The sequence below is a fragment of the Episyrphus balteatus genome, chromosome 2 (assembly GCF_945859705.1).
Source record: "Episyrphus balteatus chromosome 2, idEpiBalt1.1, whole genome shotgun sequence".
Taxonomy (NCBI): Eukaryota; Metazoa; Arthropoda; class Insecta; order Diptera; family Syrphidae; genus Episyrphus; species Episyrphus balteatus.
Window position 1 is genome coordinate 24,337,420 of NC_079135.1, and position 288,358 is coordinate 24,625,777.

The 288,358-nt window shown below is 32.1% G+C and overlaps 14 protein-coding genes and 1 long non-coding RNA gene across 22 annotated transcripts; 7 read left to right on the forward strand and 8 right to left on the reverse strand.

Annotated features, from left to right (window-relative positions):
• The first annotated feature begins 488 nt into the window (after positions 1-488).
• LOC129910362 (kxDL motif-containing protein CG10681) lies at positions 489-1,303 on the forward strand. The gene is made up of 2 exons (XM_055987712.1): positions 489-679; positions 734-1,303. The coding sequence occupies exons 1-2, from the start codon at positions 489-491 to the stop codon at positions 1,188-1,190; spliced, it is 648 nt and encodes a 215-aa protein (XP_055843687.1). The 3' UTR covers positions 1,191-1,303.
• Positions 1,304-4,432: 3,129 nt separating this feature from the next.
• Positions 4,433-5,221, reverse strand: LOC129911571 (ubiquitin-conjugating enzyme E2 T-like). Its single transcript, XM_055989403.1, has 3 exons — positions 5,045-5,221; positions 4,803-4,988; positions 4,433-4,750 (listed from the first exon to the last, which is right to left on the reverse strand). The coding sequence occupies exons 1-3, from the start codon at positions 5,115-5,117 to the stop codon at positions 4,485-4,487; spliced, it is 525 nt and encodes a 174-aa protein (XP_055845378.1). The 5' UTR covers positions 5,118-5,221; the 3' UTR covers positions 4,433-4,484.
• Positions 5,222-7,516: 2,295 nt separating this feature from the next.
• On the forward strand, positions 7,517-14,418 carry LOC129911705 (transmembrane protein 267). Its single transcript, XM_055989578.1, has 2 exons — positions 7,517-8,307; positions 13,491-14,418. Exons 1-2 carry the CDS (start codon positions 8,008-8,010, stop codon positions 13,869-13,871), a joined length of 681 nt encoding a protein of 226 aa, XP_055845553.1. The 5' UTR covers positions 7,517-8,007; the 3' UTR covers positions 13,872-14,418.
• A 17,196-nt stretch (positions 14,419-31,614) lies between these two features.
• Positions 31,615-154,791, forward strand: LOC129910288 (calcium-binding protein E63-1). Of its 5 annotated transcripts, none has more exons than XM_055987616.1 (7): positions 31,615-31,729; positions 52,210-52,248; positions 52,365-52,404; positions 111,746-111,889; positions 142,998-143,133; positions 147,926-148,074; positions 154,627-154,791. In XM_055987616.1, the coding sequence occupies exons 1-7, from the start codon at positions 31,694-31,696 to the stop codon at positions 154,647-154,649; spliced, it is 567 nt and encodes a 188-aa protein (XP_055843591.1). In that variant the 5' UTR covers positions 31,615-31,693; the 3' UTR covers positions 154,650-154,791. The 5 variants fall into 5 exon arrangements, with proteins under 5 accessions (XP_055843591.1, XP_055843592.1, XP_055843590.1 ...); XM_055987617.1 differs by lacking the exon at positions 31,615-31,729 and adding an exon at positions 36,656-36,659 and having other exon boundaries at positions 52,208-52,248; XM_055987619.1 differs by lacking the exons at positions 31,615-31,729; positions 52,210-52,248; positions 52,365-52,404 and adding exons at positions 90,531-90,598; positions 95,970-96,029.
• Positions 154,792-160,419: 5,628 nt separating this feature from the next.
• LOC129910289 (mitochondrial import receptor subunit TOM22 homolog) lies at positions 160,420-166,660 on the forward strand. Its single transcript, XM_055987620.1, has 3 exons — positions 160,420-161,118; positions 161,379-161,417; positions 165,680-166,660. Exons 1-3 carry the CDS (start codon positions 161,011-161,013, stop codon positions 165,989-165,991), a joined length of 459 nt encoding a protein of 152 aa, XP_055843595.1. The 5' UTR covers positions 160,420-161,010; the 3' UTR covers positions 165,992-166,660.
• Positions 166,661-169,988: 3,328 nt separating this feature from the next.
• On the reverse strand, positions 169,989-172,098 carry LOC129910283 (esterase-5B-like). The gene is made up of 3 exons (XM_055987609.1): positions 170,425-172,098; positions 170,243-170,366; positions 169,989-170,171 (listed from the first exon to the last, which is right to left on the reverse strand). The coding sequence occupies exons 1-3, from the start codon at positions 171,803-171,805 to the stop codon at positions 170,054-170,056; spliced, it is 1,623 nt and encodes a 540-aa protein (XP_055843584.1). The 5' UTR covers positions 171,806-172,098; the 3' UTR covers positions 169,989-170,053.
• Positions 172,099-188,231: 16,133 nt separating this feature from the next.
• LOC129910284 (esterase-5B-like) lies at positions 188,232-189,967 on the reverse strand. The gene is made up of 3 exons (XM_055987610.1): positions 188,800-189,967; positions 188,606-188,735; positions 188,232-188,474 (listed from the first exon to the last, which is right to left on the reverse strand). The coding sequence occupies exons 1-3, from the start codon at positions 189,932-189,934 to the stop codon at positions 188,357-188,359; spliced, it is 1,383 nt and encodes a 460-aa protein (XP_055843585.1). The 5' UTR covers positions 189,935-189,967; the 3' UTR covers positions 188,232-188,356.
• A 2,079-nt stretch (positions 189,968-192,046) lies between these two features.
• LOC129910290 (uncharacterized) lies at positions 192,047-192,998 on the forward strand. The gene is made up of 4 exons (XR_008771494.1): positions 192,047-192,407; positions 192,466-192,730; positions 192,792-192,845; positions 192,907-192,998. It is a non-coding gene; the product is annotated as an uncharacterized LOC129910290 (long non-coding RNA).
• On the reverse strand, positions 192,497-194,409 carry LOC129910280 (esterase-5B-like). Its single transcript, XM_055987606.1, has 3 exons — positions 192,915-194,409; positions 192,728-192,854; positions 192,497-192,611 (listed from the first exon to the last, which is right to left on the reverse strand). Exons 1-3 carry the CDS (start codon positions 194,305-194,307, stop codon positions 192,497-192,499), a joined length of 1,635 nt encoding a protein of 544 aa, XP_055843581.1. The 5' UTR covers positions 194,308-194,409.
• A 2,922-nt stretch (positions 194,410-197,331) lies between these two features.
• Positions 197,332-199,121, reverse strand: LOC129909322 (esterase-5B-like). Its single transcript, XM_055986409.1, has 3 exons — positions 197,711-199,121; positions 197,529-197,655; positions 197,332-197,449 (listed from the first exon to the last, which is right to left on the reverse strand). Exons 1-3 carry the CDS (start codon positions 199,086-199,088, stop codon positions 197,332-197,334), a joined length of 1,623 nt encoding a protein of 540 aa, XP_055842384.1. The 5' UTR covers positions 199,089-199,121.
• Positions 199,122-200,884: 1,763 nt separating this feature from the next.
• Positions 200,885-203,433, reverse strand: LOC129910281 (esterase-5B-like). 2 transcript variants are annotated; one of them, XM_055987608.1, is made up of 4 exons: positions 202,280-203,433; positions 201,287-202,228; positions 201,095-201,221; positions 200,885-201,037 (listed from the first exon to the last, which is right to left on the reverse strand). In XM_055987608.1, the coding sequence occupies exons 1-4, from the start codon at positions 202,665-202,667 to the stop codon at positions 200,920-200,922; spliced, it is 1,575 nt and encodes a 524-aa protein (XP_055843583.1). In that variant the 5' UTR covers positions 202,668-203,433; the 3' UTR covers positions 200,885-200,919. The 2 variants fall into 2 exon arrangements, with proteins under 2 accessions (XP_055843583.1, XP_055843582.1); XM_055987607.1 differs by having other exon boundaries at positions 201,287-203,433.
• A 24-nt stretch (positions 203,434-203,457) lies between these two features.
• Positions 203,458-210,686, reverse strand: LOC129910286 (selenocysteine insertion sequence-binding protein 2). Its single transcript, XM_055987613.1, has 3 exons — positions 210,139-210,686; positions 203,755-203,975; positions 203,458-203,699 (listed from the first exon to the last, which is right to left on the reverse strand). Exons 1-3 carry the CDS (start codon positions 210,558-210,560, stop codon positions 203,476-203,478), a joined length of 867 nt encoding a protein of 288 aa, XP_055843588.1. The 5' UTR covers positions 210,561-210,686; the 3' UTR covers positions 203,458-203,475.
• A 1,210-nt stretch (positions 210,687-211,896) lies between these two features.
• Positions 211,897-229,575, forward strand: LOC129910277 (serine/threonine-protein kinase PRP4 homolog). Of its 2 annotated transcripts, none has more exons than XM_055987599.1 (12): positions 211,897-212,081; positions 212,201-212,635; positions 219,545-220,640; positions 220,702-221,049; positions 221,139-221,371; positions 221,438-221,546; positions 221,624-222,056; positions 227,883-227,986; positions 228,071-228,325; positions 228,904-229,052; positions 229,301-229,366; positions 229,495-229,575. In XM_055987599.1, exons 1-9 carry the CDS (start codon positions 212,062-212,064, stop codon positions 228,272-228,274), a joined length of 2,982 nt encoding a protein of 993 aa, XP_055843574.1. In that variant the 5' UTR covers positions 211,897-212,061; the 3' UTR covers positions 228,275-228,325; positions 228,904-229,052; positions 229,301-229,366; positions 229,495-229,575. The 2 variants fall into 2 exon arrangements, with proteins under 2 accessions (XP_055843574.1, XP_055843576.1); XM_055987601.1 differs by having other exon boundaries at positions 228,908-229,052.
• Positions 229,576-233,912: 4,337 nt separating this feature from the next.
• LOC129910285 (uncharacterized protein C3orf38 homolog) lies at positions 233,913-235,163 on the reverse strand. The gene is made up of 2 exons (XM_055987611.1): positions 234,889-235,163; positions 233,913-234,829 (listed from the first exon to the last, which is right to left on the reverse strand). The coding sequence occupies exons 1-2, from the start codon at positions 235,016-235,018 to the stop codon at positions 234,066-234,068; spliced, it is 894 nt and encodes a 297-aa protein (XP_055843586.1). The 5' UTR covers positions 235,019-235,163; the 3' UTR covers positions 233,913-234,065.
• Positions 235,164-238,574: 3,411 nt separating this feature from the next.
• Positions 238,575-247,856, forward strand: LOC129910279 (AFG3-like protein 2). 2 transcript variants are annotated; one of them, XM_055987604.1, is made up of 4 exons: positions 238,575-238,978; positions 242,448-242,887; positions 242,952-243,350; positions 246,052-247,856. In XM_055987604.1, the coding sequence occupies exons 1-4, from the start codon at positions 238,892-238,894 to the stop codon at positions 247,532-247,534; spliced, it is 2,409 nt and encodes an 802-aa protein (XP_055843579.1). In that variant the 5' UTR covers positions 238,575-238,891; the 3' UTR covers positions 247,535-247,856. The 2 variants fall into 2 exon arrangements, with proteins under 2 accessions (XP_055843579.1, XP_055843580.1); XM_055987605.1 differs by lacking the exon at positions 238,575-238,978 and adding an exon at positions 241,451-241,577.
• The last annotated feature ends 40,502 nt before the right edge of the window (positions 247,857-288,358 follow it).

The following is a 288,358-nucleotide window of genomic DNA, read 5'->3' on the forward strand; positions in this document are numbered from 1 at the left end:
GCGATTAAACCACGAAAGTGCAACTAGAGCTTGAAATATCAAATTTATGGCCCTCCAAAGGAATACATCTTATAGCCTTTTTTTCCATTACAGACAAAATGAGATAATTTTGCAAATAAGGTCAGTTCGAATTACAAATTGAAATTCTGTTTTTCTATACGATTTGACATTATTTGAAATTAAATAATTTGCAAAATTATCTCATTTGGGCTCTAGTGAAAACAAACTATTATATTTGTATGTAATAGATGTAAAGTTGGCTTAACATAGAATTTGTACCCCTCATCAAAGCTTTCCACTGGAAATTAAAATTCCATTAATTCCAAATGTCACTTTGACATTTGTGCTGACAAGAAAAACTACACCTTCATTTATCGAATTTGTTTTCTTTTCCGTGTTGTTATTTTTCATAAACAAAAGAAGTCATTTGCAAAAACTTGATAAAATAAGTCGAAGATCCAATAAAAAATTAAAAAACAAACACCATCATGAATTCCGAAATGAGTAGTTCGATGCAATCAAGACGTATTGGTGGCCCCGGACCCCATGGCACTCCCGAAAGTGAATTTAGCATCGAATGTTTTCAAAATTACACTGCCTCTGAAGTCTTTGTTCAAGGTCTGGCTGGTTTGGTAAATCAAGGAGATGTCGAAAGTATGATAAGAGCTCAAAAACAAATGTAAGTTTAGAACACATTTTCATGAGTATTTAATAATTAATTTCCACATTCAAGGCTACAACGCTTTGAAAAAACCAACGAAATGCTACTCAATTGCAATGCCCTTAGTCAAAGTCGCTTAAAATTAGCTGGCGATGATTTTAAGAAACATGTCAAACTTTTAAATGAAATGAAAAAAGATTTAGATTATATTTTCAAAAAGATTCGAATTATTAAAACAAAATTGAGTACTCAATATCCAACAGCTTATGTTGAGGCACAACCTCAAAGGAATAGTTTAGCCGAAGAGGCAGAAGATGATGAGGATGCGTCGAGTGTTGTTGAAATACCGAAACAGACGAAACCAGTGTCGGAAAAGAAATCCAAAGACACGACTGTTGAATACGTTCAAATGGAGGAAGCCGTAGAAAATGGTAAACCTGTTGAAAATGATCTCATTAAGCGAGTGTGTTCGATTGAGTCGGCAAATCCTAATGATTCTTCCGATTGTACTTCTGAGGATACTGGCTAAGGAAGAGGGAGGTAGTCTATAGTTCTAATTGCTTATTTATTTTGTTGTTTGTTTTAAGTTAGTTATTTAAGAAGGTTCATTTGAATTCCATCGCAATAAATCGGATAGATAAATTGTTGACTTTATTTCTTTTCGAGAGTACTTAAGGGGGGAAATCCCTCTGGACGACACCTTTTTCAATATTTTTTTATGAAAAACTGAAAGCACTTATTGAAATTTGGAAAAAGACAAGATATTACTGACATTATTAAGTATTGAAAAAAATTTTTTTGAATTGAAAAAATAACAAAATGGCGGCTCTGGAGCCTTTCAAAGTTGACGCCTCTAGTTTACGCCGTGCAATGCACAGGTCCAGGAAATCATCTTAATTCAAAAAGGAAATTTTTTTCCGTTAGATGATATTAGTACGCATTGCATGAATCTAAATTTATTTTTTTTTAATGAAAAATAAAAATTAGAAATCAAAAAACCGAAAAAAAAACATGTTTTTTTTTTACAAAGAAGTAGTTAAAAAAAAATATTTACTGTACAAATTTTATTCAACTTTTAGGTTCATGTTGTGGTTAGTTAAAGAGTAATTTGCTTCAAATTTCAAGTCGATAGCTTCATTAGTTTTTGAGTTACATTGCACGGCGCGGAAAAAAACTAGTTTCGAAAAAAATGCGTTTAAAGTTTTCGTTTTCGTACTATGGTAGGTTCGGAGCGCATTGGTTTCGGGACTATCTAGGCACTTTTGAAGCTTTATTTAAGGCTAAGACCACTGAAAATAGTTTCTTCGGTTGATAAATAAATTTATTACGCAAAAAAAAAAAAAATAATGCAAAAATAAAAAATTCCCCCCTTAAATAATTACCTGAAAGATCCTAAAATTGAAGTAGATCACTTTTGAGAAGTTTTGAGTATTATTTTCGTTCTTCTTTCATCTTTAAACAATGATTTCATTCTTGAGGTCCAGATGGAATCACCTTAATAGTTTTTCTTAAGCTCCAGTTCTTGTTTGATCTATCTAATAGATTTGGTAAATTTTATTGCTTATGGAAGAAGGCTCTTTTAACTTCAATCTCTTAAAAGGGTACAAAACATAAAAAATAATTATCTTGTATTCCTTACTTATTTAAACAAGTTTTTTGCGAAAGTGTAGCATTTCATTCCAAAACCTTGATTTGGGCGCAACAGAAAAGGAGATCTTAGATTACAAATTTTCTTTCCTTTTTGCATAGATGCTTTAGCAAAAAAAAAAGGAATCACCAACTCATCAATGTCCAAATTGATGCCCCAGATTTGTTATTCAGCATCGGCATGAATTACCGCTGACGATACCAACACCTGCGAGAACTTGAACCTTTTACACGTTAGTTTTCATAGAACTAACTATGGCATAAATGAGCCCATAAATCTAATGTGCAAGCTTTTTAATTTAAATAAATCTTCTCTTGATTTTAAAGCGATAGTTAATAGTTTAAGAAGATACTCCCATTGATTTTTAATAACATAAAATAATGATTACAACATCTTGAATTGAGTACATAATGAAAGAAATTTCATTGAATTAAATTTCAACTTCTATTTGAATGCATTTCGACAATTTTGTAATTTAATTACATTAAATTTCTTTAAATTGTGAATGTTTTTATAAAAGAGCTAACAAAGCAAAAAATCAGTCTTATTAATTTTTTGTCTATTTCTCATGATTTTTTTTTAAATTTTGTTTAATGCATGTATTTTGTCAAAAAACAGGATTTTCGGGATTTGACGGGGTTTTAAAATGTGGGATTATAATTGATCGGGATTTTGAATTAGCGGGATTTCAGAATACGGGATTTAAAAAAAAGTCCGTACTTTAGAAGACGAGACGGGATTATAAAACTTTTTTTCGGGATTTTCGAAAAGCGGGATTCCGAAACGCTCGTTTTTAGCCCTAATTTAGATTTGTATTGTACTTATTATTGTTTAAACTTGTTTAAATACATCGCACTAGTATTACAAGACTTTTGTAACTCAAATAAATAAATAAATAGTTTTTCGTTGATTCAGAGAGAAATTTTTTTTGAGTTACCACAGTCTTGTAATACTAGTGCGACAGCAGGGTAAGATTGGGCATATAACTGACTGGAGATTGACACCCCGGCCCTCAGCTATCCCATAGTTACAAAATAAAAATACATAAAGAGCATGTAAAAAACAAGTACAAATACAAATTTCAAACAAAGAAAAGGGGCTTATTTAACAAATGCAGGTCCTTACTCTAACAATTTGAAAGTTATATTTACAATTTTATAAGAAGTGAAAATGTTTGGGGCGCCAGTGGTGTACAATTGTGCATTCCCCTTTGCCGGGGCAGTGCCCCGGGGAGCCCACGTACATATGCCAGGGCCCCACGCAAGATTGTATTTAAGGAAGAAACAGAATGTAAGAAATAAACAACGAAACAAACATGATGTGCACTCCGTTTCCTTATTTTCACTTGAATCAACAGAAACCGAATAATTACAAATTAGAGGGTTTTTCGCGTACCTTACTTGTCCTCGAGTCCTGCTTGTACCTAACATTATTGGACCCCTGTACAAATTAAATGGGTTTTGTAAATTCCAAATATAAATTATTTTAATTCCAAAATCACAGGCGATCTTTTGTGAGCTTTTTCACACAGGGACCCCAAAATAAATAAAAGGGTATCCTTTTGGATATCTTCAACAATGATTTTTTTTTCACCAAATATACTAATAAGGAAAATGAGAGCGAATATTTTCAGTTTCAAAAAAAACTCTGAATTTCTAAATGAATGCAAACAATCTGAAAAGTTTTTAAAAGGAAAGAACAAGGTACATTTTCTTAGAAGGAAAAATAAAGACACCAAAGGCCCTCAAAAGTCTTGGCCCGGGGCCCCAGCAGCTCAACTTACGCCTCTTGGGGCTCTGTTCCCAAACTCTATTTATTTAGTTTTAAAATTAGAAACGTTAAAAGAAAGATGTGAAGCACCAAAAATCTTGATAAAAGTATACTTTCCTTTTACAGCCAAAACAAAAATTAAAATATTTTTGGTATCTATTGTAGGTAATTTTTTTTTAGTTCCGTGGAGGAAGCAGCCGCGGCACTGGGCCCTTTTATCATTTTGCCACCCGGGCCCCTTTGCCCCAGTCCGACCCTGTGCGACATACTTGCGAACTCTTACTTAATAATTAACCTCTGATTGTATATCGCAGCTTATTTGTAGCTCCCTACAACTAAGAATTTGTAGTGTAAATAGAAACTTTAATGAAAAATAAATAAATGAACAAAAAACCAAGACAAAAATTACTGTGACAACTTTTGCTTCTTAGATGGGACTTCTTCCTCTGAGTCCTTTTTAACTGCATGCAAATATGTATAGTCCCGAGCTTTTTGATTAAACATTTCAAGATTACTTTTGTACAAATCAGCAGCATCGCCTTGCAATGGATCATCTGGATTTGGATTGGCTAGGAGGAGCTGAATAGACAACAAGATTGATTCTAATCTTATTGCAGGATTATAAGTACCAACTGGAGGCATTTTTAACAAATCAAGACATATTTGACCACCTACGAATAAGAACTTAAATTAAGACAAAAATAAAAGGAAGAATTAACATACTGCTATCAATATTTGGATGAAAAACTGGTGTAATGAACTTAAAAGTCGGTGGTCTAAATGGATATTGGTCACCAACTATAATGCTTAATTCAAACATTCCACTGGCATAAGGAGAGTCTTTGGGTCCTGGGATTGTGGCTATTAAACTGGAAAAATCGGAATCAGTTTTGGGAATGCAAGATATACCTGTAAGATGGAAGTAAGCTTTGAATGGTGAGAAAAGAGGGAAGGAATTAAGTTACCGTGGGCATCTTGTGTCTTTTCGATTTGCTGTAGTTCAACAGGTATTCTATTTGATTTGATTTTGGAATACATATTTTACTGGGAGTGCAAATTGTGCTTTAGTCCTTTAATACTTTGTCATTTGTTTACTTTTTGATTTTAAATTTAGCGCCATCCCATAACAACAAATACGGAATTTTTGACAATTACAGTAGAGGGTAGAGATAATAATGTGGTTTTCCAAAATTATGGGAGTGAATCACTCCTTTTTCGTGCAATTTTGGAATTTGTTCACGAAGAATTTGACAAGTGGAGTGATTTGACGTTTGCTTTGCATGTGTTTGTAATACGAAATAATGAATAAAATAATAACACAATCTTTTAAATTCACTTTTAGTGATTTTTTACAATACTTTATTGAATTTTTTTTGTAAATAAGTATAATTTCCCTCAAAAAAAAGTTAAAACAACCACCCAACAATTTGACAGTCAGTCCATGAAGTCAAATGTATAAGAATTGGTAATCACTCCGTCACTCCTTCAAAATTTTGGGAGTGAAGAATTCACTCCAAAAATTCACTCCTTTTTCAATTTTGGAATTTGAAATCACTCCTTTCGGAGTGATTATATAGCTAGGAGTGTCACTCCTTGAATTTTGGAAAACGACATAACCCAAATATTTTTGGTATGAAATTATTAGATGTGTTCATGCTATTGAAGTCTTTTGGAGGATTTCTATTAAATAAAATGAATACAAATCGGGGTGATAAATGGAAAGTTGATTCTCTCGGGGCTTCCCAAGTCCGCACTTTTATATGAAAAAATGTGAGATAAAGTACCTACTCAAATTGAGATAAGTTTTAGCTCCCACACAAAACTCTCTCCAAATTATGTGTAAGAATTAAGCCTGTACGCAGATATGAAGTGGTCAAAGACAAAATAAAAAAATCCCAAATTAAAATAAAAAAAAACAAGAAAAAAAAAATCGGAAATTAAGTTTTTAAACAAGGAATAAATGAAAACAACAACTGCTAGTTGAATAAAGAAACTAATGTCTAGGACTGAATATCAACGAAATTTTTACTAAGCTGTATAGTAGCCCTGTTCCATTGGAGGTGGTAGTTTACTCGTGAGTAGAAATCTACTACAACAACTACACTTTCGTATCTCCCCGAGTAGAAGATTGTGTGTTATTTGTAGTACTAGATCTACTCATGAGTAATAAACTACCACCTCCAATGGAAAAGGGCTAGTGAAAAATTCCAAATTGTGTGGAGACTTCTTACTCATTTCTCACTTACTTTTTACGGTTTAGATAAATTAAAGCCTTACGAATAGGTATTGAGATACATTTTATCTGACATTTTTTATCTTCGATATTCTTCTTTTTTTTTCTGCGCGATAAATTGTGACACATAAGTGGTATTCACGATCCGGTGCAACAAAAAGGTGTAAATTTGCTAAATTTTTGTTTCTACTACTACAACAGACAAATTTTGCACCATTGTATTTTATTTTTGCAATAGGGTTAGGGTATATAGCAAAAGTGTAAAAAAAATTGTAGTCTGTATATTTGGTTGTTTTATTTTAAGAAAATGTTACACTTTTACAACGATACAAGACCATTTGCATCGAATCGTGAATACCCTTATAAAGAATGTTCAGTTGCAAACGAATGTTTGATCTTCTAGCTTAATCTGCGCACGACTCGGTTCGGTTAAATTTTTGAGTGAATTTTGTATGGGAGCATAAAATTTTGCTAGGACGCAGGCTCAAAGTGCTAGTACGCAGGCTCAAGTGATAAATGAGTAAAAAAAGCTCTCACCACAATCTAGAATTTTTACTAAACCTGCTTACTGAAAAACGAAAAACATATCGAAATTTTTCGTTTTGCTATCTCTACTAACAATTTTGCTTCTATAATCCTTTACAGAAGCAACAATTGCATCTGTAAAGCTTTATAGAACCAAAATTGTTTGTCGAGATTTTTGATATGGAAAATTTCGTTTCACTTCAGCTAAAAAATAATATTATTTTCGTTTTCAACTTATATGAATCAACCAAGATTTTTATTGAACAAAAAAAATAATTATTTTGCTCTCATTTTTCTATTTTTATGTTTTTTTTTTTGGTGGTCAAGAAATTACATAATTAAAAGCCTCAAAAAATATCCAGGATTCAAATAAGTTAAAAAACACTTATTAATATTATTAAATATGCTGAAAATCTTCTTATTTTATGTTTTATAGTGAGGTTTATCAATTTTATACACATGTTTGTGTTCATTGCTATATCAACGAATAACTAGTTACAAGTTAAAACAAACTAACGAGACAACATTTTTTTCCCATCACTATAATCATTCTTCTACTACATTTTAGTCAAATGTCAAACTGAAAACCAAAGTACTAGACCATTTGTTTACATAAAATTTATTGTTTGTTATGTAAAACAGCTGTTTCCTTTACTTATTTTTACAAAAGAAAAGAAAAACTAACCACGTAAGTTCCAACAATTGATTTCACAATAATTTTAACCTTTGTATAATCAATTAAATCTCCCTCTTTCCTTGTATTTTATTGTAAAATCAATAAAAATTTGAATTCGGCTTTTTACATTCACATTGCATTTTGTCCTATATGTCGTTCTATTTATTATACTCTACTACAAAAATAATGCCGTAAAAACCGTCAACTGACGACGACGAATATTATTTCCTACTAGGCTGCCGCATTTCTTGGTTCAATTTATTTATTTTCCGTATTTTTCTTGTGGCCTTTCTCGTGTTTTGTGTTCTTCTTTTACTTGGTCTTGGGTTCAAAAAATTCAAATTAAATTAAAGTGCCTTTTTTGTTGTATAAATTATGTGTTAATTCGACAACACAACACAAAACACACAACAAATCTCCACCCTCGAGAGTGACTCTCAATTAAAATTTGTTTAATTAACCCCACAAAACTCTTCTTCTTCTATCCTTTCTGTATGTCACAAATGTTTTGTCATCTAATGGTTTACATGCGAATAGTTTTGTCGACTTTGGTCATAATCACTTGCCTTTTGGGCGACAACTTTGTCGAATTGACCCAGCATCCGTTGTTGCGTGCTTTGCTGGACAATGCCACTCACGCTGTCATTGGAGCGCTGTCGGGTATTGCTTTTGTGGTGCAATTCTATGACCGAACGAGTAATCTATTTGGCTGGTTGTTGATATTTATTTGTTTTTCGGTGTCGGCTTTAATTGATGTGGATCATTTTGTTGAAGCTAGGTCATGGAATTTGGAGGTGAGTCTTAGTTTTCTATTATTTCATAATCTTTTTTTCATTTTCATTCATAAAAAAAAATACATCTTAAATCGATTTTTTTATGGGAATTTTTACATTTTTTAAAGATGATGAACTATGTATAAGCACTTGCACCAAAAAGGGGAGGGGTGGGGAATGAAAAAAAAAGAAGAAGAGAAAAAGAAGGATTTCCGCAAAAGTGACACACTTGCATAACCCCAACCTGTTGCTACTTTTGAACTGATTAGTGTGAAAATTCATTGAGGTTAATTGGCCATTGATTGATTGTAGATGATTACTTTCTTTTTCTTTCAATTGAGTTTATAAGAAGGCACAAGGTCACGAGGGACTTGTCACGAAATGTGTGAAGTAAGATTGTTGAGGGGGGAAAGGAATTCTGATTGAATTTATTTATTAATGCTCAATTAGGAAAGAACTGGGTTGTGATTACAAATTCAGTTGTTTCATATTTTGAACTTAAAATAGACAAATAATCGCTAACTTAATAGCTACTTTTCACAAATTACTTCATTTCAGTTGAAAAGATTCAAATTGGTGCAAGGTTTTCGTATGTTTTCCCAAGTGTTTGCTGTTAAATGTTTTATTTAAAGTAGTTGGGTCAAGTAAACGAAAAATTATTCATAAATAATCATTACTTTCAGAGGCGGCGCTAGACCAAAATGAGGCGTGTGCTAGAGTAACTTTTCGGGGCCCCTGAGAAAATGAATTTGGACTATCATTTTGAAAAAAGTATCAAATCTTCCGTCCAAGTTCAAAATTCTAATAACAAACTTAAGACAAAACGTTTCATTTCAATGTAAGCCTTGTTCCTTTGGGAGGTGGCAAAGTACTACTAGTAGTTTACTAGCGATTTCCAAGACAGTAGATGATAGTACTAAATTAACCAAAACATCTACTATTAGAAGACTACCACTTCCAATGGAACATGGCTGTAGATGAGAAACAAAATGCACGACTCGATCTCACGAACTTTTTCTTAAGTTTCAGATTGCTTATTTTTAAAACTTTTTATCAAACTTCTTAAAACTTAAAATCAAACAAAATAACAACATCTAGAATGAATTTCAGCAATTTGATTTCTTTTATTAGGGCGCGTTTTTAGAAAAAATCAAAATCGTTAGAAATCGCTATAAACATTTTTCGAAAAAAAAAACTATTTTAAGTAAAATTGATATGAAATTTTGCAGAAATTTTTTATCTTCATTCCAAATTTCAGAAAAGTTAAATGCAAAATTTTCTAAAATTTGACTATTCAAATAAAAAATAAAAATCAAACTTTCTACATCAAAATATAGAAACTAATAAAAACTAACACTAGATTGCTTTTTTTCATAAAATTGTTAAAGTCATTTTTGAGTAAATTGTACTTTTCTAAAATTGGTATAATATAATATAGCTATTTATTTTAATGTAGAAATTCTTGTTTTCGTCAGTTTCTCGGTTTCTTTTTTAGAATATAAAAATATCAATTGAATTACCAATTGGAAAAAGGGAATAAATCCATCTCATCTTATTGTTGGCAAAACGCAAATAACTGCACAACTTCTTTATATGATGGTTCTATGAATGTGGTTAGGCTAGTCTCAAAATTTGAAAATTTACACTTTTCAAACAACCTGTAATATAGCTGAGTGCCATTGCTATATTAAAATAAAAAATTAAAATTTATCAGTAGGAAGAAGGAAATAAGGTCGGGATTTGTTTCCTCCTTCAAACTATTGTTGTTTAAAATCACTTGTATACTCGTATATGATTTCTATTAGAAAATCGAAAATCGAAAAAAGATTTACATCAAAATGTAATTTTAGGAATATTGAGGAATTATTGCTTCTTTTAATTGGTGATTCAATTTTGTTTTTGAGTTGAAGAAGAAGAGACGGGAAAAAACCAAGGGGCTCTCCCTGCTAAATACAGGAAGATATATAAAAAATTGAAATTGTTTTTGTTGATGTTTGAACAGCGAAAATTCGAAAATTCCACTGAATAAAATGGTCCTTTTTAATCATTAAATTGGCGGCGGAAAACAGAAATGTTCTTAAGTAATAAGTAACAAAGTGTTTAAATTGGTACAAAGTGTGAAAAATCAGTTTATATAAATTGCGAGCGTAAGCGAGCAAAGAATTTTTTTTAAGGGAAATAAAGTTTACCCATTCTTAACCTTTACAAAAAATTATTTCATACAATTTTAAATACCTAAACAAAATTGAAAAATAGAAAAATGAAAAAAAAAAAACTGTTTTTATCACTGAGATTTTGTAACAAAAAATGTATTAATTTCATTGAGTTTTAAATTTAATTGAGAATTTTAAAAGCAAAATTTTAGATAATTCAAGTTGCTTGGCAAACTAAATATCTGCTTCACTTGAGAAAAAAAAAAAAAAAAACAAACAATAATCTTAAATTGTTAAATTTATTTTTTCTTTCCTACTTTTGCAAAAAGTGGCCAATGTATGCTTCGACTCATCTCAATGCAATTATGGAAATCGAGTGGAAACAAGCCAATTTTAAGCCCCCGCGGGGCCCCTCTAAGCGCGGGGCCGTGTGCGGGGGCACACTCCGCACACCCCTTCCGACGCCTCTGATTACTTTTAAAGTACCTACATTCCATATTAAACAACTCAGTATTTTTCCTACGAAAGAGGTACGTCCAAAAGATCTCTCTGGAGCATTAATGAACTCAGCCAATGCTACTTTTTTTTATCTGGCGTCGAACTATGCTTACCATGTTTAATTTTTTCGCTTACTTGACCAAATTAAATATATTGAAAGAATTTTTGAATACTGGGAGTGATATTAAAAGTAGTTTTTTTTTTTTTTTTAATATTTATTGTGTGGCAAATAAAACATTATTTTCTTAAGCAAAACCAAACAAATTCAGCCCTATTCTGAAATTCCCAAGAAAATGTGTTCGGGATATTGAAAAAAGAACAGAAAGCAACGTTTTTGGAAGCTTTTTCTTTGGGAGCCTTGTTCCCGAACTTATTTTCGTAGGATTTTCATTCTGAATAGGGCTTATTACACTGGGCAACAAGAATTTTGTTTTAAATTTGATGATTTTTTCCGAAGGTTTTTCGGGTGCCGAACTCGAATCCAAAATCAAAAATTTTCTATCAACTCGCGTTTTCGAAATATACCCGTCATAAAATCTCAATAATCGATTATTTGCTACTTTCTAAGCATTTCCAAAGTATTTCTATCACTCAAATCAGAGAAGCTAGAAAAAAAACTGAGGCCAGATTAGTAAAAAAAGAGTTAAAAAACTTCATTAAACCAGTCTTATAACTAAGATTTTGAAAACTGAAATCAATTTGCTTAATGTGGAAAATTTAAATATAAAAAAAAATGGAAACTTTCTTCATAGAAGTTAAATTCCATATAAATTACCTACTTAAAAACTTAACCGAGCAACTTCAAGATACAGAAAGTAACAGACAGGTTTTGATCTCATAAATCGAAATGCTTTATATTATAAATTCTTCTAACTATACACATCAACGAAATTCATTCATGTTAAATTATGTCTTTTTCTTTCACTGCACTTAAACAAATTTCAAACCAAAAGATATCGGATTTTGGCGACAACGTTACGAAATTTTTTTAAACCATTCACAATGCACGTTAAGTATAATTTGTTTGATATTTTCCATTTCATCAACGTTAAAAGAACTTTTCGACAAAAATACAACGGAACGAAATTTATTTTTTTTAACTTTTTTTTTGCACTTATAAAAGCCACAATACTACATTTAAACTCTTTTTCTATTTTTTGACTACGCGTCCTTTAACTGTTGCAAAAAAGTTTTTTTAAATGGTTCTTATAACTTTACAAGAAAAAAAAAGTGTTTAACATAGTTTATTTCACTCTTTCATTGCTTCATGATGTTAGACAAATGTCGAAATTAAGCCACTGGATACAATATTTAAGAGCTTCTTAAAAATGTCTAATATCCGCGAAGAGAAAAGTCTTAAACCTAAAGCTCTAGAGGCGTTTATATTTGACGTCTGTATCTGTATTCACCTCAGTTATGTAAAAATATATTCATAGAATCAAATTTACCCAACATTTAACAGATACATATCAAAATCTGATGGAATTTTTTATACTTTTGAGGTCGATATTGAGATGTAAATTTTTTCACTATCGGTTTTATCAAAATCAAAAAGTAAAAACCCATATGACACCAATTACCCTCTGGCATGAATTTAGAGCACACGTACTTTTCAAAACTGAGAAGAATTAAAGGGTAACATTGTTTTCTATTAAATAAAGAAAACGTATGAACAGTCCAACTTAATAAGTTTGTTGTCGCATCACTGGAAAATATAATTGAAGTGGTTATCACCCTTTTGGTTCATATTGTAATTGTTGCTTAAAAGTTCCTAAAATAGTAAAATAAAACGCACATTCTTTTAATTTCTTTTTTTTTTCAACGGATATTCTGTTGCTTTTAATCCAATTTAATCTAACTTTATCCAATACATATCAGATATGTATGCTAGACATTTTTTGTAATTCTTTAATTGATTTCTTTTAGACGCAATTTATTGACCTTAAAGACGTGCGAAAAAAAAAGATATTTTGCGAGCAAACGTTTCGCCCTAAAGTTTTCTTTATTGGCCGTAAAGGTTAAGCAAATTTTCACATAGTTTCAAGGTATCCAAGAAACAGATTATTATCTATTTTCACCCATCTTGAGAAAAAATCAATATCCGTGTTTTCGTTAGACTTTGAATTCCAGTCAGTCAAAATTTTAGGCAGAATCCAAAAACAAAAACTTACTGGGAAATATTTACATTTTTTTCTCCCAGTAAAAAAACGAAAACAGTGCTGACTATACAATTTGCTAAGAGTCGTTACATTTGACAAATGTATTTTAATCGTGAATATATATGTATGTACATTCATATTTTGGTAGTTAATTAGAGGTAGTAGAAATTCTGGTTCAATATTTTTCGAAAATAAAATGTTCCACATACGCCGTAGTGACTAGTTGAAAATTAAAAAATTATACAAATAGGTATTTCCTAAACAAAAATAAATCCGTTAGTTGATAAATATTTCTGTTTATCTGATCTTTGCATTTCATACTTAAATCATGCCTCTTATAATTTTTATAAATAAATTTCTATTATGAATTTATAATAATTTTGAATCATTACAGGATGCCACGAATCTTCTGCGTCGACCGTTTCTTCATTGCACTACAATTCCTATGATGCTCTTAGTGCTATTTGTTTGCACAGCTTCACTTAACTACTTCAAAACGAGTCTAATCCTTGGAGTTCTCATTTGCGCCTTTGTAACACACCACACTAGAGATGCAGTGCGTCGTGGCTATTGGATGTGTCCGTTCGGTCAAACCGATCCCATTCCACATCTATTTTATATCTTAACAACGATTCTAACACCATACCTGATGTATTATCTGCACTGCTTTTGTCGCAGCAGTATTGCTCAACAAATATTGGGCAATTATGTAAAGCTAAGCGACCACCATCATCACCATCATCATCATCGACAATATCGTTATTCGATAGTTTAATCAACTTTAAGCGCGCAATACAAACTTTTTTTAGTGTACCTTTTTAATAAATCAATTTTAAATGCAATTTTCGTAGACAAATAATAAAATAAAATCAAAGCAATATAAAATAAAATTATATCTTCCAGAAACAAAACGCATATGATGAAAAAAATAAACTTAAAAAATAATGAAATTATTTTAGAATTTAAGCGAAAAAATCTTGTTATGTGATATTTAGACATAAATTGAGATCAACAATAATAAATAAATAAATATTTAAGCACTCTCACACTCTTCCCTTCAAATTGGCCTTTTAGACTTTAGAATGCGGATTAAAAAAATAATAATAAATGAAAAAAAAAAAGAAATTAAAAACAATTTGATTATTTTTTAGATTCTAAGCTTGTTAACTATTTTTAGAACTTACTCTAATTTAGTCGAAAAATATAGAAATAAAAAAAAAATAAAATAAAGAGATTTGTAAAAATTGCCCTAGACTTAGGGTGCATGCAATAATAATTATGAAATACTTGCCCCCGTTTCTTTTGTATTAGAAAATAATTAAAAATAAAACAAAAATTAGAAACAAAACAAACGTAAACACTTTTTCTTTTTTTCTTTTGTTTTAATATTTAAATCACACGTAAGACTATTGATTTGATTTAGCGCTATTTGTGAATGGCTTGTTGGTTAGTTCTTAGTTAGTATTTTTTTTGCTTTGTTCATTTGCCCTTAATGTTGTATATAAATCGTTTTTTTTTTTAATGTTTTTGTTTATGACTGGGATTTTGCTTTTAAGTGAGTGGTTTGAATTTAGTTTTAGTATAAACTTGCGTGTGCTAAGGTCGTTTAAAGTGCTACAATTAAAGAAATATTTTTTTTTTTTGTATTCGTGGTTGTTGGTCAAGTAAGAGGCCATAGCTTTGATTTTTTTATATACTTACTTATGTCCGGAAATAATAAAGTGAGGTTATAAATTATAGTTAACTTAATAGAACAGCTTGGAATGCTTTAAATTCACTAAAAATCAGTTCAACTTAAATTCTCCATTCTTAATATAACATAACTTTCAAATTGCATATCTCATGCGAAAACATATTTATTAAATTCTTTTCAAAAATTCAACGTTCAATTCAATAATTACATAAAGTGGGCAATTTAAAAATATTAAAATTAACTACTGCTACTGGGGCTGAAATAATGACCTTTACTTGAATTATCTCATTTAAAAAAAACGTCAATAACTATAAGCTATGTATATTAAAGCATAAATTACTTAATTTTTCAAAAATATTTCAAATCTAATACTTAAAGTATACAGATAGTTAAGTTTGTGTTGTTAGTTAAACAGAACAAAGGTAATTTCGTTCGTTTAATCAACGATGTTGTGGTGCTTTTGGACAGGTTGACACTTTTTTCATAAGGTCTATAGGTTTTTTTTTTATATAATATTCATTGAATGAAACGGTATTTTCACACATGAGTTGTGGTGATGATTGGTTAGAAAAAGGTGAAAAGTCAACAGTGGGCAACAGACCAATTTCGAAGTTCCGAAGTAAGTGGTATTTTTATTTCATGCTTTGCAAAGCACCATCACCACTTTTGAGCGTTTGGCTGACTGGCTATATAAAATAGTGTAGCTGTAGCTGTAAATGTAATTCAGTCTGTATTGCAAAAGCTTTTACAATGTTTTCGAAATTTATTTTTTTTTAATGAGAAATTATACCAGAGAAAAATATGAAATCAAACACGTTACTTCGATATGTCGTTCCGTTTTAAAAATGTGAATAGACATAAAGTCCTTTTATTTCCATTCAAATTTTGAAATGTAAATGTGAAAATTTGTCAATATCTATTATTCGAACCTTTTAGAACTCTTTTTAGAAAGCAATATAAATGTCCAAGAAATTGTTAAATTTTTGTAAACTACCCCCATAATTTTAATTAGACTGTAAGAAAAGATACATTTTAAGAAAATCTAAAACGCTTAAATCCTTAAAAAACAACAGTTTTGCATACGTAAGGAATTTCAACCATTTTTCAAAATGTAATGTTATGTTATATGTTGATACCTTCCCGTAGGAATTTATTAAGCGACATTTCTGTCTACATAGTTTCATTTGCATACATTATAAAACAACCAAAATGGTACCAAAACGTGGCGCTTAACTCATAGTATATTTCCACATCAAAAAGTCATTTTCGAAAAAAAATGTTGCTTAATAGTACATTCTTACGGGAAGGTATCGACGTATTTACATAATTATTTATTACTATTTAAAAGAAAAACATATACAATGGTCGGAAAAAGTATGTTGACAAAATGAACATTTTTCTAAATGATACGAATAATCTGTAACGGTTAAAACTAAAATAAGGAAGTTGACGGTTATTTAATAAGTATATTATGGTGAATCTCATGATGGTCAATGTCAGTCATACAAAAATCGAAAAAAAAATTGAATTCTCAAAGGGACATGTTGTTGTGCTTTTCGCTTCTGGAACAAACTTGACGAAATTTTTATGGAGCTTTAACAGTTCCTTTTCGTTTCTCGGATCATTGAGATAGAAATTTGTGGGAATGTGGACCATAAAACTTTCTTTTTGAATGAAAGAAGCGTACCAATATGTTCCTTTGGAATTCAGTTTTTTTCGATTTTTGTGTTATGACATAAATAATACTGTATTATCTTCCCATAAACATGGCAAAATTGTCTTCTTCGAGCTCAACGCAAAGGGTACTTTAGCTAACAAAGTTTTTAATGAAAGAATGGCATTTCCAAATCCAGACTTTTTGGAGTCAATCCGTGATTGAAAGTGAATTCTTCAAAATGCGTCTATTTTTTTAGTGCAGTTTTTTCATTTTTTATCCATTCGTGGTAAATTTTGGAGAGTATAATTATATTTTTGTGTTTTCATATTTGGTAATTTATAGTTTCCCGCGATAAATTCAGTTCTCCACAGATTTTTTTACAGACACACCGAAATTATGACTTGCAACAGAAGATGTACAATTTCAATGTTAAGTTCCGCCGTTTTGTCCAATTTTTTGGACAAAATGCATTACCTTACCTTACCAACGTTGAAAAAGAACGTTTGTCAAAATATTTTTTTCCCTACAAAATTAATATTTTTTATACCAAAAATGCAGTCTCGAAGCATAATACCAACTATATGGCTGACATCATGAGATTCACCATAATATACTTATTAAATAACCGTCAACTTCCTTATTTTATGTTTAACCGTTACAGATTATTCTCATCAGTTAGAAAAATGTTCATTTTGTCAAAATACTTCTTCCGACCATTGTAAATAAAAAAACATGAAATGGTATTCAGTTTGGCTAGTAAAAGTTATTTAAATTGCGCGGATCTGTCGAGTTCAAAATTTCAAAATATGTATCTGAAAAATTTATAAGTCCCTTAACCATAGATCCAAAAAGAAATTTTAAAACTTATTTTTTTGATAGTTTTTTATGATGCGGAAAGCTTAGGTTTAAAAAAGTATTGTATAGCTAGTTTTATTTATAAACAAAATGCTCTAAAAATTTTGCAAAAAGGGGCCTATGTAGTTAAGGCTTGAGACTCTTTTTAAGAAAAAACAAAAAAATGTTGCCTTCTGATCGCAAAATGCTCTTGTGAAAACGCATAGTTTAAGTGCATATTGTGGTTAGATAAATTCATAAAAGCTTTAAAAAACCATACAATTTGGTATAATCGAAAGTAATGTACATATTATATGTTTTTGGTGTTTAAGATAACGCTTATTTAAAATGAAGTTTTTATGTATGATTGAGCCAGTTTTTTTTTATTTTATTGGCAATATTAATTGATAGAGGTTTTGCAAAATGATTTACCAGATCCAGTCCGAATATTCCATTGATTCAACTATACCTATATCATCAGCGTTACTCTCATGTAACATTTTTTTAAAAATTCGTAAAAAATATTAAATTAAACAATTTTTTAGGTTTCCATGGCTTAATTGAAAGATAATAATGCCTAGTTACTAGAAATTTTTTTTTTTATATATGGTCATAATTTTGAAAAAAAGATATAAAAAATGTTAATGTAGAAAGTGTTTTGTTTTTTGCTTAGAAGAAGTAGCGTATACAGTATAGTTTCATAAAAAGTTATTTTCTCAGTTCTCCGACTTTTTTTTGGTGGTCATAGGCAGTGCATATTACTTACATGTAATATGAGAATAACACATTAGTTTTGCTATTTATTATTTTGGAAAATAACTTTTTGCTATTCATATTTCTTAGTTGTGACATTTTTGACCCGATAATACCGAAAAAACATTTTTTAATATTGATTTTCATAGCTTGGGTTCGAAAGGGTTAAACGGACAGGAATTTAAAAATCGGCTGATCTATGGAAATGAAATTACTATAAGCCTTTCAGGGCTAAAGCAAAGGGCTAAAACAGAGATATATCCAATCTAAAAAGTCCTTGCTAATTTTCTGTCCGACCAATCGTTCTCGAGATATTGAGACAAATGCGTTTTTCAAAATGGCGGACGCCCCACTAAACCAATCAACACGCAAACTGAGATATATACTCAGAATCATGGTATAAAAAGACAAGGTATGATCATTAGAGCCGCCATCTTACAAAATGGGGTAATAAGGTTTTGACGTTTGGCATTTAGCAAAGTCAAAAGCAACAACAATTTCCAAGACAAATTTGTTTACAACAACAATTTCAATGGGCTGGGCTGTCAAAACCTTAAGTAGTTTTGTAAGTTTTGACAGTTCTCGAAACTGAGTTTTTTCTAATGATCATACCTTCTCTTTTTATACCATGACTCAGAATTAACCACTCTTCAATACTGCATCCGAACTTAGCTGACGTCACAACTTTTTTTTCGGATTTTTCCCCATTGACTGAACTAAAAACTTATCTCTGTATACACGGGGGGCCGAAAATGGGCCTTCCCTTTCAATATTCAATATTTTTACAAATATGGTTTCTTTTATATTTTTCTTTAGCACGAGTGAAATACTTTTTGTAACGTATTCTTTCAATGTGTCCCTAATTTCAATATTGCAGTTCTTAAAAAAGTGCTCTTTTAAGGAAATGGAAAACAGCGTTTTTTATACTTTTGTACGAAGAATTATGTCAGTCAGTGCTTATACAAAGTTACTAGATTCTAAGCGTTAATGAAAAAAGTTTTGAATTTTGTAAATTTTGTACTATGACTTTTCATATTTTTGGAATTTAATATTATTTTTGGAATTTTCAGTCAAAAATAAGAAAATTCTTAGAATCCATGTGATTTTTACAGCTAATTATCCTAACAATACATTTCATCTAACTATGACTCTCGCGCCATTCCCAACGAATACATCTGAACATTAATTTATTGCTTTGTATTGAACACACTCCCACTCAATTTTAATAACACTGGTTAACAAAATTTAACTTTTTTTTTGCCACAAGAACCAAAATATACTTTTCTAGTAGTTTTTGGAGTGCTGAATCCGAATCTGAAGTCAGAAAAATTTGATTGGCCTCCGTTTTTTAAATATTACCGTTATAAAATGCTAAAAAATTGTTGTTTTCGAGATTCTGTTTTTATGTGGGGTAATGCATTATAAACAAATTTGTAACGGTTATTATAACAACATATATTCTTCTTTCAAAAACTGTTTAAATATTCCCGATATCTCTTTTATTGCTCGAGATATCTTAAGTTTCATTTAATAAGCCAAAGAGAAACTAAACTTAATCTAAAGTATAAGTCACTGGTCACAGAATTTTTGCCACAAGAATTAAAATATACTTTTCTGAAGGTTTTCGAGTTGCTGAATTCAAATCCGCAATCGGAAAAATTCTATTAGCCTCCGTTCTTGAAATATAACCGTTATAAAAAAAACCCTTTTTTTCTTATTTTATAACGGTAATATTTCAAGAATGAAGGCTAATAGAATTTTTCTGATTGTGGATTCGAGTTCAGCAACCCAAAAACCTTTAGAAAAGTATATTTTGATTCTTGTGGCAAAAAAGTTTAATTTGGTTGGCCAGTGTTGTTTCTGATTCAAAGACCGCTACTTAAATTTTAAATATCTCGGGCAATAAAAGAGATATCAGAAAGATTTAAACATTTTTTGAAAGAATAAAACTAGCTCTTATAGGCAACGTTACAAATTTATTCATAATGAATTACTCCACATAAAAACATAACCTCGAAAACAGCCAAATTACGTTTTTTGACATTTTCTAACGGTAATATTTCAAAAACGAAGGCCAATCAAACTTTTCTGTCTTCAGATTCAGCACCCCAAAAACTACTAGAAAAGTATATTTTGGTTCTTGTGGCAAAAACCTTGTTGACCAGTGTAATCTTTCATAATAATTTTATTTTAATCAACCGTTTCTCTCCTTCGTCGAAATATTATTAAACGGTCAACAGCAAAAAAAAAAAAAAAAAAACAAAAGAGATCAGCGTCCTCATCATCATCATAATCATCAACGCTATTAGCACAAACACAACTCAAAATAATATTTCGTTGGTTCAAAAATAAAAAATCACAGACTAGAGCTAGAGCTTGTGCACCATCACTTCTAGCCAACTAGCCACCAATATAATAAACCAGAAACCACCCCCGAACTGAGTGCGAGAATAAATATCTCACTCACAGTGTGCTCCTCGTTAGGCTCTGCGTTATAAGACAATTAATTTGGATTTCTAATATTTGCCATACGAATAGATTATTTTTATTCCTTCCTCCGAATCCGCATCCACATCATCATCGTCCATCGAATTGAATCGAGTATTTTATGTAGAATATTTCGAACTATAACGTCCCTCTTCCTTGTGTCACGTCGCGTTCTTGGGGTAAAAAAAAATTATACAACTTTCATACAAAACGTATCAGAACTTTAAGCAGAAGCCGCATAGCTGCTGCTGTAATAGTTTTTCGTTTTCGCTCTCGATCGCGGTCTCTAGTCTTGTTCATATCACGGATAATTAGTTAGCAGGCTTGCATATAACTAGATACGCGATTTCTAATGCTCAGTGACAAGCGTTGAGGCAATTTTTGTTTGATAGTTTCTTTTTTTTTTTCGCAAGACCTATAAATTTGATTTGTCACGCGGGGTGTATGCACTTTTGGCAGATTGATTGTTAAGGCTTTTCCCGTCTATTTAATTAATGGTCAAGCTTTGATAGTTGGGGACTGTCTATAGATTTCTAGAATTCTACTGAGAATTTTGTAAATTTTTATTTTTATAAAAAGAAGTGGAATTAAGTCTCTCTGTGGTCGAGACACGAGAAGTGTGAAGTGATCTACATTATTTTGTTTTATTTGCTTGTGATTTGTGGTTAAATCGGTTTTCAAAATTTCCGACCAGGAGAAACAGCCAAACCCCCTGGGAGTAAGTCCAAAAAGTTGTGACAAGTTTAATTTGAGATTTTTGTTATTTTTGAAATTTATTTTCGTTTGTTTTTTTTTTTTTTGTGCGAAAATTTGCAGAGAGTGTGTTAAAGAATTTTGAGATGTTTTTTTGACTTTTATTTTTTTTTGTTAAACAAAAACAAAAAAATATACTTAACTTTTTTTTATTTAAGTGGAATTTTAAAAGCACAAAAAATGTTTATTTTTTTTGTTATTTTATATAAAAAAAAATTGTTGATTTATTTTTAAGAAAATATATTTTTTTAATTAGCTTCTTTATTAGTGGTTTAATAAATTAATTCAATGTCGTGATAAAATCAAAAAAAGAGAGAAAGAAAGAAAAAATTAAAACAAAATATTATAAGTATAAACAAATCTTAATGGAAATTGACGTTTTGCTTGAATAAGCGCCAATGTCATGCTGGATAACGATATAAATTTCCACATATAAATCTATAAGTATACGTTTTTGTTTGGACTCTGTTCATTTTGTGTGTTGTTAGAATGGAAATGGAAATATAGCTAAAGGTAAAACATTTCTAGAGGTTCATTGCGAACAACAACAACAACAATAAATACAAAATGTATTTTCAATTAGATTGCGTTTTCATTCTTTTAAACAATAAATGAGTAGAGTGCTCTAAAAAATCAGTTGGGGGTGCAATTTAGTTTTTATATTAAAATTTATTTTTGAGAGGGAGAAAGTTGAAAACGTTATTAGTATAAGTACACATAAATTTTTTTTATTTCAAAATATCATGAAGCTAAGTTCAAGTTAAATTTTTTTTTGTTACAAATGACAGCGATCAAAACCATTTTTTGGGGACCTTTGATCCTAGTTATAGTGACTCATGCAATTTATTGTTGATAAAAGCTTACAATATTACGAGGAGCAATTACGTGTCGTTAATTATGTGTTTTGCAAGGGAAAGTATCGATCAATTTTGTTTGCTAAAAGCAGGGGTGGACTTATTGCTTTCAGACTTCCACATGTGGAGGCCAAGAACCGGCATCAAATTTTTGGTCTCCAGTACCTTGAAAAGGGATATTTTTCATTTGGGAGGGGTCGAAAATTCGAGTGGACTTAATTCACTTAAATTTACATTCTAAATTTAAAAACTGATGATAAGGCTGACGATATCAATCTTAGATAGAACAAACAGATCTGATACTAAAGAATTTCGAGTAATACATATTTCCAAAAAAAAAAAATCCTGGACTCGCTCGAGTCCAGTAAAATAATGATCATATAACATTAGTTCTATTATTTGATTAGTGATAGAAATTGTATATTAATTATTTTCTAAAAAAAAAAAGTTGCGCATACGCCCCAGTGACCCATCTTTTTAAATGATTGCTTCTGCTGTATTTTCAATAAAAATTATAATAAATTTGTGTACTTTAGTATAAAATATAATATATTAGGAGGCAGAGTTAGCAAATTATGGCAGTTAAGTTATATCACAATAGTATGTGTATGTTGAGATATGCGCCATATATAATTGATTTTTTTTTCATCTTTAGGAGGTTTGATTTTTTTGTACTAGCTCTTACAATTTCAGTTTAAATATAAATAATAGGTATATAATTCTGCACTAATTTTGAAAGCCTCTGTCAGACATCTATAGTTGAAAAATTAGCTTTTGGTTTCAGTGGTATAAACACTTTAATGACACATCAAAATGTCAGATTAATTCATAAACGAGCACTTAAAGTATCCTGAATTAAAGTTTTCTACTAAAAATTAAAAAGAACTAGTGTAATAGTTCTTGGTGGCTAACACAAAATTTCTCACGGCTACCATGAGAAATTACTGAAAAAAAAAAAATACAATAAAAAGCAGTTTCATATAATTATTATTTACTTATAACTTACTTGACAAAGGATCAAGGGGAACATAGGTTCTCAGCCAAGTTCTGTAGCATTTTTGTACTACACTCTTATTTATATAGGAAACAACACTAGATATTTATAACCCCCTCTAACTTCTATACTAAAGATGCCAGAAATTTAAAACTCATTTCGTTGAGCTAGCCAAAAACAAGTTCCTCAGAAAATTTCAGCTTGAAAGCAATCGTGCAACTGCAAAACAAAACTGTGAAAAAGAAGTCAAGTATGCCTGCAAGTAAACAAACCAAATTTAATTTATACAAATTTAAAGCATAGAATTTGGTACACTTTATTTTATCTCAGAGCTTTTTGTGCCAGACTTAATTTCAACATAGAAGAACTTGACTTCTGTTTTTTTTTTTAGATAATATTAGGGCTCGGATTTATATGCAAATACATGTTTTTTTTAGGAATACCTTAAAAGCCTGGCACCAAATTATGTATACGAATCAGAAGATTTCCTTTAAAATGGCATTCAATCGTTAGTGCATATTTTTGCATATTTTACTATAAATGCATATTTTGCATTTATTTGCATATTTTGGTATATTTTTTAAATAAATGCATGTTTTTCGTGCATATTTTCCAAAAATAGGCAAAAAGAACGAAATTACACGCTTCACATTTTTTACCAAAAGTGACTAAACGTCAATTGGAAAAAAGTCAAAAACGTAAGCAAATACTGTGCAAAACTGAGAGATCAACCGTTGTCCAAACTCATGAAAAAATTAACTCCAACACGATCAAATGATAATTTAGTAGTAAATTTTGGGCAATTTTTTTTATTTTTTTTTATAAGCAAACCTCATTCATTCCAAAAAGTTACATCTTTGAACTCAGAAATGTTTTTGCATAAAAATTTTCATAAAAGTAACGTAAAATGTTTTTATAATTTTAAAGAAAGATTGATAATTTTATAAAATTATATGGTTTTAAATGCATATTTAAAGTTCATATTTCTTATTTTTAAAAGCATATTTTAAGCGCATATTTTTCGTTTTTAAGTGAATGAAAATCCTATCCCTAGATATTATATAACAAAAACAATAGTGGTATTCAAGAAACGGTGTAGGCTCTGGGTGAATCTGTTAAATGTGGTAAATTGGTAAATGTGTCAAAATTTTGTATGGATTTGACAGTTGGTTTACCACTTAACAAGGTTTACCCAGAGTTTACACCGTTATATAAATACCCTTAATTGACTTTCACAGAAAAGATCGTTAAAAAATCCATTTCGATGGTCTCAGATAATTTAAATTTATTTACTTGTGTATTATCAAAACCAAGTATTTTTAAATCATTATCGTTTAAAATATTTACCCAGAAAATCAATACCTCATCGTTATTTCTCAAAATTCTTGAAAAATCAATATTTTATATGTTTCAATATTTATTTACAAAAATGTCCGCCCCTTAAAGAAGTGTTGTCCTAATAAAGAACCTGGTTAGTCCAACCTTGATGTACAATTTATGATTTGTAATAAGTGTTTTAGGTATATAAATTTTTATTTATAAAAAAAGAAGATGACCAATTTCGTGTATAAACTGACAGCGTGTAATGTGCATATCATATGCAAATGTACAACAATAATTTTAAATTTATGAAATTTTGACATCGACATTAGTTTTGAATAAAATGAAAAATTACACGTCTGAGATGCACCTATGAAAATATTTTACGTATTTGATTTTATTATACATAACATTTATTAAATATATTATGTATAATTAATGTTACACATTCTTTAACAAGAGTGTTACACCATGATGTTAAATGATTGATTGAATTTTATTTCAATGAAAATATTTCTAAATCAATTACGAAACAGCAATTAAAATTATCTTTTAGAAAAAACACTTCTGAAATGAATTTAAAAAAGGGGCCTTATTGAATTAAGTAGGCAAATAAAAATTTGATTCAAAATTTTGGTACATAATAAAAAAAAAACAATCTTATTCTTTTTTTTCTTGGTTTTTTCGTTTATAATAATAATAACATTCTCTACACTTAACTCGAAACAAAACAAAAAATGCTTTCAAAATAGAGCTATGCGTTCACACATGAAAAACTTAAATAAAACACATGCAACTAAATGCATATGTGTATAAAAACTGCGTAGCATTGTCAACTCTTTTTACTTTCCCTTAAAACTATCTTAAAATATCACTCGTATCGTCTACTTTCGATTTAAGGATCCCAGAAATAACATTTGCAGATGTTTCGCACTTTGTTAAATTTAAACAAGAACACACATAATGCTTGAAATAGATTTTGTCTGAGTACAAAAAGAAAACAAAAAACAAGAAAAGTGGTGCATTAAAAATTTATTTTAAGCTTAAACTCAATTACAACAGAGCACAAAGACCTTTTTCGAAATGTATAAATTTAGAATACAGCTGCTTATTTTTCAAAGTGGATTTAAAGTGTCAAATAGTTTTAAAAGTAGTGAACTTTCGAGAAAAGTACATACTTTGTTTTCAATCTTTCAACTTTAACATTTATATCTATGTATTTGAAGAATTTTTTGCTCTTATATTTTAACTCTTTCTGTCTAGGAGGAAAGTTAACAAAACCACTCTTTCAAAAATACTGATGTTAATTCCATGACAGATTTTTTATATATCCCATAAATTAGTTATCCGACTTAGTTCATGTTAATTTTTTTTTTCTATAAGATTTCGTGTATAAACTGTAGATCGCACTATCATATAGTTATAATCAGGAAGTCTTTATAGTTTAAAATTTTGCATAAAGGTATAGAACACATGTAAAATTTTAAACTATAAAGACTGGAAAGATTTTAATTTTTTCTTTAAGTAAGAAATTTTTTTAGCAAAAATTTCCTTTAAAAAACCGATTTCTTTAAAATGCTTTGATACATTGCACTTATAAATCTTGAGTGACACCTAAAAGTTGTTCTAGTGTTTCTTGCTTATCTTATTCAGCTTTCAGGTGCCATATGACAAAAACTTTGAAAAATCATATCTCGAAAACCTATCCATAAACATTTTTTTAGATATTATTTTCAACTCAAATCTATACGAAAAGTATAACGGCACTTGGCTTCCAAAAATATTTATAAATTTGTAAACTAGTGTCATTGTTATAAAAAAGTGCATCGGTGGTAAATTATTTCCTCGCAATTTAGTGCATAGTATGTCGAGATATTGTAAGAATTGATAAAAATCTATTTTAGTTCAAACACCAATTTTACATCCTCTATATTTTCAAATAATGAAGAATTTATTTAAAATAAAATAAAGAAAACAAACAATGCTTAATTTAAACAACTTTTTCAAAAAAGCAAACCATTTGACCACTTATGTTCGTCACTATATGTAGTATAGTATACATGACTCAAAAGAAAATTAAATTTTACTCCTTACTTCGAAATGACAATTTTCTCAGGAAGATATAGTTCTGGACTGTTTCCAAAAAAATACGTAATTCGAAAATTGTATCTAGGTGTTCATTTTTATCCAGACCATTTACCATTATAACTATTTTCTACATGTTAACATTAATAAATAAAAAAAAAAAACTTAAGCGAAAGTCCATAAATGCTCTGAACAGAAAAATAGGTTATTTAGTAAAAACATCAAAAATATCCTTTTTTCTTTTTTATTGTATAAGGTCCAATTTATTCACACTCCATTAAATTTAAAGTCGCCATTAAAAAAGGGAAATTTTAAAATTTGTATGCGATTTGACAGTTTTATAATTTTTAATGGAGCCTTTAAAAATAATGGAGAGTGAATAAATTGGGCTTAAATGTTTTGTTAAGTTTTTTACATTATTTTATTTTTATATAAAATTTTGTACATTCATTTATTTCAATAATTTTTAAAAAGATGAATTCAAATTTCTAGAAAAAGTTACTTAAGCAAAGTTTTCAAATTCGGCTTGAGCTTCAAGTTACAGACAAAAACTCGAAAAGTGACAAAGGAGTCGAAATTGCTTATCTTCACAAAAACGCTCATATCTCATAACTCAAAGGACTTTGAACTTTTTTTTGAGTAAAAAAAAAACCTGTTTTTAAAAAATTAAGATAGGAGGTGTCCCAAAAATGTAATTCTAGTATTTTTACTTATTTATTCAGCCCGATTATGAAGTATGCTTGAAAAAAAAAACTACAAACAAATTTAAAAATGATATCTCGGAAATCTTTTTATAAAAAAATGTACTTGATTTCGTCTTAAATAAATATTTGTACAGTTGTAATCAAAAACAACATTACACTGAGGAAAAAAACAACTTAAAATCAACGAAAACCACCTTGATTCAACTATTTTTCGGAATGATTTTGCGTTGAAGACGAAAATTTTAAAATAGTTCGTTTAAAGTAGAAAATAGTTCGTTTAAAGTCGTTTGCCGTTATAAAACATCTTTAAGTCAAAGTTGTTTCAACTTTGAAAAAATGCATCAATTTATTAAAAAAAAAAGAAAAAATTGGCAGCCGCTGGGGATCGAACCTAAAACTCTTGGGTCTCAAGGCGAATGCTTTACCAACGTGCTATCTCACTGTTGGAAACTTGTGTGATAAAATGCAACAAAAGCTGAAGTCCGACAAAAATAAAAAAAATTTCTTACGTTGTTTCAATTTTATTTTAAAAGTGTTTCATGTTAGTTTTTTCAACATTAAATCAAAGTTGAACATATAACATTTTACGTTGCGGTTTTTCACTCAGTGAACGATGATAGAAAAATCCTAAAAAGGTGGTTTTCGTCATGCCATGCATTGGTTTTGTCTGTACTACAATTACACTGACTGAATTTTATTTTATTTTGACATGATAATTGAAAAACGCCTGTTGCGATGTGGTGTATATTGCAAGTTCATCTTAATGTTAAGACCCCTGCTTTACAGACGACCAAATTTCTTTTTTTCTCGGTTAGAACAAAATTTTTGAAATTGAAATTTTCTCGAAAACATATCCAAAATCTACAGCGCTTATAATCTACAAGTTAACTAATATATAAGTGCTTTGAACTGCAAGAGCATTTTTATTTTAAACAATGCATCATATTTTAAATATGATTTTCGTGTTGTATCCGTTGAAATGTATACGAGCAATAAAACGACACTTGGTGTTTTCTAGGTTTTTATTAGAAAATTCGTAAATGCTTATTAGACTTTGATCCTGAATTTTCAAGAGAAATATTGCAAAAAGTCATTTAATCGAGATACTTAATCGATGTTATTCGGTTCAGCATTGAAAACTAATTTTTAAATCATGCCTCAAACCGCTATATATGGTAGCTTTTCATAAAGATAGTTTTATATTTTCAAATATTCCAAATTCAATCAATAACCTTGAATTTGTTTTCCAACACAACAAACAAACAGTGAAAGTATAAAACTAGCTTATAACATAATAAATCTAATTTTTGAATGATGTTAAAAACATCATTCAAAAATTCTGTTTCCGATTTTATTTACCGCAAAGTTATTTTTTGTTTGTTTCAAAGTCAATGGACTTTTCTTTATAATAACCTACCCACTATAGTTAAAAGCTACCTATTAGAAAAAAAAAAACTATTTCCAAAACACCATGTTAATGATTTTCAATTTAGTACCAAAAAAAAAAAAAAAAAACACAAATAAAAAAACTAAAATTCTAAAAAAAAAACACATTTTCCTTCAAATAAAATTGACTAATGCTTTTAGAAAAAATAAACAAAATTTTCAAAGTTCTACCAAAAATACTTGCTGCTAAAAAAATGCGAAAAAAAGATCGAAGGAAAAAATAAAAAAAAAATGAACACATGTTTTTATTTATGAGACACACAAAAAAAAACGATCATTACGCCAATATTCTAACATTAAGGGAGGTCTTAATAATTTCAAAATCTTTTCTTAATTTCCAAAATAAAATCTATCTTTCTTCTCCAAATTCAATATTTAAACAGATATTACCCAGTTCACACGCAAAATACACTGCCGCTCATCTGAATAGGTTCACATTTTATTTCATCTTACTTTTAGCCTGTCTTGGTATTTATTGCAATGGGACATCTTTGTTATGTATGTAACGAGAGAACGTTTTTATGCGCTTAGTTTAGGAGAAAAAAATTGTCTTAGGGCCTACCGTTCTTCTCACACGGTAGCTAGACCAAATCTATTCATAAAAACAAGCATATTTTTTGGCTCATCTGAATAGGTTCAAAAGCAAAAATGTTAATAAATAATGAGTTGCATGGGTCAGTTGGACTACAAATTGTGTCTGTCAATAAATCTGATTGTGTTTAACCTGTAAGGACAAAAACGGGCCGGGAAAAATCTTTAAGCACGGAATAAATGGGGAAAAAAAAATAAATCTTTGAATTAGGCCGAAATCAACGATGCATTGGGACGAAAACAAACCACAAGTTAAAATTTAGTATGCAGTTATTTGCGCAACATCAAAGGGTATAGAAACAACATTAAAAGTTGAAGTTGCTCAGCCACAACATGGGCCGATAGATGTGCAATGATCAGAACAGCATGACTTCGCGCTAAAAATTAAGCTGAAAACCGGTATGAAATGCAGTTTAACGACGACAAAACGGGTTGTCAGCAGTGGTAAACATTTGAGAAGAACAAAACTTCGCAAAAATTACCACTTTACAAACCACGAAAAGAAACTCGCCTCCAATATTAAAATCAAAATGTGTTTAAAATTGCAGATCGAAAGTTTTTTAGAAGGAAATAGCTTCGGACTTAATAACACTGCCTTCACAGTTATGAAGACACCTTAAAATAATGCTTCTCTCTACGAAGGTCATAAAAATAGGAATTTAGCCCTCCAGGGCCCACTTAATTCATTTTTTTCCTTTGAAAAATCACCGGTTGCAAATCCGACTTTCACGACAGGTGTTTATTTTTTTAATTGTAGGCGAGTTTCATTTCGTGGTTTGTAAAGTGGAAATTTTTACGAAGTTTTGTTTTTCTCAAATGTTTACCACTGCTGACAACCCGTTTTGCCGTCGTTAAACTGCATTTCATACCGGTTTTCAGCTTAATTTTTAGCGCGAAGTCATGCTGTTCTGATCATTGCACATCTATCGGCCCATGTTGTGGCTGAGCAACTTCAACTTTTAATGTTGTTTCTATACCCTTTGATGTTGCGCAAATAACTGCATACTAAATTTTAACTTGTGGTTTGTTTTCGTCCCAATGCATCGTTGATTTCGGCCTAATTCAAAGATTTATTTTTTTTTCCCCATTTATTCCGTGCTTAAAGATTTTTCCCGGCCCGTTTTTGTCCTTACAGGTTAAACACAATCAGATTTATTGACAGACACAATTTGTAGTCCAACTGACCCATGCAACTCATTATTTATTAACATTTTTGCTTTTGAACCTATTCAGATGAGCCAAAAAATATGCTTGTTTTTATGAATAGATTTGGTCTAGCTACCGTGTGAGAAGAACGGTAGGCCCTAAGACAATTTTTTTTCTCCTAAACTAAGCGCATAAAAACGTTCTCTCGTTACATACATAACAAAGATGTCCCATTGCAATAAATACCAAGACAGGCTAAAAGTAAGATGAACTAAAATGTGAACCTATTCAGATGAGCGGCAGTGTACAAACAAAATATAAAATGATCGATTGTTTTGTATAGAAAAATGCTGCTGCCGCTGTTCGTTCGTTTGCATAGCGATCATCCGCATAGTTTGGCGCTGTGTTCGCGCTTGTGGCATTATTTCTCTGCTGCCCGCAGTTTTGTGGCATTTGATGACTTTTTTGTTGTTGTTGTTTTGAATCGCTTGCGCTCCTAATACTACTGCTTTCAGTGCTTCTGTAAATATCTCCCAGCTGTATCGGCACACCATACTTTCTATAATAGTATACAGCGAGTCAGGAAAGAGACACACAACAGAACACTTTTATATTCGGTTTTTTTGGGTCTCTAAAAGCCGGTACGGGCAAAGGCATTATGCACATTTAGCCGAAGTGATCAGTTCGTCTTTGATTCAGTCGTAGCTCGTAGATCAAAATTAACTATATAAAACGGAACTAGAAATTGTATCTATGTACCTATCTATAATTTTTTAAGTAAACATTGTTTTTTTTTTTTTTTTTTAATAGAATTGTGTATAGATACTTTGATAGTAAACTTTGAATTATTTTTGGAGAAGATATACTTTAATTTCGGTTTGATGAGTTATGTCGGGGGGTTGGCGCATCTTGGGGGTGTGACTGGAAATCTACAAATTGTTTAGTGATTTTTTTTGGTTTTATTTTTCTTTCGTATTTTCAAAAATTTGGAAAAAATATATATTTTTTGAATAAAATTTGAAAAAAATAAATCAACAAAAATTATCTTGTAAATAGAAAATTCTGAATTTATAATCTCACAAAAAAGTGCAGTGGTGATGATTTTTTAGAAGACAAAGAAAAAAAAGGAAAGAAAATAGTGTGATTTTTTTTTTCAAGCTTTTTTGAAAACTCAAAGAAGCCTTTGGCTTGATAACTTTTTCGCTTGGAGTGGTGTTTTTTTTTTTTTTTTTTTTTTTGAAAAAAAATAATTTCTTCTTCTCAGAACGGATTAATTTTGAATGAGCCCAATGAGTGGATTACGCCATCAACTTAAGGTAAGTTTTTGTTTATTTTTTTTGTTCTATATTTGAAATGTGCTACACAACATACCTACCCTTTTTTTTAAGGCTTCAACAAAGCAAACAAAAATTATGACCTCAATAAGGTTTTATTTTTTTTATTAAATAATTTTCGTCACACAATAATATTCGACGTCAATAATTTATTTTTTTCTTCTTTGCTTTTTTATTGTTGATTGTTGTTATTATTTTGTTGTGAATGATTAACCCTGAATGCGTACGCGGAGTGCATATATGTAGTTAATAAGGGAATAAAGCAAATTGAAAATGATGATGGTGTACTAAGGGCATTTTGTAGAGAGACATAGATGTTTTGTGTATCAACTTATTTATGGCTTCCGGAAGGAGAGTCACGTATGTAAATATTGTATACAAACAAAGATAATCTTTGACAGGTTGAAGAGCAAATAAATATAAATTTTATACATATTGTTTTGAATAGAACATAATGTATATTATTAAATTCAATATAGAGAAAATAAAAAGCTTTTACTTTTTAAGTTATTGTTTTTTTTTTATAAACATTTATGATCTTAAAATTATAGAGTTGAGTTAAAATATGAGTTTCATGTTTATAAATGTCAATGTTCATTATTTGACACTTGAAAAAATTAATTGGTTTGGTTACCTATACCAATCTCTTTTTCGCATTTTACGCAAAACTTCGTGAAAGAAACCATTTTTCATATTAAAATAGAAACATACAGCAGTTTTGTATTTTAATATAAACCTTTCCTTAAACATTTTAGTACTCTGACAGCTTCAAAACTTTTAAATACGGCTTAAATTTTGATTCTCAAATGACCAATGCTCAAAGAATTTTGAATTTTTTTTCTGCGGATGAAAATTTTCAAAAAGAGGCACTTGGCAGTATTTGGTAATATGTAGGTAAATAATTTCTAATGGCTTTAGTTTCGTTATAGACCAGTGCCGATGCCTTCAAAAACATTAAAAAGTACAAAAAAATCATAGTAGGATGAAACCCATTGGAAAAGGAGGTGAATATGATAAAAATGAAAGGAAAAATATATTACGGGTAAACCAAGTTCGGGAAGTGGGTGGGTTGAGTTTTTAATGGTAAAAAATGGTATATCTCGATTTCCGGCAAAACTACAAATCCTATAGAATAGAGTTGTATGGCAAAGTTGTAGGTAATAAAAAGATCTACAACTTTTGTATCAGCAATTTTTTCACATAACCTCAAAATTTATGTGAAAAACTCAAAAAACCGAGTTTTTGGTTTTTTATTTTTATCTTTTTCAAAAACAAAAATTTTTCTACGAAATTTAGTGAAAACTTACCTTATTATGTCCCAAATACACTGTAATTTATTTGATTTAAAATACTAATTTGTTTACCTTATTTTGATTTAATACCGAAAAAACACCCTAATTTTCAATCGAAAATTTACGTGTCAAAATATCAGCTTTTTTCAAAAAGTCGGTGGGCATTTCGTTCGTTAAAATGTCTATTTTCTTCTTCTTCTTCTTCTTCTTCCTTTTTCTCGGCGCTGTTATGATCTCGATGTCGAGGGGATCATAACTTTCCCACGTTACTGCTTCACACTAGTGATCCGCCTGTGGGGTTCGCCGGGTTGACCTCAGAAATCGGCGGCAAGCCTCCCGGTTTTGTATTGTTCCGTTTCTCAGGCCAACTGAATGCTGGTGTTTTTGCATTTGCTTGTACCAGGAGTTTTTAGGCCTACCTTTCTTTTTATTTCGTTTTTTTATTTTTTATTTTTTTATTTCGTCTATTTTCTGATGGTGTAAAAAAAAATTTACATTAGTATACTATAGAACATGTTCTAGTAAAATTCAAAAAATGAAAAAGCTTGAATTCGAAAAAAAATTTGTATCATTGTTTACAATTTTGGCCTATTTATTCAAATTTACACTTTAATTACTCAAAAAACATAAGATTTCATGTAACATTGATAAATCTTACGTTTTTTGAGTAATTAAAGAGTAAATTTGAATAAATAGGCCAAAATTGTAAACAATGATACAATAATATTTTTTCGAATTCAAGCTTTTTTCATTTTTTGAATTTTACAACATTTTAATCTGGCAACTTCTTTGGTTTTTTTTTGCAGAACAAGATGTAATTAGTTATTTCTTAAATATCAATGAAAATTCATTTTTTTCTAGGAAAGATTTTTACTTGAGAATTTTTTATTCTTTTCCAAGGTTTCCATCGTATTGTTGAAAGTAATAAGACAACGAAGAAAATATCTTAGTTCTTGCAGTACCTACTCGTACATATGGTCAGTGCTGCCATTTCGAAATTTAAAAAAACATGATAAAAAACATGATTTCAGTTCAAAAAACATGATTTATAAAAAAAAGCAAAATTTGAAAGAAAATGAACAACCACATCGTGACTAGGGGGGAATAAAACAAATTATTTCGAGTTCATTTTAGAAAATAGTAAAAAGTATCAGAAGTATAACTACACAGCGTACTTTTTGCAAAGATTTCTCTTTTTCCTTTTATAATAAAAAAAAACTTAATATTGGATTTATTGACGAAAATATGTTTTTAAAGTTCCATGAAGAATTTTAAGTTTTCATAAAAAAAATGTAAATGTTGCAGCACTTTTAAGAATTATGTTCACAAAATTTACGTTTTATTTTGTGTCATTCGTTTAAATACACTTTGAAAAACGATTTTATGCAAAAAGCCAAATAATAAATAGTTAAAATTTTTCACCGATTTAACAATGTATGTTCCTAAATATGCTCAATTATGTATTGAACCTCAGGTCCCCAAATCGCGAATCAAAGACAGAAAAATGGTGAATAGTTCAATTTTAAATATACACGAACTACAAACATTTAATTAAAATTGATGAAATACGAGTAAATAAAGAAAATAAAACTTCTTGAATAACTCTTTATCCAACTTGTTTGTTCTTAAAAGAAGTTAATTATGAAAGGAAAGCTTAAACTATTTAAATAACAGAAGTTAATGTCGACAGAAGTTATTGGTGCATATTTAAATAATGACAAAAAAACTTCGGCAACTTCTTCAACTGTTATACGGATTCCTCTTCAGTAGACAATGCTAATAGTAAACTTGATTCAAGTGGTAAAATATGTATATTTTTGCTGTTTTTGATATTATCTACCAGGAACTCATATAGCTTCATTTAAGAAAACAAAGCCAGTTCTTAATGCTTGAGGTCCAAGAATAACAGAAAGGGTCTCCTAGCTGTACCGACTTTTTTAACAATGTCCTTTACCTTATCACGTAATAACTGTTTGTGGCCGAAGTTTTTGTTCAGATTCCATATCCATAAAAACACTGGTCTGCAAAATTTAACTTTTTTTTTCTCCTTCAAATAATTTTTTAATATTATGAAAGATTAGACTTTCCTGAATCTAAATCTGGCTTCAGAAAAATTCTATTTTTGTAAAAATGATTTTTGAAAAATGTGGGTAATTGCTAAAAAATCAACCTTTTAGATTTATTTGAACTCGTGCAAAATTAAAACTATTTGTAGCATTGAGCTCAAATTTGGAGGACTTATTCCTCGTAATATGGCCTATCGATTGACACAAATATGTCCTTTAACATTAATGTTTACTCATATTTTAAAATACTGACTTATAAAAAAAGCAGAAATATCGAAATCCTTTACTTTTTAGTAAATCCAACATGAACAAAAACACCTTAATTAAGAACAATGTAAAAAATCAACGCCCACTTTTCTTATAGTTTTTGATCTGCTGAGTTAGAATCCGAAGTCAAAAATCACGTCAGGATTTTAAGATATTCGCATTAAAGTATCACAAAATCAAGTTTTTTCTTAGAAAATCTCAATAAAAACTACTATATTTCACAAACCAGAGCTGACCGAAATTTTTTGAGTTCGGATTCAAAATCAGCACACTAAAGTCCATTAGAAAAGTATATTTTTGTTCTAGGGAGAAAGATATATTAATTTTTAGAGATCAGTTTTTTTTATGATAAGATATGCCAAACCTACTAAACTTACTTAAATTAAGATATCTCGGAGAAGAAAAGAGATATTGGGAAGATTGAAACTGAATTTGAAAGAAAAAATAAGTTCTTTTATAAACCGTAACAATTTTAATTTAAAAATATTACATTATGCCAAAATATTTCTTCGAAAACAGCAAAAAAATGGGTTTTTAAGATTTTCTAACGGGAAAATCTAAAAAACGTGACGTGCTAGATCAATTCTGACTTCGGATTCGGAATTAATATACAAAAATCCTTTAGAAAAGTATAGTTTTATTTAAAGAAGGATTTCCTTGCAGACCAGTGAAATCAAACGATTTGTTTAAAAATTCCGATGAAAATCATTGTAAGACCTTCCAGTATTCTTCAGAACAATTAAAACTCTGAATTGTTGATGGGGTTTCCTATAAGTACATAGGACACACGGCAATTAAAAAATCAAATTGAATATTGGATGTTTGCAGTTCAAAAATTATATATTTCAACTTGGATTGTAAGTTAATTTTCGAAGCTGGTTACTAAGAACTAACATTTTTGAATATATAATGATTCAGAGCAGCTTCTTGTCATGATTTTACCCGTGTAAACTTCCTATAAAACTCTAAAGAGCCAAAAAGACTTTACTGCGCACTTTAAAGAAGTACACTTTAATACTCCGATAAATTAATAAAGAAAAAATATGTGTTTATGTCAGGCAAGCTGCATTTTACTTCTTTTGGGCTTGAAATATTTAAACCCACCGTAAAAATGTTTGATTGCAGTAAAAATACCTGTTTAGTTTATCCAGAAAATAAGAATTTCTGACATAATGTACTTGTACAATTTTATTGATATATATTATCAATATCTATCATCTTATTGACATTAATTCAATATCTTTACTTTAGCTACATTAACTAATTAAGTCTGATTTCATCAACTTATTTCATTACACCAAGATTGAAATTGAAGCATAAAGCATAAGATAAGAAAGATAAGAAACACAAAATTGTGTTATGAATTACAATGAACTTATAACAATGATGATGAAAAATATTTTTTTCCAATCAAAATATCAATTCCAATAAAGGTATTAAATCGCTTATTTGGATTTTTCTTTTCGAGGGGGAAGAATACCAATTGAAAAGATAAGTCACAAATAAAAAATGACGATATCATTTAATAAATTATTTAACTAGCACAGCACGTAGCTGTTATGTTATGAATTGAAAATGATCCGGAACTATACATTTAAAGATAATAATTATGGTATTTATAAAGCTTAAAGGTACATATATTTAAGTCAATTTTGTTTGAAAATAATAAAAAAAATTGTGTTGGTAGCGTATTAAATTGAGGATGTACATTGTTCACCAGAAAAAAAAAACTTAATTCTGTTTAACCTTCTTAGTAAAGGCTAGACAATTCATACATTGTAATAGACCGACATTGAATGAATTAATCTATTTCTTTACTTGTAGGGCATATCAAACCAATAGAAAACTTTTGAGGAATTTTACAAGAATCGGTTGTTCTCTTTGTGATGTGACCAATAATATTGTTACACACACAGATACATAATTTGATCTCCGTGAACTGCGACCTCAAAATGTTTGATCCAAACTTGTCTAGTTACTTTGTCTATGTTTGTCCAGTTTCCACCCAATTTTTTCATTTGTCCACCCTTTAAAACAATTTTGGAGCAATTTTTTTTTATAGGAAGTCTAAAAAAGAGCCAAATTTTGAGATAGACGTATAAAACCAACTGCAATCGTTTGTTCTATGTACTTATCAAATATTATCGTTTAAAAAAAAACAAATTTTGCAGTGAGAAAAAAAGTTGAAATTCCCATAAAATCCCCAAATATCAACTCTTTTCAACGAAATTTTAATTTTTGAAAAAAAAAAAAAATATAATTTTTGGGAATTTTAGGGGACCTTGAATTTTTTAGTACAAATTTTTTTTTGAATATCTTCTAAACGGAGGGTGAACAAACGACGATTTTTGGTATACATAAAGAAAAAAATGATTTTTGGGGATTTTCAATTTTTCAGTGCCAAATTTATTTTTGAATATCATAGAGTGGAAAATTATAAAATTTAATATGTATATATGTAAAATTCAAGGTGGACAAACTATTGCAGTTAGTTTTATACGTCTTTCCCAAAATTTGAGCGTTTTAGACGTTTTTCATTTTTCAGACTTCCCATAAAAAAAAAAGAATTTGCTCTAAAATTTTGTTTTAAGGATGGACAAACGAACATTTTTGGAGGACAACAATGGACAAACATTTTTATTTCTAAAAATAATATGCTATCAAGTTATTTAGAAACCAAAGATTTTGTATGAAAGTTTCGAAATGAAAAAACAAATCGATTTAAAAAATGAGCGTTTTGGTTAGTATGATGTACCGTCACGCCAGAAGTTCTGGGTTCAAATCCAGCCAAAACGAATGGTTGAAAGTCAGTAGTTCCTATTTCCTTGGGGTCATCGCGTACTTTTTTTAGGAGCTAATTTTAAAGTAGCATAGAAAATTATCTTCAAAATTAAGCTGCGTAACTCTTTAAAGGTAAAATCTTATTTTTTAAAATTCAAAGTAAACTATAAATGAAAATATTTTAATTTTTAATAAATAGTTATCATTAAAATTGTCTTGACATTAGAAACGAGAATTTGTCGAATGATCTAAAAATATTTTGCGTAACATTTATATCTCAATATTTGGACCTTGAAGTTTGAATGAAAAATTATTTGACCCCTCCTCGACGAAAAAAACAACAAACAATGTAGTTTGTTGACAAAAATGTCATCTTCACCTTTTGGGTTAATAATTCAGTTTAAGAGACGTCTTAATTTATTTGTTTTTCATTTCAACATACTGTGAATATTTTTTCCCACTTATACATACCTTTTGCATGTATTTCTGCCTATTAACAAAATATTTTGCCAACATTATTTTATTCTAAGAAAAACTGCCACACTGTGAGTTATTTTCGATCGCAAAAAGAAAGAAAAAAAAACATAAAAACATTTCATTCGCCACCAACTGCCACCCGCCATCGAATACGGCGGGCGTCCGTCCGTCCGTGTCGCTTGGTCGTCGTCATTTGCATAAACTTTTGACATTAACAATCGAAACATCAGTTTTTTTTTTATATATTTTCATTTTGGTGCACTTTGAAGGAAAAGCAAAACAATCGATTTATTTTTGGCGTGATTTTTATTTACCGTGAAAAAAAATCTCTCCGACACGCGAGAGAGTGAGATCTATTTGCTTTTATATGACTTTTTGACTTTTTTTTTTAATTCGTTTTTTTTTTTCTTCTATACATAATCTGTATAATGTTTTGCTAAATATTTGTTTTTGTTAAAAATACATTTTTTTTTGTTTTGATATAAAATAAATGCGCGTTGGCTAAGAACAATGTAAACAAACTTTTTTTTTTCTTCTTAAAAATTTGTTAATTTGCAAAATGATTGTCATTAATGGCGAGTATTGCAAGAAATTCTTTTACACGAATTGAACAAAATTTTTTGTTAAATGCCAAATGGTTATGATGAATTTTTGGGGAAATAATAAATAAAACAGATAAATTTTTTGAAGCCATCAATATCAAAAATAATTTTTTTCAAACTAAAAGTCGGACTTATTTTTCTGACTTCGCCTTGCCTAAAAATTTTAATCGTATAAACTTGCGATCCCATTCATAAATTTTTATTAAATTAACAAAAGACTATAGTAATTTTGTATAATACACATACACATACATTTAGTAATCAACACCTTTCTATCATTAAAAAGTCTTGTGTTTATAAAATTTCATGATTAACCCATTAATTTTATTACTAATTGTCAAAAATTAAGAACGTGTGTTTTATTTATTCAAATTATAATGTATTTTTTTGACACCTATCAAAAAAAGTAAAATAAAAAACTTCAAAAGATTTGGTTAACACATTTGATGTGCAAATTAATTTATTTGCAAATACTTTCGTTTGTGCGCTTTGTTTGTAATTATTTATAAATCTTTGAGTTATTTTTGTTTAATAATATTTCAAATATTAATAATTTTGATTTTATGGGATCATTGGAGTGTAAAAAAAAAGTATTTTTTTAAAATATGTTAAGTATCTTACGAGTGTTTTAAAATGTAGTTATATATATAATGGTAATGGTTTTAAACAATTTAATTTAACTGAAACGGCTTCGTTGATTTTAACACATTTTGTTTTTAACACACCGAAAAAAGCTCTTGGTTGGTGCTTGGTAGCTAAATAAAAAAATCATTAATTTTGTGATAAAAGCTAGCTCGAATCAAAAGGACACTAGGAATTTTTTTATAGGTAAAAAAGTTACTTTGAAAATAGTACCAAGATGCCATTATGAAAAATATATGATTTAATTACATTACAATAAAGAATAAAACGAATGGAAAATTTCCTTTTACAAAATTCTGGCGTCAAAATACTGATTCCAAATTCTGCTTTTTGAAGTGAACACTTCTTTAGTATCGAAGTGATTTGAAACAAGATGAAACGAAAACGCGACACGACTTCAACTTGTTATAACTTTTTTGTTTTAAAAGATAGATGAATGAAATTTATACTGTAGATAGATAATTGAATAAGTTATAATTGTACAAAATTTCAATTAATTTCATATTCAAAATTCGGAGATAACGGTAAAAAGATGTTCTTTTCCAACACACCTTATATCTTTTGATCTAGTGCACATACAAATTTGATTTAACTTTAAAACGATAACATAACCTTACGTGCTCTACAAGTTACACAATCTTAAATTGAAAAAAAAAAATTAAAAATACCTCTGTTGGCGATGACCAGCTACCAGTGTAGGAAGTACCGTAATCTCAGTCTGGAAATTCGACATGGTTGACTTTAAAAAATTCTAACTTCTCTTGTAGACATCTTTGAAATAAGAATAAATATACATCATCAAGGTGAAACAATAAGCTTTCACATGGTATACAATTTTGTATAGGTTGTCAAACAAAAAAATTGATTTAATAGCATGAGAACATAAAAATAAATGTTTTTTTTTTGCTTTTTGGATGAAATTTCATCGAGTTTAAAAAATTCTAGCTCTTTTTGTAGATGTCTCATACACCTGATGGATATATATATTTTGAGCTAAGACAATAAGCTTTCAGATGATATAAAATTTATATAGGTTGTGATATAAAAAAACATTAATTTGAAGGTGATAGAATAAAAATAGGTAGATTTTTTCTATTTTTTTTTTTTTGCAAGAAAAATGATTTTTTAAGGTTTCACTTCTACCACGTTTGAATTGCACACTTGTTTTTTTTTTGAATTAGGTATGTTTTTCTAAATTCTGTTTTATAAAATTCTGCAAAAAAAAATAAAAAAAAATATTTCAAAAATTTAAAAAATCGCTTTTTAATATTTTCAAAACCTTTTTTGTTTTTTGCTCATTATATTTACAGAATAGCAAAATATGACGTTTTAGTAACTTTTCTATTCCTTGTTAAATTCTTTTACTTTTTTGATTACTTCTTATATTTTCAATTTTTCGAATATTCATTTTTATTTGATAAATTAATTAATTTAAAAATATGTACATATTAAGAAAAATGTTTTAATGCTAAATATTTTTCAAGAATAATTAAAAACTTATTTATGTATAAATCAAAAGTTGAACTAGATTACTGAGGTTTTATTTTTTGTATGAAAAAGAAAACAAAAGAGATTATTTATTTTTGTTCAAATATTATGCTGTGAATTTTGAAAGACAGATTATTCGTTTTAAAAGCTATATTTTGAAGTCAGAATTATGATCCCATTTTTTTTTCAATTCAAATTCAAAGAGTTTAGTTTTTTTATAATTCAATTTTCGTACTTTTTGTTTTGAAATACAAAAATATATTTGCATTAAAAAATTTGGATTTTTGAAAACGGGCGAATACATTTTTGGAAACTTTGATAAATATTTTTTGGGAGATGATATTTTTACCTCGTATCTTCGTACTTCTAATTCGATCAAGCTTTGCACAAGGGGCGTACAGATATTAAGAGTGTAGAAATGTCATTTTGAAATATGTTTATGATTTTATTGTAACTAACTTGCTAATAACAAACTTGAAGTTTTTTTTGTGTACCACCTTTCTTTCAACTTAAAAAAATAAAATAGAAAAAATCTCTTTTTTCCAGCACCTACATTGGGCTTACTAAAGTTATATTTTTGCACTTTAGCTTCCAAATGCCACTACTAGAAACGGGAAAACTTATTGTACATTTATGAGCACCTCATGCATAAAGTTAAAATTCCTTTGATCGTTTAAAAATACAACAAATACATACATAAATTGTTTCGAGCTAAAGTCGCCAATAAAAATTGAAAATCTGTCAAATTGCATATGAATTTTAAAATTTCCGATTTTAAATGGCGACTTAATAGAGTGTGAATAAATTGGGCCTCAGTCAATAATGTTCTTAATGTGTTTGATTTCGTTATAAAAAAATTAAATAAAATATTAACAAAGACTTTCAGTGTCATCAACCACAAAACAATTAAAAAAACTCCAAAAAAGCCAATAACTCAATAACTCCACTCAACAATAAAATTTCATTTTTAATGTTTTTGCAATTATGATAAACATTTTAACATTTTAATTGCATCACAATAACAACAATTAATTTAATATTCTTATTTCGAAAAAGATTATTTGATTTCGTCTGAATTGTTTTTGTAATTTTATTCAACGTCTGCTCTGAGACTTCACATTTAGTACATGAGAAAAAAAAATATTATATTTTTTGTCAAAAATATTTTGAATGTCTTCTCCTACATTTAATTCATAAATGGGGAATTTCGTTCTACATAGGGAAAGGTAAAGAAATTCCAATTTTTTGTTCTTGTTTTTTTTTTTTTTTTCAAAACCAACCTTTTCGGAGGCAATACCTCTTGCAACAAGTTTACAAGCCTTCAGAGTATCACTTTCATAAATAACTGCATCTCATCTTATCTGTTCGGACTCAGCAGAAAATTGTATGCCACCTCCATTCTTTTAAACAAATTACAAAGCTTGCCACACATAAAGTTTGTATACAGGGTGTCCCACGGTCACCGCCCCAAATGAAAACCATGAATTCCTGAGGTCATTTTAAGTCGAAAAACTTAAGAGGTAATTTTCTCGTTTTCGTCCCGTTTTCGAGTTACCACGGTTTTTATGATTTTTGCTCTCTTGTCCTTTAACTGGCCTTATCTTTGCCAAACTACGTTTAATTCGAAATATTTTTTTTACAACCAATCAAGAATTTATTACAGTTTTAGTTTGTCTCAAAACCTTTTTTTCTGCGGACAACCGTTTCTCCACAATTTTGCATCAAACTCGATTTTCTTCGTTTTTTAAGTTGTTTTTACACTTTCATATCATTTTAGTCAAAAAACACGTTAATGAGTATTAATTTTGTGTGCTTTTTATTAAAGCCCAGTTTATTTTCATAAAAAAAGTAAGTTTTATTTCATAAAAAAGGCTACTGAAAGTAATTTAAAAAAAATAAACAAACTGAGTGAATTCAAAAAAAAAATAATTTTTAAATAAAAAATTAATTTAAATGAATTAAAAACTTTTTCTGAGCTATGGTGGTTAAGAAAAGAACAAATAGATAAAGCTCAGAAAAAGTTTTAATTCATTTAAATTAATTTTTTATTTAAAAATTATTTTTTTTTGAATTCACTCAGTTTGTTTATTTTTTTTAAATTACTTTCAGTAGCCTTTTTTATGAAATAAAACTTTTTTTTTTATGAAAATAAACTGGGCTTTAATAAAAAGCACAAATATTAATACTCATTAACGTGTTTTTTTTACTAAAATGATATGAAAGTGTAAAAACAACTTAAAAAACGAAGAAAATTGAGTTTGATGCAAAATTGTGGAGAAACGGTTGTCCGCAGAAAAAAAGTTTTGAGACAAACTTAAACTTTAATAAATTCTTGATTGGTTGTAAAAAAAATCTTTCAAATCAAACGTAGTTTGGCAAAGATAAGGCCAGTTAAAGAACAAGAGAGCAAAAATCATAAAAACCGTGGTAACTCGAAAACGGGACGAAAACGAGAAAATTACCTCTTAAGTTTTTCGACTTAAAATGACCTCAGGAATTCATGGTTTTCATTTGGGGCGGTGACTGTGGGACACCCTGTATACACAGATTTAAAAAAATTGATCTTTCAAAAAAAAAAAAAAAAAAACACAACAAAATAGGATAATTTTTTTTTAAAATTTGCATTAATTCTTCTTAACAAGTGCTGTTTAATTTTTCATTATTTTCAGATATGTTTTAATATATTTTGTCGTCTTGAATTTTTGTAGCCAACCATTGTTGTTTTAGACCAGTGCCAATAATTTTTGGAAATAAAAAAATTATTTGCAGCATATGGGTGGTGGGAAAATTTAGGATAAATTGTATATGAAAGGGGAAAAATAAATTGCCCACAAAAAAATTGGTGGAAAGGGGGTGGGTTGGCGAAAAAGTGGGGTGGGTGTCAAAAATCATGGTTTTTTTTACGATTTCTGTCAAAATTAGACGTCCTATCGAAAAAAAGTCAAATGCAAAAGTTGTAGGTAGTATAAATGTCTACAACTTTTACTCAAATAATTTTTTTCTATAACCTCAGAAATATTGAAAAAAATGCAAAAATTCGATTTTTTAATTTTTTATTTTGATCTTTTACAAAAATTGTTGGATTTTAACAAAACTTGGTTAAAAATTACTTTGTTATGTTTTCAAGGCATTCGATTTTTTCTGCCCTGTTCGATTTCACTAGTCAAAAAGTTTTTTTTATAGAAATCAAAGTATATTTTTCTAATGGTTTTTTGTACGCTGAGCTCGATTTTGAAGTCAGAAAAATTCTATCACATAACGTTTTTGACATATTACCATGCCAAAAATCAGAAAAATAGTGTTTGGGACGTTCAAAATTCAATATCTCAAAAACTTTGCACGTTAGAGCAAAGTACTTGATTCAAATTAAAAAGGTCAATGACCATTAGAAAAGTATAATTTGGTTTCTATGGAAAATTATTTCTCGCCAAAATTACTGTCATTTACGGAAAAATCAATCTTAAAAATCGTTTTTTTGTTTTTTTCAATTTTTCTCAATATTTTCTAAAACAAATGTATAGTTTTTCCACACAATCTTTAAAAACCGGTCTTAAGCTAAAAAATTGCATTCCAAACTTTTCAAAAATCAAAAATTTTTTTGGTAACTTTTTTGATTGAAAAATAAGCTATTTTTTCAAATTAAATTCGCCAAAAATCCAAAAAATAACTTTTTCCTCAAAAAACATTTTTGATAGATAGAAAACATAACAAAGTAATTTTTAATTAAGTTTTGTTGAAATCCAACAATTTTTGTAAAAGATAAAAATAAAAAATTAAAAAATCGTATTTTTGCATTTTTTCAATATTTTTGAGGTTATAGAAAAAAATTATTTGAGTAAAAGTTGTAGACATTTATTCTACCTACAACTTTTGCATTTGACTTTTTTTCGATAGGACGTCTAATTTTGACAGAAATCGTAAAAAAACCATGATTTTTGACACCCACCCCACTTTTTCGCCAACCCACCCCCTTTCCCCCAATTTTTTTGTGGGCAATTTATTTTTGCCCTTTCATATACCATTTATCCTAAATTTTCCCACCACCCTTATGCTGCTAATAACTTGTTCAACTTTTGCCTTCTGAAAACCGGATTGGCACTGGTCTATTTTTCAAGTTTCCTGTAATATTCCAAATAAGTAAAAAATACTTTTGCATAATTCCAATGTTTAATAAAAAACAAATAATTATCTATTTGCTAACAACTACTTCTTCCGATCCCACAAAAAATTAAAAATGTTCCATTAATTTATTAAAACTTACAACTCGTAAATTTCATTAATTAAAATGCTTTAAAGATCAAATGGTCGATTGTCTCTTTTCGACAAAACGATCATTTGTTAAACTGAATTAAAAAAAAAAAATACACTCCAATGTATTGCATCATCCATCATGATATGATGTTAATTGTAATTTGATTGAAGTCCATATTCCTTCTATTTTTTTCACACACTGACAATATTAAATAATAATAATCAAATTATTTTTTATCGCAGAAAAAAGAAACAATGTAGTCAATTTTGTATCTTAAAAAATGTACACAGACGTCAAAGATAAATGCGACACTAAAACATCAATTATCGCATTAAATTTAATTTTTTTAAGTGAATTTTGAAAACACAAATTGCATGCAATTTAGTTTTTCTCAGAAACTTAAAATCTCATAAACCTTAATTTAATTTGGACATGCAATCGAATTTTGCAGTTACGCAGAAAATATTTATGTAAGTTGGTAGACTTTGAGCCTAAATTTGCACTGAACTCTTCAACTCAATGTGCTTAATTTTCAATATAACGAATTGCAATGAAAAAAATAATGTTCTAAAAAACGAAGACATGCATTAAATACTTCTATGAATTATTTTTTTTTTTGTTCATTACTCAGAAATTTAAGGTTATTAGCTACGTCAACCATTTAAGCAAGATAAACGATTATGCCGGTACTTTTGTTGTGCTAAATAAATCTACATAGCTTCTGTTACCTATCTACAAATAAAATCTTCACAGAATAAACATAAAAACAAAAAAAAAATTCTAATTTTAAAAATCATTTTACATGTGTCAAGCAGTCTTTATCTTCTTTTAAAATAAGACCACAACAACAACTTATAACTTAACATTAAAGTTGTCATCACAAACGTTTATTTTCGACCGTTTTTATATCTAACATTCATCATTCTCTGCTCTGTGCAAGAGAAGAAATTATATAAAGAAAATTTACGTTTTGTTTAGATATTTTGTGAGACAAGTATCTAACAGATGTATCTTTATCTATTATGTTTATGGTATGGATGCAATACGAAATAGATATAGAAAAAAATTCTAATATTACAATAAAACAAATCACTTCTGTCTGAAAAAATCAATTTTATTTTAGTTTTATGACTTAATTGTCAAATTCATCTTATTTTGCAATATGTATTTGTATTTGGCCTGTCTGTTGTTGGCGTTAAGTAATACAAAGACGGAAATAGACTGCGACCGCGACGCATCATTCAAGAAATAACAGCCTCGAAAATAATAATAAATTATTATGGTCAGGTTGGAAGGGTTGTATTTTTTCGAATCGACTTTTGTTTGTCGAAAAGAACCATTAGGTTGCAATCCATGTGACGTGTTTTAAAAATGTGGTACCTAAATCTTATAACTGGGGTAATTTTTTTTTTAACGAAACGTATTTCTGCGGATAAGTACAAAAGCCTAAAAAATGGGTCAATTAATGTTCTTAGTACTTTGCATCTAAAGAAGAATATTTTTTTTTTTTGTAATTTACTGTCGCTGTAGGGAGAGAACTCACAAGTTACTAACATTCTTGATTAAAAAAAAACATATCCATTAAAATTTTCATTACTACAACCCAAATTTTTTTAGTTAGAGTAATGTTGGCGAGGTTGTAAAAAATAAAAACAATTATTCATGCAAATAAAAAATTTTCTGCATTAAAAACAAAAATTTATTTATTTAATTTTTTTTCTAATATTCGTCTAATTTCTTATAATTTTGACTATTTTCCCTGATAAATTAAAAAAAAAAAAATGTTTATTGCCTACAGTTTGCATTGAATTTTTTAATTGTTTAATTTTTTTTTATTTGCAATATCATCACATTTTTTTAGCTTTTAATCGAATGCTTTGAAAAAAAATTATTTTTTTATAACCCTATTGCTGATTAAATGTCTGAATCGGATTTACTTATTCTCATGGGGTTTTATTAGATTCTCATCGAGATTCTTAGCTTCTTGGTACCTATACAACGAAATTTCTAAAATCTGAGTATTCATCAGTTTATTGCTATACACGGAGAAAAAGACTACCTAAAAACAAGCGGGTTTCAGCATAATTTTTATGCCAAGATGACTTCGATCTTAAATTAAACAGAAATCCACTTAATTTAAAATGGAAATCATCTTATTTATCAATTACACTGGTTAACAATAACACTGGTCAGAAAAAATTGATCGGCTCCCGTTTTTGAAATATTACCGTTAGAAAATCCTACTTCGGACTACTTCGGACCTTATTCTTTTATATAAGGAAATTTGTTAGAACATATTTAGTAACGGTTTCTATAAGAACTGTTTTCCTTCTTTGAAGACCTGTTTAAATATTTCCGGGCAGTAGCCCGAGATATCTTCAGTTGTTTAGCATATTATATCTACCATAGAAATTATAACGTCATTATCTCCTTTATGATATATGAAGCCAAAGCCACTAACTTCATTTTAAGATATCTCGTGCAATAACAAAGATATCCGATAGATTTAAAAAGTTCTTAAAAGAGGGAAAATAGATCTTATAGAAACCGTTACTAAATATCTTCTAACAATTTTTCTTATATTAAATTTCTAACGGTAATATTTCAAAAACGGGAGCTGATCAATTTTTTCTGACTTCGGATTCGAGTTCAGCACACCGAAAACCTTCAGAAAATTATATTTTTGTTTCGGCAACAGAACCCTTGTTAACCAGTGTTATCATAAAAGTAAGTGGATTTCCACTAAACTTAAGACGGAAGTCATCTTGACAAAAAACCATGCAGAAATCCGCTTATTTAGGTGGTCTTTTTCTCTGCATTAAGTTTGTTGTTAATTTATTCCTATAGTCTTGAATTTGTTGCTCCAACTCTTCCCCTTCAAAAATAGTAAAACTTGACTTCAAGACAAATTTAAAACACAAATTAAAACCCCTACTTCCAAAAAAAATTAGTACCTAAACAGAAGTTTGGCAATTTATTACTCCAATCTTGAAATAGAAGCTTCACGTTTTGAAATTCAACTGCACTTTAACAATTTTGTCAAAATTTCTTTAAATTGACCACATTGCAAAATTGTCGCTTTTCCGAGTAAAAATAAAATTCCATCAAATAACTAAGACACGACTGCATGGCATTTAGAGCACCTAACCACTGCAGATACTCGACCATAGAAGTAGTTGTGAAGTAGTTGCTTCACAATCAAGATACAAAATTTTATCTCAATTCATAATGACGCCAAGTCTAACTTAAGACAAAATCTACTATAGCTTATTTGAAAGTTTACATATATCCTGAAAGTGACACTAAGAATGGATTGTATTTAAAACTCAGTCATCAAATAGGGTAAAAAATTAAAAAAAAAAATGAATACTGAGCTATGAATGGTTTTTTTTTTAAAACAATGCAAGATGTGACCTTTGACAAAGTGGTTACTATAGGTAGGGGAATTTTTTTTTACCGAAATTTGAGTTGTACCAATGGAAAAATTATGTGTCTTATACGGAGTTTTTTGTAAGCTCCTGATTCATAGATATATTCAGCAAGCAGGTGGCCGCGAGCACTGCTATAAGACTCCAAGCCATCTCTCAATATACCAATAACTCCATTGGTCACACAAATATTCTGAATTCATTCGGATCAATCCATAGTCACTCCGACTACACCACCCCACAGTTGGTTTTTGGCAATAATTATGAAGTCACCATCCCAAATAGATCAGAATGGGACAATGCCGAGTTTCTGAGAGATGATTCAATTCATTTCTACACAGATGGTTCTAAAACCAATGACGGAGTGGGTGGCGGGGATTACTCAGATAGACTTAATGTTAGTCTCTCCTTCCGTCTCCCTAATCACTGCAGCGTGTTCCAAGCGGAAATAATGGTGATTAAAGAAGTACTGACTTGGCTCAAAGAAAACGTGATATCTCCATCGGATATCCGCATCTTCTCTGATAGCCAGGCCGCCCTTAAATCGTTAGCTTCGGTTTCCACAAACTCCGTAACTGCCCGCGACTGTCGATCATCTCTCATAGAGATGTCACAACAGTTTAACATTCACCTCTTTTGGGTGCCGGGTCACAGAGATATTCTGGGAAACTGTGAAGCAGACGAACTCGCCAGAAATGGAACTCTAATACCAATTTTACCCAATAAGGCAAATATTGGTATACCAATCGCAACGTACAAACTCATGCTGAAGCAAGAAGCTATAGAGGCAACAAACATACGATGGTCAAACATTATAACTTGCCAAACGACCAAGCAGATCTGGCCTAGGCTAGATCCAAAACGTTCAAAAAATTTATTGTCTCTAAGTAGATTGCATATCAGCTCTGTAATAGGTGTCTTAACAGGACACTGTCTCATAGGCAGACACGCCATAAGACTTGGCGTAATCTCTAACGACTTCTGTAGAAGTTGCCTTGATGAGGAAGAAGAAGAAACAATCCAACATCTTCTCTGCTCATGTCATGCCCTTTTCAGTAGACGTAAAAAATACTTGGAAAAATATTTCTTAGAAGATACTAGTGAACTAATCAATACTGACATCTTCAACCTTCACCGCTTCATTATTATTATTATTCTGATATATTTATAGATAAAATAATCATAATAAGAAACTATTGTATGCGAAGTTTAAAACTTTTGGTGTGAATAGTTTCGCTAGAATTTAAAATTTACTGTTCAAGGACTAAAATCCCATGCTATTCCCAAAAGAAACTTCAGTGAACGTGTTACAATTCAGTTAGGTACTGGGTAATTCCATGAAAAAGTGGACACGAATTTTGAACAAATTATGCAGTTTTTTTTACTTTTTGTAATAGCAAATTACTATTTACAAACGGTAACACTTTATGCAAGTTGCAAGAAAAGATTCTTTGTTGTATTCCCTTATGGATAGAAATTAAATTCAAGGAGAATAAATAATCTTAAAGCATTTTTAAAGCATAAGCTGCCAACTACAGAAGAATTTCACATGAAAATGACGGAAAAACAAGCCCACAGAAAATTGGATGAATCTAATAGTGACCATGACAATATGCCCTCGTGATTGCTAAAATAAATTAACATTTAAGCAAGCTTCGTTACACAATATTCGATTTAAAAAAAACTTGAGTGAAAATGCATCTTTTCTTTACTTTTGGAACCACAAATCGCAGGTAACATGAGTTACCAAAATAATGTAGCGTGAGTTACCTAAACATTTTAAAATTTTTCCTCGAAATATCAAATAAATGTTTGGTTTTGTCACTAATATTAAAAGTTCGTAATTTTTTATGTATGGAATCTTCATTTAAAACCAATTAAGATTCTTAATTTCGCAGAAAAACTTCATACAGTGGGACTCTTAAATCTCGTGTCCGATTTTTGTAACGTGAGTTACCATCATACTTTTATTTATCCCAAGCAAATACTAAAATTAAAGAAACATTTTTTTGTTAATTATGAAAGTAATGGTTATGCTCCGTTCATGGATAGTTAATTCGTATCAATTTATATTAAAATTAACAAAAAAAAATTATTTATGTATCGGAAATTTTTGTGAATGTAACGTGAGTTACCATGGAATTGCCCTAAATTAAATATATTTTTTTATTTTTTCAACCATACATACATATTTTTAAAAATAAGGACCTGCATTAAAAAGTTAGCCTTTTAAAATTACCTGAGGAGGTACTTTAAAAAAACAAAAACAATAAATGGTTCACATATGAGCACCGGTTCTTTTTAGATTTCCACCGATAAGTCAAGGCACCTAAAAAATACTAAAATCACGATGTGTGAAAATTAACTTTAAGCTAAGGCATTAAGAAAATAACTAAATTTGCACTTAATAATTTTAAAGCACTCCACTTTTGATACAAAATAGAGCAAAATAATTTATTGATTTTAAATTTTTTATGAAAATAATAAACTACACACCCAACGTTTTTAATTCCATTGGAATATAATTATAACGGAAACTAAACTAACAAAAAACACTCGTTTAGTTTTTGAAATTAATTCCAACACTGCCAAGAGATTATTCTTTAAAAATTCTGTTATTCCTCAGGAGTGAAAAGATGTGCTTTCTTAACAGAATAACTGGCTGAATTGTCTTCATGGTAAACTTGTTTAATTGCTATTTGCAAAAGAAGTACGATTTTCATTGATTTGCTATTTTGAAAACGATTGTGGTCATAATATTTTTTTTTTTTTTAAACAGCTATTCAAGCAGCTCAAGTTATTTTTTTTTTTTTTTTTTTTTTGTGAACCAAATACATAAAATTGCAACACTACCTCCTGGTCTATCACATAGTTTTACAAAAATAGTTTTTGCAAAAATAAAAATTTGTTTTGTTTTGTTAATTGCTAAAAGAATTTATGATTGACAAATATGTCCTTCACGAGTTCATAATTTAGTTACTGTTTCTTAGCTTTTATACTTATAAATATGCATATTGTATATATATTTATAATATTTAATTTTAATATTTGACCTTTTAAAGAAAGAAAAGAAATTTAAAAGAAATTCTTCTTTTTAAATTAAATAAAAAAAAAAAAAAAAATGAAAAGAACACAATTTAACAATTATTTTTTAATTTATTTTCCAGATGCTGGGAACAGCGTTGCTGGGGAAACGTGCCCCTAAAGTAAGTAGACTGGAAAATGCACTTGTCCTAGATTATTTCAAAATTAATGCTGTTTGGTATTTTTTTTTACTGTTGTTTTTGTATTTCATTTTGTTTTTTATTTATTTTCATTTCAGTCTGTGAAAAAGAAACCATTCACCGAAGTGGAACTTAAAGGTGAGTGATGTTTATATATTTTCGTTGTTTTTTTTTTGTTCTCAGTTTTCTCCACTTCAAAGTTATAAAATTGCGTTGTTTTTAAAATAAAATAAAAATGAAATAAAATGAAACATTATTTTACTCAGCTGTACGTTATTGTTGTGGGGAATAGGAAAAGAGTGTTTTTTTTTCTTTTTCATTTTGTTTTGCAAATTGATTGCAATATATTTTTGCTCAGTTTTGTTAAGGAAAGTTCACTTCGTCGACATGAAAAATCAACAAATGAACAAAAAATAAAGTTTGCCACGTTGCCAAGATGGGTGATAAATTAATTTTTATTATAAAATTAAACCTGTCGGTTGGCCGGATCAAGTTTTAATTTTTTTCTTTACTGGAATAAATTAATTAATTTTGGTTGTTTCTCTTAATTTATATACAAGTTTTATGATCCCTTCGAAAAGAACCCCATTATTAAAAATGCTGCTATCAGACAAAATACTCATCAATTTCTCTTCATCAAGTTGCATCTTTATATTTGCTTTTAAAAAAGGGGATTCAAAACAAACTAATAAATAAAACTCACACTGGTTCACTGTGGCGTATACGTGTTTTTTTTTTTTTATTTTCAATTGTGTAAGCATTTTTATTGATTATGTTCACCCTGTCAGATTTTTATGTTCGAAAGTAAAATGTAAGGTATGTGTTTGTTGCGACAACCTATCCTCAGACTGAGGTATAACTTTATGAAGGGTTACATTCGTTTACTATAAAATTTGCGAAAACTGCAAATGTTTGAAAAAATTTAGTTTTCATGCAAAGTGAATAACAGCCCTATTCTGCTATTCGATTCAAGTGAATCGAAGGATTTCCTTACTTAATCATGTAAATTGACTTTGAAAAATTTCTAACTTTCAATAGCAAAGTGTTGTTCCCGTCTGTTTTAGAAAATCTAAAGAAAAAAGAACTGTCTAAATTTAATTTAAACCACCTTTTAAACGCTTGTTATTTTTAAGACTTTCACGTGAATCGAATAGCAGTATAGGGATGTAAGTTTTGAAAAGAAAATCAAGTTTATTGTTGCCCTTTTAAAAAAAAATGAAACTCGATTTATTATAGATTGTTTTAATTATTATGGATTAAAAAATTTTTTTTTAAAAAGGAGGTAAAAGAATGAAAAATGAATGAAAAACAATATTAATTAAAAATCTTAAAGTTGTTATCAATCTTGAATTTATTAACACAATGAATTGATATGTATTCCAAAAAAAAAAAACATTCGAGCAATTAGAATTTATTTCCCAAGTGAAATGTTTTTTTATTTTTTCATTTTGGCCACAAAACATTCCAATCAACTGAATTGTCTGTGTGTCTATCCTTTTATTTTTTGTTGGTATAAATATCTCATAAGCAAAATACCATGTTGACATATTTTCATTTTCATATTGTCTCTCTGTTTTGTGTATGTCATTGTCGAAGTTTTTGTTCCAAAAGGATTAATAAACCAACCATACACACCTATGACAAATAAGACAAAAAAAAAACAGAGGAAAATTGTTTTGTCGAAATATTGGACTTTGCACAGAAAAAATATTTTGCAATGAAATTCCAAAGAATTTCATTCAAAGTAAAAAAAAACTTTAAGAGAGCAGATATATGTATGTTGATTCTCAGGAAAATCAATTGAATTTTAATAAAAAAAAAATTTGATTTCCAATGAAACCTCGATATGAATTTTGTACTCACAATATTGATGCATCAAAGCATCCTTTGTATCGATTAATTAGCCTGTTCATGCTAGACTTATAGCACATGTTCAGTAAAAACAAAAAAATACACACCTGTCATATAGTGTCCAATAGAATTTATAGACTACTCCTCACATGAATTCCAACAGTTCTCTGAATAATTAATAAACAGTAGTATCAATTCGGAAGAAGGTATCATATTGTTCCTAGAATTGAGAATATTTCGTGATATTTAAGGAAAAGGTGCTTATGAATAGACAGCACGCCTGTCAAATATGTATGAAGTCAAGATTTAAAACTGAAAAAAATTTGCATTAAAACACATATTTAAAAAGTTTTGCATTAAAAAAATGCTATTGCAACTGAAAAATATTTGCATTGAAAATTAAATTTCTATTTTTTATTGCAAATAAAAATATTTTGCATTAAAAAAAAATTATTGCAAATAAAAAATTTTCTGCATTGACAAAAAAAAAATTCAATGCAAAATGTGTGCATTAAATATTTTTTTTTTAAATTCGTCGAATTTCTTATAACTTTTACTATTTGGTCATAATTTAGGTTCAATATTTATATTATAATGTAGTTGAAATAGCTAATGTATGGATGGTCAAATAGCCAAAAGTGTAAGAAATTCGACATTTATTAAAAAAAAAATAATTATGTAATGCATTAACACATTTTTTTAATTTGCAATAAATTTGTTTTTTTTTTTTTTAATACAAACTTATTTTCAGTTGCAGTTAATATTTTTTTTAATGCAATTTTTTTTTTTCAGTTGCAATAAATATTTTTTTTTAACGCAATTTTTTTTATTTGCAATAATTTTTTTTTTTTTTAATTTCAAACGTATTTTTTTTATTCAATTGATATTTTTACAACCCTGATTTAAATAAACCCCAACTATTTTCAACACCTCATCTTTCGACATTATTTACTTTCCAAAGCTACACAAAAATTACCTCCTTGGCTTCACATTTATATTTTCATTTAAGAAAAAACTTAAAAAAATAAATGAAAACAAAAGCCTTCAGGTCAACAGTGTTGTCATATCATGTGTGCAAATATTAGAAAAACTCAAGGGGGTAATGTGCTGAAAGTATTACAAAAATGTGAAAAAAATAAAAAAAAAAAAAACAAAACAAAAACGAGATGATTAAGGTTGCGTACTTCCTGGAAGCATAATAGAAATAACTCAACAGCAACATACTCGTATTTTTATTTTTTTTTTCTATCGTAGGTACATGTAGATTATAATGAAGAGGAAAATGAGACTTTTGTGTAATATATGTAAATGAGTATAGGGCACAAGGCTACAAGTTGCTGTTACGAAATAAAATATCTGAGTGAAAAAAAATCGATAAATTGTTTACTTTAAAGGAATTTTCCTTTTTTTTTATTATTTTAAGTATTTAAACGGCTCAATGTTTTTTTTTTTAATTTGTTGGAGAATGAGAAAATAAATGGAATTTAATTGACATTGACAAAAATGACAACCTCTTTGAGAATTTCCTTATTTTATACAAAAAATGTAGAGAACAGTAAATAGTTATTGTATAGTCTAAGAGCTAGCAACGAAAATTCAATGTCATAAGTTACACATATAATTTAAACATAAATTGATAGTCCCTTTTGTAATAGTAACCTTAACTTGCAGGATTCAATATGAGAACAACAGGTTTGAAATCTAAAAAAAAAAGTAAAAAAAAAAAAAATGGAGAAGGTTGAAAGTATTTATGGATTTGAGGTTCCAGGCAGATTTGTTTGAATTTTTGATATGTTGAACTTTCAAAATTGTGAATTATTGACTTAAAGCCCGGAAATGGACAGTTTTAGACATATCAAGGACAGAAATTCGGGGAAATGGTATATTTTCATGAATTTTATAATAAAAAAACAAAATGGTCTAAAAAGAGGTCTCACTAAAATTTTTCTTTTGATGATTATTTGAATAATAGATGAGGGTATATTTTCTCTAAACACCTATCCATTAAAACAATGCTCATCCCTTTTAAATAATTTTATTTTTAAACATTGTACAATAAATGTGCCAGCAGTACCTAACAGATAAATTGACAAGATCATTTGTCTTAATAGTTTAATCAAGTTATGTCCATTAAACAGGACAAACGTCTTGTGCTATCAGAAAGACAAACTGAGCTGCTTCAGCAGTTTAAAAGTGAATATCAGAGTATTACATCTGGTTAAATCAAGTTTTTAATTCTGAGTAGAGTTATAAAAATATCAATTGAAAAACAATGCATTTGAAAAAAATTTGCAAAAAAAAAATATTTATTGCAACTGAAAAACATTTGAATTAAAAAAAAAATAATTTATTTCAACTGAAAAATATTTGTAGGTATTAATAAAAAAATATTTAATGCAGATTCAAAAAATTAACATTAAAAAAATGTTATTGAAAATAAAAAACTTTCTGCATTCAAAACAAAAAAATCAATGCAAAATGTGTACCTACTACATTCAATATTTTTTTTTCAATATTCGTCGAATTTCTTACAATTTTAACTATTTGGCCTTACAGTAGGTTCAATATTAGTTGAAATAGCGATCAAATAGCCAAAATTGTAAGAAATTCAACGAATATTAAAATAATATTTAATGCCCAAATTTTGCATTGAATTTTTTTTTCAATGCAGAAAATTTTGTATTTGCAATAAATTTGTTTTTTTTTTTTTTTTAATGCAAAATATTTTTATTTGCAATTGAAAATTTTATTTTCAATGCAATTTTTTTTCAGTTGCAATTACATTTTTTTTAATGCAAAATTTTTTTATTTGCAATAAATATTTATTTTTTAAATGCAAAAATTTTTTAGTTGCAACAAATATTTTTTGTTTTAATTTGTAATGGAAAACAGATGCAAAATGATTTTTTACAAACCTGGTTCGTGCAGGTCTAGTGCACAATTTCTTTGTGTGTGGTCTCACCTACCACCAAAATGTTGAACGTAGAAAATTAAAGACTCTCTCTTAGCTGAAACGAGAATCTTTCTTTACAACTTTAAGGATTTACGAGAAAGGATAATTTGGTAAACCTTTTTCAATTTTTTATTTAATGAATGCAAAATCAACAGACAATTTAATGGACAAATGTTTTCGATGGAAAATTCAAAAAATCAATTATATTTAACTAAAAATACTGAATGAAATGAATGTTGATTTCAAATTTTCTATTTAGGGTAAAACTATACAATACGCCCCACTTTTTTTGAATCTTCAATAAAACAAAAAAAATAAAGGAAAATAATAGTTTTTTTGGTAAATATAAAAAGTATAGTCTTTTTTCTTACTTTTGGCATATTCATATGTACTAAAATATGTCAGCATATATTTTATATAAATCGTTTAAAAAAAGTTCAAGTGGGGCGTTTTGTAACTCATTTGCTGGGTAAAACGCCCCACACCAGTGACAAAACGCCCTTAAGGAAAAAGTAGGTAGAAATGCATTAAATTAGAAAAAATAAATTATTTGATTTTGGAATATAGAATTTTGCGATGCTTTGCGGCCGCAAATGTTGCAATCTAGTATGTATACATGGTAAAAAAAACTCGTTCAACGCCATATGGCAAGATATGCGCTGGATACTAAACTTCTTTTAAACGGTCCTGTAATAATTTTCGTTTTTGACCATAATGGCCGCAGTGTCGTCCTTTTGTAATTTAATGCAATTCTAAAGCATATAGCAAATAAAAAAAAATATTGATCACTATTTTACTTCATAATCTACTGGGGCGTATTATACTCACTGTACTGGGGCGTTTTGTAAATTTCGAAGTGCAATACGCGCATTCAAAAATATAGCAACCCAAACTGATTTCAAGGAATTACCAAAAAAGAACTAAGAAGCCCATATTTTGAACTTTCTAAATATATATACCAATTTGATATGTTCTTTATACTTTCTGAAAAAACGAAAATTTGTCTGCGCTCTCCGCAATATGTTTTGGTGCCAAATTTTTGTTTTGCAGTTTTTTTCTTTTCATTGTACACAGAATACTACAACTCAATAACACAATTGACGAGCAACTTAAATTAGTTTGAACAGTTTTCGTTTTGTTTGCTTAAAAACACCTGTTTGCGTACGAGACTGGTGGGGCGTTTTGTAAACTGGGGCGTATTGTATGGTTTTACCCTATGCTAAAACTTCAGAATTCTTGCCGTTTGACTATAAAGTTCTTTCGGTCAACCACAATTTGTTGGACTTCTTTCAACAAGAATTGGTTAAATCTTCTGACCTACTTCCTTTTATTGATGACATATATTTCAAACATTTTAATGAATTTCGGAAACTTAAAAACAAAAATGTAAGAAAAAAAATGATTATTACCTTGAATAATACCATCCTACACTAATTATTATCATATATTGCATACACATTGCATCACATTCAAGGTACCTATAACTCTTGCAACAAAAATGTTGTATCTGTATCATCCATTATTCATTATATTTCACTCCTCGTGTATTTGCTTTAAAATTAAAAAAAAAAAAAAAATATATGAATTAATTCTACGAAAAATCTACAAAGTAGGTAGGTATATTACCTCTCTCTCTCTTTAAGTTCCAAAATCAAGATTTATCAACGACAATCTTGAAAGCTTTAATCACTCAAAAAAAATAAAATACATGAAAAAAGCCAATCCACAGAAACTCATATGTACCCACATTATTATCCATATGATGTTTTTGGAAGGTTTGGTTTCTTCCATCATAAAATGATAACGAGGATCTCGTGAAAAGATATCAAATACACAGTTATAATTCTGCTGATACCTTTGGTTGTTTTGTATTTTTCTTTTTTTTTTTTTACAAAACAAATAAAAAAAAAACTGAACAATTCATCGCTCGAAAATAATTATAATTGTTAAAAACGAAAACAAAACCGAATTGTGCGAGTACCCGACCACAGTACTTTATCTATACTTAGCGAGATAAGTTATTAGTGCGGGTACGGTACGGTGATTGTCGTCGTATTACTCTCGTAATACTGATATCAGTTTGTTTTTTGTATTTATTTTTTGTTTAATATTGAACAACAATCGATTTAATACTTTTGTTTTGAAATAAAGAAGAAAAGAAATAATTTTCCAAAAAAAAAAAGTGAATGAGAGTCGTTAAAAGAGATACCATCAACAGAACTGGATACTGTTTTGGAAAACATAGTTTTTGGAGCTTATTCAGGAGCTTCATTATTAATAAAATTCTTTTCCTGAATGCTACCATTCGAATGGAAGAGAAAAAAGAAGATGAGGAATTTTGTAAGTTTTGTTTTGTTTTTTTCAAAATTTTTGATTAAGGATTTAAAAGGCTTTCTGCAATAAAAAGACTAGAACCCTTTCAAAATCAATGAACCCTTTAATTATTTCTCCAAATATTTCTTAAATTTCTTCAAACTTACGAAATAGATTAGCTTTCCTACATTTATTAAAAAAGCTTAATGAGGTGTCAAACTCTTATTTCTCCAAAAGATAAGTGATGTCTATTAGTTAATCTACTAATACTTTGATTGGAATTATTTTTTTTTGTTTTTTTAAATTAAACAGCTGAGAGCTTTCGATACAATTACCTGCTAAGAATTTAGCACGTTTCCAAATACGATGGCATTTCCCTTATGTGTTCGTGTATCAAAAGAAGATAAACTAATCATATCGACCACTATTAAATAAGTATACAACAACAATAACTGATATTGTTTACAATCGAAAAGAATCAGATAAAAATAATAGAAATACTATTTATAAACATAAATTAACTAAATAAAAATATAGCACATCAAGGAAATGTTTAGATATCTTGGAAGAAATCAATGAGTTCAAGTATTTTTTTTTATTGAAATTGAAATCATAAGGGAATCAGTTTCATTGTCATTGTTAGTAAGTAGGTATATTGTAAAAATACCTTTTTTTTTCCAAATCTTGATCTAAGATTAAAATTACTAATTTGATGGTTTGAGGCTCGTTGTCAAGGTTTTATTTTTACAATTTGATTATGATATTAATAGATCATATAAGAAGACATTAAACGAAAAGAATGATACTGGTATCACCGATTTATAATAATTTGGAGAAGACATTGACTTGTCCGTTGACATTACAATATCTTAGGTATAAAACGTGTGAAAACTGGCGTGAAATAATTAAAATAATTAATAAATTATTAGTAGAGTAACTAAAGCAAATTATTAGGGAACCCGGCCGAACAGCTCTGATTTTGACGATTTTTTTTTTCAAACTCACTTCAAACACAAAAAAAAAAATTTTAAACACAACGGCAACACCTACAATATTTACAGACACGTTTTTTAAAATCCAGAATATTGTTTCTATCTGTAAAATTTGAATCCATAAAATTTATTCAAATGTTTTTGAAAGAATAGTCCTCAACTCAAAATTTTGAAAAAAAAAACATTATTAAAAAATTTTAAATGGGTTTTTTTCAAACTTTTTCGTAGCAAAATATGAATTTATTTAAAAAAAAAAATCTGGCCATAAATATTAACAGTTAAATTCCGAAGAGGACAAGGTAATTTATATTACAGTTTTGAAAAGAAAAATAAATATAAACATTACTTCAATTTCATCAGATTTTCTTGATAAAAACTGAATTTTTGCATTGAAATAACTGATTTTCTCAAAGACTTTGACAAATAAGAACTTTAAACTTTTGCTATTTAACTTTCAACAGTAAGGGGTATTGAATAAATAAAAAATAACTTTATATTTAAATGTTGAACTTTAAAAAACAAATAAGTTAATTTTTTTAAAAAGAATTCTTCGAAAATGAAATACTTTTTAAATTTTTTCATAAACCGTAATACATATTGACATTTCCTTTTATAATTTCAAATCATAATAAATGTGGCCGAAAAAAAAAATTGAAAATAAATGCATTTTATATTAAATTTTTAAAAACGACATTTTGTCAATAATTTTTTGTTTTCAAAAATCTGAGTTCATTTACCATTCTTTCAAAAGCCCTTCATTCAATTAACTTAATTTTAATTTTACAAATGTGACTAAGCTTCTAGCTTTTTAAAAATGTATATTTAAATATTGTAGGTGTTGCCGTTGTGTTCAAATATTTTTTTTTGTGTTTGAAGTAAATTAATAAGAAAATTGCATCTATCGCTTGACCGATGAAAGATTGTATATATATTTTTATTCCTTGAATTTAATAGACAATCTTTTGGCATCAATAAATTTATGAAATTTAAGAAAAATTTTTGTTCACAAAAATCTTTAATTAAATTTAAAAAATCAAAACGGCAACACCGGCAGTTTTTAATCTATAGACTTTAAAGTATTTTTAATTACCAACGTTTGAAAAAAAAGATTATCAAAATCCAAGCTGTTCGGCCGGGTTCCCTAATATTGCCAATTTTTGAGCTTTAGTTACCCCACTATTACTACAGATATTAATTGGATACGAGTTGTCAGGGTATAAAGCGAGTTTGAAGAAAAAGTTATTAAATTATTTCAAACTTCCTGGGTGAAAAATCGGTAACTACCCGGTTTCAGAAAATGTTCCTTAGAAGCGCCATTAAAGTGCGAGCAGTGTTGTACGCGGAAGCTTCACGCTGGCCTCAAAAAATTTTCATACCTCTTACCATCTATGGTTACTATTTTGCTGGCATCACGGCATCGATTTCATTGTTATCTGAAGTTACATCCCACCAAAAAGTTCATCTAAGTTCTAAGTGAATGCAATTTCTGAGTATGGATCAACATTGGGTTTGACTTTTGAAACTAAAGTCTCTACTGCCCGGGAAACTTGTGTTCAAAACAATTTTGTAAAAAATTATTCCCTTAGACTTAAAATAATCAAACACTAAACAATTCGGATATTTTTAGGCATTTAGGACTAATTTATTCATTCTCAATTATATTTAAAGGCTCCATTAAAAATTAGAAAACTGTCAAATCGCATACAAATTTTAATATTTCCCTTTTTTAAAGGCGACTTTAAATTAAATAGAGTGTTTATTCACATATTGGGCCTTAAAAGTGATTCGTTCTACATTTTTGTCCAAAAACTTAGGGGCTATAATTATAAAGAACTATGCCAAAAATCAGAACTATCAGGTTTAACCCTCTGTCGGCACACTGGTGCGAATTTGCCAGGACAAAAATATAAAAAATTAAGATTTTTCAAAAAAGTAGTCTTCGCAATAAAGTCTATTTATAATGGTGAAATGGCATATACCCAAAAAAAACATTAAAGCGAAGAATATTTAAATGACATTTTTTTAGTTTTTTAACCCTAAGATGTCTTATTAAAAATGCATGCATTCTTTATCGACGAATCTCCTCTTTTTGATTAAAAATTACCTTTTGAATTGTTCAATACAAATTGTATTGTAATTGATAGATTGAATTCTAAAACTTACAAAAAAAAAAAAACTCTAGTGTGTCACAGGTTACCTTCTGTTTCTTTTTATTTGTATGCTCTTAAAAATGTCTCACTGTTTTCCTGTTAATAGAAACCCTCAACTTTTCATGTTTTGTAAATTACAGCTTCCACGACAAAATATTTTTCCGATCTCAACAGCGAAATCCAAAATGGGAAAATTGCGTCAAATGTAATTATTCAAAAACTCAAGCCTGCCTAATTCTCAAAATTTCAACTAACAAATTCTCGATCGGGTTGTCGAAAAAGCTATGTAATTTTGTCTTTTACAAAATTGTACATATACTTTTAATTTCAATAGTGAACAGGAATTTATTAGAAAAGATAAGAGCTTTTCAGCGAAAAACCCTTAACCAAACAAATCTTTTTATCTAACAACTTGCTGAACTTGTTGTTGTTCATTTTCATTCAGTTTAAGTATTTAAACTTCTAAATTTTGATTTGTTTACTCTAAAAAAAAATTGAAGTCAAAGCCAGCGTTACCACTTGCAGAAAAAAAGTCGAAGTAGATTTGAAGAAAAAATGGAAGCAGATTGAGAAAAATCGAAGTAGATTTCAAAGTATCCTTTTTTTAATAAAAATCCATCTAAAAAAAAATTATTTTCTTAAATTTATTTAAGTAAAATAATTTAATTAGTAAAAACAACTAAAACCAAAAATTTGAATTCTTTCAAACTCCATATTTTCGGTATAAATATATTTCAATACATTATTTTATAACAAGTTTTATAGTACAGGAAAGATAGACTTTTTCGTGGAACGAAATACAGGACGGCTGAATTTTTCAATTCTGAAAGAGGGGTATTAGAAAAGCTTAAGTCCTGGTTTTCGGGACGCTACCCCCCTGGCGAAATCCGCCATTTTGAAAAACGCGAATCGCTCTATATCTCCAAAACTATGTATCCTATAGAAATGGTTGTCAGACCAAAGTTCTTGAAAATTTAAAAATTTTTTTCTTTGTAATACATTATTTTTCTCAGCGGGCAATAGTTTTGAGGTTATGTTGTTTTAATTTATTTTTTTCGGTTTTTTTAAGATTATATCATTCTCAGTGTTAGTTACATAGTTTTTTAAAAAGTAAAAGTTATGGACCATCAAATTTCCAATAATTTTTTATATTTTTTAAAGTCATGCGATGTATGAGTCGAAAGTTATTGATCTGAAAACTATAGTCTAAGTACAGGAAAGTTAGTAAAAAAAACAGGCATTTTGTGGAACGAAATATTGGGAGGCTGATTTTTTCAAATCTGAAAGAAGGGTATTAAAAAAGCTTATGTCCTGATTTTCGGGACGCCAACCACCTGGCGAAATCCGCCATTTTGAAAAATGCGAATTGGCGTATATCTACTAAACTATTGTCTTGACCGAATCGGTAACTGAACCAAAGTTGTAGGTAATATAAATATCTTTTCTTGTGCATTCACTGTTTTTCAGCGAGGACAACACTTTTGAGGTTGTTGTTTTATTTTTTATTTTTTTGGTTTTTTAATTTTTCCCAGTCTCTACGATAGAAATATAATTTTTTAGCATCATAAAGTTGGAAGCTTAACTTAAAACAAATTTTGTGTACCTCAATTTTATAAGTTTTACCATTACATACCTTAATAACTCCTCTCATATCATATTTTTCTTGTTTTTATATTACGTACACGATTAAGCCTTTTTTTCATACCTTATGCAAAAACATATTTTTATATTTTTTTGGAAATATAGAGAGGGATTGCTCTTAAAGTTCCGTATCTTTTGTTTGAAAAGTCATATATGTAATCTTTAAAAGTATACCAAAAATTAATTTAAATTTGATGTTCTACAACTTTAATGATGCAACAAAATTATGTTTCTATCATAGAGACTGAGAAAAATTAAAAATAAAATAACATAACCTCAAAAGTGTTGTCCTCGCTGAAAAACAGTGAATGCACAAGAAAAGATAAATATCTTTTCAATTAAAAAGTTAATAACTTTTTATTATTAAAAAGTTAAAGTGACCTCAACTCCATACGCGTTTCGCCCAGGTATGACAGTGGGCTCATCAGTTAGATGCTGTCATACCCTTACTAAGACGCAAAATTTTGGTCCATGAATACAGACACTTATAAAAATCACAACCTGAATAGACTGTGAATTTTAATATTTTAGGGGAACATGGTTACATTCTTGCACCTAAAAACAATTGAATTATATTCAATCACTCCGCTTAAAAATAAAAATAATTTTCATTATTTTTTTCACTTTGTTTACTTATTAGCCTGACCACGGGCAATTGTTTTTAGGTGCAAGAATGTAACCATGTTCCCCTAAAATATTAAAATTCACAGTCTATTCAGGTTGTGATTTTTATAAGTGTCTGTATTCATGGACCAAAATTTTGCGTCTTAGTAAGGGTATGACAGCATCTAACTGATGAGCCCACTGTCATACCTGGGCGAAACGCGTATGGAGTTGAGGTCACTTTAACTTTTTAATAATAAAAAGTTATTAACTTTTTAATTGAAAAGATATTTATCTTTTCTTGTGCATTCACTGTTTTTCAGCGAGGACAACACTTTTGAGGTTATGTTATTTTATTTTTAATTTTTCTCAGTCTCTATGATAGAAACATAATTTTGTTGCATCATTAAAGTTGTAGAACATCAAATTTAAATTAATTTTTGGTATACTTTTAAAGATTACATATATGACTTTTCAAACAAAAGATACGGAACTTTAAGAGCAATCCCTCTCTATATTTCCAAAAAAATATAAAAATATGTTTTTGCATAAGGTATGAAAAAAAGGCTTAATCGTGTACGTAATATAAAAACAAGAAAAATATGATATGAGAGGAGTTATTAAGGTATGTAATGGTAAAACTTATAAAATTGAGGTACACAAAATTTGTTTTAAGTTAAGCTTCCAACTTTTATGATGCTAAAAAATTATATTTCTATCGTAGAGACTGGGAAAAATTAAAAAACCAAAAAAATAAAAAATAAAACAACAACCTCAAAAGTGTTGTCCTCGCTGAAAAACAGTGAATGCACAAGAAAAGATATTTATATTACCTACAACTTTGGTTCAGTTACCGATTCGGTCAAGACAATAGTTTAGTAGATATACGCCAATTCGCATTTTTCAAAATGGCGGATTTCGCCAGGTGGTTGGCGTCCCGAAAATCAGGACATAAGCTTTTTTAATACCCTTCTTTCAGATTTGAAAAAATCAGCCTCCCAATATTTCGTTCCACAAAATGCCTGTTTTTTTTACTAACTTTCCTGTACTTAGACTATAGTTTTCAGATCAATAACTTTCGACTCATACATCGCATGACTTTAAAAAATATACCAAATTATTGGAAATTTGATGGTCTATAACTTTTACTTTTTAAAAAACTATGTAACTAACACTGAGAATGATATAATCTTAAAAAAACCGAAAAAAATAAATTAAAACAACATAACCTCAAAACTATTGCCCGCTGAGAAAAATAATGTATTACAAAGAAAACGATTATTAAATTTTCAAGAACTTTGGTCTGACAACCATTTCTATAGGATGCATAGTTTTGGAGATATAGAGCGATTCGCGTTTTTCAAAATGGCGGATTTCGCCAGGGGGGTAGCGTCCCGAAAACCAGGACTTAAGCTTTTCTAATACCCCTCTTTCAGATTTGAAAAATTCAGCCGTCCTGTATTTCGTTCCACAAAATGCCTGTTTTTTACTAACTTTCCTGTACTATTAGTCAAATATTTGGTTTTCTGCGAAAAGAAGTAGAATTGGCTTATATTTTGATAATTTGAATAGATTGTAACAGAGATTTTTAAATGAAGTAGATTTCGTTATTTTCGTGATGGTGTGAAGTAGGAAGTTTTTTTTTGAAAAAAAAAAGAAGTAAATCTATTCAATTGAAGTAAAGTGGTACCACTGGTCAAAGCTCTTAGACTATCTGACATTTGACTTTGTAATTTAGGTAATACTTACATTCTTCTTCTTTATGTGTCATCACAAAAACTAATAACACCCTTGAGAAATTAGTTTAATTTTAAAGAAAACCACGTAAATAAGAACAATAAAATTGAAAGTTTCAACCTACATTTTCGTCTTTATTAGAAATTATGTTTTTCATAAATTGTAAGCCATTCATGTTTAGAGATGAATATTAAAACTTTATACTATCTGAAAAGTTTAAATGAAATTGCAACAACTTAAGTGTTGGAAGCCAATCAATGGGTTGAATTGGAGCTATTTTACAATAAAAACCAACCAATATCATCAGACAGCTTTTAACACTTATTTTTCGAGACTGATTTGTTCATAATAAAATAAGCTGCCTTACAGTGTCTGTGATTTTTACCTGGGGTTAAATTAAGATCCTGACAGTTTTCTTAGGTTTTTTTTTGACAAAGCAATAAGAAATCTTTCCAAGAAGGAGCCAATTCAACTTAAATTAGGTGCACGATCAATTTAATCTACTTTTTTCAATGTCAAACCTCATTTTCTTAAATCCTCTTAGGTATATCTTTCTTAGTAAAAATAACTAAATCCATAAAAACATATACATCAACTGAACCACAATCTCTAGATCCTTTTATTCAGAAAAATGCTATAGAATTAAGTTACATAACTTCCTCATCATCTTGTCTTTTATTTGTTGTGTTCTTTTTGTGAACTTTTTTAAGACTTTTCGTACCCAAACAAAACAAAAATTAATCCAAAACAAAAATGAGGTAGGAAGTAAACTCGTATACAAGCAAAGCTTGATGTTTAAATTTTATTTTAAAGAATTAAAACATTATTTCATATGTGTTAGTTTATGTGTGTGTGTGTTTTTTAAGTTTAAGGTTGTAAGGATTCATGTAACGATGTAAACTACCTCTCCTACGTATATTTTGTCAACACAATTGGATGTGCATCTTTATGTGGAGAGAAAACATTATACGAAGACACAGAATTTGCATAAAACAGTGACAAGGACGAAACAAAGACAAAAAACCTCCATATATTTCAGTAGCAACAAAATAAAGTATAGGTTAGGTAGTCTTGTATAGTTTGCTCTGATGCTCATCTACTCTTCAAAAGAAAATTTCAATATTTCACGATGATGAGGAGGGGTTAGCATCAACTATACATAAAAAGGGACGAATAGCGTGTGCACCTTTAAAAGAAAAATTGAACAAAATACCATAGGTATCCTTTTGTCTCTTCAACAATAAGAAGCAGATGAGTGCGAGCTTGAGAACAAAACAAACGTAGGATGTAAAATAAAATGATACAACATGTCACACGTTAATTGTGATGAAAATTGTATTCGTATTTTTTTTATTGTCTTCAGCTCTCGAATCCTCAATAATATTATCAAAGAAAACTAAGGGAGGAAATTCGAATACAAAAGTGTACTAAGAACACTAGCTCTTCATCTTCAATCAAAGACACGAAACTCTTAACTGTCTTTTGTTTTTTTTTTTTTGATTTTTTTTCCTTTAATTTGACCTTTTTTTGGTTGAGTTTTCTGCATGGTATAAAATTGCAATGTTATTTTTTTTTTTGGTTCAAAGTTTGAATTGTTAAGAAAAAGTTTTTGATTTAAAAGGACGTGGAAGCACGACTTTATGGTGGAATGTTTACTACTTAAATGCTGAAAAGTTTTATAAACTTCAAGGTTATAAAGAGTTGACATTGTGATCCATGTCTATTTCTTTTTTTTCTTGGGTTTTCAACCTTCAAACTTTAAGTTGACAATTTTTAAACTGAATCAGCAATTTTCTTTTTAAGTTAAAGGTACAATTTTAAAGCAAAAAAAAAAAAGTATTACAAAAAGTTGTGGGATTTGTTAATGTTGCAAATTTAGATTTTAGGTTTATTCATTCAGGGTTTCATTTTGTATTGTATGTATATCATATAAATTAGAATTACAAAAAAAAATTCTTTAGTTTTCAGCATTGATGTGGTGTAGGTACATTTGTGCATATTCAACCTCCGAAAACCGTCAAGATTACGGAAATCAATCAAAAATAGACTAGTTTTTTTTCGATATACTCCGGTTTTTTCCAATTCTTCAATATTTAGTACAGGCAAAATGAGTAAACTAAAAAAAATGTTAAACTCACGAAATTTTGCAAAACTGCTATATAGAAATGCACTTTTTTATGACAGAAATACTCTTGGAGGTTTTGTCAATTCCTCGCAAGAGGCAGTAGGTACCCCCTTTTTATTGAAGTTATACTTCTTATGGGAGGGTGGGTATGAAAATTTACTTTTTGACAAGAATGTCAAAGGGATTATGACGCGATCACCCTGGGTAGCAGGTTGTCGTTTCACCTTTAGAGTAGGCAGTACTTTAGTATTTAAAAATGCAGTACGCCGCAGTACGGCAAACATAAAACACGCAGTACGGCAAACATAAAACACGTTGCAAGTTACATGTGGCAAGTTGTATGTGGCAAGTTGCATGTGGTAAGTTGCATGTGGCAAGTTGTATGTGCCAAGTTGCATGTGGCAAGTTGCATGTGGTAATTTCCATGTGGCAAGTTGCCAGGATTGCAAAAAGCTCACATTTCAGCTCAGCTCAAATTTCTCACTTTTGAGCTAGGTACCATAGCTCAGCTCATTTGAGCTGAGCTGAAAGTGAGCGCCCCCAACTTCCAACTATCACTCCCAAAAATTGCTCTCAAGCGGTTTGGCTTCCAGAAGCGTTCAAAGATTCGGGCATTTTTCGAAAAAAAATTTTACCCCAACTTTCAAACGCGATTTTCTCGGAATTTTGAAAAAAAATCGAAAAACCGGATTATACCACTATCGGGTAGCTGAGAATATATAAGCTTTCATATGGCACCACTCCCCTGTCTCTAGATCAAAGCGTTCAGCTCCCTGAAGTTTTTTCGCGCCCCCAACATCCAACGCCTATATCGCGGAATTTTGAAGAAAATGAAAAAAAAATTTGTGATGCCAAAAGGTAGCGGGGACTCTCACCTAAATTTGGGTATAACTCCCATCCCTGTAGGTCCACGCGTTCTCAAACTGGGAAAACTTAAAAGTAAAAAAAAAATAGGCACGATTCTGAAAAAATAGGCATGATGTGGCGGTTTAACATGGAAGGCGATTTTTTAAAAATCTGATAATGTGCAAAGCGTAGGCCCATGACACAAGCTATCATTTGGCATCACTCCCAAAAATTGCTCTCAAGCGGTTTAGCTTCCAAGAGCGTTCAAAGATTTGGGGATTTTTCGAAAAAAAAAATTTACCCCAACTTTCAAACGCGATTTTCTCGGAATTTTGAAAAAGTCGAAAAACCGGAATTTTTTTATATGATAAAAAATAGAAATATATTTACTATTATCTGTTTTATTTATAAAAATATCCATGTGTTAAAATAATTCCATCAATAACTAGAACAAAACATCTTAAGCTATGGTGTTTTATAAAAGTTTAAAATATCTTCATATTTCATTATACTTTCCAAATAAAAATCAATGTATCCTCTCACCCATCACAGCTCAGCTCAGCTCACTTTACCTTAGCTCACCCAACAGCTCAGCTCACCGACAGCTCAGCTCAAATGAGCTGAGCTATGGTACATACCTCAAAAGTAAGCTAGCTCAAAATTTGAGCTGAGCTGTGAGCTGAGCTCAGCTCAGTTTTGAGCTTTGTAGCAACCCTGCAAGTTCCCTATTGCTACTACTAGTGAAGCACGCACAATTCTCATAAAATTACCATATCGCATATTTTATGCGCAATTCATTTACTTTCGTTAAGCATATACCGTACGTTCTGAACCGCACAACATGAGTAAATTTCACAGAATAAATTTAAAACTACATGGACGCAAGGAGGATGAAAGAATTAATTTATTGTTCACTTGATAAAAATGTAAAAAACGAAGTGTGAATTAATTAATTTAATAATAGAAATTAAAAATATCAAATGAAATTCATTTACATATACTGAATGAGAAGTATAACTTCAGTCGCGTGTACATGTGTACACACACTCTTTTTTTTTAAGTCGTGGAAACTAGGAATTGAACCCAGACCTCTGGCGTTATAGTCCATCGCACTAACCGTCGTCGCTACTAAAAAAAAAATTGATTTCGAATAAAATTTTCGTCCAAAATCTCTACATTTCTCTTGCCTCAAAAAGCACTTTTTTATTCATAATAATTTTATGACATTCATAGATTCTTGGACAACATTACTATTTTTATATAGGGCACCATTTTTTTAACTTATTTTGGGCATTAATTATTATGTTTCCTTCACACAAAAAAAAAACACAATTTCATACGAAGGTTCATTTTGTTTTTGGTGCCGATGAAAAATTTAAGGGCTTTTTGGAACTAATTACAGAATTCACTCTCTACTCTGAAAAAACACCCTTTTACATAACAATATTGTATAATGTCTATTTATTCTTGCTTCTTATTTCAAATGCAACATTATTACCAAATTTCATTAAGGTAACCCATCAATTTATTTTTCAATAAAAAAAAAAACCCACACATTTTTAACCCTGACATTCTTATAGAAACTTCAGATTATTTTATTTCGAATTTAATATGGTTACTGAATTTCAATTGGGTACCATTAATATTGCTTAGTTTTAGCAATAAAACTTCCATTTCTGTATACCTTCACAAAAAACACCCTTTCACATGAAAAAAAGAATGATAGGTTAGTCTCATGGCCAGGGGCGTACACTCCCTTGGGGCAAGCGGGGCGGTGCCCCGGGGCCTCCGAACGACCTCAAGGCCCCCACTGGAGATAATGCAGAGAAGGAAACTGTTAGCATAAATTGAGTTACGAAGTAAATTAAAATGTATTTGAATCACTTCGGATACAAGGGACACAAATTATGACATTCAGTGTAATGTATAATGCATTGGTAGCCACAATATATATTGATTTAATAAAAAGGTTACCCCAGGGGCCTCAAAAAAATAAATTGCTTTTTTAAAAATATTATAATTTTATCTTAGGTCCCCAAAAAATATTACTTGAAAAATCTTTGCAACCACAAAATAAAACATTAGGGGCCCCAAAAAAGCAAAAAACAACTTCAGGCCAGGGACTCCAAAAGCCTTTACTTCAGGGCGTCAAAAAAAAAATTAAATTAAAAAAAAATTTATTTTTAATTAAATTACATTTGTTGATGGATTACTGAATATTACTTTAGGAGCCCCAAAAAAAGTTGTCAAAAGTGGCAATGTAACTTCTACTGGAGTTTTAAATATTAAAAATGGTCTTCAACAGGGAGCGGTGAACTCACCGATTCTCTTTAGTATTTACACCAGCGATCTGATAGGAAGTCTAACTCAGGCAATTGCGTATGTCGACGATCTAATTGCGTACAGAACAGCTCCAAAAGTTGAGGTCATCAGAATTCTCTTGCAACGTGACTTTGACAAAATTCAGCGATATTGTGATGACTGGAAGTTGAAAATTAACTTTCAGAAATCAGAAACGATTCTATTTAGGACTCCCTTGGCTAAAGCCTCAGGGGATACGCGAAGGAACTGGCGGAAGCTGGCGATCGCTGGACCACACGGACATCCACTGCCGAGTAAAAGTGTAGTAAAGTACCTTGGCATCTGGCTAGATCAATATCTATATTTCAATAGACATATGGATGCTGCTCTGGCCAGGGCTAGGGGAGCTTTTGCCCTGACGAAACGGCTGTTTTATAGCAGTCGGCTTGACACCAGGGTTAAGGTGATTTGCTACATGGCCCTCATCCGGCCGATGATTGTCTATGGATGCCCTGTGTGGTTCAACGTTGCTCCATCTCAAATGGAAGAGTTTCGGGTGTTTGAGAGGCAGTTTCTTAGACGTTGCCTTGGTCTGCACAGAACACCCGAATCTGATTACACGCATTACTATTCCAATGAGGTTTTATACAATAGGGCCAACATAAATAGAATTGATAACTTTATGCTGAAGCTTGTTCGTGGCCACGTTTCAAGAGCGATGGCCTCTTCAAATAGCTACATTTTTGGGGCTTACTACAATAACGACGAATACTTCAAGAGTGTGTGTTTAAGCGGCTATATTCCGCCTGAGGCATTCCTCTATTTAGATAGTCGGGGGCTTGTACAGGATAGATTGGCAGTTCCGCTAATCTACCACGTCGGGCGAAGAACCGTGGACAGGCGACTGCTGTATGACAGGGACATCCTCGCATTAGGCGGAGAAGGGCGTCTTCGGTTCAGTAGGACTATGTCCGATCGGGACCGAAGAGATAGGGTCAGGCAGGAGAACCAGTTTTGGTGGCTTCATAATAGTGTAAATAGTTAAAGTGGTCTTTGTTTTTATGCCTTGGTCGGCTTACATAGTTTTAGGTGTTTAGTTTTAAGTAGGGACAGTTGGGGTGGCACAAAAAAAAAAAAAAAAAAAAATACAAAAAAATACAAAAAAATACAAAAAAAACTAAAAAAAAAAAAAAAAAAAAAAAAAAAAAAAAAAAAAAATTGCTTGCTGTGGCTGTTCTAGTTTTTAAGTAGTTTTAATTAGTTTGTAAGTAGTTTTAATTAGTTTGTAAGTTTTTAAAATAAGAAAAAAAAATTATAAGATTCCAAGTTTTTTTTTTAAATTATTTCTTGGTGAAAAATAAAAACCATTGAAATATTAGTATAAAAATAGTTATAAGGCCGAAAGGCATTATTATTAAGAAAATTGAATTATAACTTAGAGTGCCCGTAAAGGGCCAGTAAGTTAGTTGTAAGTAATTGATAAGTAGGCTAGTTTTTATGAATTTTTGTCTAGCTTTAAGATAGTTTTAAGTTGATGAAAAATAAAAATGAATTGAAAAGAAAAGAGCCCCAAAAAATATGATTTCGGGGCTCCTGAAATATTATATGAAGGGTCCCAAAAAATAATTTTTCAGGAACCCCGTTAGTTCAGAGGCAATCAAATATTAATTTTTGGGCCCCAAAATCTATTACTAATGAGCCCAAAAATATTCATCAAATTTTCTGATGGCATGACAAATATTATTTGGAGATCCTCAAAAGCTATTACTTCAAGGGTTCAAAACAATCAAATGGAAAATTAAATACCAATTCTGGGGCCCCAACATAAATACATCAGGGCCCAAAATAAAAACATTACGTTATTGGTGGCATTCCGAATATTACTTCAGAACAGAGGCACCAATATTAATTCTTGGCTCCAAAAAAATTATATTATATTTTAGGGGCCTCTGAGCACTTAATTTTTAGACCCCAAAAATAATTTTTCAGAAAATCAAATGTGTACATATTACTTCAGAAAAGAGGCCCCAAGAACTATCAATTCCAAGCTAAAAAAATTTTGTTTAAGGGGTCCCTAAATATTTAATTTTGGGGGCCCCTAGTACAAGTAAGTATAGCAAAGTGCATTACAAACATATTAAAACATTAAAATAAACCTAAAAATAAATAAGCCATACAAAAAAATGTATGGCGTACCTATACGCACTTTTTTTTATATCTAAGGGGCCCCCAAATATCAAAGGGGCCCTAAGATTTAGTCTTGGCCCGGGGCCCCGGCGACTCAACGTACGCCACTGCTCATGGCAAATAACACATTTTTGATAAAGTTCGTAAGGGTACAATTATCATACCATTGATTTTATCGAACTTATCAATAACTTTCCTTGTTTCTCAAAAAAGCACACTTTCATCAAAAATACGTGTATAAATAAATGAAAAATTTTGTTTACCAATTTTCACTGAAGTATCATTTTGGTTTTTTTTTTGTACTAATTCTAAATTTCATTTTATCTTTAAAATTTATATTCAAGTTAATTTTGTACACTCTTTATATTCTCAATTCTCATAAGAAACGAAACTTTTTCACCAAGTTTGAAAAACAAAATTTATTTCAGCTGTTACGAAACCTTTCCCAAACATAACTCAACGCTACAAAAAAAAAAAAAACACCCTTAAACTTAAAACATCGCAGCGATCATGACCAATTTAAAATACCTTGTTTTGATAAAGATCTATTGGTTTTTAAAAAAATACTTAACCTATAATCCCATTTATCTTCCAAAATACAGGTCCCTTGCATTTTAAACAAGTACCTATTTAAATTGCCTACACCAAAATTGTTCGAGATCAACATTTGGTTAATCTCAAAAGAAATTAAAATGCCTATCATATAGGCACCCCAAACCTTCTAAACTTAACTCTAATAAATGTGCCATTGTAAATAAAGTCAAAATACAAAATAACTAGACAAACACAAAGCTTGCACAGCTCAGAGTGTGTGGCGGGATTGAAAGGATGGAAACAAAACCACATAATATAGATAACTGCACTGCCAACACATTTCAGCTATTCAAAGCTCTTTCTGCTAATTCGGTTCAAGGCAATAGATCGTAAATTATTAAGCCCTCTCCTCCTCTTTCTCCATGTAAGTAATAGAAAGATGGTGTAAACGTTAAAGCACCATAAACGTTACTACTCGCAAAAGCCAACAAGCACCATAGATGTCACAGAATTAATTGTGACAAAAAGTAATTAATGTTTATTTGACTTAACTACTCCTAGGGAATTAGTGCTCTAAGGCAGAAATGTTATTGCTTTAAAACAAAAAAAAGATTCAGGAAAGTCTAGAATATTTATATGAAAGGGGGGGATGACAAACAAAAATTTTACGCTTTGTAAACTCTCGACTAATGACTGTAATCATTTTTCTTTTCTTTTTTTTTTCAAAAAATACACCAACATACACCAACGTGTATTAGTTAAAGTCATACAAAATTGATAACAACAAAATAACAAAGTTTTGAGGGTTAGACAATGTTTTGTTGAGGGTAAGAGAGGGTGTAAAACTCTGACAAACGATAGTTTCAATTAGTGACAAATACATTTTCATTAATTTAGAACTTTGAATCGAAAAGGGGGTGTGTTTTATTCCAATCTAACATTTATTTTTCTTTTTTTATTATAAAACATTTAGTGACTTTTGATATTTCAATTGGCTTGCAATCTCTATGCAACTCTAAGAATTGAATAGATATTTCAAATGAAAATGTTGTGATTGCAAATTGAATCAGAAAGTGCACCATTGCAAGGTTCAATGATGCTTCATTGTTGCTCTAAGTGCAATTTCATTTTACATCATCAATGAGGCAAGTATATACGAATAATTTTATGCATGGGTGATGACTGATGATGTATCTCGTAGGTGGGTTTGGGTACTACCTCAATGTATTGCAGTTAGCTTTTTTTTCTTTTTTTTTTTATATAATCTCATCACAGTTTTATATAAAAAATAAATTGGTAAATAAAACTAAACACTTTGCACCAAAAATAAAAAAATTAACCTAAAAAAAAACCTTAAAATTAAATTTAAAATTAAAATTTTAAAATTAAAGTTAAATAAAATGCACGACCTGGTCGCACGTACTTGATTTCTTATAGTATTTATAAACAAAAATTTTAATTTAATTTTTTCATTAATTTTATAAGAAACTAGCTGACCCGGCGGACTTCGTTCCGCATTTTTCTAGTATTTATTTCCAATTTTTGGCTTTGTAATGTGTTAACCTTTTCCAATACAAAAAAAAATCGGGCCACAACTTGATATATGGAGCACAAACATACAATTGTATAAAGTATTAAAAAACGCAAACCATTTGTTTGACAGCTATTATAATTTTAATTGGAATGTGTACCTACTAAGTTTCATTAATATTATTATTAAAGTATAACAACATAAATCTTCAGCGGAAAGCAAAATAGTGCTATGTCCTTAACAGATTCTATGGAGTTATTATAATTTTGCTTTCCAGGTGATATGTATGTTGTATGCATGCCACTGTTTTTTTCTGGTATTGGCACGGGTTTTTTGCGTCAAATAGTAAAAAAATGTTTTTTAAAACAAAATCTTATGTGTCTCGAACTCCTTTCAATCACTTGCAATCGCTACTTAAATTTGATATTTTTTGGCTATTTAGGAAATTCAAAAAGTAGGGATCTTTTTTTGTGAATTGTAAAAAAACCGACTTAAAATGAAAAGATTCCGTCTTAATTATATGCATACGTCTAAATATTAAAATATTTTCTTAAAAAGATTAAATCATTTTTAATTAATGTGGAAATTGCATTAATAAATTGGTAGTTGAAACAACTTAAACAAATTTTAAGTTTCAGTTTATCATACCAATTTTCAATAGCTTAGTTATTTCCTCAATTTTAATTGAGGAAATAACATTTTAAAGAATTAAATCATGTTTGTTTTTATTAGCCTTGAATATGAGCTCTTTGAACCCCAAATATTGAATTTGTTCATAAGTTGACAGCAGCGCTACGTACCAGGTTCAACTAAAAAACAGAACCTGTCTCGAATGAACCTTATCAAACGCAAAAAATTTCATAAAAGTCTATACAGCCGTTCGGACTCCAAATATGGAATTTAATTATAACTTGAAAACAGCGCCACTTACCGGATAAAATTATAAAACAACACCTGTAACGGATAGACCTTATCACATACACAAAATTTCACAAAAATCTGTCCAGTTATTCGACCCCAAATATGGAATTTGCCTATAACTTGACAGCAACGCCACCTACAGGGTCCAATTATAAAACAAAACCTGTTTCGGATGGACCTTTTCACATACATTTCACACAAAATTTCAGAAAAATCTGTCTAGTCGTTTAGGAATAGGGTCACAAATATATATATTACATACAAACGATAACTCTGATTGATGACACCTTGCATAACGGTGTCATACACATACTTTTGTTGATCGTTTAACATCAGGACATTGGTTTGCACAAATATTTTTAATTTATTCAATGTAATTGTATTGCCTTTCGCGTAGTATTTCTGATCAAGAACATCTTGGTCTGCACGATTTGGAACAACCAATCCTAACTGTGCCAATGCTTTACTCGCAATAATCAAACACGTGTCCTCAATGAAGATCAGAGATTGAATATACATTTTATTTGTGCAGTCCATATCGTCGGTCTCATAAGGAAACCTCGTAACTCCACTTTTTTTCAAAAATGACTTTTGAATGCCATTCTTTAGAAAATATGTCAGCGGAGCAACCCAGAAAATTTGGGGTCATTCCAAAAACTCTAAATAGACTTAAATTCAAATTTTGCACAGCGCGTTTCTTCCCACTCTGTTGTTTGTTTACTCTTTCGTCTCTCCTGTAAAATTTTGATTTTGGGAGTTACGAGGTTTCCTTATGAGGCCGACGATATGTGGATTTAATGTCACAAGACGAATAATTATTTGTTTCACTCAAAATCAGGCTTTTATAATTATTTTGAAAGCTTTACAAATTAAGCTTAGTTAAAATTTTTAAAAAGCGAGAGTGTTTTTTTACTCGTACAAATTGACAGCTATGTAAAGATGCGAGAAAAGGTATTATTTTTTTTGATACAAACCATCTACATTTTAATACCTTTCCAACAAAAAAAAAATTACCAAAATCGGACCAGCCAAACGCGAGTTTATCGGCCACACACACTAAACGAACTCATTTTTATATATAAGATGTAAAGAAGGATTAAATTTTTTTTAAGAACGAAAACATCCTTTTCTATGATTTTAGTTTTCAAACTGAGTATGTCAATAAAATTTTTTTTTTGAAAATTGTAGGAACCGTTTATTTAAATAGTTTTTTCTTAATAAAAATTTTCAAAAAAGACGGATATGCTATTCTAAAAAAATAATTGTTCGACAGGATAAAAACTAAATTTAAAAAAATTGATTTTTCAAAAAAAAAAAAGAGTTGTGTAAAATTTTTAAAAAATGTAAAACTGATAGTTTTGAAATTTTTTAGACATTTTAAAATTACATCTACTTGGACGCTATTTCGCTATTTCGTTCGTTAATGAGAAAGTCAGAAATCAAGTCATTTTTTTTGAGAAAAATAGCCATTTTCCATTTTTGTCGTTATCAATAGGTTTTTCCACTATTTTCATTCATAAACCTGTGCTAAAACGTAGTCTACAAGTACCCATTACTTTTTGAGTACACGCAGAAAAATGATCAGTTAAAAACAACGTAAAACTTGTGTAAAATTAACAGAGGGAATTTGGTAATATAGCACCTGCAAATTAACCTGGGTTAAAATTACACTAGTCGACTTGGTTATTTTAAATTGTTTAATCTTTAATCTTGGTTAAATTGTACCAAAATCTCAAATTTTAACCGAGTTTCTTGGTGGGTTAAAATAGGGAGCGGGTCATAATTCTGCTTGTCAAAATTCTGTACGACAAAATTCTGTAGGGTCAAAATTCTGTAAGACCATAATTCTGTACGTCATTATACTGTAAATACAAAATTCTGTACGTCAAAATACTGTATGAACAAAATACTGACTTGCAAAATTCTGTTTTGCAAAATTCTGTACTGCAAAATACTGTATTTTCAATACAGTATTTTTAAAGAAATTTCCTTTGATAAAAAAACACGAAATAGTAGCTTTAAATATAATTATTGACAGTAAAGTTGTAATTTTATACAAACATAATTATTAAAGTAAAAAAGTAAATCAATTCTAGGAACACAAATCAAACTCTTCTTAAACATACAAAATCAAATAAATTTAATTTTTTTGTCAATCCGTTTCAGGTATGCAACGTGGTTTAATTCAGATTGTTTTTTTTTAAATAAGTGTAGTTTTGTTTTCTCTCTCTTTTTTCCGTAGCTCCTAATAAAGTACCTAGATTAATCAGCATTAGAAGCTTGCCTCTTTATTAAGTTGATCTCTTAGAAATTCATAGTAAACCCTCTTTTAAATATATCTGTATTTCAAAACTCTGTAAAAATGCTGTAAAAAAAATCGTTTTGATAATGTAAAAAAGTGCGCGCGCACTTTTTACATTATCAAAACGATATTTTTTACAGCATTTTTACAGAATTTTGAAATACAGAATTTTGATGTACAGAATTTTGAAATACAGTATTTTGACCAACCAGAATTTTGCTGTACAGAATTTTGACTTTCAGAATTTTGCTCATACAGCATTTTGCACTTACAGAATTTTGACATACAGTATTTTGGCATACAGTATTTTGAATACAGAATTTTGCAACATACAGAATTTCGACCCCAACCCGTTAAAATAACCTTCTTAAATGGTAATTTTAAACAATTTAACTATAGCAACGAGAACTACGTAGTTTTTAACACATTTTTTTTTAGCCCACCGGAAAAAACTCTCGGTATTTTATTTTTCTGCGTGTATTCATTAAGCTTCTTTTATTTTTTAAAAGATCAGCACTTTACTATTACAAAAGGGAGCAAACATTAAATAAAATGAAAAAAATAGCTAATACAAAAAAGTCGGGTTTTTTAAAGAAAAATGAAATTTAAATTTATTCAATATTCTCAACCATTTTGAAAAGAGAATTAAACACACCAACTTTCAAGGTAACTTATATTGTAGTGCATTTTTTTTTACACTACGGTTCATTGAATTAGATTCATGTAAAATTTTTGAGTATTTAGGAACTTATTTGGGCAAAAAAGTGATATTTTCTTTAAAATTGATGCAGCTGAGTATAAATTTTTGAATGCATTTGTTAATAGTATTATTCAAGGTTCCGTAGCAAAAGAAAAAGAAAACTTAAGATTTGCAGTCAGAGCACATGAAAGACCGTCACAGGGTGAACATTTTTTCGACTATTTTTTCGAATGCCAATAACTCACAGAAAAGGCTACGATTTTTAAAAATTATTTTTCTGATAACTGTCACTTACTTACTATTGATTTCGTTTTGACATTGACTTTTGGGACACCCTGTTTATTGATCAATATTTCCTTTTTATTGGCATACCAATTTTTTCCTTAAAACGCTTTTATTTTATTCGGGGGTCAATTCAACTAAAACAGATGTTTTTGTAATTTAAAATTCAAGTTGTAATTAAATTTCTTATAAAATTAAATTAAAAGAACTCTTATATTTTTAAAAATCTTTAGTATTGACTTAAGAGCAAGTATGTGCAAACCTTTGTGTTTCAACTGTGGGTTTGTGTGAATTGCTTATCATCGAAATTTTAAAAGTTTTGTTCAAAATTTAAATAAATTAAAGTGACTTAAATGACTTTAAAAACACTTTCAAGTACGATTCCATTTTGAAAAAAAATCTTATACTTAAAATATTTTTTAAGCACACGTAGTTATTATACTTAACCTTTCTGGCAGCCAATACCTACATTTATTTTTTATATCAATACTTTCTCCTTGATTTTGTCCATTAGCTTTAGTATTACAAACACAAAAAATTGGCTTCAATTCAATTACTGAGGTTATATCCACTGATTTCACATAACCCTCCAAGATGCAGTTTTTATCGACCGAAGGATTTTTTTCTGTGCTGACTTTGAATTTCTTCATGAAGCAAAAAAAAAAAAAGGATTTTTTGTTCAAATTTAAAATTTAGAAGTCATCATAAATATAAATCAGTTTTTTTCACATTTCTTTGGTCAATTTGGCAGCTTTTTGGCCCAAACTTATTACTATGCAAAAAAAAATTCAAATAAAATAATTCAAATAATATCCTTTTTCAAATGAATAAGATAACAATGAACTCTATAGTAATTAGTCAACAATTCGTGTCAAAATCATAAAAACCAATATCATCTAATATTTATAACTACAATAATTTTGATTGACATAGACAAGACAAAGTTCCTTGAACTTCCAGAGATTCTATTAGTTAGCTTTATTCATGTCATCTGCCTCTCGAATTTTATTCGCTCTCTATAATGATTTCATTGATAGTGTTGGTGGTTGTTCGACCCGGGTTCTAATTTGTTTTATTTATTCATTTGACAGCACCATCCCATTCAACCAACCCTTAACATTGATTAAATGTCACTACTTGATACTCCTTCCAAAAGATGTCTTAATACCTATACAAATACAAACCAACAACACAAAAATCACTGTCAACATCGACCACGATATAACAATAAGAAATAATGACAACTGGAGTATAGTAAGGTGTCAAGGATCTCTGAAGGGTTATTTGGTATTATGATTTTCTTTTTTGTCTTTGTGCAAGTTGTATGAGTTTTAAAGTAGTGCATACTTCAGTTTTATGAATCACTTTACAGGGTGATTCGCATTTCATTTAAAAGATTTTTTTCTGTAAATTTAAAATTTTTTTGTCACCCCATCTTGTAGGTATGTAAATATTCCATAACCAATTAATAAATTTTCAATATCAATTATTTATTGATGATCAATAAAAGCCAACTATTAATTTCGTTATGTTTTCAACAAAAACAAAGTTCTTAATAATGTTAACAGATTTGACCACGGTCACGGTGGCGTATGAGTAATATTAAGTAATATTAATAGTAATTACAAGATAATATCTCGGTGTGAGGCAACCTTTTGAAACCTACCTTAATCATATTAAAAATGCTAGAAAACTAGTCATATTTGTATTATCAAAGACAATAATCTTTGGTAGCCGGTAAGTAGAGAATTTTCACGTCAGTCTGATGGTTTCGTCATAAAATAGAAAAAAAAATATGCTTCACACTAAATTGGAATTTTCGAATGCTTATTATGATCTTTATGAATATTCAAAATAAAAAAAAAATAATAGCCTGTTTAAACTAGAACCAGAGAGAAGATTTTGATGAAATTAAACAAATGAGATTCGTAGTGAGATAATTTTCCACACATATTTGAAATGAAATAATTACCGTTCAAGTTGTTTAAATTAAAAAAAAATTATATTTATGTAGGTATTTGAAAAAAAAAAAAAACATAAATGAAAATAAAGACAAATTTTAAATTAATTTGAGCTCCAAAAACTGTATACAATTTGATTTTTTAAGATGCATTTAAAAAAAAATTAAATCTTTTTTATAAAAAATAGTATTTAATAAATAAATATTTTATTCATACTTTGCATTCCATTTTGTAGCAATTTTTTCTACATCAAAAACAAAAATTAAAAAAAAATTACTGTCCCGTTTCCGAAAATTTGATTTAAAAAAAAAAAAAAAAAAAAAAAATTAAAAATTTATTCTAAAATCCAAAGAAATATTTTGTCAACATTTTAAAGAGATAGCCTTATGGTAAAGCACTTGCTTAGTAACCCAAAAGTTGAAGGGTCGATACCCAGGTGGTGTCAATTTTTTCTTTTTTTTTTAAATTAAAATTGGTTTCTATTTTTCAAAGTTAAAAGAACTTTGTAAAAAGTTCATGCTTTATTATTAGCAAAGAGTAAAATAAACAATTTTTTATTTTGAAATCTCATATTTTAAAGTTTTTTTTTTTGCTTAAAACCAGTATGGGATTTCAATAATACTGGTAATAAATAATAGTGTTTATTTTTTAAATATGTAAAGTTTTTTAATACTTTTGGTGGATCTCTAAGTTCAAGGTCACTTTCAATAAATTAGTTTGAAATTTGTATTTTAGTAAAAATTTTGTTATATTATCGCTCCCGATCCGGCAGTTGTTTTGTTTGAACAGTTAACTATACATATATTTGGTAAGATAATGACATTTTGAGTTGCTGAGGAAAGCTGCGGACGATCGATTTTTTGAGTTTTGAAAAGTCTGAAAAAATTGTTTCTCACCTACCTATTTGCTTGTTCGATTTATGGTTTTCACTAAAAATGTCAAAAAATTTGAGAAAATCTATAAAATCAGTACCAAAAAAAATTAAACTCAAAAAGTGCTGATTTTTCAACGAACTTTATTAGACGGGCATAAGACGTATTCCATATACATTTTTGTATGTTGTATAAGAGAATACAACATACACAAAAAAAAATCACTTTTCAAGTAACACTACACAAAAAATATGTTTTTTTTTCTTTTACTTTTTTTGATATTTCTTAGTGTTTTCTTGAGAAATTTCGATTTAAAACTTCTGATTTGTTATTTTGCAGAACTTTCCAATTTTATTTGAGTCTAAGTACAATTTTAATGGGAGTAAATACAATTTTTTAAATTAAAATTATTAGTACCTATTTTTTTCAAATCTTTCCTTTCAACTTTTTCACGTTTTGGTTAATAATACATTTAAACTCACTTAAGTGAAACACAAAAAACTTTGGTTCTTTTCTTAAGCAGGTTTTTCAGATAAGCTAATTTTTCAATGAACAAATTAAATATTTGAAGGAATAACATTTAATAACTGGGTTTTTCTGTTATACTAGTTAAATCCAGCAAGTTCTACTGTATATGTTTTTTTTTTTTTTAAGAAGTGGACTTTTTTCCATTAACGTATAAAACAAAATACAACATAATATAATTTTGTCCGCCTTAATCTTGCAAATCTACCTAGCTTAGAAATATATGTAAAGGTCGAACAAATTTCAAGGTAAGTATTCTTTCTTTCTTAAAAAAAAAAAAAATTAAAACCCAAAATATTATAAATATTATTATTAATTTATTATTTTTGTCTATGTAATATGAAAATTTGATACCAAATTCGAAGAGTATAGGTAATATGTGTAAAGACTGTTCATTAAAAGGCCAATTACTATATACATGATTGTCAAATTATTTTGATTTTAGTTTAATTATGAACGGTGTTAAATAGTAACTGAAAGCATGTATCATATGAATAAATATGTTTTATTTGGTATAACATGGAATGCAACAAAATATGTGCAACACAGAAAAACTCTTGTATCCACCCTTCCGTATGGAATCCTATTACTTGTACTCGTATATCGAGCTCTCACTATTAAATTAGTAATTTTTAGGTGAAAACTTACACCAGATTTTTGTTGACCTAATTTTCCTCTTACTGTTAATGATCAGGGTCATTTAATTTATTTTTGCTTAAAATCTCGTTTTATCTCGTGGTTATACTATGATCCGAAACATATCAATTGCAGTTAATTTATAAACATCTTTTAAAATTATCTATTTTAATAAGTTTTTTTGTCTCTTCTAATGCGAATCACCCTGTCAAAATTGTGAATAATAAGAAACACAAAACTTTTCTCTGATTCTGCAGTTGGACTAAATGTGATGCATCCCTGAGAGGACACTACAGTGAGATGAAGAAAAATAATAATTCTTCAACCATCTGTCATTCGGGTGAATTGTCAATAATTTCAAAATTTATTCATCTCGTTCCATTATACTTTTCGCCAAATGCCACATGTTGTATCCTCTTCTGCGCATGCTTCCAAAAATCATAAGTTGTACAGGAGAAACATTATTCCAATTGTTTTTCTTTTTCTGCTATAGAATCTAGGGAATTTGCGTTTATTTTGAAAAGAGATGACCGGGTAGAAATCATCATTTAAATCTGAGATGGGGACAAGGAGTAGTTGTTTTTTTCTCCTGGAATGAATTGGAAAAAAAATAAACAATTAACTAGACATTGTTTAACCTCAAAGTTGGAGAGAGAGAAAAAGAGACAATTTTCCATTTTCCAAGGCCACTGGAATTACATTATCGTTATTATATTTTGCTGTTGAAAATCTAAAATTAAAAAAAAAAAAAAAAAAAAAAAAATAGAAAAACAAAAGAGATTTGTAATAAAAATTTTGTGGATTTGTATTCGTAAGATACGAACTTTGCATAGTACTTGTGAGGCATTAGCACATTTAAGGGTTATTGTAAGTTTTACGAGAGTTTTGTCTATTTTGTTTTGTTTTGGATGTATTCGTTGTATTACATTGTGTTGCAAGTCATTTAAATTTTTTGGTATTTATTAGAATGAAAGATATTTTGACGACTTTGTTCAATATTGTTTTGAATAAAGTGTCGTTTTCATTTGATTTTTTTTAGAGGTATTTTTATGAGTTTGAGTTCAAAAATGTTTATGAAGTATTCAAAGTTATTGTCACAAGATGTTTATTGACTGAACTACCAGATGTTTAAATAAGTTTAAAAGCTGTAAAAATACCACACTTAAATCAGAAAAGTTTTATCTTTAGTTATTTAAATTATAGTCTTCGCTTTTGTTATGCAGTTGAATCAAAAAATTAAATGGTTTGCATCACAGATTACTTTATAGTTTTCACACTTAGTTTACTGAAAAATGTATCTTTTAGTAGAGTAATTAAATCAAATAATTTGAGAATGAGATTTTTTTTTTTTCAAACGTGCGTCGGTAATTAAAAGTATTTTAACCTCTTAAGGTTAAAAAAATTGCCGCTCTTGGCGTATAATTTTTTTAAAATTAAAATATTTTTATTTAAAGTTTGTTACAATATTCCATTGTCGCCGTAGAAGCAATTTTTTCACTTGACTTTAAAAATAAAAATTAAATATTTGAACACAACGGCAACATCTACAATATTACATAATCATTTTTATAAAAAAAAAAACAAAACCGACTTCCATGGATCAAAATTGCGTTTTATGGTTTTTCTCATAGTTTCTATAGGAATAACTGGACGAAATTGAAATGGGACCACACTGCAGGCACCAGCTTTCCAATACAAAAAGAATTGTCAAAATTGGTTCACTTAGTCCAAAGTTATAAGGTAACAAACACAAACACAAACAAAAATACAGACGAATTGAATACCTCCTCTTTTTTTGAAGTCGGTAAAAATACATTTTTCGTAAAATAATAACACTTTTTAGGCACGAAATCGTTTTACCATTTTCATCAGCGTATAAAACAAAGGAGAAACATTATTTTCTTTTGGAGTTAAACTAATTAAGTTTATCAATAGGTAACAGAATAGGCTAATGTGAATTTTTTCAATGATAAAATGGCGGCGTAGTTTAGGATGATCGCAAACTACTTTTTTTTCCATCGGGCGACCACCTTACTACTACGTAGGCTTAAAAAACAGGTCTTGGAAATCACGCGTATATATTATCTGTTCGAAGTTTCAAGCCAATCCATTCATTCTCTTAGACTCTAGTTCGATGTACAGATGGACGCACAGACACATAAACATAAATTATAAGTTGGTTTTGTATTTCTTTATTTTTTCCGTTCTTCCACTTTAAATTTCGAAGAAGGTTTTCTGTGATCCCACTCTTACACTCGGTTTTTCTCACTGAAGAACTATTCCTATGTCAGGAGGTCTCGTGTGTAAAGGCCACTATTGTGTTTTTTTTTTGTAGGGAATTTTTTATTTGTTTTTTGAAATCCTGCTCAAACTCAAAACTTTTTTGTTTTATGTTTTTTAGGTCACTTTAATTACTATTAACAAAATAAAAATTCTTTATGAAAAAAATGTTACGCATACACCACAGTGACCCTTAATATTAAACCAACTGTTTTGAAAACACAAAAAATCAGAATTAGAATTTATAGGTAAAATACAAAATATGAGGATTTGAGTGCTTTTTTTGCTATTAGCGGGTTCTATTAGCCCTTATTACTCTTAAAAATAATTTTATTACTCTACATACAAATTTTAATTAATACTAGGTCTGTATTAGGGTGCTTCTTAAAAATCAATTTTCGAAATTTTAATGGGACACCCTTTCATTTTGTTCTTCCTGTCTTAAATATAAATTGGGTAAAATTTGGTCCAGTTTAAACACATTCTAGGGGTCGCTACCACAATTCAAAGTTTTAAAAATACACCAAATGTTGTTTTTTTTCTCAGAAAATTTTTTAATTTGTAATCAGAATTAAGTACTTTATATTAAATCTTTAACTGTTTTGAAAGAAATTTTTATAAAAATACAGCGGAATAAAAATGAAGTTTAATTTTGAATATTTTTGAATTTGACATTTTTTTTTTTGTGTTGTTCTGTAGAATAGCTAACTGAGTGATATTTTTTTAATTGAAAAATTCAATGATTTTATCTGATTTTGTATGAGCTTAATATCTTTATTCGACAGACAGTTAACTGACTGTTTATTAGAAGATTGAAAAATCGTACTTTTTATTGTAACAAACAAATTTTGTTGAAATGGATCTTTTTTTTTAGCGACCCCTAAATTTTAATATTAAAATCGGAAAAAAATACAATATACTATGCTTATATGGTAGAACATAATGCAGGGGTGTCTCATTAAAAAATCGAAAAAAAGATTTTTTCGACCATATAAGAAGCACCCTAGTCTGTATCTGAATTAACCGTATAGATTTGTAAAAAAAAAGGTTACACATACACCCCCGTGAACCAATATGTCTTTGCTTTGTGTATTCGTACAAAAAAAAGTTTAGATAACAATCAACCATGACAAACTTACGATCAACATCAAACTTAGTACCTATGAAGTGCTTTTTTGGTGACTCTTTGAAATTATTTTTTTGGGCCAAAAATAACAGAGTACCTGTCATTCTCGAAAATGACTACAACGATTTTGTTAAAAAAATCATATGTTAGTTTCTAAACAAGCGCTATCTTTAAATGAAGTTTTTTTTTTTTAAATCAATATTAACGGTATACCTGTCATAGAACTTTTTTTTTTTTCAATCTGATTTTCTCCCAAACTACTAATTTTCTCCCAAAATACTAATTTTCAACAATTTTTTATGCAAAAGCATTTATACATTTTTTTACTACTAATTCAAAATAAAATTTGAAAAAAAAAACAATTTTGAATTTTCGAAAACGCGATATTGAATATTTTTGAAATATTGGTTTTAGGTGTTGATTAATAATTGCTGCAAAAAACGGTTGTAACGATTTTAAAAATAATTTAAAACAAAAAATTGCACAATAATGAAAAAAAAAATTGAATTGCATTTGGAGCTTTGCAAATTGAATTTTATGTTTTATTTTATATAATTTTTTTTCGTATACATTAACCGCAAAAATAAACAAAATTAAAGAAATTGATCGACGAATAAATAAAAGAAATATATTGGATCATAAGGTGTAATAAAGGAGTAAAAATAAATTTGCCAATTTTTAAAACGCAAACAACTGAACAGCTGCAAGTAAAACGTATGTAACTCATGTGAATTTTAGTAAAATAATATTTTTTTTTTGTTCTTAGCGGGTTCTAGTTGCACCAACTGTCATATTTAAGTACAAGAGCAAAACAGTGCTTGCTGTTTGGCAAATTAGGATTGAAATTTTAAAAAAAAAACTATAGAGAGGTTAAAAAAATATTTCTCTGTTTTTGCAGTTTTGCTGAGGTAAACCATTTGTTAAGCAAAAATTAAAGGGAAAAACAACTTTTTCTTTACTTTTTTACCTGTCGTGGCAAAAATTCAGTACATACCTATTTTAGATGCCTTAAGATCGATCAGAAATAATAAAAAAAAAAAAAAATACCATCCATAGATGAACATTATTTTTCTTAGTTTCAAATACCTAAAACATTTTTTATAAACTCTTTTGGTTTTTCATTCGAGTTAGTGAAAATTTATATATTTTCTATTCAAAAAATTTAACAATATTTTTGTTTCAACACAAATCTGCTTGAAAAATAAAACTACATAATATTATTATTATTTTGTTCAGCAGAATGTAGTTCTTTTTTTATGACAGACAACACCATAAAAGACAATCAAATGTTCATCCCTATATCAACTATTCCCAAAAACTTCATATCTTGTAACCATTGTCTCGTCAAAAACCATTCTTTACGATCAACTCTATAAATATTTATCACCCTGTATATAACAGTATAAAAACATAAAAAATTCCATCCAATCTTCCAAATTCCAATATTTCCCCAACACATGTTGCACATAATATCCAATATAGTCCACACAAACACACACCCCACTCTATTTGTCTCTCAAACTGTCACTGGAATAATCCAGAATGTAAATAAAAAAACAAATTCCTTCCAGTCATAGTCAACGTCTATGTCGTCGTCTGTGGCGCCGCGCCGCCACTACGCATCACCATTAAGCACATGGACGACATGGTTAAGCATGGAAATCTACCCCAATTTTTAAAACCAAGGAAAACCAACCACAACATGGAACACAAACAACGACTTCGACTACGGACGACGATAAGCTCCAAAAAGAATGTCAGCAGCAGGCATCCCTTAGTTTTGTACCGACTCCCGGCCGGATAGAACACAATACTAGCTCTAAAAGCCAAGTCCTGCGTCGTTGTGCGGCGTCGTACTTTCTTTGAACTTTTTTCAAACTTCCCTTCACATTAATCCTTGTCTTTAAACTTACTACCACACCATCACAACACACTTTATCTTCGTTCTTTTCGAAGAAAACAAAAAAAAAAAAATATCAAAAAACTCTCGTCAAAAAACGGATACGGAAACGTGCGTGACTTGCATTCCTTATAAAGTGAAACTTTTGCTACCCCCAAATCATCGTTGTATAGTGCATTGCAACACTTCTGCAGCTTTACATAATTTATCAACTTGTCTTCTTTGCTCTTTGGAATTTGTTACTTCCTTTTTTTTGTGTCTTCTTTTACTATTTGCATTCAAAAAGGTCACTGACTGGAGCACAAAAGTGCATTAGGTGAAGAAATCAACAAAAGGGTAAGGCTAACCCCTTTTTTTTTGTTAAAAGAAAATCGAAGCTTATTTCGTCGTAGAAATTTATTCGTAAAGTTATCTTATCTTTTGGATACGATTTTTGTATCGTTGTCTGATAGTTTGACGATTTGTCAATCTGTCTGGAAGAAATTCCTCGACAAACTGCGATTCTAGTCAACGATAGTTTGTAGTGACACAAATACCCTATTAAAGTGAGGGTGGTTGGTGTTTTTTTTTTTTTTTCTACATCGAACTACTATAAAACTATATACGAATATCGGTTGGCGGTGATGTAATAGCTGCTGGAAACATAGTTCGCTTCGGTTGTTTTTTTTTTTTCGGTACCAATTAAACGAATACGTAGTATATTAAAATCGTGAGTCCAATTGACCCCGTATCCGAACTTTAATTCCAGAAGTTTGTCTGTTTCGAACGAATTAAGGAGGGTAAATTTAATTCTCCGTGTGCACATTTTGAACAAAGAATTTTTTATTTATCTTATGTGTCATTTGGTGATAGTCGAGACAAAGCTTAGTTTAGTGAGAATTGAATAAAAAAAAAAAACAAAACAAAAAACAAGTGTAAATGTGGTGAAAAATTGGGTGTTTTAGTGAATAACCCTTTTCTCTTGATTACAATCATTCACCCTCCAAAAAAAAAAAGGGTTTAACTTTTCACCAAATTTGAAGCTTTAAAATGAGCAACAGATCCATAGCTAGTGAAATAAGAGGTGAGAATCTTATTTTATCTGTATTTCACTGTAAAATTTGTAATATTGTTTTGTATTTTTATATGCATTTTTGATTTGATTTAATTTTTATCTGTTAAATTGGAGTGAATAAAAATTTTGATTGTTATCAGTTTATCAGAGATATTTATTAAAGTAATCTTTTTTTTTGAAGAATTAAGTTGATAAGATATCAGTTTTGAGTTGGTTGATGAAATATAGTTAAACAAAATGAATTCAAACATTCAAAGGTACTTGTTTATATTTGTTTAACGCATTCATCATTGTGTAAACAAATTATTAAGTTCAGACATTTTTTTTTTTGAATAAAAAAAGACAATGTTACAAGAAGATTTTTAAAGACTTTCAAGTTTTAGAGAATATAAAAATAAAAAGAAGAAAAAACACAATATCGTCGGTGAAACCAGAAAAGTGTGTAACTAGATTTTAGCAAATTTTATAGGAGAGCATTAAAACCTCATCGTTTTGAAGGCATTTGTATGAGTTTTCATTTTCTAATTTGTTAATAAAATAAAAACTATTAACTTAAAGGGGATTCCCAGTTTAAGGAACGGTATAGATATCAATTTTGACTAACAGATGGCATTCAAATCTAATTTTTAGAAAATTTGGAGTTACACACTTTTCTGGATTCACCGATGATATGTGTTCTTATTGCACGTGTATTTTTGTTTAATTTATAATTTAAATAATAATTTTTGTTGTTTTGTTCTAATTCTTATTTGCAACCCTATCTGCATTATGCTTCAAGTCTGTTATTCAGTTAAATGAACCTTTTTTCTCTTATATAGCTATTCGCTGATGTTTGACTTATTGATTTTATCAGATTATTTTAAGTCTAGTAGTAGGTAGTAGATAATAATCAAACCCTCAAACGAGACATAACAATGATTCAGAAAACGAAAACATTGGTTTTGCAATTCTGCTTGTCTGTTATAATGACTTGAAATCTTATCATCTGTATCGATTAATAGTTTTCTGGGTAGACAATACACAACGACAGACAAGACAATAAAGTGAATAAGTATTCGTTATTTTAAAATTGACCAATTGTGGTTAATCGCTTTAAATATTGAAATGTTAGAAAAACAGCAGAAAAAGCAGTAGTCAACGATCTTTTATTCAAAACTTTTTATTCTATTCAATTGTTTACTCATGACATAGTTCGTAGATATTTTCTAATTGATGTTATCAAATTCGTCTACTCTGGAACGATAACTTGAGCATATTGTGAGCATATAGTAAGTTTCCCTAATTCCGATCTTAACTACACACAAACATAATGTAGTTCAATAAGGAAGGAATCATGAACCGCTTGTAATTTAATGCTTTCAAAAACAAATATTCCCTTCTATCATTACTTTTGTTAATGTTTGAAAAAGATCCGTCTTTTTTTTCGAAAATCATTATTTACCTATTTCATAATAAAGTATGGACAAATAAAATTCAGTTTCATATAATACGTTTTCGGACTAATATATTCTTAGATTTATCAGGGGAATTATTAGTGAAAAATTAAAATATTATTATTAACTATCCCAAACAATATAAATATGGGTAAAAGTTTTCATTATTTGCAAAGTCTTATACAAAAGCAAGTTTACTTTGAACCAAAAACGAAATAAAAAAAATTCTTTGAATTTTTCTTTTTTTTTTTTTGAAAATTATTTGTTTTTTTTAATCTAAAAAATAGATTTTTGATTTTTATGAATAGGTCTCTTCACCATAAACTCATATTTTTGAACCAAAACTTTTTTGGAAAAATAACACTGGTCTACAAAATTTAATTTTTTTTTTTGTGCCGAGACTATGATACACTTTTCTATAGGTTTTTGATGTGCTGAACTCGAATCTGAAGTCAGAAATATCCTATCAGCTCCCGTTTTTGAAATATTACCGTTAGAAAGTTCGAAAAAAATCGTTTTTTTTGACTTTTTTGGAGTTAACAAGATCTTCCCCACATGAACCAAAATATACTTTTCTGAAGGTTTTGGGTGTGTTGAACTCGAATCTGAAGTCAAAAATATCCTATCAGCTCCCGTTTTGGAAATATTACCCTTAGAAAATGCAAAAAAAAACCTTTTTTTACCACTTTTGATGTTATGCCTTAATTTGAAGAATTTTTTTTAAATACAATTCATAACGGTTTCTATTAGAAGTATTTTCCTTCTTTCAAGACCTGTTTAAATCTTTGCAATATCTCGTTTACTGCCGGAGATATCTTAAAATGAAGTAAGTTTGTTTTTATCAAAAAGGAGATGAAAACGTGATATCTGTTTGATACATTACAATAACCCAAACAACTGACGATATCTCGAACAATAAAAAAGATATCGAATAGATTTAAAAAGATCTTGAAAGAAGGAATATAGTTCTTATAGAAACCGTTATAATTTATATTTAAAAAAAAAATGTCTTCACATTAAAGCATAATCTCAAAAGTAGTTTTTTTACATCTTCTAACGGTAATATTTCAAAAACGGGAGCTGATAGGATATTTCTGACTTCAGATTAAAATTCAGCACCAAAAACCTTGTAGACTTGTGTAATTTAACTTTTTTTTTAATGCAAAGTAGAAAAAAAATATTTGTTTGCTAATTTGCTAATAACCAGTTTAAAAGATAAAATAAGAAGTGGCTCGCAATATTAACTGTAAATTAAATTGCATCTAACAAATATTGGATGTTTTTCGTAGCCCAATAAGATTGGGAATTGAACACAAACTCGAAAACATTGCAACATTTTTGATGAGGTTGCATTGGGCCAACGGGACCGAAAATCTCAATTTTTCTTTAAAACGAGATCATTAAGAAGTCAAAGCTCAAAACAAGCTGTCCCGATGCACAATTGTATGCCCATGCTTAAACTGAGCAAGCAAATATTTTTTTTTTTACTTTGCATTAAAAAAAAGTTAAATTATTTTTTTATAGCCATTGTTCAACGGTTATAACGCATTTTAAATAGTTATGTGTAAGAAGAATTATTGTTAAATATGACTGATTAAAAAAACTGATGCATTTTTGACAGCAATGTGAAAAACTTAGATTTTACAATTAAAGAATTTATTAAATTAATAGGCTATTTTTGCACTTTGGTACCAATAACTTCCTAGAAACTCTAGATTTGATTAAAACTTTTACCATTCTGCAATCCCGTTTAGACTCGCATATTTTTAAAAAAGTTGGCTACCTATGAATTTTTTTATACCACAGGTGTTTGAAAATTTTCATAAAATTTGCAACAGTTGTAAGAACTTTTAACTTCTTATGTAGTAAGCCAATTACCTATTGTAGAAAATTATAAAAATAAGAAATTTATTAAATTCATTCATTCGTGGTTGTGGTTAAAGAAAACGTAAGATGATGAAATTTTAAGTACACTGAACGAAAAAAAGCTAATATTTTCTAAACTGGTTGCGATAGAAACTTTTTCTATTGGGTTTCAGAACAGTCAAAAGTGCACCCATCAGCCATTTTAGGCTTATCCATTTTCTACCGGACACCCTGTTTAATAAAAATTGTTTGGATTTCAAATAACTCTGCAACAAGAGGTCAAAGAGGCCTTCGTAAGCCGAAGGTGACTAAAGTACCAATCCCTATAGAAGAATCCAAGTCAACTTTAGCCTTGCGACATATTGTGCCGTTAAAATCGACTTGTGAAAAGTCGGAATGTTTTTTCCTTTGAAGAATTAATTTTTTTTTAAACTTTATTTAAATTTACCAATTTTTAAATTTAAAGTTTTGCAAATTTAAGAAATTTAAACTTTTAGGAGCACGTTCGAGCATATATCATATTATAGATTGCAGCACTGACTGAAAAAAAAAACAAAAATTAAATTTTTTAAAATTGGTGTTTTCTAAAAAAGTCTTTTAAAGTAACATGAAAATCAAAGTATTTTTTGTACAACATTGAAAATATTTTTGAACCAATAGGTACCTGACCAAATAAGCGGAAATTAAAACTTTAGTATAATTTTAATTTTTCTCTGAGAGTTGAAATTTTATGCCATGCTTGCAAAGTATGAAAAAATTTGGTACTTGTTTAAAATTTTACCAAATAAAGGCTTCTAATTGTATTTAATCATTTTAATTTAACTTTTTCAATAATATGCACCCTTTAGATTTTAGAAGCTTAAAACAGAAAAAGTCCGAAAATTTTCGTTTTCTACGCGCACAACACAGCAAGCACAGATCTTTTAAAGCTACATACTTAGTTGTATACAAATGGTATACATCCTTACAACATTCAAAAATACAGCTTGATACAATTTTGTATGACCTAAAGCGATTTGTATCTAAGGTGACTGGCCTAAATTATATTTTTTTCTAAATACTGACAAAATAGTGAGAGTTGAAACTTTTAATTTCTAGCTTGTTTTCATTTTATTTATGACCTTGATCAAATTGTCTTTTACAGTCACCAAATTACACGGAGTTTTCATAAGCGACCAGTCTGTTGAATCCTTGTGAATGCTGTTTTTTTATTTTATGTGTGCTTATGGTAAGAATATCTCATTAGCAAACTATTTTAAGGAGTTCAAACAATTGATTGTTGTACATGAGGTGTTTTTTAATTTTTGATACAACTATTCAGTCAATAAACCACTGTTGAGCTTCCATTCTGATAACTTAAGCATAATTAAATATTTGTTTTAACATAAACATGTTCATTTGCCTATTATTTAAATAATGTGTGACGCAAATGGCAATACTCAATATTTATAATATGACGAGTTTTCACATAAATATTTGCATATATGATATTATGTAGGTTAAGGTAAATATTGTTAGATATATTATTTAATTGTCTGCTTTAAATTTCTTTTTTTTTTTTTTGTTGGTCTATATTAATAAATACTTAAATTAAATAAAAACACGAGCCTTTTTTTTTTAATACGTCAAATAATTTAATGATAAAAATGGCGAAAAATAAGATATACTTATCTGAACAGTTTTTTACTTAAAAGTTGTAACAAAAACCGAGCTATGATTTCGATAAATAAAAATTATGACCTGAATAAGAACTCCACATTAAACTTATTCGAACTTTTAAGGACCTAAGAAAAATTTTGTATGACAATGATTTATATTTTTCATTAAATACAGCTCAATCTTTAGAATTTTTTTATGTTTATATATCTTGGTTCAAAATTCTTAAAAAAAGCATTTTTAACTATAAGTTCACAGTTTACTTAATATTTTCAAATACTTACACTTGTTTTACTTTTGCAATTAATATTTAATGAAATTATAAACTTGCAATGCTTGCTAATATTTCTTCTATTCACTAATCCTTCTACCTTCTGAATCTCTTTTTTTCTCCATTTCTCTTTTCTTTTATTATTCTCACAAAGCTAACATAAAGAATCTTCAAGTTTAAATATCTTGGATAACTATGCAAATGTCAGAACAAGGTAAGAATTTTAATATTAAATACAAAATATTTAAACAAAAAAGCGTAAAGTAAACAGAACTGGCCAAAGATCGCTTCCTTGTGGAACTTCAGTATTTATTTCATGAAATTACAATCAACTTTAAAACAAAGTAATTTTCCCACTCAGTTCTATTAAATTGAAAAGGTCATTCATGGATCCTTTTTTGAAATATTGTTTCGGTTTTAAGTTTTCTGATGTTCAGGACGAATTTCACCCGAATCAGTCGTGCACGAATTTCTGTTTGCAAACCTGTTGCGAATGTAATAATATTTCTTGATTATATTTTCTTTTCATGTTTCACGTACACTCTTGTATACAGCCAATTCTTATTTACATATTTTGTATTGCCGACATTTTATCAGCCATCAATCAAACTGAATGTTAAATCAATTTTATATTGCGTGTCGGTAATTGTAGTTTCATTGACTGTATATCGACAAAGAAAGAGTATTCCTTTGGTAATTCATGAAAATGTTTGTCAGCCTACGTTAAATAAAAAATATATATATATATACATAATAGCATACTTGAAACATTCTATTGAGCAGCCAAGAGCTCTATAAAGAGTTCGCGATGGGAGTGAAAAAAGGGGGAGAAAGTTGACACTGAGGGCGTGACACTTAACACCTTGTGCAAGTGGCAGCTTTAGTTAGGTTGTTTTCCATTATAGCCGAGAGTTGGTGTTAAGTTTTATTGAATTTTTTTCTACTTTTCTTTTAGGTATATTTTTTTTACAAAATCTGGGATCTAAAAACTTTTTTATCCATTTTTATCATTCCCTCTTTGTATTCAAATTCATACTCACTTTCAAGCAAAATAACGATGAACACGATATCCACACTTGTATAGCTAACTAAACGACGAATAAAAAAAAAATATATTACAAAAAAGGAAATCAGAAAAAAGAAAAAATTTCCATAATAAGCTTGAAATAAGGGAAAATTCCCTACATTTTGTGTCCCCGCGCATGCATCCTGTGCACCCGGCGCACCGCTCTCCCAAATCAGTTTAGTATGATGATGATTTATCTTCCATCATCTCATAGATCCTTCTAACTTTTTGCAATTTAAATTTACTTTGCCTGCCTTAAATGTGTTCAATTTGTGTATGATTATCCTTCAGCGAAAGGAGCGTATACTACACACTGTGTGGAGCTTCTTGGTTTAAATCGCAGTAATGGGTTCTTGTGTTTGTTGGTGGAAAATAACAATACAAATTCCTAGTGTTACATTGTTTTTCTTTTTTTTTTTTTTTTTTTAATAATTTCTGTCATCTTGTGGATTCGCTCATTAAGTGGGTTATCTATTTCATCTTGTATCCAATTTGATTTTGTGGTTTAATTTTACTTTCGAGTAAGAGGATATACGAATATTTTTTTTTTATGTTACGTATACACCCCAGTGTACGACGACGGTATTCTTGTATTTCTCTTTGTTTTTAGTTAAAGTGTTTTGTTTCAACTTGATTTATTTTTGTAAAATTTCATCAAATACTTTGGGAGTTGAATTTATTCAATTAATTTACAAGCTGTTGCCTTTTTTTTTTTGTTCTCAAGAGAATCAGGTTACCCTCTGTAAACGACACGAAGAAGGCAGAAGAATTATTATATTTAGGTAATTTTATTTATCCGATTTATTTATTAATATTAATTGACGTCTTAGGAGGTTTTTTTTCTTGGCCTGATTGAATATTTGAAAAGGTGAAATATTAGTTTTACTAATACCCTGATAAACTGTGAAGTAATTGATGGTAATTAATCAGTCGTATTTGATTTGGAAGATTTCTAAACTCAAAGCTGTAAAAATAATGAAATTTAAACGGTAATTCTGTTTGCTTCAAAAGATTATAAAAAATTCTGAAACATACGAGTATGAATTTAAACGATTTCGACTTTTTTTTAATAAGTTTTAATATTTAGCAATTTGTTACGTTTTCCGAATAAATTTGGCTTTCTCATTTTTTTGTCATATCGGTTCAAATTACCTGGTTGCTTCGTTACATTCAATGTTATATTTAACTTCTATTCATCAAAAATTGTTTCCAGTATGAGTAAAACTACTGACTCTTAAGAATTTTGAGCGCCTCGTCTCGTACCTCAATTAAAATTTTGCGCAGACTTTAATCGAAAATTTGGTACAATTAATCTGTTTCCAAGGTTTTTTGTTCATTTTGATGAACTCAAAATGAATATCACAATGTTCAATTAAACCTTCATTTCGATTCGGGAAGTGGGATAGAAGTCCACTGGCCAGCAAAAGTCGTTGAATTCAGTGCCAACTGGAAACATCGACCATATCCCTGACTGGCAAAAAAAAACGCCAATATGTCAAATTTGCGTACTGAAGACGTACACAATGTGTAGAAAATGGAATGTGTTCTTCTGCTACAATGATATAAGAAAGAGTTTGAATAAATATCATGAATAAGAAAAGTCCATTGTAGTTAAAACCTACTTTACAAAACAAACCTTGAATGCATACTAAACCATATATGGGTTATTAATTTTTTGCTGGAAATCACCTAGCTGCATACTAACCCATATATGGTTTATGTTTCCAAAAATTTATATATATGTAAAAAAAATAAAAATTTGTATGTAATACCTTTTTTCAAATCTAAAAAATTGTAAAAAAAATTTTTATATCACTTCGATCATAATTCATGCAGTAGAGGGTTAAAGAACTCGATATTCCATATTGAGATAACCACTTTATTTAATTTTGACAAACCTATATAAAATTAATATTTCTTACATTTTTTTAAATTCCTGAAGATAAATTATTTTCCTATCAACAAAAATGACAATCATCGGGATTTCGCTTTTAAGAGAGAAAGTCTCAATAAAATTACAAAATAAAATTACCGTAACATATTGAAGAGGAGTCGCCTGTAGGTACTTGACTTGAATTGTAAGAGCACTTCACAGAAAAGAACATAATAAAAACAACGAACAAACAAACACGATAGATTTTTTTTGTTGTTATAGTTTCATGCTCTGTGAATCCTTAGGAAGAAGAAGAAAATGAACATTTGATCATCATCATCATCATCATCATCATGAGGCAGAGCGCAGAGGTTCTCTGTCCACAAAAGAAAATGTATTTCAAAATCTAATTACCCTTACCTATTTTACTATTAATTGTATAATTTCATTAATTTCATTCGTACACATCTAAAACACAGCCCAGAAGTCCCTGAAGTGAAGTGATGTCTGTATAATAAACATCATGGACGAATTAGCTAAAGAGAGAGAGAGAGAGTATGAACTTAATTAAAATATCATTATCTTGATAATGAGTGCTTTGCGCTAATTGCCAAGGTGCAAAATGATTATATTTACATCTTTCTTGCAATTACATCATTTTTTTTTTTTTTTGATACCTACACGAATTTTTATTATATTTTTATTTCATAGAACTTTATTCTTTCAAGCCTTCTTTTGGTTATGTAATTAAAAGGATTTAATAGAAAAGTATCCTTGTCAACTTCTGTTATAAGTCCACACCTCAAAACTTGTTACTTATATAACTTTGATTAGTTCAAAACTCAATAACTGTCTCAGGATACTACTTCCAAAAGAAGTCCTTTTTTTTCGTTTCTCGTTTGATTATTGTAATTATGTATATTTCTATGGGTGAGAATATCCTCGAAAAAAAGTTTTGTGAAATGTGAAAAGGTCAAAATCATTTTGTCTTTCCGTGATTTGAGTGTTTTAAGGGCAAAGGTGAAATAAGTTATACGAGAATGTGTATTTCTACAAAAATGCTGATGCCAGAAAACATTTTTACTTTTACTTGTGTGTGCACGCATAAAACAAAATTATACGTTCTTAGCAATTATTCAATTAACTGAAGATGAAAAGAAAAATCTTTATGGGGAGCAAGTGAGTAAGGTTATATGTATCATCAACTTAAGGAAAAATATATATGAATCTTAATGGGGCTTAATTTTCAAGAAAAAAAAATGGGAAAGAAAATAAAACGCATTTCATCTTTTATTCTTGAAGAAGATAAGATATTTAGTGATCTTTAAAGTATCAAACATTAAGTGATTTACGTTGCAACATGAAAATTGTTTTTAGGTATAACTTCTATGACCATGGTTCGAGCTGTCGCACAGTGGTGCCATTCTTCGTTTTTGCCGACAAAATTCATTTGCACGGCCATTTCTGGACGAAAAGTCATGAAATTTGGTACACTGAATGATTTTAGTATGGAAAATACGAAAAGGCTGCCAACTTTTTTTTATTCAAAATGGCGGCTCCAAAATGGCGGAAAGAATGAGCGTTAAAATAGAATTTTCATTTTCAAACAGTATATAAGCTAGAAATTGGGCTAAATTCATGTCAAAAAGTTGTTAGATTTAAGACTTAAGACTCATAGATTAATATTCATTACAAAAAAATCAAAAAATTTGAAAACAAAGTCCAGAAAATGCCAATTTAGTAAAACACATTTTAAGACCTCTAATTACGCTATTTCATGGATTTTTTTTTAATTTATCACAATTTTGAGATCTCTTCTATTTATGTTTCATAAGAAAATTGAAAATATTGGGGTTATATGGTTGCCAACTATGTTTTTAAGTAAATATAAGAAAACATGATATAATGAAAAGTTTCAATGTTCAATAAAACTGAGAATTTAATTTTTCCGTAAACCAAAATATACTTTTCTAATAGATTTTAGCGTTTTAAATTCAAATCCGGAGTCAAAAAAAATCTATGACGTCACGTTTTTGAGATATAAGCAGATCAAAATTCATTTATATCTTCGAAACTTTTAGAGATCAGTTTCTTTATGGTAAGATATGCCAAATCTTACCATAAAGAAACTGATCTCTAAAAATTAATATATCTTTCTCCCTAGAACAAAAGTATACTTTTTTAATGGACTTTAGTGTGCTGATTTTGAATCCGAACTCAAAAAATTACGGTCAGCTCTGGTTTTTGAGATATAGTAGTTTTTTTGAGATTTTCTAAAAAAAAAACTTGATTTTGTTATACATTAATGCAAATATCTCAAAATTCTGACGTGATAGAATTTTTTTGACTTCGGATTCTAACTTCGCACATCAAAAACTATAAGAAAAGTATACTTTTGTTTCTAGGAGAAGCTTAACAAGGCAGTTTATCGATAGGTTTATTACAAATAAGATATTTTTAAATAGAAAAGTAGTATATAAAATTACAAAACACGTAAAAATTTTGTTTAATGTATTTTATTATGGGTTTTTTTTTACATATTTGACTTTTTAATATAATGAGCGTTTATATTTTACAATTTCCTTAATTAAGGTGTTTTTGTTCATGTAGGATTTACTAAAACGTAAAGGATTTCGATATTTCTACTTTTTTTGTCATTTAGTATTTTAAAATATGAGTAAACATTAATGTAGAAGGACATATTTGGTGTCAATTGATAGGTCATATTATGAGGAAGTCCTCCAAATTTGAGCTTGAGTGCGACAAATAGTTTTAATTTTATACAAGATCAAATGAATCTAAAAGGGTGATTTTTTAAAAACTACCCACATTTTTCAAAAATCATTTTTACAAAAATGGTACCTGATAGAATTTTTCTGAAACCAGATTTAGGTTCAGGAAAGTCTAATCTTTCATAATATCAAAAAATTATTTGAAGGAGAAAAAAAAGTTACATTTTGCAGGCCAGTGAGTGTGATTAAGGGCGAAATTCAAAATCGTCACTCAATTAAAATATTTTTTCAAGAACAAGTCTGACAAGAGTTTTCTGATTGTTTGCTCAAGCATTTACTTCAAAATTTCCTCAGTTGGTATTTACTAAAATCAAAGTAACCCTTATGTTTTCTTAACGTAACGATTAGCTTTAGTTGGCCAAACGCAAAAGCAAATGTTCACTTGAGTAAAATTTTTACTTGAGTGTCGACTCTGAATTCCGTTCTAAATTGACTACAAAAATTGACTACATACAATTAGTAGAGGTTGGTTATACGTCATTGAAAATCGTGTTTTTTTTAAGTTTCCTATCTGAGCGAAGAATTTTCTGTATAAGAAAAATATCTTTTTTAATAAAAATGAAAGGTGGTCAAGTCGTTGCAGTTGATAAAGGCATGGTAAGAGTTGCTGTTAACTCCATGTCTGGATCATGAAAGAATGATAGCGAATCACGATTAGTCGATGACTTTTGGAAGGAATTTGGAAATTTCATCAAGTGGAAAATTGGCCATGATATTTGCTATCTATTTATGAGTCACTTAAAAGTTAAAACCATACTATACTTCTCAAGCAAGAATTTTTTTACCTAAGTTGACAAACTACCACACTGAAAATAAAAAAATTTCGTAAAATTACGAAAATCGTTTCATACACTACATTTTCGTTGGCCCAACGAAACTTTCGTTGGCTCAACGAAAATATGTAATTTTTCGTAATATGAAAACCTTTATCAATTAATGAAAACGTTTCATACACTTTTTCTCCCTTTTTAGTGCCAAAAAATCCAATTCAATGAAAAGATTCATCAATTAACGAAAAATTTCATACTCATTTTAAAGAACAAAAATAAGAATTTTTTCCTTACTTTATCAAAGTTTTAATTAAGTAATGAAAAAATTCATTAACTTATGAAATTCAACATTAACTTATGAAAATCTTCATAAGCTTACGAAAATTCTTCATATACCTACTAATGAAATATTACATCGGCTTATGAAAAAATACATCAGTTAAAGAAAAAAAATCGTTGCCTTACAAAAAAAAAAAAACAACGTGGACTTGGGTGCAAATTTAATCTTGCTGGATATAATTCACATTAGGTTTTTGTTTAAAAATCTATGTAAGTTGAGCTGAATATAAAAATATTTGCGTATTGACAAGGTGTCTCACCGATAAGTCAACTGATGAGTCCAAGTGAGCTCCACCTGGTCGAAACGCCAATTTTTTGTTTGGACTGTATTAAATTAATTATAATTTAACAAGTCCAATAAATATATATGTACTATAATCTACAACGAAAAGTTTCGTTAGCTAACGAATACTTTTTCGTAATTTTATTAAAATATTCCTAAAATTTACGAAAAAATTCGTTAGCTAACGAAAGTTCTTTTATAAATTAATCAAAAAATACATTGGCTAGCGAAAAATATCACCGTGGTTAATTAAATTTTACGTTAAACGATGAAAAAATTTCGTAAAGTGATGTAAAAATTCATTAATTCTCGATCAAAAATTTTTATGAAAAATTTTATTAAAATACTACAGTTTTCGTTGATTAATGAAGTTCTTCATTAACATATGAAAGCTATTTCGTTGAGCTAATTAAATTTTTTATCGGCTGAAAATTAATTAAATTTTCGTTGGCTGAACTAATTTTTTCGTTGTATTTACGTAAGGATTTGGTTCAGTGCACTATAAAAATAAAAAAACTTAGAATTGCCGAAGCCATAAAATTACTACAAATTGGTTGTTTTGCAACTGCCGGTAATTTTCCGGTAAAAACTAACCCCAACATCAATCCCAAGATCATTTTAAGTATTTTCGAAACCTAGATTTGAAATTAAATTGGGCTTTTTGTAACCTTAAATTTAGAAATTCTTTGTATTTTTATGCACATTTTTTTAACTTTTTATTTAGCAAAAGAAACTACATTTAATTGCATGTCGTTCAGCGTGAAACTGTTATTTAGTAGGTAATTCTATTACAATTTTAAAACTGGAAAGCTTATTTTATAATTAAATTATTTTACAATTAAATTTTGTTTTCAAATAACTTGTTTTTCTGGTTAGGATTATTTTAATTTCAATTGAAATGTAAAATTGTCAGTCCAAGCTGAGTACTCAAAGCAACTGTCGAAGCTGTTTAACACTCAGTTTCCTCAGCCGTTGTCTATACATAATTTTTGCACAGTGCACTCAGAGAAAAAATAGTAAAATCGGGATATCTATTTTAAATAGTCGTTAATTGATTATTTTAATAGTCACAAAATAACTATTTATATTTAACTCTTAAAAATAGCTATCCCGATTAGGGTGGGTCAAAAAAATTGAAATTCTTTTTCTTTTTTGATTTGGTACTCCGAAAAATCGATTGCTGGACACCTCTAGAATATACACACCAAATATGAGCTCTTAATATTAATGGGAAGGTCCTCCGCTTCGCAATTTTCCATTTTTACATCAAGCTTCTACTTAAAAAAAATAATTTTTTTAAATCGATTTTTCTTTACAAAATCTTGTAGGAAATTGAGCGCTCTACAAAAAGGCCTTGTACACTTTTTTCATTTATCTAACCGTTTAATAGATATTTGAGGTCCAAAAATCGAGAAAATCTTTAAAAATTCATTTTTTGTTCTTAATTTTGTAACAAATTGAAAAATTATAATAACCAAACGCGCAAGATATATTCTTGTAGGAAATAGATTGGTCCACAAAAAATGTCTTATTAACTTTTTTCATTAATCTAACCATTCTAAAGATATTCGAGCTCAAAGTTAAAAAAAATTATAAAAACATTTTTTTTTTTTTACTGTTCAAAATTTTTTCTAATTCACTGAAAATTCATTAGTTTCAAATTAGCAAAGTATATTCTTGTAGAGGCTTAAACGTTCTATAAAAAATTCCTTGGAATCAAATTGATTGCTTTAACCGTTTAGAAGATAATTTTAATTTAGTTTTAATTATTATAATTTTTCAAGTTGTTACAAAATTAAGAACAAAAAACGAAATTTTTAAAGATTTTCTCGATTTTTATACCTCAAATATCTATTAAACGGTTAAATTTACAAAAAAAAGGGTACAAGACCTTTTTTGTAGAGCGTTCAATTTCCTACAAGAATATGTAAAAAAAATTTGCTAAAAAATCGATTTAAAAAAAAAATGATTTTTTTTTAGTAGAAGCTTGATGTAAAAATGGACAACTGCGAAGCGGAGAACCTTCCCATTAATATTAAGAGCTCATATTTGGTGTGTATATTCTAGAGGTGTCTAGCAATCGATTTTTCGGAGTACTAAAGCAAAAAAAATAATTTCGATTTTTTTGACCCACCCAAATTCCGATATTTACTATTTTTCCTCTGAGTGTAGATTTCACCATTCTGGAGATTCTTGAAAAATTATTATTATTGACAAAAAGTCGCACTGCTTCGTGTTTCAAAGTATAAAGGATGTAGTGTGCACGGTTGCCGGAGTGGGTAGGATCCTACCAAACTGGGTAGGTTTTTTTACCTTGGGTAGGTTGGTAGGTTTGAAGTCAATTTGGTAGGTTTTTCCAAGTTCTTTCTCTAAAATAATTTTATTTTTAATAATTGACAAAAAAAAATTTAATTATGTCAAATCTACCCAAAATATTTGTGCCAAACAAATGTGCCCATCTAAACCGAGAGTAATAATATTAAGTACTGTATGTAAACGGAGTATCCTCATTGTTGGTGTCTGCACTCATCCATTTTCATGTTTTGTGTTGACACTAATTTCACATTCTTGATTAGTGATTTCTACAAAATGGGATTACAATTTTATTTTAAAACTTTTTTTCCAAAAAATTATTTATAAAAAATTATTTTTTTAAAAAACGGCTCTAACGATTTTGAAATTTTTTTTCTAAAAATGCACGTTAATATATCAATCAAAACTGCATACTTGTTTTGGAGGGCAATTTAATTTCAGATTTTATTTTATTTTTTTTAAACGAATTTTATTTCTATATAAAAAGTCTTAAAAATTTAAGCAACTTTAACTCCAAGAGCAAGTTCGTGCGACCCAGTCGTGGATTTTATTTTTTTAAACAAGAATTTATTCTCTTAAAATCGAAAATTTTCGTTGGGTAGGTTTTTCTTTGAATTGGTAGGTTTTTTTGAAAAATTTGGTAGGAAATTTTTTATGCGAGTGGCAACCGTGGTAGTGTGGTGTTTTTCTCAACAAATAATTACAAGTACAAAATTAAATAGGTATAAATTGAATAAAAATATCCAGATTTGCCTCGGAACTGAGTGTGAACTATAATTACCCCAGAATAAACAGTGATTAATTTTCTCCATCACATGTTTTTTCCAGTATTTTTTTTTAATCTGTGCAAAATGTTTCTTTATCATTTGCTTTGAAAGTAGTTTTGTCGCAAAAACGAAACTTAGAAAGTTCAAGTTCTAAATGAGACATGTTTTCTAATGTCTGGTTGCTGAAAAATGTGTCCACAAAAGTTAAACAATTCTAAAAGTGCTTGAGTTTTATAGCAATGTTAATTTTTTCCATTTTTGTCTAATGCCAAACAAAGTTTCAAAATAGCTTTCATTAGAAAGGACAAAAAAAATCGTTTTTATTTTTACCAACAAAGATTGAAATCTAAACTAAGCTTAAAACTTTTTGACCTGAATCGGTCATTGTTTACCACAACAATATATTTTGATAAATCTGTCTGAGGTTTATACCCAACTTGATGGCATATCAAATTGACGTTTTATTTGATTTTTCAAGTGGTAATTAAAAAACATTTTGTAGATGTTGTAAGGCAAAAAAAACACAAAAACAGATATAACCCAAATTGCCTAAGGATATATAAATTGTATTCTCTTATGCTGCCCAACCCCACAATAACAATATAATCATCAAATCAATTTCAAAGCATCTCCTTTTCATGAAAGAAGAAAAGCATCAGAAATCCAAATTTAATGTGAACACATCATCCAATCTTGTCTCGTACACAATATCTAAACATCTGCGCAGTAGTGGATTGCGGGGTGATTCCTAAAAGGGCGGGGATTTTCTTTAGGGCCCATGAGTTTTTTTCTATAAGTTTCCTGAGAAAGATGGTTTCCAACAGAGATTATGAAGAGTTTTCTTATAATTTCACATTAATGCTAAGGTGGTACATATTCTTGACTGGAAAACGAGACATCTCAAATAATAAAATCTATGCGCCTTGTTCCTCCACAAAACTTGAATCAGCCCTGAACATTTCTACAATCAAACCAACCCACATCTTCACGAAAAAAAAAAAAAAAAAATAGTCCTAGCAAAAACCATATGATGTTGCCTTGTTCTCATTTCCTTTTGACCTTTTTCCCCAATTTTAATAGCATACACACATACACACTCACAAGTAGGTACACATTTATATCCTTAAAAGTCCAACCATTAAACATGTTCTTCCCGAAAAATCATGACGAAAGTTCTCGTTAATTGCTATTCCTTTTTTTTTTTGTTTAATTTTTTTTTTGGTATAGTATAAGTCCTTTGCTCAATTTTGGTTGATTTATGTCTTTCAACAAAAGAAAATAAAAAGACGACGACGAAAAAGACTACGACCGACGACGACAACGATGATGATAATGATGATAACTTTCCATCTTCACACATAACGAAACGACCATCAACGACGACGAAACAAAAACGGATGCTTGGGTTTTGTTTCTTGTTATTTTTTGCATTTGGGGGGCTCTGGTTAATTGGATTCACTTCCGTTCTGTTTCATGTCCTCTCTGATGGGGACGGTAAAGTTTTTTTTTTTTTACAAAACAAAAAACAAAACTTGTTACCATTTCGTTTCACCCTCGAAAGTTGCTGTCAGTTTATTTTGTCTGCCAGCTTTTGTGAATGGAAAACTTACGTTAGCATGTAGAATGAATATACAAAAAAAAAAAAAAAAATCAGAAAATTCGAGGAAGTAGCGAAAACTAATACAGTGCTGTGATAAAATTTGTTTCTTGTTCACAGAATATAAAAAAAAAACTTTCTAAGGTTTAACAAGAGCTAATAAAAAAATATATTTCTAGCGCAAGGGGTTTCCGAGATATTTGAACTTCAACATAAAAAACTGCTAGGAGCAAGTAAGGGCGAAAACATTATTAATTTGATAACTTCTAAATTACTTATGGTAATTTACAAATGAGATACCTTAAGAAGCATCTTGTTAGTCCATGAAGCTACACTGAGACATAAAAGAAAGAACTCTCTAACATCTATTCATAACTGAAAACCAAAAGTATCTTGGAGGTTCTGGGTGCTGAGTTATTGCAAACAAAATATTGTTTTGTTTTTTTCTTACAATTTTTTTTTTCAGATTTAAGTCTCGAAACAAGTTTTCTTTTACAGATATGAGTTCACACTGAATAGACTTAAAAAAATTACAAATCTACTTTTTCAGATTTTCAAAAAAAAAAAAAATCCAAGGGGTACCCCTTGCTTTAAAACAACATTCAACATTTTCTCCAAATCCATAGAGTAAGAGTAAGATAGGCCTTTTTAAGCTTTATTCAAGAAATTCTTTGAGAACTGGTTGCTGAGTTATACTTTATTTATATTAATATTTATTTATAAGCAGGGTTTTTCACTAAATAACATCCGTTGGGGACCCAATTAAAAATTGAGGGATTTTTCTTGACATTTTTTTTCAGTTTTGACATTTTGCGTTTAAACTTAAGGCCGAAAACTTAAGATGTTAATTGAACAAGTTATTGGAAAATTTAATAGCACACATGCGACAGGTGACAATTTTGTAAATGACAACGAGACAACTGTCTTAGTTCTATCCCCCAATTTTGTAGAATTGTCATGACAATGATTTGTTAGAGATTTTTTTTAAAATTGTCACGAGTTTTGCGATAAATTTATCTTGATAAGTTCTGTATGGAACAAAAAAAAAATATAAATTAAGTACAACATTATTGAAGATTTAAAAAAAATGCCTGAATTCTTCAAGTTCTGAGAGTATTAGACTGATCTCGATGAAAATTCGATTATATACCGCTTAGGCGGCATAGAAATTAAAGTCAAGCTGCTTACACCAATTAACGCTCCTGCTACATGAAGAACATCCACTTTGTTAACATTTGCATTTAATGTCTAGAAATATAGGTTGATCACTGATCACAAAATACATAAATCTATTTTAGCACAAATGGTATGAATTCCATTTTTCTAAGTTATGTTTTAAATGATTTTTTCTTGTTCTTCTCTTCAACTAATAAATGCGATAACTATAGTTTAAATTTAAAGGTTTTTTTCTGAGTTTTTATTATTTTTTGGTTCCTTGAATATGATTTAAAAATCAATTTTGAGTTTGTGTATGTTCTTATTAAAAAAAACTCATAAAAAGTTGAGTGTTATTTATTCATTACAACGAAACTAATACTGCTGTTCAAAAATGCCCTTCCAGCCTGTATTGGTTAAACATCAAAACGTAATATAAATATTTCCTCTAACTAACCAAATGTTATTTGAAATCGAAGTTCAATGTTAGTAAACTTTACAGATCAAGAAAACGAACATATTTCTTTCAAGCAGTGTTCAAATGTGCCCCACTCTCCCCTACATATTTCCATTTTTTCTTTAATTTTGCCCACAATTGCTTGTTTCATTTTTCTTGTTATAAGAACATTACGATTTATTAAATGAAACACATTCAAGTTTCCTTAAAATGTCTGATATAAACTGTTCGGGGGCGGTTTTTAATATGTTCAAAAGTGCCCCAACACACTTGTTCAAAATTGCCCCAACTGTGACAATGGCATAAAATGTTGAATAAATATTTAACATTCACATATTCAAAAATTTACCGTGATTTAGTTTAAAATTTATTAAACATTAACAAAAATTGTATTGCATTTTGAAATCACCCACTAAATTTGTTTTAAACTCTTACAACTAAAAAACTGAAACAATGAAAAACCACCATAAAAATCACCTTCCACCTATAAATCTGAAAGCCGGCTGAAATGACCAAGATAAGTCAATGACGTTTATGGATATGGTGTTGACGGTTTCAAATATCGAATTACTTCCAAAAAAAATTGATTAACTAAAATTTTATATGCAGTGTTCAAAAGTGCCCCACCCTCCCCTACAATTTTGTCAGAATGTAATTGACAATTCTTTGGCGCAGATACAAAGGTGTTAAGTCAGAAAAGGTAGCTAGTTTTGAGGAAAATGAAATTGAAGTTTCAATTTTTGTTTGTAAATCTGAATATGATTATTTTGAAAAAGTAATGATGCAGAATCATCATTTATAAGATCTTTTTTAATATCCATATGCTGTTGACCAGAAAATGACCGTTCTTAAAAAAAAAATTGTTGTTGACTTAACACTTTAGAGCCATTCAGTCATCAAAAATAAACTTGGTCCAAAGGTGTTAAGTCAAGAAAAATCTTTGTTTAGATTGATAACAAAGTTTAATTTATAAAAGAAAGTTGGAAATATCAATGTGATCCATTACCAAATGTGAGAATTCTTTTTGAGCTAATATAATACTGTAGAAATATGGCTTTTCGTTTTCTGTCTTTCTCTTGACCTTATGATCAATTTTTGTATTTAGAAATTAAAATTTAATGCAAAACAAAGGAGTTAAGTCAACTTACGCCATAAGTACCACACAATTAAAAAAAAATTGACCTTTATACCAAATCATTTCTAACGGAAGGAGATACGCTAGAGCTATGGCGATAGGACCAAACGAAAGAGAAAAAAAAAACTGACTAAAGTTCAATAAAAAACCGAAAATCGAATCAAAGAATTATGACAGCTAATTGAGTTAATATATGTGCGCTAAAAAAAAAATAAAAATTTCCAAAGACAAAATTATCACGAAAAATTTTCATAATCTGACAGTGACAATAACGTCAGGATAATATTGTCGTTGTATTTAATTGACAATTATGTCACCTGTCAATATTTTGTAAAAATTGGTATTAGTCCGACAAATAGCGACAAATTTTTATATAATTGTCACCTGTCAGTGTTTATGAAATAGTACCCACGTCTTTAACACTTAAATCTGTCAAGACCTACTTTAAGACTTAAAATTACCAAAAACTTAAAAATTGGGATATACTTTTTTGACATATGTGTTTTTAAAATGTTGGTAATGTTGTCTTCAGAGCCTGATGGAAGTTCTGTTAGAAAGCCACATCCCGCTGGGGTTAAAAAAAAACTGATAGATACCTAAATAGATTTTTATGTTGTTTTCGCTGAAGCAAGTTTACAGTTTTCGGAGTAGAAGTTCTTCAATACATTTTTTGCAAGTTTACATTTGTAAGGATGTTATTGTAGAAAATAGTCAGAAAAATCATCTCTGGCTAAGGTAGTTTATTCTGGATAACATCACATATGTACATATCTTATATGAACTAGTTCTGAACTAGTTTTGAAAAAAAAAACCTTGAAATCCATGGAAATATATTTTGTACACTCTTTTTATTTGTACGCACGATAACTTCTGTTAGAATGCCCATAGTCGAAACTAGTAAATGTTAAAAATTAAGCTTAAATTAAGCTTTTGAAATAGGAATTTTTGAAAATATGAATATCCTTTTGCACCTTTCTGTATCGAAGAGTGTATTTTATTTTAATTTATCCATAGAACACGGAAGGAAACTCATCTTCTTAATAATGAAACAACCCACGCGACGACAAACGATGTTGGTATGGTACCTACTCTCTCGTATACCTAGTATTTTGTCTTCTTGATGAAAAGAACAGAAAATTTTATTTAATTTATTTCAAAACTTATAATTCATTGCACACTCTCATGAATGTGTTGAGAGTCGGTAGCACAAGAAAAAGGATATATACCTACTATAAAAAAAAAAAAAAAAAAAATGAATATGAAATTCTTCCACATTCTCATTGTGTTGCTACTCTACACAAAACACATTTCCAACATTGAGTGAAAGGATAATTAAATAACGTTGACATTCATATGCATTTTGTGTGATTCTTTTAATTGCAGATCTCCGGACGGCATTCGATTTGTTGGACAGAAATCGAGATGGACGTGTGACAGCGAATGAACTTCAATTTATGTTAAAAAATCTCGGCATCAATGTGAGAGATGAACTCATCGATGACTTAATTAAGGAAGCTAGTCACACAGGTGAGTTTGTTTTATTTTTTTTTAATTTTTTTTGGAGAAATTTCAGAAATTTTTAGAAAAATAAAATATCGCCGGAGATTGTTTAAATAAAAATTTCACACGTTCCACATTTTAATCAAATGAAAATCCAATTATGCCTCGTGTTTATTCATAACCTCCAAACCAAGGACGAACAAAATTAAGGTCTATCGAGTAAAAAAATTTCAAAGCCTGTTGATTTTCCACAAAAAAAAAAAAAAAGAAATTGACATGAAAATTGTGTAATTACAAACAAGATAAGATTACATTATGTATATTTGATATCAAAAGCGTGCGAAATATCTAAATTGCCTGGAATATAAAGATGAAATTCTTAAATCCATAATTTTTTTGTTCCATACCACACGACGACGCATATTTTCTCTATCTCAAGGACGACGCAATTTTTTTTTTCTCATAGCTTCTTCTATTTATCCTTCGCCTAATACCTATCCAATTTTTATGCAGGAAAATATCGTTTAAATGGGATATTTTTTTTTTCTTACGAAACAGATAAACATTTTACCCCCAAAGGACAACCTATATATTTTTTGGCAAGGCTATGGAATATGTATCAAAAGAAATCAAGGTTAGTCAATTGGATATAGAAAAATTAAGGGATGGGCAAATGGCTTTGTGCCATATAGATCCTGATGTAAAAGGGCACCACAAAATAATAAACAAAAAAAGAGAATGGAGGAAGACGACAAAAAGATGTTCCACATTGAAATTCAAGGAAACTATTTGTAATCTGGGCTTTAACAAAAGTATACAATAGCCGATACTTCTTTATACAGTACACCTCAATTAAATAGGTTCTTCTTTAATTTGGGAATGTTTTTATATATTATTTAAAAAGCTCCGCAAATATCTTATATTTGTGGATAATTTATATTCAATACTTTTAGAACTGGCATGAGATCCAGATAATGTGATTTTTTTCAAAATATCTGTGTAATTGCGTTACCCTGATATTTTGCATTTTCCGCAAAATAATTATACCTAGGATTAGATTGATTTTTGGATAATTTAAATATCTCCGAATATAACATTTACCTATACAGTTTTTGCTACCCTATAAAAGGCTTGGATAAGATTGTGGTCGAATTGTTCCACTTAATTTTGGAAACCCGATTTTTGGAGGTATCTAAATTTTCAAAACTTTTTAGGATAATTGTGTGGATATCGAAAAATCACATCGCTAATATCCGTATAGTTTAATAGCTCTAGATCTTCTTGATTCAGACATTTAAAATTTTCTTGAAAATTGTGATCATTTCACTAGTATTGAAATATTAATAATATCCGAATATTTTCAAGATAACGATTATCCGGATACTTGGAATTTTGCAGAGAATTGCGTGTGTTTCTTAAATTCGCTTCTTGGAAATCTTTTACCAATTGATAAAAAATAATATACGGATAATTTATCAGAAATGTCCGGATAATTCAGAGCAAATTAGAATATAAAATTAAATTCAGAAATTTACCGCTTTTAGTTTTCAGAAGACTAAATGTCTGCGGAAAAATTAAAGATTCTGAAAACCGTTTATCTGGATATCCAAAGTTTCCTTATAAGTCGTTAAATTTTGAAAAGAAATCAAGTATACTGCAAAGATATGACTGATTTCTGAATGGAAAAGAATGGAATAAATATCCGGATAATTTGATGATCTATTTTTCATATATTCGGATATTCAAATTTTTCAGAAAGTTATAAGTAAATCAAAAGGTTAAGGTTACTGCAACAAAATATGGGATTTGTTTCATCATGATTCTCTTCCAACACAGAAATCAATTTCAACAAACTCATTTTATGAACCTATGCCTTCGATGTCGAGTGTATGATGGGATTGCCTTCGCCCTAGTCTAAGATAACATTTTCGTAGACCATTTTCTTATGCCAAAGTTTATATTTTTTTTTTTTTTTTTAATATGGATGCAAAACATAATCAACATTCTTATTTAAAAGAAGTATTTTGATTCTATGGTTTTTGATTAGATAAAACCATTATTTGGTTGTTTGGGGAAAAATTGAAGGATGAAATGGAAGGCGACACTAGTCTGAAGGGTGAGCTATGTATACATAGATAGTAAGATAGTAACGCATCAAAGTGTTTGTAGACTTTTGTAGTTATTCAATGAATTTCAGAAAATATGTAGTTACTGCCTGTTAGTTGTTTTCCATTTAAAGTGTAGGTAATTTAAACCAATACAATTTTGTGTTTTTTGATCCAAAAAATGTATGTAATTTAGAATCTAATTTCTTTTCTTAAGATGCATTTTTAGTAAAAAAAAAAATTACAAAATCGTTAGAGTCGTTTTTTGAAAAAGTAATTTTTTAAAAATAGTTTTTTGAAAAACAATTGAAAAATAAATTTGGTATGCCATTTCGTAGAACACACCTAAAACCAAAATTTCAAAAATATTAAATGTCTCGTTTTCAAAAATTTCATTTTTCCAAAAAATTGAAAATTTTGATTTTGGTTTATATTTAGACAGTGTGAATGCCTTTGCATATAAAGTTCTTTAAAATTAATATCAAAATTAAGAAAAATTTTCAGAAAAATCTTTTTTTATTTTTTTTTTTAAATCAATTTTTTGAAAACAAACTAATAAATGTTTTTGAAGCTTCGTTTTTATGTGTCGATCAATATTTTCTTTTCAATGGCATACTATTTTTTTTTTATTTTTGGAAATTTCTATATGTATGAAAAAATATTTAAAGATTTAATATTCTAAGAAGCTTTTAAAATAACGGCAAGTACGGGCCATTCAGTCGTGCATTTTACGGGCCATTCAGTCGTGCATTTTTTTTAAAGGAATCATATGAGTTTTAAACGCTTATTGAACTACTTTTGTAGTCAAAGTTATATACAGATCATTGACGGTGACGGGAGACAAAACTGTTCTAAGTCCTTAACAAATCTTATGTACTTAAAACAATTTTGCTTTCCGCAGACGATATTTATGAAAAAACGAATTTTTCGATATTTAAGATTTAACCTTAAATAATTTTGAACGCAGACATGCGGTTGATGTGGACTTTTCGCAATCTGTTTTTAATGACAAGTCAGATACCTGCACCAATTTTCATCATGGTGCCAATTTTGTCCAGGTTTTCCCTTTTTAATGACTATTTTGACTGGACCATTGGCCAGATGGTAAACTACATCGGCCATTACTCAAGGAAAGCAAGTTTTATTCTCAATAATTTTAGAATGACATTGTTGCTGTTCTTCTTTTTCTTTGATTTTTTATTCCCAACAAAAAACCAACACGTGTTCAATTTTATTTACCTACAAGTACAAACCTTGATGAAAAAAAAAATAAAATCAAGTTCATTCTATTTTTTTTATTTTTTTTTTTCTTCCAAAAAACGGATGTAGGAAAATTGAAACAGCCAATTTCCCGAGGAAAATGTATATTTTATCCTTAGTCATAAATTTCCCGTTGTGTTGTGTTTGGAGGAACTGCCTATATTCTTGCACAATTTCAAGGATAATAAATAAATACTGCACACGAAAAACTGCTCAATGTATAAGGAAATTATGTAGACCTCAAGATTGTGGTTGTGTTTTGAACAAAAGGCCCAAAAAGCAGCAAGCTATAGTTATCAGTAAAAACTACAAGTCTTCAGATATCTGTTGAAGTAGCAGACTTAAAATAAAGCTATCTTTCTACTAAATCTTCAACTTGTGTCGTAAATTGTTGTGATGCAATTTTTAAAAAACTAACTTTCGAGGTATAAAAAGCCATTTTACTCTCTATGGTTTGGTAGGAGACGAGGATATATTCAAAAACTTATCCGTTTGGCTTTTCGTCTTGTTTCATGTTTGGCAGCCATTAAAAATAAAATTGCAAACTAAAACAATAGTTAAAGTTTACAAACCATAGCCTTGGCAAGACACAGTAAAGACTCGAAAGCATTCTTTTATAGGCACAAACACAATCATCTTCATCACCATAATAAAGCTTGCTATTTTATATAGAAGAATCAACAAGAGCGCTGCGCTGCGGTGGGCGGTAGAAGAAACAAAAAAGAAGAAGTGAATTCCCTCTCATACTATTTCCGGTAGCATTGAGATACCGAACGCGCCGCGCCACCAATTGTGCAAGGACCTACAAGAGTGGATAATGTAGAATTGTGTTGTAACTGTTTCCATTTCCGTATTGCAAGAGAGAGCTAATCAGGAATGGGTGCCATGTTGGCATTTAAATGGTGGCAAGCTATATATTTCTCCAAAGAACGATGAGCTCTATTTAAATGAAATGGTTTTAGTGTGGGATAACAATGGTTAAAATTTTTGTTTGAAGATATTCAAACTTGTGTTAGTTATATTTTCAAAAAGTCCGTGGCTTGATGAGAAAACACAAAAAAAAAAAAAGAAAAAAAAAACTGAGGACCAATTGTATAGCTTGAATGTGGATACTTTTTCTATATACGAGAATATAAATATGCAAATTCTTGTAGGGTCAATGTGGGTAAATGTAAACAATTTCATGTCTTTTTTTTCTTTTGACTTTAGATTTTAATATGATTTTACGGAACAACTTGACAGGTATCTTCAAATGCAAATATGAAATGATGGCAATTCTTCTTTATAAATATAAACAAATATTAACCAAATTGTTTAAATTGCTGTCAAATATGGCATGTTTACAAATACCCCACCATGTTTGTGTTTTTTTACAAATTCGGGGTAAATGTGAACACTGATTTAAAATTTTGAATTTCCTCTTTATCATATGGATAACGACTTGAAAAACGTTCAAGAAGGTAATTGAAAAAAACTTTTTCAAATTCCAATAAAAGTTTTTGTTTTCTTCCTTTGATTCTTTATATAGGCACCCAATATGCATCCTGAGCAGCTCTGAACGTCATATTTTTATTTTTTTTACGTCAAAGACCGATTTTGCAACATCATTCACTGAAAACGATGTGTTGGCTACTTTAAAGTGTTACTCCGTGGCACTTTAGCAATAGTAATTGACTAAAACTACTTTATTTTTATTAAAACCAATAATTTCAGCAAAAATATATGTTTACATTTACCCCCAGAATACGTTGTTTACATTTTCCCATCATGAAAAATATTCTGGGGTAAATGTAAACACATGCAAATCGACATAAATGTCCTGTATTTTAAAATTTGTTTGTTTCACATAGAATCTACATCAAAATTCGAAACTAAAAAGTATTTGCAAATTGTACTGACTTAATTGAATCTGCAAAAATTTTTAATATTTCTGAAAGACTAACGACTTGTTTGACACTTTAAAAAATTATCTTTCACGGAAAATACGCTCGTCGAATGAATTCTCTCTTGACAGCAATGAGTTTGACGTATAAGTTAAAAGATACATGCGTCCGCGATTTGTACTTATGTATGCATCAAAAAGATTTAACTGAAGCTTGTTATGAGCCATGTTCTCATTTACCCCTGTTTACATTTACCCACATTGACCCTATGTCGAAAGGTAGATATAAGGTATATAAAAGCTTTGGTGAGAGCTCGTTCTCAATTGAGAGAACATTAATGTGAGTTTACACAAGTCGATAATCTAAATGCAAATTGCAAATGGAAATGATAATCTTTTTAGGGATGCTTTCTACACAACGTTATGAGGATCATCAGCTTGGGTATATACTGTATCTCTATCTATAAGGATACCACTGGGAAAAGCAAATTAGGGTCAAAAACATTATCAAAAGATCTGGATAAGTAAGGTAGTGTTGATTGTGGCTCCTCGTTTATATGCTTTCGGGAAATGTGTGTATTTAAAAAAAAAAGAATATTTTTAAAAGTCGATTTCTAAAGAGGGTTTTTGTCTGAAGTGGCTTAATGGCTATGATAAAAGTTCCTAAATTATATGAAAATCATTTATCCCTGAGGTTGAATACGATTTTGTGTTTTTTGTCGAATGGAAGGTTTGAGAAAGATAAAAGTTGGTTTTAATATTTTTTGAAAAATAAAAACTGCACACGTGTTGAAACCGCATGATAAAATTAACAAAGAATTTCCCGAATAGCACAGATGGGTTTTAATTTAGCAGATGTAACTCCAGGAAAACAATCAAATTGTTTTCCATTAATTTCAGAAACATATTCTTATACAATATTGTAACCCAAACAGCCGCATTTCCCCTCTTGATTTGCAACAAATTTGTGGCAATTGTGTTTTATAAAGGTTAAATTTTGTTATTTCTTGGTCTTATTTGTGTTTTCTGAACTAAAAACATGTTTCATGAAAGTTAACCTAATAAGTGTGCAACTATGAATGAAGTCAAACATCAGCTTTACTAATGTTGTAGAAATGTTAAAGAAAGTAGTGACTTTTATTATTTTTGTTAGCATTTGTTATAATTAAATGAAAATTTTGTTTTCGAAAACATTTGAAAAGTTGCCGAAAAGTTATTATTCTAATTCTCATAAAATGTTTATGTCCTACGATGTTATAAAAAAGATAAAAGTCTAAAGTACTAAATCAATATAATACGTATTATAATTATGATTGAAAATGAAAGTTTTAGTCGTTTATGAACGGAAATTGTAATGCGATTACTATTTTTATCATAAAGATTAATGTTTTGCCTCTATAAAATTCACGCGCCACAAAAATTATTGAAATTAGAGAAATAAATTGAAAATTAACAAATAATAATTTTTTGTATTTAGGTATAAAAGTTGGAAAAACACTGGGTAATGTTAGAAAATGGAATAAACATCCCTTTCCACTGAAATTTAATATGAAACAGCAGTAAGAATATGAAAAATCATTTTAAAATTCATCACGTTAAATCATTTCTAATTTTGATGGAAGTCAAAATGGCGCTTGTTGCAAGAAACCAAACTAAAACAAGAGAATTTCAAATTAAAACTTTCATGTTATTAAACATATAACTTGAACAAAATAGAAACTTAATGTTGTAAAACAATCCCTTTCAACCATTTAACAATTTTGGTGCAACAGAGAAATATGCTAGTTTATAGTTTATACTTTGTCAGGCTTGCCATGGGTATTTTTTGTTTACATTTTTCCTATTTTCCACTTTAAGTGTGTTTTTATTTTAAGTCTCATTAAACCTTCAAATGCTAATCGCCATCTTTTTTAAAAACACAATAAATATGAAATTAATAAAAAACAAAATGGCTGCAATCACTTTCGATTAAAAAAACATCTGACTTTCTAGGCATCTATTGAAATATGCAACGAATTGTTAAAAAAATATCAAAATTAGATATGACTTTTATATGTGAAAATTTAATTTTTTATTATGTTGGTATTTGTAATAATATTAAAATATTTTTGTTTTTCCATCCAGAAATCTACAATGTTTGTTTTCTGGCCTGTAAATTTGTTTTATTGTCTTAGGCAACTCTGGCATATAATAACATTTCGTTTTGCTTCCATGGATTTACAACTAAGTACTACAACTAGCATCATCTGTCAAAATGGAATTAACAAAAACTATAATTCGGAGCTCCAGAAACATAACTATAATATCATTTGGAACTCGTTGTTGTTTCAACTTCAATACATAAAAAAATGTTGTAATTCTAGTTCTATATTTGTTAAACCAAACTTTCAAAAACTTAAGTGTAATAAAAACTCTTGAACGAAAAACAAAACAGTTGAGCTACAGTCAGTGTCAGTAAAAAGTTAACAGTTTACATTTAAAATTCTTTTTTGTCTAGATTTGTCCATTAATATTATTTTAATAGTTTGGTTTTATTCATGTGTTCCTACTTAATGATTTTTTTAACATTAAACCGGTTAAATATTTGTATGAAAACGTGCTAAATGATTTCGCATGATAATAATATGTTCTGCAATATGTTTTTTTTTTTTGTTTTGAACAAATATGATAAAATAAATTCATATACGTACCAATAATAATTGAAATAGCTAGGAAGGTTTTTTTTTCTTTGAAAACCAATTAATGTGAAACTTTCATTAGACGCTGACTGTATATCTTAATGTTGTAGATGAAAAAAAAAATGGTTCCTTGACAGTTTGGTTTTACCAAACTGTTAATAAACCAGAATAAAACAAAAAACACTGGGTAAAGAAGAAGACAACAAAACATAGAATCGACTGAGTTACATTGATGTTTGATTCTTGTATCTGAAAACTTTTCTTAGTTTGACATTTGCTAAGCAAAACTATTGAAAAACCAGCATAAAACAGAAACATCCCTGAATGACAAAGATACAAAATCATATTTACTATTAAGTTACATATATGTTTGAATGTTATATTTGAATCAGTTCTTGATTTGGCATATGTTTAATCAAACTATTGGTAAACAAAAACAAAATAAATACATTTAAACATGAAATTGTATACACTACATATTATGTTATAACAACGATTAAGTGCTTAATTCTATGACCGTTTATTTGTTGTATGTTGGTTGTTTTGTTTCATTAAACTGTGGAACAATAACTAAAATAAAACAAAAACACCACTTAAGAAGGGATATGCCTGTATACTAGGGTGGATCGATTTTGTTTTTAATATTTTTATATAAACCATCATTGATAGAATGTTATCAAAAAGGTATGTCTAACTGAGTGAAAAATAAAAAAAAAACAATCAACTTTTAAATACTTTTTTGTTAACAAATACCTAAACTAATTATGGAAATGGAGAGCTAAACAATTCATGTTTTTTAATTCATAACGCATTTGTTCAGATTTTTCCTAGAGTGAGAATTAAAAGTCAAATATAACTTTTCTTTCATATTTTACACTCAGTGACAACTTTTTATAAATGACCGAAGTAAAAAAAAAAAAAAAAAACTTAAGTTAAATCGACCCACCCTAACGCTCAATAAGGAAGTTCAAGTATATTTGTTTAATAAAGACATCGAATAAAATGTAGATTGTAAAGGGAAATAAAAAAGTTAGTGCTTTCTTAAAAATTGTATTGTTGGTACAAAAAATGATTTTAATTTGTCTTTTACCAACTACTTGAACCATTCCAATGTTATTTAAATATTTAGTTCCATCCTTAAATATTCTAATTAGTATCATAGTTTGAGTGATGTTGTTAAATCGTTTTTTATGTATTTAAAATTATTCAAAACTAAAGATTTTAATTGAGTTACTCACTTGTTATAAGAGAATGCTGCATAAAGGTTTTATCAACATTTTAGTTGAAAGAAACCAAAATCGAAATTGAATAAGAGTAAATATAACTTTTTACCAACTTTTAACTTGGAGACTTGTTTATAATATCTAAACAACATCTGATTTTTTAAAGAAACAAGTTTGAACTTAATTAAAACCTATAAACAGCATTTCGAATAAAAAAGTTTCAAACAATTTTTTGGGTACAAAAATAAAACTGAGTTACAACGGCATTCGTTTCAGATAACCTCAGTATGATACAAATGCAACAAAAATCTTGTTGCAAATCGTATTTTGTGCTATTCGGGTTGTGCTGAGTTGGGAAAAAAATATAATCGACTCAATCTTGAATTCCTAATTCGCATTGTTGTAAGAGATTACAAAAAGATAAGAATTACCGTATTTTAGTGATAATGCCCAAAATGGAATACTTTTGGAGTTTTCACAAGTCTAACCTATGCCAATAATTGAATTGTCTTCAGAACCCTTAAAGCCAAATCATTCGGACATTACTGTCAATGAAGCCCAACAGTCTTTTGGTTATGTACGAGTGCTTAAGGAAATCAGTTTTTACTTGCGATATAGGTACTATAGGGCAAGTTTAGGATTCGTAAAAATAATCGAACTCGAGATAACAATTTTACATGACATTACGATGATGGAGACTGCCAAAAAAGTGGGTCCGGCAATTCTGTCTGTCTGTCTGTCTGTCTGTCTGTGTGTCTGTCTCTATCTGGAGCTGCAGCCTAAACGAGTGAAGTGATTTTCTTCAAACTTGGTAGTTAGCAGTTTTTGGTGATTACCTAGAGGGGAAATTGAAATTTTTTTTTATGACCAAAACTAACGGTACCTGCCATATAACGGAAATAGAAAAGTAAATTTTTTTCAAAAACGGCTCTAACGATTTTGATTAAAATTTTTGTGTGTAGTACTACACATAAGAGCCAACTTTTTAAATAAAAAAAATATTTTTTGTACCGTTATTAACGGTACCTGTAATAGAACGGTTTTTTTCGTTTCTGAATATTTCGTACAACATTAACCCGATTTAAATGAAAATTTTTATACAAACGTGTGTAAGTAAAGATAATATTAAAGTTTTAGAAAATTTTCAAAAAACGCATTTTTGGATTTTTAAAAAAATATTTCAAAATTTTTTTTTGAAAAATCAATTTTTTTGAAAACGGATCAATGAAAAATTTTGAAATTTAGTTTTTATGTGTACATTAATTATTTCTTCAAAATGGCATACCAACTTTTTTTCTGAAAAATGTTAAAAAAATTGTATACATAAAAAATTATTTTTTTAAAAAACGGCTCCTGCAATTTTCGAAAATTTTTTTCTAAAAATACCTTTTTATACAAGAAATAAAATGGCATATTTGTTTTTCTTTTTAAGATAATTTAAAACGGAGTTTAATTAATTATAAAAACAGATTTAATTTTTTTATACTACTTATGAAATTTCTTCAAAATATCAAATTTTAAATTTCTTGAATAAAAAGCTTTAACATTATAGTTACTTTAAGCATAAGAGCAAGTACGTGCGACTCCAGTCGTGCAATTTATTTTGATATAAATTTAGTCTCTAAATTGGTTGTAATTTTTTCTTAATACGAGGTTTTGCTTAAAGCTTATGAGTTTATTTAGAGTAAGGAGTAACCAACAAACTGTCATTCTTTTGTAACTTATTTCGATAAGTTAACTTCCAAGTTTTATATATACATAAATGATTGACAGTGGCTCTTGGAGAGCACATACCGGTTTGAAAATATTACCTTTTGTTTATAAAATTTTATTAATTAACAAAAACTAATATCGCAGCTAGATTTCTCACAATAAAAAACATACAAAAACACCCCCCATATTGCTTTTACCTTAAAATCTATACTTAAAGAGGTTATACCGTTTAAGACGTTTAATCTGAGTAAGTTAATAGTAAATATATTCATATAGAGAAAAATTGATAAAGAAAAAGATAAAAGTTGTATTTAGAAAATAAAATTTCCTACAAGTTTTGCCTCAATTATTTTTTCGAATATCAAAAATAGCCGAGTTATTCACAAAAACTTGTTTTTCCTCAAATCCAAAATGGCGATTTTGGTTCAAGCTCGATTTTCTAAAAAAAAAGGGGTTTTAAACTCTCAGTTCTTTTTATATTTCCAATTAAAATGTTTATTTCGACTGGGCTATATAGTTTCATCCGAAATCATGACTGTGGTCATAATGGAGAGGAGGAAGAAGAAGTGACTGAAGTTTGTGATTGCGGAGTATTGTTGCGCATTAGAAGAAGTTTTTTTTCGTTTTTGTAACGCAGCAAGTTTTTAACAGTTAAAGTTACAGTTAAACATTGTAAGTCCTTTTTTCTGTGTAGGTATTGTGTAAACTCTCAGTTAGTCAATGATTTACAAAAAAAATTAATTCAGTTAACTTAAGTCACAGTTTTGCGGGATTAATCCGGAATGCTTTTTCAAACTTGGAAAGTTAGACCTAGTTGATAATGAGTTAAATCAGGTTTAATTTTGCTTAACACTAAAACACTTAGAAGTTCGATGAGGTGAGTTCAACTCGATCTAAGCCAGTTTCATAGGATTATTCGTCGAAAATAAGTTCTCATTTATAGTTTTTTTTACTTGCTCTAAAAGGCAAGTATTGATTTTGTGTCAAAAAAGAGGTTTTAAGCAAAACCAACATTTTGATAACGGAGACGTCCAAAAAATTGGTTTTAGTCATGCCTAAACAAATGGATATATTTTCTTGAAATTGAGTATGGACGACACCGGCCCACAAAAAATTGCCTAGTACTTTTGAGAAGATCTACCTATCGCATTGAATCCGAATCTGAAGTCAATTTCGTTCATTCAGCCTCAAATTTTTAGTAAATTGCAAAAAACCATACAAATCGTTATAAAATCCTGCGTTTTTTTTGCCTTACTCAAAATTTTGAGAGTTATTGGGAAAAACTTACTTCAGATTCGGATTCAGCATATCCAAATTTATAAAGAGAGGTAGGTCCGGTTAAAAGTACTGTCCGCTTTTTTTTTTGTGGGTCTGTTTAATTTTTTAACTATAGGTAATAACTTCTAATAAACGAGAATTTCTCTTACACCATTTTCCAGGTATTCTAATTTCTCGAAAACCGCTCTAAAAATTTCGATTAGGTTTGGATCAGGTAATTAGAACTTTAAATAGTTCAATTAAAACTGCTTTCTTAGTTTTTCTAAGAAATATGGCGTTTCGAGTATTTATAGAATAAAAGTGTCATTAAAGTCGGTTCTTTCCGTAATAAATTTTCAATGGTTAACTTTAAACATTTTAAATGGTAAGCTATTTTAAAATGTACCTTGATCTATAAGAGCAAGTAGGTACGTGAAACCCAGTCGTGCATTTTATATTTTTTGTATTTGGTAACTTAATTGTAATACATATCTCCAAAATATCTAGATTGTTATGGTTCAGACGTTTTAAGGTCTTAAAATCCATTCTAACCTTCTAGTTTTTAAAAATGTTAAATACTAATTTCCATCCTATTCACACTCCACAGTCACCTAAATGGTGACAGGAAATTTTAAAATTTATAAACAATTTAACAGACGCATTTTTAATGGTGACTTGAAATTTAATGGATTGGACCTAAATAAAATTTATTAATTAAGAAATTATATCATTATTTTATTTTTATTTATTGTATTATTTATTATAGGTTAAACTATAAACAAATTTTAAAAAAATCGAATTTTGAATAAAAAAAAATGTTTAAATCTGAGAATAAAAGAATATATCAGTACCTACGTGCAAGTGCGTCAACACAAAACGAAAAATTATTTGGCTTTTCAATGTATTTGAAATTGATTCCTTATTTGAAATCATCTTCCATTTTTATCAATAGAATTTTTTTTTTTAATATTATATCAAATCATTCTTCAAATATTGACTTAAATCCTATTATTCTGCTTATTATTTCGTCTGAAGAGAGTTAATCCTCCTAAAAGTCTTGTCAATATTTCAATATATACAAGTAGGTTCATAGAAAAAAAAAAAATTAATTTGACTTAATCAGGCTTTTCAATCATTTCAATCATCAACAAATAACTGTGAGTGTATTATATTTCCATCAGTTATTTAAAAAAAACCAAAAATTTGAATTTAATTTATTTAATTGAGGTGAATTCTCTGAAGTAGATGGTTTTTAATCTTTGACAGTCTTAACCGCAAATATGTCACACAAGTAATGTTACCTAAGAAGCCTCACATAAGAGGATTTAATTTTAATGACATTGATATAATGAAACAATAACATTTATCCACTCCACACGTCTGTCTAATTCATAAATTGCTTTGCACTTCTGTGGTTTACCACTAAATGTTTTTTTTTTTTTTTTTTAATAAATGTAGAAGTGTTTTAAGCTTAAATTAAAGTAGGTACGTTAAAATCGAAAATGTGTTCTTTTTTAGATTTAAAACTGGAGAGATGTCAAGAATTTAGTGGTTTTATTTAACCTTGGCTTGCAGTTGTGATATTAATTTTAGTGATCGAAACTATCGAATAAAAACTATAAAACTATCGATAGTTGTAAAATATTCATTCATTCGATAGTTTGAAATCATTCATTCATACATTTAGGTAGTAACTGTTTTCATTCGAATAGTTTTTTTTCAGTTTTGTTTGATTCGATAGTTTATTCGATAGTTTTTATTCGATAGTTTTACTCGATAGTTTTTATTCGAATGAATCAATGAATGAATGAACGATAGTTCCCATTACTAACATTAATGCATTTGACATTCAAGGTCGAAAGCAACTTATTAAATCAACACAACTTTCGAATCAGACTTAAGGCTTTAATACCTAAAACTCTTTACTTACATTCCTGTTGTATAAAACGATTTTCAATTTTTATATTTCCAAGTAAATCCAATTTACCAGAAAGTAAAATCTTCCTTCCTAAGAAAAATAAGGTAGCTTCTTCAATTCTCTATGTGTTCATTTTTCTCATTCAATATAAAATGCCCCCTTGTTTTTTGTTTGTTTACAAAAAAAAAAGACTCTCAAGTTAAAAAAAAAAAACCATTAACCCTTACACCGAAAAAATAAATTCGCACAAGTTCGTGAATTCTTTTGAATAATAAATAAATTCTAAGAAACTATATACACGTTCAAATGACTCTATCCCATCCACTCGGCACACGAACTTGTGTGCACTGGTACGCACGCATATAAAACACTTTTCATTCTCAGCAGAAAACAACTAAAAATTCAAAAAATAAAGAAAAACAAATCTAGGTACTCTCTGAAAGGAAGAACACATACAAAAAAAAAAATTGCTATTTACGGGGTAGTGCAACCTGCAACTTGCAACTAGAGGTAAAAATCCACTTCCACACATTTGTTCCGTTTGCGAATGAAAGGATACTCGTCGTATCCTCCTCATCTACTTCTCGATTGGTAATGAAATATTGATTTAAATTCCCTTACACAGTCGAGCCGAGTTGAGTAAAGCCGGTTCGTTCGGTTTTGTGTTTCCTTGAAAGAGCGCACCACGAAAGCAGGTGTATAGTGCTTGCATTGCTCTTTGATCTATGTGTACCAACAAGACCAGGACCCCATAAGTATTGTGGGTGACCTCAGCTCAAGGTACCCTTGCTTGCTGGGTGGCATCAGGCTCACACACTAGTAAATACAAAAAAACCCATACTATTTCACAATCACTCCAAGTCGGTTTCTAGAACTGATGGGAATGGCTGACGATGACGGAAGGTGAAGGTGCTACCGCATCCTGCCGCTCACCCATCATCCGCAATGTAGCATGGAATTCGTATTGATTAATTTTTTTTTTTATCATAGAAAAACTATCTTATAAACCTTGTAGAATTACAGAAAATTATCCTTGAGACGTTCGTTGGTTGCTGGCTCTGAAGTGGATGGTATGGTTTATCCTTAGGTGAAATATTTGAAATTTCAACGTTTGAGGAATATTTTTGTTGGGGAAATGGAAATGAAAGTTGGGAAGTTCATTGCGTGTCCTTACTCTTCGTTGTTGGTTGGTTATCCTGAGGCTTTTTCTGTTGGTATTTTTGGATAGGTAATAGAAGTATGGAGGAGGAATTTTTTTTTTAATGAAGCCTACGGACAACTTAAATGAATTCTCTTGTCTGGGAAAGTATTAATTTTGATAAATCGTTAAAATTGTTGAACGATTAAAAGCGTTATATTATTTTTTTTTTTTTGTATTTAGCAGTCGACTAATATTTTGTTGGTTGGGGCTTGATTTTTATTGGTGCCGAAGTTTAACGATGATTTATTTTTAAAATATGTAAATTTGTATATGAGCTTCGGTCGTTGTGTGGTAGTAGTGGTAGATTGGTTGTATGTGGTGGCTCCGTATGTCTGAGCTTGAAATGAAATACGATGCCAAGAACTAGGTTGAAAGCAATACAACAACCTACACAATAAGTTATGAAGGGGCATACAAAAAATGCAAATATTAAGTTGAAACTTTCAGTTTTGTTATTAAAATGGGTTTATTCATAGCTAAAAAAAGAAATAAATAGTATAAACGTATTCCTGACATTTTTAATGTTTTTTTTTTTATGAATTTACAATTGGATTATGAAATTGGGGTAAAAACCTCAACCTTCCTAACAACGAGCTCCTTTCTAACAATGAGCCCAAAATTCCCATAGACCAAATTTTAGTTTGCTGTTCTAAAGTTCAGTTCAAATCTGTCATTCATTGTGTCAACTGTTACTTATTGCACTTCACTCAATAGTTGTGTTAAATGAGGTTATTCTGAACTATTCGCAACAAAAAAATAGAAGTTTTTGGTGTGTAATAAAAAAATAAAAATGCACGTATGGGTCGTACGTACTTGCTCTTGCAGTTCAAAGTACTTTATTGTTAGTTTACTTGGAGATATTAAGAGCTGCCTCTATATAAACTTTAAAGAAATTTTGTTTTTTGTTTAGGGGCAAAATTTCGGTAAATGAATATTTTTGTTTGTTATTTGACTTTTTTGAGAAAAACTAAAAATACAGTTTTGTTGCAATTGCAACATTATTATGTCTGCAAAGTTTAATCGAAATCGGCTTTAACGAATTTTCTATAACTTGAAAAATTTGTATGGAAAAAAAAACAACTTAAAAATCGTCTGTACCAAATTTGAAGAAAATCCCTCAACCTAAACGGCTGTGGAAATGTGTACAGATGGACCCACTGACGGCATCGCGAGACCCATCATCGTAATGTTGGTTTTGATTAATACCTCATTTTTTTTTCAAATTTTTTTTGTCTCCAATTGATGGTCAATAGATTGTTAAAGTTCTGCAAAATTGGAGGATCCAGGTAAATCTCTCGAATTCTAAAATAATGATCTTTCGCAACGACAGATGTCGCAACTTTAGCAATGATTATGTAAAAATTGGTGCAGGGAACTAACTTCACGGGAACTATACCTTCGCATGGGAAAAAACTTCACCTCTAGTGGGAAATAATATCACATTTTTCTAGTGAAGATAATTCCCACTGAATTTGAGAACCAATTTCACTTTTTCGTGTCACTTTTTAATTAATTTTTAATTTACTTTCGAGATTCAATTGCAGCCACAAAATTTATTTTATGAGGACTGTGGTATCTACTCTTTTTTACAATTGTCAGGACTGAAAACAAAAAATGGGTAATAAAATGTTTTAAAATAGTTTACTTTTTTTCATAATGCTATTTGCTGACGTCAAGAATAAATCCATATTCTCTCTATCATCTCACCGTTGGGTCAATGTTGTCCTAAATTATGTTGACGCGCAGTTGTGTCAACGTGACGTTTACTTAACAGTGTCAACGCGTTGACTCGCAAAACTTTTTTGATTACACTGTTTGACACAAAGTAAAAATTTAAATTTTCCAAAAAATATTTTGTAAAAAAAAAGCGGAGAAAATGAGATTTGAAAAAAGCTCTCATAGTACAGGTAAATAGGCATTTATAAAAAAAAAAAATTGTTCCACTCATGAAACTTGGCAAAAAGTTTGCTTTTGGGATAAGAACCAAGTCCAAAAAAAGTCTATAAAAAAAAGTTGGGTGGAAGGGTGTTTTTTCGCGGACAAGGGGGAGGGGGTGAAGGTCAAAAATATACTGAAAAAAATTGTTTGTTGAATATCATCATATGACACATGTTTTCAAGGTTAAACTGCTGAATCTAATGACATAAAAATAAAGTCAATACGATTGCTCTAAGAAAAGTTATTTTCGATTAAAAACCAGGGTGCTTGTTTTTTCACCTCAACAGGTAAAATATAACCGAAACCCATGTGAAAACACATGCTACACTGACAAAATTTGGGATGAAGGTTTAAGATAAAACAGGGACAAAGGATTCATAAAGTTTTTAAAAATATTTTGGGTGAAAGGGTGTTTTTTTCGAAGAGACAGTAAAATCTGTAATTGGTCCCAAAAAGCCAATGATTCATTTTATTAATGGTTTTGATGACAAATTAAACATTTATAAATAAGTTCTTCCACGTTTTATGTGAATCATTGGCTTTTTGGGACCCAATTACAGATTTTACTGTCTCTTCGAAAAAAACACCCTTTCACCCAAAATTTTTTTTATGAAAACTCTTTATTCTAGCTTTCTATCCCAAATTCAATGTTTTCACCAAATTTCATTAGGGTGACCCATCATTTTTGTTTTCACTCAAAAAAACACCCTGGCAACCATGATATTTTTATAGACACTTAAGATTCTTGTTTCTTATCTTAAAAGTAACATAATTACTAAATTTCAATAGGGTACCACTAATATTACTGTAGTATTTTACACTTTTTCAAATATACCCATATTTTCTTTACTTCTAAAAAAACACCCTTTCACATAAAAAAAATTTATAGACTTACATTATTCGTAGTTCCCATGGGAAAGAGAACATATTCAATGAATTTTGTAAGGGTACCGTTTATACCATTGCATTGATTTTATCGGACTTATCGCGGATTTTTCCCTATTTCCCAAAAAAAACACCCTTTAACCTAAAATATTTGTATAGACTTTTTGAGTTCTTGCTTTCTGTTATAAATGAAACATTTTTACCAATTTTCATTGGTGTAACAATTTTTTCCCAGTTTTTGTGGTACTAATTCCGAATTTCATCATTTCTTGAAAAAAAAACACCCTTTCACTCAAAATAATTTTTTACTTTTTATAGATTCTTAATTCGTATACCAACCAAAACTATTTCACTAAGTTTTAAAAATTAATAAAATATAAGTTAGCTGTTATGATACCATTCTCACACACAACTTAACCTATCAAAAAAACACCCTTTCACCCAAAATATTTTTAAAAACTTTATGAATCCTTTGTCCCTGTTTTATCTTAAACCTTCATCCCAAATTTTGTCAGTGTAGCATGTTTTTCACATGGGTTTCGGTTATATTTTACCTGTTGAGGTGAAAAAACAAGCACCCTGTGTCATTAGATTCAGCATCAAAAAATACCTTGAAAACATGTGTCATATGATGATATTCAACAAACAATTTTTTTCAGTATATTTTTGACCTTCATCCCCTCCCCCTTGTCCGCGAAAAAACACCCTTCCACCCAACTTTTTTTTATAGACTTTTTTTGTACTTGGTTCTTATCCCAAAAGCAAACTTTTTGCCAAGTTTCATGAGTGGAACAATTTTTTTTTAATTTCTTGATTTTATGTACTATTTTACCTGTCTGTACTATCATAGAAAAATTAAACGAAAATTTGTTTGACATGGCTGCATTGAAATGTAAATATATCGAGATATAGGTACGCAATGCACTTTTAAGAAAAAAGTCTTAAATGAATTCTGATAAGATTGTTGAACGAATATAAATATAAAATTACTAAAGTTTTGTCGCAAAATTAGAAAAAAAAATTAAAAAGTTTCGGCATTTGATTTTTAAAAAATCGAAAAAAAAAAATGGCCACCTTTAAACGTTTATAGCATAGGAACGCCGCACCCAATGTTAATGATTATGGTCTTAAAATGTAGCTTATAATATACAAATGGTATATTGATACATCCAACATGGATGCCATGACTATTTGGCATCCTCACTTAGATTGGGGCTTCCAAAAAAAAAAATTTAAAAAAAATAGAGTGAACACACACATGATAAATTTAACAAAGTTTCAAAACATAAACTAAGAAAAAATAAAACAAAAAACAAAACCCAATTGAAATGTGAATAGTTAAGCCTTCGATCAAATAAAACTTTTATTTATAGGAACCTTTATATTACATGTGTGTTTTGTTTTTTTTTCTTCTGTCTACTAAACCACAAAATGTGGTTAAAAACAAAAACACCCTCTTTTTGTGGTCTCTAACCTTTTTAACTGGCACACAAAACCGTTTCGTTTTGTGTGTGTCCCCTGACACAATTTGAACAATGTTCCTGATGGTTTATTTGAAAATCACTGTAGTGTTATAAATTTTAAATTCAATTTTATTTTTGTTTCTTGTTGTTGTTATTTTTGGTGTTGTTGTTGTTTTTGACTTTTAACATTTTGTGGTGCGGTGACGACTCTGACAAGCCCCAGCAGGGTGTTGTACATAATATAGGCATTATAGGCAATATAAAAGGGTTATGGTTAAGGCTATTGCGTGTGTGGTTTTGTGTTTTGTGAAAATTGAAATATATTCAAAAATAACACTTCTATATAAGGGGTATATACAAAGGTTTTTCCATCACAAATAAAACCAATCCAAGAAAATGTGGGTGGAAAATTTAATTTTCTGGGTGAAAGTTTAACCTTCTTTCATCTCTAAAAATGTGATAAAGAAAGAACGAAGGGACTTCTTGAATGAAAATGATGATGAATGAACGTGATAATAAATGATAGTTGAGGCATAGCGCAGAAAACTTTTGTTACGCAATTAAAACCGCAGTGGTTAACATCAAGTACAGAGGCAATCTTTCAAAAGAACAAAGAACTTTTGAAAATAGGGCTTTTGGTAGAAAATGAAAAAGCAAAAAGGACCTTGTACGTGATGTTTGAAGATTTTATCTTTAAAATCCAAATGTCGTTTGGAATTCTCAACCACAAAAGGCTGATGAATCTGAATTCTCTGGTGACACAAAAAAGTGGAAAAATTGCGCGCTGGATAACTTTAAAAGTATTCATGAATATTTGGATTTTTTTTGGCATGGCGAAGAACTTTTTCAACTTGTTTGTTTTATTTCATTGGCCGGAAATAAAAAATTTTAACTGATGAAGTTAAAAAAAAAACCTTCCTCTGTTTCGAGTGGGAGCAATTTTGCATTTAAAAAAATTCTTGAATTTAATTCAAAAAATAATGTTTATGGATCTAAACGACTTAGGGAAATGAATGTGATATATTTGAGGCTATGAGAGCAATAGTGGCGTAACCGGTTTTTTTTTTTCAAAAATGAGTTTTTCATAAAAACTTGGTCTCTTAATATATCTACTTTATTACAAAAATAGATTTATGCAGCTTGATACACTCAGAACAAGATGGCACTCAAAAAAGTGTTGTTTTGAAAAACCCTGTATCTTAAATCACTCGTAGCTCAAAACTTCCTTTTTGTGGCTTACGCCACTATTGTTCTCATAGCCTCATTTCTCCCTTATGAACATTTCATTTCTCGAAATTAACGCAAACTTTAAGCCTCTGATGTAATATTGATTGTTTAACAAGTTTTGGACAGATTGCAGATCAAACGAATGCATTTTTTAACCAAACCCATAGTTTAAAAGACGATAAATAGACATTAAATAGATGAAGCTAGACTAGAAAAACTTACTTGGAAGCCAAATTCTTTGTCTGGAATGATGGCACTTTCGCTTCCAGAAATTCTAGAAACTCATTCCTTACTTTGGCGGGCACTTTGTTGCGGAATCAAACAAAATTAATCTCAGTAACTGTAACTAATTAAATGCAAATTTGTTGCGCAAACCAAAAATTTGTAGCTCACATAGTTTTTAAATTATTGAATTTCCCGCCAAAATAAGTCTGAAGTTAGTGGACAAAATCTGAAATAATTAAAAACAATAAATTTGCATGACCTTCAAATTTGAAGCTTTTTAAATGCTTTGGTTTTTATAGCATCAACAAATTACTAAAAAATAAGACTGAAGTTAGTGGACGAAAATAAGAAAATTACAATTTTGTTGATGTCCAAAATGAAACACAAAACCCTGGATTTTGTAGCTTGATCAGTTTTCTTGTTATTCAATATTTTGTGCAATTTTAAACTAAAAATTGGAATAGAAAATGACTCAGGGGTGCTACAAAATTGATTTTTTTTTTTGCAAAAAAATTTGTTTCGCGAAGGCACAATTTGGAAAAAAAGAAAAAAAATGCAAGTTTTTTAAAAATTTTGACCGTTGCATATCAAATGGACTCATATTTTAGCGGAATATTGAAATTTTAGTCTTATTCTAGGAGAATTTTGAAATACAAAAAACTATTGAGGCTATAAAAACAAGTTTGTTGAATTGAAAAGCATTTAAAGAAGGTCAGCCAAATCTATTATTTTTGATCATTTCAGACTTATTTTGGCGGAAAATTCAATAATTCAAAAATAATTTAAAAGCTTCAATTAATGAGATAAATTTTAAATAATTCCTTATTTCGTGACCTTTCTTTTTTAAATAAAGTTTATCTTCTTCGTTGGCACAGAAGATAAGATAAAATCAAAACAAGACCTATAGCCAACGAAGAAGATACATTTTATGAGCAACAAAGTGTCAATTGCCAAAATAAGGGATGTTTGTTTGAAGTGTTGTGTTGGATTTCAAAACCACTTCGAATAAATTCAAATGTCAGTTTGACATAAAGAATCGAACAAAATAATAAACGAAAGAGGAAAAGTCATAATATCACCAAGATAAAATCATGTCTAGAAGTTCTAAAAGTCATCTACAACTGTCACATATTTCTTATTTGATACATTTTTATCAAATTACCTAGGTATATCTTGTCATTTCTCTCTCATTTTTTTCTTCTATTTTTTTTGATTAGCGGTTTACTGGTTTCTTTCTTACATTGCTGTTTATTGTCAATCATATGTCAAAATAAAATTTATATATTCCCTACCAACCACACAATTTGTACACAAAACCGATTGTCATTTAAACTCCCTTATAAGCATATATTTGTCAGCAATAAGCTTTAATAAAATTCATCCATATGAATCGAAAGAAACGAAAAAAAAATTAATGTTCATAATATGAGTGCCTGTCACGCATTGTTGCAATATGTTTATCGTGTCAACTTTTATTTTTCCCCCAAATACCCGTGTTTTTTGCGTTTTCTGTTTTGCGTCTTTTAGTTTTATATCAGTTGATGTATTGACATGTGTATATATGAATGAATAAAATCAAAGTTAGTATTTATGACAAAATATTATAATGACATTATTAACCAATGTAAATAACATCGATATGTTGGTAATTCTCAAAAGGCTAATTTTTTACTCGAATAATGGAATATTCTCATTGGCGTTTTCATTTTTTTTTTTAAAGTTAAATTTTTGTTTTCATCAATTACTAAAATTAAAATTTCACGGTCACTATGGCGTATGTGTAACATTTTTTTTTCTTTTTGGGCTACGAAAAATTTTTCTTCGAGACAAAAAAATTCAAACATTTGATTTTCGTGGATAGGTAACAAAACTTCTTTGATGGTATTCAAATACGGTTAATCTTCTCGTTTATTCCAAAGCTGAAACCGATTTTGGAAGTATAATTTTAGTAAATTTTAATTCAAAAAACTCAAAAATTAATACCTATAAAATTTGTTTTTAAAATTACAAAATCATATCCAAGCGATGAATTCATTCAATTTCTGACACAACAAATAATTTTTAGAATTTTTGAACATAAATAATTTTATACAAATTTTCAAAAAAAAAATGGTTTGCAAATAAATAGGAACTATTAATCGACACAAAAAAAAATAAAGTTCCGAAAAAAATAATTGGTCCGTTTTGACAAAAAAAAAAACGGTCCTGCGGCAGTTGATAATGGTTACAAAAAAACATTTTTTTTCTCTATTCAAAAGTAGTACCTACCTTATTTACGACATGTTTTGATACATGAGAAAATCACATTGATTTACTAAACGTATAAATTATAATTTGAAATTTCAAAAATTTGTTCTTCTTAAAAAAAAAAAAAAATTCTTCTTCAAGAGTATACTCAAAGTTTAACTCAACAAAAAAAAGATATATATTTGCAGAGCCTTTGTTTTTTTTTTTAAGTTGTGTTTATCTATTATATATATTAAAGTTTGGTTTTGTGTACGTTCGCTAACCGGCCACACAGACTGACTCATTTTCTTTATTTTTTTTTTTGAAATCAAAGAGGCATAAGAGGAGAAGGTTTAAGGCAAAAAAAATTCAAGATTTTATAGGGTAAATAGGGGTAACACGACATTGAAAAAAGAGGCTATTTTCTAAACGGTAAGCCGTAAAGAGTTGACTTTTTTTTAAATGATAGACAAATTTATTCAATAGTTAAAAAAGGTATTGAAAAAATTCACAAAAATTTCAAAACCAAGTTGTGAGGGTTTTTTTGCAGTCATAGACCTTCGACAAAAGACTAATTAGAGGTACGCAAAATTTTGCACAGAAATTTGAGTTACACCATGAGAAAGATATTTAAAAAAAAATTAGGGGTCTAAAACGGATTTTTTTCATAGGCCCTGTATTTTGAAATAAAAATTTTTGAAAAACAACCTAATTTTTAGGGACCTTTTTCAGTAGTCTTTTATTTTTTTGGAATTTTTAAAAGTCGGCAAAAAATCTCAAATTTATAGGAAATATAGGTTTTAATCATGCGCATGCATGTACAAACTTTTGAATTTTTAAATCGATTTTTGACCGAATAACGGGAAAAACAATTTTTTTTTGTCCCAAGTTTTTTGGCCGTTTTTAGCAGTTTTTTATTTTTATCTTTTTTTCTTCAATAGATAAATGAATGAAATTTACAGTGTAGATAGATAATGAGCAAGACTATATTTGTACAATGTACATAGTTTTAATTAATTTTGTAATGACAAATTTGAAATAACGGTAAAATAAAACTCTATTTTTCAACACGTTACATCTTTTGATCTGGAGCTTACAAAAATTTTATCTTTATTATGATTTATCTTTATTGAGCATCCTGATAATATTACCTTTCATTTGATATATCACACATAACGCTACATTCACTACAAGCTTCACAATGGTAAATTAAAAAACTTAAAAAACGTTTTTAACATAGGCCACTTTTTTTTTAATTTTAAAAGTGAATATTTTTAAATTAATTGGACGAACTTTTCAAGTTTTGATTTCCTTTTTGTATTGGGAATTATGACAAATTACAAAGTCGAAAATAGAAATAAATACAAGAAATGGCGGAACGAAGTCCGCCGGGTCAGCTAGTTACTTTATAATCCCAAGAGGGTGCCATATTAGAAAACATTTCATAGCCTATAACCTGCTTACAAGCAAAATGCTTACAACTCTACCTGATTTATCAAATGATGATAAGTATTTAAAAAGATATGGTGGAACATACATACCCTCATTCCTAAAAACTGGTTAAATAAACATAACCTTCCTTTATTTGTTTTATATTTAACAAAACTTTCTATTTTTTTTTTATTTTTTAAGTGTTGTTATAAGTTTATATTATCTTTAAACCTCGATTAAAGTTTTCAATCAATACAAACTAAAACTACAAATTCATCTTCAATTGTACCTACCTACCCACGAATCATTTAAAAACAATAATTATTTATTTAAACTTATTTTGCACCAACAACAAAATTGCACAAATCAATCACTTTGGTAATAAGGAGGCAATAATTATTATTTATTTTGTTCACACACATACCTCTCTGCACTTAATTATTGCTACGAGAGGAGCATAGTCGTCAATCAACAACTAGCTATACACTTTTGCTATATAAGTGTACATACATTTCCTTTCAACTGCTAACATTTAGGTCGTATATCTTCGTCCACATTAGTGCTTAGCAGAAAGGATCGAGTCGAGGTATAAATATTGGATTCGTGTTGGTTAAGTTCGATTCGACAAATCGATTACCGCAGTTACCACCTTCTTTTCTATACAAAATATAGCCAACAACGACGACGACGATATGTCGTTGGTTTTATTATCATTCCTTCACATTTACACATTACAGCTATCTAGAAGCTCCTTAACTAACATATATACAAAAATATACATATAGAACATAACTCGAATACATTTTTATTACTTAAAGTCTAAGGATATACAACACAACATCACCACCATAACAACAACGTTCAAGCTCAAGGCAAGCACAACTCAAAGACTAATGTTCAACGTGACTCATTCACTTGATTGTTGTGTGTAGAGCTGTGTAGTAAATAAAAATGTGAAAAAGGAAAAAAAAAAAAAATAAAATACCGAAGGGAAACAAAAAAGAGTAAAATCATCCAAAACCAAATGGATTTGTAAGGTATTTTGTAGTAGAAAATGACTCGATGAAAAAAAAAAAAGAAAAATATAAGCAAAAGGTGTGAAGGAATTCTACTTCGAGCCTTCTGGCATTCCTCACCTAAAAATATTTTTTAAGGGCACATTAAAGATTGCAGTCGTTTTGTGGTTCACTATATATCAATTTGAAGGATACTGTAGTGGTGTCGAACAAAAAATTCAACTTTAATTTTTTTCGGAAACGTTTTCGAATAAACTTGGGAGTATCATTTTGTTTAAGACATTATTTTAGAACATATGTTTTAAATGGATTTTCGGAGAAAATTCCTTTCGAAAGGATACATTTCGTATTTGTTATAATTTATAAAAAAAGCTAAACTTGAAAACAGCTCAACAGATTTTTCGTTAGATTTAAGATGTTGCATATATTATTTGCAGAAAAAACGTCGAGTCAATTAAATTCAATTATTTAAAACAAATCAATTTTTTAAATAAATTTTTAATACAAATGCAACGAATAGACTATTAACAAACAACATACAATCAAAAATATGAGCAAGTGGATGGTACACTTCATAATACTTAATTTCATTATGCCCTTAACGAATTTTATTTTCTTGGTTTCGGTTAAAGGTGTGTTTTTATCAAGCTGGTTAAATCATTTAATAATATAAAAATCAATAAAGACAATGAGACAGAATATGAAAATGCTCACAATAATGGTTCCAGAGTAGTGTGGTCCAAAAAATATATTTTTCGATTTTCGGTCTCGGGCCACCCGCTAAATTTGTTCCACTTATCTGTAACATTAACGTTGAGAAATTTCAATTCGCATATCTTGATTTTTTTTTTTTTTAGTTTTTTGAAAAAAAAAAAAATATTTTATTTAAGTTTTACTTGTCTTTATAAAACATATAAGATATTTTTTTTTTTATACAAAATGGAGCAATAATTAAAAATTTAAAATAATAAGCAAAATGTGCAAATAAAAAGTCTGTGTACTACCTGTTGACGAAATTTACTAGTAAGTGGGCCCAGAAATTATTATTTCGATATTTTTTCAAAATAACAACAACATCTATAACTTTGAAGCAATTTTTAACTTAAAAAAATAATATATAAAAAATATTTTTTTTTACATTTTTCCAAAAATATATAAAACAGGAGGCTGAAAATTCAACAGTATGATACCAATAGTATATGAAACCAAAGTAGGGGGTGGCCCAACGTTTATTTGAAAATTTTATTTTTCCCATACAAGCGTGGACCACTCTTTTCCAGAGCCTTGTAATTTTATTTCAAAGATAAAAAAAAAAATAACACCTTGAATGCATCTAGCAAATTTATTGACCAACTTCCAAAATGTCTCAGCTTTCAATAAGTGGCATAATAGTAATTTTTAATATCTGTAATTTTTTTCATTTCAAGCAAAAAACGTAGGCCGATTTGGTGCAATTTTTAGGAATATAATTAAACTCCGCTATCAAGACACCTTCATTGTTTTTGCGTTCAAAAAGATCAGAAAACGGCTGAAAATCGTGTATTAGTTTGATTATTTGCTAAGCGATTAATAAAATAAAATTACTGCCAATTTAATAATTTAGTAGAAAAAAATGTTCCACATACGCCCCAGTGACCCATTTCGATATTACTTCGTTTAAAATGATGCATGTTTGTCAACATAATTTCAATATTCTATTTAAATGGCTTGAATAAAAGGAGATACAAAAACTTTATTTTATTTCGAAGAGTTTTAGAATTTTAAAATTTAAGTCATCTACATGACATTCACTCCATTTGGATGGCTTAGATTCCCATAGTATGAATACAAAAGTAACATACTTTTGGTGGAGTTAATCCTCTCATATAGACGTGATTGATGAAATCACGTGGAATGAGATTTTTTTATATCCCTAGTTGATGTATTCAAAATCAATGGAAAGGCTGTATTTTGAGAATGGCACCAAACGATTGTGGGTGAATCGATAAATGTCAAAGACATTTTGAATGTGTTTTGTTGAATGGATAATAAAAGTAACGACATATGGACGTTTTATTTGACTACAAAATGTTGTCATATTGTGACAGTAATATTTCAAAAACGGGAAATAACTAATTTTTTATGACTTTGGATTCTTTTTGAAAAGTAAAATTTGGTTTGGTTTGGTAACAAAAACCTTGTAAACTAATGTAATGGGTTTTATTTGAAATTTGTACAATACTCAACTTTAAAAAACTCTGTCTTACAACAGTATTATTTGTCCAGACCAGCATTAATTTCTCTCATTTCATTTGAGAAAAAAACAATCACTTAAATTATAAGACTTTAAAATATTCTGAACGCCTCATAGGTAAGATTTTTGCGAAAGGGTTGTTATTTGAATCGAAATTGAAATGGGAACACATTGCAGGCTCTTGCTTTCCAATACAAAAAGAATTATCAAAATTGGTTCACTCAGTCCAAAGTTATGAGATAACAAACATAAAAAAAAAGAAAAAAAAAATAGACGAATTGATGAATACCTTCTCCTTTTTGGAAGTCGGTAAAAACAAGTTTTTTCGCTGTCTACATTTTAAGAGTCGATATTTTGACCAGATCATTGATTGGAAATTTTTTTTTTTTTTTTTTTTTTTGACGGGAGGAAATCTTCAAAAGACACTTGGCAGTATTCGACACCAAGTAGTATGGGACTCTTAACCACTAAAACCACCTCTTTATCAGGACCAATCTTGAGAGATCGACATCAGATTTTTCTTTCTTAACTTTGTAAAATCATTTTGGGGGAAGTTTAAACTTTTAATACTCTCCCATGTTTTTTTAGACCATAAGCTCATGAGGCTTGGTTCTTCTTAATCTCCGAACATGGTTTCTGGTATTCAAGACGGACACCATTTCAGAATTTGTATGACTTTGCAGTCTCTGATTATGGGATACAGCGTATTTTTTAACAACTTCTGTAACCGTTTCTATTTGTAAGTCACGATGTAGATCGCTATTTCTTATGTACCAAGGTGCATTAACTATTCCAGGAAGGACTTTGTTTTAGAATTTTTGGATGATTTCGGTATTTGTTTTCTTTGTACAGCCCCATAATTGGATACCATAGGTCCAAACAGGCTTTAGTACTTGATTATACAGCATTATTTTGTTTTGGGTTGATAAATCAGAGTTGTTACCAAGTAACCAGTACATTTTTCTATATTTCAAGTTTAGTTCTTCTCTTTTCTTTTTGATGTGCTCTTTCCACTTTATAGCTTTGCATCCAAAGTCATTCCAAGGTATTTGGCCGTATTGGCGTAAGGTACAGCTTGATTATTAATGAATATTGGAATATTGTTTATCTTTTTATTTGTAAAGTTTATATGTGAAGATTTTGTTTCATTGAGTTTGATACGCTATTTTTCGGTCCAATCTCTGACTGTGTCGACGGCATTTTGCAGTTTTACTGCTGCCTTATAGACACATTTGTCAGGTACCAAAATTGCGGTATCATCTGCAAAAGTAGCCATTATGGTGTGATTCCCAACTGGGATATCACTTGTGTATAGTAAATACAGGGTAGGACCTAGGACACTTCCTTGTGGTACACCGGCTTCTGATTGGAAAATGAAGTAAACAAATTTGTCTGAAAGCCATCAATAATTTTATTTGGTAATTTTTAATTTTTAAAAATTGTTTCGCTTTATTTTTTTTGTTTGTTTTTTATTTGATTCTTGTAAAATCAAATAAAAGAATAAAAAAAAACCTCCAAAAAAAATGTATAAAAAATGCAACAAAATCAGGGGTGGAATCGGATAATACATACGATAGTCAATAGTTGATAGTCAAAAAACGACAATATTGCTTCAAAGTTTATCTTTTATAGACTATCAAATATGTATCCACTATCGTATTAGTCAGTTTTGCTCCAGAAAATAAAGTACTCGTAACAAAATCAAAGTTTATGAACAAGTAATTATATACTTTTGTTGACAAGTCCACATTCTTTTAGTCTTTTTGTTAGAACGGTATTTCAACTTTTCGTATTTCATTGATCGGTTAAAATAAAAGTGACATCTTAAATTTCAAAATCACCGTACTGATATCTGTGGTAGGTACTAATATTTGGATTAAAAATTTATCGATAAGGAGTAGCAAGCTTTTAGAATAAATAAGTAACTTTTATTTCACAACTGAATCTAGTAAATTAAAAAAGGTTATAATAAAACGTGTCACGGAAATGGCATTGTTAGAAAATTTTAGTTCTATTTATTTTAGCTATTTAACTTAAATTCTTGTGGGAAATATCCCAAATGTTTATTCCAATACTAATCGATATGTCCATCATTATGGTGGACGTTTTTTTCCACCAATTTTTTTTCTTTCATCTTTTTCTTGCTAAATTTCTGTCATCACTCGCCCATTTTGCATTGTACATAGTAGATTCCGTACAGCTTCAAATGCATTTCTTCTTTTCACAAATTGATGGCATCATTAGTTCAAATTACCCTTTTCTATGTCATTGGATCTGCATTAGAAATCATTTTGCCTTTCCATTCAATTATGCATGGATACAGCAGCAGCAGCAGTAGAAAAAACAACCTAACCTTATTCAAAAAACGAGCTAAAATACTAAAAAAAAAAAAAACATAGTGTCCTTCCCCAGCTATATGACATTATCCCTCATGTTTTGCATCTGAACTTTGCCAATTTCAAACTGTCCTTTCGTTCTAGTTTCGAGTTTAAGAAACAAATCTACAAAAAAAAAAAAAAAAACCGTAACAAACACAACAAAGCCATCTCCTTGAATGTATTTTTTTTTTTCTTTCCTTGTTTTCTTTCTGTTTTTGTTGAGCCACCGGCAAAAGAAAAAAAATCCTTAACCCCAAGGATAACTGATTGAATCAATAATTCTATTGAATTTAAAAGAAAAAAAATGTGAAATAGGAAAAAAAAAAACAATTGAATTCAACAAAGTCGTCGGTAGTCGTCATCGTCGCTTTCGTAGTCTTTGCTTGGCCCCCAGGATATAATATATATCACCATCATCGATGTCATCGCAAATGGATTTAACTCGCCAAAGATGTCACTATAGGAACTGCTGCAGTATATATGTACCTAGTATAAATGATTACTGTTGTAGTGTAGAGAGAGTGTCCTTTATAAAAAGGAAACGGACATTTCTTGTCTCTGTTTATTTTTTTATTAGTTTCATCTGATGTTATGCAATAACAATCTTTTCCATTTCAAACACATTTTTCTATAAAAGAAGGCATGTCCTTTGAGTCGTTGACTTGACACATTGTCCGTCGTCGGTCAGTTCTCAGTCTTCGTTGTCGTTCGTTGGCATCGTTCAAGAGCTTAGGGATTTATGTTCACTCGTTTGTAAAGGACATTTGACTGCTTTAAGGATACAAAATGTTTTCTAATCTTAATGTCATATATGTTTTCAGATATTTAATCACAATTGTTTTTCATGGGTTTTTCTTTATTTTTTTTTCTTTACAGGCAATGGGTTAATAGATGAAACGGAGTTCCTGCAATGGGTCGGTCGAATTCAAGCTCTCCGCGATGAAACAGAGGAGAGCACGAGTAAAACAGATGAATTGGATGATGTGACAGAGGATTTAATAGCTGCATTTAGGTGAGTTTATATTTTGTTTGTTCGTGCCTCTATTCATCGCAAGGTCCTCAAAAAGTGAAGAAATTTCTTTCTTTAGAATTCTTTGCAAGAAGTCAAATATTTTCATTTTAAAGTTGTTTTGGAAAAAAAAACTATTTTAAGCACCGTTTCTATGCAAAACAGCACTTCCATGCAATTATTTTTTACTGCACAAACTTGTTGCACAAATTCAAAACTTTCTAATGCTTCCTTCGGAGTAAGTTTTGTGAAGGTAAATACCGTTTTTCTATCTTTTTGATTTCCAAATAATAATCTTCAGAAGCAATAGTGAATTCTTCCGAATCTGTTATATTACTATCTTCTGAGAAATGTTCATCAATATCAATTTTGTTTTCACCTGCAAGTCTTGTTTTATTCTCAGTTATTAAGTTGTCAATTCCTAGCCTCCGTGCATTCGATTAATCACAGTATCCTGCAATGCATATTGCTTTTATGCATATCCACACTTTTTACGTTGTTAGTGCAAAGTATGACTGGTCTTGAAAGGGACATTGCTTTGAAAAAATAATTTGCTCTGACAATAACGGATTTCGGAAAAAAAAGAACTTTAATTTCCAATTTTGTATTCCTTTCAAAAAATAATTTTTTTCCAAGGTCTCAATCCCAAAACTGTCACCATAAGGTTACTTGCCGACATACCCTACCCACCTTGACTCTATCTCCGACTATACAATATCAAACCATGAATTTTATCCACCATTTCAGTTGTGGTGACTTCAATCGGTCGACCATAGTATTTGGCATCACTTGTGCTGTTGCTGATTGCTAGAAGCAAATAGTTATAAATTAGTAGCTGTAAAAAATAAAAATATGTTTTTTATCACGTATAAAAATAATAAAATTAATTAATTGACTTCTGAGTAATTCCATGGAAGAGTTTTGGCAAATTTTTGTGTGTTTTCCGTCTTTTTTCCTTAGCTACAATGAAACAAATGAATATGCCAAGTGTTAATGTATTAAAATACTTAACGTAATGAAACGTTAAATAAATGAGATCAAAAAATCAAAAATCTGCTAAAACCATTTCATGGAATTACCCTTATATCAAATGGTTATATCAAAAAGCGTAGACCGCTTTGTTTAGATTATGTTAAAGTACAAACATCCAAAATGTGATCTACGCTTTTTGATTTAGCTTTAAATTACCTAAATTGTTTGATAACACCGGCACACAAAATAAAAAAAGTGTCATGTACCAGGAACCAGACCTATCTTTCTATATGTTTTTGGACACGCTGAATCCGAATTTCAAGTCCGTTTGGCCCGGTCACCCTCCAGTTTTGAGCTGTGACTGCATTTTGTTTGGATTTTTATGACTTTTTTATAGTTTTTTTGCATTTTTCTCAAAACTGAAGGGTGTTTGGGCAAAACGGACTTGAAATTCGAATTCAGCGGGTCCAAAAACATATAGAAAGATATGTCTGGTTCCTGGTACATGAAACTTTTTTTTTTTTGTGTGCCGGGGATGAAAGCGACATTCGCGACAGTGCCAGCACACCAAAAAAAAAGTTGTATGTACCAGGAACAAGACAAATCTTTCTATATGTTTTTGGACCCGCTGAATCCGAATTTCAAGTCCGTTTTGCCCGGTCACCCTCCAGTTTTGAGAAAAATGTAAAAAAGACCCCAAAAAAGACAAAAAAAATTCCATTTTTTGAGTTTTTTGCATTTTACTCAAAACTGGAGGGTGACAGGGTCAAACGGACTTGAAATTCGGATTCAGCGTACCCGAAAACATATAGAAAGATAGGTCTGGTTCCTGGTACATGACACTTTTTTTATTTTGTGTGCCGGTGTAATTTTTATCGTATGCGTGATAAAAGCGTACTTTTAGTTTCTTAAACTTCATATTTAATTTTTAACTTTTAAGTCCTATTAAAGTTAGAAGTATTAAAATTGATTTAAGAAGGTTGAGTTCTTTAGGTCCACACATACATGCACAAAGTTTCAGTTCGATATACGATAATAATAATTATAAGCATCTGAATAAGGTATCTCGAATCACTTTTAATCATTTAAACTTTCAAAAATAAATTAAAAGCATATAATACAAAATATTTTCATTTCTATGTAAAAAATATTTAATAAGCTCAAATTGAAATAAGAAAGAAACTCGAAAGCCATCTAAAAACCATTTTTTTTTTTTACAAAATTTTTGGTAGATTATATTGCAATAGCTTTAAGCTATTCACTAAGTTTTTTTATTTGTTATTGTTTTTTACAAGTTACTTTTTTCTTGTTCTTTAAAAAACTAATTTTTTTGAAAAAAAGTTTTAAAATGAAATTGGTATGCCATTTTGTAGAAATCACTAATCAACATCTAAAGCCAAAAAATTCAATGTCCCGGGACCAACTTTTTTGGCATTCTCTACCCTCGTAATGTCATGGAAAAATGTTATCTCAACTTTTTTTTTTTACGAATGCATAACTTGATATACAGGGTGTCCCAAAAGTTAACGTTGAAACGAAAACGGTAGATAGGGTAGGTGGTTACAGTTATCAGAAAAATAATAAAAAAAATCGCAGCCATATATTTTGGGAGTTATGGGCATTTGAAAAAAAGTCGAAAAAATGGCCACCCTGTGACGGTTTTTCATGTGCCGTGACTACAAATCTTAATTTTTCTCATTTTTTTCTTTTGTTACGGAACCTTGAATAACCCTGCTATCAAATGCATTCAAAAATTTTAACTCAGCTGTATCAGTTTTAAAGAAAATATTACTTTTTTACCCAACTTTGTACTTAAAAATTTTACATGACTCTAATTCAATGAGCCGTAGTGTAAAAAAAATGCACTACAATGTTTCGGCAAGTTGCCTTAAAAGTTGGTGTGTTCAATTCTCTTTTCAAAATGGTATAACATTGTTGGGAATATTTCATAAATAACCGAGATAAAATTTTTTTTCATAAGAAATCCGACTTTTTTTAGGTAGTTTTTCCATATTATTTAAGTTTTTGTATTCTGAAAGGTTCTGAAAGGGGACAAAACTTGAATAATATGGAAAAATTACCTCATACAAAATTCGGATTTCTTAAGAAAAAAAAAATTTATCTCGGTTATTTATGGAATATTCCCAACAATGTTATACCATTTTGAAAAGAGAATTGAACACACCAACTTTTAAGGCAACTTGCCGAAACATTGTAGTGCATTTTTTTTACACTACGGCTCATTGAATTAGAGTCATGTAAAATTTTTAAGTACTAAGTTGGGTAAAAAAGTAATATTTCCTTTAAAACTGATACAGCTGAGTTAAAATTTTTGAATGCATTTGATAGCAGGGTTATTCAAGGTTCCGTAACAAAAGAAAAAAATGAGAAAAATTAAGATTTGTAGTCACGGCACATGAAAAACCGTCACAGGGTGGCCATTTTTTCGACTTTTTTTCAAATGCTCATAACTCCCAAAATATATGGCTGCGATTTTTTTTATTATTTTTCTGATAACTGTCACCACCTACCCTATCTACCGATTTCGTTTCGACGTTAACTTTTGGGACACCCTGTATAGTACCTATATCGCAAGTAAAAAAGAAGATTATTTAAAAAAGTACATATTTTTAATTTTAGTTTTTTTTTTATTATTTTTTATTTAATTGAAAATAACTTTTTTGTGTCAAATTTTTCTTTGATATATATAGTACGGAAAAAAGACCACCTAAAAACAATCGGAAATCCACTTAATTTAAAATGAAAATCTTCTTATTTTTATGATAATAGGAAGATTTTCATCTTAAATTAAGTGGATTTAAGCTTAATTTAAGACGGAAGTCATTCTAGCAAAAAAAAACATGCAAAAATCCGCTTGTTTGTCGGCACTTTTATTGCACATTTAAGCCGATTCAGAAAAGTTTTCAACGTATTTGTATTTAATTAATTCAGAATCAATTCTGACAACGGTCATTTAGAGCTCAAGATTTTGTGGTCAGAAAACTAAGAAAAAAAAAATAACACAAAATAAGAAAACAAATTCATATTTATTCTATTTTTTATATGCAACGTATGAGCCTCATACCTAGGTTTAAATATGTGAAAAATAAAGTGGCTTTGATGTTTTTTTAATGTTGTTAAATATTGTGATAACTTACAATAATACAAATAAAACACTTCCCTAAAATTAATTTGTTACGCACACTGTGGCGTATGAGTGTTTTTTTTTTTTTTTTTTTTCTTTTGGGTATATTATAATTATATTTTGGGTATAGTATAATTATGTAAATTTTCAGGGACTTTTTGACCCAGATTCGTATTTCTACATAATTTTATTGTGTGCTATAAAAGGCTGTCAACTGCTGCTTTTCTTTACAAATAAGCTATTATCTTCATACTGGTGAATTCTCAATCTATTTCACTTTTTAATTTTTTCTAGCTTGAATCTTTTTTTAAGAAAAAAAGTTTCCATTGTAGTTGGCATTAACCTTATAATATTTTTATATACAAATTGATACAATTTTAGAACTTTTAGCCTTATAAACTTGGTCAGTCAAGACAATAATACAAAAGTACCCAACTGAATTATATTTACTCTAAACCAACGTCGTATTGCAATTCCAAAGTAAATCTTTTAACTTATATTTCAAACAAATCATTCCTACAAAATCCAATAAATCTGCACAAGCTACTACCCACATACAACATGCTTACATGTTTACAAGTTCAAAAAACCCTCTAATATTATTTTATCGTTCTTCACCGCATACAAAAAAACATTTATCAACAAAATTTATCTTTATGTTTGTGTTTTATTCAACAGGGTGTTTGACCGAGATGGCAATGGTTTCATAACACAAGACGAACTACAGACCGCCATGGAAATGATTGGTGAGTCCCTGACTGAAGCCCAATTATCACAACTGCTTGCCATTGCTGATCTAGACAAAGATGGCAAAATCAATTATGAAGGTAAATATACCCACATTCCCATACCCTTACTCAAACTCCCAACACACACATAATATTTCATATTGCTTCTGGGGGGTAACTTATAAATTTGAACTCATAAATGTCAACAACTGTGAATGTAGATATGAGAAGGGTGAGAGTAGAGCTGTCAGATCCAATTTAATTAATATAAAATATTCGTTTAGGTAAGCTTTTATCTCTTATTGAACTCATTCAGTTATTTCCTATAACGTGTTCATATATGCTTTCCTCTTCCTCAATGGAAAATGTTAGGTTAGCAGAAATTGACATTATATTTGGGTCCTTCGGGACCAGGTTTTGTATCGCAAAATATTAAAAAACCAAAAAACATACATAATTCGATATTAAAAGGTATCTTCTAGGTTATGTACATATGTTTTTTTTGACATTGTCCTTATGGGATGTCAATAAAAAAAAAAGGAGACTTCAAGATATATTACTCCAAAATGTCGTCGAATTGGTTGTGGGAAATATTTATTGCCCCCCGCAGTGATGGTGTCGGCTGGGTTAAGGTTATATTGAAAATATAAATTAAATTTAGTGACACGCACAGCAACAGAGGTGAAAAAAAATTATTTTGGACTATTAAGTCAATGTGGACATTGGGGTCCATATGATATGAGTCCTTGTATAAGTTGTATACTTTTAAAGCTCACAAGCCATCTTTGGTCATAAATTCTATTTAAAAATGAAGAAGAATTTTTGGGGATTCTCTGTGTGTACCAGCATACTGATGTCCTTCTCATTTATTTATGACTGTGTGTCCTGCCAAAAAGAAAAAAATGTGTTTCCCAAATCGAAGCTCCTGGAATGGAACATAATAAACAAAAAATGCGCCGTTCTAAGTGCCTTTATCTGTCAAAAACGGCTGGGAAATGAAAAAGAATTAGTGGGTCATGGTGATGCTGGTGATACATTGTACTGTTGGATGTGAACTTTAAGAAGAAGAAAAAATTTTTGTGATGAACAAGCATTTCAATAAAATTGAAATCTTTTCAGCGCAGAATTTGAAATTTGTAGAGTGACAGGACTCGAAGTAGAAGTTTGCAATGAAAGAGGTACAAAATTAAGAATTTTTTGAAAATTTTGGAAAAGTTTAATTTTCTCAAAGACGACTTAAAGGATTTTTATGACAAAATTCAATTTTCCCAGGGTCGATAACCCATACTCAACCCATCCACTTCCCGAACTCGGCTCGCCCGTAATTTATTTTTCCTTTCATTTTTATCAAGTTCACCTCCTTTTCCATTGAGTTTCATTCTACAATGATTTTTTTTTACTTTTTGAAGGCTTTGGCACTGGTCTATAAGGTCTGTCTTTTAATGAAAATTTTTTTTGTTCGAAAATCATTGGTAATGATACCTGCCATAGAAGTTTTTTTTTTTTTGTTATTTCTGAATTTCTCCCAAGTAACTGATTCAATTCCAACGAAATTTTTAAAACTAATTTAGCTTTAATATGAATCATAAATAAAATTTGTGGATGTGAACAAACTTGCAAAGTCAAATTTTCGAAAATGGAGATTAAATTTTTTAGATTTTAAATTTTTTCGAAGCGCACGTAAAGCAAGTTCAACGTAGCGTACGCGAAGCTGAGTTGAAATCGCTATTGTGAAGCAGGCATACATGACTCTTATAGTTACTGCTTCCTCACCATGAAGTGCAAGTGAGAAATCAACACAGAAATGTCAAAATGGGTTGGCAGAGTGAGGTAAACACCGTCATTAGTATGGATTCAAAATAAATATCTTTTCCCAATTTGACAGTTTTTTTAGTTTTATATTTTCCCATTAAAGGGAGTTGGCTACCCCTAATATGTTGAACACAGTGCGAGCTTCAGGAAAATAGGGAGGGATTTAAAAGGAGAAACCGATCGATGCACATTAGTTTTAAAGTTTTGCACATTAAAATGGCAGGGAAAAAAAGAGGCTGGTAATATATTCCACATTCGTGTAGTGCGGCTGAAGAAAGAATCTCTGTACTTGACGGGACGTCCGAAGTTGGGCTCAAGGGTAAACTGATAAGAATTCCTAGAAGTGCGAGTGGCACTTATCTTTTTCTCAACTCTGGCATACACATGTTCATTGTTTGTGAAAAACCTAGGTTACACTTTTAGCGATGGTTATCAAAGATGTGTCAAATTGTAAAAGCAAACACACAATCGAAGTGATAATTTATCACAAATGAATTTCCAATTTGCTCAAACATGCATATTGTTTATGATAGTCAAATACAAAAGAGTTGTTTATAACCAGCCCCAGCGTCGAAAGATATTTATTATTTGCTTAGATTCCTATATTGACACAAAATTTATATAGAAACAAAACTACTATAAACCTCCATCGATAACAAACAATCCTCATAAAGTATATGCAAATGCAAACAATATTCCATTATAAATTAATTCCGCCACACCATTACAAATCAAAAACCAATATTTGTTAAAAGCAACACAGTGAAATCCAAATTCGTGACAAAACCAAATCCAGTGTGCAAAATTCAATTTGAACTCTTGCTCTTGTTTGGTGGAGGTCCTTTCTACACAACATGTACCTAAAAGTCTACACTATACCATCAACCAACAATGGTAATATTTTGTGGTACTGGTGGATTTGAATGGTTTGTATATACCCATTATGATGGCGGTGACCCAATGGGGTTTGTTTTTTTTTTTTGTTTGTTTTTTCTTGCATTTTTTTATACAGGATGGGAATATCCTTCTAGACTTATATGGCAGTAAATCAATGGCGACGGCAATTTATTGCTGTGAAATAAGAAAAACAGTTGAGAGCACGGTTGCCACTCGCATAAAAAATTTCCTACCAAAGTTTCGAAAAAAACCTACCAATTCAAAGAAAAACCTACCCAACGAAAATTTTCGATTTTAAGAGAATAAATTCTTGTTTAAAAAAATAAAATGCACGACTGGGTCGCACGAACTTGCTCTTGGAGTTAAAGTTGCTTCAATTTTTAAGACTTTCTATATAGAAATTTGGAAAAAAAAATAAAATTCGTTTAAAAAAATAAAATAAAATCTGAAATTAAATTGCCCTCCAAAACAAGTATTCAGTTTTGATTGATATATAAACGTGCATTTTTAGAAAAAAAGTTTCAAAATCGTTAGAGCCGTTTTTTAAAAAAACAATTTTTTATAAATAATTTTTTGGAAAAAAACTTTTAAAATAAAATTGTAATGCCATTTTGTAGAAATCACTAATCAAGAATGTGAAGTTAGTGTCAACACAAAACATAAAAATGGATGAGTTCAGACACCAACAATGAGGATACTGCGTTTACATACACTACTTAATATTATTACTCTCGGTTTAGATGGGCACATTTGTTTGGCACAAATATTTTGGGTAGATTTGACATAATTACAATTTTTTTTGTCAATTATTAAAAATAAAATTATTTTAGAGAAAGAACTTGGAAAAACCTACCAAATTGACTTCAAACCTACCAACCTACCCAAGGTAAAAAAACCTACCCAGTTTGGTAGGATCCTACCCACTCCGGCAACCGTGGTTGAGAGGTATGCGATGTCATAAAGTGAAATATATTTGCCATGGAATCGGGTTTTATTTATCGAAGCAATTAATGTATTATGTACGCGATGAACTTTGACATTAATTTTCATTTTTTGCTTTTCTCAGTGGAAATCAAGTATTTTCTTTGCAAAATGGATAAAATGCTATTTATAATTCTTGCAGTTATAGTTTTTTTTTAATCTTGAATGCAATTTTGCAAAAACAAAAAATACAACTGAATTTACATTTACACATATTGAAAAATAATAAAAATAATTAATTACAAGTTTGCATGTTCGTTAGAGTTAGCATACACCCACAGAAGTGGAGACTTAAATGATTCCACGCAAACAGCAGAATATTTGGGTTTTATACAAAGAAATAAAGATACTTAACTAAGTTTTCAGCTTCTATAAAATCTAACAGAAAAAGTTTAATATAAACTTCGATAAGTTTTTTATGCATTCAAAAATGCAAATTGTATAAAATCTAAAATTAATCTAACAATCGTTACAGCTATACAATATTCAAGAAATTCTTCTGTAAAGCTGCTATAAAACTTTTAAAGAAATAGTCAGGGCCCGATCTAGCTTAACTGCCGCCCTGGGCAAAACTATTATTGCCACCCTTTAAGAGTGTGCAAAATTCCGTAAGCCTCTGAGATAAAAGGTGCTGTATCTTATGGGAACAATTCGGTATCCCAAAATTACGTAAAACCAAAATTCTGAATATCGCCCGCATAGAGTGCAAACCGGCTCACTGCAACCTGCTAACTCTACCTTAAAATTATTTCAAAAATTGATTAAAAAAGGCTTTTAAATCTTATCAATACTCTTATTATTAGTATTATAGTATGTAAAGAATAATTAAATATTGTTTTGGATTTATTCAAAGACAAAAATATTTTATTCTTTAATATATTTGTCAGGGGTGTAAAAGTGGAGTTAGCTCTTTTTAGCCATAAAAAATTCTGTATGCACTTCATATTATTCTGCTTTTCTATTAAGTATTCTGTATTCTAAAAAATTATGTAAATCTTTAATTCTTTAAATTTGAATTAAAATTCAAATTATTATTATTTATTAATTCACGGTGTAGCACTCAAAATATACGCGGGCGGAGACCTATCAGGTTTTGTAGAGCTAGTTGCACTGATTACGAAAAGGTATTTGAAAATCCCCTAACACCCCCAAAATCTGGAGTTACGGGCAAAAAACGGTTTTTTGGACCTTCACCCATTGAAAAAATTCTAGCTTCGTCAATTTTTTACCCATTTTCGATTTATTTACAGTTTCTGATAGAAGATAAATATACCTTTTCAACAATGTATAAAACATGTAACTCATTTAAACCACTTAGAATTTATAAGCTGTCAAAGTTCAAAAATTCCATTTTTTGCGTCATTTTCCCAACTTCGGCATCAATTTAAAGTATATGTTTTCAAAACAACATGCTATTTAAAAAATAATATTCTAAAACTTTATCTATTTCCCAATCAATCGAGGTATTTTTTATGAAAATCACTTCAAAATTGGCTTAGAAAAAAAATTTTTTCGATTTCAACCCAGATACAGAAATTCGAACTTTTAGGTATAGAACAAAAATGTTGTTTCTGCACGTAGTAGGATAACTTGGGCGCCAGGATTTGATAACGGGTTTTTGTAGAGGAGCTCAATACAAACATTTTTTTCTTTGGGAGGGGGGTCTATCTCCCCCCGTTTAGGTGGGAGGGGCATTTTTCTAAAAAAAAAATTATCAAAATAAAAAAAAATTATTAAAAAACAACGGCAACACTTACAGTAATAAATGGTACTATTTCCGAAATTGTACATTTGATTCCAGTTTTTAAATCAATATATTACAACAAATAGTTTTTGAAATAATCGATTTCAAAGTTAAAAATAGGCGAAAAAAAATTTTAAAAACTCATTTTATACTATTTTTGTCCAGACTGTGAATCTTAGTAAAAAAAAATACTCACACAGAAAACTGCCTCAATTGATTCCTTATCGAACAGTGAAAACTATATGTTTCTATGTCTTCTAGTTTTTGAGAAAATTGAAAAATAAAAACAAATAAAAACAAAAAATATTTTGAAAAAAGAAAAATCTGATAAAATAATTTTTCAATTTTATCAAAAACTAGAAAATGAAATTTTTGAACTTTGACAGCTTATAAATTCTAAGTGGTTTAACCGAGTTACATGTTTTATACATTGTTGAAAAGGTATATTTATCTTCTATCAGAAACTGTTAATAAATCGAAAATGGGTAAAAAAATGACGAAGCTAGAATTTTTTCAATGGGTGAAGGTCCAAAAAACCGTTTTTTGCCCGTAACTCCAGATTTTGGGGGTGTTAGGGGATTTTCAAATACCTTTTCGTAATCAGTGCGACTAGCTCTACAAAACCTGATAGGTCTCCGCCCGCGTATATTTTGAAACCTCATTTTTGTAACACCGTGATATTAAATTAAAATTCTTTATTTAAAAAATATAAGATTAGTATAAAAACAGAGTATAAAAAAGAAAATAGAACAATGGCGTTAAATGCCGTCTGTCGAAGAAAATTAACATATTCTTACATTCATTTAACATAAAAATTAAAAGAATAATCACAGATAAATGAAATTAACTCATGTAGGAATTGTTACACATATGCAAATAAATATAAATAAATTATTACAAAAGAAAAAAGATTTTGCAGATATTTTTTTTTTTTTTTTTTGTTTTTTTGATTTAGCCACTATAATTTTATTAAAATTCAAAACAAAAAATTCAAACAAAAATGTTTCTGATCTTCAAAATTCTGACTTACCTGTGTCCCTGTTCTGTAACTTTATCACTGGGTTTTTACACATAATACAGATCTACCTTTGAGAAACTATTTTCAGCAAAACAATCATTTTTGAAAAAATGTGACTTTGAAAAATGTGTCTTTGAAGTTTAAAATGACCAATTTATGTGTATTTTGAAAAAAATTTTTTTATTTTTTTTATTTTCAGAGTTCACGAGATTACTTTTGTAAGGAGCATCCATACTCAACTAAATAACCTTAAACAAACAGCAACAACAAACAAAACAAAAAAAAATATTATGCTAACCACCTTATAAACAATAAAAGCAACAAACCGACAAAAAATAAAGCTGATTTCATATAAAACAAAAAATAGGGAAGACGAATGAGGTTTAACATTAGTAAATAAGTTAAGTTTATAATAACTATGATACAAATACAAAACAAAACAAAAATCAAAACAAAACAAAAAATAATAAACAAATATTTTTATGAGTAAATTTTATTACAATTTAAAAAAAAAAAACTTAAACAAAAAAATAAATACAAAAAAAAAAAAAAACAATACCTACATATAGCGTTTTAATATTATTTCTTAAAATAAAAAATAAATAAAACAAAAATACTTCGTATAGAAAAAAAAAACATAAATATTCGGATAAGTCTGAAAGTGAGAGTGATATTGTGTTAAGAGTGTTGCAATAAACATTATTATTATTTTTTTTTAATTTTTAAAAATAAAAAAAAATGTTAAAAATGCAAAGCAACAAAAAGTTAAAAACTATATGCAATGAAGAAAGAAAGAATTAAACGTCTACCATTTACTTAAGTTTTATTTTAAAATATTTAATATATAATATATATAAAAAAAAATAAATATAAATTTAAAAATACAAAATTTATAAATATTATGTAAAAAATAATTACAACAAAACATGAATTTTGTTTGCTTTTTAAAAAAAATATAGATTATGTATTTTGAATTATTTATTAAGTTTGGTTTTGTTTCTTTTAATTCGAGTCCCAAGTGTTAAAATGCATTGTTAATAATATTTTTAAATAAGTCATAATTTTAAGCAAACATTTAAGTTATTTTTTGTGTTGTTCATTTTTTTTTTATATATAGAATCCTTAAAAAAAAATTAAAAAAAAAAAGATTAGAATCATAACAAAAATGTGTAGATCCTATTTATATTTTATGCACAAAATGATTTATAAAGACAAATTCAACTTGTTTTATAGATTTTTTATTTAAGTTTTTTGTAATTTGTTTCAAGTGAATTTTTAACGAAAATTCACTAACAACAATAATGTGGCCTTTGGTTATTCTGATAACGACAAAAAAGAAACAAAGAAAACATGTGTAACAATAAGTTTTCATTTTAAATATTCTTTAGTAAAAAAAATAAATTAAAATAAAATAACAACAAACAGCAAACCAATTCAAAATTTATAAAATTTATAATAATCAAAATGACCGTTATTGGGTTGTTTAAATAAAAAAAAAAATACAAAAATTTATATTTACTTTACAAAGTTAACCAACAAAAAAAAAAAATGAATACAAAAAAATGTTTTACTTAAAATTTAAAACAAAAAAAAGAAAGTATTTATACAATTTATTATAAAATTTGTTAACGAAATGAAAAAAAAGAAATGATTTTCAAAATTAATTTTGTTTTTCTTTTAAGTTTCTTTTATTATAACGACGTACTTAATAAATTAAATATATAAAATTATGAAAAAAAAAATAACAAAAAATATATTTCTTTGTACTTGTTAAATGTGCTACATTAAAATATTTGAAAAAAAAAAACAAAAAAATATTTCTAAAAGAATAAAATCACTATAACCTATAAAATAAAAAAATATACCTACTATATACATAATCTACCAAAAAAAAAACATTTTTGATGCAATAAATTACTATCATAAGGTATATAAGCATCCAAAGAGAAAAGAAAAAATACTACGAATAAAGGCAAACAAATTTGTTTAATGTTTTTGTGTTGAAATTTAAGACAAAAATATAAATTATTTACGAATAAAACAAATGTGGTTGTTTTGTTTTTTTTTTTTTTTATTTAACTGTTTATAATAAATTTTAAATAACATAACGTCTGGTTTGATTTTCTTTAAAGACAATAGTGAGCAAATCTTAAAATTAAAGCTTCTATATAAAGCTTGCCTCGGAAACAAATTTTACTGTGGAAGTTACAACTTTCTAGAAGACTTTGTATTTAAAGGTCTCTGGTTTTGGTTTAAAGATATGGTCAAAGTCTCGAAAAAAGTTTCGGGTTGCAAATATAATTTCACAGTGAAAGGACCTATGCATTTAGTAAAATTTTCTATTTTCGTTTTTTTTTAGATTTCCGAAATATTTACCTATGTACATTAGCATTATAAAAAATTTCCTCCAAATTCATCTAGTGAGACATCAAAATAAACATCTATTTAAGCTATATTCATAACTGAAAACCAAAAGTTTCTTTAAGGTCTGGGTGCTGAGTTATTTGCATCGAAACATATTTTGTTTACTTTCGCAGGCGCATATCTGCGGGTTAAAGTCTCGAAACGAGTTTTGGTTTACAGATACGAGTTAACAGTGAATAGTCCTATGCGTTTATTTAAAAAATACAAATTATTTTTTTTTTTCAGATTTTTGAAAAAATCCAAGGTTAACCCCTTGCCGAAAAAAAAAATCATCTTTAAAAATTTCCTCCAAATTCATCGAGTGAGATATCAAAAGAAAGGTCTTTTTAAGCTCGATTTATAACTGAAAACCAAAAGTTTCTTTGAGATCTAGTTACTGAGTTATTTGCATTCAAACATACTTTTGCTTACATTCGGAGGCGGATATCTGCGGATCAAAGTCTCGAAATAAGCTTCGGCTTACAGATATGAGTTCACATTGAACAGGTCTATACATTTAGGTAGGTCAAAAAATTACAAATTTTTTTTTTTAGATTTTCGAAAAATATCCAAATCCCTTGCCAAAAAATGCATTTAAAAAAATCTTCTCCAAATTTATCGTCAAAAAGTGAAAATTTTCAAACTCATTTTGTCACAGTTTTTCTCCGATCACAAAATTAAAAATAATGATGCAGAAAGCTTATTTTTTTTTTTGTTTAAAAAAAAACAATTTTTGTAGTTTTTTCCAAAAACAAATAGCGCTAGAAAGAAATAAAATTTTTTACTTTTGTAAATTTCCCACTTTTTCACTTTTTAGGTTATTGTAGTTAAGGCTTACTGCCATATTATTCACTCTGGATTTAGTTTGGATTTAAGTTTATTTTAAATCCAATCCATTAAATCTGAATTTAATAAATCCAAGGATTTAATATTTTGGTCATATTATTCACTCAAAAAAAAAATTATATGTTTATTCAATAAATTTTGTATAATTTGCATTTATCTTTATTTTTCCTTCACAAAATACGTGAAAAAAACATCTGAACACTGTGGAAATTAATTTTACATCTGGATTTATAAAGTTAAACAGACCTCCAGAGAGCAGTTTAAATTTGTTTGGATTTAACGAGATTGGATTTAAAAAATTGGATTTAAGATTGGATTTAAATAGTGAATATTATGGAATTGGATTTATTTTTGACATTTTGATATTGTTTGCATCCAGATGTATTTTTTAAACTAGTGAATAATATGGCCGTTAGAGGTCTCTTTGAGCTGGATTCATAACTGAAAACCAAAAGTTTCTTTGAGTTCTAGTTGCTGCGTTATTTACATCCAAACTTTTTTTTCCTACATGCTAGAACCCCAGCTAAACCATAGCGCCGAAATTGGTTAGTTAAATTCCTAAACCAAGCTTGAACCACATTTGTACAACTGGTCCTTAAAAGTTGTGTTCAAAGAGGATTTTTCTAAATCAGAACAGGACAGGAAAGCACAGTTTTGTGAGAAACGTCAGAACAACCCAAGTAACAATTTGGCTTGCATAAGGTCCAAATTTTTTCGATTCGACAAGCTATAGTTTGTATATCCCGACAAACAATACTGGTTCTATAAAGCTTTACAGATGCAATTGTTGCTTCTGTAAAGCATTATAGAAGCAAAATTGTTAGTAGGGATGTTTAGTTTAAGGCTTGATTACGCAAGTCAACCATTTTGGAAAGAAAGGAGGTCTTCTAAAGGCTTCCTAGAAGTGTTTAGAGCAAGCCTTGTACATTTTAGTTAAAGAAGGCCTTCTTAAGACCTTTTTGAACCGTTCTAAGGAAGCCTCGTATTTTCAAGTGACAGAAGGCCTCTAAGCCCTGTTCCAAGAGGTTCTTTTAAGTATGCAATGTTTTTGGCTTTTAAGTATGCAATATTTTCTTCTCTTAAGTATGCAATGTTTTTTTTTCTTGAAAGTATGCAACTTTTCTAGTGCATTCGAAAAAAAAAATATTCCATTTCAATGTGAGGTATCAAGTAGCTCCCTTTTTTTGAAATGGTCAAAAAAGAAGAAAAAATAAAGTTCAATAAAATCTTTTATTTTTATTCATAATTTCAACATCTTATCCCAACTAGCACAACAGCTTCTGTAAATTGAAATCTCGCAGGTTCTACTTTGTATACAGCTTGTATTGAGCTTACTTCAGAATTTAACTGCTTATAGAAGTTCGGACTTGTTTAACAACTTCTAATAAGTTGTTTAAATACTCTTAAAGAAACTTAAACGAAGAAAGCTTGTTTTTCTTATAAGCCTGTTTAATGAGTTTATAGAAGCTTTACAGAAATTACCAAGTTTTGTATTTGATTTTTGGTTTTGATATTAAATAATCTAGCACGGACACTTTTTGGTTTTGACATTGAATAATTTAGCTCAGACATTTTTTGCTATTTGAACTGATTAAGTTTTTGATTTCATTAATGAATATACTAGGATGGCCGAGTGGGTAGAGTGGTGGACTACCACCAAGCAGATACGAAGTTCGATTCCTGGGTGTGGTAAAAAAATTGTATACTTTTAAAATTATTATTAATAGATTTACTAAAAACTAATGGAATGTTATATATAATATCAGATCAAAAGATAATATACATGATTTAAAACCAGTTAAAAAAGAATTCTTGTTTTGTTTTTGTAGTTGTTTTTTTAATTTCGATAAGACATGTATTAAAGAATTATACAAGCTCTTCCGAAGCTATCTGTCAAATCTCAAAGCTTCGGTAGAGCTTCGGTAAAGCTTCGTTTAAGATCCTTACAGACAGTCAAACTTGTATAACGTTCTCCTTTTTCCATGCCCAACAACCTTACTATAGTTTAAAAGAAGCTGAAATGTAGCTTTTGTAATACCTTAACCGAAGCTGAAATGTTAGTTGGGATAACAACCTCTATAAGGCCTTATTATAACATCAAATGCAAATGATAGTTTCCTAAACGAAGCTATAACTTCCCTAAAATGTTTCATTGTTTTGTAAAAAGGCCTGCATAAGATCGTTTTACGCTGTTCGTCACAACCTATTAGCTTGTGAATTGCCTGTGGAGGAAGGTCTTGTGGAAATTCGGTAATGTGCGCCAAAATGATTTGCATAAAACTTGTCCTTCTTCTCACACAAGTAAAAAAATAGTTTGTATTGAACCTTATACAAGTTGTTACTTGTATTAGGTCGTCGTTGAAGAACAGCGTCGTTGAACCTACTTAAAGTATATACTGAAAAACAAAGATACTAAAATAAAAAAATAACAGAAATATAAGAAAGACAAGCAATGAGAAAAAAACTCAAACGTAATTTATCGTTCGCACATAATTAATTTGCCCTACAATTTGTTTTCCAAATAAATGGTTTAATCTTCGATAAATCGAAAGAAAATCAAATGGAAAGTGCAGGTAGGTACAAGACTCAAAAGTGAAAATAAAAAATCAACCCAATGCAATCAAACCTCAACATAGAAATAAGTGTTGAATGTTGTCATTTTGTATCACTTGTATTCTACATACCTAGATGTCGCCTAAAACACTACAAAGATAACAATTTGAAAAAGAAAATAAAACAAATAAAGTAAAATAATTTTTTATTTATTTAATGATTATTCAAGGTCTTATCATAATATAAATAAAATTTTATATGCCCACAATTTCCAAAATTATTTTTCTTTCAAAAACTTTCCAAAATTAATTCAAAACTAAATAAAAAACCAAATAACCAAAAATCTATTTTCAAACCAAAGTGACATATCTGTCACCATATCTATATCGCATGGTTTTTCTTTTCCTTTGGCAAATGTCAAAATTTTCATAGAAATAGAAAAGTATTTTTCGCCGTGTCGATGCGTGTTCGACGTTCTTAGTTCTTAGAGCAGCCTTATCGCCATTTATTTTCCACAAAGAAGAAAAAGAAATAAAAATTAAATGAACAAAATTTAATTTCAATTAATCACAATTCCTTTGTCAATATTTGCATTTTTGTCTTATTAATCTCCCCAATATCCTCAAAAAAGAAACCACACGTGATTCCCCTTATCGACGATATACGAAACCAAACGATTTTGAGAAAAGAAAATCTAAATAGATTTTCTGTGTATCGCTTTTAGCGAATAAAAAGTAATAAAAAAAACGCAAAAGTGGATTCCGTAAAGGTTGAAGATTTGATGGACTCTGATCCAGATATCGAGTTCATCGAAAACGAGAAAGATAGCGGAATGTCTTCGCTGGGCGGAAGCAAAGATGAAACTCCAGAAAGAAAAGCCGTAGTTAATGTAATTATTATGTAAAACTTGTCACACAAAAAATAATACCGATTTTTCATTCTTCTTTTCCGGGGCATGTGTCTGTTGGTGTTTTTTTTTTTGGGTGATGGGGTTTGCTTTCCATCGACCCATAACCATTTCCCACGACCCAACCAACTTTTGCCATCATTCTCGGAAAAGTCGAATGGAAAATCGATTTTCATATAGTTTTTTTCTTTGAGAAACTTATAAATTAAATGGATTTTAAATTATTGTCTCTTGATTTACAGAAAACTACAAGTAATTCAGATGCCGAGAATTATGAAGATGTAAGTATTTATTAAATTGAAATTATTTTCTAATTGGTTATTTGAACGTAACCTCACTAATTTTGTGCGTAGATGAAAAAATAAAAAAAATATGAATCTATTAAAATCTTCCTCTGATTTTGTTACGTTTCATTAGATACCTTATAAATTGATTTGTGGATTTATTTTTGGGGCATTTTTTGTTTGTTTTATTGCCGGGATAGGTTATTTTTGAAAAAAAGTGGGATGTGAGAGTGCTTCTTAATTTATTTAATAATTTTTTTTCTTTTGTCCTACCAAACGTATGTAGGTTCAGTTTACTTTTTTGTACATTTTCTACTCTAATTGGATGCAAAATCAGGTCTATACCTCTAACTAGTAGCTACGCTTCGGGGTCAACGTGTACCGTGATAAACCTTGTTTACTAGTTTTTTTTTTTCAATACTAAACTTTTTATAAGTTATCAATATTTGTCAGAATGAAAATCATTAGACAAATATCCAAGGACGATAATCTCACAATTGAAAACCTTGCAATATGAATTTGCTTTCAGAATTGATCAGCATCCAAGGCCTTAAACCTTTTTCAATGAACATAGGGGAAAATTAAATGATTTTATAAAAAAAAAGATTGCGAAAAGCATTTTGATGATAGGCGTAGCAATTCCTATCTGAATCGAATCTGCTCATTATTTGATTGGTTCTATCCTGAATCTTAAGAAGTGGATATTATTAATCCGTTTATACTTATATGTTTCTTTAATTCAGTGATTTATATGGTGTTTTTATCTGTGCACTTTAAAGACTTAGAATTGTCTCCGCTGCGACAGATTTATCTATCAAATAATGGAATTATGATAACTAAAAAACATACAAAAATAATATTAATTTTTTATAAGGTAAATCAATTCACAAAAAATCAGGTATATTTTGGTCGAAATAAAATGTTCCAAACATTGACGACCCCAATCAACTAAGGTGATATTTGATATTTGCTCAACCGGCCAATAAGCAACAACAAATTTGTTTAAATATCAACTATTAACTTAGCCGATTGGAGGAAACGTTCAGAAATATTAAGGTCTAAAAAGTAAAAGTAAAAAGAGCCTAAACGGATTGATGGATTTGCTTGAAACTTTGTACAGATGATTTTTACGTAATTCCCTAGAACCGTTTTATTTAATATCTCCTTTTTAACGCATATCTCCCATATAACGTTTTTGAGGTATTGCAATTTTCTCGAAAATGGCTTTAATGATTTTGATTAAATTTGGTGTACGTAATACTCTTATTGATTCTAACAAAACTGTATTTTTAGTTATTCAAAAATTAACTTATTTTTTAAGTTCATATATTTCATCAAAGCATAAGTCAATTTTATTCAAAATTAAAAAAAAAAAAAAAACTCACAAAGAAGTTTTTGAAAATGTATTTTTTTTTTAACTTTCTAATATTAAAGATAAAGATACTTTGAACTACGAGAACAAGTACGTGCGACCCAGTCGTGCATTTTATTTTAGTCTACTACGAGAATGTAGACTGCATTAACATACACAAGTTTAAATGCATCAATATTAGAATTTGTTTTGATTTTAATTTGACTACGAGTGAAAATGAAATTTTAATGTTAGCTTGAAACATTTTCCGAAGTTGTGATTTTCTTGAGGCTTTTAATAAGATCTGAAAATATTGGGATACGAATTTGCACGTAAACTTATGTATCTTAACCTTGTTCTATCGTTTGTTGTTGTTTATTTATTTATTATTATTATTTTCTCTTTTAATCAGACACAACTTTTTATACAAATATTTATCGTATATCACTTGACTAAACATTTTTAAACATTTTATGAAATCCCAATCAAATATGAAAAAAGGTAAGAATTTCATTGAGTCTTGAATGGCTTAACTAACCTCACACCAAAAGAAAACCTTTAAGCAGATGGTGGAAAAGGTGTTGTTCCTTTGAAACTATCTATATAATATCAGTCGCCCGAATATAGCAATCAAGACGGATTAGGAAATCGTTTAAGAGCCATTTTCTTCACTGCAAGTTGAACTCAATTTGAGGATTTTTATTCTCAACTTGTGATTTTGTTTTTCTTCACTAAAAATTGACAGTTTCAAATTTCGTTTCTCAACTCTCGAGTTGATCAACTTCTGGTTTTCTCAACTTCCGAAATAAGTAGAAGTTGAGAAAGCAAACTTGAGATTTTTTATGAAATGTCATGTTTTTTTTTTTCAATTTTTTGTTTCAAACGTTTTTTTATGCTGAATATCGCGATAAAAACAAAAAAAAATATTTTGAATGCCTGAAAAATAACACATGAAATGGCTCTTAGGAATTTTTTTTTAAAGAAAAATTTACACATTACGTACATATGCACATATCAAAGGGTTTACTTCCACGTTCATTTAAATCGCTCATTGATGCACTTTAAATCAAATTTATGAAAACATATTATTCCAAGGCAGACAGTTATGATAAGATTTTATGACACATTTTCCACCGATTTCCTTTAACATCATTTCAAAATTATTGAGAGGCACACACACAAAGCACAAACTTACACAAGAAGAGAGATATGTTAAAAATTAATTTATAGCAAAAAAAAACAAAGAAAAATGCATTCTAAACAACGATATAATTTTATTTCTAATTTAAAAACGAATTTGACTTTTTGAACTAACAAAAAATGCACAACTTCGTTTTAAATGACATACACGATTGCTTTTCATATTTAAAACTGACTGTCACAAATATCCCAGGGATATTTTTCAAACTTGATGTTGGCCAACTTCTGTTTTTAAAACTCGAGAGTTGAGAAAAAAATAGTGAAGAAAACAAATTCTCAACTCGTGTCTCAACTTTCGAGTTGATGTCAACTCTCAAGTTCGCCAACTCTCGAGTTTGCTTCAAGTTGAGTAATAGTGAAGAAAATCGGCCTAAACCGATTTGACACAAATGCCAAACTAATAGACAAGAAAGACTGTGTTTTGCTCAGAAAATATGATTTTTTGTATTTTCTTGATGATTTGAAAGGAGCAAATAAAGAAGTATATTTTTAACGAAGAATAGTTCTTTAATTGGAATTTTTTGTTGCAAAACATAAGGTCTATTCTACATTATTGTGATCTAAATTAGGAAGTTTGTCAAATTTCTGAGAGTTTGGAGAGAATTCTCTCATAAGAAAATAAAACTAAGGAAGACATGCAATCACAATTTCATATTTTACGTTTAATTCGTTAAAATAAAATAACTTTAAAGCAAAACACGAGTAAACGCGATTCAATTTAACAACAACCAATTTAACTTGATTTGAATTTTTCTTTGTTTTGTTTATATGTCATTTGACAGAATTCATGTTTCTGCACAAAGCACAACTTTTGAAGTTGTGAACGGAATGCTTCCTCTTTCTTTTTCTCGGCGGTGATAAGATCTCGATGTCGAGGGGATCATGATTCTCACACTTGTGATCCGCCTATGGTTTTTGCCGAAACGACTCCAAACAAAAATAACCTAATTTGATTTTTGAGGTTAGTAATAGAACATAAAAACAAAAAAAATAACTTATTAACACATATTTCGACTTTGTACAAAGATGTCCTTTGTACAAAGATGTCCTTCCTCTTTCTTTTTCTCGGCGGTGATAAGATCTCGATGTCGAGGGGATCATGATTCTCACACTTGTGATCCGCCTATGGTTTTTGCCGAAAAGACTCAAAACAAAAATAACCTAATTTGATTTTTGAGGTTAGTAATAGAACATAAAAACAAAACAAAATAACTTATTAACACTTATTTCGACTTTGTACAAAGATGTCCTTTGGTGGATATCCTTAATGTCTCTCTCTCTTAAAAAAAAACATCCTTTCAGTATCCTCCTTTCGCTAGGCCCGTCAAAGGTTACAAAAACTTATATCTTAAGAACAGTAAAATATATTCCCCAAAATTGTTGCTGAGTTTATTTTACTTAAAATAATTCTTTAAATTTTTTTTGAATCACTCACGGTTTCCTTTCTTCGACTTCTTTTAGTCTATTCTTACTGTATGAGTTTTACTTGATCATATTTTTTTCTTCGTTACCTACTTCATTATTTTTCTTCAAATATTTTTTTTTAGCTTTCAACCTATTGAGCAAATAAAAACATTTTAGCTCAATTTGTTTTGTATTAAAATTTCTAATTAAAATCCCATCCTTATGTGTGTATGTTTCAAATACTGATTATAATTAATTTTCAAATCGTTTTTAATATTAATTTTTATTTATATTTTGTTTCCAGGAACCCGATGAAACATTCGCTGAGCGACTGTGGGGCTTAACAGAAATGTTCCCCGAGCCAGTGCGAAAAGTTGTTGGAGCCCTAACTGACACAACTGTGAGCGGCGTCAAAGGGTTCTATGGTTTCTCGTGCAATGCCACCTGGATCATTTTTAGTACATCGGTGATTTTATTTGCGCCAGTAATATTTGAGACTGAACGCGCCACAATGGAGGAAATGCAAAAATCACAGCAAAAGCAAGTTCTCTTAGGACCCGGTTCAGCAATAGCAGCTGGTGGTGGCGGAGCCCTAATGCCACCCATGCAACGATAATAATTTTATTTTTAAATTGAAATTCGTTATCACTCTTTTTTGTTCATTTTTTTCTTTTTTTTAAATTCGATATATATATTATACATTAATAATTACAAAAAATATAATATATATGATCAAAATATCATATATAAACGGTCTCACGTAAAGCGAGATAATACATTTAACGAAATTGACTTTCAATTAAAAACAAAAACCAATTAAGGTCTGTTTGCGCTTATACACTCGCTAGAACGCTTCAGAGGGTGTTCTTAAACTTTACCTTTTTTATAAGAGCGCTCAGGACAGTTTTGATTTTTTGTCTTAAGTATGTCCTAGCGCATTGTGTTGAGTGGCAAACAGATTTAAAGTTTTGATAAACAACTTAAAACATTCACCTTAAAAACTAGGTTGAAACGTGTGTTTAAATATTTTTGTTGACTGATGGTTTGATTTTTACCTAGCAGAAGGAGCCAGTTTGAATGGAAGAGAAAAATCGGCAATACTAATTCGGCATGGAGAGAGTTCTCAATCATGAATGATTTAAAGTCGCAAAAATATTTACACAACACGTTAATCCATTTAAATTTATTTTAAGCCTCGTAGAAACAAATTAGAGTTGCAAATTAGAAAAGAAGTATGCAAATGACGTGAATATGCATTTCCCGATTGTTGGTAAAATAGAATTACTATTACACAAAACAATATGTTAATGTTAACAAGCAACCAAAAAAAAAAAACAAAAATAAATTATGAACTTATCTATTGAAAGTAAACCATTAGCAATTAAAAATAAAAGTTCTAGGTCAACAATGTATTGCTTTTTATTTAATTTTATTTTTTATTATTATCAATCAACTGCGAATTAAGAAGAAAGTTAGGTCTAAAAACTCCTGTACAAGCAAATGCAAAAATACCACCATGCATTGTGGAGGCTTACCGCCGACTTCTGAGGTCAACCTGGCGAGCCACACAGGCTCCACACCTTGACATGTATTAGCGTCGAATAAAAAGAATAAGAAGAATCAAACCAGTTACGAAATTTCGAATGGAATAGCATTTAATTTGTTGCTTCAAGACAAAGGCAATTTCGTTCATAGAGATCATTTAACACTTCAAAAACGCTTACTTGATTAAAACTTAAGCCTTATTAAAGCCAATTTGTCTGTTATGTACTATTTATAGTAGAAACTTTGTTAAGGGCTTTGTTTTTTTTCTGCAAAATGATTTCTATTAGAGGATATTCCAACTTACTTCGCCATGTTACCAACAATTGGAACATTTCGTGTAAGATCGCCTGGGGAAAGATGAGATATTTGGTCCTTTATCGATTTTTTTGTTGTTGACGAAAAGGGAACAAAACTATAACAGTAGATAAGAACAATGTTCAGGGAATTTTTCGACTGGGAGACCTTATCCCGAATACAATTTCATCGAAATAAAAACTCTTTATGAACATGAAGAGCGATTTCCTTAAGCTTCATCAAAAATGAGGCAGGAGTAAAGATAAGTATCAATTAACATTTTAAATTTAAAAAAAAATTACACTAAGAGACATACAAATTGTTAAAATTACGAAATCATCTTTTAAAATTATTTACAGCTCCAAATGCAGTACCTATGCTATAAGATTTCTTCAATAACAAAGAATTTTTGAAAATTATTGGAGCCGTTTGAAAAAAATAATTTTCACGACTTAGTCACACGCACCGTTGTAAACCCGTTCGGACCCAGCGTTATTCTCATGTAACATATTTTTAAAAATTCGTAAAAAATATTCCATTAAATATTTTGTTGGCTTAAATGAAAGATAATAATGCCTAGTTACTGGATTATTACAAAAAGTTAGTCGAATATCATACTTTTAATTTTTTTTTTATCGAAAAAGGGACAAATTCACATTTGCTTTTGATTTTGTGCAAAAAAATTTTTTAATATTATGGTCATAATTTTGAAAAAGAGATATAAAAAATGTTAATCCAGAAAGTGTTTTGTTTTTTGGCTTACAAGAATTAGCATACATTATTGTTCCATATTCAAATTTTTGAGCCGAAAAAATAGTCGGCTAGGTAGGAAATATTTTAGTTTGAAGGCAATTGTGAAGCAAAACAAACTTTTTGAGCGGCCGATACTTAATAGTTGTAGTGTGCGCACTTTCATACTGAATAAGAGACCGATTCAACTGATGGCCGATAGAAAGTTTGTAGTATGCGGGGGCTCTTAAGATAACTAAAACTCTTTCGTACAATCAAAAGTAAGGAATCAAGAAAACGGTTCTATGACAGGTTCGGTTATGAGCGGTTCAGAAAATATTTTTTTATTTCAAAAGTAAGAATTTATTTGGTACAGTGGATTTATTTTTTTAATTAAAATCTTTAGAGCCGCTTTTGAGAAAAATCTCTTTAAAAATCGAAAAAAAAATTTATATCATAAATAGAGCTGGTAAAAAAAACCCTCTAGTGATACATTTCGTTAGTAATTCCTTATTTGATTAAGCCTGGTACGCAGCTCGCTCTAAATTTTAGCTCCCATACAAATTATATTTTAGCTCCCATACAAATTATCGAAAATTTTTATCTGAGCTAAAATGGATCCCATACAAATAATCGATAACTTGTGGGAATTTTATCTCGGGTAAAATTTAGCGCGAACAGCGTGCCAGGCTTTAATTGCTCAAAAACAGAACTGAAAATAAAAAAATGTTCCACATACGCCACAGTGCCCACAAACTGCAAACAAAACGAAATGGTTCAAGTTGGTTAAATTTTTCAAACTTTTTATGTGAAACTTTTAGAACCTAAATTTAAACAAAAAAAACTGAATCCGGTTTGTAAAGTAAAAAAAATAACTTCCTCAATTGCTTTTTGAGCTCCAAAAAAGTACCTACGCTCTTTTTGATTTCTTTTATTGATGAGCAAAAAAAAAAAACAATTATCAAAATCGTTAGAAACGTTAAAAAAATAAAGAACAAAATTGGTACCAACATAATGCTATTTTGTAGGAACTATTAGAGAACACCTTTAACTAATAGCGTTTTCGTTTGGTCGTCCGGGACTGTCCGGAATTCTTCCGAACGATTCTGAAACTGTTCGTTTGGCACTCAATGACAGTTCTAATTCTGAAAAGAAGAGAAAATCGATTCTGAATTTTGAGGCAGAATCAAAACCAGAATCACGCACACATGTTCACACTTAAGACGTCAAAGTAATAAAATGTCATTCTTTGTTGTTCATTTCTCAATTTTTAGATTTTTAACTATGCACAAACTTTAAACTATATTAAAATAAAGTGAAAAAAACAAAAAAAGAATAGATAACTTAATAATAATAAAAAAAAATAAAAAAACAAAACTTTCATCAGACGTTCGCATTTGATGTTTCACAAATACAAAGAAACCCAAACTTCAGAATCAAAAAAAAGTATACAACACCAGAGATGGCAGAGTAGATTACGTCAGGTAATCTACTCGGTTAACTACGCGTAGTTAATCGAATAAACTACTCGCTTGATTTGTTTCATGTACTACCTACATTTGCTACGTGCAATAACTACATAAAAAATGTTATATTTCAAAAATATTTAAAAAAAATAGCTGTGTTTTCGTGAGAATTTGGTTTCGTAAAGTAAAACCTTTTCAAAGAAACCACCCCAAGTCCATCTGGTTTCAAATATTCTATTCAAATTTACACTATCACAGCTATGTATTTCGATTTGAATAAGACTTTGACAATTTGGTGGTAAAATTGGCATTTCAAACTACATTTTGACGTCTAGCGCTACGTCTGCTACATTTAATTACGTTAACTACATTAAACTACGTTAACTACCTCATTTATGTAGTAGACGTAACAAATGTAGGAAATCAAAAAAAATCCAATTTTTGCCATCTCTGTACAACACTGATCGTTTGGCATTCCGGATCGGACAGTCCCGGACAGTTCTAAGAATTCCCAAACGAAAACGCTATAAGAATTCAGAAAAAACTCAATGGCCCATTTGAAAAATAAAACATCCCAAATGATTGATACTATTTTTAGATCTTTATTTTCATATTCAACACCAATCGTATTTTAAACCAAAAAATTATAACATATTTTCAAAATTACTCGTTTCACAGCTGTTCGGCTTTATTTCCATTACATAAAATCCATTTGTATTTGCATTATTTTCCCTAAACTTGCAATCTGCAAATTGTAGTGTTCTAGAAGTTATACATAATATATTTTTAAATAGGGGATTACACAAATTAAAAAAAAAAATAAAAAATCTTACCCATTGGCATTAAATTCTCCAACCATGTTCAAAAATGTCTCACTTTGTACAACTTGAGTTTTAGAAAACGGAACTGGAACTGGACTTTTGAACATCAAAAAGAAATCATCACCATGTACAGTACCTATGGAATAAAAGCAGAAATACAGTACTTATACTCATAAATTTAATAACAAACTTACCAAATGAAATATCAAAACGTCTTGAAATCATTTGTCCAATACCCAAAGGAGCTGGACTATCAAAAACATAGGCATAAACTGGAGAATTAGTATATTGCTTATGTAATTTCCATGCATTCCTAACTCCATTAGCAAACAAAAGATCAGTATACATATTCTGTACAAGTTTATAATTTTCGGCAGAAAATCTCTTGTTTCCTAAATATTTCTCTCTAAGGCTATTAGAATAGGCATCTAATTGATTTTCATCAACAGAATTCTCAAAGAAAAGATTCACAGGAGCCAATTCATTCCAACGATCATTCAAAATTTCAATCATTTCTTTGCCATTTGAATCTTGTTGCATCAATTCAGCGGCATTATATCCTCCATCGTCCTTTGAATATGAAGCTAGCCATGGAATTTGAGCTGATTTTCCACTTTTAATTATATTTTCTGGATGTTCAGAAAGGAATGCATTCGAAACAGTTTTCGACTCAATCACAGGTCCAAAAACAATAGCTGGATTATAGCCAATATTTTGAAGTTTACTAACTGCCCGAACTATATCAGCAGCTTTCTTCTTTTTCAAACATAATTTAATAGATGATGAAGTCTCAGTAGGACAATCCAAGTGTTTAGCCAATGCAATAGCTCTTCTAGCTGGATTTTTCATAATTACCCAATCACAAAATGAAGTTCCACTCAATGAAACAGCACGTTTAGCAATTTTTTCAAAATTCTTATTCATCATTTGCAAATGTACCGAAGCTGCTCCAGCTGAAAATCCAAATGCTGTGATACTTTCCGGGTCACCATTAAAAGCAGCCACATTAGCTTTTGTCCATTCCAAAGCTAATAGCTGATCTTTTAATCCGAAATTTCCAGATATCACATCATCTCCGGTACTAAGAAAGCCCAAAGGTCCCAGACGATAGTTCATCTTAACAACAACTGTGTCTTGTCGTTTCATTAAGTAATCGTGACCACTTTGGTCAGCAGTTCCAAACATAAAAGCTCCACCATGGATTAGAACCACAACTGGATATTTCTTATTACCTCCAATGCTGGGAGTGTATATATTTATCGTTAGGCAATCTTCTTGACCATCTAATAGGTCTTCCTTGAATAAATATTGATCCCATTGCATGCATTTGGGTGGAGATTTGGTTGCATCTCGAATATCAGACCAATTTCCGGTAAACGGTTTTGGAGGTTCAAATCGATTTTCGCCAATTGGTGGCTCTGCATAGGGAATTGATTCGAAGGAAAAGTAGCTTCCATGATTTAGACCTCGAATTTTGCCATTTGGAAGTTGAACAATTGGATCAGATGGTGTTTGGATGGAATATATTGGCACAGTACAAAATATTAGTAAAATTAATTTTGCTAAAATTGTCATTGTTGTTCTAGAGAGTAACGAAGCTATCACGGTAACGGTCGAATAGAAACTAGCGAAATATGTTTTGAACTTGAATCCAAAATTATGATTCAATTTTAGGTCTGATAACCTTTCACTTTGTCACCAAATTTTGTCTGTCCTATCTTAACTAAGCTGAGCGGTTCTATCTCTCTCTATGCAAATGTCTAGTCTACGCCCGACTTATTTGAAGATAAGCCATTGAATGGTCCAATGTAAATAAAAATAAATCTATCGCACCCCAAAGCGTTTTTGTTTTACCTATTCCATATTCGACAGATGGAATAGTTTTAAGTTTAATAGTCAGATTTATGAATAAATAATCTAATTGACACACTTTTTTTTGCTGTGGGTATTGTATTATTCATCCATAAACCTGGTTATAGAAGTGTTCTTAATAACTAAACAGCTTATATCAATTATTATTATCATATTAGCCATTGATATGGTAATGAGCTGTACAAAATGATTGGCAATTTAAATGTTCAGAACTTCTGGTATACAATTATATTGTAATTTATTGGATTCGTTTTTTTTACATAGGTACATTAACCCCTTTGATAGAGGAAAGAAACTATAGACAAGCTTGATGAAGTAGTTTTGTTTGATGATGTTGTTATTCCTAATTAAACAAGTTAATAGTTTGATTTTGATAGATAGATTCATTGCAAACATTTATAAGCACGATGATGATACCTATACGCTTTTTATGTTGAAAGCATAACAGGTACAGTTTAGGGTGATAGTAAGGCCCTTTTCATTCAATTTTTGTTGGTTAAGAAGATATAAATAATTATAATTATATATTTTTTTAAATGCTGAAAAATTTATAGGGAAACGAAATTTCCCTGGAGATTTCAGATATTCTAAATGTTAGACATTCTTTCCGTCTACCTGACCACTGTAGCGTTTTTGAAGCGTATATTCTGGTGATATAGAAGGTCTTACTATCTTAACTCAAGGAAAACATGATAATCTTCAATGCCCCACGTGGGGCATTTCCAGATGCCCCACGTGGGTCATTTCAAATGCCCCACGTGGGTCATTTCAAATGCCCCACGTGGGTTATTTCAACATGCCCCACGTGGGTCATTTCCAAATGCATCTGGAAATGCCCCACGTGGGGCATTTGGAAATGACCCACGTGGGGCATTTGGATATGACCCACGTGGGGCATTTGGAAATGACCCACGTGGGGCATCTGGAAATGCCCCACGTGAGGCATTTGAAAATGACCCACGTGGGGCTATTGGAAATGACATTTGGGTTGCATTTGGAAATGCCCCACGTGGGGCTTTTGGAAATGACCCACGTGGGTTATTTCCAAATGCCCCACGTGGGTCATTTCCAAAAGCCCCACGTGGGGCATTTCCAGATGCCCCACGTGGGGCATTCCCAAATGCCCCCCAAATGTCATTTCCAGATGCCCCACGTTGGTCATTTCCAAATACCCCACGTGGGTCATTTCCAAATGCCCCACGTGGGGCATTTCCAAATGCAACCCAAATGTCGTTTCCAAATGCCCCCCAAATGTCATTTCAAATGCCCCACGTGGGTCATTTCCAAATGCCCCCCAAATGTCATTTCCAAATGCCCCACGTGGGGCATTTCCAAATGCCCCCCAAATGTCATTTCCAAATGCCCCACGTGGGTCATTTTCAAATGCCCCACGTGGGTCATTTCCAAATGCCCCACGTGGTCATTTCCTAATGCCCCACGTGGGGCATTTCCAGATGCCCTACGTGGGTCATTTCCAAATGCCCCACGTGGGTCATTTCCAAATGCCTAACGTGGGTCATTTCCAAATGCCTTACGTGGGTAATTTCCAAATGCCCCACGTGGGTCATTTCCAAATGCCCCAGGTGGGTCATTTCAAAATGCCCCACCTGGGTCATTTCCAAATGCCCCACCTGGGTCATTTCCAAATGCCCCACCTGGGTCATTTCCAAATGCCCCACTTGGGGCATTTCCAGATGCCCCACGTGGGTCATTTCCAAATGCCCCACGTGGGTCATTTCCAAATGCCCCACGTGGGTCATTTCCAAATGCCCCACGTGGGTCATTTCCAAATGCCCCACGTGGGTCATTTCCAAATGCCCCACGTGGGGCATTTCCAGATGCCCCACGTGGGTCATTTCCAAATGCCCCACGTGGGTCATTTCCAAATGCCCCACGTGGGTCATTTCCAAATGCCCCACGTGGGTCATTTCCAAATGCCCCACGTGGGGCATTTCCAGATGCCCCACGTGGGGCATTTCAAATGCCCCACGTGGGTCATTTCCAAATGCCCCACCTGGGTCATTTCCAAATGCCCCACCTGGGTCATTTCCAAATGCCCCACCTGGGTCATTTCCAAATGCCCCACCTGGGTCATTTCCAAATGCCCCACGTGGGTCATTTCCAAATGCCCCACGTGGGTCATTTCCAAATGCCCCACGTGGGGCATTTCCAGATGCCCCACGTGGGTCATTTCCAAATGCCCCACGTGGGTCATTTCCAAATGCCCCACGTGGGTCATTTCCAAATGCCCCACGTGGGTCATTTCCAAATGCCCCACGTGGGGCATTTCCAGATGCCCCACGTGGGTCATTTCCAAATGCCCCACGTGGGGCATTTCCAGATGCCCCACGTGGATCATTTCCAAATGCCCCACGTGGTGCATTTCCAGATGCCCCACGTGGGTCATTTCCAAATGCCCCACGTGGGGCATTTCCAGATGCCCCACGTGGGGCATTTCAAATGCCCCACGTGGGTCATTTCCAAATGCCCCACGTGGGTCATTTCCTAATGCCCCACGTGGGTCATTTCCAAATGCCCCACGTGGGTCATTTCCAAATGCCCCACGTGGGGCATTTCCAGATGCCCCACGTGGGGCATTTCCAGATGCCCCACGTGGGTCATTTCCAAATGCCTCACGTGGGTCATTTCCAAATGCCCCACGTGGGTCATTTCCAAATGCCCCACGTGGGGCATTTCCAGATGCCCCACGTGGGGCATTTCAAATGCCCCACGTGGGTCATTTCCAAATGCCCCACGTGGGTCATTTCCAAATGCCCCACGTGGGTCATTTCCAAATGCCCCACGTGGGGCATTTCCAGATGCCCCACGTGGGGCATTTCAAATGCCCCACGTGGGTCATTTCCAAATGCCCCACGTGGGTCATTTCCAAATGCCCCACGTGGGTCATTTCCAAATGCCCCACGTGGGGCATTTCCAGATGCCCCACGTGGGTCATTTCCAAATGCCCCACGTGGGGCATTTCCAGATGCCTCACGTGGGTCATTTCCAAATGCCCCACGTGGGTCATTTCCAAATGCCCCACGTGGGTCATTTCCAAATGCCCCACGTGGGTCATTTCCTAATGCCCCACGTGGGTCATTTCCAAATGCCCCACGTGGGTCATTTCCAAATGCCCCACGTGGGGCATTTCCAGATGCCCCACGTGGGTCATTTCCAAATGCCTCACGTGGGTCATTTCCAAATGCCCCACGTGGGTCATTTCCAAATGCCCCACGTGGGTCATTTCCAAATGCCCCACGTGGGTCATTTCCTAATGCCCCACGTGGGTCATTTCCAAATGCCCCACGTGGGGCATTTCCAGATGCCCCACGTGGGGCATTTCAAATGCCCCACGTGGGTCATTTCCAAATGCCCCACGTGGGTCATTTCAAATGCCCCACGTGGGTCATTTCCAAATGCCCCACGTGGGTCATTTCCAAATGCCCCACGTGGGGCATTTCCAGATGCCCCACGTGGGGCCATTTCCAAATGCCCCACGTGGGTCATTTCCAGATGCCCCACGTGGGTCATTTCCAAATGCCCCACGTGGGTCATTTCCAAATGCCCCACGTGGGGCATTTCCAGATGCCCCACGTGGGTCATTTCCAAATGCCCCACGTGGGGCATTTCCAGATGCCCCACGTGGGGCATTTCAAATGCCCCACGTGGGTCATTTCCAAATGCCTCACGTGGGTCATTTCCAAATGCCCCACGTGGGTCATTTCCAAATGCCCCACGTGGGTCATTTCCAAATGCCCCACGTGGGTCATTTCCTAATGCCCCACGTGGGTCATTTCCAAATGCCCCACGTGGGTCATTTCCAAATGCCCCACGTGGGGCATTTCCAGATGCCCCACGTGGGTCATTTCCAAATGCCTCACGTGGGTCATTTCCAAATGCCCCACGTGGGTCATTTCCAAATGCCCCACGTGGGTCATTTCCAAATGCCCCACGTGGGTCATTTCCTAATGCCCCACGTGGGTCATTTCCTAATGCCCCACGTGGGTCATTTCCAAATGCCCCACGTGGGGCATTTCCAGATGCCCCACGTGGGGCATTTCAAATGCCCCACGTGGGTCATTTCCAAATGCCCCACGTGGGTCATTTCAAATGCCCCACGTGGGTCATTTCCAAATGCCCCACGTGGGTCATTTCCAAATGCCTCACGTGGGTCATTTCCAAATGCCCCACGTGGGTCATTTCCAAATGCCCCACGTGGGGCATTTCCAGATGCCCCACGTGGGTCATTTCCAGATGCCCCACGTGGGGCATTTCCAAATGCCCCACGTGGGTCATTTCCAAATGCCCCACGTGGGTCATTTCCAAATGCCCCACGTGGGTCATTTCCAAATGCCCCACGTGGGTCATTTCCGGATGCCCCACGTGGGTCATTTCCAGATGCCCCACGTGGGTCATTTCCAAATGCCCCACGTGGGTCATTTCCAAATGCCCCACGTGGGTCATTTCCAAATGCCCCACGTGGGTCATTTCCAAATGCCCCACGTGGGTCATTTCCAAATGCCCCACGTGGGTCATTTCCAAATGCCCCACGTGGGGCATTTCCAGATGCCCCACGTGGGTCATTTCCAAATGCCCCACGTGGGTCATTTCCAAATGCCCCACGTGGGTCATTTCCAAATGCCCCACGTGGGTCATTTCCAAATGCCCCACGTGGGTCATTTCCAAATGCCCCACGTGGGTCATTTCCAAATGCCCCACGTGGGTCATTTCCAAATGCCCCACGTGGGTCATTTCCAAATGCCCCACGTGGGTCATTTCCAAATGCCCCACGTGGGGCATTTCCAGATGCCCCACGTGGGTCATTTCCAGATGCCCCACGTGGGTCATTTCCAAATGCCCCACGTGGGTCATTTCCAGATGCCCCACGTGGGTCATTTCCAAATGCCCCACGTGGGTCATTTCCAAATGCCCCACGTGGGTCATTTCCAAATGACCCACGTGGGGCATTTGGAAATGCCCCACGTGGGGCATTTCCAGATGCCCCACGTGGGGCATTTCAAATGCCCCACGTGGGTCATTTCCAAATGCCCCACCTGGGTCATTTCCAAATGCCCCACCTGGGTCATTTCCAAATGCCCCACGTGGGTCATTTCCAAATGCCCCACGTGGGTCATTTCCAAATGCCCCACGTGGGGCATTTCCAGATGCCCCACGTGGGGCATTTCAAATGCCCCCCGTGGGTCATTTCCAAATGCCCCACCTGGGTCATTTCCAAATGCCCCACCTGGGTCATTTCCAAATGCCCCACCTGGGTCATTTCCAAATGCCCCACCTGGGTCATTTCCAAATGCCCCACGTGGGTCATTTCCAAATGCCCCACGTGGGTCATTTCCAAATGCCCCACGTGGGGCATTTCCAGATGCCCCACGTGGGTCATTTCCAAATGCCCCACGTGGGTCATTTCCAAATGCCCCACGTGGGTCATTTCCAAATGCCCCACGTGGGTCATTTCCAAATGCCCCACGTGGGGCATTTCCAGATGCCCCACGTGGGTCATTTCCAAATGCCCCACGTGGGGCATTTCCAGATGCCCCACGTGGATCATTTCCAAATGCCCCACGTGGGTCATTTCCAAATGCCCCACGTGGGTCATTTCCAAATGCCCCACGTGGGGCATTTCCAGATGCCCCACGTGGGGCCATTTCCAAATGCCCCACGTGGGTCATTTCCAGATGCCCCACGTGGGGCAATTCAAATGCCCCACGTGGGTCATTTCCAAATGTCCCACGTGGGTCATTTCCAAATGCCCCACGTGGGTCATTTCCAAATGCCCCACGTGGGGCATTTCCAGATGCCCCACGTGGGTCATTTCCAAATGCCCCACGTGGGGCATTTCCAGATGCCCCACGTGGGGCATTTCAAATGCCCCACGTGGGTCATTTCCAAATGCCCCACGTGGGTCATTTCCTAATGCCCCACGTGGGTCATTTCCAAATGCCCCACGTGGGTCATTTCCAAATGCCCCACGTGGGGCATTTCCAGATGCCCCACGTGGGGCATTTCCAGATGCCCCACGTGGGTCATTTCCAAATGCCTCACGTGGGTCATTTCCAAATGCCCCACGTGGGTCATTTCCAAATGCCCCACGTGGGTCATTTCCTAATGCCCCACGTGGGTCATTTCCAAATGCCCCACGTGGGGCATTTCCAGATGCCCCACGTGGGGCATTTCATATGCCCCACGTGGGTCATTTCCAAATGCCCCACGTGGGTCATTTCCAAATGCCCCACGTGGGTCATTTCCAAATGCCCCACGTGGGGCATTTCCAGATGCCCCACGTGGGGCATTTCAAATGCCCCACGTGGGTCATTTCCAAATGCCCCACCTGGGTCATTTCCAAATGCCCCACGTGGGTCATTTCCAAATGCCCCACGTGGGGCATTTCCAGATGCCCCACGTGGGTCATTTCCAAATGCCCCACGTGGGGCATTTCCAGATGCCTCACGTGGGTCATTTCCAAATGCCCCACGTGGGTCATTTCCAAATGCCCCACGTGGGTCATTTCCAAATGCCCCACGTGGGTCATTTCCTAATGCCCCACGTGGGTCATTTCCAAATGCCCCACGTGGGTCATTTCCAAATGCCCCACGTGGGGCATTTCCAGATGCCCCACGTGGGTCATTTCCAAATGCCTCACGTGGGTCATTTCCAAATGCCCCACGTGGGTCATTTCCAAATGCCCCACGTGGGTCATTTCCAAATGCCCCACGTGGGTCATTTCCTAATGCCCCACGTGGGTCATTTCCAAATGCCCCACGTGGGGCATTTCCAGATGCCCCACGTGGGGCATTTCAAATGCCCCACGTGGGTCATTTCCAAATGCCCCACGTGGGTCATTTCAAATGCCCCACGTGGGTCATTTCCAAATGCCCCACGTGGGTCATTTCCAAATGCCCCACGTGGGGCATTTCCAGATGCCCCACGTGGGGCCATTTCCAAATGCCCCACGTGGGTCATTTCCAGATGCCCCACGTGGGGCAATTCAAATGCCCCACGTGGGTCATTTCCAAATGTCCCACGTGGGTCATTTCCAAATGCCCCACGTGGGTCATTTCCAAATGCCCCACGTGGGGCATTTCCAGATGCCCCACGTGGGTCATTTCCAAATGCCCCACGTGGGGCATTTCCAGATGCCCCACGTGGGGCATTTCAAATGCCCCACGTGGGTCATTTCCAAATGCCTCACGTGGGTCATTTCCAAATGCCCCACGTGGGTCATTTCCAAATGCCCCACGTGGGTCATTTCCAAATGCCCCACGTGGGTCATTTCCTAATGCCCCACGTGGGTCATTTCCAAATGCCCCACGTGGGTCATTTCCAAATGCCCCACGTGGGGCATTTCCAGATGCCCCACGTGGGTCATTTCCAAATGCCTCACGTGGGTCATTTCCAAATGCCCCACGTGGGTCATTTCCAAATGCCCCACGTGGGTCATTTCCAAATGCCCCACGTGGGTCATTTCCTAATGCCCCACGTGGGTCATTTCCTAATGCCCCACGTGGGTCATTTCCAAATGCCCCACGTGGGTCATTTCCAAATGCCCCACGTGGGGCATTTCCAGATGCCCCACGTGGGTCATTTCCAAATGCCTCACGTGGGTCATTTCCAAATGCCCCACGTGGGTCATTTCCAGATGCCCCACGTGGGGCATTTCAAATGCCCCACGTGGGTCATTTCCAAATGCCCCACGTGGGTCATTTCAAATGCCCCACGTGGGTCATTTCAAATGCCCCACGTGGGTCATTTCCAAATGCCCCACGTGGGTCATTTCCAAATGCCTCACGTGGGTCATTTCCAAATGCCCCACGTGGGTCATTTCCAAATGCCCCACGTGGGGCATTTCCAGATGCCCCACGTGGGTCATTTCCAGATGCCCCACGTGGGGCATTTCCAAATGCCCCACGTGGGTCATTTCCAAATGCCCCACGTGGGTCATTTCCAAATGCCCCACGTGGGTCATTTCCAAATGCCCCACGTGGGTCATTTCCAGATGCCCCACGTGGGTCATTTCCAGATGCCCCACGTGGGTCATTTCCAAATGCCCCACGTGGGTCATTTCCAAATGCCCCACGTGGGTCATTTCCAAATGCCCCACGTGGGTCATTTCCAAATGCCCCACGTGGGTCATTTCCAAATGCCCCACGTGGGGCATTTCCAGATGCCCCACGTGGGTCATTTCCAAATGCCCCACGTGGGGCATTTCCAGATGCCCCACGTGGGGCATTTCAAATGCCCCACGTGGGTCATTTCCAAATGCCCCACGTGGGTCATTTCCAAATGCCCCACGTGGGTCATTTCCAAATGCCCCACGTGGGTCATTTCCAAATGCCCCACGTGGGTCATTTCCAAATGCCCCACGTGGGTCATTTCCAAATGCCCCACGTGGGGCATTTCCAGATGCCCCACGTGGGTCATTTCCAGATGCCCCACGTGGGGCATTTCCAAATGCCCCCCGTGGGTCATTTCCAAATGCCCCACGTGGGTCATTTCCAAATGCCCCACGTGGGTCATTTCCAAATGCCCCACGTGGGTCATTTCCAGATGCCCCACGTGGGTCATTTCCAGATGCCCCACGTGGGGCATTTCCAGATGCCCCACGTGGGTCATTTCCAAATGCCCCACGTGGGACATTTCCAGATGCCCCACGTGGGGCATTTCAAATGCCCCACATGGGTCATTTCCAAATGCCCCACGTGGGTCATTTCCAAATGCCCCACGTGGGTCATTTCCAAATGCCCCACGTGGGTCATTTCCAAATGCCCCACGTGGGGCATTTCCAGATGCCCCACGTGGGTCATTTCCAAATGCCCCACGTGGGTCATTTCCAAATGCCCCACGTGGGTCATTTCCAAATGCCCCACGTGGGTCATTTCCAAATGCCCCACGTGGGTCATTTCCAAATGCCCCACGTGGGTCATTTCCAAATGCCCCACGTGGGGCATTTCCAGTTGCCCCACGTGGGTCATTTCCAAATGCCCCACGTGGGTCATTTCCAAATGCCCCACGTGGGTCATTTCCAAATGCCCCACGTGGGTCATTTCCAAATGCCCCACGTGGGTCATTTCCAAATGCCCCACGTGGGTCATTTCCAAATGCCCCACGTGGGTCATTTCCAAATGCCCCACGTGGGTCATTTCCAAATGCCCCACGTGGGGCATTTCCAGATGCCCCACGTGGGTCATTTCCAAATGCCCCACGTGGGGCATTTCCAGATGCCCCACGTGGGGCATTTCCAGATGCCCCACGTGGGTCATTTCCAAATGCCCCACGTGGGGCATTTCCAGATGCCCCACGTGGGGCATTTAAAATGCCCCACGTGGGTCATTTCCAAATGCCCCACGTGGGGCATTTCCAGATGCCCCACGTGGGGCATTTCCAGATGCCCCACGTGGGTCATTTGAAATGCCCCACGTGGGTCATTTCCAAATGCCCCACGTGGGGCATTTCCAGATGCCCCACGTGGGGCATTTCCAGATGCCCCACGTGGGTCATTTCCAAATGCCCCACGTGGGGCATTTCCAGATGCCCCACGTGGGGCATTTCCAGATGCCCCACGTGGGGCATTTAAAATGCCCCACGTGGGTCATTTCCAAATGCCCCACGTGGGGCATTTCCAGATGCCCCACGTGGGTCATTTCCAAATGCCCCACGTGGGGCATTTCCAGATGCCCCACGTGGGGCATTTCAAATGCCCCACGTGGGTCATTTCCAAATGCCCCACGTGGGTCATTTCCAAATGCCCCACGTGGGGCATTTCCAGATGCCCCACGTGGGTCATTTCCAAATGCCCCACGTGGGACATTTCCAGATGCCCCACGTGGGGCATTTGAAATGCCCCACGTGGGTCATTTCCAAATGCCCCACGTGGGTCATTTCCAAATGCCCCACGTGGGTCATTTCCAAATGCCCCACGTGGGGCATTTCCAGATGCCCCACGTGGGTCATTTCCAAATGCCCCACGTGGGTCATTTCCAAATGCCCCACGTGGGTCATTTCCAAATGCCCCACGTGGGTCATTTCCAAATGCCCCACGTGGGTCATTTCCAAATGCCCCACGTGGGGCATTTCCAGATGCCCCACGTGGGTCATTTCCAAATGCCCCACGTGGGTCATTTCCAAATGCCCCACGTGGGTCATTTCCAAATGCCCCACGTGGGTCATTTCCAAATGCCCCACGTGGGTCATTTCCAAATGCCCCACGTGGGTCATTTCCAAATGCCCCACGTGGGTCATTTCCAAATGCCCCACGTGGGTCATTTCCAAATGCCCCACGTGGGTCATTTCCAAATGCCCCACGTGGGTCATTTCCAAATGCCCCACGTGGGGCATTTCCAGATGCCCCACGTGGGTCATTTCCAAATGCCCCACGTGGGTCATTTCCAAATGCCCCACGTGGGGCATTTCCAGATGCCCCACGTGGGGCATTTCAAATGCCCCACGTGGGTCATTTCCAAATGCCCCACGTGGGTCATTTCCAAATGCCCCACGTGGGTCATTTCCAAATACCCCACGTGGGTCATTTCCAAATGCCCCACGTGGGTCATGTCCAAATGCCCCACGTGGGTCATTTCCAAATGCCCCACGTGGGTCATTTCCAAATGCCCCACGTGGGGCATTTCCAGATGCCCCACGTGGGGCATTTCAAATGCCCCACGTGGGTCATTTCCAAATGCCCCACGTGGGTCATTTCCAAATGCCCCACAAAGGTACAACTCACTAGTTCTTTGAATTAACGATATCTTTTATTTATATTCTCATTGTTTTATTTATGTTATGAGTTACGATTGTCAACAAATATTGTTTTGTAATCTTTTTATCATTTATAATTTATAGCAAGAAGTTACCTTTTACTTTATGTATTTTTGGCAAAAAATACAGGGTGTCTAAAAAGTTCAAATTCAAAACTGCAACAGTTTTTAATTTAAAAACTTAGTCTTAAAGAGGCCTATCCCGCTATCCGGTGTTGTTTTTAATTCAGGGAGGAGGTTTAACGTTGGTATAGGGCTCTAGAGGACTATATTTTGGTAAATGGAAAGCTAATTGTTGTCAAGATGAACTATCGATTGGGAGCTATCTCATCGGAGAAGATGAAATAACTATAAATTTTGGCTCAAAAGTCAAACTTCTTGATTTGAAATGAACAAATGAAAATTCAATGTCTTAGGATTTTCTGCAGAATAAAAGTTTCAGTTCATTTGCATATTAAGTTGGCAACATCGGCAATATCTATGAGTGATACAGCTTTTTCATTGACCATTGAAACACATCCTGCTTCATTGGCTTTCATTCTTTCAAACAATTTAAACTGTTCGATTGAGACTTCCAGTTCTATTAAGAAGGGTTAAAATAGTAAAGATGCAGCAGACATAGTTCGTTCAACAAAAAAAAAAAAACTAAACGATACTATAAAATCGCGATCAGCCGCGCGAAATGGAAATGGCATTTGGAAATGACCCACGTGGGGCATTTGGAAATGACCCACGTGGGGCATTTGGAAATGACCCACGTGGGGCATTTGGAAATGACCCACGTGGGGCATTTGGAAATGACCCCCGTGGGGCATCTGGAAATGCCCCACGTGGGGCATTTGGAAATGACCCACGTGGGGCATTTGGAAATGACCCACGTGGGGCATTTGGAAATGACCCACGTGGGGCATTTGGAAATGACCCACGTGGGGCATCTGGAAATGCCCCACGTGGGGCATTTGGAAATGACCCACGTGGGGCATTTGGAAATGACCCACGTGGGGCATTTGGAAATGACAAACGTGGGGCATTTGGAAATGACCCACGTGGGGCATCTGGAAATGCCCCACGTGGGGCATTTGGAAATGACCCACGTGGGGCATTTGGAAATGACCCACGTGGGGCATCTGGAAATGCCCCACGTGGGGCATTTGGAAATGACCCACGTGGGGCATTTGGAAATGACCCACGTGGGTCATTTCCAAATGCCCCACGTGGGTCATTTCCAAATGCCCCACGTGGGGCATTTCCAGATGCCCCACGTGGGGCATTTCAAATGCCCCACGTGGGTCATTTCAAATGCCCCACGTGGGTCATTTCCAAATGCCCCACGTGGGTCATTTCCAAATGCCCCACGTGGGGCATTTCCAGATGCCCCACGTGGGGCATTTGGAAATGACCCACGTGGGGCATCTGGAAATGAAAAACCTGTATCACTCATAGATATTGCCGATGTTGCCAACTTAATATGCAAATGAACTGAAACTTTTATTCTGCAGAAAATCCTAAGACATTGAATTTTCATTTGTTCATTCCAAATCAAGAAGTTTGACTTTTGAGCCAAAATTTATAGTTATTTCATCTTCTCCGATGAGATAGCTCCCAATCGATAGTTCATCTTGACAACAATTAGCTTTCCATTTACCAAAATATAGTCCTCTAGAGCCCTATACCAACGTATTGGAAATGACCCACGTGACCCAAATGACCCCACGTGGGTCATTTTCAAATGCCCCACGTGGGTCATTTCCAAATGCCCCACGTGGGTCATTTCCAAATGCCCCACGTGGGGCATGACCCACGTGGGGCATTTGAAATGCCCCACGTGGGGCATCTGGAAATGCCCCACGTGGGGCATTTGGAAATGACCCACGTGGGGCATCTGGAAATGCCCCACGTAGGGCATTTGGAAATGACCCACGTGGAGCATTTGGAAATGACCCACGTGGGGCATTTGGAAATGACCCACGTGGGGCATTTGGAAATGACCCACGTGGGGCATCTGGAAATGCCCCACGTGGGGCATCTGGAAATGCCCCACGTGGGGCATCTGGAAATGCCCCACGTGGGGCATCTGGAAATGCCCCACGTGGGGCATTTGGAAATGACCCACGTGGGGCATTTCCAGATGCCCCACGTGGGTCATTTCCAAATACTCCACGTGGGGCATTTCCAGATGCCCCACGTGGGGCATATCCAGATGCCCCACGTGGGGCATTTCAAATGCCCCACGTGGGTCATTTCCAAATGCCCCACGTGGGTCATTTCCAAATGCCCCACGTGGGTCATTTCCAAATGCCCCACGTGGGTCATTTCCAAATGCCCCACGTGGGTCATTTCCAAATGCCCCACGTGGGTCATTTCCAAATGCCCCACGTGGGTCATTTCCAAATGCCCCACGTGGGGCATTTCCAGATGCCCCACGTGGGGCATTTCCAGATGCCCCACGTGGGGCATTTCCAGATGCCCCACGTGGGGCATTTCAAATGCCCCACGTGGGTCATTTCCAAATGCCCCACGTGGGGCATTTCCAGATGCCCCACGTGGGTCATTTCCAAATGCCCCACGTGGGGCATTTCCAGATGCCCCACGTGGGTCATTTCCAAATGCCCCACGTGGGGCATTTCCAGATGCCCCACGTCGGTCATTTCCAAATGCCCCACGTGGGTCATTTCCAAATGCCCCACGTGGGGCATTTCCAGATGCCCCACGTCGGTCATTTCCAAATGCCCCACGTGGGTCATTTCCAAATGCCCCACGTGGGTCATTTCCAAATGCCATTTCCATTTCGCGCTGATCGCGCAGCCGACCGCGATTTTATAGTATCGTTTAGTTTTTTTTTTTTTGTTGAACGAACTATGTCTGCTGCATCTTTACTATTTTAACCCTTAACGTGGGTCATTTCCAAATGCCCCACGTGGGTCATTTCCAAATGCCCCACGTGGGTCATTTCCAAATGCCCCACGTGGGTCATTTCCAAATGCCCCACGTGGGTCATTTCAAATGCCCCACGTGGGTCATTTCCAAATGCCCCACGTGGGTCATTTCAAATGCCCCACGTGGGTCATTTCCAAATGCCCCACGTGGGTCATTTCCAAATGCCCCACGTGGGTCATTTCCAAATGCCCCACGTGGGTCATTTCCAAATGCCCCACGTGGGTCATTTCCAAATGCCCCACGTGGGTCATTTCCAAATGCCATTTCCATTTCGCGCGGCTGATCGCGATTTTATAGTATCGTTTAGTTTTTTTTTTTTTGTTGAACGAACTATGTCTGCTGCATCTTTACTATTTTAACCCTTCTTAATAGAACTGGAAGTCTCAATCGAACAGTTTAAATTGTTTGAAAGAATGAAAGCCAATGAAGCAGGATGTGTTTCAATGGTCAATGAAAAAGCTGTATCACTCATAGATATTGCCGATGTTGCCAACTTAATATGCAAATGAACTGAAACTTTTATTCTGCAGAAAATCCTAAGACATTGAATTTTCATTTGTTCATTTCAAATCAAGAAGTTTGACTTTTGAGCCAAAATTTATAGTTATTTCATCTTCTCCGATGAGATAGCTCCCAATCGATAGTTCATCTTGACAACAATTAGCTTTCCATTTACCAAAATATAGTCCTCTAGAGCCCTATACCAACGTTAAACCTCCTCCCTGAATTAAAAACAACACCGGATAGCGGGATAGGCCTCTTTAAGACTAAGTTTTTAAATTAAAATATTCATAGCTGGACTTGATAGCACGACTCAGGAACCATCTTGTTGCAGTTTTGAATTTGAACTTTTTAGACACCCTGTATTTTTTGCCAAAAATACATAAAGTAAAAGGTAACTTCTTGCTATAAATTATAAATGATAAAAAGATTACAAAACAATATTTGTTGACAATCGTAACTCATAACATAAATAAAACAATGAGAATATAAATAAAAGATATCGTTAATTCAAAGAACTAGTGAGTTGTACCTTTGGACTAAAGATATGTATACATATAAATAAGTTTTTTTTTTTTATTATTTTGATATTATTTTTTTATTGTAAAGAAAATAAGAAAAATATCACCCAGTTAACTTAACAAATGGAAAACATGACAAAAGTGCAGACAATCCAAATAATATTTTTGGTTTCCAGGATACTTAAAGCTATTACCCTAAAAATTGAATATAAATACCTACAGTTTAATAGAAAAAACAAAACACCCTTTCAATCATGAAATAGATAATTATAATTTATTTTTATTCATGATGTCAATGACCAAAGAAATATTTTAAACATTTTTTTTTAAATATACAATTATTCTAACAGGGTGTTTTGGTACTTGTTGCACAACGTTCTTTCTTCCTTAAAAAAAAAACACCCTTTCACCCAAAATATTTCGATGCACTCTTTTAGTTCTTGGTTCTTATGGGAAGTGAAACGTTCATGCCGAAATTTATCCCTGTACCACAATGGGAAGTGAGTTTTCTGAAAATATGTGCCAGTTGTACTAAAATTAGTAACTACATTCAAAAGGACTTTTTTAGTCATTTGGAGTTGTCGTATAAATTTTGTTTCAATTTTTTTTAGCCTACAAATAAGCATTTTTTAGCATTTAAATGACCTCTCAAGAACAATTAGTTCAAAAAATATAGCTCAACCTAAAACTGTATTATTGATGCAATTATTTGACGATGATGTTGGCCAAATCCCAAATGGGGTTCTTTGGGACTTTATTGGTTATGTGACTAAGGGTACTTCTGCCAACAATTTCCACCAGTAAAAAATTTAGTCCGGGTCAAGCCTCTTTTTTGTATAAATTCCCTAACCTACATACATATATCAAAATAAAGACAAAAATACTTCGATGGAGAAACTTCATTGCCGACAGGGATTTCAATAGGGTAATTTGGAAGTTTCTCCATTCAAAAATAATTTCCGATAAATACCAAATTTTCGAACAAGAGACATTTTTCAGAGAATTTGTATTGCCGATAGGGTTGACTGTGAGGAAATACGATCTTGATATTCGCATGAATGACTCATTTGAATAGTTTTTTGTTTTTGACATGACCAAGAAGGGATATCAAAAAAATGGTACACATACGCCATAGTGACCGTTTTGTAATAAGACAAATTATGAATTTATGTTTATTTATTCACTCTACATTAAGTTCAAAGCCGTCATTTAAAAAATTTTAAAAGTTGTTATCGATTTGACACTTTTCTAATTTTTAATAGAAACTTTAAATTTAATGGAGTGTGAATAAATATTAGAGTATTTTAAAGTAAACTTTTATTATTTAAAGATATTTCAAAGTTATTATAATTTAAATAATTTAATTATAATCCTTTCTGAAGAATCACAGGTGAGCAAGTCTTACCAAAAATAAATTTTATTGATCATTTTCTCACTCCATCATTTGTATTTATTTGAAAATCATTTTTAAAAGAACGATTTACATAAAAATTTCTCCTGCCTAGTCAGCAACTTAATCTAGATCCTTAAGGTAATTTATCCACATTAACCGATTGGCATGAATCGTTTGTTATATGCATTGCGAGCAAACCTTTAGTTTTTGAAGAATTTTCCACAAATTTACAAGTTCCGAATTGTAGACTCCTGTTAAAAGGAAAAACAGAAAATGAATTAAAGTTAGCAAAAAAGGAAGTTCACGATCTACAAAAAACAACCAAGTTTTGATAATATAAGAATATTTTTCTGACCAGTCTAAATAATTTTTGGAAACTTACCCAGTGAGACAGAATTCTTCAATCATTTTAACAAAATTTGACGACATAGTTTTTTGGTTTTCAGGAAAAGATTCATTATCGCATTCAGGGCATTTGAATATCAAATAATAATCATCTCCATGTACGGTTCCTTTAAAGACAAATTGTTCGAAATATAGTATAGGTATGTAATATTATGACTTGCTATTATTTACCAAAATTTATATCAGAGCGATTAGACAGCAAATTTCCTACGCCAACAGGAGGTGGATTATCATACATATAACCATAAACTGGAGATTTTGTATATTCCTTGTGGAAAGCCCAAGATTTTTTTACTCCATCACCAAATATAACATCGGTATAGAGTTTTTGAAATTTAAAATAATTTTCAGCACTAAATTTCTCATCTCCCATATATTTTTGTCGTATACTGTTTGAAAATTCCTCCAACTCTTTCTCCTCAACAACATTCGTTAAATAAAGATTAATAGGTGCAAGTTCATTCCAACGTTCATTTAACTGCTCAATGATTTCTACACCATTCGAATCTTTTTGCATATATTCCGCAGCATTGTAACCTCCATCTTCTTTTGTGAATGATGCCAACCAAGGAACCTCAGCTGATTTTCCATTTTTGATAATAACTTCTGGTTTTTCAGTGAGGAAAGTATTCTCAGCAGTTTTTGACTCAATCACTGGTCCAAAAACAAGTGCAGGATTATATCCTATATTATTCTTTTGGAATTCTCTTGCTATACGAACTATATCTGCTGCATCTTTACTCTTTAAACACTTTTTAATAGAGCTAGATCTTTCAGTGGGGCAATCTAAATATTTCGCTACAGCAATAGCTTTCTTAGCAGGATTTGCATCAATTACCCAATATGATAAGGCTGCTCCACTCATAGACACTGCCGATGTAGCTAACTTTTCGAATCTCTTATTCATCATTTGCAAATGAACTGAAGCTGCTCCCGCAGAAAATCCCAATACTGTGATTTTTTCTGGGTTTCCATTAAATGCTCCAACATTAGCTTTAGTCCATTCTAAGGCTAAAAGTTGATCTTTTAAACCGAAATTTCCAGTAATTTGGTCATCTCCGGTGCTGAGAAAACCTAAAGCTCCTACTCGATAGTTCATCTTGACAACAATTAATTTTCTATTTTCCATAAGATAATCTACACCGTTTTCTACAGCACTACCAAACATAAAAGCTCCTCCATGAATTAGTACCAATACTGGATAAGGTTTTTCACTCTTTAGACCAGGAGTGTAAACGTTAATGGTAAGACAATCTTCGACACCATTTAAAAGATCTTCTTTAAAAAGAAACTGATCCCATTGCATACAAATAACCGGCGGTTTTGTTGCATCTCTTATATTGGATCTTGGTCATTTTCTAAACAACATATCGAAGATAAACATATTACTAGAGCAATAAGTTTTACGATTAAAATATTCATACTTGACCAACGTTAGCCAAAGTAAGACTAATCAAATATTTCCATTGAACATCTTATAGAGTGGAGAAAACAAAAATAGCAAGCTGAGAGGTTATCACTTATGGTTCAATTTAAATGACTACTAAATTAGAAGCATATGGCATTATTATGGCTGTATGATTGTTCGTGCAGATAAAAATAAATGTTTTGATTTGTATGACATACGAGACTTTTTGTCGGTGACGCTCTTTTTTAACTTAACATCCCAATTAGTGAAAGGCTTAAGGTGGTTAGTTCATTGGGGCATTTTGAATACGACTTTTGACATCAATCACTGAACTTAATGTCATCATGAATGTGAACTGGTTTAGTTAGTTTACCGACAGCACCTGTTAAAAGCGCAGCTCCAAATGTAAATTTTAAGACGTCCTTCACACGAAAGTCTTAGCGCTTAAATAGCACAGACAAAATATTGTTTACTTATATTTTTGTTCTCCTAAAATCCATGACTATACTTTATAAAACATTAAATAAAAAGAACGAAAAAAAATTATTCTTTACTCCTTCAAATGTCCAGCTCTAATTTAAATAGGGTTGCCATATTTGTAGGCCTATACATTCATTATATTATTTTATTAATTATTTTCACAATTTAGGCTTTTGTTTGGCATTTCAAAAATTGTCTTATTTGATTATACTACAAAGATATGATAGTATATAAGTAATATGCCATTTATTTTAAAAAAAGGGTTGCCACATAGAAGTTCCCTTTTTAAAAGTGTTAACCCTATTTTTTTTCAGTTTCTCTATCAACTTATCTTTCATTTGACACCAATTTTAACCCCTAACCTTATGAAGCTCTTTGCCGCCATGTAACCAATTGATCTTGGCAAAATGCCTTTTCAATGACATTATAGGTATGCCTCATTGTTATTGGTCCTAGAGCCAAAATTACCATTTTCCTTTGGTCATTCAAGAAATTGCGATGATTCCGCTTAATTTAAGACGGAAGTCATCTCATCTGAGCGAAAAACCATGCAGAGATCCTCATAATTTAATATGGAATCTGCTTGTTTTTATGTGGTCTCTTTTCTCTGTGCGCTGTCCATTTTAACTGATTTTTTTTTTGTTAGCACATTCCTTCCTTATTCGAGTTTCCTTTTCCAGTATTTCCTGATTCGTTTAGTTTTTCTTCATTTAATATTATCAGTTGATTCTTCAAGGTACTCTTTAAAGCCCATAGGGCCATAGTACGCTGCTGAAGCGAAATGGAATTTTTTCTAATAGCGTTTTCGTTTGGGAATTCTTAGAAGCGTCCGGGACTGTCCGATCCGGAATGCCAAACGATCAGAGTTAGATACTTTTTTTTTATTCTGAAGTTTGGGTTTCTTTGTATTTGTGAAACATCAAATGCGAACGTCTGATGAAAGTTTTGTTTTTGTTTATTTTTTTTTATTATCATTAAGTTATCTATTTTTGTTTTCTTTCTTCACATTATTTTAATATAGTTTAAAGTTTATGCATAGTTAAAAATCTTGAAATTGAGAAATGAATAACAATAACAAAGAATGACATTTCATTACTTTGACGTCTTAAGTGTTAACATGTGTGCGTGATTCTGGTTTTGATTCTGCCTCAAAATTCGGAATCGATTTTCTCTTCTTTTCAGAATTAGAACTGTCATTGAGTGCCAAACGATCAGTTTCAGAATCGTTCGGGAGAATTCCGGACAGTCCCGGACGACCAAACGAAAACGCTATAAGTCTCCGAAGTAAAAAAAAAATGCATAGCAGCAAGAAAAATAGCATGGATAATTAAATTTGAGTGACAATTGATTTAAAACTCTCCAAATATTCTAGCACATCTAAAAATTTCATTGGTCAGGCTGCGTTCTGTGCAGCGAAAAGAGTAACAAAATATTTTGTACGATTTGGTTGTGCTGGTTTTATATGAAAATTTTTGTTTCGCAAAATCAATAATGTTTTGAAAGTTCCTTCAAGTCAGAACACATCTCTTCTTTTAATTGATTAAAATGTTTTTCTCCATTCTCCACTGATGTACTGGACAGAACATCACTCATGGCTCTGTCCCATACAGCAGGGCCAACATGATTAAATTCTTTTACAAGACTTCATTTGCATACCCTTCCTTACTTTCATGTTGAAGAAAACATAAGTACAAAAAAAAAACAGTTAAATAACTATCAAAAGTATCGTAAATAAAAAGTGGTGTATGGCGTATGAGTACTTTTTTGTGACTATTCTTTTTTGTTTGGCAAATGAAAAGCTCTTATAATCAGAAACTTGTTGAACGAATTTGGATCCGGCTAAGTGGAGAACAGACTGGGCTGATTGGAAAGACTTTTTGACTAAGAACAAGTAATGTAATCATTTAACATTTTTGTGTTTTTTATTTAAAAATGATTTTTTTTTTAAGAAACTCCCTGCAATATGTTCCATTTTGAAAGTCATAACTTATCAACACTAACCGAATGACATGAATCCTTTGTTATATGCATTGCTAGAAAACCTTTAGTCTTTGAAGAATTTTCCTTAAATTTACAAGTTCCGAATTGTAGACTCCTGAAAAACAAAACAAGAACGAAAATTTGGCAAAAAAAGAAGTTAATCATGCAACAAGAAATAGGCAAGGATTACACACGTGAGTTTTCCTTACGACTTACATAAATTTTACTTACCTGGTAACACAAAAGTCTTCAATCATTTTAACAAAATGTGATGACATAGTCCTTTGGTTTTGAGGAAGAGATGCTCTAACGGACTCAGAGTTAAAAATTAGACTGCAATCATCATCATGTACGGTTCCTAAAAAGACAATTTTAAAAAGTATTAGTATTTCTTTATTTTTTTTTTATAGTTAATTACCGAAATTTATATCAGTCCGGTTGGAGAGCACATTACCAAGACCAGAAGGTGGTGGATTATCATACATATAACCATAAACTGGAGATTTTGTGTACTCCTTGTGCAAAGCCCATGACTTTTTTACTCCATCAGCAAATATTAAATCGGTACATAGCTTTTGCAGTAAGAAATAATTTTTAGCAGTAAATCTCGCATTTCCCATATATTTAAGACGAAGTTTGTTTGAGAATGCAGTTAATTCTTTCTCCTCCACAAGACTCGGTAAGAAAATATTAATAGGTGCAAGTTCATTCCAACGTTCGTTTAGCACCTCAATAAATTCCACACCATTTGAATCCTTTCGCATATATTCTGCACAAGGATATCCTCCGTCATTTTTGGCAAATGATGCTAACCAAGGAATCTGAGCAGATTTTCCATTTTTAATAATAATTTCTGGTTTTTCAGTAAGGAAAGTATTTTCAGCAGTTTTTGACTCAATTACAGGTGCAAAAACAACTGCAGGATTAAATCCTATATTGTTCTTTTGGAACTCTTTTGTTGTGCGAACTATGTCTGCTGCGTCCTTATTTTTGAGACATTTCTTAATAGAGCTAGAGCTTTCAGTGGGGCAATTTAAATATTTTGCAACAGCGAAAGCTTTTTTAGCAGGATGTGTTTCAATGGCCCAAGGTGAAAAGACTGTTCCACTAATAGACATTGCCGATGTTGCTAATTTTTCGAATCTCTTATTCATCATATGCAAATGTACTGAAGCTGCTCCCGCAGATTCTCCCATAACTGTGATTTTATCAGGATTCCCATTAAAAGTTGCAATATTAGCTTTTATCCATTCCAATGCAAGTAGTTGATCTTTCAGACCGAAATTTCCAGTAATTTCATCATCTCCAGTGCTAAGGAAACCCAGAACTCCCAATCGATAGTTCATTTTCACGATAACTAATTTTCCATTTTTCATAAGCAAATCTACTTTATCTTCAGCAGCATTACCAAACATAAAAGATCCTCCATGAATATTTACCAAAACCGGATAAGGGTTTTCACTCGAAAGACTGGGAGTGTACACGTTAATGGTAAGACAATCCTCGACACCAGTTAAAAGATCTTCTTTAAAAAGGAACTGATACCATTGCATACAAATAACTGGTGGCTTTGTTGCATCTCTAATATCTGACCATTTAACCGAATATGCTTTAGGAGCTTCGAATCGATTTTCTCCAATTGGTGGTTCTGCATACGGAATCGATTCAAAGGACAAATAATTGCCATGGTTAAGACCGCGAATCTTGCCATTTGGAAGCTGAACAATTGGATCTTGTTCATTACTTTCTTTACGCCACATTGTAGTGGCACATAATATCCCTATAATTAAACTTGAAATTAAAGTATACATAACTGAATTGATGGCACAGCACTAAAGTTGAACTAAAGTTACACTAAGCAAATAATTTGATTCAACATCTTATAGAGTAGAAAAATATTGTAAACAATTAATAAAAAGCTCAGCCTTCTCGGCTAATCATTGTTCAATAAAATATGAAAATTGTTTGAAAATAATTGCATATTGTGATATAATTACTGATGCACAGATAAGAAACAATGTTATATTTTGTTTGGCATGAGGAAGCTTTTTGTGTCCTATTGTACAGCCTGTTACCCTGGTATCTTAACATTTTCTAATGTTTAATTTTTTCTGATTTCTCAACAGCACATTGCGAGGGAAACACTTTCAGTTTTCAGGAAAACGCTTTCAGGTTTCGACGATCTATATTCTACAATCATTTTGAATACCTACCTTGTGGTGCAAAAGAAATGTTTTTTTTTTCGAAAAACATTTCGATGTACCTAGAAAATGAAGGGTTAAAATATTAACCCTTAATAAAAGTAATTAAATATGTAGAGAAGGCGATCTTTAATTTTAATTTTCCATACCTACACGGTTAAAAATTCTGTCGTCAGTGGCGTACGTTGAGTCGCCGGGGCCCCGGGGTAAGACTAAATTTTACAAAAAAAAATTACGTATACGCCATACGTTTTTTTTTGTGTGGCTTATTTATTTTTAGGTTTATTTTAATGTTTTAATATGTTCGTAATGCACTTTGCTATACTTACTTAAAATGTCTCTCATAAAAGTGGTAAACACTTGTACTAGGGGCCCCCAAAATTAAATATTTAGAGACCCTAAAATAAAAAAATTTTTAGCTTAGAATTGATAGTTCTTGGGGCCTCTGTTCTGAAGTAATAAATACATATTTTATTTTCCATCATTAGACATAATTTTTTTTATTTTGGGGCCCCTGAAAAATTATTTTTAGAGCCTCAAAATTCAAAATTAAGTGCTTAGAGGCCCCTAATGTATTATTTGTGGTGGCAAAGATTTTTCAAGTAATATTTTTTGGGGCCCTAAGATAAAATTATAATTTTTCTTTTAAAAAAGCAGTTTATTTTTTTTTTGGGGCCCCTGCTGTAACTTTTTTTAAAATCTATATACATATATTGTGTGGCTACCCATGCATTATACATTACACTGAATGACATAATTTGTCTCCCTGGTTACTTCGTAACTCAATTTATGCTAACAGTTTCCTTCTCTGCATTGTCTCCAGTGGGGGCCCTGGGGTCGTTCGGGGGCCCCAGGGCACCGCCCCGCTTGCCCCAAGGGAGTGTACGCCCCTGTCTGTCGTAGTTTTTATTACAACCTTTGGAATTAAGCCTTTTTTAAAACAAAAATTATTAGTTTTTAATATTTATATTTAATATTTTTAATATTAATATTTAATATTTTTTAACAATTTCTGTATTATCTAATTTCAAAAAAAAAAAATAATAAAGTGTAGGTATTAGTATCAAATACAAGACACTAAAATGTAATCAAAAGTATTGAAATATACACCCGTATTCTGCTATTCGATTCACGTGAATCCAAACATTACCTTCCTTTACCACATCAACATGGTTTTGAAAAAACGCTTCATTTCGAAAGCAAAACATTGTTTCCGTCTGTTTTATAAATTTTAAAGAAAAAAAAAAATTGTTTAATTTTAATTCTTATTTTAGACTTTCACGTGAATCGAATAGAAGAATACGGCTGATAAAAAAATTTAAATTAAAAACTAATTCCATTGCACCTAAATTATAACTTTATCTGGTTAAGAATTGAAATTAAATACATAGGGCCATATTCATAGAAAATAGACACTGTCTAAGCTGCTTCTAAGAAAGACTGGAGTTTATCCTATACAGATACCATTGGATAAACCCCAGTCTAAGATTAACTGTAGCCTAAAAACGACTATGAATATGCCCCATACTCTTTTTCTTTTTTAGTACAAGAAAATCAAATTTTAATGAAACTGGCCCCTTGTTCTGTAACTTTATCACTAGCAATAATAACATTTTTCAACGTCTCTAAAATCCATTTTCTTCCGTAAATAAAGCAAAATTTCTTTCAAAATCAGAATATATGAATTAAGAAATTATGATCTGTAACAAAATGTCTTCTATTTTGATGAAATAGACGAAAAAGATGAATTCGCTACATATTGTGAACTGACTCATCCACAGAAAGAGGAAATATACTTGTAAGATAGTATACTTTTAGGCCAATTTCGTATACAAATTTGAATCTATTTCCTGTGGTGCCATTTTAAGTATTGATAATTTAGAAATTCCACGAGTGTGGAAAAAATATGAAAAAAGAAAAATGAGAATTTCAGCTAAATTTGGATAAAGTTTTATTGAAGAGAGGTTTATTCAGTTTTCATTCGACTCCACTGAGAGACTGGGATTGAGTCGAAACAAGTCCATTTCAACTTGATCTTAGTCAGTGTTAAAAGATATAACCAGCCTTTTCCAGCTTTTTATGTGAAAATTCTAGAAATATTTTTGTTCGCCCGGAATTTTAAAAGCTCTTGTCTTAGAAGTTTCTCCCGAAAGGAATTAAAATGTTCTTGTCTTCATATTCCTTGGGAAAAAAGTTCAAAATACTGGGAATTTTCGAAACGTGGACAAATGTTCACCAGGAACTCATAATAAAGGAAAGTGAATTTCAATGTTTCCGGGTAGACTTGTTCACGTGAAATTCACAATAAGGGAGAATACCTTATCTTCTTCAGTCTCTCCGTTTCTCCATGGTTGCCAGCTTTCAATTTTTTTACATTTATACTCCAAATTTTGGACTCAAAATTTTTGTACATGTATTTTTTAACAGCTTAACAGGTCCCGTAACAATATAAATTTTAAGGCTTTCGCTGTTGTTTAGAGAGATAGGTGTTACATCTATCATATAGCTTATTTCCATCACAATAAAATTAAAAATAATCTTTTTCTTTCAATAATATTGTAGATTTTTATTAAAGAAAGAGTTTTATGAACTGATTACATACTTATAAGCAAATCTTTCAATTCTCAAAAAAGTTTACGGTAACTGATCTGCATTTACCGACTGACATGAATTTTTTGTTATATGCATTGCCATAAAACCTTTAGCCTTTGAAGAATTTTTCACAAATTTACAACTTCCGAACTGTAATTTCCTGTGAAAAAAAAATTAGGATATGAACTATTTTTTATACCGATCGTTTATACGTAAATATTTGATTTTCGAAAACTTACCCAGTGAGACAGAAATTTTCAATCATTCCAACGAAATTTGATGACATTTTTTGTTGGTTTTCAGGAAAAGCTGCTATACCGGACTCGGTATTAAAAATCAAACTAGAATCACTATCATGTGCGGTTCCTTAAAAAACAAATTTTTAAATTATTATACCTAATGTAAATAATTTTAAATTTACCAAAATTTACATCAGATCGATTAGCGATCACATTACCAAGCCCAGAAGGCGGTGGGTTATCATACATATAACCATAAACTGGAGATTTTGTGTATCTTGTATGCAAATCCCAAGCCATTTTAACTCCATTCTCAAAAACAATATCGGTACAAAGCTTTTGCAGTAAGAAATAGTTTTCAGCACTAAATCTTTTATCTCCCATATATTTCTGCTTAAGTTTAGTTGTATATGCTGGTAATTCGCTCTTCTCAACAACATTGTTGAGACATAGGTCAATAGGTGCTAGTTCAGTCCAACGTTCATTTAACTGCTCAATGACTTCCACTCCATTCGAATCCTTTTGCATATATTCTGAACAAGGATATACTCCGTCGTCCTTCATAAATGATGCTAACCAAGGGACCTCAGCTGATTTTCCATTTCTGATTATTATTTCAGGTTTTTCAGTGATGAAAGTATCTTTTGCAGTTTTTGGCTCAACCACAGGTGAAAAAATAATTGCAGGATTATAATTTCCTACATTATTCTTCTGAAACTCTTTTGCTGTTCGAACTATATCCGCTGCGTCCTTACTTTGCAAACACTTTTTAATTGAACTGGAGCTTTCAGTTGGGCAGTTTAAATATTTAGCAACAGCTATAGCCTTCTCATTTGCGTGCCCATCAATACCCCAATCTGATAAGGCTGTTCCACTAAAAGACATTGCCGATGTTGCTAACTTTTCGAATCTCTTGTTCAACATTTGAAAATGAACCGAAGCTGATCCTGCAGATTCTCCTATAACTGTCATTTTGTCAGGATTTCCATTGAACGCTGCAATATTAGCCTTTGTCCATTCCAAGGCAAGAAGTTGATCCTTTAAGCCGAAATTTCCAGTAATTACTTCATCTGCGGTGCTAAGAAAACCCATAACTCCAAGTCGATAGTTCATTTTTACGATAACTAATTGTCGATTTTTCATAAGCAAATCTATCTTGTCCTCTATAGCATTACCGTACATGAAAGATCCTCCATGAATATTTATCAACACATTATAAGGTTTTTCACTTGAGAGACTAGGAGTGTAAACGTTTATTAGAAGACAATCTTCATCTCCATGTGTACGATCTTCTTTGTTGTAAAACTGATCCCATTGCACACATATAACTGATGGCTTAGTTGCATCTCTAATACCTGACCATTTACCCGAATAAAGCTTAGAGGCTTCGAAACGATTTTTTCCAATCGGTGGTTCTGCATAAGGAATCGATTCAAAGGACAAATAATTACCATGATTGACACCACGAATCTTGCCGTTTGGAAGCTGAACAATAGGATCACTTTCTGGGCACCAAAATCCAATCGTTGCACATACTACCCATGTTATTATATTAGACATAGCTGGTCAAGTCAAGGCAAAAGCTGGCACCAAAGTAACACTAAGCAAGTAGTTTTGGTTTAACATCTTATAGAGGGAAAAATATTTTGTTTAAATATAAAAAAAAAAAAAACTATCAACTATCGGTTCATCACTAATAGTTCAATAAAATTGCCTGCAAATAATTGAACGTTGTCAAGTAATAGCGGGTACAGATAAGAAAAATACATCGTTACATAAGACATCAGGAGACATATTGTCTTCATGTGCCATCATTTCGCGTGTTACCTAAACATTCCAAAATGAAATTTTTTTTTAGAATTATTGCACACTCCAAGGGATTTCAGTACACCCTTTCGATGATAAACAACAAAGTACTTGTGTTGGACAAAGCTTTCCGCATTCTAGTTGTGCGCCAACAGTGTACCTACTTTACGGTTTATTCAAAATTGGACCCGCGTTTAACACAAGTTTTAGAGACTCTGATTGGTTAGAACTAAACGTTATCTATATGTCACAGGGGCGTAGCTACCACTATATCAGCTGTATCCACGTAAAAGGGCCCCTGGGATGAACGGGCCCCAAAGATACAGGACACAAGACATTTTCCCAAGCCACTGATTCAATTTCAACGAAAATTGAAAGTATTTATTTTGCTTTAATATAAATCAAAAATAAATACAATTTTGAAAAAAACAATTTGGACGTTTGAACAAAATTGAACACGAATTTTCGAAAACGGGGCATTTTATTTTTTTGAAATTTAGATTTAATATTTTGAATAACTATTTCTAAATAAATATTATTTAAAATTTTGTATTCAAAAACTTATAATTAAAAAACACAGTTCATTAAAAACGGTTCTAACGGTTTTGAATTTATTTTTCTAAAAATGCATCTTAATAAATTCTGTGGAGCTGAAATGCATTTTAGATGCTGTGATTTTCGAACGAATTTTATGGCTTAGGGCGCAGTGGTACCACTTTAATTCAATTGAAGTAGATCTACTTCTTTTTTTTCAAAAAAAATTAAAATCTACTTCCACTTCGCACCATCACAAAATATCGAAATCTACCTACTTCATTTAAAAATCTCTGTTCCAATCTACTTCAAGTTATCAAAATATAAGCCAAATCTACTTCTTTCTTTTCAGAAAACAAATATTTGACTAAAAATTGTTATAAAACAATGTATAAAAATATATTTATGACGAAAATATGTAGTTTAAAAGAATAAAATTTTTTGGTTTTAGTTGTTTTTACTTATTAAATTATTTAACTTAAATAAATTTAATATAGATTTTTTATAAAGAAAAGGATATTTTGAAATCTACTTCGATTTTGTTCAATCTACTTCGACTTTTTTCCCGCAAGTGGTAACGCTTAGGGGTCATGATATTAAAATTCAGTCAGTTATTTGCCCCAAAAATGCAAGTATCAATGTTTTTTTCAAATCTTGGTTTTTAGAGTTGATAGACAATAAATTACTAAAAATGGCATACTGGCTGTATTTTGAAGCATGTTTTTTTTATTTCTTAAAAAGCTGGTCTAACGACTTTTTTTTTCTTTTCTAAAAACGCTTCTTAATAAAATAAATCTAGTTGGTTATTCTTGGAGCATAAACTCAAGCCTAGATACAATCGAGTGTGGTCGATACAATCGAGTATCAGCAGCATCTAATTTGGTTAAATCGAGAGTTTTCAATGGAAAATGCTCGATTGATACAAAATAGGTGCTGCCACTGCTGGTTTGTATTGAGTTAACTCGATTGTTCAAAGTTAAAAAATCCAGCTTTATTTTCGCTCACAAACAAAATCCTTTATTTCAAAGGTAAAAGAAATTCTCAGTAAAATTTACGGTAATTGATCCGCATTTACCGATTGACATGAATCGTTTGTTATATGCATTGCTAGAAAACCTTTAGTCTTTGAAGAATTTTCCACAAATTTACAACTTCCAAACTGTAGAGTCCTGAGAAAAAAATGAATGCATGAACTTTTTAATACGTATTTGTTTTTGAAAATTTACCCAGTGAGACAGAAATTTTCAATCATTTCAACAAAATGTGATGACATTTTTTGTTGATTTTCAGGAAAAGCTGCTATACCAGATTCGGAGTTAAAAATCAAACTAGTATCACTATCATGTGCGGTTCCTTAAAGAAAAAATTTTTAAAAAATATACAATGTGTGTAATTCTAAATTTTGTTTTTAAATTTACCAAAATTTATATCACTTCGGTTAGCGAGCAAATTACCAATGCCAGAAGGCGGTGGATTGTCATACATATAACCATAAACTGGAGATTTTGTGTATTTCTTGTGCAAAGCCCAAGCCTTTTTAACTCCATTCTCAATAATAACATCGGTACAAAACTTTTGAAATAGGAAATAGTTTTCAGCATTAAATCTCTTGTCTCCCATATATTGTTGCTTAAGTTTGTTTGTGTATGCTGGTAATTCGCTATCCTCAACAACATTATTTAAGCAAAAATTAATAGGTGCCAATTCAGTCCAACGTTCATTTAACTGCTCAATGATTTCCACACCATTCGAATCCTTTTTCATATATTCTGCACAAGGAATTGCTCCTTCGTCCCTCATTACTGATGCTAACCAAGGAATCTCAGCTGATTTTCCATTTCTTATAATCGTTTCTGGTTTTTCAGTGATGAAAGCATTTTGTGCAGTTTTTGGCTCAACCACAGGTGAAAAAAGTATTGAAGGACTATATGGCACTATATTATTCTTCTGAAACTCTTTTGATGTACGAACTATGTCTGCTGCGTCTTTACTTTGCAAACACTTCTTTATAGAGCTGGAACTGTCAGTAGGACAGTTTAGATATTTCGCAACAGCAACAGCCTTCTCAGCTGCGTGCCCATCAATACCCCAATCTGATAAGGCTGTGCCACTAAAAGATATTGCCGATGTTGCTAAGTTCTCAAACCTTTTGTTCAACATTTGAAAATGAACGGCAGTTGATCCAGCAGATTCTCCTATAACTGTCATCTTTTCAGGATTTCCATTAAAAGCTGCAATATTAGCTTTTGTCCATTCCAAGGCAAGCCGTTGATCTTTTAAGCCGAAATTTCCAGTAATTACTTCATCTGCAGTGCTAAGAAAACCCATAACTCCCAGTCGATAGTTCATTTTTACTATAACTAATTGTCGATTTTTCATAAGCAAATCTATTTTGTCCTCTATAGCATTACCGTACATAAAAGCTCCTCCATGAATATTTATCAACACATTATAAGGTTTTTCACTTGAAAGACTAGGAGTGTAAACGTTTATAAGAAGGCAATCTTCAACTCCGTGTGTTAAATCTTTTTTGTCATAAAACTCATCCCATTGTATACATGTAACTGACGGCTTAGTAGCATCTCTGATTCCTAACCATTTACCCGAATAAGGTTTAGGTGCTTCAAAACGATTTTTTCCAATCGGTGGTTCAGCATAGGGAATCGATTCAAAGGACAAATAATTACCATGATTGACACCGCGAATCTTGCCGTTTGGGAGCTGAACAATAGGATCATTTTCGGGACACCAAATCCCAATCGTAGTTGCACACATTGCCCATGTTATTATATTAGACATAGCTGGTCAAGTCAAGGCAAAAGCTAACACCAAAGTAACACTAAGCAAGTAGTTTTGGTTCAACATCTTATAGAGGGAAAAATATTTTGTTTAAATATAAAAAAAACTATCAACATCAGTTTACCATTTATATAGTTCGATAAATTTGCCTTCAAATAATTGCACGTTGTGATACAATTATTGGTGTAGATAAGAAATAATATTTTTTTACATAAGACATCAGGAGACATATTGTCTTCATGTACCATCATATCGCGTGTTACTTTAACATTCCAAAAAGATTTTAATTTAAAATTAGCACAAGTTCCAATATTTTTTTCTTATACCTGCTAGAATATATGGTTGTTGACTACTTGATAGTCTTAAATTTGCTGTTTTGTATAAATAATACTTCGAATGAGCGGGTAATGGGAAGTAAAGTGTTACCGAAGCGTTACAAAGTAATGAATGCTTTAACGATTAATGGTAGCAATGAGTTTTTCAAGCATCATTTTTGGATTCTAAGACGTGAGATATTATTTTTCAAGGCTGCAGTAAAAAGCTGAGGACTGAAGATACTTCCCTGGTTTAGCCCTTAATCATTTAAAATTCTTCAGTGACTCAAATGACCCCATACTTTATGTTCATAATTATCCGCAAATAAGCTTCTGGAACATCGTTTCCTTAGACCAACCCTATTGAGATCTCGCGATTATTGATTATTATTTTTCAAATCAACAAATACGATATGGAAATCCTATTTACCGAGAATCACGATGTTTTCTAAAATTTCATTTCAAAATAAAGGAGCTTACTTAACTATTTTAGTTTATTCAAAAAGTTTTTTATAATTATTTTTTTCAACTTCTAAAACATTTACTAATTGAAAGAAATTATCCTGAGCACCATCGTAATCCACAATTCCAACACAACTAGTAGGGCATTTCTGATGCAGGACATAACTTAATTTTCGTCTCTGCAATGCAAAAACGCAAGGTATATCTGCTTTTTTACAATTTTCCCTTATTTCTAATATGATATTGTCTAGTCCATCTGTAAATAGAGTTTATAAAATCTTGTACTACACAAATTAATTAAGTCAAACTACCTTCGAAATCACACTTTTCACAATCTGTCGCAATGATAACGCATTTCATTTTATCAATTTTCATCTGAACTTGAACTTCTCGAAATCCAATTACAATTCGTCGACGGGATTTACCTTTGAAATTGTTTAATTGGAAAGCTCGTTTTTGGAAATGATTTAGTTTTCTTAATAATGTGTCTACTAAGTTGCTGAGTTCTTGAGAAGTTGTGTTATCACAATATCTGCAAAAAAAAAAATTGTAATATGGATTTGTAATTTCGTCTTTAGGTTAATCATACCTGGAAAGAATATTTTTTAATTGTTAAACTCTCTACAGCGCGTATGCTGGCCAAAGACCGCAATATACGTTTACTAGACAGTCTAAGAAATTATTAATAACCAATTTTTTGAAATAAAAGAATTATTTTATATTATTATTATTTATAATTATGCATTTTATTATTCAATGTAAACGTTATACAATAATTTAATGCCTATTGGCAACCATTTAATTTGAAATTCCACAAAATTTTGCACGAACAAATGACGGAACTAGAATGTTGGTTGAATTTCAGGAGGTCGTCTAATCGACTCTTAGACACTCAGAGTTGCTGTTACTATAGTTTCCAACCTAACGACTGTTTTGTCTTCCTGATCGTCTAAGCCACAATAGTTCAGATTTTGATAAGGATCCAGATATCCGAATTGATGTAGTCCTCATACAGTTTCTAGATGTGGGCCTTGACTTTTTGCTATAGAAAAAGGTTCCAAGATTTGAGTCTTGGGCGACACCAGCTCTGATGAAGTTTGATTTGTAGTTCTTCAGTTGCACAAAGAAGTTCCTGGAAAAAAGAAAAAAATAATTAGTGCTAAAGGAAAACGTATTAGAAGGACCGTAGAAACTGGAACATGTGCGATTTGCGAGTAAATAAGCCACGCCGTCGAACAGTGAAAAATATCAAAGTTTTTTTGATTTTGGTGAGACCAATTTAGAGGAATCAAAAAATTGATTTGAATAAAGTCGAACATGGTTTTCGAACTAATTTAAGTCGAAAAAGTATGGCCGTTAGCTTCAGCAGCTTTATTGGACTTAAATTTACTCGCACCATGTTCGGTCTACGGCACTCTTAAACCAATCACAACAACAGACAAAGTAAGAGATTAAATGTGGAACAGGTACATACCTAATGTACAAAATCTTCTCATTGTTATATAAAAGGAGGAACGATTGTTCGTTATATTGCAAACTTTTTATTTTATTTTTTTTATAACTATTATGTGAATTTTTAAACAAAAGTAACATACATATATTCAACTTCAGAACCAGTAAGACTTTTCAGTTACGTAATCATCAGTTAAGTTATGTAAATTATTTAAAATTAATTGAATATTATAGTGTAACAATTAATTTTAATTATTATACCTAACACGTTTTGTACAAATCTATTATTTTTGTGGTAATAGTTGTTAATAACCCATTTTTCAATCAAAGAATTTATCGATACACGAATTCAGTTAATTATATAAGTGTTAAAAAAGATGTTGTATAATATGATGAAAGTTGAAATATTTCAAATTTTGTAGTGCATGCGATAAAAAAAAAAAACAAATTGATGTATACATTTTTTGTTGTATGTATGGTATTAAAAACTCATACAAGTAGCATTTTTAACAGATATACACTGTCAAATTTACAGGACACCTAAATATATATATATCAGAACTAACGATGGTAATACACCCTCACCACTTTCTTTTGTGTAGAGGGTGCACTCAAAAATTTCCTAACCGAATCTATTCTGGAATCTTTGGCGATATTTGAATTAGAGATTTATATTCATTATTATGATTATATCCATGCTAAAAGAGAGAAGAATTCAAGGATAGTTTAGGAAATACACTTTGTTTTAATTGCTCAAATAAAATCTTTGAAAACTTAAAAGAATTGGAGTGAAGACTGTAGCATACGCGGATTTTCTGTATCAGGAAAGTTTTTTACCCGTAATCAAGGAAGACACTGACAGCTTTAAAATATTAAGCAAGTAATACTGGACTGATGTTTTATACAGCCAATACCAGCTTCCAGCTTTAAGGTCAACCCTTAACATTAGGGGTTACATCATGCAACGGTGTAAACTCTGGGTAAACCTGGTAAAATGATAAATATCAAACACAACAAATTTTGAAACATTTACCACTATACCACGTATACCGGGTTAACCGAGAGTTTACATCGTTTTATGTATACTCCTATTGTTTTCTAGCCCAATGGCATTGTCGAAACAAATTCCATCTTAAAACAAGACCAACATTTCCCCTTCACCGACTTAAGCGAAGGGAACAGTCATATCCAATCTGAAGTCTTATAAAGTTGTTTGAGTGGACGGCCTTATTATTCCCTTAACAGTTTTAAGTCAGGTTGGGAGTATGAACAACTCATTAACTGAATATGGTTCGAAGAAAGAAAGCATATCTTCAGAATGGAACTTCAACATTTCCTGTCCGATCCTTAATAAAGCTAAGTACGCTGCTGATGCGAAACGAAATTTTCCATACAAAATATTGTTAACGAAATCTTGAACGAAATTAAATTTGTTTTGTTTTTGCTTTTAAACTTATTTTCTGATGTTTTTTCTTGAATTTTTTTTTAGTTTCCTATAATACCCGATGGTATTTTTTTGTTAACATGTGTGCTGTTGACTTTGGAGACTTCAAAATTTTTCGTTTCGCTTCAGCAGCGTACTAGGCTTAAAGAAAACCCTCTGTACTCCGCCAACTATAGAAACTTCAAATCATTCATTAATTTCAAGGCAGTGTATGAGAGCATTTACATCAATCATTCTAACCAAATCAATCGTCGTGCAACATAATTGCCATTACCATTATACTTGGTGAAAATTGACACCAGTCTGTGCGGTATTTGGAGAGAGTTGGGGTAAGAGGCATGAGATAATTTAATATAGTAGAGAGCTATAACTGGTTTGTATCTCATAGCAAAGCACGGCATTTAGCTTGCCATATAGGGGGAATCTTGCCCTCTTAAGGGGTAATAACAAAAAAAAAAAAACAAAGGAGAAACATTATTTTCTTTTGGTACTTGCTTACTCTCGTTTAAGATGATCGCAAACTTCTGTGCTTTCATCGGGCGACCAACTAAATCTTACAGTTTTAAACCGATAGGGCTGAAATATTTTGTGTAGCTTAGCAATACTATACGTAGGATTTTTTTGAAATATTAAAATTTACTGATTTTGGGAATATGTAAATGAATTTACTTCAAACTAATGCCATTTCTTTAAAATTTAATAAATCAAAAAAATCTTACATATTTCAGTGGGGAATAGTATTGTCAATTTTAACGTAAAATTTCATCGGAATTAGTTGGTCGTCCGATGGATGCACAGAAGTTTGCAATCATCCTAAACCAGAGTTGTAAAAGATTGCAACCTTTTTTGAATGCAATCTTTAATGACTTCAATCAAAAGATTGCATTTATTGACTTACATTTGAGACTTAGACTTCAAGTTTTGCAATCACCAATTATTTTTTGTGAAATGATTGCAATCTTTTTTTTCACCAATTAATTGACTGCATTCAAATGATTGTAGTCTTTGGGGACTGCATGCAGTCTTTGCATTCTTTTTGCAATCTTTCCATTCCTTGGCAGTCTTTGCATTCATTTGCATTCTTTTAAATTCGTTTGAATTCTTTTGCATTCTTTTTGCATTCTTTTTGCATTCTTTTGCCACACCCACATCAAATGTATGGATTTGACAAATTTTGTTTTAATTTTTATTATAGCAAGGGCAAATTAGTGAATAAAATCGCATTTTTCGCCATCTTGAAAAAGAGTTTGGAACAGTTTTTATTTAATACAAACATTAAAGTTTTTCAACTTTTGAATTTGATAAAAGGCTATGAAACTGCTTACTGTGATGTCGTGTGAGGTCAGCCCTCTCTAGTAGTCGGCCACTTCGTTATAAAATTGAGCGTAATAGTAACGGTTTTAGTTTAACTACCATATAACCTTTTTTTTCTGAAAGCCTAACTGTTCTTCTGTCTGGGTGCAAAATTATGTGCCAATGCACGTGCAATTTTTCTTCTTAAAAAATCCAGTTTACTTCAAGATTTCATTGGTGTCGGTTGTGTTGTTTTTTGTAAAATAAAAAATAGTGAAAGTGTTGGAAAATAAGCTGTAACTAATAAAATATTGAAGGTGAGTAAATTATATGAATGTTTTTATGTTTTTTATAGTTTATATTTGTAGTTTTTTAATAAAAAATGTGAAAAAAAATAACTGTTAACTATTTACAAGGGAGGCTGACCTTAGAAGACAAAGTTTTGTCAATTCTTCTAAGGTCAGTTTTAGTTCAGAGATTATAACTTACAAATTTGGAGTGTTGAATGAGTTGATATATGTATTTGTAGGTAGACTTTCAGCATCTGAAATGGACAATTCAAAAACAATAACGAAACGCGAATTTCTTAGCTGCAACCATTGGTATGCGTATGATACATATTCTTAAGACTATAAGGTAACAGTTTTTATATTTCATATCTTTTTTTTAGATCATTCATCAAGGCGTTCGTCAGCATCATCGATTTTAATCAGTGAAATTTTGGCAAATGTTGCCGAAGAAAAACAAACTGGTACCTAAATAATTCTTATAAAAATGAATCAATAGTTAAAATGATAATGTTTGAATCTTCAAATTTATTTTACAGCTCAGTGTCAACCGTCAACTTCCACTTCAGTTAGTCCTGCTTTTAGCCGCCATCTATTTTATCCAGACAAATTAGCAAATTCGAGTAATTCTATTCGGCAAAAACCTGCTTGCAGTGTTTCCTCACTTGCATGGAAGGAGTTTTTCAATAAAAAAAGGAACTGGAAAAAACGAGAAAAGCCTAGGAAATCAAGCAACGAAAACAAACACGGGAACAGAAGCGCATTCAAAATCAAAAAACCAAAATGCTGAAGAAGAATACTAAGAAAATCCTATGTTCCAAATGTGAAACAGAGCTGATTTCTGATACGGAAGACAACGATGAAAAGAACTTAGGCTGTGATAAGTGCATCAGATGGTTTCACCTTAAATGTACACAATTTTCCGGGAAGAGTTTTGAAGAAGTTGAATGTGAAAATTGTTCTAATGGCGTTTTTAATTGGCAATCTGGAAGCAAAAAAAAGCAATCTGAATGCGTTCAATTGGGCAAAACTGACAGTTCTGATTCTGAAAAAAAGAGAATTTCTCTTCTGGTTTTAAAAACAGAATCAGAAGCAGAATCACTCACACATTCATAGATTTAAATGTCAGCAGTACAAAATGTTTGCAGCACAAATACAAATGAAATTTGGCGCGAATACACATATATGTGAAACACGTTAAACTCAAACAATACATTCACACCAAACTTCAGATTCTTAGGAATAAAAAAAACTGTTCAATTGGGATTCCGAATCGAAGGACAATTCCGGATTGCCAATTAAAAACACCATAAGTACAGTTTGATTATATGTGATACCTTCAGTATTAATGTCAATTTTTAAAGCTATTTATCGAATAACACTTATTTTTTTAAGTTCTTACGTGTAAGTAGGTGTACCTACAATTTGTAAACATATGAATAATGAAGTCTTTTTGTTTGTTTTTTTTTTTTAGTTAGTACCTTCTCATATAAATCATACTATTTTTTGTTATGTTTTTTGTTTCTATTGTTATTGTTTTATTAGTCTGTAAGTAAGTTATATTGAATCAAGATTTGACTTAAGTCAACTGTCTTTTATTATAAACTCTTGCAAAAAATAGTTGTTAATACTTTTGCAATGCCTTATGAATAATTTAAAATGGATTTACTAAAGGGGGCGGACTACTGGCAACTCTAGTGGCCGACTACTGGAATTTAGGCGGCCGACTATATAAGAATCCGACTTTGCTCTGAATTATTGTTAATAATTTGTTTAAGGTAGCTATTTAAACAAATACCTCTATTATTTCCCAATCTGCAAATGTCAACTAATCAGCAAAACTGATTTTCACCTTCAAAAATTAAGTAACGGATTTTTCAGGGCCCGTTAAGCATAAAACAAAAATTAAAGGGCCGACTACTAGTGCCCCTATATATTGGTTATACCTCGACTACCGAAATTTTCTAGGTCTAATAGAAGAAAACTTGTATTGTCTCTCACTTTTGACCAGTACATTAAATTCGGCGTTAGATTGCTTCTACAATATGATGGTTACAAGAACAGTTAAGAGCTCAATTTATACATGATTAAAAGTGCTATAATTCATTCTTAAAGAATCACCCAAAACAAATCATCTTCAGACATTTGAAAAAATGTCATTCTGCTCTCACCTTACGAAACAAACCCTATTATGTTATAATTTTTTAAAACATACTTACTCTCGAAATCTTCTGGAATGGACTGATTTTATCTTGGAGGGTTCTTCTAACGTAAGATTCTGGAATTCTTTGACAACTTCTGAATTGATTTTGCCCTCTTCGCTGTTGTCGATATGACCCCTTTTTAACAATCTATACTTCAAAATAGTTTTCTTCAGTTTAGAACGCTTCTTTGGCTTACATTTCTTAACCGATTTTCTCTTCTCGACTTTGTAAATTGCAAATGCAGTTCGTTTAGGTTTTTTTCGATGCTGCTGGCATTTCAAATTTATAAATTGACTAAGATTTGGTATTTGTGCAGATCTTTTATGTTTTTTTATGTTGGTGGTTTTATTATTTTTGGAAAATTGATTAAAGGTATTCTCGTCGATAATTCTTAATTTATCGGAGACCTTTTTGTTTGTGGACAAATGGTGGCTCATTTTTTTTTTTTAGTAAAATGCCTTGCAATCAAAAAGGTGATTCTACAGGACTATTGAAAATATGGTAAACATACTTGATTGAAATAAAATATAGAAAAAGAATTTTGTTAATTAATTTTAATTTGTTTATTAGTTTTAAAGTTTTACGAAAAGAAATTTGTTTACCGCTGTCTTGGCGTCTTTCCTTTTTTTTTTTGATACAAAGCAAACAAATGTTTTGAAGATGTGTTCCTGTTCATGTTAACGAGATCGTGGTTACTCCGAGCACACACTTGAATATGAGGGCGAGAACAAATTGAGCGTGTTCACATTTGTGAGGATCGACCTAAAATTATAAAATGCAGAGCCTGTGAAATTCGGAATTTTGCTCATCTGTCAGTACCAAACGAACAAAAGAAAATTAAAAAAAAATATCTCCTAAACCGGGTGAAAACCAAAACAAACCAAATTTTTCAAGGACGCGCGCAATTTTAAAGAACTGTTTTTTGCCAAAAAAAACTCATACCAATCGATTTCAAGTGTTTTTTTTTTTGGTAATAACGTTCTACTATAACTAAATCTAGTGTCTAAAAATCGAAAAAATTATAAAATATATTTCTATGCTGTATTTTTTGCTTTTTTTGTTTTTTTGCGGTTTGTTTTTGCTGGTTTGTTTGTTTTGGTTTTCACCGAGTTTAAAACGTCAAAATGGTAACTGTAAAAAGAAAGAGAAGACAGGGACAAATTTTCGAACTTCTCAATTCCAAAAGTGAAGCATTTTTAAGGGCCAGTTGTACAAATATTTAATCCGTGGTTCAGCAACTTTTATCTTCTGAAATCGGTGATGAGGTTCCGGTTTAGCACCCGTGCAAGATCCACATATGTAAAAATAGCCAAATCCATGCTTGAACCGAAGTTGACCCGCAGCTAATCCGCCGAAATCTAATTCCCTCTAATTTTGATGAGCTCCTCGTCCATTTAATTTTCATTTGATACAAAAAAAAAAACTACGACTCATGATTCACACTTAAAAGCTACTGGCCCTCGTCACGAATTGAAAGTAGATGAGGGCCACGAGTGACCCCTATATATATGTAGAAATAGCCACATTCATGCTTGAACCGAAATTGACTAGCAGCTAATCCGCCGAAATCAGTGGGTTAAATTTCTGAACCAAGGCTGATCCACGTTTGTACAACAGGCACTTAAATGGAGATAACATTTTGAACGCCACTAATTATTTTGAGAAAATTTGCTACTTCACAACAGATATCCCCACCATTTTAACGAACCGCTGTACATAAATTAATGTCAAAATTGTCATTAGACGCTTGTCAAACTTTTTTTCCATCTCGAAAAAAACATACGTATATTTTTTTCTCATATCAAAAATTTTCACATTTGTTTGTCCTTCTTCTGTACAACAGAATTTATTTTTCAGTAAAAAAAAATATAAAATTGAGCTTCATAAACCTCCAAAACAGCATTTAATAAAATCTAATTAAATAGACTAACTTCGATAATGTCCAGCGAAGATAACAGGTAAGCGCAAAAAAAAAATAAAATTGGAAAAATTTCCTCCCCATTAAATTTTTGAGGTTATGTTTGCTAAAAATAATAAATTATCTATTTTTCTAATTAAACTGAACAAAAAACATTAGTAACGATTCCAGTGATGAATCTGTCGAAGAGAAACGTTTCAAAGCTTCATCTGCTTCAGCAGAAAAACATAAACGCAATAAAAAACATAAAAAACACAAAAAATCTGGCAAAAGTGACAAGTCTCACAAAAAACACAAAAAGACCAAAAAACGACACAAATCCACTGGTTCCGACAGCGATGATGGTCATAGGAAATCCAGTGCATCTCGACGAAGTGGATGCATAAATGAAAAGTTCACAGAAATTATGCAAAAGGCAAGTAGAGATCGAAGTTCACTTTTAAAAGTCGAACATTCGAATGGCAATAAGTTTAGCATACGGAAACCAATTATGCAAACTGATGCCTCCAGTTTGGTCGAGGAGATAACTAAAACCATTCAGAACAAAGTAATCCCAGCAATGGAAATTGTGTCATCTGGAACGGAAAGTGAAGTGTAAGTATTCTCAACTATTATAGTGGAGTGTCGTAAGATTTATTTTATACCTATTATTTTAATTTAATCATGGGAAAGTCAATGAATCTTTATACATATACCTATATAACCTTTGGAAATGTTTTTTTTAATAAGATATAGAAGATTCATATCAAATTTTATGGATTTGGGTTCAGTAAGCTCAAAAATCATATTGGTTTATTTTCTAGCAGCTCTAGTTTTTGAAATATTTATTTTTTCTTATTTGTATGCGTAAAAGCCTTATTTAATGAGCAGTTGACCATTTCACATCATAAATTTTAAACACATGTTAGGCCTATAAAATTAAATTAGTCATGAGCTTTATCTACTCCACACCCGTTCAAATAATTCCAAACCAACGATGGTTTGGTTTAACAAAATTAAGCCATCGTTTGGATTCAAACGAATTTTCTTCATCCTCATCACATAAATCCAATAAATATCCAAGACAATTATCCATATTTCGTGCTTTTTGAAATGATTGATATCTTAATTGACGCACAGTTAAATGACAGTTAAAGCTAATGGAGAGTGAATAAATAGATATCCTCTTTTAAACTCTCATTAGCTTTAAATATCCTTCTTAAAAGGTCGAATTTGGTGTTTTACTTAAAAGCCCCTTTAAATTTAATGCTCTGTTAGTTAAAAATGGCAAACTTCAAAAAAATCCTTAAATGAGACTGAATTAAACGAATTTAGTTTTTAAATTTAAAATTCCCTTTTTTAATGGTGATTTAAGTTTAATATAGGCTCAATAAATTGGCCCTTAATTTAAAAACTTTAATTTTTGAGAGAAATAGCTTATATGAGCTGCGTTCCTTTGGAAATATTTATCTACTTTTTAATACTTAAAGCTGCTTTGAACTACTTTTTCAGTATAAAGTATAAAAAAGATTTCATAATAAACAAATTCGAATTAGCCTTAGTGAGTAAGGGGGTTACCTTTTACTCTATCGGCCTAGGTTCGAATCCGGGTGTAGTTGAGATTGTTTATTTTCTTTTAATTGTGTTTTTTATTTGTTTATTATTTTTCACAAGAATATTGGGTTGTGATAAATAAATTTATCATTTGAAAAGATTAAGACATTTGTTTTATTTCTTTCACAAATCAAGAATCGAATTTATTATGAAAACGTGATAAAACTTATCACTTCACATTTTCACAGATCGGGAATTGACCCCCAGGTTCGCAACTCGTGGAGAAAATCAGAACTTACTAATGTCGTTTTCTATTTCCACTGCAAATAGAATATGAAATCTAGTTTTGTAATTGTGTGCAGGAGTGTGTGTGAAAGTGCGTGTGCTTGTATGCGTGAATCTTGATAAAAATCCAGATTCAGATTTTTGACTCTCAGATTCATTTTTTTGTCATTTTTTTGAATCTCAAGCCGCAGATAGATCATGAAATCTGAGATTATTCCACTTTTTCCCCTGTTCACACCCCACCCCCCTTTCAGCTGTCAGATTCACAAATCTGATTCTGAATCTCGTCAATAGAAAACGACATAAGTCGAAAATTTTGAATTAAATTATTTCTGCGACAAATTTATTATTATAAAAGATTAATATTAATACAATTTACCACTGTTAGCGCCTATATACAGGGAATTCATTACGTAATCTTCAAAATGTTAATCGCAGACGTGATCGTTTATTTTTTTTAATAGCAAACAAAAAATTTGAATGTAAATTACAGTGTGTGCTCAAATTTTTAATTGACATTTGTTTACAAACTTGAAATAACAACGTGAAGTGAAGTGAGTGGACGATAAAGCGAAAACGCGATCGTTCAGACGTGGAAGTTTTCAGTTCTACGTGAAGACGCGCTATTGTCCAAACGTTATCATCTGACGGTAATCGAGTTGCGGATTGCCTTTAGGTTTCCATTTCCAATAATGTTTGTTTGTATAAAACGTACTACATACACACGTAAAATTTTAATTTTCAATTTTAACCGATTTTCGATGCTAACCGATTTTCCAACCTACCTAATATGCACGCAAAATTTCATAAGAATCCTTCCAAGAAAATAAAAAAAAGTAGTTGGAACACCATAACCATTTTGAAGAATGAAAAATAGATGTTGGCCCATTCTCAGACCTACCCGATACGCAAAAAAAAAAATTAAATTGTTCCACCACCCTAAACATTTATTAGTTTAAAAAATAAATGCGCACAAAATTTCATGAAAATCGGTCCAGTCGTTTCGGAATAGTTTTGTAACAAACACCGCGACACAAGGATTATATATTTATTAGATTTGTTTACAAACTTGAAGTAACAACAACAACAACAAAATTTAAATTCGTGTTAACATCAAAGGAAACGAAAGCTTTTTATTTAATATATGTTGCTTTTAACTTAACGGCCTTTAGTCCAAACAAAAATTTGGCGTTTCGTCCCGGTGGAGCTCACTTGGACTCATCAGTTGACTTATCGTGAGACATGCAAATTTTGTTTATATTCAGCTCAACGTACATAGATTTTTTAACAAACACCTAATTTGAACTACATATTTCCAGCAAGATTAAGATTTTAATCATTAAAACATGAAAAAGGTTTTACCCGTGGCCTGGCTAGTTAATAAAGAAGAAGAAGATTGTTTTTATAATACAAATTCTATATATTAGTGAAATCAGTAAAGTAGAAGAATAACCACTACATATTAGACTTGTAAAATTATTGATTTACGGCCGATTTCTTCACAGAGTCCTAGCGCTAGTACCGGTCCTAGTCCTAAAGTTAGTACTCAAATCGGTATCAACTCATTTCTTCACTCGAGTACTAAGTCCTAGAACTGTCAATTTAGGACCGAGTACTAGTTAGGACTCGGTACTAGCTAGCTCCTCAAAATCAGCTAGGACCTGGTTATTATACCAATTGTTAGTACTCAAATCGGTACCAAATCATTTCTTCACACAAGTTCTAAGCCCTAGTACTGTCAAATTGGTACCGATTTTTGCTTAGGACGTCCTAAAAGTTAGAACCTAAAAATCGACAGTCTAGCGAGGATAATACTTGATTTGGTTGGATTTCTTGCATTTATTTAAAAACATATTTATGTTTTGAGATTTGGTGTCTTTTAAAATAGATATGTTTTTATTTTATTGATATTTATTCTTATTTTGCCATTTTTTTTTTTATCAAATTTGTGCATTTAATTTTTGTATTTTTTTTTAAGAAAATGAATTTAATTTTTGATGGTGAAAAATGTTGTCAATCGGTACCTCGCATTTATCCAATGCCTCAATATCTGTCCCGTCAGTATATTTTGCCCCGCCAATTAATTCAATATCCCGCGAAAAGATTCAAAAAAGTTGTGGTTAGACTTTTTTAACAAAAATTTAGTCGCTAATATCTACAAATCATGGTAAATAACGCGACTCGCACTGATGACTTCTAAGAGACATAATCACACAAAAAAAGGTACTGCGCTTTTAAGTTTTTATTGAAATACATATTTAGGAACAAACATATTACGCAAACTATCTTTTTTATTTCTTACGGCCAATTTCTTCACATAAGTCCTAAGTCAGCTTAGTACCCGGTCTAGCTAGGTCAGGTCCTAGCACTAGTACTCGGTCCTAAGGAAAAGTTAGTACCTGAGCATTTCTTCACATTTATAGGACCTGATCTAAGTTCACAACGCGGTCCTAAAAAATAAATCGTATAAAAATGGTATAACTGTCATTTTGACAATATTTTGATGCTTGAAATATTTTATTTTGATATTTCAACAGATTTTACAAAATATTAACAGACAAAAAACAGTCCATTCATGAAATTAACATTAAAATAATTTAAAAAATATTGTGATGATTGAGAACAAAGACAACAAGAAAAGAAGATAAATTATATCAAGAACCTTCACTATCAAGAACGACGAGAATGTGACGATTTTGTGCATATGTAAGTGCCGGCAAGCCTGATAGCTAGTTCACTAACGACTCTGGAAAACCTGGAAAAGCCACAGATAAACCAGTTTATTTTATTATTAAAAAAGACAGTTCATATATGTATATCTCAATAAAAATAACATTTTTGAAAACTGAATCTTTATTGTTTTGGTGCAGTTTTGTTTTATAGCAGTCATTGAATGAAGATAATTTTGATCATAGTCTGCAATACTATTTGTAAATAGAATCTTCTTGCAAAGACATTTTGTGTTGGAAATTGTTAGATAGATGTCGGACGGCCATCACTGATGCCCGTAAAATAGAATATATTTTGAGTGAAAATTGTATGCAGGTGGCTTCAATTATACTTTCATAAACTGTGGTTTTCTTATTAGAAATGGATAATCTTCTGCAGTGCCAACGATTTTGTTCCATAATAATTTATTCAAAGACTGCATTGCTATTGCGATACATCTTTAAAAAAAAAATACAAATTACAAAATGCCAAAATTAGAATAAAATTCAATAAACTCAAAAATTACACATTTCAAAAGACACCAAAGCTCAAAAATGCTCATAAAATTTTAAAATAAATGCAAAAACTCAATAAGTATTGAGTATTATCGTCGCTAGACTGTCGTTTTTTAGGTTCTAACTTTTACGAAGTCCTAAGTAAAACTCGGTACCAATTTGACAGTACTACGACTTAGAACTCGTGTGAAGAAATCACTTGGTACCGATTTGAGTACTAACGATTGGTATAATAACCAGGTACCACCTAATTTTGAGGACCTAGCTAGGACCAAGTCCTAACTAGTACTCGGTCCTAAATTGACAGTTCTAGGGCTTAGTACTTGGGTGAAGAAATGAGTTGATACCGATTTGAGTACTAACTTTAGGACTAGGACCGGTACTAGCGCTAGGACTCTGTGAAGAAATCGGCCGTTAATAATTATGATTCTTCTTCCTGTAGTTAATCCATTGCTTGCCCAGATTATTCAGTAAATTTCTCATCGTAGAATCATGACATTTCATTTTTGATTGTGACACTTCTTGATATATCTTTAAAATCTTTTCTTGTTGGGTCTTCTTAAGCTTCATTATATTTTTTTTTATATTTTCTAAATGGTGATTTAATTATATGATTGCTTTTTTTATCTATTTTGCTTTGTTTAATTTGCTGAAATACCAAAATAATATATTTCAAACATCAAAATATTGTCAATATGACAGTTAGACCACTTTTATACGAATTATTTCTTAGGACCGCATTGTGAATTTAGATCAGGTCCTATAAATGTGAAGAAATGCTCAGGTACTAACTTTTCGTTAGGACCGAGTACCAGTGCTAGGACCGGTCCTAGCTAGGCCGGGTACTAAGCTCGCTTACGGCCAATTTCTTCACATGAGTACTAGCCCAGCTTAGTACCCGGTCTAGCTAGGACCGGTACTAGCACTGGTACTCGGTCCTAACGGAAAGTTAGTACCTGAGTATTTCTTCACATTTATAGGACCTGATCTAAGTTCACAACGCAGTCCTAAGAATTAATTCGTATAAAACTGGTCTAACTGTCATTTGACAATATTTTGAAGTTTTAAATAGATTATTTTGATAATTCAGCAAATCAAACAAAACAAAATAGACAAAAAACGTTTAAATTTAGTGAAATCACCATTTAAAAAAATTTAAAAAAAATTATAATGACGATTAAGAAGACCTAAGAAGAAAAAATGAAAATAAAAAAAGTTAAAATTCAAGTTTTATCAAGAAGTGTCACCATCAAAAATGGGATGTCATGTCTTTTTACTACGAAGGTCGCCTGCCGGAAGAAGAATCATTTTAAGTTAGCAAATAAAAAGAATAGTTTCCGTATTAGACGTTTGTACCTATATATTTCAATAAAAATAACAGTTTTTAAAATTGCAGTCTTTTTGTGTGATTATGAAAAAGTAAAAGGCGCCGACTTTTTGTTAAAGAACAACATTTTTAATTGCGGGACAGATGTGGTTTACCAATTCTGCTTCAAAAATTAAATCCATTTTCTTCAAGAAAAAAAATTACAAAATGCACAATTTCGACAAAAAATAAAATTACAAAATCAGAATAAAAATCAATAAAAGCAAAAAGTATCTATTTAAAAAGACACCAAATCTCAAAACTGCTAATTAAATTTTGGAATAAATGGAAAAAATCCAACCAAATCAAGTATTATCGTCGCTAGACTGTCGATTTTTAGGTTCTAACTTTTAGGACGTCCTAAGCAAAAATCGGTACCAATTTGACAGTACTAGGACTTAGAACTTGTGTGAAGAAATCACTTCGTACCGATTTGAGTACTAACGATTGGTATAATAACCAGGTACTAGCAGATTTTGAGGAGCTAGCTAGTACCGAGTCCTAACTAGTACTCGGTCCTAAATTGACAGTTCTAGGGCTTAGTACTTGAGTGAAGAAATGAGTTGATACCGATTTGAGTACTAACTTTAGGACTAGGACTGGTACTAGCGCTAGGACTCTGTGAAGAAATCGGCCGTTAGTACTCATGTGAAGAAATTGGCCGTTAATGTAGCATTCACCTTTTAAAGCTTCTCTGGACTTCCATTAATAACATAAATATGACATTTTGCAAAAATTCTAAGCCTGGTAGCGGGGAAGCGAAGCAAATTAAAATTAAATCACCATTGATTTACTTCCTTATAGTCCTAGAAAGCATCCTCACAAAGTTTGAGCAAAATCTAAAATGAGACAGCAATTCCTATTGGACGTTTTTTTCATATCAGTATCAGTGATACTAATTTTTTAGTAAAATGTGGTTAAAAATTGTTGTAATCGAGAGCGGTCAAATTTTTTTAATTTGACCTTCTTATTATGCAGTCCAGCAATCGTTATACAGATTGATTGACTTTTCTTGGATTCCAAGATTGTACAAATTTTATGCTTTACGGCACTCTGCTAAACAGAATTCCTTTTTATCTTTTTTATAACTTTTAGAGATGATAATGATGTTGCCAGTCCAGATGTTGCAATAATTGAAGAAGAACTCAATCTGGAAGAGTTGATGCGTCAAAAAGCCCTTCTACAAGCTCGTTTGGGTGCCTACATGTCTGACACAGATGAAGAGAAAGCAAATGGCTCGCAAGCAGCTGCATCTAAAGAAGCCACCGCCAAATCTCATTTAGCTCGTTCCTTGGAGGTGACTGTGCATAACAAAAGGCTCGAGGAGTCGTCATCAAAGTCCACATCCAAAATGAACTCTAGTAAAAATATTATTAAAATTTCCAAAACAAATGAACCCGATATTATTTTGTTGGATGATTCTAGCGGTGGTGTGCGAACGCCCGAGCGCCATGCCGCCAAATCAACGGCAGCGGCGGCGGCATCAGGTAAACGTCATTCTAGGTCGTCGCCCAGTGAAGGTAGAGCACCACCACCGGACAAACGTTCTCGAATAAGAAATACATCGTCTGGTGAACGAGATCGCAGTTTGAGGCGCTCTAATCAAAGCAAATCTCCCAAAAGAGGAGGTAGGGAAGATAGGTCAGGTGATCGTCGACGTGAGGATGGCTCACGAAATCGCCATGAAGCACATCAGCAGCAAGTTCAACGAAGAGATAGTCGTCGAGACAATGACAATCGATATAAAGTTGATCTTCGAACCGAAATCAATCGTGACAAGGAAAGAGAACGTGACACTACCACAAGGAAGCCTCGAGCCGAACCAGATCGGCAATGGCAGGATAATAAGCAACAAGGACAGAATCAAAGGGGTCGGGGTAGAGACCGCGATCGTGATCGGGAGCGCTGGATGCGTGAACGAAGTCACAGTCGTAGTAAAGTGGAGTCCGATCGTAAGCGAGAGCAGCGTGAAAGGGAAAAGGAACGCAGTCGAGGAGATGGATCTTTGGGGAGGAAAGAAGAACGGCCTGATCGCTATCGGGGTTCGTTGAGTGAGGGCCAGAAAGATAGGCCGAAGGAGTCAAGCAGCAGCGGCAGTGATGACGAACTCAACAATATCGATATTAATGACGACGATGATGAGGAAAAGATCATTGAAATGAGACGCAAGCGACGAGAAGAGTTACTAAAGGTAAATCATTTATGTGCATTTAAAAAAATATATTAACTCACGTCATTATTTGTTTTTAAAGAAACTTGGAGGCAAACCAAATGAAGAGGAGAACAAATCACCATCACCCCAGCCAACACAACCAAATCCACAGACAAAACAGAAGTCACCATTGCCGATTGAAATAGATGAAAAAGAACCTTCTCCAAAGCCAGTTCCAAAAAGAACCCATGTTCATGATGATGATGAGAATTCAAACGATACAACGCACACCCCACCACCTCAAAAGAACAACCAAGCAACTGACGATTCTTCTCCAAAAGAAGATTCCACAAACACAAGTACAAAAGAACAACCGCCCGCAACAACGACAGGCAAACGACCCGAATGGGATATGTTTGCTGACCAAGATGTTGATTCTAACTTCGATGTGAGTTTATTTGTAACTGTCGGACAGCGCAAAAATGAGTCGTTTTATTTCTTGACCTATCCGAATCGTCTTTTTCTTTCTAATTACAGTCCCCCAGTACCATCATTCACAATAAACATCAAACTGAGAATCCAGCTCTGACAGATAATTGGGATGATGCAGAGGGTTATTACCGAGTGCGAATTGGTGAGACACTTGACAATCGGTATGTCGTCAGTGGATATACTGGACAAGGAGTTTTCAGTAATGTCATTCGAGGCCGTGATCAGGCAAGAGGCAATGCTAATGTTGCAGTCAAAATCATTCGAAACAATGAGATCATGTATGAATGAGAGAAATTGACAAATTTTGAGAAAAGATATTTAAGTCTTGTTATTTTTCTTTTAAGGCACAAAACTGGATTAAGAGAATTGGAAATTCTTAAGAAGCTTAACGATGCCGATCCGGAAGATCGATTTCATTGTTTACGCCTTTATAGGCATTTCTTTCACAAACAGGTACGTAAGTGCTTGAAAACTCTACACTTTTTAATTTCTTTACTACTTCAAATTTTTTGTTTTTCTTCCATCTACAGCATTTGTGTATGGTATTTGAGCCATTGGCAATGAATCTACGTGAAGTTCTAAAAAAATACGGCAAAAATGTTGGTCTTCACATTAAAGCTGTACGAAGTTATACCCAACAATTATTTTTGGCATTGAAATTATTAAAGAAAACGGGTATTTTGCATGCAGACATCAAACCCGACAACATTTTAGTCAATGAAAGTCATTTGATATTGAAACTTTGTGATTTTGGCTCAGCATCAGCTATAAATGAAAATGAAATCACGCCATATTTAATATCACGTTTCTATCGTGCACCTGAAATTATTTTGGGAATTCCATATGATTATGGTATTGATATGTGGTCGGCGGGATGTACTATTTATGAATTGTATACGGGAAAGATATTGTTTAGTGGAAAGAGCAACAATCAGATGTTGAAGTTTTTCATGGACTTGAAAGGTGAGTGTTTGAATTGAAGTTTTTAAATAATTTTTTTTTTATTTTTAAATAAAATGAAAATTTTAGCACAAATGTTTTCAAAAATAATTTTAAGGCATTCAATTTTAAAACATAAACGAAATTATTTGTTATTTCACGAAAAAGGTGAAAACATAAAAAATATTAACAAATTAAGGGTTTCCCACTGTTTCCTAATCTATTTACCCTTTTCGCACACGGTATCAATTACATAAATATCTGTGAAAAAGGTTTCTGTAAAAAAAGCTAATTATTTATTTTGCTTTTCGTCGGAAATAAAGCAAGATTGACAGAGTAACTGTTGTCTTACTACCATTGAACCCTTTTTTCACAAACCGCAACCGGATTTCAACTAGAATATCGTGCGTTAAGTTGAAGAAGGTGAACTCTTTGACTACATCTTAATGGCTGAAAGCCACAGTAGAATTTTGTTTCAAGTGGGAAACTGCTGCACACCTGGGGCCTATTTCTCGTCAGTTAGATCAACGAACCTCAGAATATGAACCTCACGGATAAAATTTTAGTATTTCTGAATTATTCCGACCTCAAACAATATTTCCCAAAATTCACTGTAGCTTTACTATTAGTTTGTTTTTTTTTGGTTTTCCGCTGTTATAGTTCTGCCATTCGAAGCCAAAACGGGAATCCAACAAATCAAAGATTAAAAAAATGTATCCATCCGTTTTGAGTTATAAATTGTGAAACCAGCAGATTAAACCCAAAAAAATGTATAAGGATTCGCAAAATAATCTTTTATTAAAACAATTTTATTCCACTTTCAGTGTTTACAGATGTATTGTAAAGATGTCTACACAAAATGATCTTCTTTAACTGGTTGTTAAACAGATCTTGACAATGGGTCATATGCATAAAAAATAGTAAATGCTTTTACTTAAAAAATTGTAAAGTATGAACGTTTTTAATCCACATTTTGTGCATATCAAACCTAGTTTATACCTCTTACTAATTTCATATTGCTAGTATTTACTATTTTTTATGCATACAGGTTAATATCACAAACAGTTGACGTTAAAATTCTGCTAACAATTTTATATGTCACTTCAAATAAAAATATGACACAAGTGCCGCTTAAAACCCTTGCCTAAACATAATATACATACTAGGGTGGTACCAAATCAAAAAAATCGAAAATTTTTTTTTTGATTTGGTACTCCGAAAAATCGGTTGCTAGACCCCTCTAGAATATGCACACCAAATATGAGCTCTTTATATTAATGGGAATTTTCCATTTTTACATCAAGCTTCTACTAAAAAAAAATAATTTTTTTATTAATTGACTTTTTAGCAAATTTCTTTTCATATTCTTGTAGGAAATTGAACGCTCTACAAAAAAGGCCTTATACACTTTTTTCGTTTATCTAACCGTTGAATAGATATTTGAGGTCCAAAAATCGAGAAAATCTTTAAAAATTCGTTTTTTGTTCTTAATTTTGTAACAAATTGAAAAATTATAATGATCAAACGCGCAAGACATATTCTTGTTGAAAATTGATTGTTTCACAAAAAAGGTCTTATTAACTTTTTTCATTAATCTAACCATTCTAAAGATATTCGAGGTCAAAGTTAAAAAAAAAATATAAAAACATTTTATATTTTTAAAAAATTTCTAATTCACTGAAACTTCATTATTTTCAAATTAGCAAGATATATTCTTGTAGGAGCTAAAACGTTCTACAAAAAATTCCTTGGAATGAAATTGATTGCTTTAACCGTTTAGAAGATATTCGTATCCAAATCGCAATGCATACGGGTCATAAGAAAACTATTGAAATCAGTGAGCATTGGTTTGGATACGAATATCTTCTAAACGGTTAAAGCAATCAATTTCATTCCAAGGAATTTTTTGTAGAACGTTTTAGCTCCTACAAGAATATATCTTGCTAATTTGAAAATAATGAAGTTTCAGTGAATTAGAAATTTTTTAAAAATATAAAATGTTTTTATATTTTTTTTTTTAACTTTGACCTCGAATATCTTTAGAATGGTTAGATTAATGAAAAAAGTTAATAAGACCTTTTTTGTGGAGCAATCAATTTTCAACAAGAATATGTCTTGCGCGTTTGATCATTATAATTTTTCAATTTGTTACAAAATTAAGAACAAAAAACGAATTTTTAAAGATTTTCTCGATTTTTGGACCTCAAATATCTATTCAACGGTTAGATAAACGAAAAAAGTGTATAAGGCCTTTTTTGTAGAGCGTTCAATTTCCTACAAGAATATGAAAAGAAATTTGCTAAAAAGTCAATTAATAAAAAAATTATTTTTTTTTAGTAGAAGCTTGATGTAAAAATGGAAAATTGCAAAGCGGAGGACCTTCCCATTAATATAAAGAGCTCATATTTGGTGTGCATATTCTAGAGGGGTCTAGCAATCGATTTTTCGGAGTACGAATTGAAAAAAAAGAATTTCGATTTTTTTGACCCACCCTAATACATACATTTTAGAAAAATTTATTTTGCTAAAAAACTGTTTCGAAAATTATTACATGATATATAATGATATATAAACCAATGGTCGCGGCTATACAAAGTTGTGCCCAATCACGTTCCAATTTACATTTTCTAGTAAAACGTCAAAAAGACGAAAATCCTCATCCCTCTTGCCTACAACCTGAATGGTTAGCCGATTAAAAAATCAACGTGTAGCCAGGCACAAACGATACTTTTCGAAAGGCTTTTGGTGTAGTGAACTCGAATGAGCTCCATTTTTTTTTTAAACATTGACGTTAGAAAATTAATAAACCAGTTTCTTGACTGTTTAAGGTAAAACTATGATGTGAGGCAACTTATTTTACCATGATTTGTAACGATTTCTATAAGAAGTGTTTTTATTTTTTCAAAATCTGTTCAAAATTGTCGATATATGTACCTATCTTTTTTTATCTTAAGTTGAAGTTAGTGGGTTTTGGTATCATATAACTTTGTATCTCCTTTTCGATATAATAAACCAAAAATCTTGGGAAAAGTATTGGATGGTTATTATTATTTTATAAAAAAAACAAAATTTTTGCTGTCCAGTGTTATTAACGATTTCAAAAATTTTTTTATATTTAATATAAATAAAATATAAAAGAATTTCAATTAATACATTTCTGGATCTTAAAAATACTTATACATTATATTTCATGCAAAACGTCTTAAATTTGAGCTATGTATGTAGCCTTTACGCGGGGAATACACACCACACATACCTTAACTTTTAAACTTCTAAAAGAACAAAAGTACAAGCATCAATTAGTTTTAACCAATTTGAATTCTAAAAACAAGTTCGTGATTTGTTTTTAAGCGCTACACAGTGAGCCTGAACAAGTTTAAGGTTGACCTAAAATGACGACAAAAACTAAAGATGAGGCTTTGTTCCTGAAGGCCTCAGCATTAATAATCCGTTTTTACCAAAATCGGATTAGCTTCCTTTTTCGAGATACCCCCCGTAAACATGTTTTTTCGAGAAAAATTCATATCATCGCAAGGCTCCAGTACGATAACTTAGGCGCCGAGACTTGAAACCGGTTTTTAGTAGAGGTATTCAATACAATCATTTTTGGTTTTGGGAGGGAGGGTCTATGTTCCCCCCTTTAGGCGGGAGGGGCAGTTTTCTAAAAAATCAAACAAAAAATTATTAAAAAACAATGGCAACACTTACAGTTATGAATGATACCTTTTTCAAAAGCTAGAATTGTACACTTAATTACAGTTTTTAAACCAAGTTATTTTAAACAGTTATTTTCGAAATAATCGATTCCAAAGTCAACAATTGTGAAAAAGAAGTTTAAAAAAATACATTGAATACTATTTTTGTCAAGACTTTGGGTTTCATTACGGGATAAATTGATAAAGTAAACTACCTCAATAAATTCCTTATCAAACACTGAAAACCATATGTTTCTATGCTTTCTATTTTTTGTGAAAATTGAAAAATAGGAAAACTACTTTCTTTATCTTATTTTTATTTTCTTGGCTATTTTGCTTTGCCATTATCAAAAATCAAAAATTAAAAAGTACTGTGCTTAATCTACTTCGATTCCATGAATTTGTTTTATTTCCATTTAAAATTGGATATTAAAAATAAAATTTCTTAGTACCAGTGTGGTACCAGAACGCTCATTAGTGAGCCTGATAAAGAAAGTAGTTTTCCTATTTTTCAATTTTCTCAAAAACTAGAAGGCATAGAAACATATGGTTTTCAGTGTTTGATAAGGAATTTATTGAGGTAGTTTACTTTATCAATTTATCCCGTAATGAAACCCAAAGTCTTGACAAAAATAGTATTCAATGTATTTTTTTAAACTTCTTTTTCACAATTGTTGACTTTGGAATCGATTATTTCGAAAATAACTGTTTAAAATAACTTGGTTTAAAAACTGTAATTAAGTGTACAATTCTAGCTTTTGAAAAAGGTATCATTCATAACTGTAAGTGTTGCCATTGTTTTTTAATAATTTTTTGTTTGATTTTTTAGAAAACTGCCCCTCCCGCCTAAAGGGGGGGACATAGACCCTCCCTCCTAAAACCAAAAATGATTGTATTGAATACCTCTACTAAAAACCCCTTTCAAGTCTCGGCGCCTAAGTTATCGTACTCGAGCCTTGCGATGATATGAATTTTTCTCGAAAAAACACGTTTACGAGGGGTATCTCGAAAAAGGAAGCTAATCCGATTTTGGTAAAAACGGATTATTATTGCTGAGGCCTTCAGGAACAAAGCCTCATCTTTAGTTTTTGTCGTCATTTTAGATCAACCTTAAACTTGTTCAGGCTCACTGTGGCTATGTTTAGTAAAGTTAAAAAGTTAAGTTCTGTGTATATACAGTCAAACTTCTTTATAACGAACTTCTTTATAACGTAATTTTCTCTATAGCGAATTTCATTTCGTTCCCCTTCCCCTTAAAAAACATTCCATACGAATTAGTTTCTTTATAACGAAGTTCCCTATAACGAAATTCTCTTTATAAAGAACTAATTTTTTTTGACACAAGAGCAAATTCGTTTCTTTATAACGAAATGTCAATTTTCAAATTTGAAAAAAAGCTCACTAGATTTGTATACCGAGTTTTAAAAGGGAACTCCCCGTTTTGGCAAGAATTTTCTTAAAGTTATTGTATGTATGTATGTTTGGATGCATGAAAAAGGGTACATGTGTTTTAGAAATTGTACGCATATAGACAGGTGAATCGTTCGTTTGAGTTTACATTTTAAATTAGCCAATCACAAGGCTATTTCGCTATGAGAGAATATTGATAAAATTAAAAGTGGAGAAAAGAAAAGTATGTGGCTGAAAAATTTGATGTGTCGTTTAGTACACTATCAACAATGTTAAAGAATAAACTAAAAATTTTAAAATTATGATTCATGTGCATGTTCAATTTCAAAGTTGATATGTTTTAACTAAAAAATATAAATGAATAAATTTCCTTAAGATGAGTTCTTTTTTGTACCATATTATTTTAAAAGAACACATGCAGTATTAAAAAATAAATTTTCTATATAACGAATTTTTTATAAAACTTCTTTATAACGAAGCAATTTTTTGTTCCCTTGAAGGTTCGTTATAAAGAAGTTTGACTGTATCCCTATTTTTTGGCTATACATTTTACTTACAAAAATTACAAGCAAAACCGATAAAACAATGTAAATGTAGTATTTCCCAAGACTAGCAGCAAATATAATTGAATGAGATTGCACAGATAAATAGAATTTGGCTCTTGTTGTTTATATAAATTTTTAATCTTTATTCCTTTAAAATAATAAAACAAATACAATTTATTTAAAAATTATTCTATTCTCAGGAAAAATTCCAAACAAAGTCATTCGCAAAGGTCAGTTCAAAGATCAACACTTTGACCAAAGTTGTAATTTCCTCTACCATGAAATTGACAAAATCACAGAAAGGGTAAGTTATCAACAACAACAACAAAAAAATCCATTACTAATTTTAATATGTATTAAATTTTATTTCTCATTTAAAAATTAATAGGAAAAGATAGTCGTAATGCCCGTTATCAAACCAGTAAGAAATCTACAAAATGAATTGATCGCTGATCAAAACTTACCCGATGATCAACACCGTAAAGTTACTCAGCTAAAGGATCTACTCGATAGTATTTTCGCTCTTGATTTATCCAAACGCATCTCCCTTAACCAAGCTCTAACCCATCCATTCATTCAGGAAAAAATGTAAAAACACAAAAGGAAAACTTTCTTTACACAACGGCAACCAACAAATCATTATGTAATTTTCTCGCTTTTAAAAAACAAACAAACAAAAAAAAAGAAAACAACAACTAAAAATAATAATGTACATTTATTGTATTTGTTTAGTAATTAAGTAAGACACACACAAACACTAGTAGAAAATGACTCGAGGTAGTGCTGTTGTTGTTGTTATTAGCAAAACGAAACAAATTGGTGTTTAAATGAAAAAAAAAAAAAAAATAATAATAATCCTCATTAACCCAATCACCCTAATATTCCCAAACCAAAACTCCACACCCATTAAATTGTAATTGAATTTTAACTTATTTCACAAATACATTTACGAATGTATACACACCTACACACACTCAAAAATTCACTTAAAAATTTTAAAAGAGAAAAAAACACTATTAACAATCTCTATGTTATTGTGAAGATTAAAAAAAATAATAACAAAAACAAAAATATGAAGAACAGAATGAAAGTCAAAATATTAAATTAAAAAAAAAACTCTAGTTCTGTCTCCAAAGAGTCAAGACTTTTTTTATTTACTACTTCTTCCTTGGCATTCCCATCAATTATACTTGGCTATAATTTCTATTCTACTTCTTCCAGACAGATTACCAGAGGCTTTCGTCCACTTTTACTCTTCTTGTGTAAAAGAGAAAAGTATGAAGAGCTGACACACATCGTCTTCGTCGTCGTCGCAGTAATATTTCAGCTAAAAACCACAGGATTTTTGTATTGAAAAAGAAATTAAACTGGTAATAATAATTGGACGGGTAGTAGAGTTTTATTAAAACAGTTTAAATTATTTCTAACCTTGGTCATGAGTCATCTGGAAGGAGAGCTAAGACAAGTTCCACGTTTGACTTAGCTCTCTGTCACGATGTATAATTTCTTAATGGCCAAACAAATAAATAACTCATACTTTGTACATAAATTATATCTCCCCAAAAATCTCTTAATAAATCATATCGCCTAAACAAGCCCCTATGATTATCGTTTACAGAAACTGAAGGTAGTGTCAGCTGCGTTACCGTGTGACGTGATATGTTTTAGAATTTTGGTAGTTTACGTAAGTCAAAATGAGTCAAATTTGAAATATCTTTTTTTTATTTTTAAAAATCATTTTTTTAGTTTTATTGTATGGAAACAAATTAATGGTTTTCTTTTTTTTTCTCTCTTCTTTCTTTTATTTTACAGATGATGATGTAAAAACCAATTGAGCCACAAGACTTGCTGAAAAAGCAAAGCTAATGAAGTTGCTCAAGCCAAAAAATATTATTTTCTTGCTTAACAAGCATAACTTCCAATGAACCGGTAAAGCTGCTTCGTAAAAATGTTGTCTAAAAAACACAACAAGCTAGTCAAAAATTGCTATGCTTCTGATAAAAGACTTGTTTTCTGGTGAGATTCACAGAAATGTAACGCTGACACAAAAAAATAATTTCAGTGACGCCGAATAAGAAAACATGATAGATCCATATTTTCAATTAACTTTTTTGCAAAACGAAAAACTAATATTTTATTATCACTCTGTGGTATTATATTGATGATTCAACTTTAAGGGCCTATTATGTATGACAAACCTACTTAATTCAGTTGTCCTTGCGAAATTATAGCCTTTCGCACTTGGATCTGTCTCAAGTCAAGTTAACTTGGTAAGGTTGTCATTCGTAATAGGTCTGTTATTCTTACTACCCGGTTTTATAAGAGATTCTAATTTTTTTTCTTTCGAGTTTTCAATAAAATAAACTTAAAAAGAGGCTTTTCAAGTCATAAAACAAAATATTTATTTTTTATTTAAACTTAAATCCGAACTTTTAAGAAAACTTTACAAGAGCTCACAAAATATAATTATAATTTTTAGACATTATTTATGGAATTTCACTAGCATTGATAGAAGTTAAATGAAACATCCCGGATCAGCGTGACATTAAATTTAATGGACAGTGAGTAAATTGAATGTAGGTTGTTCAAATTTAAGGTACCTATAGTTTTTTAAATACAAAAATGTGTTAAATTTGTTGAAAACTAATGAACACCTTTTATAAACATTTTTGTGAATACATTTCAAAAAAAAACTTGACATTAGCAATACATCTCAACTCAAAACATATAGGTAACTAACTTTGATGTGATTACGGGGGTAGTACAGTGGATACAAAAACAGGACAAAAAGAGATAATCAATCCTTAATTCTCTTATATTAAATACAATGATGAATTTTAATCATTTATGCAATGTAATACATTTGCTGTATAATTTTTCTAATATATAAAATTTTTCAGGAGCTTATGAGCCTTTTCAAACAACTCCGGATTTCATGTTAATGGATGTCAAGTACCCATACAAAATTTATTTTATTCTGCATTCTAATTTGTTTGAAATTTAAATTAGACTTTTTGTGAGATTGGGTCAGTTTTTGAATTTAAAAATAATTTAATTTTTTTTTGAAAAATCAGTTTTTTTTTGTGTTTCAATTACTTAAAGAAGAGTGCAATGTTTTTTTTTATTATTTATCTATCTAAGAGTACATTACTTTTGATATTTTAACGGTAAAATTAATTTTAATGTGCTGTAAAGTCATTAATTTTATTTAGTTTTCAAAAAAGTACGTATACGCCCGAGTATTTATTCAAACAAAATATAAAAATCAAGTTGAATAGTACAAAAATCATATAGAATAAAACTACTGAATACAATACATACACTGCCGCTCATCTGAATCGGTTCAACTTTTGATTCAAAAAAATAAAAACAAGCATATATTTTGGTCATCTGAATAGGTTTAAAAGCAAAAATGTTAATAAATAAAAGTTGAATTGCATGGATCAGTTGGACTCAAATTTGTCTGTCAATAAAATAAAAGAAATTAGTGAATCAATCCGAAACTTACATCGCGAAAAAAAAACAGAAGTTAAAATTTAGTAAGCAGTTATTCGCGCATAGTACAGAAACAACATTAAAAGTGGAAGTAATTCGGCCGATAGAGCAGCATCAGCATTATCAGAGCAGCATACTCCCGCGCTTAAAATAAAGCTAAGAACCGGTATAGAATGTAAAACCTATTCAGATGAGCAGCAGTGCACAGCATTGTATTATATTTCTATAGTACTATCATGAAGTCGAATCTAGTATCAGTTCATGTCACCACTTTTTTGAGGTGGCGCTCAGTGTATTTATTTTATACTAATTCTGCTTTTTCATGTCACCACCAAAGTTCCTAAGATCGTTTCTGTTCATGATAGTACTATGGAAATATATACATATGTATATATACATATGTATGTACATTGGTGTACAGTACACCCATCCTCGAAAACCTACAATTCTTCTCCAACAAACATTTTTTGAATCGATTAAGTTTTTTTTGCAAAAATAAAGGTAACATTCTTAAAAAATTACAACACTTTTTTAACATTATACATACCATTTTTTTAAGGCAAAAAAATGTCAGACTGAAATTCAGCATTAACACCAATTAAATTCGAATCGGAAATTTATTTTAAGAATCCCAAAAACACAATCACGAAGTTGGTTCGTAATGAAATTTTCCACTACGAATGGATTCGTAGCTAGTGGTTTCAATATAAAAGGAAAGACTGGGGCGCACATAATTGCTCTTAAAGAGTCTGTAGAAGTGCCATCTGTACAAACAAAAAATGTATAGGAATATAAAATAAAAACAACTTCTCAAAGTTCTTCGAATTTGTCATCATTATTCATATTTATTGTTTTTTCTATCACCATGAATTCTTAGATTAAAAAGATAAAAAAAAAACATTCAACAACGCTTTTTCGACCCCGGATTTTTCGAAAAAATCGTTTTTTTTTTTTTAATAATGTTATGTTTTAACGACAAAAGACAGCATTGAGTCCTCGTTGCACTGAATTCTAGTCGGTTCCTGCACCACTGCCCCCGATGTGAGACCTGAATTCAGGAAACTCATCTTTGAAAGTCGTTCTAGTTCAACATTTAAGTACCAGGGTCGTTGAGTTGGAAACGAATATGAGAAGCTTAGTACATATTATAGTTGTCGGTGAAGGAGAATATTATGTTGTACTAATATTAGAAAAAGAGTCGGAGACAAAACGAAGCCCTGAGGAACACCAGTGCTTTTGTATAGTGTACGTAACATCCAGAGGGTGAAAAAAATCCAACACAGGTTGTAAAAAATGATCAGTTTATGAGCTTAACTGTTTTAGGAGGGTCACAAGTTTGATAAAAATCGTTAAAACCGTTTTTGAGAAAAATAACGCTATATCGTGAACCTCGGCATTTTTTCTCTAAAAACATTTATTCTGAACTTTTGGAAATGGAACTTTAGTTGATAAGTTGTATTGAGAATTAGCTGTTAGTTTTTTTAATACTTTTCGAGTGACATCCAGTTTAAAAAATGAATAAAAATACACATTTTCAAAGACATGAAACTTCAAACTGAAAGGAACTGTGTTTGGGTGGTGTTTTTGGCATTCGAAATCGCAGAGCTCTTCCGGATTACCAATTAAAAACGACATAACGACAAGACCATGACTGTATGCCACGGTTCGAAACTTGCTCCGATTGGAGCAAATTTGCTCCACTTTTGGAGGAAAAAAAAACTACTCCAACGCTCCGATATTTCGAGATTCACTCCACTTTTTCCACACAGAAAAATTGGTTACCTAAATTAATTTAACTAACCAGATTGGAATATTAGAAATTGAAATTGTATTTATTTTCGAATTGAAAAATTTTTGAACCACCACTTGCATTAATGAGGTTTACAAAACAATATAAATTGATCCAAGGTGAATTTATCAAAAAATAGTTCTTTTTTATGAATTAAATTTACTTTAATTGAAGACTTAATTATTTTGTATTTAAAAAAAAATCCTAAAAAGGAACGATTTTTTTTTTGTTTTTTAATCTACTCAGGAAATTTTGCATTTGCTCCATTTTTTGTTTTCAAATTTGCTCAAAATGTCATGAACGAGATTAAAACCCGTCCGTATCCTTCCAAAAAGCGATATTAGCAGTTTTAGTGATTCGAGTGGTCAAAAGGTCATCCTTTTAACACAGCTATATATGCCAAATAATTACATTCTCTAAAAAATGAGTCATAAATATCTTTGATTATTACTTATTGCAAAATGACGGGTGGGTGTCCAATTAATTTCAAATTTAGAATTTACTGAGCACATCAATTTTATTGTAAATAAAGCGAGCTTAATGCTTGGTTATATTAAATGTTGGGCAAAGGTCATGCCTCATAATGTTCTAAGTTTAGGTACTACATAAAAGAATCTGAAGTAAAAAAAAAAATGATCGAAAGACCCTGAAAGAGTCTCACTCGATTTCGATTGCATTTGAATCGAGTCTTGAACCTAAAAGTTAATTTTTTAATCTAAATACATCCAAGTCATTTTAAACCGAATTTTTTTTTTCTTTTCCAAACCGAAGAAAAATGCAAACAAACAATATTGCATATTTTTATACTAGGAATATTAATTGGGCTAGAAATTTAAAAAATATAATATAATTGAATCGAGGTAACTTTAAATAGTATCATTAACCTATTAATCACCTTATCAATAAAACTTTCCACTAACTCGACAAACAAAACAAACTACGGAAATTATTTTTAATGATGACTCAAGTCTTTTGTTTTTTATTTAAATAAAAATACTAAATTAATTAACAAACAAAAAAAGAAAACAACAATTTTTTTTAAGGGTCATATTTAATTTTTAAAAAACCATTTTTCCACTAATGGCTTCTATCCAATCGACTATGATATTTCACCCGTCGGCGCAGGTAATGCAAGTGATGCTCTCAACGTATCACTTTCACTCAATCTCGGTTCCTTGGGAGCTCCTTGAGATCTCAACAAACTTTGTATTGTTTTTATCTTCCAATTATTCATTGCAAATGGATCTCTCATCAATCCAAATGATGTCTCAAAGACTCCAACACAATTATCTTTCGTGTGAAGAGTTCCACAAACCAAAACAATAACCAACCCATGAACATCCATTCGTCCTTGAACTCCATCATGCGAGAGATTCGGATTGAAGAAGAAACTAAACTGATGCTTGCATCCGAGTAAAGTTTCTATAACTTGTTCCGCACTCTCACATTGTTGATCGTTAACACAGTCGGTTGCTGCTATCCGCAGGAGGAGACGAGAATCTTTCCAGAAATCCTCGACTTTTAAGTTATTCGCATTGTAGTTCTCGAAGAACCATTCGGAGAATTTACGCGCCAAAAGGTTAATTGGTAATTGTGTTTCTTCGATTTGGGTTGTGTTTGGTTGGGAATTGGATTCACTTTGAGAGGCGTTTATTTCCGTTATGGAATTGTTGATTCTGGCGAAAGGCCCTCCCCTCTCCCAGTATTCTATTATTTTATTGATTAGAATGGATTTTGTGAAATCTATCGTCACGGGAATTTGATTACTGTGGACATATTTGAAGAGGATTTCTTTTGTTATTGCTCGTTTGCTTAGCAAAGCGTGTACACTTGGCATGTGCATGAAGACTGTTTTAAGAGCCTCTGGAAAAGGAAATCGATATGAATTTATAAGAAAAAACATAAATGTAAAGGCGCATTACCTTCATTTGAATCAATTTCAATGACATTCTTGGTTAAACTTTTTGCCAATTGCAAAAGGATTGTCACGTTTGATTCCTGTAGCAGTAGATCAGCAATTCCTCTTTGTTCTAATTCACCTTCGATTGGCATTTTTTTGTTTGTTTAAAATAATTTAATTTAATTGCATAGTATTTTTTGAGAAAATATAAAAACTTGCTGGAGGTCTGTGGCCAAATTTATATTATGAAAATACGAGTTTTGTCAACAAAACGTTTTGGCTGTCATTGAGGACCAGCTGTAGGAAAAAAACAACAGGGTGTTCTCTTTTTGATTTTTAGAAGTGCGTTCAGGTTAGAAATTCTTAAGGCATATGCAAAGTGAGTATAATTTTTTTTTTCAAGTTCACTACAGTAGTTTATTTTAGGATAGTTGAACAAAAACCTTGATTCAAGTTTTTAAGGGCCATTTGTACAAATATTTAATCCGTGGTTTAGCTGATGTTAAGCATTGACTTGGCCATATACATAAACGGACCTTGAATCAATGCTTAACCTAAGCTGTTACCACCGATATCAGAAGATAAAAGTTTTTGAACCGCGGATTAAATATTTGTACAACTGGCCCTAAAAGCATGTTTTCACTACAGACTACCCAACAAACAATATCCCTTTTATAAAGCTTTACAGGAGTTACATTACCACCTATAAAGCTTTATAGAAGTAAATTTGTTAGTTGGCTAGTACGCTGCTGAAGTGAAACGAAAATAATTATTCTAAAGGGCTGACCGATAGAATCCGTCGCGTGAGTTACATCGAAGTTTTCAACTGACAGCTCAATAAAATACACACGTTCTTATGTCTTATGAGAAACCATAAGCGATGGATTGGAAGGATGCGTTTTATATCTATAGAGCTGTCAGTTATGTAAATCGTTGACGTAACCGATGCGACGGATTCTATGGGTTGGGCCCTTTATGCCAACTTTTCATGTGTTGATTTTTGCGAAACGAAAAATTTTGAAGTCTCCAAAGTCAACAGCGGACATATAAACGAAAAAATACCATCGGGTATTATAGCAAAGTAAAAATAATAAAAATACAAATTAATTGTTTTTCTACTACTAAAAATACAACAGACAAATTTTGCACCATTTTATTTTATTTTTGCAATAGAGTTCCCAAGCAACGATTTAGCTTTCATAAGGGTCAATGGAAGCTTTTTTTTGGCTTGCATTAAAAGGACAGCCCAAGTAACAATTTAGCTTTCATAATTGTCACTGCAAGCTACTTTTTGACTTGTTTAAGAAGAACCCAAGTAACAATTTTACTTGCATAAGGTCCATTTTCTTCGATTCAGCAAGCTATAGTTTGTATAAGTTTAGTTTAAGGCTTACTTAAGCAAATCATCCATTTTGGAAAAAAAGGAGGTCTCCTTAAGGCTATCTGGAAGTGTTTAGAAGAAGCCTTGTAAATATAAGTTAAAGAAGACCTTTATAAGACCTGTTTGAACCGTTCTAAAGAAGCCTTCTATTTTCAAGTGACAGAAGGCTTTCATAAGACCTGTTCCAAGAGGTTCTTGTAAGTATGCAATGTTTTCATCTCTCAAGTATGCAATGTTTTTCACCAATAAGAATGCAAAGCTTTTATCCTGCAGATATGCAATGTCTGTAACACTTTAAGCCTAGTACGCAGACCACGCTAAAATTTATCTTTCATACAAATTTCCTCCAAAGATAAATTTTAGCGAGGATTTTTAGCCTGGTAGTACGCAGTTCACGCGCTAAATTCGAATTGTCATCTACTACTTTTGCAAAAAGTCTCCACTCAATTTAGCTCGCGAAATAATGCTCAGCGCATTTTTTCACAGATAAATTTTGACATTTTTGTGGTCGTTGTTGTTGCTGCAAGGAATATAAGGCAGAAAAAACCTTGGAATATAATAAAAGAAGAGGAACAAAACAAAATGAGAGCGTAACAAAGGTATTCTGCAGGTAAAAAAAATATGTATGTAATATTGAATGTAAGCAGGTATAAGTAAATGAAACTGTGATTCAGCCGATATTTTTAAATTTAAATTTATCTTGGCTTTTAGCGAACGCGTGTAGAGATAAAAATTGTCGAGATAAAATTTAGTTTAGCGCGATCTGCGTACTGGGCTTTAGAAAAAAACATTGCATTTTTATGTGAGGTTTCAATTATCTCCCTCCCGACAAACAATTTTGGCTCTATAAAGCTTAACAGATGCAAATGTTGCTTCTGTAAAGCATTATAGAAGCAAAATTGCTAGTAGGGCTTTTTGCCACTCATCTTTAATATTCGAGTATGGTCTACTGGTAAGCCCAACTAACATTTCAGCTTCGGTTAAGGTATTACAAAAGCTACATTTTAGCTTCTTTTAAACTTTAGTAAGGTTGTTGGGCATGGAAAAAGGAGAACGTTATACAAGTTTGACCCTCTATAAGAAGTTTAAACGAAGCTTTACCGAAGCTCTACAGAAGCTTTGAGATTTGACAGATAGCTTCGGAAGAGCTTGTATAGCTCTTTAATACATGTCTTATCGAAATAAAAAAAAACTACTACAAAAACAAAAAATAATTCTTTTTTAAATGGTTTTTATTTGATTTTAAATCATGAATTTTATCTTTTAATCTGAAATTATATTATTATTCCATTAGTTTTTAGTATATCTATTAATAATAATTTTAAAAGTATATAATTTTTTTACCACACCCAGGAATCGAACTTCGTATCTGCTTGGTGGCAGTCCACCACTCTACTCACTCGGCCATCCTCGTATATTAATTAATGAAATCAAAAACTTAATCAGTTCAAATAGCAGAAATGTAAAAAAAATGTCTGAGCTAAATTATTCAATGTCAAAACCAAAAAGTGTCCCAGCTAGATTATTCAATATCAAAACCAAAAACCAAATACTAAACTTGGTAATTTCTGTAAATCTTCTATAAATTCATTAAGCAGGCTTTTCCGAAAACAAGCTTTTTTCGTTTAAGTTTCTTTAACAATATTTAAACAACTTATTAGAAGTTGTTAAACAAGTTCAAACTTCTATAAGAAATTAAATTCTGAAGCAAGCTCAATACAAGCTGTATAAAAAGTAGATCCTGCGAGATCTCAATTTATAGAAGCTGTTGTGCTAGTTGGGCTGGCGGGGCCATTTGTGAAATAAAAAAAAATGTGTTCTTTTTCAATTAAAATAAAATTCTTCGCATTTCAGAACGACAGGAAAAGCATTGACATATGGCCAAAAAAGAAGAAAATACAAAATAGAAAAAAATTAAAAGAAAAAAAAAAATTCAATAAAATCTTTTTTTTTTATTCATAAATTCAACATCTTATAACAACCTCCATAAGGCCTTAATATAACATCCAATGCAAATGATAGTTTCCTTAGCGAAGCTATAGCTTCCCTAAAATGTTTCATTGTTTTGTAAAAAGGCCTGCATAAGGTCGTTTTACGCTGTTCGTCACAAGCTATTAGCTTGTGGATTGCCTGTGGAGGAAAGTCTTGGGGAAATTCGGTAATGTGAGCCAAAATGATTTGCAGCCAGCGTTTTCTGTCTTGTCGTTGCAGTTGTGATGTATTTCTGAACGCTTTCTAATCGATTCTCGTTTCCACAACTACCAACCTAACAAAACTCAAAAACCTTCAAATCTTGTCTGTCACATCGTTAATTTTGACATTTGAAAAATTCGGCTGTCATTTGGCCGAAAAATGAGAAAAAATTTTACATTTCACAACTAGTGCAAATCTTTTTTCATCAAACACAAAAAACTCAAAAATACAAAGTTGTCTCACCGTAATTATATCATTTGAATCAACAAAAATAAAAGCCAAAAATAGTTTATCATCAAAAACGCATTAAGCTCGAAAAAGAACAATAATTAAAACCAAAAGTTTCGAAAGGAGTGTAGAAAAAAATTACTCCATTTATACTTTATTTTATTTGAAAAAGAAAATTTATTAAGAAAAATTCAAGTGTTTTGAAAATAATTTCATAACAATCATGGCTCATCGAATGTTGCAGTCAGCCAAAGTAATGGAACGCTGTCTGCGTAGTTCCTATCAAACAGGCAATATCAGTGCACACGAGGTAAGTTCATTTACGATTAGAATCTTCAGGCGGTTATCCATTTTCATCACACAACGATGATGCAACAACTATTTAGTTTAATTGAATCGGACAGAAAAGAACAGCTTTTTGCTGTTCATTGAGGTTTTTCTGTTCTGAACTGTTCTAGTTTCCTGTTCATTGACGCTGTCTGGAACAGTTCAGAACAGGATTTTCTGTTCTTGCTTTTGAATAGAACAGGTTAGAACAGATTCGTGAGAACTGTTAATTTTGTTTGTTTGTTTGTTTTGATTTCTTCACAGAGTCCTAGCGCCAATACCGGTCAATTAAGGACCGAGTACTAGTTAGGACTTGGCACTAGCTAGCTCCTCAAAATGGGCTATTTCCCGGTGTTTATACCAATCGTTAGTACTCACATCGGTACCAAGTGATTTCTTCACAAAAGTACTAAGCCCTATTACTGTCAAATTGGTACCGAGTATTAGTCAGGACTCGGTATTTGTTAGAACCTCAAAATCGGTAGTCTAAAGCAGTGTGGGTCGTGACCCCTTAGGGGATAAAGAAGGTTTTCTTTCAGTTTGAATGACGGTAGATGAGCAAGTTCAACCGAATTATTCCAAAATGGATCATCTTAGTTCAGAATCCATTTCTGGAAGTAACTCAATAGTTTCATCTTTAAATTTAATAAATTCTGCACCATTAGAGGAATATGGGAGCTATCATAATATTGATTCTTTCGATGAATTTTCTTCGAGAATCCTTTGAACGCAGGGAAAAGTATAAAATTTGTTTGCTTGTAGCGACACTGACCATAACAGAAGTTTTTCGAGAAATCCTCTGTCTTTTGCAGTGACAAAGTAAGTCTGTCTCCCTTGGTCCCTTGGAGACTCTTATTCAGAATGTTTAAGTATTCAAAATGATCAGCGAAAAATTATAATTTTAGAAACCAAGATTTTGAATCTTGCTTTTTATAAAGTTCACTACTTTGATCACACATTTAAGCAGATCAATTAACTTTGGAGGCAAAACCTTGAATGCAAGAACTTTTCGATAAGAAAAGCAGTGTGTCCCTGATATTTTTTACCATCCATTGGCATCGCTACAAAAAGCTAAACATTTTGTCCAATCCAATTCCTAGCTATTGATCTTAATTTAACTGTTATTTTTTAGTATTTATATATTACCGTCTTGTGCGCCTTATCATGCCAAAAATGTTGATACCAATATCTCATTTTTGCATTTGCCATTTCCTGAGTTTTGAAAAAAAAAATAGTGCATTTGCATTTCTCAAGGCCCGACAATGCTGAAAGAGATTTACGAGTAAAGTTACACTCATACCTGATATAGCCCTAGAGCTGGCTATCAATTTCTTACGTGTAGAAATTCCTTATCGTTGTTGGGGAAATGGTTATTATTAGCTTTGTCAATACCTATTTAATATATAAGAACATTCCATTTTTGATTGTGTTATACTTGATACTAAACTGTCCTTTCTTCCTCATATAGACTATATTATAAGCATATCCAATCAAATGTTAGGGTTTATTAAAAGAAATAGTAGAGAATTTATTGATCCATATACTATAAAAACTCTTTATAATTCTGTTGTTCGATCGGTTCTAGAATACTATTTGGAACATTTATAAAAATTCATGTGAAAGAATTGAAAAAATTCAAAAGAACACTTAACTGGGGTAATGAAATTCCGTCTTATAAAACTAGATGTCTTTTGTTTGGCTTAAAAAGTTTGGAAAATCGGCGTGCATATTTTGCGATAATGTTCATTAGAGATCTTTTAACTTACCATATTAAATCTAAATCTATTCGTGTTCCTAGATATAACTCTATAGAGTATATTTTATTTAATGAACAATTTTATAGATTTAACTATTTCCGCAATGAAACGGTTTCTCGTTGCATCAGGGAAGCTAATTTAGTTTGCTAGGATAGATTTTTTGAATAATTGCACAAGAGACTCCTTTAAAAACTATGTTTTGATAGCCCTTCATTTTTTTTGATGTACATATTTCTTTTTTTAACTAATGCAACGTAAAATTAAAATATTTTTTGCCTTGAAAAGTCTACATAAAGGGTCCGAATAAATCATTTAACTCTGAAAAAGTCATTTTGCATGTGTTTTGATAATATTTACCTGTTGAAGTAAAAAAACAAGCACCCTTGTTTTTAATCGATAATAACTTTTCTTAGAGCAATCGTATTGACTTTTTTTTATGTCATTAGATTCAGCATTAAAAAATAACTTAAAAACATGCGTCATATGATGATATATTTTAGACCTTAACCCCCTCCCTCTCATACGCGAAAAAATACCCTTCCAACCAATTTTTTCTTATAGACTTTTTTGATCTTTGGTTCTTATCCCAAAAGCAAACTTTTTGCCAAGTTTCATGAGTGTAACAATTTGTGTTTGTTTGTTGATTTATGTACTATTTTACCTGTATTATTTTAATTATCTATTTTTAAGATTATTTGAAAAAATTGTCAAGTAAATAATCAAAAATTAATTGATACAAAAATTAAAATCAAACTTTAGAACTTGGTGCACAATTAATTAATTAATTAATTTTAGCATATGAGAAATTGGCTCTGTCTTAAACAGGTATGTTTTTGTTGTGATTTCTCTTCTTTTAGCAAAGTATTGTTGTAAAATTTAAAGACTATATTATTTGGTCATTCCAAAGCCTTCCCCTAGAAAATCTCAAGCTTTTGATATTTCTTAATTCTTTTAAGGCAGTTGTGTGATTGTATAAAGAACCAGTCTTTTATATATTCCGAATATCTAAGGGTGGGGACCATGCCCTCTGATAAGAGAGTATCTATTTTTGAAATATTTCTTTTGCATAAGATTCTAAAAAGCTATAGTAGATTCTATCAAAAGTGTTCTATAATATTTGGTGAAAATGAGCAGCTACCACGCCCCCTGGCTAAGCTACTTTTTCCTTAAATGAATTCCAATGAAAACAAAATTCGCTACTTTTTCCAGAAGAGTCGATTCTTTTTAAATCTCTTTTTTTTAGACGGATTTACACAGATTTTCACACACAATTTTGCCAAATGCAAAACGTTAAACCAAACTAAAAATTTGTAAAGAAATGAAGAACCAGAGGCAATTTTTGTTTATTTGTGAAATATAACACTATTTTAGTGAACAAAATAAACAAATTTATGTTGTTTTGTTCATACTATTAAGTTGTGTTTATCCTTTTGTTTTTCATCGGTCACTTGGACACAAATACATTCAGAAAAAGAGATCGCTATATTTTTTAATTTCCCAAACAGCGAAAACGTATCGAATTTTAGTAGCGATTTAGTAGCGACTGCAAGTGGTTGAAAGGAATTCGACATAAGTTTATACTATCCTGTAAATAATAATGATAATATTTTAAAAGATATTGTATAAATCTATTCAAAAAAAAAATATATTTATTTTAAATATTTAGTTTAATTGTTTTTCATTTTCGATTTGCAGCTGAGAAAATTTTCCAGAGCGTCGACTATTCTCGTGGAGAATCCACTTTTTCAAAGAATTTTATCTGCTGTCAGACAATTTAGTGAGAAGCCTCCAAAAGGTTTTGAGAAGTATTTCAAACCCGGTGGAGCTTCAGCTGCTGCTGGTAAAGAAGCAGAAGCGGGAAAGAAAACAGCAGACAAACCAATCAGCCGGACACCAGGCGGTAGTATGGACAAAACACCCACCAACGATTGGAACTTTGGAATGTTCTCGAATACAAAGACTTCTGGAGGTGGTAAAGGAGGTCCCGGAGGCTCTGGTCGACCAATTGGCGGCGATGGTGGTGATAAAGAAAAATGGATTTTTGGTGGGGCAATTGGAGCTGTGGCTTTTATCTCGCTGCTTGCATTCATGGAAATGGGCTACAAGGAAGTTGCCTGGAAGGAATTTGTTAATAGGTTTTTTACTCATTTTCATAAACCTCCTTTTATTGTAATTTAAATATATTTCTCTTCTTTTTAGTTACCTAAATCGAGGAATCGTTGAGAAACTCGAAGTAGTCAATAAGAAATGGGTTCGAGTGCGATTGATGCCGGGAAGCTCTCAGGACTCCACCGGAGTCCTTTGGTTCAATATTGGAAGTGTTGATTCATTTGAGAGAAATCTCGAGAATGCACAAGTTGAACAAGGCGTTGAGCCAGTTAATTTTGTTCCTGTAATTTATCGCACTGAAGTTGAGGCTTCCAGCTTGACTGGATTGCTGCCAACTCTGTTGATTATTGGATTCCTTGTGTTTATGATGAGACGATCAGCGGAAATGATGGGAGGAAGAGGTGGCCGTAAAGGAGGTGGACTGTTTGGAGGAGTTATGCAGTCAACAGCGAAGTTGATTAATTCGAATGAAATTGGAGTAAGATTCAAGTGAGTAATAGCTTTTTCTTAGTTTTTTGAATTTATTAGTTGGATTGTTAAACAAAATTTTGCATCGAATTTTATATTTGCAGATTTTAACCCTTGACTTATCCATTAAGAAATGTGGTGAAATTAACCCAATATTTGTCATTTAAATTGCATTTGTATTATTAGCTCCCCCGACTAGGTCATAGTTTGGCAGTTTTCACGCTCATCCTGTTTAAAGGTTAGAAGTTATAAAAGTTGTTAGTCTTGTTTTTTTTTTTGTATAAGTCACCAAATTAAGAAATATTTGTGCTTCCAAATCAAGGATAGAATTGAGTTCTTTAAACAGATGAATACCAAGAAAACTGCAGGCAGCATGACGTGCTTATTGGTGGAATGCAAAAGCGGGCTTTAAACACTACTCTTTTAAAATAATTTAAGAACTAGGCAAATGATATTTTGAGCAATAGTAAACGCGTTGAATTATTGAAATCACCAAAATTAATTCTCTCCATTCCGTTAATTCGATGTTAGTACCTTTTTATGTTTTGTCAATCCCACATAGGCTTGAATGTCATAAGCTCATTAGATTAGATTCTTTTTTTTATTGATTAGCCCCAAATGAAATTTATTTGAAGATGATATAAACTTACGCTGACCTTGCTTCTTCAAAATCAACCGTACAAAATAGGCAGCTGAAAGGCTGAAACAGCAGCCACACCGAAAACCAATGAAAAATTCCCTAAGATGCACGTTTAAAGAAGGACGAGACTTATGTCTACCAATATAAGCCAAAACAAAATAACAGTCGAAGTGGTGAATTGAAGCTTGTGGTTTCGCTCCAAGAAGAGCAAAGCTTAGCGTCACTGCCGGAAATGTTATGGCCAGATATTTTTGGGATGCGAAAACGATTCTGTCGGTCGATTAACTTCAGGGGGGTAAAAAATCACAGGGCTGTATTATTCCAACCTTCTTGATTAGCTGGATTTGACCGCTGTGCATAGTCATTTAGTAACTTTTAAGGACAATCCTCATTTGTTCACAGTTATTTTCCTAAAAGAAAAAAAAAACCGTTAGTTTTTTGTGATTTACGCGCAATTTAATTTCAATCTCTCTTCTGCAAGGGTCATGCTTATCAAATTCGTGCAATCGTTTAGAATTATCTCAAAGATATGAACAGTTATATTGTGGTCATTTGAAATTGACCTGGTATTATGCAGCCTTTTTATACAAATTACAAATGTTGATAGCCAATTTCAGCTTGTGCTTTGTGGCAATTCTAGTCTATTTGTTGTTCTATTTTTTGAGACTATGAGGTCATTTATAACCAGATTGTTTTTTTTTTGTAATTTACTATCAAATTGATATATGTATGTTTTATGTGACCAATTTTTTAATTAATATTTGTAGATTTATATTTGGTAATGCAGGCTATTTTGGTCAATTGATTTTAAATGCTAATAAAAAAACTTTATTTCATCAGCGTTTCGTCGCTACTCACGACTTCTTCAGTGGTTTTTATGATCTTTATTTAACATTATGAAAAAAAATTTTTTTGTTTATTATTTTACACAATGTGGTTAATTTTTAAAAACTTACATGTTGTTTTTTTGTTGTATTTCACATTGTTTTTTTGGTTTTGTTTTTTAAACTTTTGTTTTTATTTAGTTTGAAATAGGAAAATGAAAGAAAATTATTTAAACTATTTAATAAATTAACATTAAAGACACTTTGATAATTTATGTTTGTCTTTTTAATTTATTAGTCTTTAATGTTAATTTATTAAATAGTTTAAATAATTTTCACAATAAACTAGCGAGTTAGGAACCCACACGTATCTTCAAGGAAGAATTCCTCCCAAATAAAGTGTACAGAGGATGTTGAACAGTTTCCTCTCCTTTTTAATCCATCCAACTCTTGCGTGTCTTCCTATTTAAATGGAATTATTCAGAAATCTTCCGAAAATGTTCGTTTCAAATTGAATCAAACTTCATATTTGCGAAGAAAAAAATCAACAACAGTTTTATTTGGTATCATAAATATTTGTCATTGCACTTTTCCTACAAAAAAACCTTAAACCATTCAACTTAGGTTTGTCTCCCAACTTCGATTTCCAACGGTCGCACTAGACTTTCTTGTTCGGCCAATTAGAAAAAATCGGAAAAAAAGCTTTGACGTCAGCTTAGTTGGGATGCAGTATTAAAGATCGGCTTGTTCTGAGTATATCAGTATGTGTATTGTTTGATTTTGTATACTTGGAAATGTCTTGTGGCATAGACAATTTAAAAGAATTTTTCTGAAAATATAATTATTATATTTCTTTCTCCACTGCATCATATTCTTTTAATGGAGCTTTTATGTTCAGAGTTACAGCGCCGCAAATAAGAGTTATGTGAAAATAATGCAAAATGAGTTACGTTCCGGTGCTCTAACTCTCAAAGTATAACTCCTGTAGAAAAATGTTGTAGAATTAACGCTATTTTTGTAATAAATGAATGATAGTTGCAAGGGAATATGATCTCTTAACCCTCTGTAGGCATACCTCTTTTTTGTGATGTGATAGGCACACGGGTGCGAATTTGGCTAGTAGTGATTTTCCATACTTACCTTTGAATCTTTTTGTAGTCAATAAACTATACTAAATAACTATTTTAAAGACAAATAATATTCAATTTACATTTTCTTTCAAACCAAAAAATACTAAAACAATAATTTTCTCTTCCAGAGACGTAGCTGGTTGCGAAGAGGCCAAAATCGAAATTATGGAATTTGTGAATTTCCTTAAAAATCCACAACAATACATCGACTTGGGTGCAAAAATCCCAAAAGGTGCCATGCTAACAGGACCACCTGGTACAGGTAAAACTCTCTTAGCGAAAGCAACTGCTGGCGAGGCGAATGTCCCATTCATCACAGTATCTGGTTCGGAGTTTTTGGAAATGTTTGTAGGTGTGGGACCATCTCGAGTGCGTGATATGTTCGCAATGGCACGTAAACAAGCTCCATGTATCCTCTTCATCGATGAAATCGATGCTGTTGGTCGAAAACGTGGTGGCAAAAGTTTCGGAGGACATTCTGAACAAGAAAACACATTAAATCAGTTGTTGGTTGAAATGGATGGTTTTAATACCACAACAAATGTGGTTGTATTAGCTGCTACCAATCGTGTTGATATTCTCGATAAGGCTTTATTGCGTCCTGGACGGTTTGATCGACAAATTTTCGTTCCTGCACCAGACATTAAGGGTAGAGCTAGTATATTCAAAGTGCACTTGGGACCACTTAAGAGTAATTTAGACAAAAATGATTTGGCCAGAAAGATGGCTGCCCTCACACCTGGTTTCACTGGAGCCGATATTGCGAATGTGTGCAATGAGGCAGCATTGATTGCTGCTCGTGACTCAAATGACTCGATTATTCAAAAACACTTTGAACAGGCCATTGAACGTGTTATCGCTGGTATGGAAAAGAAGACAAATGTTTTGGCGCCTGAGGAGAAGAAAACAGTTGCCCACCACGAAGCTGGTCACGCAGTGGCCGGATGGTTCCTCGAACATGCTGATCCTCTTCTTAAGGTTTCCATTATTCCACGTGGAAAGGGTCTTGGTTATGCTCAGTACCTTCCTAAAGACCAGTATTTACTGTCCAAAGAACAACTCTTCGATCGCATGTGCATGACTCTCGGAGGACGTGTAGCAGAAGAGCTCTTTTTCCAAAGAATCACAACTGGTGCTCAAGATGATCTCAAAAAAATCACCGACAGTGCATACGCTCAAATCGTTCGCTACGGTATGAACGAAAAAGTGGGCAACGTATGCTTTGATGCCAATCAGCCTGGAGATCCCGTCTTTACGAAGCCTTATTCTGAAGAAACAGCGCAATTGATTGACGCTGAAGTGCGTGCTCTTATCAAGAGCGCCCATGTGCGTACCACTGAATTGCTAACAAAGCACAAGTCAAATGTAGCGAAGGTAGCGGAGCGCCTACTCAAGAACGAAGTACTCAGCCGTGATGATATGATTGAATTACTTGGCGCTCGACCATTCAAAGAAAAGTCAACCTATGAAGAGTTTGTCGAGGGAACTGGTTCATTTGAAGAAGACACAAGTTTGCCCGAGGGTCTTAAAGACTGGAATAAGGAAAAGGATTCAACAACTCCACCACCACCACCACCAAGTGGTGAAACATCAAAACCAGTTTCTGCGTAAGAGTGGATGGACATTTTTTGGGTCCGTCCTCCAAAAAAGGATACGCTTTAAGCTTATTTTGTAGAGTAAAAATTATTGTGTGGTGCCTTGCAGAAGAAAATAAGAAATTATGTTTGTGAGGTTGCATTGTTGTTGTTTTCTTTTTTAAATATTTAATTTTGCCACATAAAAAAAAATTAAAGATTAAAAAAACAAACTTGTTATCGAGTAAGGAAGTCGATCTAAGAATTGAGTTATAAATAAATAAACAAGGACAAAAAAATAGTAAAAAATTATAAAATGGTAAAAAAAATAAATTAAATTAATTTACATAAAATTTAAATGCTTATTTTTTTTCTGTCATTTAAATTATTGATTTCAGAGTTTGTTCCTCGAAGGCTAATAGTACCAAAAGTAATGTGTCATAATTCGAAAATGTATGGTCCTATTTTGTCCGTCAGGTGAAGTAAAAAAAATTCTAGGACGTTTGGCATTTTAGGAGAACTTTGAAAAAGTGGCGTAGCTAGCCCTTTGAAGACTTTAAATCTAATATTTTTTTGAGACCCCTTTTTTTTTGTCAGGCTCAGCCTTCTTTTCTTATAAAAAAATAAAAATAAAAAAAAAAACAAAATTCGATCTTCCTATAAAAAAAAGAATATCTCAATTAAATTCAGCTAAAAAAGGATGCAGTTTGATTTTTGAAGATATGTATTTGTTTTGTTATGAACACAGTCTTTTCTATAACATTAACGTTGTGAAGTTTCAAGTCGCTATTTTAAGCGGAAGAGGGTGCTGATACCAGTTCAATGTGTTAAGTACGTAATCTTGATTTTTTGTCGGTTTTTTTGTAATCCGTCCCGGACGTGTCCCGGACATGTCTCGGACATGTCCCGGAAATGTCCCAGACGTGTCCTGGACATATTTCGGACATGTCCCGGACGTGTCCCGGACGTGTCCCGGACATGTCCCGAACGTGTCCCGGACGTGTCCCGGACATGTCCCGAACGTGTCCCGGACCTGTCCCGGACGTGTCCCGGACATGTCCCGGACGTGTCCCGGACATGTCCCGGACATGTCCCGGACGTGTCCCGAGCGTGTCCCGGACATGTCCCGGACATGTCATAAAAAAAAGAATATCTCAATTAAATTCAGCTAAAAAAGGATGCAGTTTGATTTTTGAAGATATGTTATGAACACAGTCTTTTCTATAACATTAACGTTGTGAAGTTTCAAGTCGCTATTTTAAGCGGAAGAGGGTGCTGATACCAGTTCAATGTGTTAAGTACGTTATCTTGATTTTTTGTCGGTTTTTTTGTAATCCGTCTCGGATATGTTCCGGACGTGTCCCGGACATATCTCGGACGTGTCCCGGACAGTCCCGGACGTGCTCCGGACATGTCCCGGACGTGTCCAGGACGTGCCCCGGACATGTCCCGGACGTGTCCCGGACATGTCCCGGATGTGTCCCGGACGTGTCCCGGATGTGTCCCGGACGTGTCCCGGACATGTCCCGGACGTGTCCCGGACATGTCCCGGACGTGTCCCGGACATGTCCCGGACGTGTCCCGGAATTATCTCGGACGTGTCCCGGACATGTCCCGGACGTGCTCCGGACATGTCCCGGACGTGTCCCGGACATGTCCCGGACGTGTCCCGGACATGTTCCGGACGTGTCCCGGAATTATCTCGGACGTGTCCCGGACATGTCCCGGACGTGTCCCGAACATGTCCCGGATGTGTCCCGGACGTGTCCCGGACATGTCCCGAACGTGTCCCGGACATGTCCCGGACGTGTCCCGGACATGTCCCGGACATGTCCCGGACGTGTCCCGGACATGCCTCGGACGTGTCCCGGACATGTCCCGGACGTGTCCCGGACATGTCCCGGACGTGTCCCGGACGTGTCCCGGACATGTCCCGGACGTGTCCCGGACATGTTCCGGACGTGTCCCGGAATTATCTCGGACGTGTCCCGGACATGTCCCGGACGTGTCCCGGACATGTCCCGGACGTGTCCCGTACATGCCCCGGACGTGTCCCGGACATGTCCGGGACATGTCCCGGACGTGTATCGGACATGTCCCGGACATGCCCCGGACATGTCCCGGACGTGTCCCGGACATGTCCCGGACATGTCCCGGACGTGTCCCGGACATGTCCCGGATATGTCCCGGACATGTCCCGGACGTGTCCCGGACGTGTCCCGGACGTGTCCCAAACATGTCCCGGACGTGTCCCGGACGTGTCCCAAACATGTCCCGGACGTGTCCCGGACATGTCCCGGACGTGTCCCGGATATGTCCCGGACATATCCCGGACGTGTCCCGGATATGTCCCGGACATGTCCCGGACGTGTCCCGGACATGCCTCGGACGTGTCCCGGACATGTCCCGGACATGTCCCGGACATGTGTCGGACATGTCCCGGACGTGTCCCGGACGTGTCCCAAACATGTCCCGGACGTGTCCCGGACATGTCCCGGACGTGTCCCGGACATGTCCCGGACGTGTCCCGGACATGTCCCGGACGTGTCCCGGACATGTCCCGGACATGTCCCGGACGTGTCCCGGACATGTCCCGGACATGTCCCGGACGTGTCCCGGACGTGTCCCGGACATGTCCCGAATATGTCCCGGACATGTCCCGGACGTGTCCCGGACGTGTCCCAAACATGTCCGGGACGTGTCCCGGACATGTCCCGGACGTGTCCCGGACATGTCCCGGATATGTCCCGGACATGTCCCGGACGTGTCCCGGACATGTCCCGGACATGTCCCGGACGTGTCCCGGACATGCCTCGGACGTGTCCCGGACATGTCCCGGACATGTCTCGGACATGTCCCGGACGTGTCCCGGACATGTCCCGGACGTGTCCCGGACATGTCCCGGACGTGTCCCGGACATGCCCCGGACGTGTCCCGGACATGTCCTGGACATGTCCCGGACGTGTATCGGACATGTCCCGGACATGTCCCGGACGTGTCCCGGACATGCCCGGGACATGTCCCGGACGTGTCCCGGACATGTCCCGGACATGTCCCGGACGTGTCCCGGACGTGTCTCGGACATGTCCCGGACATGTCCCGGACGTGTCCCGGACATGTCCCGGATATGTCCCGGACATGTCCCGGACATGTCCCGGACATGTCCCGGACATGTCCCGGACGTGTCCCGGACATGCCTCGGACGTGTCCCGGACGTGTCCCGGACATGCCTCGGACGTGTCCCGGACATGTCCCGGACATGTGTCGGACATGTCCCGGATATGTCCCGGACATGTCCCGGACGTGTCCCGGACGTGTCCTGGATATGTCCCGGACATGTCCCGGACATGTCCCGGACGTGTCCCGGACATGTCCCGGACGTGTCCCGGACATGTCCCAAACATGTCCCGGACGTGTCCCGGACATGTCCCGGACATGTCCCGGACGTGTCCCGGACATGTCCCGGATGTGTCCCGGACATGTCCCGGACGTGTCCCGGACATGTCCCGGATATGTCCCGGACATGTCCCGGACGTGTCCCGGACGTGTCCCAAACATGTCCCGGACGTGTCCCGGACATGTCCCGGACGTGTCCCGGACATGTCCCGGATATGTCCCGGACATGTCCCGGACGTGTCCCGGACATGCCTCGGACGTGTCCCGGACGTGTCCCGGACATGCCTCGGACGTGTCCCGGACATGTCCCGGACGTGTCCCGGACGTGTCCCGGACGTGTCCCGGATATGTCCTGGAACTGTCTCGGACGTGTCCCGGATATGCCCCGGACATGTCGCGGATATGCCCCGGACATGTCCCGGACATGTCCCGGACGTGTCCCGGACATGTCCCGGACATGTCCCGGACGTGTCCCGGATATGTCCCGGACATGTCCCGGACGTGTCCCGGACGTGTCCCGGACATGCCCCGGACATGTCCCGGACGTGTCCCGGACGTGTCCCGGCGTGTCCCGGACATGTCCCGGACGTGTCCCAGACATGTCTCGGACGTGTCCCGGACATGTCCCGGACATGTCCCGGACATGTCCCGGACATGCCCCGGACATGTCCCGGACATGCCCCGGACGTGTCCCGGACATGTCCCGGACGTGTCCCGGACATGTCCCGGACGTGTCCCGGACATGTCCCGGACGTGTCCCGGACATGTCCCGGACGTGTCCCGGACATGCCCCGGACGTGTCCCGGACATGTCCTGGACATGTCCCGGACGTGTATCGGACATGTCCCGGACATGCCCCGGACATGTCCCGGACGTGTCCCGGACATGTCCCGGACGTGTCCCGGACATGTCCCGGACGTGTCCCGGACATGTCCCGGATATGTCCCGGACATGTCCCGGACGTGTCCCGGACGTGTCCCGGACGTGTCCCAAACATGTCCCGGACGTGTCCCGGACGTGTCCCAAACATGTCCCGGACGTGTCCCGGACATGTCCCGGACGTGTCCCGGATATGTCCCGGACATATCCCGGACGTGTCCCGGATATGTCCCGGACATGTCCCGGACGTGTCCCGGACAAGCCTCGGACGTATCCCGGACATGTCCCGGACATGTCCCGGACATGTGTCGGACATGTCCCGGACGTGTCCCGGACGTGTCCCGGACGTGTCCCAAACATGTCCCGGACGTGTCCCGGACATGTCCCGGACGTGTCCCGGACATGTCCCGGACGTGTCCCGGACATGTCCCGGACATGTCCCGGACGTGTCCCGGACGTGTCCCGGACATGTCCCGAATATGTCCCGGACATGTCCCGGACGTGTCCCGGACGTGTCCCAAACATGTCCGGGACGTGTCCCGGACATGTCCCGGACGTGTCCCGGACATGTCCCGGATATGTCCCGGACATGTCCCGGACGTGTCCCGGACATGTCCCGGACATGTCCCGGACGTGTCCCGGACATGCCTCGGACGTGTCCCGGACATGTCCCGGACATGTCTCGGACATGTCCCGGACGTGTCCCGGACGTGTCCCGGACATGTCCCGGACGTGTCCCGGACATGTCCCGGACGTGTCCCGGACATGCCCCGGACGTGTCCCGGACATGTCCTGGACATGTCCCGGACGTGTATCGGACATGTCCCGGACATGTCCCGGACGTGTCCCGGACGTGTCCCGGACATGTCCCGGACGTGTCCCGGACATGTCCCGGACATGTCCCGGACGTGTCCCGGACATGTCCCGGATATGTCCCGGACATGTCCCGGACATGTCCCGGACGTGTCCCGGACATGCCTCGGACGTGTCCCGGACATGTCCCGGACTTGTGTCGGACATGTCCCGGATATGTCCCGGACATGTCCCGGACGTGTCCCGGATATGTCCCGGACATGTCCCGGACATGTCCCGGACGTGTCCCGGACATGTCCCGGACGTGTCCCGGACATGTCCCGGACGTGTCCCGGATATGTCCCGGACGTGTCCCGGACATGTCCCGGACGTGTCCCGGATATGTCCCGGACATGTCCCGGACGTGTCCCGGACGTGTCCCAAACATGTCCCGGACGTGTCCCGGACATGTCCCGGACATGTCCCGGACGTGTCCCGGACATGTCCCGGACGTGTCCCGGACATGTCCCGGATATGTCCCGGACATGTCCCGGACGTGTCCCGGACGTGTCCCAAACATGTCCCGGACGTGTCCCGGACATGTCCCGGACGTGTCCCGGACATGTCCCGGATATGTCCCGGACATGTCCCGGACGTGTCCCGGACATGCCTCGGACGTGTCCCGGACGTGTCCCGGACATGCCTCGGACGTGTCCCGGACATGTCCCGGACGTGTCCCGGACATGTCCCGGACGTGTCCCGGACGTGTCCCGGACGTGTCCCGGATATGTCCTGGAACTGTCTCGGACGTGTCCCGGATATGCCCCGGACATGTCGCGGATATGCCCCGGACATGTCCCGGACATGTCCCGGACGTGTCCCGGACATGTCCCGGACATGTCCCGGACGTGTCCCGGATATGTCCCGGACATGTCCCGGACGTGTCCCGGACGTGTCCCGGACATGCCCCGGACATGTCCCGGACGTGTCCCGGACGTGTCCCGGACGTGTCCCGGCGTGTCCCGGACATGTCCCGGACGTGTCCCAGACATGTCTCGGACGTGTCCCGGACATGTCCCGGACATGTCCCGGACATGCCCCGGACATGTCCCGGACATGTCCCGGACATGCCCCGGACGTGTCCTTGACATGTCCCGGACGTGTCCCGGACATGTCCCGGACGTGTCCCGGACATGTCCCGGACGTGTCCCGGACATGTCCCGGACATGTCTCGGACGTGTCCCGGACATGTCCCGGACGTGTCCCGGACGTGTCCCGGACGTGTCCCGAACATGTCCCGGATATGTCCCGGACGTGTCCCGGACATGTCTCGGACGTGTCCCGGACGTGCTCCGGACGTGTCCCGGACATGTCCCAGACGTGTCCCGGACCTGTCCCTCACCTCACCTATTCCACGAGCTGGTCTCCAATGTTAACTCTTCGACGACCACAGACGAACTGAATAAAATAAATGTTCTGTTGCCCCTTTTATAGCAAAATCCTCCCAAATTGTGTTGTGTATTAGTGTTTTGTTTGTTTTGTAGTACTCCGCATCTGCGTGTGTTGCCCTGGATATGTACCGGTCATGTTCCTAACATGTCCCGGGCGTGTCCCGAACATGTGTTAAACATGTCCCGACTCGAACATGTCCTGGACATGCTTTTCTGTAAAAAAAAGTGTGCAATTTCAACTAAAATTCAACCAGTTGGTTATACTGAATAACGCACGTAAGCAACCCAAGGATATTATTCGTAGAAGTTTAGCTTGATTCTAATAAGCATTAAGCCTAGTACAGAATTATCTCCAAATTTTAGCCGAGTTTAAAAGCTGAATATTTTTGCCGGAAGGTAGGTACGCAATTCCAACTAAAAAATTAATTTTTCGTTTCTTACTGTACAAAGCTAAACTGTCAAAGTCAGTCTCGGACAGTTAAATTCACAGATCAGTTTTTGTAAATACAATCTTTTGAATTTGTTTACCAGGACACATTCGTCGTTTTTTGGATGTAAAATAAACAAAATTCTAGTATTCTCCACAAATTTCATCCTGTCGAAAGGACAAATGAATATTTTCGACCCATTTTCAAAATTGATCAACAGTGATGAAAATTGAAAGGTCTTAAAGAGTCCTTTATTTTATCATATGGCGAAGACGATGTATGCAAAATTCCATACATTTTTGGATTTGAAATTCATTTAAAGAGTTGTTTTTTTTTCTTTCTAACTTCATAACTTTCTTTCTCCATACTCCATTCTATCAACTCCAAGGGGAATAAAAACTTCAACCACATACCTATCCTATTTTCAGCTTCTTAAAAAAAATTCTATTAATTTTAATAAATTAATCTAATTTTAATTCTCAAAAAGCTATTCTAATGCGCAACAGTTACATTTTAGACATAAAATTTCAAAAGTAATAAACGAACACAAATTTATTGCCTCCCTCATCCCTTTTCTTTTAAGCTCAAACCACCATCATCTTACCAAAAATTACTAATTTATACTTTCCATTTGAATTCCATAAATGAGAAAAACATTAAAAACTTTTTCTCTCTCCCAAAATGCCAGAATGGTGGTTGAAATGTTTGGGGGAAATGACAAAAATATCTCTAATGAAGTATTTTTACTCTCAAGAAAACTCAAGGGATGAGTCCATAAATTCTATGTAATACCAAACCCAAACCCCCCTTCAATGACGACAACAAGGTATCATCATTGTCACCCGCTTCAAAAATTGTGGTGTTGTTGTTTGTAAACTTATTAAGCTGTGTGTATGGGCAATTTAGAATTTAAAAACTCTATGATAATTGCTAAAATTTGGACGCAATTTTAAGTGCTTTAAGACACGTCAAGACGACAACGAAGGAATCGGGCCGTAACAGGTACTTGTTGTAGACATATTTCATAGAAACCTAAAATCGAGAAAAGCTAACGACGGCGATTAGACACCCAAAATTTTAACCACAATTTATTGCTTTTATTTCTAATTTAACTTTCACCATGATATTTCCCCATAGAAAATAATATCACTCTGCAACGTCCTTTATAGTGTCCTGTCGGTGAAGAGTGAGTGGGACAACAGCAGAGGCGTACATTGATATTCCGGGGCCCAGGGCCAAAACTTCAATTTGAGGCTCCTTTAACAAGTTAAAAGTTTTATTAAAATCATAAAACAATTTTGAAATTTTTGAACTTGCTACTTGCAACTGTTAATACAAATGTATATAATGAGCAGGGTTGTAAAAAATAATTTTTTTAATGCATTTGTTTTCCATTAAAAATTTAAAAAAAATATTTAATGCTAATAAAAAATTTTTGCATTAAAGCAAAAATATTTATTGCAACTGAGAAAAAATTTGCATTAAAAAATAAAATTGTATTGCAACTGAAAAATATTTGCATTGAAAAAAAAAAATATTTATTACTTGCTCTATAGGTACGGTGACCATATTTCTGAAAACGAAATATTGATTTTTCAAAAAAAAAATTTTTAATGAGTTTTCATAATTTTTCCTTATTTTGATGTCAAGATTTCCTAAACGATTTTATGGGAGCGTTTTTGTTGAAATCATTTAAGTCGTTTACGAAATCAGAAATCAAGAAAAGGGTTTTATAATAATGTCTGTTAAAAACTTCTAAAAAAATATTTTTTTTAATCAAATCGGGAGAGCTGTTTTTTAACATTTTAATTTTATTTGAAATTGTATGATCTTTAACACAACTTTTAACATGTCCTTAAAAGTTTTGAAACTTATCTGGGTTCTTTACTCTTCCATATGGTGTTTTTTATTCGAAAACATTTTACCTGGTGTAGCAAGTAGCAACCTGACAAACAGAAGCTGGAACTAAATAATTGACGAACATTTAAAAAAAACTAGCCTAGTCTAGAGACGAAACGAAAATTTTCATACAAAACCAGCATAAAATTTTGCTTTTCGTTGCACAATACGCAGCTTAGGTAACGAAATTCTTACCTGTGCTAGAATATACCTATGGAGAATTTTTAATAGTTTGTCACTCCCATTTATTATTTGTCCAAACAATTTTTCTTGCAGCAAAAGTTTTTTGACTTTGGAGACTTAGAAAAATTTTCGTTTTGCTTCACCAACGCACTAGGATTAATGCTTTATCCGAAAAATTAGAAAAATTTTAATTTTCACCCAATGTTTTCTTGTTTTCCGTACAAAGTATTTAAAATATTGAATACAAAAATCAGAGAATGTATAAATACGGGACAATCACGGGACTAATTACAAAATACGGGACACTTATACGTCCCGGGTTTCTTGAATAAGAAGCCGGGACAAGCTGTAGAAAAACGGGACAGTCCCGGGTAATCCGGGACGGATGGTCACCGTATCTATAGGGCAAAATTTGAGTTTTTAATCAAAACCAACATTACGATGATGGAGAAGATAAAAAAAGTGGTTTTCGTCATGCCGTCCGTGCGTCGGTCTGTGCGTGTGTGCGTCCGTGCGTCTGTGCGTCCATCTGTACATCGAGCTAGGGCCTGAACGGATAGATGGATTTGCTTGAAACTTGGTACAGATGCTTTTTACGTTATTCCGTAGACCAGTTTTTTTTTTTTATTTTAATATCTCCTTTTTAACGCATATCTCCCATATAACGTTTTCGAGGTATTGCAATTTTCTCGAAAACGGCTCTAACGATTTTGATTAAATTTGGTATACGTAATAGACTTATTGATTATAACGAAACTGCGTTTTTAGTTTTTCTCAAAAAAATGCGGAGAACGGAAATATGGCTGGTTTTTCAAAAATTGACATTTTTTTATAAGTTCATATATTTCATCAAAGCATAGGCAAGTCAATTTTATTAAAAATTTACAGACATAATTTTGAATATAAAATGTAAAAAAAATATTTTTAAAAACATTTTTGAAAAAAAAAATCACATACCGTTTTGTTTGGTAATTCTTATAACTCTTGGGAACTGCTCGATTCGAAATGCAAAATAAACAAATTTTAATATTTGTTTCAAATAGCTCATTTTCAAAACTTTTGTAAAAAAAAAGAAAACCTGTTTACGCCCTTGTATGGAAGAGCCCTCAAAAGCTCGCCTGATAGGCACAGTCTTGCATATGTTTCGAAATTGAAGAAATGTTTTTGTACTACATTTTAAGGGGGCCCCATATTTTTAATTGTTTTAGGGCCCAATAATGGTACGAGCCCCAAAGCAATCGTTCGAATAACCAACATAAAATATGAAAGCTAGTTAAACATTAGCTCTGCTTCGTTATTATATTTACATTAACAAGATTCCTCACTTCCTAAACTTTCATGGCGCCCTACAATCCGTTGGGGGCCCGGGGCATGACGCCGACTGCCCCAATGATATGTACGCCCCTGGACAACAGAGGGTTGTCCCTGTCCTTGGAATAAGAAGTGGCTACTCAAAGTGGTTTTACGTAGGTATAGTTCGAGCTTAAAAACCCGGCTCTTTCCAGAGCAAGTGGTTAAAGGGCGATATTTCTCAAAGATGGTTAAAACTTTACCTTCTGCCTTCTCTACCACCGCCATATCGTCCAACCATATGTTGAGGATACCAGGGAATTATTTTAAGGGCCAAGTACCTGAGTTTGGTGTGAAAGTATAGCGGTTACTTGGGGGGATCATTTTCAACTACGAAGAATAAAATGGCCATAATTCATTTCGCCGCAGAAAACCGCACGTTTATCCTCACTGCCGTCAGATTTAGATTAGCTTACTTATAAAATATTTACACCCATATACCTAGCCCATCAGAAGGTAAGAACTTTAATTCATTTAACCCACCTGCGTCATCTACTTGGTAGCAACGACGAAGACCAACATCGACAAAGAGATATTTCTTTCCTCCCCTTGCCTGTCCACAAGAAAGAAATAAAGAGAGTCACCCCGCCACCGATAAAGGACCATAAAAAGACCAAATTAGAGAAATTGTCATAAAACCGGATCAACTTGTCATGAACTGTAATTGTCGTAAATTAACAGCAATGAAACACTTTTGCAAAGCTCTAAGTATGCTACACCTCAACCAGGAGAGGACCCACCAGGACCGAAAAACCGATTCCCAGAGACTTGATGTTATATTCAACACACCAAAACCATCTTCTCTTCCCTACTCCCCCTTTTGCGTTGCCTTTGATATCTCCCTCCAATTCTGTTTTATATCTGTTGAAAGGACTTTTGTTGGGGAGGCTTCCTAAGTGTATATTTGTATAGGTATCGCATTTAAGGGACTCTGGTGCTTTTGCTTCTGATGGCTGCGGTGTGAAGATATTAGGGTTTCTGTCACACGTACAATTAGTTTTCTTCGGGAAAAGTCGTCGGTCGTCCAAAAATGTGTATGATGATGGTGGTGTTGGTCTTCTTCTATGTGTTTCTACTTTGTACATATTGTTGTTCTGTCTGATTTTGACCGTTTCCTCTCGTAATGAGAGTCTAGTAGCTACTCTATGTGTGTTCAGTCTTGCAAAAGTTCAACCATATTTGGTTTTAATCGGTGTGTACCTATACCTTTTCTACTTCCATATATGAGTTTAGAAATTCAACCCAAACACCCACCGGCCATGGTAAAATAAACTTATTGCCAAAGGCAACAGTTGTCTACGAGTTATTCTCTATGTGTGTAAAGAAGTATAAGTTTTGGTCCTTTTCTTGAGGGGTTGCTTTAATGAATGTCTCACCTCATTTCGTGAATGGGATATTAATTATAAGTGAATTATGGTGTGGAACATGTGGGTGTAATTTTCTCTCTGCGGAAACCGGGTAAAGGTGGTTATAGTACACATATTCGACTTATAGTGATCATATTTGTTTGTTGTTGTTGTTGGATGTCTGGGTCTGGTATGTATGTATATAATAATCTTCTAATGAATGGCTTTGAATATAAATCAGGGATAGTTTGAAAAGACTGGAAATCTTGTGGAACAAAAAATGAGAAATACTTGAGTAAAAAAAATGGGAAAAGGGTAATCCATTTGCAGTAATTTTAAAAATAATTGTCTTCCCCTGGAATTTATAGAAAGAAAGATGACAAGTGTACAATAAGTTGATACAAAATGATCGAGTTTAAAGAAAAAAGATACAAGATATTTTGTGCTTCGATAAAGTTATTCGTCAATCAAGCAAAAAAATTTACCATTTAGAACAGTACCAAATTTAGAACATTTGAGGTTGGGCCATATCGTCTTGAAAAAAACCTTAGATACATTGTATTTTAGCCTATTTTCCATGAAATACATCTATTTATGTGTATTGAGTTGAAAACAACCCACAAATTTTTTAAAAATACTATGGGTCCGATTGACACAGGAATTCCGTTTTGATAAACTGTCCAGAATATTCTTCCAGTAACATTTCTGGGGGATAATGCTCGGCCATATAAAGCTCTTATGGTTTTGATGTCATCACAATCATTCATATTACATTTTTATATACAAGCTCATTGCAATTTATGTTCTTAAAAAAGCGCGTATTCTAGAAAAAAAAAAAAACGTTTAATTTCAACTCAATTGTGCTTTCAATGGGAAAAATAAATCTTAAAAACGAATTTTTGGCTTCGAAAAAGATATACATAGCTCGATATTGTTTTTTTTTTTTTTAATTTTAAATCAACTTTTTAGAAAATTGACACAGATTTTTTCTTCTTAATGACTTTTATTTTGTTTGATCCAATATACTCGTTACTTCACATCCCATGCTTTATAATATGTACAAATAATTAAAAAATTATTTAATGCGTTACAAAATTCTGCAATTGTACATACATCTTTTCAAATAAAGTTGGGTCACTGTGGCGTATGCGTAATATTTTGCTCTATAGAAAAATTTATATTTTGGTATATTGTGTGCATTACCGTTGCACAGTGAGTTACTTTGTTTACCTAGCCGAACTTTAATCGTGGTTCCACATTTTTTTTTTTCTTATAAAACCTGTTTTATTAACCGATTTCCATTTTTTTTGTTTTTTTTTCATAACTTTGGACTGGGTGAATCAATTTTAACAATTCTTTAAATTTTTTTTTTGTTTTTGTTTAATCTTTTCGTCCTATTTCGCCAACAAGAATAAATTTTAAAACGTATTTTGAGGTTCGTGAAATCTGATTTTATGGTCAAAAATTGAAGAAAGGGCAGTAAAATTTTATGAATGGAGCAAAAAAACAAAACCTTCAATTGATTCTTATAAGTGAAATATTGATAAATTATGGGAGGTTTTGAAGTATTTTGCTAAAAAAATCGGTTAGAATGTTAAAGTTGATAGAAAACTATTGAAATTGACGAATATCTTCAGAAAAATAAAGTACATATAAAAAAAAACTTAAATAATGGTTACCCAATACCAGTTTCGTTGAATGTTGTCGAAAGTTAAAGCTAAACATTATTCAAAAACATTTTAAATATTTTTAAAGTGTGCTCCTTATAGTTTGGAAAATATTTGTCAATTTGGATATCGATATTTTGTATGGAAATATTGAAATTAAGCCGGAAATGCAAAATTTATATTTTAGTCAAGCAAAAAACACAATTCAATTGAAAGAACATGATTCTTCCGTTCTTAAGTTCACAACATATTTTTTATATCCTTGCACCTTAACCCTTTCGGTACCAGAGTTACTCTCATGTAACATATCTTTGAAAATTCGTAAAAAATATTCCATCAAATAATTTTTTAAGTTTTGGATGGCTTAATTGAAAGATCATAATGCCTAGATACTGGATTAGTACAATAAGTTAGTTAAATATCATACTTTTAATTTTTTTTTTATCGAAAAAGGGACTGAAATCCACATTTTTTTTTTTTACAAAAAAAATTTTTTTTATAAATGGTCAATGGTCATAATTTTGAAAAAAAAAAAGATATTAAAAATGTTAATCCAGAAAGTGTTTTGTGTTTTGGCTTAGAAGAAGTAGCATACATTATTGTTCTATAAAAAATTATTTCCTCAGTTGTCCGACTTTTTTTGGTGGTCATAGGCAGTGTATGTTACTTACATGTAACATGAGAATAACACATTAGTTTTGTTATTTATTATTTTAAAACATATCTTTTTGCTATTCATATTTCTTAGTTGTGATGTTTTTGACACGATAATACTGAAAAAACATTTTTTAATATTGATTTTCATAGCTTGGGTTCGAAAGGGTTAATAGAATACCAAAAATAATATAAAACATACCTCACAAAAAATAAAGTATTTTTTAATTACCCAGGTTTAAAAAAAAATCATCAAAATCGGAGGTGATTGAGATTTACACTGTGGTAACATTTGTTTGTTTTATTTTATCAACCTCACTAAAACTAGAATTCCAAAATGTTTGTTGTACAATTTTCGAAAACTAAAGTTGGATGGATAAGGGTCTTCTATGTCTATTAAATAGAGCTTGATCAATTTTTGTTAGGCTAATTGTACCTACTCCCAACATAGAGAGCTTTTGTAATGGCGTTTAGAGGTTTTCTTACTTTTCGTCTTGTTTAAGAGCTTACATTAGATCTGTTCTGTCAAAATAATCCCTTTAATAAGTGAGAAAATCTTAACTTGGCGTCAAAAACACTTTCTGCTTGGCGAGACATTAAAATTTAAAAAATAAAATGCACGACTGGGTTGCACGAACTTACTCTTAGAGTTAAAGTTGCTTAAATTGTTAAAAGAAAATATAGAAATTTGGAAAAAAATAAAATTCGTTTAAAAAAAAAAATAAAATAAAATCTGAAATTAAATTGCCCTCCAAAACAAGTATGCAGTTTTGATTGATATATTAAGATGCATTTTTAGAAAAAAAAATTTCAAAATCGTTAGAGCCGTTTTTTAAAAAAAACTAATTTTTTGGAAAAAAAGTTTGAAAATAAAATTGGTATGCCATTCTGTAGAAATCACTAATCAACATCTAAACACAAAATTTCAAAAAAATGTCCCGTTTTCGAAAATTTGATTTTTCAAACAAATTTTTTCAAATTTTTTTTTTAAATCCAAAAATTATTTTTTTTTTCAAAATTTTGGCTTATATTTAAATTATATAAATGCTTCTTCACAAAAAGTTTCGTTGAAATCGAATAAGCAGTTTCGGAGGTAATCGGATTTGAAAAAAAAAACGGTTCTATGGCAGGTACCGTTAATAATGATTTTCAAAAAAAAATTTTTTCATTGGAACATTTGAATTTTTTAAACAAAATCGTTAGAGCCGTTTTCGAGATATTTCAATTTTACTAAAATCGGTATATGACAAGTACCGTTATTTTTGGTCCAAAAAAATTAATTCCAAAAATCCCTTTGTCTATCATCGTAATGTCATGGAAAAATGTTATCTCAACTTTTTACTTGCTCTATAGGGCAAGTATTGGTTTCGTGTCGAAAAAAAAATTGAGGTTGTAATCAAAACCAACATTACGATGATGGAAAATTCCGAAAAAGTGGGTCCCGCAATTCCGTCCGTGCGTCTGTGCGTCTGTGCGTGTGTGCGTCCATCTGTACACATTTCCACAGCCTAAAGGGGTGGATGGATTTTCTTCAAATTTGGTACAGATGATTTTTATGTAATTCTGAAAGTTGGTTTTTTTTTGTTTTTTTATTTCTCGTTTAGAACGTATACCTCCCATACAAAAAAATACGATATTACGAATTTCTTGGCTCTAACGATTTTGATTAAACTTTGTATACGTAATATTTAAAGCAGTGGCAATAAAACTGCATTTTTATTTTTTCTCAAAAAAGTCAAATAACAAAAATTTTTTTTTTATTTAACAAAATTTTGCCCTAAATGCCGGCTCTTCCCCAATATCAATTTTTTTTTAATTTAGATCCAGCTTTTAAAATCTACAAGTAGACTAACATAAAAGTGCTTTGAACTGCAAGAGCAAGTACGTGCGACCCCAGTCGTGCATTTTATTTTTTTTTGTACGAATGCATAACTTGATATATAGTACCTATATCGCAAGTAAAAATGAAATATGCACCAAGTGAAAAAAAATTATTTTCAAGCTGAAATTCAAAATGATTAATTGAAAGTTTTTTCCTTAAAAAAAGCAAATCTCCATCACTCCCTTAAACAATATGGCAAGGCAATTGAACAAATTCTCGTCATCATCCCAAATTGGTCAATTTAGACAGATCTCTTGTTGTAATACTTGTTGTAATTTCATCTCAAATCTTCTCTACTACCACCATCAGTACCAGACTGTTGGTTTCTATTGCAATTTATTTAATACAACTCTCCCAACATAGTCTTAAGTGAGTTCTATTTCTTAAGACCTTGTGTGCGTAACCATAAACCACCATAAGTTTCTATGATCGAAGATTGTTTTTACTTTTTCTCCACCATAATACACACAACACTCAAAATCATAATTATCTATCGTTAGCAATAAATTAGTATCGAAATGAAAGGCCATTAAACCTGGACCAGTCCTAGAATACCTATATACCAACTAACCATAGAAAATATAAGAAAAAAACTTTTCCCCCGCACTTTCTTTGTAGAAAAATGGAATGAGAACCGCACGCGTATACGAGTACGAGTAACTATAGACCAGCCATCATCTAATAATTTCTCTTTTATTGCGAAACAAAATCTTCTTTAGGTCCACAACACTAATTGCCAGCAATTCAGTGATGTTCCTTCGTTTCTTTACCACAGTCCTTCCCCTATACCATAACATTTGTGGAAGCGACCCCAATGGAGCTATAGCGATTTAATTGGAGCAATTTGTTAAAGGCGTAATTATTACTTAAACCAATACTTCTTCAAGCTCCCTAACAAGAGGGCTATGATGTGAGTAATGGGGTTAGACCCTTGGCCTCTGCTATTAAATTGCAAAAGGTTTTTTAAGGATACCACCATTAGTTGGGGTTTGTTGGGGTTGTTGCTGTTTCATGATGATGATGATGCACCAAAAAGGTATAGGTACACAAACGAAATACGAGCATATCGGAGTCAAAGGATAAAACTTCGAATGCCAAATCAATGCATCATGTATCATGATGCCCCCACCTTCCCTATCTTTATATTCGACTCGTATATTGAACCGACAACAAAAGGATATAAAAGATTTCGATCTAATAGCATCCCATTGAACTTGGTCCTCATCACTATGAAAAGTCCACCGCACACTATTTTCCTGAATCTGTTGCCGCTATACACCGTTTCATACCGCTATACTTTCAAACTGAATAAAATGATGAATAACCTTTTTCTCTGTGGGGAGTCCTGTCTCTGAGTCTGTGTAGATGAATCTCATACATCGGACTATCGTCGCCGTTGTCGTTCTCATCCTAGTTTTTTTTCGGTTTTTTCTTATTTTTCTTTTTTTTTTTGGGTTTGAGTCCTGCCTCTCGTGTGGCAACAGGAAAAAAAGCGAACGAAATGCGGAATGCGGTCTTATCTCTTTTCTATATAAGCCAAAAAGCTAGTTAAAAAGCAAAACCGCATCAATTGAATTCTGATCACGTTTAAAAAGTTTCTCTTTGATATGACGGAATTTTATCCTCACTATAACATTCACCATTCATTGTGTCCTGGTCCCTCTGTCCTCTGACTGAGTTTGTTCTATATAGAAGATTTATTTACCTATCTCCTTCCTTGCTAAGCTAGAATGTAGAGATAGAGTCGATAGAGAAGAGCAAAAATAAAACAACAGTAGTATGGCAACAGGGTGCACCAAAGCACATCCCCTTTCCAATACCTATATTCTTCACCACAAAACACAGAGGCTCTTATACTCAAGTCGATGCAATAAAATTCAATAGCTGAAGAGCAGCGCGGTTTTCTTTTTGAAAAAAAAAACTGCTTCTTCATGTTGTTCGTCTTCTTCACTATATTTTTCGAAAAACCGCTGCTGTCAAGTGGGGCTGATGAAGAAAAGGAACGAAAAGGATATTTTTGTTCTGTTCGTTTTTTCTTATTTTCTTCTTCCGGTAAGATACAAAAAAAAAAACAAAAATATAAAAGAAAACAAAAAACAATAATAGACGAAGAAGAGAAGAGGAATATAAAAATAACCGACCAAAGAACTTTCTGCACTTTTGCACTACAAAAGAAGGATCTTCTTTTTTTTTTTAAAGGATATATCTATAGATGATGTAGCACAAACATACATACCTGAATAATCATCTTGTATGAGTGTGTATGTTTGTATGTGTTTACAAAAAGGATAAAAAAACTATATACTTATAATAACAACGCTTATCAGCAACAGGATAAACCAGGATAGAAGACTGAATGGCACAAGACTTATTCCGCATCAAAAATATGAAAAAAAAAAACTTCTATAAAATACATACGAACTTTTTTTTAGAAGAAGAAGAAATAAAAAAGTCCAAAAGAGAATTTTCTAGTCTATAGAATCCATTTAGAGAATACAAAACGGATGGAAAAGAAAGTCCTGGTAGTCAGGGCTTGAGTTGGTTATGAGCTCAATCAGGCGACTCAATATGAACCTTAGATTACAACAAGCGGTTTACTAACTCCATTTTGGTATTTTGCATGCTAAGGAATAAAAGTCCTCAATATTTTGAAATAGCTGGGAAATAAAACCATAATTTCTGGAAAGCGCTGGAGATAACAGACCTTTGCTTCGGTGATAGTAATAAAGGAGTTCTTTAATATCTCGAAAAAATATGGGAGAACGACTTCAGAATTTCGTATGGAAAAAAATACTATTTTAAAAATAGTAATGGAAAATGTTCCCCGACAGGAAAAAGACAGGATCACAACTTCTGGAAAAAATACAAACTTACAATCTCTGAACCCATTAACTCGGAAGACTAGAGGAAAACAAGTGAAAAAAGGAAAAAAGAAAATTAGTTAAAATAACAGGAGAGAGCGTTAAAAACTTGAAAAAAAAATCTAATGCCCAATTTCATAAACAAAAACACTAAAAACACTTTTATCAAAAATCTTCTTAATTTTTTTTAGTTTCACCAATCTCTAAAAGTGAAATTTTAGGGAAATTTTTTTTTAAATTTGAGTCTTCCTCACATCTTTGGAAAAATTTGTTTATGATGAATTACCCCACATAAAAACAGAAGCTCGAAAACAGCCAAAATGACGTTTTTTTAGCATTTTATAACGGTAATATCCCAATCAAATTTTTCTGACTTCAGATTCGAGTTCAGCACATCACAAACCTCTAGAAAAGTATATCTTGGTTCCTGTGGCAAAAAAAAGTCCAATTTTGTTGACCAGTGTCATTTAGTTTATAAGGGTGTTTAAAAGCTTGTTAAATTTAAAAGTGATTGGTGAAACCAAAAAATCCCACTTTAAGGTTAAAAAGCCTGTTAAATGATTAAAAGTCCTTCGTTAAAAACCGGCCATAAGAATATTTTTGTTTCGATACATAATTTTTAATTTTTTAAACAAACATGGTGTGAAGTATAGAAAAATAGAAAAACTGATTTTTTTTTTAACTGGCCTTTTGGTTGGAAAATGAAGATGTGAAGATTCATTACAAACCCGTTACAAGAACAAGTATTTTTTTTTTCTATTTTGCATAAAACAATTTTTTCGTCGATATTATTATTTTGAGCATTTTGTATATATTTATTGAATTATTTCTTCAATCCGATCCTGTTATTGTGATGACATAGGTATTGCACTTGCACACAATGCGCACAAACTACAGTTTTTTTTCATTTGAGAATTTAAGGAAAGCCAATGTAATCCTAATCACACACGGATACACTTTGAAACCACAGTATGTGTCTTGGGTGTTGTGTGGACTGATGTTGTTTAGTTTTAAATTTATCAAAGGAATTGAATACCTTAGGCTTTGGTTTTTTTTTCATAGATTTCTTTTACCCATTCATTATGATGTTTGATTGAATGAAATCTTGGCACTATTTGAAAGCTTTTAAAAAGTGTTTAATTTAATTTTGGTTCATTGGAAACTATTAAGGACTCAAAATAAACAAAAAATTATACTTTTTTCGTGGGCTTTATAGGTCTTTCCTCAATCTACCTACTCAATTTGTACTAGTCGAAGTTTTGGGTATGCTTCTTCAGGACTCTAATACAAAACATGACTTAAAAACATTAAAATCGAAATAAATTATTTATACTTACAATATTTGTAAAATATATTAAATATATAAAATAAATTTTTTAATTGTAGGCTTAAAGTCAGTTTTATTTAATTTTTACTTTTTATTTTTTGGCGCAACATAACAATTAAATAAAACTGACTTTAAGCCTACAATTAAAAAATTTATTTTAAATATAAGAAAAGTCACCTAATTTGTTAAAGAATTTATATTAAATACCTATATTTAAACCTCTAAGATTTCTAACTTTTTGGAAAGTTGCATACCCGAAACGTCGACTAGTATGAATTAAGTATCTTAAAGAAAGACCTATAGCCCACGAAAAAAGTATAATTTATTTTTTTAACCAAAAAGTTCACGAAAGGAGGAACTAATTACTCAAAATTTAATATTTAAACAATTTTGAAAAGTTTAACACCTACATAAGAGACAAAAAAGTACCAACACAAAATGTACAAAATGGTCGAGCCAACTTAAATTTCAGGTTTTCTTTATTTAAAAAAAAATATTTTGTGGCTATATAAATTTGGTGATGTTAAGATAAGAAACAAAAAAAAAAATTTAAATTCGTTTTTCAAGGGGGAAAAAACAATTTCTAAGAAAAAACGTTTCTTAAATTCCATTTACGAGTTTTTTTTTCTCTTTCAGCGGTTTTATAAATACCTCATTTTTACCCTTAGGTTAGGTTAGGTTGAACGGGGTGATAAACCGACAAGTCGAGTTATCCCACTCGGATCTCGATGGATCCATTGTGATCCCCAGGGTTAGGGTGGGCAGGAGTGAGGATAGGTAAGGGAAGGGTTTAGGGAATTAGATGTTGGAATTAGTGTTGTGGGCCTCCCTGAACCATCCTGAAATTTGGATAAATTTCATTATGTTTTTCAGTGGCAAGGACGAGATGTCATCTAACTCATCGAAGAAGTAATCTCCGAGAGTTGTTTTCCTACTTTTTGCTAAGCTGGGGCATTCACAAAGGAAGTGGTATGAGCCCTCCTCCGCCTCTTCGTCTTGACAGTCTGATGAGACAATACCCATTCTACTCATGTGGGTTCCCATTGAGTTGTGACCTGTAAGGATACCAATCAATAGGGACAACTGAGGCCTGCTTAGCTTAAGTATGGTTTCAGTTTTGTTCTTAGAAATGGTCGGCCATAGATTTCTTCAAGAGCTGACCATCTATCGTTTGCAGAGTTCAAGAAGCTTTGCTTTATTCTGCTTTTTTCGTGTTCCATTGGCATAAGCACCCATGAAGCGGTTTGGCACGGATCAAGTGTTGATCCTGTTTTGGCCAATTCATCTGCCCCTTCATTCCCCTGTATATCACGATGTCCTGGGACCCATCGAAGGGTAACTATGTTCGTTATGTTTAGGGACCTTAGTGTCTTACGACACCGGTCAACTAGTTTGGACTTCGTGACAATAGAGGAAATGGCTTTGATTGCTGCCTGGCTGTCTATAAAGATATCAATATTTTTGTTCTTTAAATTGAGTGCGGAGAGTATGTTAGCTGCTTCGCAAACTGCAAAAACTTCCGCTTGAAAAACACTACAGAAGTCAGGGAGTTTCAGTGATTTGTTTATGGGAGGGTTTTCTGAAAAGATGCCTGACCCTACGCCTAGGTCTGTTTTAGACCCGTCAGTGAAAACCGAGACATGATCTGCAATAATGACCCTGTTTGACTCCCAGAGTTCCCTTGTAGGGAAGTCTGTTAGCGCTACTGGGTTGAAATCATTGAATGGAAGATTATAGTCAGTTTGAATGTTACTTGCAACATAGTTCATTATTATTTTATGACCCAAGTGGCCCCCTTTCCAGTTCTTGCCCTCCTTCAAACGAAGGGCACTTATGGCCGCCGATTCTTTTGTAAAAAGGTCGATCGGGGCAAGTGAAAGGAATGTTTCTAGGGCTGATGTGGGTGTAGTTCTCATGGCACTAGTGGTACCTATACACGCGAGTCTCTGAATTTTGGTCATAGTTTTAAGGTTGACTGTTTTATCTAGGGCTGGCCACCAGACCAGGCATGCATACGTCAGAATTGGCCTTATAATGGCTGTATACATCCAATGAATCGTTTTGGGATTGGGCCCCCATTTTTTACCAAAAATTCTACTACAGGTGTAAAAGGCAATAGAGGCTTTCTTTTCACGTTCTTTTATATTTTCTTTCCAATTAAGTTTTCTATCGATTATCAACCCAAGATATTTAGCTTTACCAGTAATTGTGAGAGGAGTCCCATTTATTGTGGGAGGGTTAATATTTGGGATATTTCTTTTCTTAGTAAATAATATAGACCGAGAGCCGAGAGCAGATTTCTTGCGTAAGAGGTAACCGATTCATATGAATGTCAGAGGTAGCGTGGGTCATGGTGATGACGAATACCTTAGTCTGCCTGCATTTATTTGGGGCGTTGTCGAGAAAAAGCGCATCAAAAGTACCATTTTTCTGAAAATCGATTTAGTGAGGGTAACCACTTAAAATTTATTGATAACCAACGCCAAATACTCACTGATAACAAATATACCAATGGCAGACATTTTAAGTGCGGCCAAAGCCCCGGCAGACTGTCCCGAAAATGCGTTTTTTTTTGGCGTTTTTAGACTTTGGGGTAACCACCTAAAATTAATCGCATCCTGTAGCGGTGGACTCCCTGATAACAAAAATACCCATGGCAGACATTTTGAGTGTGGCCAAACCCTCGGCAGACGGTTTTGAAAATGCAGTTTTTCTGAAAATTGATTTATTTAGGGTAACCACTTGAAATTAGTCGCATCCTGTAGCGGTGGACTCCCTGATAACGAAAATACCCATGGCAGACATTTTGAGTGTGGCCAAACCCCCGGCAGACGCTCCCGAAAATGCAGTTTTTCTGAAAATTTATTTATTTTACTTTTTCACATAACTCGCGTATTATTGGACCTAGAAGAAAAAAATGTAAAGCAATCTTAAAGATAATTAAATTTCCTACAGAATATGTTAAATAAGTTTTTTCGATTAAACCTTCGGTTTAAGATTTAGGGTGGTTTTTTTGAAGCAAGTCAAAGGGTGATTTTCTTATTTTCGTCATATCTCTTTTATTTGAGCTTTTTTAAAAATTAATTTGAAGTAAAAGTTGTAGATCTTTTTATTACCTTCATTTATTACATTAACGGTTTTTCGATTTGACAGACCGTTTTCGATCTGTAGGAAAAAAACTTCAAAAAGTTTGCAATTTTTTATATAGCTTTTTCCTATATAAAAAATTGCAATCTTTTTGCACCTCCCCGCTTAACTATACAATTTTTTTCTTGCCTGAGTCCAACCTACACGCCTAGGTTTTTGTTACATCTATTGCAAATTACCCTGTACTATATAGAACCTTTTTCCTATATAAAAAATTGCAAACTTTTTGAAGTTTTTTTCCTACAGATCGAAAACGGTCTGTCAAATCGAAAAACCGTTAATGTAATAAATGAAGGTAATAAAAAGATCTACAACTTTTACTTCAAATTAATTTTTAAAAAAGCTCAAATAAAAGAGATATGACGAAAATAAGAAAATCACCCTTTGACTTGCTTCAAAAAAACCACCCTAACTCTTAAACCGAAGGTTTAATCGAAAAAACTTATTTAACATATTCTGTAGGAAATTCAATTATCTTTATAGCCCAGGGAAATTAGTAAATTAAATCGCATTTTTCGCGGGACAAAATTTTTTTCATGGAATGGGTTCGGGTGGTTGTCCTTATCATAAAAGTCAATTTGTTGGGATAATTGGAGGTTGGGAACAGCCGCCATCTTGGAAAAGAGATTGGTATCGTTTTTATTGAATAGCTCCATTGTTATTCATTTTAACAAAAAATGACAAAGGTAAGACTTATTAACAATAAAATTATCTAAAAAATGATATAAAAAACAATTCCGTGAGTTGATTAAATAAAATTTTATAGTTTGTCAAAGTGCGGGTTTGTATCGCAAGGTTGGGACAAAATGACATTTGCTCATATATCTGACGAACTTTTGATTTATCTGGATAATTCTTCAAGAATGAATTATAGTACTTATAATTACCTATAAAATGAGCCCACAATCGTTATTCTAACCATCGTATTGTAGAAGTAATCTAACTCCGAAACTCTCCATGTATTAGTCAAAAGTGAGAAAAAAGCTAGTTTTTTGCTAGTAGGCCGAGAAAATTTTGGGAGTAGAGGTATAACCAAAATATAAGTACGTAGTTTTGCAGCCATACGCGTGTAAGTGTCGATTTCAAAGGTCTGACAACTCTAATTTTGTGCTTTATACGGTTTTTGGGGGGTTAAATAACGTACCTAAGTTTTCCAGTTAATGTGAATGGGCTAAATTTATACTAATTGTAATTATAAATATACAAGCTGATGCTTTATTATTTTTCCTAAATCTGGACACTTCAATCTCGGCGATCGGGTTAATAGAACTCACGATATAAGCTTTTTTAACTAACCATATCAGGCTTTTCAATTCAAATAAACAAACAAAAATCTAAACAAAAAAGTCTCTAAAACATAATCGCATAAACGTCTTATATCTTGAGTTCTATTGGTCACATTCTCAAGATTGTGGTGTCTAGATTTAGCAAAAATGATAGAGCATCAGTTTTTATATTTATAATTTCAAATAGTATACATTTAGCCCATTCACATTAAGTGGAAAACTTACGTTATTTAACCCCCCGAAAACTGTATAAAGCACAAAATTAGAGTTGTCAGCCATTTGAAATCGATATTAAGACGCGTATGGCTGCAAAACTGCGTACTTATATTTTGGTTATAACTCTACTCCCAAAATTTGCTCGGCCTTATAGCAAAAAACTAGCTTTTTTCTCACTTTTTACTAGTACATGGAGACTTTCGGAGTTGGATAACTTCTACAATATGATGGTTACAATAACGATTGTGGGGTCATTTTATAGATAATTATAAATACTATAATTCATTTTTGAAGAATTAACCAAACAAATCAAAAGTTCGTCAGATATATGAAAAAATGTCATTTTGCCCCAACCTTGCGATACAAACCTGCACTTTGACCAACTATAAAATTTTATTTAATCAACTCACGGAATTGTTTTGTATATCATTTTTTAGATAACTTTATTGTTAATAAGTCTTACCTATGTTTTTTTTTGTTAAAATGAATAACAATGGAGCTATTCAATAAAAACGATACCAATCTCTTTTCCAAGATGGCGGCTGTTCCCAACCTCCAATTATCCCAACAAATTGACTTTTATGATAAGGACAACCACCCGAACATATTCCATGAAAAAAAATTTGTCCCGCGAAAAATGCGATTTCATGCCCATATTTTGACTAATTTCCCTGAGCTAATTGCTCTACATTTTTTCTTCTAGGTCCAATAATACGCGAGTTATGTGAAAAAGTAAAATAAATAAATTTTCAGAAAAACTGCATTTTCGGGAGCGTCTGCCGGGGGTTTGGCCACACTCAAAATGTCTGCCATGGGTATTTTCGTTATCAGGGAGTCCACCGCTACAGGATGCGACTAATTTCAAGTGGTTACCCTAAATAAATCAATTTTCAGAAAAACTGCATTTTCAAAACCGTCTGCCGAGGGTTTGGCCACACTCAAAATGTCTGCCATGGGTATTTTTGTTATCAGGGAGTCCACCGCTACAGGATGCGATTAATTTTAGGTGGTTACCCCAAAGTCTAAAAACGCAAAAAAAAAAACGCATTTTCGGGACAGTCTGCCGGGGCTTTGGCCGCACTTAAAATGTCTGCCATTGGTATATTTGTTATCAGTGAGTATGTGGCGTTGGTTATCAATAAATTTTAAGTGGTTACCCTCACTAAATCGATTTTCAGAAAAATGGTACTTTTGATGCGCTTTTTCTCGACAACGCCCCAAATAAATGCAGGCAGACTAAGGTATTCGTCATCACCATGACCCACGCTACCTCTGACATTCATATGAATCGGTTACCTCTCACGCAAGAAATCTGCTCCTGGCTCTTAGACTAATACTAGTTCTGTTTTAAGTGGGTTTACATTGAGACCGCAGCCTGTGGCCCAGTTGTTGAGCTTGTTAAGGGCTGTTTGAAGAAGATCTCTCAGGGTCGGAACAAATTTTCCCGAGGCCATGATGATAATGTCGTCGGCATAAGCCACAACTTTTACACCGTTTTGGCTAAGCTTGGTTAAGATCTGGTTAGCAACTAAGAGCCAGAGTAGGGGTGACAGGACTCCTCCTTGTGGAGTGCCCCTACAAGTTCTTACCTTCAGCTTGCTGCTACCCATTTCTGCATTTACAAGTCTAGTTTGAAGCATCGAATCAATCCAGTTTGACAGATTCGAATCGACACCGCTGGTGTCTAGGGCTTCCCGTATGGCTGCATTTTCAACATTGTTGAAGGCCCCTTCAATATCCAGGAATGCTCCCAGAGTGAATTCCTTGTTTTTTGCCCTTAAGAGACTGGCAGATCCCGAAAGGTTATATTAAAATTATAACGTAAAACGAGTATTCTCAGTAGTTGCCTGTTTGAATATAAATTGAACTCACATAGAGAGAAAATAATGCAGGGATAATAAATTACTTCTGGTATATTTAACTTTATTTCTGGTATATTTAACTAATTTCTGGTATATTTAAAACTATTATGATTAAATAAACCAGAAGTAAAGTTAAAGTTTTTTCTCCGTGCACACTCAGGAAGGTCTTTGTTTTTATCTGTGACATATTGGGGATTTTCTACTCTTTTGGAAACTACAACTTCCAAGTGTCAGTTTGAGTGTTCTCCAACCCTGTTTAGTAACTTTTGATAATACAAAAGTTTTTGTACATAGTTCTAAAATTAAGACATTTAATCATTGCTAAAACACATAAAGAACATCAAAAACATGCGAGGTGCGAAATATGAATATAGATTTAAATCGTTTCTGGGTTCTTCTTTCAATTAACTCAGGGATTAATAATACCTATCTCAGATTAAAATGAAACTGAAAAATGGCAATAATTCCTTGGTTTCGTCAATTTTTACAGCTGTTGCTGTATTTATAATTTTATGTAAAAAAATCCCTATGATATATTTTTTTTTTCCAAAAAGGATATTATATTTTTAGTTTGTTCAAAGTATAATGCAGCTTATAAGAGATCCCAAAACATTTTTCATCATCTACATATATTTCCCTAAATGTTTACTGAAATAACTGAAAATTAATCAAACACAAGGATTAAAATTGTTATCCTTTAATTTTTGTCTCTTATGATTTGTATTTAATCTCCAACTCATTATATGATGGTCGTGTCCTCTCATCCATCCAAATCCACCCTTTTATCAATTTCCCTTTTTTACTAATTCCTCCTCATATAAGTCCTTGTTATTCTTTAAAAATGCAATATATGTCTGATTTCAACCCCTTTTATGAGATGACACAAAATACATGTAAATATGTATGTTGTTTATTTCAAAAAACTAAGAACTTCATTCAACAGATTACCAAATCTCAAAAATAAATCAAAACTGTAATAAATTTCTCTCTCCGACTCTAATTCCAACTCCGAACAACAAACAAAACAACTGACAAGACATCATCAGAATTCGGGGAATCTATCCCAAAATGCAAATTTAAATGAAAAGAAAAAGGATATTCCAGATTCATTGCAAAGTTAGAGCTAAAGAACAGGAAAACAAATACGGAAAACAATAATGTTACAAAGGATAATTGTCGATCTATGTCGGCGCGTCGCTCTCAACAAAATATTTGCATACACGATGAGGAATAAGAAATAAGGATGACGTCGACCCAGGACCCCAGAAAGCATGGTGATGCTATTGACAATCGAGATGATGATTTTTTGTGTGTTATTTTTGTGATAGAAAATACTTGAGACTACACCAGCAATTCCCTTCGAAGGGTTTTTCTTTTTTTGTGATGGAATAAGTCAAGTCACCCCTTATGGTGGTGTCAGTCTAGGATCTGGTTTATTCTTTGTGTGATGAGAAACAGAAATACTCGATGTCCTTAGAGTTGTTCCATGATGGAGATGATGATGGCATACCCAAAAATTCATTTCTTTTACCGACCATTTGTCCCACCAGGGGGTTTGATACCTTATGAACTTACCTTCCTTCCTTCTACACTTTTTCTTTGGTGGAAATCTTTATATATAATGGGCCTTGTGAGTCTTTAATTTATGCCAAACGGGAATGTCATCATTATCATCATGAAGAATGTTTTAAACGAAAAGTCCTTAAATCACAGAATCGTTCACGTTTTTCATTTCATGTCGTGAATTTATTTTTTCTTTCTCTTTTTTTTTTTTGTTGGTTGGTTTTTGATTTTTGGCAGCAGAATGAGAATGATATTCCTCAAAAAGCAAAGAAAGACGTGGAGGCCATAATATTGCTTGTAAATGACGACTCCTTTCCTTGTGGTGAAACAAAAGAAAGGGCAACACAAAGTTTCTTTCTTTCAATCGCGTGAGGATAATCCTGAATCCAAACAAACTCCTTTATTCTTGTTCGTTGTGAATCAATAGACTACGATGATGGCGAAGAAGGCGAACGGCTGACGAAATGTTAGCTGGTTTTCTTCCCTCAGCTTCAGCTCACTCTCTTAGCCCTTTTTTGTGGCGTCTTCTTTTTTACTCCTCTAGGGTTTTATTCGATGTGCAACAAAACTGAAGGAATCTCAAAGTAGTTATTAGAGCAATTGAATGTTTGTCTTGGCGTGTTGAATACTAATGAAAATCGTGTTTTTTTTTCTTCTTCTTCTTCTTGTGTTGTTTGTTTGAAGACTTGAAACGTTTGAAACAGAACACAAAGTGAAGTTGTTTAAGTTGGAACGGATTTTAGAAATTCTTCCTTTACAAAATGTGGGGGAGGTTTATTAATTTTAGAATGCGAAGATGGTGTTTGTGTTTAAAGAAAGACATGGATTGAAGTGATAAAGTAAAAGGAGGGGTATTCAATCAAGTCGTCTTTAATGGGGGAAAATATTGGAGGAATATTGGCATTTAGACTGTTTGGAAATACATAGGTTCTTAATTTTTCTTCGCAGAATCCTGGAACTATAAAAATAGAAGAGATTTCTTATCGTCATTCAAACATCCTTTAAAGCTAGATCTTTGAAACGTGTTGTTTGAGTTTCTTTGCACCTTGATTGAGAAGAGCTACAACAACTCTGTTAAAATGCTGTTATTTGCTCAATAGATCTGATCCACAATTTAACACAGTCATAGTATCAACACAATTTTTGAGTTGAAAACATTGAAAGTTTTACTTGATAGCCCAACACTTTACCAAAACCGCACGCTTAGTAGGGGCCGTTCTATTTTCCTTTGGGTTTCTAGTATCAAACAATACAGCTAAGTGAAATTTTCTTAAACTACGAGCTCATTTATCATATTTTTCAAAAGGTTTGGAATCTATGAAGATTGTGAAAGTGAAGTTAGTGGGTCCTGTTTGGGATAACTGATGCTCAAAGAGCTTTGGGACAAATCATCAGCAAATTATTTGAGGATCCGTTGAATTCTAGAAGAAACTTGTCAAATCATCGAAAAAATCTTCCAGCTATTCCATCACAGTTGTTTTAACCCTCCTCGACGGTTTTCCGCCATAAGCTTCTCGGTTTTCCGGCTCTTCTGCCCGAGTCGAACTTTATGTACGAATTTTGTACTCAATGTACTTAAAAGAATCTATATAAGTACTTATAATTTTAAAATAAACCTAAATATGAACTTTGTATACTTACTAATCTCAGTATCTCCTAAGAACCCTCCACGACGGATAATAAACGACTTTTAAAACTGAAAAGACTAGTTTAATCACAAGCATTCTATTTGTGTCCAGAATTATAATACTAAACTATGTACTTGAAAAACTTTTTAAGCTTGGTAGATACTATTAATACTATTTAAGCTAGGTTGAGACTATTAAAACATCAAACACTTTTTAAGTTCTAAATGTTCTTCTTCAAATTTGTACTTTTCAAATTCTTAATACTTTTAAAACTCCAAATTCTAATTTTGTCCTAGAAACTCCAGTTCAGACATGCAACAAACTTGCTCATTGTCTGATGCACACATTATAGTCCAGTCAAATTATATTTGGTTGTATGGAGGTCTGAGAAATAATTCGCAACTGCAATTCGTACCTAAAATATGAAAGTACACTAGTACAGGAACTAAACCCCCCATTTTCCACACAAATGTCTGGACGACTTTGGCCGCCATTTTTTTTTGAACAGTTTTGCGACTATCGCTTGTAGTTCGGCTAGTTTTGGTGTTAGAGAAAAATGTTATGAGACAAACTTGTAGTAAATTTTATTTCCCACAAAATATATTCTATAACTTTTTACTCTAAAACCCACCATTTAGGAATTATAATGAATTTCGTAAAATGCTATGCTTACTTTTTTTTTATATGCACCATAACTTTTTATTTTAAACTTTTATCAAAAAATTGTTGTTATAAAAATTGAAGAACTATTAATTAACTATGTTTTTCTCATATAAGGTTTTTTTGTCCGACGTACCGTTCCCTCACTAGAACTAAAAATCAATAAAAAAAATTAGAAAAAACAGGGTGAGGGGAGAGCATGATAACTATGGCGCTGAGATTTGATAACTGTATTTTGTAGAAGGGTTCAATACAAGTATTTTTTACTTCGGGAGGGGGGGTCTATATAACCCCGTTTAGGCGGGAGGGGAAATTTTCTAAAAAACAACCTAATATTAAAAAAAAAATATTAAAAAACAACGGCAACACTAAGAGTTATGAAGGATATTTTTTTCAAAAACCACAATTAAAGGATTTATTTTAATTCTTAAATAGTGTTATTAAAATTAATAGTTTTTGAAATAATTGATCTCAAAGTTAAAATTAGCGAAACAAATTAAAAAAAAAAAAACACATTCAATAATATTTTTGTCATGACCATTAATTTCAATACAAATTTACTATTACAATAAAACTACCTAAGATTCAGCAGATTTGATTTTGAATCCTCAGTACTGGTAGAATTAGTTATAAATAAGTTATAATATAATGTTACAAGTTACAAGGACTTATCGGTCTTCTAATAAGTATTAAGACTTGTCTTTATTTCTTGGGGTCTTTTCTTAATCTAGATTTATGTATTTAAGGTATTATCTGAGTTCAACAATTTACAGGGTGTCCCGCAATAAGATAAATCAAATTTAAGCGGTGATTTGGGTTTATTATAAGAAAAAAATCATGTGTGCAATTCACACGTGGTTGAAGTGAAACCGTAAAAATCATTTTTCTTGCAAAAAAAAAAAAAATCGAAAAAATATAATTTTTTTGTATTCCATCACTTTCTTTATATACGATACATCCTACAAGTTTTTCAATTAAAGATTATAGGTATAACTTGTATAGCACGTACCGTTATCTGTGATATATCAAATGAAAGGTAATATTATCAGCATGCGAATTAAAGTTAAATAAATTTGTTATGTGCTCTAGATCAAAAGATATAACGTGTTTAGAAAAAGAACATCTTTTCACCGTTATCTCAGAATTTTAAATATGAAATGAATTGAAATTTTGCACATAATTTATTTAATTACTTATCGACTGTATAAATTTCATTCTACCATCTTTCATCTACCTATCAAAACAAAAAAGTTAGGATCAATTGATTTTTCGTGTCGCATTTTCGTTTCATCTTGTTTCAAATCACTACGATACTAAAGAAGTTTTCACTTCAAAAAATTGTTCTACAGTAACGCTTTATCTGGAAACTTGAGTTGAGACCACCTAGCGATTGTTTAAGAAAAGGCCTATTTTGGTATACCTTTACTCATGTTAATGAAAATTTTTCTGTTGGCTTTTATTTTAAGAAAAAACGTAATTCCTTCTAACGGCTTTTAAAAAATGGTGACATCTTTTTTGGTCGCTCAGATATTAATTTTTAAAGTATATTAATTTTTTCTTGCTCATGATGTTTTTTGACTTTTAGGCCAATTTTTTTTTTTCGAGAAATGCTTCATAAACAAAGTTTTTTATTATTTCATTAAAAAAAACTATTATAAACATAAAACTCAGAACCACGTAAAATCTTTAAAAAGAATTGATTTAGCTTTAGTCTTAGAAAGCTATGGATACAAAATTTATTATTGTGAGTGACGAGATGGACTCTGGTCTTTTCGGACTGTTAAAAATGTCTTTTAAAACAAGTTATTTTTAAGCAAAACTGGTTGTGAATTGTAAGGTCAAAGTGTAATAATTTTGTATGGTCATGTGACATACTAAATACATTTTTTGTTTTTTTTTTTTACTTAGAATCAAGTGTAGTTGTGCAGAAACGTAGTATAATTTTAATTGACTATTGGATTACATAAACCTTCTAAACTTTTTAAGGTTTCTGAGGTCTTTTTTTTAATCTCAAAACATTGCTCTGCTCTGTAGCATGACTCATGGACAATCTATCTCTTAAGTCTTAACACTTTATCCATCATTACGTGGAAATGTTTGACTCTAAAGATCTGCTTTCCTTTTGCATAGAATAATTTTCAACCTCACCAACATACATGTGAGCATTATATCCACTCAGCGTAAGCAACAGACATCATATCAGTATCGTTCTTAGAAGTAAATCGTTTAAGAATGAGTGAAAAGGAGTTTCGCGGTCTTAAGACAAAGGAAGAGGGTGCGTAGTTGAGCTCAAAATGCAAATGTCTATAAATAAAAACCCTCCGCGCGGAATATATATTCACTTTTGCTGTGTTGTGTTATGTTTCTCTTAAACAGAAACGAATTAAAAGTTACGCTCGAGCAGCGTTAATAGAAGAAGAAGGATGAGAGAAAACGAACAAAGCGACTCGACTCCTGCCATCAAAAGGAGTGATATGATATTCAATTGCGATTTGAATGTTTTTCTTTGCCTATATCAGTTCCAATTAATCGCAAAATACGTGAGTTCCCAGCTTTGGAATGGGTATATAAGTCTCTGACGACGATGAAGATGGTGATACTACTCTTACCCCCTTTAAAACAATTGCAATTATCCGTCTGATTTCCAGGTAAAAGAGAGGGGATTTGAAATTACGGGTGTTCGTTAAACTTTAACTATCTCCCGGCTCGCAATTAATATGCAAATTAACGAATGTGTGTCTTTTCTTTTTGTGTTGGGAAAAAGTTCATTAAAATTTTGTACATTCCTCCTGCTGTCAACTTGGGCAAAAGCTTTTTCTTTATTTTCCACCTCTTTTTGTTTGTTTCTATGTTCAACACACTGAAATTAACCATCATAATTGAATCATAAGTTAATTTTAAAGTTGTTTCATACCCAAAATGGAATTCAACCCAATTCAAGCCATCCTTTCACTACCCATCAAATACCTAAGGCCTTTTGTCCCTTCTTTCGCCATGGCAAAAAAAAGGGGGTCAACATTTATGCTTAACTTTCCTTGTTTTGATGGACGTGCATGCGAGGTATGAGACATTACACAGGGCAACCTCAGGACGACAGTAACAAAAATATAACAACAAAAAAAAATGAGAAAAGAAAATCTCATCCTGTTGATGAGCCAAGCCAACACACTGCTTCTGCTGTTGCTGAAGAGAAAAGAGTGTATGGACACAACAGGTTCCGTGATAAGGTCAGGCATGGAGGAGTAAAAACTTTGTTGAGTGATTCGTGGACAGGTTAAGTGGCAAATTTTCTAATTGTACCCCCAAGGGATTTGGCTATCCTTATAAACATAGTTGGGTTGGATAGGTACACACTATACCATCAGACTTCAACATGGCTCCTCAACATCACACAGAGGAAAAAGAGGTCACAACTATGCTATACTACATGCATGTTATAATATCCTCGAGTTTCTGTGTTAGACAAGATTTTGCAGCCACTTGTAGAAGAATAGTTTAGTATGAGCGTGCGACTAATTGCTCTTGACACGTTTACATATATAAATTAATGTGACTAGAGGTTGTGCTATCCACCTCTATTCACCATGCACCAAAAGTTGAGATTTATGGATGTTTCACTCTGATATGATTTTAATTTCTATAGCCTTTGAGACTGGAACCGATTTGAATTTTACGGATTTAAAAAAAGTTTGAGATTGGGGCTTCTTTACAGAAGACCAGATTTTGATTTGGGTGTCATTTTGGTGAAATAATTATAGTTACCCGAAAATATAAATAAAGTTTTTGAAAAGAAAGGGACAAAATCCCGAAATTTTGAATCTAGAAACTCAGAATCCTGAAAATCCAGGATCCTCAATGCCGTCTTTACCATAAGGGCACACGGGGCCCGTGCCCAGGGCCCCCATTCTCAGGGGGGCCCCGAAGGAACGAATATTATATTCTCAAAACATTTTTGTCGGTCAGACCATCTACCAAAAAATTTTTGTTTTTATATGGCAACCAAACAATCAAATACATTTTTTTCTACACCTATACGGAAAATAAATGTTTTCAAAAAGAAAACAAACTATGTGGCGTTGTAGATATGCAGACAAAATTTTAAATCCAAACCACCAAACCCAAATTCAATTTTCAAAAAAAAAAAAAATAAGACAATAATATTTTCAAAAAACAAGAAAAATACCTTTTTTCCACTGTAGGTAAAGATTATTTATTATTTATTAATAAAAACAACGAATTCTCTTCCATTATCGTTTTCCTTAAATAATAATTTCGTTTGAAGTTTACAAAACTGTCAAATTTGTAGTGCGTGTTAAAATCAGTGTAAAAATATGACGGTACGGCTCGACGGTACATCAATGTTTTGGTTCAATGGAAAACGCCATGGTACAATGGTTTTAATTTGAATTGCGAATTGCTCTCGTATTTTAAGATTGACACATAAAATTCATTAAATAACTTTTAAAAAAATTGTTTTTCAAAAAAAAAAAAAAAAATTAATTTTTTTGTTTAATCCAAAATAATTTTTTTTTTAAGTTTTCTTAGTTTTAATATCAGTATAAACCTTTTTATGTAAAAAATTTCATTAAAATCGGTTGTGTCGTTTTCATTAAGAAATCGGTTCTATGGCAAGTAGGTACCGTTAATAACGGTCCTAAAAATATTTTTCTTCTTTCAAAAGTGCGGTCTTATTTGCAGCAAAACATATTTTTTTTTTTCAAAGCAAAATCGTTACCCGTTTTTGAGAAATTTGCAATATCTCGAAAACTTTATATTGGAGATATCCGTTGAAAAAGAGACATTAAAATAAAAAGGCAAAAAATAAAAAAACGGCTCTTGAAAATTATGTAGAAATCGTCTATACCGAGTTTTTAGCGAATCTATCAATCCGTTTGAGCTCTTTTTTCCAATTCTTCAAACTGAAACTTATAACGGATACAGGGTACAATTATTGGCAGTTGCAACGATTGATGTCTCGATGCACGTATTATTGGCACCCAATTTACTTTATATGAAACGATATATTGGCACCCCTTTTTTAACAATAACCATTGCCTTTAAGCCAACCATTGTACTTATTTTACTTTCCAAAAGGGCCCCCAATTCTTGTGTGCCCAAGGGCCCCAGGATAGTTAAAGACGGCCCTGAGGATCCTGAAAACCCAGAATCCCTAAAATCCAAAATCCCGAAAAATTATATAAAGTGAAAAATTTGAGCAAAATTTTCATTCTGGATTTCGTAATTCTGGATTTTAGGGCTTCTGGGTTTTCATGATTTTGGATTCTCGGGATTTTGGGTTTTCGGGATTTCAGTTTTGACTCCAACCCTAAAAGAAATGATATCAACTTTCAAGAACCACGAAGTTGGACGGATTGGCAAAAAAATCAGGAATAGCAGTTAGAAATTAGTGAAGTATCATACGACTGACTGACAAACAGCGAATTTTAACGACGCACAGTGCGGTATTTTGGTCTTAACCTGGCCAAAAATATTTGGGAACATTTTCCACATCAAATATGTACCAAATGACAAAAAAGTTATTCGGAAGGAAAAATTTACATTCTGTTGGTTGGTACAGTAAAAGTCACTTAAGTTCTTACCCACTTACCTCCCGATTAGACGGGAGAGAAAAAAAAAAATTAAAAATCATAAAATGCACGTACAATCCTGTGTTATAACTTTTTTTAAAGCTAGTAATTTATTCTTTGACTCAAGTTGTTTCATTAAATAGTTTTTGTGAAATTATGTTTTAAAGATGAAATTTAGAAAAAAAAAAATGTTTCGCTTTTTAATTGATTTTGTATAAAATTTTTGAATATTATGGACACACCGAAAAAAAAATTTGATAATAACATCTATCAAATTAACATTTTTGAGTGACAAAAGTCGTCCAACAATTAAAATATAAATTTTTATATTTTATCATATCATTTCGACATTTTTTAATTTAAGGTGGATAGTGAAAATTTCACTTTGACATTTAAAATAACAATGTTGACTAGATTTTACGTTTTAGTTTATTATAATAAAAATTATTTCTTTCTTTTTCTTTTCTATTATTTTTATTATTTTAAGTATTTTCTTTCTTTTTTCAAAACATTACTGAAAGTGAATATTCTTTACAAAAAAGTGGTAATATTATTTTTTCTATTATAGGTTATAGGTGATATAGCTAATTGTTTTGTTATTTTCTCCCAAACTATGTGAAGTAAAATCTTATTGCCGATCAAATTTTCTCAGTAAATCATACATTGTACTTCGAAAAAACACAAAGCGCCTTTAAATAAGTTATTTTATTTTTATTTAATATTTTTCAATAATTTGGAATGAGAAATTGATATGAAAAAATGATAATAAAATATCAAACAAAATTTCCAAAATGTGACATTTATATATCATCCTCATAATAAAAATATTGTTTTAACATTTTAAATATCATAAAACACATTTTATACCTAGAGCATTTTTGGCTGATATTTAAAAAATTTTAATTTGATATTTAAAAAATGTTAAATTTATATTTGTTTTTTTTTTTTTTTTTGGTGCATATTTATACCATTATTTAATGACCTGGTAGTTTTTAGTCAAAAACTACATTCTAATAAATATTAAAGTTCCAAAGAATTAAAAAAAAAAAACTGAAACATACACTTTTTCCCGAGAAACCCAGATTTTTTTATTTGCATTAAAATTTTTTTATATCTCAGAAATATTGTGTTCAAATTGTAGGTCTATTAGAGCCAAATTGACCAAGTTATGAGTATTTTAATAACTTCAAAACTACTGCACGGATTCTTTTGAAATTTGGAACACTATTTCTTTCCATATTTTTAAAGGTATCTGTATAGAAATTTTTTTAAAAACATAATATTTATAAAAATCTACAAGTAGAGGTCGCTTTTGAGGAGTTTTTTTTTCAAGGGGCTTTATTTTCGGGGGTGCAAACTTGGGCAAACTCTTGAAATGCAAGATTGCTCTACATATCCAGCAGTTCAATAATATATAGGTTATGCAATGTTGTGACGTGTTGCGCTATCTTAAAAACACTAATGTAAAAAAAAACAACGAAAAAAGTCTGTATGCCTGTCTGTATAAGTACTGCCTAAACGAGTGGGTTGATTCCCTTCAAACTCTGTATGTAGCAGTCTAGTAGATTAAGGGTTATTCTTATTATATTTTCTAGGACCAAAAAAAACTGTACCTGTCATATACCATTTTTATAAAAGTATATTTTTCTTAACAACGGCTCGAACGATAAAAAATGCAAGTATTAGTTTTTATACAAGGTCTAACTTTTGACGAAAAAAGGTTTTTTTCAAAAATTATTATTAATGGTACCTGCCATAGAAATAATGAATTTACAAAAGTATTTATATAGTTTTAATGTAAATCAAAAATCAAATTTTTAAAAATAAATTTTTGGACCTTTGAAAAAATGTAAAATTTTTGTTTCAAAAATCAAATTTTCGAAAACGGAGTTCTTTTGATTTCTTTTGTTTTTTAGTTGATCAATATTTACTTCATTGATTTTTTTTTTCACAAAATTATTTATTACTATTATTTTTTATTTAATCGGCTTTAACGATTTTTATGTATTTTTTTTCTTCTGTAAAAATGCAACTCAGTAAAACAATCAAATTAATTAAGGATGTTTTTTTTTTTCTTTGAAAAAAGATTTTTATAATTTTTTTTTTAAGTGAAAAAATTCAATTCTTTTTTCAAATTTTGATTTTTCTTTGTCGATTGTTATCTCTTTTTTACTTGCATACAATTTTGTTTGAAAATTTTTACACATCCTAATATAAGAACTATTAAAAAAAATTAGCTATGACGATTTTCATAAAAATGTTGCTTAAAATGTTTTGTTTTCAATAAATTTTATATTACACTTCGTTTGGAGGTCAAAACTACTTCATAAGATGTTTTGTCATTTTTAAAACAATTTTTATATAGTTTTTTTAAGTTTTCAAAAACTTCTTAAAAATTTAATTCAATATTTTGTAATTTTAAAAAGCTTTAGTATTTTAAGAAAACTTTAACTTTTACCATGTTTGTAGTCAAGCGTTTAATTTTTACTAAAATTTCAGTTCAATTTAATGTAAATCCCAATTTAAAAAAATGATGTAAAAATTGACAACACCAAATTTTCGAATGAATGAAAAAACAATCATCGCAAAAAATTCAATTGAAATCCTTAAACGTTTAATTCGAGAATCAATTTATAGCTGGCAATTAACTTCCAGTTGTCCAATCATGATGCCCTTCAATTTGCTAAATCGATCTCACCCAAGGGATCAGAACAAAAAAAATAAAAAAAAAAAACAAAATTACAAACAGAAAAAAAAATGCGCAGTGTTACATTTACATGTTGGAAAAATAAAAAGGAAATCGAAAATCTTACAGCATTTAGAATTCCCCCCTTGAATGCTGTCGTCTCATCAAATGAATTCATGAAAATATCCTTAGGGAGCCGATGAAAGCCATCATCAATATTACTGTTGCAGTGAGTGTATTCGATATGAAGGCAAAGCCAACCGACTGAGACGACACGACTATCGACAAACTAGAATGACGATGACATTACGACATAGCGACAAAAAAAAAGACAAAAAAAAAGGAAAATGACAACGACGACGATGACAACGGTCACAAAGGATTTCTCCGGCTGATATGACTTACCAATGCAATTTTTCCTATTAACCTCACAGTGTCCTGAATCATTTTTGCTCCACTGATTCGGACAAGGATGATTAGGAATGCAAATTTCTGAGCTGTTTGCAATGTCATTTTCCATGAATTCACTGTGCGTGTAGCAAAAATAAAAGAGGAAATTCTAAAAAATATTATTTGAACTAAAAGTGAATACAAGCTTTTTTATTGTGGTTAGCGAAACAGAGAAAAGATGCAAAATCGTTTTTTTTTAGTTTATCCATAATAGACATTGAAAAAATAAAATGTTTAAAAATAGTTAAAAAGCAAATAGTATGGAAACATACATTTTAGCGTCGAAAATTCTAATAAAAATGGAACAATTTTTTTCGCGAAAACTCTAGCCTATACTATTGAGAGTTCCAATTTCAATGCAATGGAAAAGTATTTATGCAGCGTTCTTCTTCTAAAAAGCTTCCGGTAACGTTTAGTACCCCAGTAAGACTAATATTCTTCATTTAGATAACATTGGATATCTATAACCGAAAAGAGCTTATATCTACGTAACGGATTGAGAAAAATAAAGGCTTCAGCCCCATTCTGAATGAAAACTCTCAGGAAAATGTTTTCGGGAGAATGACTCCCAGTCAAAAAGCTTGATTAAATAACGAGATGGGAATTGGAACGATTTTCTAGGAATTTTTAGTTTTATCATTAAGTGAGGCCTGCAGGATACTCAAAACCCAAGAAATCCCAAATAACAATATTCGAAATGTACCTACACACCCGAGAATAAAAATAGTTATTTTGTAACTATGTATGTGCATAGTCACTTGATAGAATTTATAACTATTTATGAACAGAAAATAGTTACAAAAAAAGTTAAAAATGACTATTATAAAAGTCAGATCCCACAACAAAATAGTTTAAAAAAACTATTAAAATTTTTAAAATTGACTATGCCGGCCGTAGATAATTTTTTTCAGGATGTTGCTCTCAAATAAAAGTAAGAAATTGAATTTAATTAAAACTTATTTGATTTAAACTAATTAATTTAATTAAAACTGATTTAATAAAAATTGATTTGCGAAACGACCAAAGAAATAAAAAACATTTTGATTATTTAACCAATATTTAATTGAATAATGTTTTAAAGCAGAGATTTTTCGAGATTTTCCAAGGACTGCCTACATTTAATCAAAAACCGTTAGTATTTGGGATAAACAAACCCTTTAAATTATACTATCAGCATATGAGGCGTTCAGAATAATAATGGGTCAAGACTTTGAAATTTTTATATTATACAGAACTTTGAGAAGCTCTTTCTCAGGTACTAAATGATATTTTGAAAAAAATGTTTCACAGATCAATAGATTTATTCCTCAAAAATTAGTTTCTTCCATTTTTTATAATATAAAAACAAACACATAATTTTAAATACCTTAAAACATCCAACCTATAGAGAAGTGGACTTGACCAATTATTATTTTGAACGCCTCATATCTCGTGTGAACCACTTTTGCGGACACCCTGTATAAAACGACTCTAAAAAACGACTTAAAATACAAAAAACATAAAATAACTATAAATTAATTTTAATTCATTTTTTTTTATAAAGGTCGCTAGAACGATTTGTCGCACAGGACTTAAACGCTAACGCTAAAGGTTATTAAAAACATCATAAAACCAACCATTTGTGGTGCTGTAACTCTGAAAATATTAATCCCATAAAAAA

Bases quoted from the DNA above. Each gene is read 5' to 3' on its own strand.
- LOC129910362 (XM_055987712.1), top strand. From the start codon at position 489: ATGAATTCCGAAATGAGTAGTTCGATGCAATCAAGACGTATTGGTGGC. The intron at 680-733 runs GTAAGTTTAGAA...TCCACATTCAAG, and splicing joins ATAAGAGCTCAAAAACAAAT to GCTACAACGCTTTGAAAAAA.
- LOC129911571 (XM_055989403.1), bottom strand. From the start codon at position 5,117: ATGTATTCCAAAATCAAATCAAATAGAATACCTGTTGAACTACAGCAA. The intron at 4,989-5,044 runs GTAACTTAATTC...TCCATCTTACAG, and splicing joins AAAGACACAAGATGCCCACG to GTATATCTTGCATTCCCAAA. The intron at 4,751-4,802 runs GTATGTTAATTC...TCTTATTCGTAG, and splicing joins TCATCCAAATATTGATAGCA to GTGGTCAAATATGTCTTGAT.
- LOC129911705 (XM_055989578.1), top strand. From the start codon at position 8,008: ATGTCACAAATGTTTTGTCATCTAATGGTTTACATGCGAATAGTTTTG. The intron at 8,308-13,490 runs GTGAGTCTTAGT...GAATCATTACAG, and splicing joins CTAGGTCATGGAATTTGGAG to GATGCCACGAATCTTCTGCG.
- LOC129910288 (XM_055987615.1), top strand. From the start codon at position 59,257: ATGAGAGTCGTTAAAAGAGATACCATCAACAGAACTGGATACTGTTTT. The intron at 59,411-111,745 runs GTAAGTTTTGTT...TTTTAATTGCAG, and splicing joins AAAAGAAGATGAGGAATTTT to ATCTCCGGACGGCATTCGAT. The intron at 111,890-142,997 runs GTGAGTTTGTTT...TTTTCTTTACAG, and splicing joins TAAGGAAGCTAGTCACACAG to GCAATGGGTTAATAGATGAA.
- LOC129910289 (XM_055987620.1), top strand. From the start codon at position 161,011: ATGGACTCTGATCCAGATATCGAGTTCATCGAAAACGAGAAAGATAGC. The intron at 161,119-161,378 runs GTAATTATTATG...CTTGATTTACAG, and splicing joins AAAGAAAAGCCGTAGTTAAT to AAAACTACAAGTAATTCAGA. The intron at 161,418-165,679 runs GTAAGTATTTAT...TTTTGTTTCCAG, and splicing joins ATGCCGAGAATTATGAAGAT to GAACCCGATGAAACATTCGC.
- LOC129910283 (XM_055987609.1), bottom strand. From the start codon at position 171,805: ATGACAATTTTAGCAAAATTAATTTTACTAATATTTTGTACTGTGCCA. The intron at 170,367-170,424 runs GTAAGTTTGTTA...TTTATTCCATAG, and splicing joins ACGTTTTGATATTTCATTTG to GTACTGTACATGGTGATGAT. The intron at 170,172-170,242 runs GTAAGATTTTTT...TATAACTTCTAG, and splicing joins GGAGAATTTAATGCCAATGG to AACACTACAATTTGCAGATT.
- LOC129910284 (XM_055987610.1), bottom strand. From the start codon at position 189,934: ATGCAATGGGATCAGTTTCTTTTTAAAGAAGATCTTTTAAATGGTGTC. The intron at 188,736-188,799 runs GTAAATAATAGC...TTGTCTTTAAAG, and splicing joins TCGCTCTGATATAAATTTTG to GAACCGTACATGGAGATGAT. The intron at 188,475-188,605 runs GTAAGTTTCCAA...TCCTTTTAACAG, and splicing joins GAAGAATTCTGTCTCACTGG to GAGTCTACAATTCGGAACTT.
- LOC129910280 (XM_055987606.1), bottom strand. From the start codon at position 194,307: ATGTATACTTTAATTTCAAGTTTAATTATAGGGATATTATGTGCCACT. The intron at 192,855-192,914 runs GTAATTAACTAT...TTGTCTTTTTAG, and splicing joins CCGGACTGATATAAATTTCG to GAACCGTACATGATGATGAT. The intron at 192,612-192,727 runs GTAAGTAAAATT...TTTGTTTTTCAG, and splicing joins GAAGACTTTTGTGTTACCAG to GAGTCTACAATTCGGAACTT.
- LOC129909322 (XM_055986409.1), bottom strand. From the start codon at position 199,088: ATGTCTAATATAATAACATGGGTAGTATGTGCAACGATTGGATTTTGG. The intron at 197,656-197,710 runs GTAAATTTAAAA...TTGTTTTTTAAG, and splicing joins TCGATCTGATGTAAATTTTG to GAACCGCACATGATAGTGAT. The intron at 197,450-197,528 runs GTAAGTTTTCGA...TTTTTTTCACAG, and splicing joins GAAAATTTCTGTCTCACTGG to GAAATTACAGTTCGGAAGTT.
- LOC129910281 (XM_055987607.1), bottom strand. From the start codon at position 202,667: ATGTCTAATATAATAACATGGGCAATGTGTGCAACTACGATTGGGATT. The intron at 201,222-201,286 runs GTAAATTTAAAA...TTTTTCTTTAAG, and splicing joins CCGAAGTGATATAAATTTTG to GAACCGCACATGATAGTGAT. The intron at 201,038-201,094 runs GTAAATTTTCAA...TTTTTTTCTCAG, and splicing joins GAAAATTTCTGTCTCACTGG to GACTCTACAGTTTGGAAGTT.
- LOC129910286 (XM_055987613.1), bottom strand. From the start codon at position 210,560: ATGAGCCACCATTTGTCCACAAACAAAAAGGTCTCCGATAAATTAAGA. The intron at 203,976-210,138 runs GTAAGTATGTTT...TTTTTTTTGCAG, and splicing joins CATTCCAGAAGATTTCGAGA to ATATTGTGATAACACAACTT. The intron at 203,700-203,754 runs GTAGTTTGACTT...CTCTATTTACAG, and splicing joins TGAAAAGTGTGATTTCGAAG to ATGGACTAGACAATATCATA.
- LOC129910277 (XM_055987599.1), top strand. From the start codon at position 212,062: ATGTCCAGCGAAGATAACAG. The intron at 212,082-212,200 runs GTAAGCGCAAAA...AAAAAACATTAG, and splicing joins ATGTCCAGCGAAGATAACAG to TAACGATTCCAGTGATGAAT. The intron at 220,641-220,701 runs GTAAATCATTTA...TTGTTTTTAAAG, and splicing joins GACGAGAAGAGTTACTAAAG to AAACTTGGAGGCAAACCAAA.
- LOC129910285 (XM_055987611.1), bottom strand. From the start codon at position 235,018: ATGCCAATCGAAGGTGAATTAGAACAAAGAGGAATTGCTGATCTACTG. The intron at 234,830-234,888 runs GTAATGCGCCTT...TTCCTTTTCCAG, and splicing joins TGAAATTGATTCAAATGAAG to AGGCTCTTAAAACAGTCTTC.
- LOC129910279 (XM_055987604.1), top strand. From the start codon at position 238,892: ATGGCTCATCGAATGTTGCAGTCAGCCAAAGTAATGGAACGCTGTCTG. The intron at 242,888-242,951 runs GTTTTTTACTCA...TCTTCTTTTTAG, and splicing joins TGGAAGGAATTTGTTAATAG to TTACCTAAATCGAGGAATCG. The intron at 243,351-246,051 runs GTGAGTAATAGC...TTTCTCTTCCAG, and splicing joins GAAATTGGAGTAAGATTCAA to AGACGTAGCTGGTTGCGAAG.